Source organism: Homo sapiens, chromosome 6, assembly GCF_000001405.40.
Source record: "Homo sapiens chromosome 6, GRCh38.p14 Primary Assembly".
In the NCBI taxonomy this organism is placed as follows: Eukaryota; Metazoa; Chordata; class Mammalia; order Primates; family Hominidae; genus Homo; species Homo sapiens.
The window spans coordinates 104,716,571-105,004,928 of NC_000006.12; the positions used below are offsets into that span (position 1 = coordinate 104,716,571).

At 38.1% G+C, this 288,358-nt stretch overlaps 2 protein-coding genes, 1 long non-coding RNA gene and 2 pseudogenes across 22 annotated transcripts in view, besides 10 other annotated features; 3 read left to right on the forward strand and 2 right to left on the reverse strand.

Moving 5' to 3' along the window:
- Positions 11,524 to 143,349, reverse strand: HACE1 (HECT domain and ankyrin repeat containing E3 ubiquitin protein ligase 1). 18 transcript variants are annotated; one of them, NR_104424.2, is made up of 26 exons: positions 142,997 to 143,349; positions 135,747 to 135,801; positions 134,337 to 134,426; positions 132,572 to 132,676; positions 126,653 to 126,728; positions 116,472 to 116,603; positions 108,244 to 108,337; positions 94,741 to 94,823; positions 80,359 to 80,455; positions 80,085 to 80,186; positions 79,009 to 79,115; positions 74,934 to 75,084; positions 68,415 to 68,749; positions 67,847 to 67,915; positions 67,516 to 67,603; positions 63,783 to 63,887; positions 60,636 to 60,747; positions 60,443 to 60,540; positions 60,171 to 60,258; positions 55,355 to 55,504; positions 54,623 to 54,819; positions 33,771 to 33,902; positions 27,942 to 28,040; positions 27,590 to 27,660; positions 13,733 to 13,846; positions 11,524 to 13,194 (listed from the first exon to the last, which is right to left on the reverse strand). NR_104424.2 is itself a non-coding variant. In NM_020771.4 (24 exons), the coding sequence occupies exons 1-24, from the start codon at positions 143,070 to 143,072 to the stop codon at positions 13,092 to 13,094; spliced, it is 2,730 nt and encodes a 909-aa protein (NP_065822.2). In that variant the 5' UTR covers positions 143,073 to 143,349; the 3' UTR covers positions 11,524 to 13,091. The 18 variants fall into 18 exon arrangements, 11 of the variants coding, with proteins under 11 accessions (NP_065822.2, NP_001337483.1, NP_001308012.1 ...); NR_146791.2 differs by lacking the exon at positions 108,244 to 108,337; NR_146792.2 differs by lacking the exon at positions 63,783 to 63,887 and having other exon boundaries at positions 60,443 to 60,527.
- RNU6-897P (RNA, U6 small nuclear 897, pseudogene) lies at positions 50,252 to 50,356 on the forward strand (annotated as a pseudogene).
- Positions 142,778 to 143,407: a silencer, noted in NCBI's record as "silent region_17425". NCBI's record gives its function as "represses an Ori minimal core promoter by ATAC-STARR-seq in GM12878 lymphoblastoid cells {active_cell/tissue: GM12878}" and the evidence as "EXISTENCE:reporter gene assay evidence [ECO:0000049][PMID:35858748]".
- Positions 142,778 to 143,529: a biological region, named in NCBI's record as "H3K27ac hESC enhancer GRCh37_chr6:105307475-105307974".
- Positions 143,030 to 143,529: an enhancer, noted in NCBI's record as "H3K27ac hESC enhancer chr6:105307475-105307974 (GRCh37/hg19 assembly coordinates)". NCBI's record gives its function as "activates a minimal SCP1, AML or CMV promoter by ChIP-STARR-seq in primed H9 embryonic stem cells {active_cell/tissue: H9 hESC(primed)}" and the evidence as "EXISTENCE:reporter gene assay evidence [ECO:0000049][PMID:30033119]".
- Positions 143,144 to 143,438: an enhancer, noted in NCBI's record as "tiled region #9880; HepG2 Activating DNase matched - State 1:Tss, and K562 Activating non-DNase unmatched - State 1:Tss". NCBI's record gives its function as "activates a minimal TATA promoter and a strong SV40 promoter by Sharpr-MPRA in HepG2 and K562 cells {active_cell/tissue: HepG2 | K562}" and the evidence as "EXISTENCE:reporter gene assay evidence [ECO:0000049][PMID:27701403]".
- LOC100422315 (poly(A) binding protein cytoplasmic 4 pseudogene) lies at positions 143,885 to 144,774 on the forward strand (annotated as a pseudogene).
- Positions 170,891 to 171,091: a silencer, noted in NCBI's record as "peak5989 fragment used in MPRA reporter construct". NCBI's record gives its function as "represses an SCP1 promoter by STARR-seq MPRAs in K562 erythroleukemia cells {active_cell/tissue: K562}" and the evidence as "EXISTENCE:reporter gene assay evidence [ECO:0000049][PMID:32103011]".
- On the reverse strand, positions 219,724 to 223,957 carry LIN28B-AS1 (LIN28B antisense RNA 1). The gene is made up of 3 exons (NR_046407.1): positions 223,808 to 223,957; positions 223,608 to 223,643; positions 219,724 to 220,112 (listed from the first exon to the last, which is right to left on the reverse strand). It is a non-coding gene; the product is annotated as an LIN28B antisense RNA 1 (long non-coding RNA).
- Positions 220,259 to 220,759: an enhancer, noted in NCBI's record as "H3K27ac hESC enhancer chr6:105384704-105385204 (GRCh37/hg19 assembly coordinates)". NCBI's record gives its function as "activates a minimal SCP1, AML or CMV promoter by ChIP-STARR-seq in naive H9 embryonic stem cells {active_cell/tissue: H9 hESC(naive)}" and the evidence as "EXISTENCE:reporter gene assay evidence [ECO:0000049][PMID:30033119]".
- Positions 220,456 to 288,358, forward strand: part of LIN28B (lin-28 RNA binding posttranscriptional regulator B) — a 146,307-nt gene continuing 78,404 nt past the window's right edge. Inside the window, exons 1-3 of one of the 3 annotated variants that reach the window (XM_006715477.3) lie at positions 220,456 to 220,546; positions 233,891 to 233,939; positions 241,529 to 241,716. In XM_006715477.3, coding sequence (XP_006715540.2) covers positions 220,529 to 220,546; positions 233,891 to 233,939; positions 241,529 to 241,716 — 255 coding nt within the window. In that variant the 5' untranslated portion in view covers positions 220,456 to 220,528. Of the gene's footprint in view, positions 220,547 to 224,394; positions 224,443 to 233,890; positions 233,940 to 240,536; positions 240,691 to 241,528; positions 241,717 to 288,358 lie in introns of those variants that run through there. The other 2 variants (NM_001410939.1, NM_001004317.4) reach the window with 2 other exon arrangements.
- Positions 220,760 to 221,260: an enhancer, noted in NCBI's record as "H3K27ac hESC enhancer chr6:105385205-105385705 (GRCh37/hg19 assembly coordinates)". NCBI's record gives its function as "activates a minimal SCP1, AML or CMV promoter by ChIP-STARR-seq in naive H9 embryonic stem cells {active_cell/tissue: H9 hESC(naive)}" and the evidence as "EXISTENCE:reporter gene assay evidence [ECO:0000049][PMID:30033119]".
- Positions 224,179 to 225,013: an enhancer, noted in NCBI's record as "H3K27ac hESC enhancer chr6:105388624-105389458 (GRCh37/hg19 assembly coordinates)". NCBI's record gives its function as "activates a minimal SCP1, AML or CMV promoter by ChIP-STARR-seq in primed H9 embryonic stem cells {active_cell/tissue: H9 hESC(primed)}" and the evidence as "EXISTENCE:reporter gene assay evidence [ECO:0000049][PMID:30033119]".
- Positions 239,550 to 240,487: an enhancer, noted in NCBI's record as "OCT4-NANOG-H3K27ac hESC enhancer chr6:105403995-105404932 (GRCh37/hg19 assembly coordinates)". NCBI's record gives its function as "activates a minimal SCP1, AML or CMV promoter by ChIP-STARR-seq in primed H9 embryonic stem cells {active_cell/tissue: H9 hESC(primed)}" and the evidence as "EXISTENCE:reporter gene assay evidence [ECO:0000049][PMID:30033119]".
- Positions 240,488 to 241,425: an enhancer, noted in NCBI's record as "OCT4-NANOG-H3K27ac-H3K4me1 hESC enhancer chr6:105404933-105405870 (GRCh37/hg19 assembly coordinates)". NCBI's record gives its function as "activates a minimal SCP1, AML or CMV promoter by ChIP-STARR-seq in primed H9 embryonic stem cells {active_cell/tissue: H9 hESC(primed)}" and the evidence as "EXISTENCE:reporter gene assay evidence [ECO:0000049][PMID:30033119]".

A 288,358-nucleotide genomic window follows, 5' to 3' on the forward strand; every position in this document is an offset into this window, starting at 1 on the left:
TCCCAGCTACTCAGGAAGCTGAGGTAGGAGAAGGAGAATTGCTTGAACCCGGGAGGCGGAGGTTGCAGTGAGCTGAGATCATGCCACTGCACTCCAGCCTGGGCAACAGATCAAGACTCCGTCTCGAGGAAAAAAAAAAAAAATTGAACACATTCTGGGCCGTGAAACGAAATTCAACTAATTTTAAAGGATTGATATCATACAGGTTATATTTTTTGCCACAAAGCACTTCATAGAATGAAGCACAAATGGCCAGTAAATTATAAAAATGCTGCTTAACTTTTTAATAATTGGGAAAATGAAAATTAAAATATACAGCGATACCAGTTGACACCAACTGTATTGGCAAGATTTTGTAAATCTGACAGTCTCAAGTGCTGGCAAGAATCTAGAAAAACCACATCTCTTAGACACTGCTAGAGAGTATCACCCCTTTGGAAAACAATTGTGATCATCTATTAAAGTTGGAGATGTACATTAACTATGACTCAGCAATTCCACCAGAAAAACTCTGGCACGTATATAGATGTAAAAGAATATTCAAAGCAATATTGGGGTTTTTTTGTGGTTTGTTTGTTTGTTTGTTGAGACAGAGTTTCACCCTTGTTGCCCAGGCTGGAGTGCAGTGGTGTGATCTCGGCTCACTGCAACCTCCACCTCCCGGGTTCAAGTGATTCTCCTGCCTCAGCCTCCCGAGTAACTGAGATTACAGGCATGTGCCACTACACCTGGCTAATTTTGTATTTTTAGTAGAGACGGGGTTTCTCCATGTTGGTCAGGCTGGTCTTGAACTCCCAACCTCAGGTGATCCACCTTCTTCGGCCTCCCAAAGTGCTGGGATTACAGGCGTGAGCCACCACGCCCGGCCAGCAATATTGTTTTAATAGTAAAAACTGGAGGCAATCTAAATGTTTACCATAAATAAGGCCACAAATAAACAAATAATAGTGTCCCCCTATGAACATGTGTAAAATTCCTCTGGGAAATATGAAGCATGAGATGTTGGGTCATAGGTACATACATATTGAATTTCACTAAACTTTTTCAGAATTCTTTCCAGAATGGCCCTACCAGTTAACACTCTAGACAGCCTGGTTCAAGAGTTCTCATTGTGCTATATCCTCACTAAAATTTGGTATTTTCTATTTTCTAATACTGTATTTGCTATTCTGATATGGAATCTAATTTTTATTTTAAACTTGCCTTTTTTGATTTGCATCTTTTCATATACTTGTTAGCTAGTCAGACTTACCTTTCTATAAAGTGCATAGCCATATCCTTTGTCCATTTGCCTATCGAGTTTCCTGTCTTTCTTATCACTATGCAAGATTTGTTTATATATTCTGTATGTTAACCCCTCATTGGACTTAGACATTATGGATATCTTTCCCGATCTGCCATCTTCTGTTAACTTTGTGATATCCTTCAAGTGAGAAAAAAAAAAACCCTTAATTTTGTAGTAATCAATTTTCATCCTAAGGTTTGTGCTTTTGGAGTCTTATTTATGTTTTTCCCCACTCTCAGGCCATAATTCCTTTAAGTAGTTTCAAGGTTTTATCTGTAGATTTTTTTGTGTGTGTTCTTTGAAAAGTTATTTCTTAGAAACTTTACAGCTTTAGCCCCTATTATAGGTAGCATCTAATTTCCAATTACATTTTCTGCTTGGTTACTGCTGATAAAGATGAATGCTATCATTCTTATCTCCCAACAGTTCCAACAGTCTGCTCATTCCACATATTTCTTATATATATAAAATCATAACATCTGCAAAGAATTTCAATTTCATCTCTTCATTTCCAATCCTGATAACTCTTAATTCTTTTTCTCACATCATAGCATTGGTCAAACCTTCAGTATCATGTCAATTAGTAACAATCTTAAAGAGATCTTAATGAGAAGGGCAGTTTCCCCATTAACAAGATATTTGCTGAAGAATTTGTGATATATTGTCTTTATAAAATCAAGGAAATGCCTTTATATTTTGAATTTTATTATAGTTTTTATTAACAAGAGGGGCTGAAGTTTTATCAAGTGTTTATTTCTACAGCAATTGATGTAATCATAGGATTTCTCCCTATTCCAAATATGTATCAATAACAGACTACACTGATTCTCCATTGCTGAACCATCACATACTTCTGAACTCAAACCTAATTCATCATTGTTGGATTCAATTAGCCAATATTTCACTAGAATTTTCATAAGCATATCTGTAAGTCTAATAAGCATGTAGTTTTTAAAAATTATCCTATTGGAATTTGAATCAGAATTGCCCTAGCCTCATAAAATGAGTCACCACTTTTCCACATCCCCTCTTTTATGGAATAACTTGAATTGGCTGTTCATTCAATGTTTTGTAAGTCTCACTGTAAAACAGGATCATTTGTGCAATTTTGCAAGCTGACTCTAAAATTTCTATGGAAACGCAAAAAGTCAAGAAGATCCCAAAAAGAAAAAGAAGACAAGAGTATTTGCACTACTAGATATCTAGACTTACTTATGGAGCTATAGTAATTAAGAGACTATACAAGGACAGTAGACCAAGGCAGCACAATAGAAACAGACCCATGCACAGATGGACACTAAATAGATGACAGGTCAATTAATCAATAGACAGGAAACATGCTCCTACCTCACAAAAGATATAAAAATACCTATTCCAGGTGGATTATAGATCTAAATGGGAAAACCAAAAATGTTTGAGAAGATAATATTGGAAAACATTTTCATGACTAAATGTTTTAAAAAAGATTTCTGCCATAGGACAAAAAAAGCACTAACACGGGTGAGGGGTATGTGGAAATCATGGTCAAACGGTATAAAGTTTCAGTTATGCAAGATAAATAAGTTCTGGAGATCTACCAGACAATGTAGTGTCTATAGCTAACAGTATCCTATGTATACTTATATTTAGTAAGAGGGTAGAACTTAGGATAAGTGTTCTTACCACAAAAAATAAAAATAATAATAAAGAGACAGCAGGAAACTTTGGGAGGTAATGAACATGTTTAAAATCAATTGATTATATGTGTGTAGGTCTCATTTCTTAAAGAGATTGCTTTACTTAATAATTTTATTAACAAGGTGTTAATATTTTATGCAGAGAAATCCTGTCAGACAGATGTAACAAACTTCCTTTTCTAGCTTATGGCTCATGTTTTCCCTCTGTATACCTCTGAAACTTCCAGGCCTTTTCTGTGAATTGAGTAGATAGATTTTTCTTTTCTTTTTCTTTTTTTTTTTTTTTTTCTTGAAGTGTAATTTATAGAAATCAACTTTACTTTTTTTTTTTTGACGGAGTCTCACTCTGTTGCCCAGGCTGGAGTGCAGTGGGGCGATCTCGGCTCACTGCAAGCTCTGCTTCCCAGGTTCACACCATTCTCCTGCCTCAGCCTCCCGAGTAGCTGGGACTACAGGTATGCGCCACCACGCCCGGCTAATTTTTTGTATCTTTAGTAGAGACGGGGTTTTACCGTATTAGCCAGGATGGTCTCAATCTCCTGACATCGTGATCCACCTGCCTCAGCCTCCCAAAGTGCTGGGATTACAGGCGTGAAGCCACTGCGCCTGGCCAGAAATAAACTTTACCTTTTTAAAGTTTAGTTTGATGTCTTTTTACAAATGCACACAGCCATGTGACCAGTACTACGATCCAGATACAGAACATTTTAATCATTCTAGAAAGTCCCCTGTGTCCTTTTGTAAAGTACTCCCTTAATCTTGAGCCCCTGATGACAACTGATCTGGTTTTTGTTCCAGTAATTTGGCCTTTTCTAAAATGTCATACAGTATGCTGTCTTTTGTGTCTTGCTTTTGAGGTTCTTTTATGTTGTTGCCTGTATCTTTATATTGCTGAATAGTATTCTATTACACTCGGTATCTGTGGGGGATTGGTTCTAGGACCCCCAAGGACCTCAAAATCTGTGAATACTCGAGTTCTGCCGTGGGCCCTGTGGAACCTGCGGATATGGACTTGGTGCGCAGCAAATGCACTGCAGTCTTTGGAGGGAGCTGCAGTCAAACTCAGAAATTCCCGGGCAGCCACGCTCTTCCCCGCCCCCCTCCCCCCCCCCCCAGACGGAGTTTTGCTTTTGTTGCCCAAACTGGAGTGTAATGGCGAGATCTCAGCTCACTGCAACCTCCGCCTCCCGGGTTCAAATTATTCTCCTGCCTCAGCCTCCCGAGTAGCTGGGATTACAAGCGCGTGCCACCACGCCCAGCTAATTTTTTTTTTTTTTTTTTTTTTTTAGTGGAAACGGGGTTTCACCATGTTAGCCAGGCTCATCTAGAACTTCTGCCCTCAGGTGATCCGCCTGCCTCGGCCTCCCAAAGTGCTGAGATTACAGGCCTGAGCCACCGCGCCCGGCCCAGCGACGCTCTTATACAAACATATTTGCATTACTAGCCCAGGCACCTTCATTCCTAAGTCTCTTTACCTGAGGCCTTGGGCAAAGATCTTCTTGTCAAAGCCTCCCTAAGAAGGGGAAACCTTGGGCCGGGCGCGGTGGTTCACGCCTGTAATCCCAGCACTTTGGGAGGCCAAGGAGGCAGATCACCTGAGGTCAGGAGTTTGAGACCAGCCTGGCCAACATGGTGACACCTGGTCTCTACTAAAAATGAAAAATTAGCCGAGTGTGGTGGCACGCGCCTGTAATCCCAGCTACTCCAGAGGCTGAGGCAGGAGAAACTCTTGAACCCGGAAGGCAGAGGTTGCAGTGAGCCGAGATCACCCCACTGCACTCCAGCCTGGGCAATAGAGCAGGACTCCTTCTCAAACAAAAGGGGAGGAGAGGGGAGTGATGGTGGGGAGGCTTGAAAACACGTTTCCCCACTTTGACTCAGTCCCCAGTAGTTTTCAACTCCCAGCTCTCCCCCTTCACCCTCCTCCCCAACTTCTCATTCACTGTACTCAACCCGAGTCCATAAAACCACAGGGTTCCTTCAGCAATGAGATGACCCCACGTCTGTACTTATCTGCCTAATCCTCAATCAGTGCACAGTTCCTTGGGGGACATCGAACAGGAAGTCGGTGACTTCTCCCCTTTTAGCCTCTTGCTTATCCCATCACAGCGATTTAAGACTTAACTCTTTCATTTTTGGCTTGTTTTAATTGGCTACTCCAACACCTAACAGCTCATCTCTCTCCCAGCTCAGCTGAGCCCTTGACAACAGCTAATAGAGTCAAAGCTGGAGTTCAAATCCAGGTAGTCTAGCCCCTCAGTCTGTGCTCCTAGCCATAGCGCTATATTGCCCTCTTTTGTGTTAGACTATTGCAGTCTGAGAAACTGAAGGTGGGTGGCTTGGACAAGGGTAATAAAAGTTGGCTAATTTAAAATATATACTAGACAGGTAAGTTCAACAAGACTTGGTGATGGGTTGGATACACTAGATGAGAGGAAGAGAAGATGTCATCATCTCAGGTTTTGGCTGGAGCAATTAAGTGGTACCCATTTGCTGAGACAGGAAAGACTGGGATGGGGTGACAGATGGCAGCTGACCACAGGGAAACAAGAGCTCCTCTCTGGACACATTTAAAGTTTGAGATTCCTAAAAAAACATCCAAGTGAAGATGTAAAGTAGGCCACTGTATATAGAATCTTGGAATTTGAATACCAATTTATTTTTTCTCTATTCCTAGATACTAGGAAAACAGAAATATTATATAAAGGAACACTGTACACATACCATTTTAATTAATTCTCCCCACTCCTACAATAAGCTTCTTTCAAGAAGCCAATCTTCTGAGAAAAATGTAGAGCCATCTCCAAATATGATTGCTATATGAACACATAACAGTCTCCAAATCATGAAAACCACCAGGATATCAAATTCTCAAGGAATGCCCAGAAGCTGGAACTGAGCAAGCTAATAATTCACCAATGAAAAATTTGAGAACAATTTAATGAATGACTGCCACGCATTAGCCTTATTTTACGATGGTTAGCATTTTTTATCCTTTTCAGTTATTTGCTCAATCAACAGGTTGGTCAACTTACTTGTCTCTAAATCTAGAGAATAATGTAGCAATTCACTTAAGCCAGATACCTGAAGCTGCACTGGACACAGAGTTTACATCAAGCCGCCGCGCCAATGTTTCTGTAGCTGGTTTTTTACACCTAAACATATGCTATACTGCACAGTTTTTAAAACTGTTTCAAATATACTTTTCACCTACCCAGGTGAATTTTATTTCCTTTAAGGGTAAATACTGGGTCACAGTCCCTAAACCACGGTTAAGTACATGGGAGGCAGTCAATGGAATTTGTTGATTTGAAAAGTTTTCTGCACTAACTATATATCCAGCACCCACTCAGGACCACTTTCCTCCATTTCAGTCAAACAGACTCGATTCACTCACACAAGTACTACATATAGTAATAGTCATTAGATTCTCAGTTTATAGTTCAATGGTTTTGCAACATTAGATGCACAATATATTTTGAAGCACCAAGTATGCTTGAAATTAAACATTTTTATAAAGATAATAAAAGTTAATGACTACCCATGATCTATGATCTGACAATACATCTGTTCTTTCTAATTTTGAGATGATAAAATACCCACACTAGCTTGTTGTGGCACAGTGAGAGAGAAGAAATACAGTCCTATTAATCACTCTTAAGTATCAGCTTATTAAGTTATAGTTTCTCAACAGGCTTGTCATACATGACTATTAATAGGCTGCAGGTGTTTCTCTAAAAGTATTTTTATAATGCAGTTATGTCATAAAAAGACAGCATGGAATAACAGAAACCCTAGTGGACTAAGAATCAGAAAGTCTAAGTTTTAAATTCTCATTTGGTTAACAAGTATCCCAGAAACCTTGCACAAGTCACCACCTCTCTGGGTCTCCAATTTTCTCACCTGTAAAGTGAAGGGACTAATTATAAATTGAAGAAATAAGTATGTGCCAATTTACACCAGACCAGTAGGCAGGTTACAATAACTCAGTACCTAAGACTTTTACCAAGGACATTCTAACAGAAATCTGCTCACATTAAAATAGCTTAAAACAAACAATAACATTGGAATTTCTGTTGCTATTGTTAACCTTAAAAGTGAATTTTGTTGTCTAAGAACTGTGGAAGTGCAGGAGAACAGAGAAACATGTTTCACATGAAAAAATCTTGACTGCTGATACACACTGATGTACCTTAAATTGTGGTAAAAATAACCAAATTTTTATATTTTTTTTATTTTACAGAGACAGGGGTCTCACTATGTTGCCCAGGCTGCTCTTGAACTCCTGGCCTTCAGCAATCCTCCTGCCTTGGTTTCCCAAAATGCCAGGATTACAGGCGTGAGCCACTGTATCTGGCCTCAAAATTTCATTATTAGCTAAGCACCTATTCATAAAGACAACTATTACACACTCTGCAATTGACAAAAGGGTTGCACTCCAAAAGCTTGTAAGTCTAAGTTTTGGAAACGTTATAAATGAAGGCTAAGTTCCTAGTTCAGCTCACAAGAGCATAAATGATCCTTGACATAGCTGAACTATACAATATATTATAATAGCAAGTGCTCAAGTGCTGAGTCCTGTGAATGGGGCTTGTGTCATAAAGATAAGTTTCCTCCCCTGTTCTTGGGTAGGAGACTGGAGGTTGGCAATGATTAAAATAATTTACTTTCATCACACAGCTTTGGCTCCCTTTATAACTTTTTACACTCTGGTAGGGCACTTAGCCCTAACTGTGCTGCTGTCCTACCTACCAAAGGGTTCCTCCTTCCAACACCCCTTTCTTGAGCCTTCAAGTAGTAATTCTATGACCACAGAGCAATTGATGGACATTTCAACAAATAACCCAGACAATATTATCCCTCCTAGACTATAAGCAGTTTTTAAGAGGCTACCTGTTATTTATAAAAGCAACAATATTAGAAATCTAAATGTTAATTTTAGAGACATGGTCAAGTAAATTATGATGAATCCATACAACAAAACATTATGCCACCATTCCACAAAATGTTTACAAACAAGCCAGGCACAATAGCATGCAGCTGCAGTCCCAGCCACTAGGAAGGCTGATGTGGGGGGATCGCTTGAGTCCAGGAGTTCGAGTCCAGCCTGGGCAACATATACAGAGAGACCTCCATCTCTAGATAACGCACTTTTTTTAATTAAAAAAGTTTTAATGACATGAAAAATGTTTAAAACAAAATGCTAAGTAAATAAAGAAGATACTACGTGCTATATTCTTTATGAACTCAACTGTGTAAAAAATGAATTGCTATAGAAGAAAATATAACACAATTGTTGGGTAGTAGAATTATAATTTATTGCTTTTTACCAGTTCGTACACTAATCTATGCTTTGCAGATGTTCCCATATTAAGTACCCCTTTTGTTATTTAAAAAAGTTAAGGGAGAGAAATGTTCATAAATCTCTAATTGGTAGAATTAGAGAGAGCTAAAAACAGTGCTAATTATCAGGCAACGTGGAAACAACTTTGTGGGCAAGAGAGCATTCCTTTTTTTTTTTTTTAACTGTTTACAAAGAGTTCAATTAAACTTGTTTTAAATTAAACACACTAAACAAAATTATAAGTTTTGTGATTATGAAAATACTGTTTATCACTACATAAAATACTGTTTATGGCACTTTATAGATTCAAAAAACCTATTAATGATACTTCTTTTCTGGATTAAAGATAGTGGATGTTTATATATATGTATGTGTATATACATACACACACACATATATATGTAAATGTATCATACAGAAAATAACATAGGCATATGATTTGGAGAAACAGGGAAAAAAAAGTTACAAAGTGGGAGAAGTCCATCCCACTATACAACTCATTCCCAGATATAGCAATAGTCTCTTATTCACCTCCTCAGAAATTTTTGTTGCATGTAATCCCATATATATTCTATTTCACATTAGTCATTCTTCTATACACTTTATTTCACTAACACCTTAGAAACATTTACATATCAGTATGTATTGATACATTTCATTCTTTATACATACCAATTAGTATTCTATTCTAGGGCTGTAACACATTATTAGTCAGCCCCCTACTGATAGACACTGAAGTTATTCTGTTTTCCTCTATCACGAACAAGGCTTCAGTGAATATCATTGGACAAATATCCTTATATACATGAACAAGTGGATGCCTAAGATATAAATTCTTAGAATTTTTGTGTCAAAGACTATGCGTACATTGAAAAAATCTGGTGGTGCTACCAAATTGCCTTCCAAAGAATCTGTACCAATTTACAATCTAAGGGAACATTTCTGATCAACATAGATTCTTTAAAGCAGACTCCAGTGCTTTCAATGGCCAGGAAGATAACATAGAGTAGTGAAGCATGCTGGGCTAAGAAAATGGCGAACTGGTCTGGTGTGGTGACATAATCCCAGCACTTTGGGGAGGCTGAGGCGGGTGGATCACTTGAGGTCCCTAGGGGTTCAAGACCAGCCTGACCAACAAGATGAAACCCCGTCTTTATTAAAAATACAAAAATTGGTCGGGTGTGATGGTGCATGCCTAAAATCCCAGCTACTCGGGAGGCTGAGGAGCAGAATCACTTGAACCCAGGAGGTGGAGGTTGCAGTGAGCCGAGATCATGCCACTGCACTCCAGCCTGGGCAACAGAGTTAAAAAAAAAAAAAAAAAAAAAAAGAGGGTAGAAAAAAGAGGGGGGAGGGAGGGGGGAGAGAGAGAGAGGAGGAAATGGCAAACTGGAGAGGGCATTTAGTTATTCAAAGCAGCAGCATTTACTCAATTCCATAATGCTTTGCAGGAATATGCACCCATGCACCCAATATTGTCAGATTGTCTCACTGCTCAAAAGGACCCAAAACTCCTGACTTCTGCATGAAATCTTCAGGTTTTGTAAAATCTTGGTAACTCATTCAAAATTTTAGAAACAGTATGACAAACAAAACATGTGAGTAGGAATCATCTCCTGGGCCTCCAACTTGTGAGCTATCCTTTAAAGCTTGCGTTTCCCGATACCCAAAAGACTGCCTGAATAGTAGAGGCTGTGTTCAGCAGATTATTTCCAAGCTGGGATTTCCTTCTATTACATTTTGTTTTGGGGTTAACTTGAAAATGGATTTTATTAACTACGTGGTTAATAACTATCTCCTCAAACTATTTGGATAACTTAATCTACTCTGCCCAGATAGTTTCATTAATCAGTTTCCTATAATACATTCCCTTGCTTTATATTCGAGTGTTTTATTTCTGTTTTCTTCCTTATATGAAACTACCATGTTTTAAGAATTGAGTCATTTTCCTATTAATATAATCTTTTTCCCAAAGGAGAAAATCTAACCATTTTTCTATACTACCTTGCATTCAACATATCCATCTACATACAGAAGAAATTGTGGGAATGGAGTAAATTAGAAAGATGCTACCTCTAAATAGTATTTTTAATCTTTGTAAAATCTCTTTATATTAACTACACTCTTATTTTAAAAATGTGAAAAAATAAATCCTAAAATAAGCAGATCTATATTTTAAAATATTCAAATTGATGGTTAAAATACTATTTTATATATATGCATATGGGTGTGTGTATATATATGTATATGGGTATATATATGGGTATATAGATACACATACATGTATACGAATATATATACACATATATATGTATACGAATATATACACATACATGTATACGAATATATATACACATATATGTATACGAATATATATACATGTATGTATACGAATATATATACACATATATGTATACGAATATATATACACATGTATGTATACGAATATATATACACATGTATGTATACGAATATATATACACATGTATATGTATACGAATATATATACACATGTATATGTATACAAATATATATACACACACATGTATATGAATACACACACATGTATATGAATACACACATATATGAATACACACACATATGTATATGAATACACACACACATATGTATATGAATACACACACACGTATGTATATGAATACACACACACGTATGTATATGAATACACACACACGTATGTATATGAATACACACACACGTATGTATATGAATACACACACACGTATGTATATGAATACATACACACGTATGTATATGAATACATACACACGTATGTATATGAATACATACACACATATATATGTATATGAATATATACACACATATATATGTATATGAATATATACACACATATATATGTATATGAATATGTACACACATATATGTATATGAATATGTACACACATATATATGTATATGAATATATACATATATATATTTTTTTTGAGACAAAGTCTCACAGGCTGGAGTGCAGTCACATGATCATGTCTCATTACAGCCTCGATCTCCTGGGCTCAAGCGATCTCGCACCTAGCCTTCCAACCACAGGCACATGCCACCATGCCCAGCTTATTTTTATTTTTTTGTAGAGATGGGGTCTGCCTATGCTGTCTAGGCTGGTCTTGACTTCTGGTCTTAAGCAATTCTCCCACCTCAGCCTCTCGAAATGCTGAGATTACAGACATAAGCCACCACACTCAGTTATTTAATATTTTATTATCTATCTCTTTTACATAACTACTTGCAAAAAAAACTAATATGACAAAGCCAATGTATTATATGGTTATAAACAGAAACATATCTGTAAACATTAGTATTATAAGCAGTGTAATATTAAAGGTGGTTATCTATTTGAAAACTCAGAAGGCAGTGACTTCTACAATTAAATTTCAAAAAATCAAAACATAAAACATTATTAGCTTCAGTTACTATAAATAAAGCATCCGAATCTTAATTTTAGAGCTAATGGTAACTTTTAAATAATTCCTAAATTTCATGTAATCTGTTAAGATATATTTTGTTAACATTTAGAAAAGACAAGAGAATAAGAGAATCAAAACCAACGAATTAAAGGAGCTTTATAATTTAGCAAAACTTTCAACTTACATGTCTCTCAAACATTACTGGCAAACACAATGACTGCTTATGAGAAAATCTGCATATGTCATTCTACAAACAGTAATGTCATTAATATTCTATTTTTAGTTTCCAAGGGAAGATCCTAAACATAACAAATCCTTCCGTTAGCATTTCTTCGTGTATGCATGTTCCTACTTCCTGTTCAAACATATGCTGTAACTATTCAAGTACGTCTTTTCAAAATAAAACTGATTAACCACCCAAAAATTCAAAAACCCACCAACATCCAAGTGATATTAGGCACATATCACTTGAACTTGACATTTTAATGATGAAAAGCAAATTTAAGAAGCAAAAAAATTAACATATTTAAATTATAATTTGCACATCAGATTACTTTTTCAGATGTGTCAGAGCTCACAGATAAAAGTAATGAAAAGAAACGTGGTAAAATACATTTTAATTTTACCTTCATTATAAATTAAAATGAGGCGTAAGAAAAACATTGAGACCATAATATATACATATGGAAAACTGGCCACTGAAAGATGCAAATAATTCATACAATATAGCGTAAGCTTTCATATATAAATTATATGTCATTTCATCAACTGTTAGTATCATCAGTCTAAATTTTACAATATATATTAAAATATTAAAATGCTAAAAAAATCATTGCAATATAGAATACACTGTGGCAAAATACGTATTTGTGGCTTTATAGACAATCTAAATCCATTCTATACAATAGTTTTCTAAAATATAAATGGCAGTTTACATGCAAAAGAACACACCAGCTGGATGACCTCATATAATATATCAGAAATTAGGAGAAAACACCCTTTTAACAAGACAGTTACATAGCAGAGGTGGAATGTAGAATCAGATTTTGCCTTAATACAATCTTGGATAAAATTAATTATGAAAAAGGACAGTCTCTATTACTTTCAGTTAGCATTTTAAAAAATAAAATCTACTGTGATTTTATATTTTCTAATTGTATCACAAACAGAGAAAACATAAAAGGGAAAAGAGAGAAACAGAAAACCTGATGATCCTTTATAAATTGGAAGCATCAGCCCTGCCTATGGGTTGCATTTAGGCTGCTTTTTTGTTGACATTTTCCCAAATTACTTCTGCCATTCTGAATTGTGCATCAGTAGTCAGAGGAGTTTTCCAGACTTCATTATGCCATTGTGTAACCATAGCTGCCACAATGTAGTGCCACAAGAAGTCTGTCCTTGAGTATTTCTTTACTTGGGTATTCAGGTAACTTGAGCATGTTGATGCTTTAAAAGAAAAATATACCACCATTAAACAGGAAATCTATAAAATTTCTGATTGTTTTGCCTAGCAGTGAAAACACTACTCATAATTAACATAAAATCATCCTCCCAAATTTGCATTCAGATTGAAAAACCCTAAAGTGGTATTTAAAAAGAAGAAAAAATCTGCTGCATTGCAGTTTCTTTCAGCATGCAAATGCAGTGGAAGAAAATACGTTCCTTTCAGCTTAAAATAAATAAGCAATAGGGCAATTTAGTTTGAAGTGATGGTGTGTAACTCAGTGCTACTTACGGTAGTGTAACTTTAGTGATACTTGAACTATAGTCAATTAAATTGTAGGGAGTTAGGGCTTCCTCAAACATTTTCCCTACCAAAAACAGGGGCACAAAAAACTACATAATTACTCATCAGTGATTCCAAAATCCTGGAGAGAGATCACAGCTGAGGTTTTCCTCCCAATGCAGCAACAGTTAGATCTCTGATCATTCAAAATTAATCAAAACAATTTGTAAAGCATTTAAATAAACCAAGTCAACATACCATGTGCTTGAAGTTGGTAAAAGATTTGGAGTATATGGCACAGCAGCGATTGTAAAGTTTTGCAATCCACTTCCACCCATGATATTAGCAAACCCACCATGTGGGACCCTGGAACTAAGAGTTTATATCTTAATACATTGTAATCATGAAAGAAAGATATTTGTGACAGATAAATTTCAAGTTCTAAGTTAGGGTAGGAATATATCCAACTCTAGGACAATGACAACACGACACTTTTTAGTCTACAAAACTCCAATTCATTACTGTAAGTTGCTTTGTGATTAGTTAGCAAGCTTCCATGGAGACACCCCTCCACATTTCCATAAGCTATACTATGCTTGCAACTGGCCACAGCACATACCTCAATATTGCATTTAGTATGCTACATTTACAATTATTTGCTTTCATGTGGCTCTCTATTGAAGTGGGGCTGATTTGAGGGCCCAAACAAGTCATATTTACATCTATATCCCTGGGGCTAGCAAAATGCCTGGAGTAGACATTCATTAAATGTTTGTTGAATAGATTAATATTCGATTGACTAATTCAAGCAATAAATGCTCTGACATGTAATCCAAATGATTTCCTTGTTTGTGAAAAATATCTAGGCCCTAAAGATTTGTTTTGTTTTTTATAGTGGAAAAACTGAAAAATTCTTTATGTTCCTCTTTGATTTGATATTCAGAATATCAAATATATTTTTCAAACATCATCTAACATAATGAGGCCACAGGAAGGCTAACATATAATGCATAACACATCAGTAGAAAATTTAATCTTGGGTACATGGCTGTAGAGGATGTAATTACAACTTCTCAAGTTCTATACACATCAAAAAGAAAATTAATATTTCTTCTAAAGTTTGCCCGTGTATCATATCATGATTAAACTGATACAAAAAAAAAATTCTATTGCTTTTAAAATGAGGTGCTGTAGTGCTTTTTGGATAAATTAGAAAAATGACAAAGGAACGTTTAATGTATAGGTTACTAAATACATACTTGCAAACATCTGAATAAAATTTAAAATACTTTCTTAAAAATATGATTTATAACATAAAGCATAGTTTAGGTCACTGAAAAAAAAAGTTGAACCTCAAATAGCCTAAACAGTCTAGAAAAAAAAGAACAAAGGTGGCAGACTCACATATCCTGATTTGAAAACTTATTACAAAGCTGTGGTAATCAAAACAGTGTGATACTGCCAAGAAAAGAGACATATGAACCAGTAGAACAGAATAGAGGCCAGAAATAACCCCTCACATACATAATGAAATGATTTTCAACTAGAGTGCCAACAACATTCAAAGGGGAAAAGACAGTCTTTTCAACGAAGTGTGTTGGGAAAACCGGATATTCACTACAACGAAAATGAAGTTGGACCCTTACTTTACACTAAGTTACTTAAAAACTAACTCAAAATGGATTGAAGACCTAAATCTAAGAGCTAATACTATAAAACTCTTAGAAGAAAATATAAGGGAAAAGTTTCATAATACTGGATTTGGCAACGATTTATTGAATATGACACCAAATTGATATCCAGAACATACAAAGAATTCCCATAGAAAAAAAAAAAAATCCCGATTAAAAATGGGCAAACAATTGAAAAAGACATTTCTCCAAAAAAAAGATAAACAAATGCCCAATAAGCACATGAAAAGATGCTCAACATCACCATTTACTAGGGAAATGCCAATCAAAACCACTTCACACTCATTAAGATGACTATCGGCAAAAAATCAAAAAAACAAAAGACAGAAAATTACAAGTATTGGCAAGGATGTGGAGAAATTGCTGCTGGGAATGTAAAATGATGCAGCCTCTGTGGAAAACAGTATGCAAGTTCCTCAACAAAATTAACAGAATTACAATACAGAATTATCATATGATCAGGCAATTCCACTTCTGGGTATATATCCAAAAGAACTGAAAGCACGGACTCAAAGAAGTATCTGCGCATACAGCAGCATTATTCACAATAGCCAAATGGTAGAAGCAACCCAAGTGTCCATCAACAGATGGCTGGATTATTATTTAGCCAAGGGAGTATTATTTAGCCTTAAAAAGGAAGCAAATTTTGATATGTGCTACAAAATGGATGAATCTAGAAGACCTTATGCTAAGTGAAATAAAGCAATCACAAAAGGACAAATATTGTATGATTCCATGTATACGAAGTTCTTAGAGTAGTCAAATTCGTAGACATAAAATTGGTGGTTGTTAGAGGCGGGTGGGAAAGGAGGAGGGGGAGTTAGTGTTTAAAGTACAGTTTCAGTTGGGAAAGATGAAAAAATTCAGAAGATGGATGGTGGTGATAGTCACACATTAATGTGAATGCACTTAATGCCACAAAAGTGTACACTTAAAAATTGTTTAAATGATACATTTTATGATATGCATTTACACACACACACAAATGGTTGAAAATATGCACCAGGATTGTCTATTTGAAATCACTGATATGTATACATCCACAGGGAAAAAAACATTTAACAATCCAATATGAAAGAATCCCTAAAAACAGCAATTTTCTCTTCTATCTGGGAAGTCGTCTGGTTTGGTTTACTGATGAAATTCTTGAGCTTACTTTAATAAACCAAGGCAACATTAAAAGTATGCCTGAATCTTGCTTATAAGACACTAATGCATAAACAATTCCTATTAACAGCAAGAGAATATATACAGAAGACCTGGCTATATCTCCTTGTAAGTTGAAATAAAATTCAACATTAGTTAATTTATAGATTTAACTTTTGCCTAAAAAATTAATAACGTGACCAAACATAAAAAGGGATAAAAATCAAGTCGTTCTGAATTTCCTATGATGTCGAATTTCAAATTAAATGTAACTATTTTATCAAGGCAAGATGAGAAAATAAATGTTGACATTGATTTTTATACAAATTATAGCACAGTATTTCAATATCAATATGATCAATCTAATGTCCTCCACACAAGTAAATTTTGAACGGTAAGTTAAAAATTCAGAAGATCCTCTAGTTTTAACATCTTAATTAAAATTATTCTATAAGCTGATAAACCATTCCTGAAACCTTATTCTTTTCCTACACTATGAATAAATATGGCTGGCCCCATACTTATATAATCAGATCTGATCATGTTAAGATCATAATTCATCAGGCATAAGTATATATGAGAAAAATAAATAAAACAGTCTTTGGTTGAATATTATGACACTTAGATTATACAGTATAAAATTACAGTAAACAAAAATGGCATATTTCTATTTTATTTAAAAAGTAATTGGCCAGGCGCGGTGGCTCACGCCTGTAATCCCAGCACTTTGGGAGGTCGAGGCTGGTGGATCACTTGAGATCAGTAGGGACCAGACTGGCCAACATGGTGAAACCCCGTCTCTACTAAAAATACAAAAATTAGCCAGGCGAAGTGATGTGTGCACCTGTAATTGGAGGCTAAGGAAGGAGAATCGCTTGAACCCAGAAGGTGGAAGTTGCAGTGAGCTGAGATCAACCACTGCACTCCAGCCTGGGCAATAGAGCAAGACTTCATCTCAAAAAAAAAAGAAAAGAGAAAAAAAAGAAATCAGCCGGACACAGTGATTCGCGCCTGTAATCCCAGCACTTTGGGAAGCCAAGGCAGGTGGATCACTTGAGGTCAGGAGATCGAGACCAGCCTGGCCAACATGGTGAAACTCCATCTTTACTAAAAATACAAAATTAGCTGGGCATGGTGGTAAGCGCCTGTAATCCCAGCGACTCGGGAGGGCTTAGGCAGGAGAATCACTTCAACCTGGGAGGCGGGGGTTGCAGTGAGCCGAGTGAGATCCAGCCTGAGAAACAGAGCAAGACTCTTCCTCAAAAAAAAAAAAAAAAAAAAGAAATCATCAAGTCTGATTCTTAAGGGATAATGAAACAGTAAAACATTTAAGATGGCCTTATAGAGCAACAAAATATTAATGTCAATACTATAAAAATATTTAAAAATCACTTTTTGTATTAATTCTTGGTTCAACAATTGGAACACGTTTGATTTTTCAGTAAGGTTGCGCTAAATTATACTACAGACCTGTAGAAAGATACTTCAGTATCTAAATATAAACTAATACAGAATACAGAATACAGAATCCAAAAATTAAAAAAGAAAAAAAATTTATACTTTTGGTTTTGAATGACAAGTACTATACCTATACTAATGACTGGGAGTTCGAGGTAAAATTTAAGATTTTAAAAAGCTTAAAACTTTCTCAGTTTGAACTCAAAATATAGAGCTCTAATTACACTCAATGTTGAAAGGTGAATTCTTCAATCCAAGGGTGAAGCTAGCTCCGTGTTGTTTCCCCTCAGCTTCCTTGGCTTCTACTCTTCACCCACATCTTTCACCTCCATTCAAGTGTGGATTTGCCACACTTCATAACTAAATAATAAATAGCACACCTCTTTTTCAGCATTGCTAAGAATGACTGTACTATTTAAAGTGGAGAAGGCTTGCATATTACTAATTCTAGTGTTTTACTCTATAGGAGCAGCCACCTAAGAGACAACTTAGTACTAAAAAACTTGAATAACTGATTTCTGCATCTTAAAGACTCATACTGACCAAATCATGGGGAAAATATAGTAATTCACTAGATGGTGTTGAAGTATAAACCATTTAGAAAAATATACTTGACAACATAAATCAAAATAAGGTCCGGATGGTTTAAAAATTGGAATGTAAAAACAGAAATTATAAAAACTTACATTAAAAAATTTATATAAACATATATATAAAATCTTAGGAGTAGGGAAGGATTTACAAAAACCACAAAGGAAAGCAATGATAATCAATTTGGCAATACCGTAATTTAAAACTTTCAAGTTATAAATTTAAATTACATGGAAATCTCTATATTTAACTTTGATACACCAAGAAAACTATTTGCAGAGTTAATACCCCTAATATATAAACAACACTTAAAACTGAATTTTTAAAAATGATTGTGGAATACCAAATAATAAAGATAGGTAATTCATACCACACACAAAAAACTATATAAAATAAATTATATGAAAGTAAAAATGGGCCGGGTGCGGTGGCTCACGCCTACATGTAATCCCAGCATTTTGGGAGGCCGAGGCGGGCAGATCACAAGGTCAGGAGATCGAGACCACCCTGGCTAACAAGGTGAAACCCCGCCTCTACTAAAAATACAAAAATTAGCCATGCATGGTGGCGGGTGCCTATAGTCCCAGCTACTTGGGAGGCTGAGGCAGGAGAATGGCGTGAACCCAGGAGGCGCAGCTTACAGTGAGCCGAGATGGCGCCAGTGCACTCCAGCCTGGACGACAGAGCGAGACTCCGTCTCAAAAAAAAAAAAAGTAAAAATGACTATACCCTGTGCTGATAAAAGGAGTACATTCTCTCATTCTCTACTGACATCAATACCCTTCTAGAAGATAAATGAATATATATCAAGATTATAAAAATTTATATATTCTCATACACAAAAATATCCTAAGAATTTATCCTCTATAATCAGACTGTCCCACAAGGATAGAAGCACAAAATATTCCTTATTCATAAATAGGAAAATTTAGCAATAAAGAATCAATTAAAGGAAGTCCCTAAAAATAAAACTAGATAGCCATTAAAAATTACATAGATCTATAAATTTAGTAACATATTGCTAAATTCAAAAAGTTATAAAATAACAATAGTTTTAAAAGTAAAAATTGTATATGTGTTAAAAATTCTAGAAGAATAACAAAAATGTTATCAGTGATTATTTTTAGGAATACAGATTGGAAGTGGTTTTTTTTCTCCTATCTGAATTGTCAAATTATCAACTTTCTTACATAAAAAATATAATTATTTTTTCATCCTTTTTATTAAGTTATTCAAGCCTCTGAGTATTTCTTGGCATTCAGAGGCAAAAAACAAAAACAAAAAAAAGTTTTTCTTTTATATTTTTAGTCTATAACCTGTTAATAGTTATGTCTTATTTATTTATTATTTTTTATTATTATTATTATTTTTTGAGACAGGGTCTCACACTGTCACCCCAGCTAGAGTGCAGTGGTGCAATCTCGGCTCACTGCAATCTCCACCTCCCAGGCTCAAGTGATCCTCCCACCTCAGAACCCTGAGTAGCTGGGACCACAGGCATGCGCCACCATGCCCAGATAATTTTTGTATTTTTGTAGAGACGGTTTCGCCATGTTGCCCAGGCTGGTCCCAAACTCCTGAGCTCAAGTGATCTGCCCACCTCAGCCTCTCAAAGTGCTAGGATTACAGGCACTACTATAAATGTCTTATCTTTAATACCAAAACAAATCTTTAATACCTAAAACAGTGGGAAGGGTGGTAAGTTATTGACAATTCAGAGTAATAATTCCTCGTTTTAGTTATCTCTAAGCCACAAAAACAATATATTAAATTATTTCCATATTATCATAAAAATACTGCTTACTTGGCAGTAACAAACTGCAAGAGAAGTACCTTGCCCAGCCTATTTATTCTTTAAAATTAGATTTATAGTGTGAGTCCAACTATTTTTCTAACTATACAGTAAAAAGACTAAAAAAAATAAGCAAAATGTTAATTGTATGTATCTCTGAATAGTGGGATCACTTAACATTAAGGATTTTAATTTTCTTCTATTTTCTCCATTTTCCAAATTTTCTACAATGATTAAACACTACTTTTAAAATAAAAAACACAGTTTTTAAAAATTATAGGCCAGGCACGGTGGCTCACACCTGTAATCCTAGCACTTTGGGAGGCCGAGGCGGGTGGATCACCTGAGGTCAGGAGTTCAAGACCAGCTTGGCCACGATGGTGAAACCTCATCTCTACTAAAAAAAAAAAAATACAAAAATTAGCTGGACGTGGTGGCAGGCACCTGTACTCCCAACTACTTGGGAGGCTGAGGCAGGAGAATCACTTGAACCCAGGGGGCGGAGGTTGCAGATCGAGCCACTGCACTCCAGCCTGGGGGACAGAGTGAGACTCTCTCTCAAAAAAAAAAAAAAAAAAAAAAAAAGAAAATTTGGGGGAGGAGCCAAGATGGCCAAATAGGAACAGCTCCGGTCTACAGCTCCCAGCGTGAGCCACGCAAAAGATGGTGATTTCTGCATTTCCATCTGAGGTACCGGGTTCATCTCATTAGGGAGTGGCAGACAGTGGGCGCAGGTCAGTGGGTGTGCGCACCGTGCGCGAGCCGAAGCAGGGCGAGGCATTGCCTCACTTGGGAAGCGCAAGGGGTCAGGGAGTTCCCTTTCTGAGTCAAAGAAAGGGGTGACAGACGGCACCTAGAAAATCGGGTCACTCCCACCCGAATACTGCGCTTTTCCGATGGGCTTAAAAAACGGCGCACCACGAGATTATATCCTGCACCTGGCTCGGAGGGTCCTACCCCACGGAGTCTCGCTGATTGCTAGCACAGCAGTCTGAGACCAAACTGCAAGGCAGCAGCGAGGCTGGGGGAGGGGCGCCCGCCATTTTCCAGGCTTGATTAGGTAAACAAAGCAGCGGGGAAGCCCGAACTGGGTGGAGCCCACCACAGCTCAAGGAGGCCTGCCTGCCTCTGTAGGCTCCACCTCTGGGGGCAGGGCACAGACAAACAAAAAGACAGCAGTAACCTCTGCAGACTTAAATGTCCCTGTCTCACAGCTTTGAGGAGAGCAGTGGTTCTCCCATCACGCAGCTGGAGATCTGAGAACGGGCAGACTGCCTCAAGTGGGTCCCTGACCCCCGAGCAGCCTAACTGGGAGGCACCCCCCAGCAGGGGCACACTGACACCTCACACGGCAGGGTATTCCAACAGACCTGCAGCTGAGGGTCCTGTCTGTTAGAAGGAAAACTAACAAACAGAAAGGACATCCACACCAAAAACCCATCTGTACATCACCATCATCAAAGACCATAAGTAGATAAAACCACAAAGATGGGGAAAAAACAGAACAGAAAAACCGGAAACTCTAAAAAGCAGAGTGCCTCTCCTCCTCCAAAGGAACGCAGTTCCTCACCAGCAACGGAACAAAGCTGGATGGAGAATGACTTTGATGAGCTGAGAGAAGAAGGCTTCAGACGATCAAATTACTCTGAGCTACGGGAGGACATTCAAACCAAAGGCAAAGAAGTTGAAAACTTTGAAAAAAATTTAGAAGAATGTATAACTAGAATAACCAATACAGAGAAGTGCTTAAAGGAGCTGATGGAGCTGAAAACCAAGGCTCGAGAACTACGTGAAGAATGCAGAAGCCTCAGGAGCTGATGTGATCAACAGGAAGAAAGGGTATCAGCGATGGAAGATGAAATGAATGAAATGAAGCGAGAAGGGAAGTTTAGAGAAAAAAGAATAAAAAGAAATGAGCAAAGCCTCCAAGAAATATGGGACTATGTGAAAAGACCAAATCTATGTCTGATTGGTGGACCTGAAAGTGATGGGGAGAATGGAACCAAGTTGGAAAACACTCTGCAGGATATTATCCAGGAGAACTTCCCCAGTCTAGCAAGGCAGGCCAACGTTCAGATTCAGGAAATACAGAGAATGCCACAAAGATACTCCTCGAGAAGAGCAACTCCAAGACACATAACTGTCAGATTCACCAAAGCTGAAATGAAGGAAAAAATGTTAAGGGCAGCCAGAGAGAAAGGTCGGGTTACCCTCAAAGGGAAGCCCATCAGACTAACAGCGGATCTCTCGGCAGAAACCCTACAAGCCAGAAAAGAGTGGGGGCCAATATTCAACATTCTTAAAGAAAAGAATTTTCAACCCAGAATTTCATATCCAGCCAAACTAAGCTTCATAAGCGAAGGAGAAATAAAATACTTTACAGACAAGCAAATGCTGAGAGATTTTGTCACCACCAGGCCTGCCCTAAAAGAGCCTGAAGGAAGCGCTAAACATGGAAAGGAACAACTGGTACCAGCCACTGCAAAATCATGCCAAAATGTAAAGACCATCAAGACTAGGAAGAAACTATATCAACTAACGAACAAAATAACCAGCTAACATCATACTGACAGGATCAAATTCACACATAACAATATTAACCATAAATGTAAATGGACTAAATGCTCCAATTAAAAGACACAGACTGGCAAATTGGATAAAGAGGCAAGACCCATCAGTGTGCTGTATTCAGGAAACCCATCTCACGTGCAGAGACACACATAGGCTCAAAATAAAAGGATGGAGGATGATCTACCAAGCAAATGGAAAACAAAAAAAGGCAGGGGTTGCAATCCTAGTCTCTGATAAAACAGACTTTAAACCAACAAAGATCAAAAGAGACAAAGAAGGCCATTACATAATGATAAAGGGATCAATTCAACAAGAAGAGCTAACTATCCTAAATATATATGCACCCAATACAGGAACACCAAGATTCATAAAGCAAGTCCTGAGTGACCTACAAAGAGACTTAGACTCCCACACATTAATAATGGGAGACTTTAACACCCCACTGTCAACATTAGACAGATCAACGAGACAGAAAGTCAACAAGGATACCCAGGAATTGAACTCAGCTCTGCACCAAGCGGACCTAATAGACATCTACAGAACTCTCCACCCCAAATCAACAGAATATACATTTTTTTCAGCACCACACTACACCTATTCCAAAATTGACCACATACTTGGAAGTAAAGCTCTCCTCAGCAAATGTAAAAGAACAGAAATTATAACAAACTATCTCTCAGACCACAGTGCAATCAAACTAGAACTCAGGATTAAGAAACTCACTCAAAACCACTCAACTACATGGAAACTGAACAAGCTGCTCCTGAATGACTACTGGGTACATAATGAAATGAAGGCAGAAATAAAGATGTTCTTTGAAACCAATGAGAACAACGACACAACATACCAGAATCTCTGGGATGCATTCAAAGCAGTGTGTAGAGGGAAATTTATAGCACTAAATGCCCACAAGAGAAAGCAGGAAAGATCCAAAATTGACACCCTAACATCACAATTAAAAGAACTAGAAAAGCAAGAGCAAACACATTCAAAAGCTAGCAGAAGGCAAGAAATAACTAAAATCAGAGCAGAACTGAAGGAAATAGAGACACAAAAAACCCTTCAAAAAATTAATGAATCCAGGAGGTGGTTTTTTGAAAGGATCAACAAAATTGATAGACCGCTAGCAAGACTAAAAAAGAGAGAAGAATCAAATAGATGCACTAAAAAATGATAAAGGGGATATCACCATTAATGCTACAGAAATACAAACTACCATCAGAGAATACTACAAACACCTCTATGCAAATAAACTAGAAAATCTAGAAGAAATGGATAAATTCCTCGACACATACACTCTCCCAAGACTAAACTAGGAAGAAGTTGAATCTCTGAATAGACCAATAACAGGATCTGAAATTGTGGCAATAATCAATAGCTTACCAACCAAAAAGAGTCCAGGACCAGATGGATTCACAGCCAAATTCTACCAGAGGTACAAGGAGGAACTGGTACCATTCCTTCTGAAACTATTCCAATCAATAGAAAAAGAGGGAATCCTCCCTAACTCATTTTATGAGGCCAGCATCATTCTGATACCAAAGCCAGGCAGAGACACAACAAAAAAAGAGAATTTTAGACCAATATCCTTGATGAACATTGATGCAAAAATCCTCAATAAAATACTGGCAAAACGAATCCAGCAGCACATCAAAAAGCTTATCCACCATGATCAAGTGGGCTTCATCCCTGGGATGCAAGGCTGGTTCAATATACGCAAATCAATAAATGTAATCCAGCACATAAACAGAACCAAAGACAAAAACCACATGATTATCTCAATAGATGCAGAAAAGGCCTTTGACAAAATTCAACAACCTTCATGCTAAAAACTCCCAATAAATTAGGTATTGATGGGATGTATCTCAAAATAATAAGAGTTATCTATGACAAACCCACAGCCAATATCATACTGAATGGGCAAAAACTGGAAGCATTCCCTTTGAAAACTGGCACAAGACAGGGACGCCCTCTCTCACCACTCCTATTCAACATAGTGTTGGAAGTTCTGGCCAGGGCAATTAGGCAGGAGAAGGATATAAAGGGTATTCAATTAGGAAAAGAGGAAGTCAAATTGTCCCTGTTTGCAGATGACATGATTGTATATTTAGAAAACCCCATTGTATCAGCCCCAAATCTCCTTAAGCTGATAAGCAACTTCAGCAAAGTCTCAGGATACAAAATCAATGTGCAAAAATCACAAGCATTCTTATACACCAACAACAGACAAACAGAGAGCCAAATCATGAGTGAACTCCCATTCACAATTGCTTCAAAGAGAATAAAATACCTAGGAATCCAACTTACAAGGGATGTGAAGGACCTCTTCAAGGAGAACTACAAACCACTGCTCAAGGAAATAAAAGAGGATACAAACAAATGGAAGAACATTCCATGCTCATGGGTAGGAAGAATCATTATCGTGAAAATGGCCATACTGCCCAAGGTAATTTACAGATTCAATGCCATCCCCATCAAGCTACCAATGACTTTCTTCACAGAACTGGAAAAAACTACTTTAAAGTTCATATGGAACCAAAAAAGAGCCCACATCACCAAGTCAATCTTAAGCCAAAAGAACAAAGCTGGAGGCATCACACTACCTGACTTCAAACTATACGACAAGGCTACAGTAACCAAAACAGCATGGTACTGGGACCAAAACAGAAATATAGATCAATGGAACAGAACAGAGCCCTCAGAAATAACGCCACGTATCTACAACTATCTGATCTTTGACAAACCTGAGAAAAACAAGCAATGGGGAAAGGATTCCCTATTTAATAAATGGTGCTGGGAAAACTGGCTAGCCATATGTAGAAAGCTGAAACTGGATCTCTTCCTTACACCTTATACAAAAATCAATTCAAGATGGATTAAAGACTTAAACGTTAGACCTAAAACCATAAAAACACTAGAAGAAAACCTAGGCATTACCATTCAGGACATAGGCATGGGCAAGGACTTCATGTCTAAAACACCAAAAGCAATGGCAACAAAAGACAAAATTGACAAATGGGATCTAATTAAACTAAAGAGCTTCTGCACAGCAAAAGAAACTACCATCAGAGTGAACAGGCAACCTACAAAATGGGAGAAAATTTTCACAACCTACTCATCTGACAAAGGGCTAATATCCAGAATCTAGAATGAACTCAAACAAATTTACAAGAAAAAAACAAACAACCCCATCAAAAAGTGGGCAAAGGACAGGAACAGACACTTCTCAAAAGAAGACATTTATGCAGCCAAAAAACACATGAAACAATGCTCATCATCACTGGCCATCAGAGAAATGCAAATCAAAACCACAATGAGATACCGTCTCACACCAGTTAGAATGGCGATCATTAAAAAGTCAGGAAACAACAGGTGCTGGAGAGGATGTGGAGAAACAGGAACACTTTTACACTGTTGGTGGGACTGTAAACTAGTTCAACCATTGTGGAAGTCAGTGTGGCGATTCCTCAGGGATCTAGAACTGGAAATACCATTTGACCCAGCCATCCCATTACTGGGTATATACCCAAAGGACTATAAATTATGCTGCTATAAAGACACATGCACACATATGTTTATTGCGGCATTATTCACAATAGCAAAGACTTGGAACCAACCCAAATGTCCAACAATGATAGACTGGATTAAGAAAATGTGGCACATAAACACCATGGAATACTATGCAGCCATAAAAAATGATGAGTTCATGTTCTTCGTAGGGACATGGATGAAATTGGAAATCATCGTTCTCAGTAAACTATCGCAAGAACAAAAAACCAAACACCGCGTATTCTCATTCATAGGTGGGAATTGAACAATGAGATCACATGGACACAGGAAGGGGAATATCACACTCTGGGGACTGTTGTGGGGTGGGGGGAGGGGGGAGGGATAGCATTGGGAGATATACCTAATGCTAGATGACGAGTTAGTGGGTGCAGCGCACCAGCATGGCACATGTATACATATGTAACTAACCTGCACAATGTGCACATGTACCCTAAAACTTAAAGTATAATAATAAAAAAAAATTATATATATGTATTTTATGTAGATATATATTCACTATTATGCTTTTTAAATATGCAGAAAAAACATAGAAGAAAATATATTAAATTGTTTATAGTGGTTATGGCTGATGGGCTATGGTTTTTCTTATTCTAATTTTCTATTTTCTAACTTTCCTAGGAGAAATATGTACATTTATAATGAAAAAAACCAAACTACATTTTCATAAATAGAAGATAAAATTCTGTTATCCAAAATGAAAATCAGACTTTTTTTACATCTTTCAGAAATACAAGCTAAAAGATGGTTAAATCATCTAGTTTTCTAATATCTATTATATTTAACTGGTTCCAAAAGTGAACTTTTCAGAGAAGTGTAGTACCACAAATTATTTTTTAGGCCATGAATCTTGACACTTTAAAGTTTACTTTGAATTACAGAAAAACTGTTGTGTATGGGTAATACAGAGTTAACCAGGATAAACTGAATTGCCTTACTATTAAACCAAACCAGCAATATACAAATATTAAAATATTAAAATAATATACAAATATTAAAAATTTGGCTACTATCATTGACCTACCTGCAGAGCAAAAAGATTTCCAAATTATAAAGTACAATATACTGATAATCCTAACTGGAGATGCTTTTTAATATATTAAGTAAACATGATTGCTCACTACTATAAATGTCTTATCTTTAATACCAAAATAAATCTTTCTTTAATACCTAAAACAGTGGAAAGGGTGGTAAGTTACTGACAATTCAGAGTAATAATTCCTTATTTTAGTTATCTCTAAGCCATTAAAAGCAGAATACATTAAATTATTTCCATATTATCATAAAAATACTGCTTACCTGCCCGTAACAAACTGTAAGAGAAGAACTCTCTCCTCTTGAGTAATGTCTTCTACAACTTCCCAGAACCACTAACAACAAGAACAAAAAACTTAGCTCATATTTCAGAGCAATTGTAGACTTCTCAATACCAGAGAAATATGCAATATTCATAAAGCACATTTTATTCTACAAAACTCGTTTACCAAAAATGATTTCATGCAAAGCTTTCATATGCACTATTCCCACAAGAATAATTTGGGTAAACACTTTACTTTGTTAATTAATGTAAGTTTTCATCCAATAGTGCTGAAAAGCTTACAAAATTAAACGGCAAAACTTAACTTCATTCTAAGCTCTAGAGAAATTTTACCTGAATAACTGGATCTTCTCTTTCATAGCCACTTGTGTATTCTGTATTTTTTATCCAATCACTCACATCAATTTCTGGCATGCCAGAAAGCAGTAGCTCCTTGGGGGAAGAAGAAAAATATTTCAATAATTTTCTTTAGGGAAAAAAGTTATTATATTTAAGTGGTAAATTTGCCATAATTAGAAACTAATCCCATGTAAAACTGATATATTTTTGTGACAGTTCCTGCATGTCATCAACAACAAGCATTACATGAGAGAGAATCCTTGACGCTGATAATCTCAAATATTATAAGATGTGGAGATGTTTCCACATTGATACAATTTCATTAAAACATAAGAGATTATAGTTTATATGTTTATGTGTGAACATATGCAACAACAGTTTATATGTGCAAAAGTTTTATGAACATTATCTTTGGTTTACTTTATATTTTTACAATTCTTTGCAATTTTGTTAACTTCTGTAAGGAGACAGTATTCTCAACATGAAAGTGACAACAAAGACCCGAATAAATACTTGACTAAACAAGGGGAAAGTCATCAAGAAATCATTATCATGAGGAAAAAGGAGGTAATATAAAAATAGTTACGATTTTTAAAAAAGATTTAGGCCTTTTAGGAATTCAATTCTGGAATAATTTGGATCCTGTAAAGTCAATTTTCTCCAAAGTCAAAAAAAATGCAATTTTCCTAATGACTTGATAGGTTTATTTTATCCAGGAAGATCATCAAAGACACAAAATCTCAATCGTATAAGTAAAAATGAAATTAAGAATGGCAAAGTATTTACCTTTTTGTTTTCCAAGGGAAAAGAGGACATGAAAAGAGCTTGTCCACTTCTCTGAATCAGTCCATATATCACAGTTAGAGATGCTTACATAGTCAGGGGAGGCAATGATTGGCCTACACTTTACACTGATGATTCAGAATATCAGGATTTCCTTTTTTTTTGAGACCGAGTCTGGCTCTGTCACCCAGGCTGGAGTGCAGTGGCGCGGCTCACTGCAAGCTCCACCTCCCGGGTTCACGCCATTCTCCCACCTCAGCCTCCCAAGTAGCTAGGACTACAGGCGCCTGCCACCATGCCCGGCTAATTTTTTTGTAGTTTTAGTAGAGATGAGGTTTCACCGTGTTAGCCAGGATGGTCTCAATCTCCTGACCTTGTGATCCACCCACCTCAGCCTCCAAAAGTGCTGGGATTACAGGCGTGAACCACCGTGCCCGGCCAGGATTTCTTATTACAGGGATGTAGATGCCCTGTGATTCAAAATCATGTCTCCTATAGTAAACTACTCATAACATATACCTGACCTTGTACCTTAAATAAGATTGATATAAGGCAACATCTGAGAACTCTTGAGGGTTTCCGAGATCTACTCAGTGGGTCCATGAGGTTCTCCCTTTTCCAACTTATCTGTATGAGGTTGAGTTTTCTTCATATATTTCAACCAAACAACATACCAAAACAGATTATACACAAAAGCAGTTGTAAGGGCCCATTTGTCTTCTACTAAGCTAGACATTAAAGAAATTTGCAAAACTGTTAAACAGTACCAGTCTTCCCACTGTTTCTGTTTTGTTCTGGAAAATGCAATTTTAGTTTTTCAAATGTTCTCTATGTTAATATAATAATGGATTATTTTATGTGAATAAAATATTTTACATTTCTGTTTTAATTTCAAGTAAATATCCATTGACATAACCCACATAAACAAAAACTCTTTTGTTTTAAGGGGTCCTAAGACCAAAAAGTTTTAGAACTGCTAGTATAGGGTGTGTTTTAGTCCTAGTCACAGTGTTATAGAATCCTTTTCCTAGATGAAGACAGTCTAGTCTACATTGACCACCCCCAAATACATTCTCTAGCTTCCTTTGCACTGCAGACTGGCTGCTTTGCCTGCTGGCTGTCTTGCCAGCTGGCTTTGGTTTGGGTTTGGAGCCTGGGAAACATAGGCAGTTAGTCTGGAGGTGAGGGTACTCTCTGCTCCCCCACTGCTTCAGCATCTCTTTGCAGTAGCTATGGCTCCTCAAGTATGGCTACCATCAGGTGGCCCCTCCTTGGTGGTTCAGGCTCCCACGGGGCTCTTCACAGTAATTCCTCTACCTGTCTCTTCAGTCCTAGGGATGATAAAGGCTTTCCCTGTTGCCAGTCTGTGGATGTCTCACTAGACATTGTTTATTCTTAACACTGCCCATACCTCTGTCATAGTCCCTTTGTTAAAGTTTCGATATTTGAACCATCTGGAGAAATTCTGTTCCCTGACAGGACTCTGATATAGGTTTGCTAAAAGGGAGTGGGACAGGCTTTACGCATGTCTTACAATTCATGAGTTTAATCCTTTTCCCTTCTAGGCTGAAGATAAGCTTTCAATAATATTAAGTATGCTTTCATTATTCATAATTATGAATAAAAATGACTAACATTATATTCTCTCAAGAAATTTGAAGCACTTCATGAATATCACATTAATTGTTACGATTTTTTTTCAAGAAGAAGAAAAAGAAAGGATCTTTATTATCCCATCTGGTTACTAAACTGACCAAAAACAAACAGATGAAATGAGAATTCCAGAATAAAATGTACATATTAAGAAAAATATTTTAAGCCCCAATCAATTTTTTTAATACAACAAAATAATTGAATTCATCTGTTGGAACTATGTGTAAGGTATATAACTCATACTAATAGTTAGAAACTGAATCATGAAAGTATTCATAGGCATCAGCTTACCTAGCATCACACGATTCAGTGTTTTTATATTCTGGTTCTATCATGGATAAATTCACAAGCAGCACAGTATGGAAGAACAGTCCACAGTCATCTCTTGATGCCTTCTGTCTACAATGGATGACTACACCTCCAGTTCAGTACACTGGAGCTACTCGATACCTTCTCCTCACTAAAACTCTAGAATTTAACCTGAATCCTTTAACTCAGATGCACATCTAGTTTAGACGTTTGTACCAAATTTTTTAAAAGTTTCCTTTCTCAGTGCAGCATAGCCCTCCCCTATGAAAGACACAAAGTCACACAAAAAGTTCTAAAGCCAAGTCCCTCTGATTACTCATGCCACCAAGCAGCAGACTGGCAACAGTGATGGTATCTGGGGTCAGGGAACATGAGTTCATAGCCTATCACTAACACATGCTCTATGACCATGAACAAGTTCCATATCTTCTTTGGCCTAGTTTTCTCATCTGTAAAATGGGGACAATAGTACTCACCTCAAGAGATTTTTTGTGAGCGTTTTTAAAGTTAATACATATAAAATACCTGGCAAATACTAAATGCTTAATAATTATTATTATCACTGTATAAATCAAGACCATGCCTACAATGTTGCTCTTCCCAAATGTGAATCAGCTCAACTTAGTAAAGTCAGAGTCCAAGACAAACTAGGAACCTGATCTAAATTTTAATGTAAGAGCCACAATTAAAAACTTACCAGTAACAGACCTAAATGTGAAAGATAAAGGAATAAAGCTTTTAAAAGAAAACACAGAAAAATATCTTCACAGCCTTGGAGTAAGAAACAGTTTCTAAAACAGGACACAAAAAGCTTCTTCCATCAAAAAAAACAAAACAAAACAAAAAAAACTGATAAACTGAACTATGTTAAACCCCAAAATTTTTATTCACTGAAAAGACCTGAGTAGAAAATATTCATAATACATATATCTGATAAAAGACTCTTATAAAAGAATTCATAAAGAGTCCTACAAATCAGTAAAAAGAAAAAAAAACACAATAGAAAAGTGGGCAAATTACTTAAATAGACACTTTGAAAACAGTACACAAATGGCTATAATCATAAAAGGTGTGTAACTTCATTAGCTATCAGGTAAATACAAATTAAAATCTCAAGGAAAGACCACTACTGAATTACCAGAATGGAAATGAAAAAGATGGAAAATTATCAAATGCTAGTGAGAATGCAGAACACCCAGAACTCTCACACCTCCTAATGGGAGTGTAAACTGATGCATCACTTGAGAAACTATCTGCTCCTATCTACTGAAATGGGGTACATGCACAGCCTATGTCCCAGCAATTCCACTCCAAGGCATATAACCTACAGAATGCAAACTTATGTTTTCCTAAAGGCATGTTTATAGCAGCAGTACTTGAAAGAGCCTGAAACTGAAAAGTACCCACTAAATGTTCATCAAGAGTAGAAAAGACTAAAGGAAACTGAAATGCTATACAGCAATTAAAATGAACAAATTACCAACTGCATGCAACAATATGTATGATTCCCACAAACAAAAACTTGAGCTAAGAAAGCCAGATACATTCTATTTACATAATTCTAAAATAGGCGAATCTCGTCTATGATTTTAGAAGTCAGGAGAATGGTTACCCTTAAGGTGGGAGAATGACTGGAGGGAGATGACAGAGTGACATATGGGGTGCTAGAATTTCTGTTTCTTCATCTGGGTGTTAGTTTCATGGGTATGTTCAGTTTGTTAAAACTTATCAAGCTATACATTTATGATGTGTGTCCTTTTCTGCATGTATATCATAACCCAAAGTTTTATAAACTTATTGATATCAGTAAATTACAAGGCAAAGTTTTCATCAATTATTTTTGTTGTTGCTATTTGTTTTTTACATACATATAGGTCCAGCAAATAACTAATGCTCTGTTTTGAATTTCAAAAGGCTAATTTAATCCAAGCACAGTACAGGAAAAGCCATATTGCAGTCAGGTCTAATAATATAATAGCTCAAATAGTCCTCCATTTTTAAATGCTGAAAATCACTTCTATTGTTACATAAAAACTAGACAAATCTATGCTAACTGAAGCCATTAACTGTACAGCTTAAAAACAATCAAAAAAACCTCAAAACTTACATTTAATGAAACTAAATCACAATGGACTTCAAAATTAATTAGCAAATTTTATTCACTATTATACTAAGATATACTATGAATGATAAATTAAAAATACTGATACATATGTAAAATTAAAGGTATATATCCGTATCTGTATCCATATACTAAAATGAAAGGCATGGGGTAAAACTAATTTTCTGAGACAGAATAAAAACTAAATAAAACATTTCCACTGATCTGGAACTTACTATTCCAAATTATATACTTTTAGGTAAGAAAGCAGCTATATGCTATTTAAAATACTGTGCTTTATTAAGATTTAGACAACTCAAAGAGTTTAAAAATAATTCTCCAAATTACCAAAACTAAAGAGAAAAAGAAAATAGAGAAAAATGCAGACATAAATCATATAAAATTAGAAATCCTGTTGGATCACAGTACAATAAAGGCAAATTAAAGTAGCAAAACCAAACATTCATTAGGGACTAGAGGATGGCAAAGACGATGGACTCCATAGGTTTGAAATAAAGAATTATAAAATTATATATATGGCAATATAAGAAACTGGAGAAGACAATACTATACAATAAGAAAAACCTTCTTAATTCTTTTTAGAAGTTTAAGAAGTTAGTATCAGCGCCCTTTACATCATGTGGTCAAATAAAAAATTCAGAAATAATGTAGAATACTGTGTATATAGGAAGACTGGCCTTCAACATCTCCCATATAGAAGAAACAGGAATATATTCCATTTTAGTTTGTCACCACCTCACCTCACTTCACATTAAGGAGCTGCTTATCTGGTTATTAAGCTTAAGAGATGCTCATCCATAAATTTTATATCAAATCTCTAAAAATGGACATTAAACCATTTTGTCTCATTTATACATTATTTCATTCATCATAATACTCCACAATTATTTCTGAATTACATCAACTAGAGTTTTTTGTTGTTGTGTTACAACATAAGAACTGATGTTTTTCCTTACCAATTCATATTCATCAAAAAGCTGTATGAGGGAGGGTGGAATGAACATATGAAAGCCCTGTAAAAAAGCATTGATCTGAGGCTGAATGGCTCTTGTCATTCGAAGTTCAGTAACAAGCTGGACGTACTCCGCCTGTTGAAAAAGAAGTTTTCATGATGACTTTTCAAAAACCTTTTACATACTTAATGTTAATATAATTATTTCTTATTTAAGAGGTAAAGGTTTAAAATAAAATTGACACCAACACTCATACATCTCAGCAAATCAGCAAGCCACTATTCACTAAGCTGTTGAGGAAAAAATTCCAGGGACTCAATCATCCATGACTTCTCTCACACCCTATTTCAGCTGATACTATCAGATCTACCTTTAAAAAAATATTCTCAATCTTACCTTGTCTCACTACCTCCATTTCAGCACCCCAGTCCAAGCTATCATCACTTCTCATCTGGATTACTGCAACATCTGGTGTCCCTGTTTCCATTTTTGCCCCTGTACTGATGCTTCTCCACATCTTAGCCAGAGTGATTTAAAAATATATATATGTGTATATACACATAGATATACATGTGTGTGTATGTACATGTAAATAACTCAGATCCGGCAGCTCTCTTGCTCAAAACCCTATAATGACTTCTCATGACATCTGGAGTAACATCCAAATTCCTTTCCTGGTCTCTAAGGCCCTAAATGATCTGGCCTCTGCCTTGCTCTCTGATCTCACTTCTTTCCATTCTCCCCCTAGTTCATTCATTCACTCAATTCTAGTTTCACTGGCTTTCTGGCTATTCCCAAAACACAAGCTTGTCCGGGCCCCAATGTGTTTATACTTCTAGATCATTCTCACTGAAATGTCTCATTAGAATGTAATCTCTCTGCAGACAGGAACTTTGTTTTACCAGGATATATACCAACTTCTAAAAAGTGGCTGCCACTTTGAAAGTATTCAAAAAATATGTGAAGAATGAATGCATACCATCATCAAATTCACTTAACACATACTTAGAACTTGGTAAAATCATTCTTTGTAGCATAGTCAATTCAATTCTGAGTTAAGGTAATCTACATATTCACCCATTTTATTTTAAAATACGTGATAATCATAGAAAATATTGTTACTTAAAATTTAACTGGTAATAAGCAGAGGGCATGGTGGCACATGCCTGTACTCCTAGTTACTAGGGGAGGCTGAGGTGGAAGCATTGCTTGAGCCCAGGAGTTCGAGTCTGCAGTGAACTATGACCGTGCCACCACACTCCAACCCGGGCAACAGGGCAAGATCCTGTCTCTTAAAGAAAAAAATAATAATAATAACTGGTAATTTAAAAATGTATTTTGGCTTAGAACAAAATGAATTATATACAGAGAGAGAAAGAGTATGTGCCTGTATACACATATAAACTATTAGGTTATCATTTATATATTTTTTAATTAGTTATAAGTGAAACTTTGTGAGTTAAAAACAATATGCTATAGCAGGTATATAGCTCCTACCTACTAGGAATTAATACTCTAACAGGGAAGAAACTCTGTTTTAGCCCTCTTCCTTTATTTTTCTTTTTTTGGCACTAATCTGATGCTCTGTTCAAAAACAAACAAACAAAAAAAACCAAACAAAAAAAAAAAACAGGGGAAAAAAAGACCAAAAAAAGGCACTGAGCCAGCAAGTTCTATATGACTGCTAGCTATGAATTCTTCACAGCTCTCAGAGCTACAGAAGTGTCACAGTAGATTCCATACAGCTCTCCCGAAACCCTGTGTGGCTCCTTTTATAATTTAACACAAGGAAAGCTACCATCTCTGCTATTCAATCTAGTCTCACCCCAAATTCCACTTCCCACCAACCAAAGGTGCAAGTTTTTCTCTACTATATAGGAATTAATCAGCTACAAGTCACATACAGGTACTTATTATAGAGAGGGAGACAGAAATGTGTACCCAACAGTCAAACAGAAACATACACTAAATTTCTGGAGTCCAACCCGGGAAATAACATATATAAAATATTTCATAGTGATTACAGCAGTGATACCTGCATTAGCACATGACTATATTTCAGTTTATGTCTACTCTCACTAAAATTGTTCACTGGATGTACTAAAAGTTTTCTGCCCCATTCATATAATTAATTAATTATATATTATATTTTTTAAGATGCCAGGAAAGACCCTATTCTTCCCTAAAGAGACTTTTTCCCAAGAGGTTTTGGCTTTACCATCTTAAAGTGTGACTCAATAATCTCTGTGGAAGACCTTAACAAGTCATGAAGCATGAAAATAAAAGATTTATGACTTGCTCATGTGAACGTTACCTATTTTAATTGCATTCCATATCTATCAGAATAGTATATACTCTATTTTTTACCAATTAATTCCTATTATTTCCTCCTACATTTTATTTTTTAATTAATTTTTACAAATATAATACTCTTTATCACACTTTTCCTTCCATTTATTTTAATATTTATTATTTTCCACATGTATTTCAGTAACCCAGTTCATAGTTATTGATACCAATTTTTGAAAATCAGCTCCTTCACATCCCAGTCTTCATGCCAATTAAGTAATTCAAATGTGGATGGCAGTTGAACTAAATTATTTTTCAATAAAATAATGAAATCCTAGCTATCATAAACACTTAATTTTTCAGTAATATAAGAGTTTTTCAAATACTTGAAAGAGCTGTGTTTAATGGAAAAATCTAAGTCGAACTGCTTCTAAAATGTTTCCCTGCCTCGCTAAACAGTACACCTTCAAACATAATAAAACAAATTAATATTATCTTGACAATACAAATTTTACTATGAACACCCACTACTGTTGCCCAGTAACATTTCAAGTGTTCATGTTGTGTAGAAATACACTGGCTAAGGGTTCTAAGGACAGCGCTTTGGTATCTCACTGGGACCGAGCTCCGGGGACAAGGGGTGACTGCCATGTCTGGGGTTCAGTCAACTCAGCTGCTCCCACCTGCTGGCTTTGGAGAATACAGGCGGTCCAGAAAAGGTAGGGTCCCCTTCAACACAGCACATGTGCTCTACCAAAAAGCAGCCAGACTGCTTCTTTAGGCAAGTCCCTGATCCCATTCCTTGTGACTTGTTAAGATCTCCCAGCAGGGGTCTCCAGCCACCTCTTATAGGTGCATGCAGGCCAACAACAGGTAAGTACCTACCCCCTGGGACAGAGCTTCCAGAGGAAGGACCTGCCTGCCATCTTTGCTGCTTCATGGCCTTCTCTGCTGATACCTCCAGGTATGGGAGAAACCAAGGCAACTGGGGTCTGGAGAGGACCCCTGGCAAACCACAGCAGCCCTATATACAGTAAAGTGGCCAGATTACTAAAAGAAAAACAAATCAACAGAAAACAACAACAATATCAACAAAAAGACCCCACAAAAACCTCAGTCAAAGGTCAGCAACCTCAAAGAACAAAGGTAGATTAAGGCCAAAAAGATGAGAAAGAATCAACACAAAAATGCTGAAAACTCAAAAAGCCAGAGTGCCTCTTCTCCTCCAAATGACCGCAACACCTCTCCAGCAAAAGCACAGAACTGGTCTGAGGCTGAGATGGCTGAATTGACAGAAATAGTCTTCAGAAGGTGGGTAATAATAAACTTCACTGAGATAAAGGAGCATGTTTTAACCCAATGCAAAGAAGCTAAGAATCACAATAAAACAATACAGGAGCTGACAGCCACAACAGTCAGTTTAGAGAGGAACATAACAGATCTAATGGAGCTGAAAAACACAACATGAGAACTTCACAATGCAATCACAAGTATCAATAGCAGAATAGACCAAGCAGAGGAAAGAACCTCAGAGCTTGAAGACTGTCCAAAATAAGACAGGCAGACAATAATAGAGAAAAAGGAACAAAAAGGAATGAATAAAACCTCCAAGAGATATGGGGTTATGTAAAGAGACCAAACCTATGACTGACTGAGGTACCTGAAAGAGACGAGGAGAATGGAACCAAGTTGGAAAACATACTTCAGGATATCATATAGGAGAACTCCCCCAGATTATCAGGACAGGCCAACATTCAAATTCAGGAAATGCAGAGAACCCCAGTAATACACTCCACAAAAAGATCAACCCCAAGACATATAATCAGATGTGTCTTCACATCAGATTCCCCAAAGCCATCAGATTCCCCAAGGTCCAAATGAAAGAAAAGCTGTTAAGGGCAGCCAGAGATAAAGGCCAGGTCACCTACAAAGGGAAACCCTTCAGACTAATAGCAAACCTCTCAGTAAAAACCCTGCAAGCCAGAAGAGACTGGTGGCCAATATTCAACATTCTTAAAGAAAAGAATTTCCAACTGAGAATTTCATATCTGGACAAACTAAGCTTTATAAGCAAAGGAGAAATAAGATCCTTTTCAGAAAAGCAAATGCTGAGGGAATTTGTTACTACCAGTCCTGCCTTACCAGAGCTCCTGAAGAAAGAACTAAATATGGAAAGAAAAAATTGTTACCAGCCACTACAAAAATACACTGAAGTACACTGACCAGTGACACTATGAAGCAACCACATAAACCAAGCCTGCAAAATAACCAGCTAGCATCGTCATGACAGGATCAAATTCATACATAACAATACTAACATTAAATGTAAATGGGTTAAATGCCCCAATTAAAAGACCAAGAATGGCAAGCTGGATGAAGAGCCAAGACCCATCAGTATGCTGTCCTCAAGAGACCCATCTCACATGCAAAGACACACACAGGCTCTAAATAAAGGGATGGAGGAAATTTTACCAAGCAAATGGAAAACAGAAAAAAGCAGGAGTTGCAACCCTAGATTCTGACAAAAGAGACTTTAAACCAACAAAGATTAAAAAAAGACAAGGGCATTACATAATGGTAAAAGGTTCAATTCAACAAGAAGTGCTATCATAAATATATATACAACCAACATAGGAGCACCAAATTCAAAAAACAAGTGCTTAGAGAACTGCAAAGAGACTGAGACTCCCACACAATAATAGTGAGAGGCTTTAACAGCCCACTAACAATATTAGACAGATCATCAAGACAGAAATTTAACAAAGATATTCTGGACCTGAACTCAGCTCTGTATCAAGTGGACCTGATAGATATCTACAGAACTTCCCACCGAAATTCAACAGAATATACATTCTTCTCATCACCACATGACACTTATTCTGAAATTGATCACATAATCAGAAGTAAAACTTTCCTTGGCAAATGCAAAAGAAATGAAATCATAACAAACAGTCTCTCAGACCACAGCACAATCAAATTAGAACTCAAGATTAAGAAATTCACTCAAAACCACACAACTACATAGAAATTGAACAACCTGCTCCTGAATGACTCTTGGGTAAACAACAAAATTATGGGAGAAATCAAGAATTTATCTGAAACTAATGAGAACAAAGAGACAATGTACCAGAATCTCTGGGATGCAGCTAAAGCAGTGTTAAGAGGGAAATTTATAGCACTAAATGCCCACATCAAAAAGCTAGAAAGATCTCAAGTTAACAATCTGACATCTCAACTAAAATAACTAGAGAGCCAAGAGCGAACAAACTCCAATGCTGGCAGAAGACAAGAAATAACCAAGATCAGAGGTGAATTGAAGAAGACAGAGACACAAAACAACCCTTCAAAAAATTCAATGAATCCAGGAGCTGATTTTTTGAAAATATTAATAAAATAGATAGACCTCTAGCTAGACTAATGAAGAAAAGTGAGAAGAATGAAGTAAACACAATCAGAAATGATAAGGTAGATATCACCACTGACCCCAAAGAAATATAAACAACCTGCCAGGCACGGTGGCTCATGCCTGTAATCCCAGCACTTTGAGAGGCTGAGGTGGGTGGATCACAAGGTCAGGAGTTCTAGACCAGCTGGGCCAGCATGGTGAAACGTCATCTTTACTAAAAACACAAAAAATTAGCCAGGCATGGTGGTGCATGCCTGTAGTCTCAGCTACTCAGGAGGCTGAGGCAGGAGAATTTCTTGAACCCAGTAGGCAGAGGTTGCAGTGAGCTGAGATCACACCACTGCACCCCAGCCTGAGTGACAGAGCCAGATTCCATCTCAAAAAAAAAAAAAAAATATATATATATATATATATACACACACACACACACTTATTATTAAAGTCACAAACTAGTTATAAGAATTGATAGTCTGATAAAAATCCTATTACTTCAGCTTCCTTGAGACAAATTCAGTCATTGAAAATAGTGATCGAAGAGTCGTTTCCAAGATGGCCGAATAGGAACAGCTCTGGTCTACAGCTCCCAGCGAGACTGACACAGAAGATGGGTGATGTCTGCATTTCCAACTGAGGTGACTGGTTCAACTCATTGGGACTGGTTGGACAGTGGGTGCAGCCCACGGAGGGCGAGCCAAAGCAGGGCAGGGTGTCGTTTCACCCGGGAAGCGCAAGGGGTCAGGGGTTTTCCCCTTCCTAGCCAAGGGAAGCCGTGACTGACTGTCCCTGGAGGAATGGTACACTCCTGCCCAAATAATGCACTTTTCCCACAGTCTTCGCAACTGGCAGACCAGGAGATTCCCTTCTGTGCCTGGCTCAGAGGGTCGCATGCCCATGGAGCCTTGCTTGCTGCCAGCACAGGAGTCTGAGATTGACCTGGGTCGCTGGACCTTGGCGGGGAGAGGGGCGTCCACCATTGCTGAGGCTTGAGTAGGAGGTTCTCTGCTCACAGTATAAACAAAGAGGCAGGGAAGCTTGAACTGGGCGGTGGCCACTGGAGCTCAGCAAGGCCTACTGCCTCTCTAGATTCCACCTCTAGGGGCAGGACGTACCTGAACAAAAGGCAGCAGACAGCTTCTCCAGACTTAAACATCCCTGCCTGACAGCTCTGAAGAGAGCAGTGGTTCTCCCAGCACAGTGTTTGAGCTATGAGAACAGACAGACTACCTCCTCAAGTGGGTCCCTGACTCCCGTGTAGCCTGACTGGACACCTCATACAGGCGGGTGCCCCTCTGGGACGAAGCTTCCAGAAGAAGGTACAGGCAGCAATATTTGCTGTTCTGCAGCCTCCGCTGGTGATACCCAGGCAAATGGGGTCTGGAGTGGACCTCCAGCAAACTCCAACAGACCTGCAGCTAAGGGGCCTGTTTGTTAGAAGGAAAACTAACACACAGAAAGGAAGAGCATCAACATCAACAAAAAGGACATCCACACCAAAACCCCATCTATAGGTCACAAACATCAAAGCCAAAGGTAGATAAAACCACAAAGATGGGGAGAAACCAGAGCAGAAAGGCTGAAAATACCAAAAACCAGAACACCTCTTCACCTCCAAAGGAACACAACTCCTGGCCAGCAATGGAACAAAACTGGATGGAGAATGAGTTTGATGAACTGACAGAAGTAGGCTTCAGAAGGTTGGTAATAACAAACTTCTCCAAATTAAAGGAGCATGTTCTAACCCATCACCAGGAAGCTAAAAACCTTGAAAAAAGGTTAAACGAATGGCTAACTAGAATAACCAGTGTAGAGAAGAGCTTAAATGACCTGATGGAGCTGAAAACCACAGTATGAAAACTTCATGAAGCATACATAAGCTCCAATAGCCGATTCGATCAAGTGGAAGAAAGGATGTCAATGACTGAAGATCAAATCAATGAAATAAAGTGAAAAGACAAGATTAGAGAAAAAAAGAATGAAAAGAAACTAACAAAGCCTCCAAGAAATATGGGACTATGTGAAAAGACCAAATATACATTTGATTGGTGTGCCTGAGAGTGACGGGGAGAATGGAACCAAGTTAGAAAACACTCTTCAGGATATTATCCAGGAGAACTTCCCCAACCTAGCAAGGGAGGCCAACATTCAAATTCAGGAAATACAGAGAACACCACAAAGATACTCCTCGAGAAGAGCAACCCCAAGACATATAAAATGTCAGATTCACCAAGGTTGAAATGAAGGAAAAAATGTTAAGGGCAGCCAGAGAGAAAGGTCGGGTTACCCACAAAGGGAAGCCCATCAGACTATCAGCAGATCTCTCTGCAGAAACCCTACAAACCAGAAGAGAATGGGGGCCAATATTCAGTATTCTTAAAGAAAAGAATTTTCAACCCAGAATTTCATATCCAGCCAAACTAAGCTTCATAAGTGAAAGAGAAATAAAATCCTTTCCAGACAAGCAAATGCTGAGAGACTTTGTCACCACCAGGCCTGACTTGCAAGAGCTCCTGAAGGAAGCACTAAACATGGAAAGTAACAACCGGTACCAGCCACTGCAAAAACAAGCCAAACTGTAAAGACCATCGACGCTATGAAGAAACTGCATCAATAAATGGGCAAAATAACCAGCTAGCATCATAATGACAGCATCAAATTCACACATAACAATACAAACCTTAAATGTAAATGGGCTAAATGACCCAATTAAAAGACACAGACTGGCAAATTGGATAGAGTCAAGACCCATCAGTGTGCTGTATTCAGGAGACCCATCTCACGTGCAAAGACACACATAGGCTCAACATAAAGGGATAGAGGAAGATCTACCAAGCAAATGGAAAGCAAAAAAAAAAAAGCAGGGGTTGCAATCCTGGTCTCTGATAAAACAGACGTTAGACCAAAGAAGATCAAAACAGACAAGGAAGGACATTACATAATGGTAAAAGGATCAATGCAACAAGAAGAGCTAAATGACCTAAATATGTATGCACCCAATACAGGAGAACCCAGAATCATAAAGCAAGTCCTTAGAGATCTACAAAGAGACTTAGACTCCCACACAATAATGGGAGACTTTAACACCTAACTGTCAATATTAGACAGATCAGTGAGACAGAAGGTTAACAAGGTTATCCAGGACTTGAACTCAGCTCTGGACAAAGCAGACCTAATAGACATCTACAGAACTCTCCACCCCAAATCAACAGAATATAGATTCTTCTCAGCACCACATCGCACTTATTCTAAAACTGACCATATAATTGGAAGTAAAACACTCCTCAGGAAATGTAAAAGAAAAGAAATCACAACAAACTGTCTCTCAGAGCACAGTGCAATCAAATTAGAACTCAGGATTAAGAAACTCACTCAAAACTGCTCAACTAAATGGAAACTGAACAACGCGCTCCTGAATGACTACAGGGTAAATAACGAAAGTAAGTCAGAAATAAAAATGTTATCTGAAACCAATGAGAACAAAGACACAACGTACCAGAATCTCTGGGACACATTTAAAGCAATGTGTAGAAGGAAATTTTTAGCACTAAACGCCCACAAGAGAAAGCAGGAGAGATCTAAAATCAACACCCTAACATCACAATTGAAAGAACTAGAGAAGCAAGAGCAAACAAATTCAAAAGCTAGCAGAATACAAGAAATAACTAAGATCAGAGCAGAATTGAAGGAGACAGGAACATGAAAAACCCTTCAAACAAATCAATAAATCCAGGAACTAGTTTTTTGAAAAGATCAACAAAATAGATACACAGCTAGCAAGACTAATAAAGATGAAAAGAGAGAAGAATAAAATACATGCAATAAAATTATAAAGGGGATATCACCACTAATCCTACAGAAATACAAACTACCATCAGAGAATACTATAAACATCTCTATGCAAATAAACTAGAAAATCCAGAAGAAATGGATAAATTCCTAGACACATACACCATCCCAAGACTAAACCAGGAAGCAGTTGAATCTCTGAATATATCAATAAGAGGTTCTGAAATTGAGGCAATAATTAATAGCCTACCAACTAAAAAAAGTCCAGGACCAGTGGATTCACAGCCAAATTCTACCAGAGGTACAAAGAGGAGCTGGTACCATTCCTTCTGAAACTATTCCAATCAATAGAAAAAGAGGGAATCCTCTCTAACTTATTTTATGAGGCCAACATCATCCTGATACCAAAGCCTGGCAGAGACACAACAAAAAAAGAGAATTTTAGACCAATATCCCTGATGAAAATCAATGCAAAAATACTCAATAAAATACCGGCAAACCAAATCCAGCAGCACATAAAAAGCTTATCCACCACGATCAAGTCGGCTTCATCCCTGGGATGCAAGGCTGGTTCAACATACACAATCAATAAATGTAATCCATCAAATAAACAGAACCAACAGCAAAAACCACAATTATCTCAATAGATGCAAAAAAGGCCTTTGACAAAATTCAACAGCCTTTCATGCTAAAAACTCTCAGTAAACTAGGAATTGATGGAATGCATCTCAAAGTAATAAGAGCTATTTATGACAAACCCACAGCCAATATCATACTGAATAGGGAAAAAAACGGGAAGCATTCTCTTTGAAAACTGGCACAAGATAAGGATGTCCTCTCTCACCACTCCTATTCAACATAGTATTGGAAATTCTGGCCAGGGCAATCAGGCAAGAGAAAGCAATAAAGTGTATTCAAATAGGAAGAGAGGAAGTCAAATTGTCCCTGTTTGCAGATGGCATGATTGTGTATTTAGAACACCCCATTGTCTCAGCGCAAAATCTCCTTAAGCTGATAAGCAACTTCAGCAAAGTCTCAGGATACAAAATCAATGTGCAAAAATCACAAGCATTCCTATACACCAATAAGAGACAAACAGAGAGACAAATCATGAGTGAACTTAAATTCACAATTACTATTAAGAGAATAAAATACCTAGGAATACAACTTACAAGGGATGTGAAGAACCCCTTCAAGGAGAACTACAAACCGCTGCTTTAAGGAAATAAGACAGGACACGAACAAATGGAAAAACATTCCATGCTTATGGATAGGAAGAAGCAATATCATAAAAATGGCCTTACTGCCCAAAGTCATTTATAGATTCAATGCTATCTCCATCAAGCTACCATTCACTTTTTTCACAGAAATGGAAAAAACTAATTTAATCTTCATATGGAACCAAAAAAGAGCCCGCATAGCCATGACAATCCTGGGCAAGAAGAACAAAGCTGGAGGCATCATGCTACCAGACTTCAAACTATACTACAAGGCTACAGTAACCAAAACAGAATGGTACTGGTACCAAAACGATATATAGAACAATGGAACAGAACAGAGCCCTCAGAAGTAACACCACACATCTACCACCATCTGCTCTTTGACAAATCCGACACACATAAGCAATAGGGAAAAGATTCCTTTTTAAATAAATGGTTTTGGGAAAACTGGCTAGCCATATGCAGAAAACTGAAACTGGACCCCTTCCTTATACTTTATACAAAAATCAACTCAAGACGGATGAAAGACTTAAACGTAAGACCTAGGACCATAAAAATCCTGCAAGAAAACCTGGGCAATACCATTCAGGACATAGGCATGGGCAAAGACTTCATGTCTAAAACACCAAAAGCAATGGCAACAAAAGACAAAATTGACAAATGGGATCTAATTAAACTAAAGAGCTTCTGTACAGCAAAAGAAACTATCATCAGAGTGAACAGGCAGCCTACAGAATGGGAGAAAATTTCTGCAATCTATCCATCTGACAAAGGGTTAATATCCAGAATCTACAAAGAACTTAAACAAATTTACAAGAAAAAAACAAACAACCCCATCAAAAAATGGGCAAAGGATATGAACAGACACTTCTCAAAAGAAGACATTTATGCACCCAACAGACACATGAAAAAATGCTCATCATCACTGGTCATTAGAGAAATGCAAATCAAAACCACAATAAGATACTGTCTCACACCATTTAGAATGGCGATCATTAAAAAGTCAGGAAACAACAGATGCTGGAGAGGTTGTGGAGAAAGAGGAACACTTTTACACTGTTGGTGGGAGTGTAAATTAGTTCAACCATTGTGGAAGACAGTGTGGCGATTCCTCAAGGATCTAGAACTAGAAATACCATTTGACCCAGTGATCCCATTACTGGGTATATACCCAAAGGATTATAAATCACGCTACTATAAAGACACACGCACACGTATGTTTACTGCAGCACTGTTCACAATAGCAAAGACTTGGAACCAACCCAAATGTCCATCAATGATAGACTGGATTAAGGAAATGTGGCACATATACACCATGAAATACTATGCAGCCATAAAAAATGGTGAGTTCATGTCCTTTGCAGGGACATGGATGAAGTGGGAAACCATCATTCTCAGCAAACTATCACAAGGACAGAAAACCAAACACTGCATGTTCTCACTCACAAGTGAGAGTTGAACAATGAGAAACACATGGACACAAGGAGGGGAACATCACGCACCAGGGCCTGCTGAGGGTGGGGGGCTAGAGGAGGGATAACATTAGGAGAAATACCTAATGTAGCTGACGGTTTCATGGGTGCCACAAACCACCATGGCACGTGTATACCTATGTAACAAACCCACACATTCTGCACATGTAACCCAGAACTTAAAGTATAATTTTAAAAAAAGGCCGGGCGCGGTAGCTCACACCTGTAATCCTAGCACTTTGGGAGGCCGAGGCAGGCAGATCACGAGGTCAGGAGATCGAGACCATCCTGGCTAACACAGTGAAACCCCGTCTCTACTAAAAGTACAAAAAATTAGCCTGGCATGATGGTGGACACCTGTAGTCCCAGCTACTCGGGAGGCTGAGGCAGGAAAATGGTGTGAACCTGGGAGGTGGAGCTTGCAGTGAGCTGAGATCGCGCCACTGAACTCGAGCCTGGGCAACAGAGTAAGACTCCATCTCAAAAAAAAAAAAAAAAAAAAAAGAATCAGTCAAATAAGAAATAAACAAATTTCCCAGCAAATAAAAAGAAAATACTGGTCATTCAGGTTACCATTTTATAGGTTTGGTAATTTTTAAAGTTAATTTCTAGAATATACTATCTAAAATGCAAGGAGAAGTGTGTTTTCATGTTTTCATTGTTGACAGGAAGATACCAAAAAGATCATTCAAACCCACCTAATAACACACACGTATACTCAACATGAAAAAACTGTAGACTTACACTACCTGTTTTAAAAGTTTTCAGAGTAGTAAAAAAACAAATCTCATAGTACAGATTGAGTATCCCTTATCCAAAATGCTTGGGACCAGAAGCGTTTCAAATTTCAAAGTGTTTTAGATTTTGGAATATCTGTATATACAAAATGAGTTATCTTGGCAATGACACCCAAGTCTCAACATGAATTTGTTTCATTGAACCATCAGAAAGTAAAGGGATCACTATCTCAGCCACCCGTGTAGACACAATCTGTGGTTGTTTGACATCACCATTATTCCTGACCAAATTTACATGTTACCAATAAGCAACCATTTTCTTACACTTACACCTAACTACTTAATGGTTAAAAAAAAAAAAGGGGCATACCATTAATACAGTGAAAAAAATCACATGTTCAGGGTAGCTACAGCAGCACAGAGGCATCACCAGAATATCTGTGCCAGCTGTTAAACAGAAGCAACAAACAGCAGGCTTTCTGTTTCCATCTGGAATGCTTTGTTTTGATTAAAAGGTACTGTAGGCCAGGCTCAGTGGCTCACGCCTATAATCCCAGCACTTTGGGAGGCCGAGGTGGGCAGATCACTTGGGGTCAGGATATCGAGACCAGCCTGGCCAACATGGTGAAACCTCATTCCTACTAAAAATACAAAAATTAGCCAGGTGTGGTGGTAGGCGCCTGTAATCCTAACTACTTGAGAGGCTAAGGCAGAACTGCTTGAACCTGAGAGGCAAAGGTTGTAGTGGGCCGAGATCCCACCACTGCACTCCAGCCTGGGTGACAGAGCAAGATTTTATCTCAAACAAACAAACAAAAAAAAAGTACTGCACACTTTTTATTTTTTGTGAGACAGAGTCTCACTCTGTTGCTCAGGCTGGAGTGCAGTGGCACTGTGATCTTGGTTCACTGCAACCTCCACTTCCCAGGTTCAAGCAATTCTCCTGCCTCAGCCTCCCAAGTAGCTGGGATTACAGGCACGCACTACCATGCCCAGCTAATTTTTGTATTTTTAGTAGAGACGGGGTTTCACCATATTGGCCAGACTGGTCTGAAACTCCTGACCTCAGGTGATCCACTCACCTCGGCCTCCCAAAGTGCTGGGATTACAGGTGTGAGCCACTATGCCCGGCCTGTACATTATTTTATGTTTTAAGGTGAGAAGAAGCAGTTGAGAGGACAGCAAGTGGGTCTTCTAGGAATGAGGAGTCATTCTGCTGGATGGATTTTTAAATGTTTCCTCCAGGGTTATCTGCCTCATTAACAATGGTGTTTGCCTTAGAAATCTCTCTTTGATTTTATAAACTAACATGATTTCTTGTTCTGTTGTGAATGCCATATTTTCACCATGTCATCTATAGGCACTTCTTCTTCAGTTTTAATGTTATCTTCATCATCACTATTATCACCATCACCTACACTCAGAACCATTTTGGCTACTTCATCATCAATGAATGAGCAATTGGAGCCTTATAACCAGTGTTACAGACCTTTTCAATATCCACTTCTTTCAGTTCACTAACAAACTCTGAAGGTATATTTTTTTGCATATGTAAGGCAGTCAAACATCATTTCTTTCACTTGACATACAGAATCCTTCAAAGTCACACATTTGCTCGTCACCATCACTGAACATAGTTGCAGGCCAGAGGTTGTGCCAGGCATGCACAATTGTGTCTTTACTCACTGTGTTCCAAGCACTGGCAACAGCATACACAACATCCTTCATATTAAACTCCCTTTGAAAACCTTCCACAATTACAATTCTGTTCACTGATGCTAGCAGTCTATGCAACAAAGTGTTATATTTATTCTTCACTGATCTAATGTGACTGATTAATTCAGTCACATGGCTGAATTAATGAAGTCACATTTGAGGGAAAATACATGGCAAACACATTATTTTTGATGAGAATTTCAGCTGGATGATGAGCAGAGCAGTTGTTAGGGAATAACAAAGTCTTGCAGTCACCATGCAGTAAACACAAGCCACTGGTATAAAATATTTTCCCTGGTGATCCATGCCTTTTTGCTAGCATAATAATGGACTGGTAAGAAATTCACTCCTTGAAGAGATTGAGAACACAGGCTTTTGCCTATCATGGCAAATTTACACTTACACTTGCCTGTTGCACTAGGACATCCCTGCACATTTATTCTGTCCTTGGTAGCCTACCACAGGGGCTGTCTCATCAGCTGTAGTCAGTGTCTTTCTGAGGCAACAACAACAAAATAGTGATATTTTAACAGCAATATAGACTTGTTCTAGCATCAGATTTTCATCAGCAATGACCTTGGCAAATTCCTCACTGAATTTCACCACTGTTTTGTGATCAGCAGATGCTCTATTGCCACAAATCTTTAAAAAATGAATATCATGTCTCTTCTTAAATTTCTGCAACCAGCCTGTTGAAAAGTCAGAGTTCCCTTCAATTTTCACTTCATTATGATAGATCTTTGCTTGTTTATGATCGGCATACCATTAAGTGGCAAGTGTTCACTGTTAGGCTGACAAATCCACTCTTTAAATACACAATTGAGATCTTCAGTTTTAGCTTTATGCAGTGTTATTCTATTTTTCATTAACTTCTTTTCATCAGTTTTGGCACAGAACGTCAACAGTTTATTCTTTTGTTTCTTCAAGTTATATAGTGTGGTCATTCCAACACCATACTCTTCTGTAGGACATTTCACATTTATATTGCTGTCCAGTTTCTCCAACAGCTTGACTTTCTGTGCTACGGATAAAGACAAATGCTCCCTCTTTTCCCTGTCACTGTTACCCACAGGGGTATCTGCAGGCCTTTTTGACATTCCCAACAATACCTCTGCACCACAGAGCAGAAAATAAGCAAAAGAAAAGAAAAGACATGAGTAATGCACAAATGCACATCGGCCTTGGCCCCACGTGGGGCACAGTGGGGAACCTGCTCTTGGCATATGCGTCCTGCACATGTCATTTATTACCCTTGTGGGCATGCTTGCATGATGGAATCTTGGTGTGTTGAAGAAAAAATATATATGCAGCAGAAGGGGGCTGGGAGGGTCTTTTTTCCTTTGGGGATGCTGAAACAACTGTATGTTGTATGCTTGTGTTCTGAGTGCCCCCTGGTCATATGAGATCAGGTATGGGATTTACCACTTATGGCTTCATGTCAGTACTCGAAAAGTTTCAGACTCTGGGGTACTCTGAATTATGGATGCTCAACCTGTATACTTTTCTAAAGATGCATATAAAGAATCCACTTTAAGTCAATAATCTATGGATAAAAGTCTGTATTTTGTGCTTGTATGTGCATTAAATGTGTATGTTAAATAAATCATGCAAAGCTAGCACTAAAAATTTAATCATATAAGACTAGCAATAAAACCATATTAAAATGAAATCGTTAAAACATACTAAATTTGTATTTGCTACTTTGTTCACATTCACTGCCTTAGTAAATGAGAAGCCTAGCAGTTACACTGTCTTATAGACATCCATTTAAAATAAGAAAACATCAGTTACAAGTTTTGTGCCCTCGGGCAGTTATTTAACGTCTAAAGAAATGCAGTGTTGTAGTTACAAGCAGGCTCAAGTGCTTGTCTCAGCAGCACGTATACTAATATTGGAACCATACAGAGAAGACTGGATGGCCCCTGCACAAGCAGGCTTGAAATTTACAGACTGCATGGAGAAAGCTACTTAGCTCCTATATGCTTCTGTTTCCTCACCTGTAGAAAGGGGTATCTCCACCTCACAGAGTTAAGTATAATACCCATAAGGCACATCAAACAGTGCCTAGCACATTATAAAAACCTAATAAATGTCAAATGTTTTAATATTAAGGCTGTTTCCACACTAAATAAAGAGAAATAGCTATCTCAAGAGGCTGTTACAGGAAATGAGAAACATAAAGAACATGGTTCAGATACATGAAACACAAAGCACTCAATAAGTAGTAATTATTATCACTAAAAAACAGAATTAATGATAATGAGGTTGATGAAGAGTATGATGGCAACACTATCAGACATTAGGTGGCCCAATCCACAACAGTGGCAGTTATCCTTGAGTCCTTCCTCTTTCTCATCTTCCCAATTACCAAGTTCTATAAATTCTATTATCCTCAAAAGCTTAAAAGCTATTCCATTTTCTCCATCTTCACTGCCACTTGCCTTACATAATTCTTCATGCATGCTTCCCCAAACCAAAATGCCACAGCCTCCTCTCAGTTGTCCTGACTCTAGTACCGCCCCATTTCAACCCATTTTTCACACTCCAAGCTGAGTTTGGTTGTTTCTTTTTGTTTTCTTAACTGAAATTTGATCATGTCATTTCCCTCTTTAACATCTGCAATCATCTCCACAGACTTCAGAATAATTTTCAAAGTACTATTTGTGGATGCAAAGTCTTTCAGAATTTGGCCACTTTCTCCCTTCCCCACATCATCTTTTTCTACTTGCTTACTTTTCCATCTAAGCTAAGCTCCACAACTCTGATCTACTTGTGGTTTCCCAAAGCATGCTCTGTCACCTCTGTGCCTTCCTGTAAGCCCAGAACATTTCCTTCTTCCCATCCTTACTCCTACTCGACCACTTAATGCTTCACCTCTATAATTCAACTTCCATACCACTTCATCCATTCCCTGATACCTGCCCCATCTTACTCTTATCTTCTTTTTTTTCTCCAAGCCTGGATGAACTTTATGACTAATATTATAAAAGTGATGCTAACATTTAAACCCCTACAGCTTCAATTCTAAATGCTAGAACTGAAAATATGAGCAAAAGAGGCCATATCTAACTAATTTAAGAGTATTATATTTCAAATGTGGAACTAATATATATACATCTGCCTATATTGCTTGTATTTATTTAACATATTGCTTTTTAAATTAAAGGTATTTTCATCTATTTGGTTTCACTTTATAATCACCAAAGCCTTTTAATAAAACTTGGGAATAAGGGACTCCCCCATGTGGAGATCAGTTTACAAAGGCCCTCTAACAAGTTTAGCAAGTCATTTAAGTTTCAATAGTTCAAAATTATAAAGTCGAACTCTAAACATGACAAAAAAACTTTCTACCTATAAAGTAAAAAGCTGACTCTAAAGTAACAGAAAAGTTCATAACAGAATGTATAAGCAAAAAAAAAGAACAAACCAAAAATCAATAGTATTTCCAAGAAACAGGGTTTGAAAATTTTAAAGTAACATTTTGTAAACTGAATATCTTAACAATTTTAAGCAAGGTAAAATGTGATGTGTTTCTAAAGATTTTTAAGAGTTTTATATGAATCAGGTTATTTATTAAATAAGCATTATATGTTGAAACCTCAACAATTTGATACACAATTACTATACTGGTAACATTAGAAAAAAAAGGCTCAATTTATTGTGAGAAATGTTTATATAAAAAAAATGAAAGCTGAGAATGTATAACATTAATAATCAAGACCCTGCTATTAACACTCCTAATTACTTAAAAAAGTTAGCCTCTAATCAACCAAGCAATTAAACAAAATGTAAATATATATAGTATTAAACTGAGAAACAAAAGTTTCAAGCTCTTTAATATTAAAATAGTATTCCCACCTCTGGTGAGATGCACAATGAAGGGTATATCCTCAATGTGAGCATATTCTTACTTATTCTTATTTATTCAATATTTTCCATCTTTCTAGATTTCATTAAAATACACAAATACAAAAAAATTAATAATATTTTAAAAATCTAAACAAAAATCATGTCATAGTAAGGGGGGGTGCTGCTAGGAGATGCAAGCATAAATATAGATATACCTCATACACATTTTTTTTTCTTTTTTAAGTGATAGGATCTTGCTCTGTCACTCAGGCTAGAGGGCAGTAATGTCATCTTGGCTCACTGTAGCCTCAACCTCCAGAGCTCAAGTGATCCTCCCACCTCAGCCTCCAGAATAGCTAGGACTGTAGCCACACAAAACTAGGCCTGGCTAATTTTTTTATTTTTTATAGAGATGAGGTCTCACTATGTTGCCCAGGCTTGTCTCGAACTCCTGGCCTCAAGCAATCCCCCTGCCTTAGTCTCCCAAAGCACTGGAATACAATTGTTACTAGATCTTTCCACTTTGTCATATATATCTGAAAGGAGTGACAAACCTCACCAGATATAGTATTCACAGATAAGAATCATGTTTATGGTTCTCTTATCAAAGGCAATCATTGCTTAATAAAGATTCTATGACTTCATTACCCTTAATTGAGGGTAGGCCTCCAGTGTAAAATAAAATAATAAACATGCTACAAGGTGAACAATCTAAAAAAAGATTCTAAAAATATTTTCACTCACTGGCAAATCATATAGGTTTAAAAATTAAGTGTTTAACTATTATAATCTTCTAGAGCTTAACATGACTTACATTAAAAATCAAGTAAGTTCTTCCTCGACACAATTAATTTTGCATATAGTATGAAGAACATTAGACTTGAAATTAGGAGGCTTGGGTTTTGGCCCCAGTTTTGCCATTAACTCTTTAGGATTAGTGTCATTTCATGTAAAATGAGAGGGTAGAATTTAAAATTTCTAAGTATGAATATGTAAGAACTCAACTCCTGACTTTATTTCCAAGAATTCAATCTCTTTTTTTTGTACACTATAGTATCTTAAGTTTCAAAAGGTAAAATTATGTCGCTTGCTAATAAGTTTCCAATTCCCTTTATATATCTGAAACTAAGAACCTATTTTTATAGAAAACTACCCAATACAACTAACTTTTGTGCTGTGCTTTTCATTTTACAAAATGCTAATAACAATTCTGTATGGGAGGTATTATTATTCCAATTCTACAGAAAACTGAGTTCGAAGAATTGTTAAACATAACCCTTTTTAAAATAATCCACATTTTACTAAATCTATAGTTTAAAAAATGGCTCAGTGAACATTGTTTCTTATAGTTAAATTGATTCTGAAGATGTCTTGGAATTATAATTCAGCTAAACAAAAAGGGAGGGGGGCAGTTTAGTATTGTTCAACCAGAAGCTGCTACTTGTAAGCAACAGAACTAGAATTCATATGATATTTTCTAACTCCAAATACCTCATATAACATATTAAAACACCAAGCCATATTAAATCTTAAAGTCATATTATGACTTTGAACAGTGAAATTTAAAACATATGCAAAGATTTTTAAATAATACATATAGAGGAGAGGTAATAATAAATAAAAATAAGGCCGAGAGTGGTGGCTCATACCTGTAATCCCAGCACTTTGGGAGGCCGAGGCAGACAGATCACCTGAGGTCAGGAGTTTGAGACCATCCTGGCCAACATGGTGAAACCCCGTCTCTACTAAAAATACAAAAATTATCTGGGCATGGTGGCGCACCCCTGTAATCCCAGCTACTGAGGAGGCCAAGGCAGGAGAATTGCTCGAACCCAGGAGGCAGAGGTTGCAGTGAGCCGAGATCATACCACTGCGCTCCAGCCTGGGTGACAGAGTGAGACTTCGTCTCAATAAATAAATAAATAAATAATCAAGTTATACAGTCAAAAAAATATCAAAAGGTCGAACAAACTTACTGGATCCCAAAAGTATGTGGAAAGCTTAAACACTGGCATTTCTTTTCTCTATTAGAATTCTTTAATATTACACTTTAAAAACATGAAAGAGCAATTTTTGCAAATATCTTCATTTAAGCTTATATTTCTAATCAAATTTCTCAAAATGCATATGCCCAATTTATACTATCAGCTGAAGTGCTCTCGATTTTTTAGGAACCAACTCAGCACAGCTAGCACAATTATCAAAATAATCCTTTCTAATTCAAAATTTAACATTTGATTGTTTTATTAACTTAAACGTTTTATCTGCTATGATACTGTAATAGTAAAAGTTTTTCTACAAGTGCCAGAAGAATTTAGAGTAACTAGCAAACTATCAGGGCCAAGTTACAAACAATGGTTAAGGTAAAAACTGAAATACTCACTTTATTATTTTGTGTCACAAGAATACTCCCACCCCCAGGTTTCAAAGGCACCTCTTCCATTGCTCCAAACACATCAGTCTCAACAGAAAAAGTTAGTTCTAGACCCAGATCACTTATATCATTATCTAAAATCCATTGCAAATTTTTCGCATATTCTGGATCAATGGATGCCACATCTTGGTAATTTACAGGAATACCTAAAAAATGCAAACATACAGCAGTTATAGTCTGGTTTTGCCTTCCCTTATCTATTTAATGGTAAAATACTGCCCTCTACAGATATTCTGAAAAACTGCAAAATATAATACAATCCTACACACAGCATATTTTAAATGGATTCCTGAATTTGAAAGTCTGTTAAATTAATTCTGTGTTTCTTTCACATTGTTACAATGTAATCTTTCTTTGAAATAACTATTCAGGAAGTTATTATAAACTTCAAAAATGCCAATTATCTTAAGTATACTCACACTGAAATGTATTCTTAGCATAAAAATACACACACAAAAATTGAAAAAAAAAAAAAAAGGCTAACTTAACTAGAGGTGTTTGGAAAAAAAAAAGGTAGGTCATTTTTTTCTCCTTCAAACCCCGAATGGCTTACATATACAGATGGGCTCCAATCAAAATAAAAATTATCTCATCCAAAATACTACTGCTTATCTAGTTTTCCTCAAACTGAAAAAAAAACAATATAAATAAATGTCTGCAGAAATAATAATAGAGCCATACCAAGAATGTGCTTGTAGAAGGATCGTGTGAAGTAAATATTGACCAGCTGCCTGTGGTTCAACGCTAATCCCAAGATCTGCCCAGCAAACCGAAAATAGTTCAAGTGATCAGGATTTACATAAGAGTTGCTATTAGGCTGAAAAGTTGTTCCTATTGAAATAAATACAAAATAATATATTATTAAGAATCTATATGCAGAAGAAAGATTACTTCGATGCAGATAAACTAATTCACATACAACTTCAGCAAAGCTAAGGTTACATTATGTATAAACTTCCAGAGAAATGTTCTTTGTGGAAAATATAACAAGTGGTAAGTAGAATTGGAAGTATAGATGATAATCATTTATTCATACATATTTGTCACAGTAATCTATGGCAGAGAGAAAATTTTAGAGTACTTTTGACTGAAATTAGTTGGAAGATCATCAGAGACACTCTGGAAATAATACAGCAGAGGATCATATACACATACACATACACACACACACACGCACATATACACAGTTTCCTAGGCAGTATGGCAATAGGCTGTTCGCTAGGACAGACATTATCCCATTCATCTGTATGTGCCAGTGCAGTAAGTATTTGCTAGTTTTTGCTGCTTCAGGAGTAGAACACTATGAGAATAACTAAAAACTGTAAATGTACAACTGCTCTTAAGTGACAGGCCTAGTCAATGAACTTGATGCCTGTTAACAATGATTAGAAAATCACCTCAGTCCACAAGGTAACCAAGTCTTTCTAATGGCAAACAATTAAGTTTAAACAATTACCTCTGAGGTGAAAGTAAAAATGGCAAGGGCAATAAGTTACCAATTACTATGAAAATCCAGTGCAATGGAATATGAATCCACTTTTATAAAATATCTAGAATAGGCAAATTTATAGATAGGTAAAGTAGATTAGTAGTTACCTAAGGCTGAGGAAAGGGGATATGGGAGATATTGCTTAACGGGTACAGAATTTCTGCTTGGGGTGATGAAAAAGCTCTGAAAATAGATAGTGGCCGATGGTTGCACAACACTGTGAATGTACTTAAATGCCACTGAATTGTACACTTTCAATAATATAAATGGTAAATTTATATGTGTATTTCACCACCGTAAAAAAAAAGTCTCAAAAAAAAAATACTACTAGTTAAAAGTTAAAACCTAATGCCAAAACCTCAACTTTAAATAACTTTCTTTTCCTATTTTTCCTATTTTTCTGTGATGGTCACTAATTCATATTACAAATTTACTCATCCATTCAACAAACACATAATGAGCTCATGCTATATACTACTATTGTAAATGCCTGGGCTAAAAGAAACAACGGATAAACCTAATGAAATAGCATCAAAGAAAAACAAAAGGTAGAAATGTATTGGAAAGTGAAATCTTTAGTCATTTTGACAATAATTCACTCTGTGTTTCACTGGTCTTTGATTTCTCGGTGCTGACACCAGGTTAACCTGCTGACTAGTTTATTTAGATATAAGGTATAAATTTGCAAGCCTATGGGAATAACCTAAATAAGTCATGTGAGTCTCATCATTCACTGTTAAGGACCTTTGGAGAATAATTCACTGTCATGAAGCAAGACCTGGTATTAAAAGCCAAAGCAAAGCTTTGTGAGATAAAGGCAGACTTCAAAGACAAATATAATCATAATCCCAAAAATATAATATTCTGAGAATAATCACAAATATTTTTTACCTGTTAAAATAATGAATGATTACAGCTATGGACCAACAAAGATTTCTGATGATTCTACTTTCCTCCCCTAGCTCTGTGTTTAATTCCTTCTCTAATTACTTTCTGAGAAATCTAGATGCTTAAAAAGAATAGATAAGGAGACTTTTTTAAAAAAAAAAAAGGAAACATATAGGGAGAAAATCTTCAGAAAAGGAGTAACAGTTTTTAACTTGAAAATTTTAAATAGAATTAAAAGTTTATGATAAATTTTAAGTTCAAAAAATATATATAGCTGTGATTCCCCCAACTATTTTCATGCTCTCAGAAAAATCCTAGTATACAATAATATCATTTTCATGTAATAATAATAGCATATAATATTTATACTTTCTATATGCCAGGCACCAACTAAGCATTTTCACATATCAGCTAACTGAGTTCTTACCACATTACAAAAAATAGGTTATCATCTTTTCTCTTTTTTTTTTTTTTTTTTTTTTTTTTTGAGACGGAGTCTCGCTCTGTCGCCCAGGCTGGAGTGCAGTGGCGGGATCTCGGCTCACTGCAAGCTCCGCCTCCCGGGTTCACGCCATTCTCCTGCCTCAGCCTCCCAAGTAGCTGGGACTACAGGCGCCCGCCACTACGCCCGGCTAATTTTTTTGTATTTTTAGTAGAGACGGGGTTTCACCGTTTTAGCCGGGATGGTCTCGATCTCCTGACCTCGTGATCCGCCCGCCTCGGCCTCCCAAAGTGCTGGGATTACAGGCGTGAGCCACCGCGCCCGGCCTCTCTTTTTTTTTTGAGACGGAGTCTCGCCCTGTCACCAGGCTGGAGTGCAGTGGCACAACCTCAGCTCACTACAACCTCCACCTCCTGGGTTCAAGAGATTCTCCTCCCTCAGCCTACCAAGTAGCTGGGACTACAAGCACATGCCACCATGCCCAGTTAATTTTTGTATTTTCAGTTAGAGATGGGGTTTTACCATGTTGACCAGGATGGTCTTGATCTTTTGACCTCGTGATCTGCCCGCCTCGGCCTCCCAAAGTGCTGGGATTACAGGCATGAGCCACCGCGCCCAAGCAGGTATCATCATTTTTAAATGAGGACACAAAGGCGCAGAATAGTTAAGTTTACTGGCCCCAAGATTGTATCAAAAGAATAGCAGTCAAGATTCTCACCATGTATAAACCCAAAGGACAAATTCATAACAAATATACTATTTCACTACAGTAAGCATCTTAATTTCATTAGAAAACAAGTTCTTTAAAAAATTATTATAGATATCGGGTCTACCCAAACATTCCCCACATTTAGAAATTCTTGATTCCTATATGTAATTCTCTTTGTCAACTAAACCTGAGAACGTGAAAATATTTCAGCTTGATTTTAATTTATTAATACTATGACACCAAAGAGGAGACTGATATGGCTTACAAAAAAGATAAATCAAAATGTTTGGCCAGACGTAGTAGCTTACACCTGTAATCCCAGAACTTTGGGAGGCCGAGGCGGGTAGATAACCTGAGCTCAAGAGTTTGAGGCCAGCCTCGGCAGCATGGCGAAACCTCATCTCCACAAAAAGAATAGAGAAATTACAAAATACAAAAACTAGCCAGGCGCCATGGCTGGTCTCCCAGCTCAAGTGATCCTCCCACCTCAGCCATACCAGCTACTCGGGAGGCTGAGGTGGAGGGTCCCTTGAGCCCGGGAGGTCAAGGCTGCAGTGATCCAAGATTGCGCCACTGCCCTCTAGCCTGGGTGACAGAGCGAGACTCTGTCTCAAAGAAAAAAAAAAACAAAAAACTTTATGGGTCTATGTACTTCAACATTTGCTCTGCTATAAATCTGTAACATTAAGGAAGTACCTCAACTAATGATTCCACACCAAATCTGTTTTTCAGATATTAAGCTAAGTAGACTTAGAATAAAGGATATAAAGAGAAGAAATAAGTCTAAAATATAATGCTAGATCTAGCTTCAAAGATTAGGCCTAAATAATTAAACTCATGACTTCACTGAACTCGTCATTCACAAAGACACCAAATTCACCTCAGAGCAAAGAATTAAAGGTTACAGAGTTAAAGCAGGCAGTTCCATGTTCCTACATAATTTCAAATACTCAAAGTGTATCCACGAAACCCATCACAGGGATGAATGCCTGCAGCTGCCTAGCTCTACTGCAGCCTACTCCCACTTGCCTCCCCTAAAATCATCCTTCTGATCAAATAGGGATTTGCTGCTAGTTTGGTTGGAAGCAATCAGAAGCTACAATTAATGAAGCATTCTCTCCTGATAAAAGAATGTAAACATTTGGGGAGAGAAAAGATTTTTAGGAAAAACAAGCGACTGTGCAAAGCATTTGAAAACTGAAATCCCACCTTCACTTGGAATATGTCTTTATTAAGTTAGAGAGCTCTCAAATATGCCTCACACAAATGAGGTGATAACTAATTCCATTTAGTCTACAACAGCAAATTACGACTCTATAGGGCACAAGCACCATTTCAACAAGGAGAGTTAATTATCTGTTTTATATGGTTCAATAAGAGCTTTATAGTAGCCAGGTCTTGATCTCTCAAAATGACTGAAAATAAAGTTAGTATACATAAATAGATTAAGAGTTGAAATTTTATATCATGATTTCTAGACTTGGGTTTTCCTAACCAATATATTTTAAAACTTGGAAACTCAAATAGAGTTAGCAAATTTTTATTTTTCCAAATAGGGACTTTTATTTGTTTAAGGCCATCTACAAGCACCATTAATTTATGAAATAAAACATTTAATTCAAAAAATGTAGACTCAAGGATAATCCTTAAATTGAACCAATTTAGTTTTATTTTACAAAGGACTGATAAGAAACCTCTTTGGGCCAACACTAGTCCTTGAGACAAGCATTTGGGAACCAACTGTTTAGAGGAACAAATGTTAGACTGAGTCAGGTTCCACTTATGATTCTACTACTTATTAACTGTGTGAATGCAGATAAAAACTCTGAATTTCAGTTTTCTCATCTATAAAATAAGAATATCCCACCTAGCTCACAGGTCTGCTGTGGAAATCAAAAATAAAATGTACTGAAATAGTGTGAAAAATGTGACAAGTTGCAGAAAAAGTCATCTAGACTGTACAACTTACCATCAGCTGACTGGGTAAACAATGCATAATCAGGATTGACTATCTCATTGGACAGAATATCAAACCACTCACGCACAACACCTTGACCCTGAATTCAAGAAATAAAATTAAGCATCAACAGAAATATGTTATATTGGGAAATTTTTTTCTAAATAACAAAATTTAAATATAAAGTTTCTTCCTTTATCAACTAAATATTAAACTTTATTCAAAAGGCATTTCAATCTTTCTTTACATACAGTGATTTCTACATCATCTTCTTTTATACCCACCATGCCTTCTTCTCCATGGAACCGTACAGCAATCCCTTGCTTTAGCTTTGCACAATTTGCTTTTGACACAACTTCACAGCTACTCCTAAAAATAGAATCTAAATATGTAGCATTGGTTAATTTTACATATTAAAATTTATAATAAAAAGCACTTTGTGCTTCACACATATATCAGTTTCTTTGTTAAGCATACCTCTGTGAACCAGCAGGATATCATTTTCATTCACTGGCCTGTGCACCATATCTGAATCTGGCTGTCCTGAATGCAAATGTTCATAGAACCATTCACAGCGATCTTTAAAAGGCTAGCTCAAAAAATAAGAGTAAAATATGTTAGCAGTGTATCAGTCATCTAATTATCAGATTTACTAGCTTGCTAAATGCCTTTTCTACAAATAATCATTCTTAGATCTTTATTTACAATAAGGAGTTACTGGATAATGTTTGAACATTTCAATAACTATTTACAAAAAGACAGAACTTAGCTGAAATAGTTTGACTACCTAGAGAAATGTATTTTTTTAAATTCCTACATTTTCAACACAAAAGACTTGATAAATTTGGTTATGTCTCAGAACTTAATATCAGACATGTAATTGAATATATTTATTCTCAATTCTTTTAAATCCAAGCCTTATTACAATGAATTTTCACACCCAGAAAAATTACGTTGCGTGTTCCATTTAATTTTTCATGAAAATAATCTCTTACACCTAATCTTATTTATTTATTTTGGTTTATTGTTGTAGTTGTTGTTGTCATTTTGAGACAAAGTCTCACTCTGTTGTCCAGGCTGGAGTGCAGTGGCACGATCTCTGCTCACTGCAACCTCTGCCTCCTGAATTCAAGTGATTCTCCTGCCTCAGCCTCTCAAGTAGCTGGGATTGCAGGCACGCACCACCACGCCTGGCTAATTTTTGTATTTTTAGTAGAGAGAGGTTTCACCATGTTAGCCAGGCTGGTTTCGAACTCCTGACCTCAGGTGATCCACCCATCTCAGCCTCCCAAAGTGCTGGGATTACAGGCATGAGCCACTGCGCCCGGCCTCTTACTCCTAACTTTATTCTTACTTCTATCCTTTAGAATACATGCAGAAATTGGAACGTAATTTGTTATCCCTTCCCATTCTCCACCCTAAAAATTGAAGAATAAGATCTCTTGAATAGCAAAGAGAGTCTCTCCCTTTTGTTCATCTGCCAGGTAAGCAAACTGTGAGTTATCTACAATTTTTGATTAATCAGAAAGTACTGAGTACTTACTATGTACCAACACTGCATGTAATGTAAGAGCAGTAAAAACTCCAAGAACTTGCTAAAAACTGTTTAATAGAGTTAAAGAGATGTGACTAACACAGAGTAACACAATATATATATATATAATATCAATTTCTCAACAATGAAGCATGAGCTATAGAAGTCCTGGTCATGGTAGCAAAGAGGAACAATGAAGCCAATCCGAGAGATACTACTTCTTTGAATAAGCATTAAAAGTAAGAGAAGAGGCTGGGTATGGTGGCTCATGCCTGTAATCCCAGCACTTTGGGAGGCCAAGGCAGGAGGATCGCTTGAGCCCAGGAGTTTGAGACCAGCCTGGGCAACAGTGAGACCCTGTCTCTACCAAAAAAAAAAAAATGTTTTAATTAGCCAAGCGTAGTGGTATGCGCCTACAGTCCTGGCTGCTCAGAAGGCTGAGGTGGGAGAAAACTTTAACCCAGGAGTTCAAGGCTGCAATGAGCTATAATTGTAGTGTGCTCACTTTGTCACTCCAGCCTGAGTGACAAACTGAGACCTTATCTCTACAAAAAAAAAAGTAAGGTAAGATCTCTGCAAGATAGAACTTATGAATAGAAATAACTTAAAGTGGAAAAGCCCTTTCCCCATAACCTACCCCCACACTCCTAGAAGGTACTGGTGGAAATATGAGTAAGATTTTATGTATCGTGAGTTTAAAGATATAGTGGGGTGTAACTATTAGGGATTTAGGAGGAGATACTGGACAGTGATGCAGCTGAGACACTGAAAATAAAAACATGAACAAAGGTAAAGTTGGAGACAGGATAAGGTTCAAGAGATGAAAGATACAGAGAATAAATACCAAGAACAAAGAAGTTTATGATCACAAGTCATGACTGAGAATTTGCTTAGCAAATGATACAGACGGCAAGAAAAGTCAAAGGAGAAGCAAGGTGGTGCAATACCATCACAAAAGCTAAGAGTTTCAAGAGATAAATATGATGAATACCATCCAACACCACAAAAAGGTTATCTTCCAGGTGGCTTTTAGGACACCAATAAATTTCTTCATCTGAGCTAAATTAAATAGGTTTGTTTTAAAAGATTCAAATATCACTTGTTATTAATTCTTAATAAAAACAATATGATCGATGAGAGATGAACTTCTGCCTTTTAATATTTGCTTTCAGTAAGAAAAGAATAAATGCTACCTTTTTAAAGTTAAATGTGTAATTTTGTCCATACTTGTAACAGTCTTCCACATTTTTTATAAAGCACTGGTGTTATATGCATTACTGTGCATATAAATTAAATATCTCATTTTCAGTTAACAAGCTGGAATATAAAGTACTTGAAATTCTAATGCTGACTATTTCTAAAACTTTGGTTTAAGAGGAGAGAAAAAACATTACACAGAAGCAATTATTTAAGTATGGGCTTTGAAGTCAGATAAACATGGTTTGAAATCCTCACTCTGTGACTTACTAGACTTATCTTAAGGAAATTATTAATCCTCACAGAACTTTAGTTTTCTCATCTGTAAAACAGAGAAAAGAATATACCTACTTCAAGAGCTGTTAGGATTAAATAATTCAAATAAAGAACATAATTATGATAATTATAATAATCATAATAATAAATTAGCAATCATTTATTAAGCACCTATAAGCCAGGTACTTTTTGAAGCACTTTACAATGCATTACCACATACAATCCTCACAACACTATGAGAAAAAGGAACTTTTGTCCCCATTTTACCAAAGAGAAAAATACATTAAAAGCATTTATACTAATGCTCTAATACTCAATACCTAGAATGCTCAATAAATAGATACTGTTCTTATTATCATTCACAGCAATGTTAAAATTATTGTCAATAACTATTTAAAAGAAAACTTACTGCCCATTATAAGATATTAAACTATATCATTTATCTATGAAATGTGAACCAAGAAATAAAAACAAATGGAACCTTTTCAAGTAATTCAAGTGGAACATTAAAAGGTACAAACTGCTACCTTCAAAAGCTCAGATCAAACACACACACACACATACAAACACCTACACAGCCAAATGGTACATTTTTGTATGTAAACTTTCTAGAGTACCTGCATTTCCATAAATAATTCACAAAACAGGACTGATTATAGAGGCTCCTCTTAATAGCATTTGTACAGCAATACAAAATGTTTCTCCCTTTAACTACTGGCCACCTGAAAACCACCAACAGAAGAAGAAGTCAATCCCTTAGCAGAGGTAGTTGTTCTTTTTAACTTTCTAGAGGAGGACAATCTCCAAGTTACAGAAAACTTCTAAGTACAGTAGAGTACAAAGTATTTTTTTTTCCTCTAATGTGAGAGCAACTTGCCAATATAATGTCCAGTCCCCTATAAACACTTAGGCATTTATTTCCTACAAACAAGGGAATTTTCCTCTATAACTAGATAACAACCATCAAAATCAGAAATTAACTCTGATAACACTACTACATCAGATCCCATTTCAAGTCTTGCCAATTTTCTAATAATGTCCTCTTATTGCAAAATGATTCATGAACTGCCTTTAATTGTCCTGTCCTGTCTCCTTCACTCTGGTACATTTCTTCAATGTTTTCTTAATTTTCATAACCTTGATAGTTTTAAAGACTGCAGGTCTTTAAAACTGACTGCAGGTCAGTTAATTTTGTAGAATGTCCCTCAACTGTATTTAGTCTGATGATTCCTCCTGATTAGATTTAAGGTGTGTATCCTTGGCAAGAATACCACAGAAGTGATGCCATGATGTCCTCAGAGCATCCTATCAGCTGGCACACTGCTATGTCTGCTTTGATCACTGCTAAGCTTCTCTACTGTAAGGCACCCTTTTTCTCTTTGCAATTATTCTGCTGGGAGATAATCTGAGACTGTGTAATCATCCTACCCTTCATCAGACTTTCCATTTATTCATTAACTTTTTTCAGTACAGACTCATAGATTCCTGTTTATGTTGCCATCATTATTTATTTTGATGCTCAAATTCTTCCAAATTTGGTAGTGGGAGTCCATTCAAGCTGTCTTCCGAGTCATGTTAACATAACCCCATCAGTCTTTGAACACTTCCTTACTTTCTTACACAATAAGATGTTGCAGGCTTATTTTATACTTTCCCTGATCTAGCCCTGGAATTAGCCATTTCTCCAAGGAGCCCTGGTTCATTGAGAATGGCACTGAGAGACCAAGAGCTGGGTGCCAGGTTTGCTACATGTATCTATGTAAATTTAAAACTAAATTCAAACTGGTAACTCCAATTCAACACAAGGTTCCTTCTAATTTCCTCCATTTTGTAACTCCTTTCTCCAACAACGAGAAGTTAGACTCTCATACTTGCTTATTTGATCAACCTGCAACCCCACTCCCTTGGTATGTAACCAATCTCCAATCACTGACATGGCCCCTGCATCCCACTGAGGCTCCATCAGACAGCACTGATCAGCTGCAACCACCGCCAACATGGACATCCTCCTTATGCCACTCTAACCCACATGACTCACACTGGGACCCTCTTCTACACAGACACACTTCTTAATCACATCCAAACTCCAAAACCCCACACTAGGCCACCACTACACATGTAGACACCCTCCTCACCCTAGTCAGGCAACAAACACCTCCCTCTCTGGGTCAACAAAGTGGATACCTAATACAGATGTTTTTTGACTAAATTGTCCAGGAAGGGAAAAAGGAATAGAAAGTAAAAAGCAGAGACAGTATTAGGTTGGTGCAAAAGTAATTGCGGTTTTTGCTATTTTAATTTGACAATTTTAATTTGGCAATTAAAAGTAACTGCCAAAAACCGCAATTACTTTTGCACCAACCTATATTAAAAACAGCAGACTATCTCTCAAAAACTAAAATCTTCTTTCACCTATTATCTCATTTGCCCCAGAACAGTATCATACAGTGTAGGTTAAGAAATTGAACTTGTCCGGGTGTGGTGGCTCATGCCCATAATCCCAACACTTTGGGAGGCTAAGGCAGGTGGATCACTTGAGCTCAGGAGTTCAAGGCCAGTCTGCGCAGCATGGCAAAATCCCGTCTCTACAAAAAACACAAAAATTAGCCAGGTGTGGTGGTATGCACCTGTAGTCCCAGCTACTTGAAAGACTGAGCTGGGAGGATCGCTTCAGCCCAGGAGGCAGACGTTGCAGTGAGCTCAGATCAACTATACTCCAGCCTGAGTGACAGGTAAAACCCTGTGTCAAAAAAAATAAATAAATAAAATAAAGAAAGAAATTGAACTTGAGAACCAGACAGACTTTTAAATTCTGGTTCTCCCATTTAGTAGCAGAATGACTTAAACAAGTTACTTAACCACTTCAGCTTACAAAAAAAAGAGTAGCCATCTTATACAATGGTTAAGAAAATAAAATCATTCATGGAAGCAAATACATAGTACCTGACCTAAAATCAGTAAATGTAAGTCATTATTACTGCCTTCTCTTTCACATTATCATTATTAAACAGATGTCAAAAGATCCCTCTATATAGTTATGTATAATTTTATAAAAATTAGTTCATAGCTTAACTTCTGAAAGGACAAGTGTCCCTAAAGACATTAAAAACCACTTATCCTATTTATTATCTTACAACTACTAACCAAACCATTGCCTACAGTCTGTCCTACATATCTGGCAAATTATTTTCTAAAACTTTGCCAGAATTATGCCATTCTCCTAAAGCAAGGGTATCAGTGGCTCCTAACAGCCTAGCAAACAAAGAAAATTCTTCAATCTGGAAATCAAGGCTCATCATTGGATGACCTCAATCTACCTTTCCATAACTCTATCTTGCTCCTATCAACACAAAATTTCTGCTGCAATACTGCAGTTTTACATACTTTTCGGTCTACATGCTCCAGCCCACATGGTGGCTAGAAAGTTCTCCCTCTTTGTTTACTCCCATCAAAATGTTGCATATTTTTTCAAGCTTTCTCAAGGTAACTTAAAATCTGCCTCCTCTGAAATTTCCCCTGACTACAGATGCCAGAGCCAGCTCTTCCTCCCTTAAACTCCTAAAGATCCAGGTTATGTTGTAGTTACTATTTTATACATATGTTTATTATCTCCCCAGCCAGACTGAATTAGAATCCTCTTAGAGAAGGGAAGTAAGTTTTCTATCTCCAAAACAACTACCATTTATTGAGCATATATCACAGTCATTCCTGACAATTTATTCTGGACAATAGTTCTATGAGGCTGCTGTCATTATCTCCATTTTGTAGATGAAGAAACCAAGGGCTCAAGGATATTAGGAAACGTGCCCAAAGTTCACATAGCTGGTAAGGAGCAAAACAAGCTTTCCTCCAGCTAGCTTCATGTAACATGAGATGTATGGAATGAACAGGTACACATCTGGTAGGGGAAAGGTGGTCAGGTCAAATAAGTTAGGAGGATTAACAAAGCTAAATCACTATTTTTACTGAAGGGCTTCTCAAAGCCTTTTAACATGCTGCCAATGTGATTTATAAATTTCCAAAGGGCATATGTTATGTAATTTCCCAAATGTATTTGGGGGCTAAAATCCTTTTCAAAAGGACAATCAGCCTTATAGAACTAAAGAGTTTCATTAAGCTCCTTTCAGGAAATGTGGCAATGTGTTCTGTTGTTTTTGTACAGACCTCTGTACATAGTAGGCACTCAGTACATATTTCTTGAAGAAAACTTACTCCTCATATTAAAGTAACATGCAATCATTCCTCTTACAACAGAATGTCTGAAGTGTAATAATTATTCCACTAAACAGTATTAGAATTTTAGAAATTAATTTCATTAGATAGAATAAAAAGATGAAGAAAAATTTCTACCTGTGCTTTTATGATATGCATGAATCTTGACATCAACTCAGGACATTCAAGGAGAAAGTGAAAGTGGTCAAATATAATTTTGGGATTTCTAAAAGAAAAATATTTTGTTTAAATGGACAGGAAGAATGAGTAGCATTAAGTGAAATGCAAATTCAGATACACTGACACTGAAACAGAAGAAAAACACATAATAATCCATATCTATTAAAGTTTCATTTGTTATTGAGCATATTTTGAATAGTACGAGAAATAGTATTTTTTCTGTTTAGATGAAACTGTAAGTAAAGAGAGGAAAGGCTAGCAGGGTACTCCACAAACCCAGAAAGCTTACCTATTAACAAAGCATTTTAAAACTTCATCATGTTTGCAGACAAATTCAATGAAACGAGGTGAAGTCATTCTGTGGGGGGAAAACATCAATCAGAATACACAGGCAAAAGTTTGTGATATAATATAGCGAACTTGATAAATATATACTGAACTGGACTGGCTTCTAAACCAAAAAAAAAAGAATTTGGTTTTGAATCTTCTTTGTAAGTTTAGGAAACTGAAGTATGCCTAGCCAATTTGTAAAATGATTCTAACTTCTCATCAGCAGACGATATCAACAAGTGACTTTTTAAAAATCTTGAAATTTGGTGCATTTCTGCTCTACACATTTCAAATACATAATTAAGAGATCCTATACAAGGTGACATTCACCATTCTACAAAGTAATAATATATACTGCTTAATATTTAAATATTCCCTACTAGATCTAGATTAGTATGAGTATCTTAAAACAAGGAGAAAACTTTAAATCAACAAATTATTATTTGTTGTTTTTGAAATTACAAAAGTATCACTGCTTTTCATCATCTATCAGAGAAAAAAAAAATAATAAGCCAAAACTTTCTTACCCCGGAGGCATCTGACAAGAACAGCACATGTAAAAAGCTTGAATGACAGCACTTAGCCGGTTAGCTGTCATAGAAATAACATCCTGACAATCTGCACTGGCTTCCTGTCTCCCTGCAAGAGCATCTGGTTTAGATTCCCTTGTGCCAGTGGACAGATTTTCATAGCTCCCAGGTCCTGGAGGTTCAAATGGAGGAATGGAAGCAGCATCTTGATCTTGGCCTTTTTGTTTCAGTAAAATAGAAGTGATCTCTGTTGAGTCTCTTTTGTTTTTCATCAATTCTGTGGCTATTAAAACTAGCCATTCATCTAACGAGTGCCAAAGCAATTCCAGAGGCTGAGAGAAACAAAAGTGTTTTTTAAACATCATTCTTAAACTACAGGATTAAAAAAAAAAAAACAAAACACAACTAGACAAATATTATAGAAGAGAAAATTTACTCTAGTCATTTCTATCTTCCCAAGTTAACGTGATAGTAATGCCTAAAGGTAAGTAATAAAATTATACAAATGCTACATAAATGACAATTTCTTCATTTATGGCAATAATTTAATTTGTATGTATGTATTCCTTGTAATAAAAAGGAAAAACTAAATCTAACAAAAAATTCACAATCTTTCTTCTTTTAATTTTCAAATGTTTAGTTTTAAAAGCACACATTACTACTATATATAATCACCCTTAACATTTACTGTATTAATATGATCAATGTCAACCACTTTCAATTAAACAAATAAGATTTTTTCAGTTAAAAAATGAGAACCCCTAAGTATAATCACTCAACATTTTCTGTATTAATATGATCAATGTCAACAACTTTCAATTAAACAAATGTCTTTTTTCAATTAAAAAATGAGAATCCCTAAAGAACCTAATGAACAGCTTTTTTACTGTGCTCCTTTCATTACATATAATTCCTAGAATTTGGATAATTTTTGACAAGAAATTACAAAATGTGGCATATTTATGTATATACATATACTTACAGACACAATCCATTTCTAATAATTAGTGTTTTTTTAAAACAAGAGATACAATTACCAAACTTCTATTAAAATACTGACTAGCAGGCCGGAGATGGTGGCTCACGCCTGTAATCCCAGCACTTTGGGAGGCCGAGGTGGGTAGATCACTTGAGGTCAGGAATTCGAGATCAGCCTGGCCAACATGGTGAATTGAAATCCCATCTCTACTAAAAATACAAAAAATTAGCCAGACATGGTGGCACACACCTATAATTCCAGCTACTCGGGAGGCTGAGGCAGGACGATCACTTGAACCCAGGAGGCAGAGGTTGCAGTGAGCTAAGATCACACCACTGCACTCCAGCCTGGGTGACAGGGCGAGACTCCATCTCAAAAAAAAAAAAAAAAATACTGAGTAGCAAATTCTTAATTCCAAGTAAAGATTAACACCTTTCTATTAAAAAAAAAAAAGATGAGGAGAGAATAAACTATTTCCTATTATTATTCTAGCTGGGTACACAGGCATGCACTTGTAGTCCCAGTTACTGAGGAGGTTGAAGGGGGAGGATTGCTTGAGTCTCGGAAGTCAAGGCTACAGTGAGCTGTGATCATGTCACTATACTCCAGCCTGGGTGAAAGAGTGAGATACTGTCTCCAAAAAAAAAAAAAAAACAAACAAACAAACAAAAAAAAAAACCTGCTAGGATATTTTTAATCCCAAATAAAGATTAATAGTTTATAAGTGGTACAGTGGTTAAACAATCCCTTCATCCTACACTATTTTAAATATTCTTATTGAGAATGATTAGCTATCCTTCTGCAAATAAATATAAAAGTTTATCTCACTTTTTGAATCTGACATGATTACAGAATGCTACAAACTACACCATGTGCTACAGAAAGACTCACCTTTAAAATATTTCAAGGAAAGAAATAATCTTTCTTTTAAAGACCGCCATGGAAGGAGATTATACAACCATATTTGGAACCTTAGAAAATGTTTGAACTATTCTGCCAGGAAATTCTTCCCAATTATTATCTAACAAATACCTTCACTGCCACTTTCAGCCTTTCTTCAGATTTCTGTAATATTCTCTTTTTGAAAATATTTTACTTACTGAATTTGCAAATAATTAAATCACCTCAGGCCTTCATTTACACGTTCAACCAAAAAGCAGAAAAACACAACAAAACCAACAAAACCACCACTACTACAATCAACAAAAACCTAGTTCACTCACTCAACCAGTACTATGCACTAGGTAGTCGGGTTAAGTACAATGTTTCCTTTTTTAAGAGAAATTATACCCTCCTTCGAAGTTAAAGTAAGCATCCCTCTCACCCGTAATGAGGGCTCTTCCATACTCACAACGGTTGACAGATTTGGAGTCCCTGAACTGCTTAAAGAAGGGCAAGAAGCACCCAGCTGCCATAAATACTGACAGATACCTTCACTGAAAATTCTAATCATGATCCAAGTTGAAACTATAGTTTCTCTTTATGAGCAAAACACTGAACCTGCTGTAGAAGATGAAAAGAACTTATGTCAGCAAAACTATTTAGCTTTATATCAGAAAATGAACTTCTGAAATGGAAAGAACAGGTGGTGATATAAAACTGCTTGAAACAAAAAGAAAAAAGAATAATTGGCCTCTAAATGAGAAAAGATAAAACCTAGAAAATCAACACACTGAAAGGAGGTAAGGCCTAACGCAAGAAATGACACAGGCTGATCATGCAGATGAGCACTGAGTCTAAACCAACAGTGATCCTATTTTCAAATATTGACAATGTGTAAAAAATGAAAGACAAATTTTCAGTGGTGCAGAAATAACACCAAAGAAAAAAATGGATATGTGTAAAAGTGACAACAAAGATGTCGAAAAGCCAGAGTTTTTAATAAAGGAACACAGCAAATAATTAGAAGAATGAGAAAAAAAATAAGATAAGTAATAAACCACATTGGACCTTTCTTTACTTTTCTCTCTTTTCTTACCTTTTATTTCTTCAATCATACATACATTAAAACTAAATCCCAACCTTGAGGTGAGTTTACCTAGGAAGTTTTCTCTTTGAAGATCTATTCAGAAAATTCATTCTTCAATCACAAAAAAGAATACTATGAAAATAACTTTAATTTCTAACTATGGTAGCAGCCACCAACAAAAAGGATTCAAATAAATTTTAAAATTAAAAATAAACCATTGCATACTATATCTGATACTTTCTATATTCATAAATAATAAAATACATTAAATAAGAAACACCATACATACCATTTGTTACCGAACAATGAGTTAATTACTACTGAAAATATTAGCAGGTTTCTTGGTACTGTGAAAATACTGCTTCATTCATTATTATTGAGTGATCCTTACTGAAGAATTATATTCTACATATAGTAACAATGATATGCCAATCATACATGATTTATAAGCATTTTAAGTCATATTTCAAAATATACAATCTCGAGCTTACTGAACGATTTTTTAAAATTTCAAGAAGTGCTGAAATGAGGAATGAATTTGGCAGAAAAGTATTATTAACTTAATGTTCATTCATAGTACATTGATATCCTGTTAGTCTGACTATTCTTAACCTAATGTCAAATGCCACAACCCACAAGATAAGATCTTGAAGTTAAAAGTTTCACAATCTTTCTTGGTTACCAAAATTTCCAAATTGTAAGTCTATGAAACCATTAATAGTCACAGCTTACTATTCACAAAAAAAGAACACAGCAAGACTCAGGAAGCCTAAATTGTCTTCCCCATGTTCACTGTGCTTCAAAAATAAAAATGATCTTCTCCTTCAAATGCTCCAAATTTCCCAAGGCACTAGATAAACATCTCTTAATGCTGAAAGAATGGCTATGTGTTAAGACTAACTTGAAGAACTTCTAAAATAAATCAGAAAACTAATAACAGGATGTTAAACAATTTCACCTACTAAAAACACATGGCCTATAAACCCACTCATTCTTAATGGAAAACCCATTAGTTAATTTGAACAATAAAGTAGCATTAGAGTACCTTGTTAATGAAATGGAAATTAGGGATCAATTGCTACCTCAGACAAAATGTGGTAAGAATTAAAATGGTATTTCCAGTCTAACATCACAGCAACTCAGTAACTAGCAAAGATTTTTACTTGAAATCACCCCCACAATGAACAGGAGATCTGATTCCCATGGATGACAATGTACAGTTTCTATTTTTATCCTTGTAAATGGAAGGGCAGATCATTTTGCCAATCCCCAAAGATTCCATGTTTCATTCATAAAACTGAATGAAAAGAGACTAATAAATTCTTTAACAGTTAATACTTATTAATGTGTTTAAAAACTAGCTGAGTTTTACAATTAGTGTTTTACAAAATGGAAGTTCAAAATTTAAGAGAAAATAAGTGATGAGAAGAAATAGTAGTTGTCAATGCTGTAGAAAGCAGTACCTTAAAAAATGAAACAAAGATACCAACAAAATTCTTGAAATAAGAAAGTATTTATATATTATATATATCATAGACACATGACAAAACATAAAGTCTGGGTTCTATTTTTTAAACATAAGCTAAAAAGGAAAAACAGATATCCTTTTCTACTCTATTATGTCTGTATTGACTGTGTAGGTAGAAAACTAACATTTAAATCAATATTTAAATCATTTAAATCACCTATAGAGAGGCTACTTAACACATATTTTCTGATATTAGCTAACAGGTAGCAGATCGAAATTTTAACCAAAGAAATCAGACAAAATTAAATATAATCTAACCCAATTTGAATAATATTGACCACATCTATACCTGATTTGATTTTATATTCATCATTACTGATGAGTAGAAAGTATGAGTCAAAGTCAAATCATGGGTAGATTCCGTCACTAACAAAGTGAGCCACGCCAGAACACATTAAAAACAACTTTGTGTGATATGAATGTTTGAAGCAGTAAAGCTTGCTTAAAACAGCCCTGACAAAAAGAGTAGGTCAATAATGTAGATCAAAATTTTACAAAGACAGTAAGTCGTCACTCCTAACTAGAGCTCAAGGAAGTGGTACGTGAAAAGCCACATGAATTACAAGAATGCATAACTTCATTCTTCCAGGAGGTGGCACAATAAGAAAAAAAAAAAAGAAAACAAAAATACACACTCAACGTGCACACACACACATACATATATGGCTAAAAACTGTCCTTCCTAGACTGATTTTTTTAAAGAGAGTAAAACAGATGGACAGACATTCATACATAACCTTTCTAAAAGACTACCATATCTATTCTAAGTATTAATCTACTAGTGTCAAAGTTCTTGCAAACTTTATTTTTACCTTTTTGCAAAAATTTTCCATGTAAGGAAAGAATCATTTAGTATAGAACACTAGTTTAGCTTTGAATTTTAGAGACAGCAAAGCTTTCAATCCTAACTAGTTTTCAAGGAAGTGGCACATAAAAACATTTATATCACTTTTTTGATAAATAACCTATATTTTATACTCAAACCATTGTTTAAAGAAATGTAAGTTGGCTGGGTGCAGTGGCTCACGCCTGCAATCCCAGCACTTTGGGAGGCAGAGGCAGACAGACTGCTTGAGCCCAGGAGTTCGAGACTAGCCTGGGCAACATGGCAAAGCCCCATCTCTAACAAAAAATACAAAAATTAGCCAGGTATGGTGGCATGCACCTCTAGTCCCAGCTACTGGGGAGGTTGAGGTGGGAGCATCACCTGAGCCCAGGGAGGTAGAGGCTGCAGTCAACCATGATTGTGCCACTGCATTCCAGCCTAGGCAACAGAGTGAGGCTCCGTTTCAAAAAATAAATACATGAAGAAATAAAAAACACAAAGTTATTAAATTACACATTTTTCTAAAATCTGTTACTTTAAAATGTCACCCAAAAAAACATTAACAAGAGCAATTATAGTCCTATTCATTTTGTTTACTTCATAAAATTATAATTTAACATGAGTAGCAAAACTCCCTTGGTTTTTACATGAATCTTCCAAGGACTTCATCCATATGTGCTTAGAAAGGCAGCTGAAGCAATACAAAATATTTTAAGAAAATATCTCAACAACTCTTCCTTGCAGTTATCTCAGGAATTAACTGTCAGCAAACCCAGTAAATGAAAGTACCTTACTTTGAAAACACATACAGACACACATCTAACACACATATCATATTAAAATCTAAATAAAAACTGTGCATTTTATTTCCTTACTAATAAGAAATACATTTCTTTCAAAAGCATGGTGGCTGCATATTACATTAAAAACCTATAATTTAATAAAATTAATTTTAAACACTAAATATCTCTACCCTTAGAATAAAACACCAATGGAATAAAAAATTTTATTTGTAAGAAAAATACAGAAAGCTCACCAACTTGCTGTTGATTAGACAGAGTTGAGAGGAGAAAGGTGTGCCTAATTTTGAAAGTGATATGGGTATAAACCAAACTTACAACCTGTTCATGAGCTTTCTGATTAATGAATGCATGCTTTGTCAAATTCATCTCTTTTACGTCTATCTTCCTAACAATGCCATATACTTTTCTCACCTTGAACACCTGGCTTCTTGGAGTTTTATTCCCATTGTAGCCCATATCAATTCCATTACTGGGGGAGGATGGACCAATTCGAAAGACGTGACAAAACATTCTCACAATCCTTAAAAGGCTCTTCATTTGAGCATCATAATTGCTAGAGAGGCTGAAAATAAAAATTAAAATATGAGATTAGAGTAAAACAAATTACATATTAAAATACTTATTTTAAAACATTTTCATCCCACTGACCATCTGTTTCATATTATAATGTAACTGGAGTACAATTCCTTTCCTATCATGATAGGAGATAGAACAGTTTAACAGGAAGTTACATTATTTAACTTGCATATAAATAAATTACTATTTCTTAAGCACCCAGAATATAACCAATGATCAAAGCATAAAACATGAAGAAAATCACTCCTTTAGAATAGTTGGTTTCTTGTGGCAACAACTTCAAGGCAACTCCTAAATTTTTACTTTCAGAAGTATATTTGTAAATTAAATTTATACTTTAGAAGTCTGTATTTCACAGAGAAGCAATGGTATAAATCATCATATTCTTAGGCCAACCCACAACTGTTTTAACGAAGAAGCTAAACTAAACTCTGCCACTATATCCATAATCCCATATCCCCTTCCCACCACAGAATAGTAACAAATTATTCACATATAGAACATTCACAAATTGAAAAATTTAAAAGTTGCTATCTGCATTAGGTTTGTTCTCTACGTAACGGGCTGCCTTATGACTATACACAAATATAGGAAATATTTGCCTACCATGAAAAAAGAAAAGACTAAAATTCAATTAACACTAAATCATATTAAATTAACATAAACTCACTTTTACTGATCAGAAAGCCCTTCAGAATCCCACAGTTACCTTGGTATTGGTCAACATCATGAATACCAATAATTACCTTTCCACAGAAAAACTGTACGAGTTAGGCTAAATTTGTATTGAATCTAATAATATATCTTTAAACACAGTATTTTTGTTGGTTGATGGTGGTTTTATTTTGAAATCTCTAACATCAGTTATCTTGTATCACAAATGTCGGAGCAAAGCAAAGAGTTGCATGAACTTCTGCGCAGAACAGCAGGATTAACTTTGTATGTTGGAGGCCAAAAGGGTGAAGGTCATGATCAACTCAGTATACCACTGGAGGCTATATGAGTAAACAGCCAACTGTTCTCATAAATGCAGGATGCTGGCAAACTGAAAAACTGCATCTGCCACCCAGAAGGAATGCTGAGGGCAGTCACGACCCAGGCATAAGTATTTCTTGTGATTAGGTACATCTGAAGCCTGTTAGCAATAATATGAAGCTGTGATCAATCAAGCAGCTGACCAATCATTTGCTCCTCCTCCCTGCTCTTTCTACCCAATAAATACCAAGGGCTGCAGAAGCTCAAGGTTGTTGCTGCCTTTGCTCATTAGAAGCACGGAGCTCTCTTCTTCCCCGGCCCCTTCCTTTAAAATAGTTGCTTTTGCCGGGCGTGGTGGCTCACGCCTGTAATCCCAGCACTTTGGGAGGCCGAGGCAGGCAGATCACGAGGTCAGGAGATCGAGACCATCCTGGCTACACAGTGAAACCCCGTCTCTACTAAAAATACAAAAAATTAGCCGGGCGTGGTGGCAGGCCCATGTAGTCCCAGCTACTTGGGAGGCTGAGGCAGGAGGATGGCATGAACCCGGGAGGTGGAGCTCGCAGTAAGCCGAGATCGCGCCACTGCACTCCAGCCTGGGCGATAGAGCGAGACTACATCTCAAAAAAAAAAAAAAAAAAAATTAATTTCCTAACTCAAACCCCTATCATTGTAAAATCCTCGCCTTTGGTTTATATGGGTATATTCTTATTCAGTGTCTTACTTAGCATATAGCTATGATTTCTCTGTTCATTTCCACATTGTTAACTACCTTTACTTTCAATCATAAATATATAGAAAGGACGATAAAATTTCATTTCAATATAAACATAGCATTATGTGCAAACGCCTCAGTAAATGTTTATTATCTTTAGCAAATATTCCTGAAATCAGTTAGATAATAGGCTACAAATTTTTCCAAAAGTGTGCTGGATAACACCTTAGTTGTCACTAATTAACATATATTTGAATCAGTTATTTTCTTAATGAAAATTTCTATTAAAACAAGGGTCAACATTACTTCACATAATGGGTTAAGAAACATAAAATGATTCACAAATAAACACAAATGAGATACTCTACAAAAATACCATTAAACATAAATCAGCAGGGGGAAACAATTTGTATTTGAAATCATCTTAAGAATTACCTTTTTACAGTACAATAAATTCTAACTAATAACCAATACTCACTACCAACCCCAACAATGAGATATTTACAGGCCAAAAATGGCCATAAAAATAAGATTCTATAAAGCACTTGGAAGGTAGCACCATAAGTGGTGAGAGAGCACAGTTTAGCAGAGTAATTTTTTAAAAACTACTATTGTTTTGGTCATGGGTTCCTTTTTCCTACCCTGTTTCTCCTGTCCCACCAACCACCCCTGTCATTTTTAGAAGCTAGATTAGAACCTAGAATCCGCTATTTACTAATGAGGATATAAATCCAGGTTTATTTATTAGCTTGGCAAATCATTTAACTTCAATTTTTTTACATGTAAAATGGAGATAACATCTAAATTATAAAGTTACTGTAAGGTATAAATGAAATAATATATTCGAATGCTCCTTAGCTTGGTACCTGCTTAATAAGTGATGAAGGTAAACTTAAAAACATAGATACATCAAAACATAAATGCTTTATAATTACTGTGGAAGTATATATAATATGACAAATATTTAAGAAGAAAAAATAAGTTTTCTAATGTAGGAAAACAGGTTAAATGGTATTATAGGGTACTTAAAATTATAACCATCATCACCTCTACTATATACTGGACCCACTGTTTTGCATTTTACAGAATTATCTTATTTCACTCTCACAACTCATAAAGATATTGCCAGTTTCCAACAAAATGGAATAAAATCCAATAAAATCCTGATTAGACTGTAATTTCAACATAGAGATCTTGTCTGTTTTATTCATGATCACCTCACAGATGGCCTAATGGATGGTACGCCCTCAAAAATATGTATTTGGCCAGGCGCATTGGCGCACGCCTGTAATCCCAGCACTTTGGGAGGCCGAGATGAGCGGATTGCCAGAGCTCAGGAGTTCAAGACCAGCCTGGGCAACATGGCAAAACCCCATCTCTACTGAAAATACAAAAAATTAGCCGGGCGTGGTGGTGTGTGCCTGTAATCCCAGCTACTTGGGAGGCTGAGGCAGGAGAATTGCTTGAACCTGGGAGGTGGAGGTTGCAGTGAGCCAAGATTGTGCTGCCTGGGTAACAGAGTGAGAGCGAGACTCTGTCTCAAAAAAAAAAAAATAATTGTATATATGTGTGTGTGTGTGTGTATACATATATACAATTTCTTGCAGGCTAAGAAATAATAAGACAATAATCATTTCTCAGTGGCTGCTTATTCCTAATTGGGGTAGCCAGCCACATAGAAAGAAGTGTAGCTACAGGAAAACACTTCATATATAAATTCAAGTAATATAAGGCATTAACTCCACGAACTTAGTGATGATAAAACCACAGGATCTTTTAGAAATAATAAAGAACTTAACTGAGGGGGACAGGTCAGAGAAAAAAACTTTATAAGGAGTCATGAAAGTACAATGAAAGGTTAAACAGTAGCTTGTACCTAATTTTATTTTATTAATTAGTGGTCAAGATTCCTGAACTTTCTCAATTCTTCTTCATGTACATTTACTTATATGTCTAGGTAAGTAATCATTTCACAAAATTCTAGACACATATGCCCAAATTCACTGAAGTATGCTCTATTTTTAGTCTCTTTAGAGAGACTAAAATCTCTTTAGCAATAGTTGATTACCCTGGTCCTTTCAAACAAAACAAACCAGAAGTCAGCAAATTTTTATAACATCGTTATCACTGACAAAAGGTATCCCACAGAATAAACTACTCAGGAGGTGAAGCCAACAGACACTGCTACCTATTGATTTCCTCTTATTGCGAAACACTTACCTAAGCAGTTTATGACCATTTGTTGTAGCAACTTCAGCAAGGCTTGTTAGAATCTTTAGGTACTGGCTTTCACTTTGCTGAGACAAATGCTCCAGAACTTGCCGTAACTAAATTTTTTACAAATAAAAAAATGTGATTACATAGTAATCCATTAAATCTTATCAAACAATTAAGTACCTATTAAGTATCTTAAAGCCAATTAGTCTAAATCAAGTCCTTTAGTTATTTTGTCTTGCATAAGTTTAAAAGCTAATATAGAGATATGATGATACATAATAAAATCTTTGTTGAAAATCACCCAGTTACAAAACAATAGTAAATATAGATAGAATTTAAAAATCACCAAGTATAGTTTTGGAAATTTAATTCTAAACCTCTAAAACGAAAGAGAAATTTAAATTCCGCAATTTTTCTAAGACTAAAACTATCACAAACACATAGCTGAGTAAACTAGTGATTACCAATCATAATGATATTCCTCCACAGAGTCTTTTCCTCTTGCCATGGGAATATTATTATTTTATTTTTATTTTTATTTTTTTAAAGATAGAGCATCACTGTATCGCCCAGGCTAGAGTGTAGTGGGCAGTGACATGATCTCGGCTCACTGCAGGCTCAACCTCCTGGGCTCAATCCCTCCTCCCAGCTCAGCCTCCCAAGTAGCTCAGACTACAGATGCATGCCACTACACTTAGCTAATTTTTGTAATTTGTTTTTAAGAGACTGGGTCTTTGTTGCCCAAGCTAGTCTCAAACTCCTGGGCTCAAGCAATCCACCCACCTCAGCCTCCCAAAGTGCTGGAATTACAGGCGTGAGATACCACGCCCAGCCTATTCTAGTTATCTTAAGGAGAGACCAAAGACCCAGAGGGCAGAAGATTTATATGGCCAAATATTAGCAAAAACTATATTAATTATTATCTAATTCACACTTATCCTATAATGCAGATAAGCTAATTATTAAGATATTTGTGACAATAAGCAAAATTACTAAGCTAAGCACATTTGTAAAATGTCATATATGCTGAGCAGGAATAAAGCTTCTTCATTTACAAGCTACTATCACAAATACAATACCATGTTTTCTCGGAGGTCTTCATTCTGTGTCATTTGAATAATAGTCTGAAAAAGCCTCGGGTGATATTGAATTAATACTTCACAAGTCTCTCCATATCCACCCTAAAAACAAGATCTAAAATTATCCAGGTTTAAAAACAGTCCCTTTTAAAGTTCATATTCTTCACACAATAAAAATCTTTGCACCTACCCTTTCATTGAAAAAATAATAATTTTTACCATTCCAGTTTCTATTATAAAGATAAGGGGCTCAGAATATAAATGAAAAACACACCTGTACACATAAATCCAGAGGAGTTACTCCATTTTTATCTGGCAGATATTTGGCTCCTCGTAATAGTAGGATCTGTGCTGTATCTCTCTGACCATGACTGTGTGGAAATAGAAACAAGTTAAAAATACAATCTTTTTAAAGTCTTTCTCTATGAATTATGGATAGTTAATATGAGTCAATGGAAGAGTATCACTTTTAAAAATTAAGACAAGAGAATATGAAATACATCTTCATAATCACAAAAACTTTCTCAATGTTAAGCCATGCTTTCACTACGTAGACCAGAATGTGACCTATTAAATTTTAGAACTGAATTTGTGTCACATTTCCTAAAATAAGTCATAATATTTTGGGGATAAGTAACTACTAGTCAGGCTTCTGCTTTTTTTTTTTTTCTTACATTCACTTCCTAATCCCTCTCTCCACCTTAACTTGACCATTTGCAACTTTAGCCTGACCTTCTTCCTACCACACACATCCAAGTCTCTAGGCTTCTTAATCCAAAAGAACCTCAAGAGTCAGAACAAAAGTACATTTTATGGCACACTTGTAATACTTTGTAAAAAAAAAAAAAATTAAAAGGAAGGAAGGAGAAAAGTAAAACCAATGTAAGAGAATCTGGGGAAAAAGGGAACATGAAGTGGGGTTATTAGCCAAAAATACTATCTAGCTTTCGATCTTCATTTTATCAACCCACTCAGTTTGGCTTCTGCAGATAGGTATTCAATCTGCCCTAGAATGAACTCTCCTATCCATATGCCTCATTCCCTGATTGCCCTCCTTCTTGTAGAAGTAGAATTGTGTAACTATCACTCCAGGGAAATTAATGTTAACAGCTGATTCTTAAGAAATGCCCAGGGCCAGGCATGGTGGCTCACACCTGTAATCCCAGCACTTTGAGAGGCCGGGGTAGGTGGATCACCTGAGGTCAGGAGTTCCAGACCAGCCTGGCCAACATGGTGAAACCCTGTCTCTATTAAAAATACAAAATTAGCTGGGCATGGTAGCCGGTGCCTGTAATCCCAGCTACTTGGGAGGCTAAGGCAGGAGAATCACTTGAACCCGGGAGGCAGAAGTTGCAGTGAGCCAAGAATGCCCCACTGCACTCCAGCCTGGGTAACAAGAGCAAAACCCCGTCTCGAAAAAAAAAAAAAAGAAAGAAAGAAAGAAAAGAGAAGAAAAGAAATGCCCAAATAAGTTGTACAGTTTGGAAGAGCATGAATCCAAAAAGAACTCTGTAGATGAGAAAAGCAAGTAATCTAAGCACAGGTGAAACTAGAACTCAGGTACCTGGGCTTCTAGACCTATACTCTTTCCACAATAACATTACCTAAAGAGGCATGTCATTTCACAAAGAAAAACACTACACAGATTTCTCAGAAACTTAAAAAACAAAACACTATTCATTCTCTTTCACAAAACGGCACTGTATGAAGAATAATTTAAAACCAATTGGAATTAAAGTTTTTTTAAAAAAAACTTAATAGTATCCTACTACGAATCTAGTGCCAGAAAACTCTGCAACGTTATTATAGGTCTATCACTCTCTTGATACTTTATTATTATACTGATTATCTTCCTTAATACCAATAAGCCCTAACTTAAGAATAATATCTAATTTATTCTAGAAAAATCAAAAAATAAATTAGCAATCCCTTTGAAAGCAACAATAATCAGCTTTACCGGCATCAAGCAAGAAGTCCTCATCAAGCATCACTTGTCATTAAGCTCAAAGTGTTGGTCAAGATGTTATAAACAATAGCTAACAGTGGTTAATGTTTCATTTACACTGTTCCATTCTTTAACACGCCTAAAAATAGAGGCCAAGTGAAAAGCAACTAACTTGAGCTTAATTTATTTAGGGATATAGTGATACTTTTGCTAGTAGCCAAGGTTCTGAGGAATCCATCTTATAAAACTGCTGAGTTCAATTTTAATGATATCTCTTTTACAGTTCTTTAATATCCATGTGTCCAATTTTTTCCAATTAAATTGTAAACTTCCTGACAGTAGGCTTGTTCCATAGCACCAAGCATGGCAGTTGTCTTATAGCATGTACTCAATACATTCAATGAATTGTATTATAGGCTTTAATTTCAGACACCATTCATTTGACAAATAAGTATTAAAGACAACGCTGCACTCTAGAAAATAACAAGAGACCTGAAACACAATTTATTTAGGATATACTAGGTAACAAGCATTATGCTCAATCCTCTGTGCAAAGTCTGACTTAACGGTGACACTGTTATAAGCATTGTTAAATTAAGCAAACAGGAGGCCATTAGCCTGAGACTGTCACTATACTTTTGAGTTCCTCTGTAACAAACTTCAACCTAACTTGGGAGTATATATTTTGCAACAAAGAGCAGTTTCAATGAATCAGACAGCCAATTCTTCACACCATGACCAAATTAGGCAAACACACACATAAGGGTAGTCAGTTGGGTGATTTCTCTACTTTGCTTCCATATTCAGCCTACAAAAGCTCATTACTTACAAATTGCTGGGAAGAGCTCTCTCACCCGCTTCTGATTCTGAGTGCTGCCTGATTCATGAATTGTTTTTCATTTAAATAAACTTTAAATTTATTTTTTCTAAGATTTTTATTTTAACAGTATTCACCCAATTTTTCAGATGAGAAAACCATGGCTCAAGAGTATAATGGAGTTGCTCGAGATGAACAGTTACATGGCAGACCAGAATTTGAATCTGCATCAGTCTGACTCCAAAATCCTTCAACAATATCATGCTGCTCTAGCAAGATAAACAGAGATTGCCCTTTATGTTTTATAACCTTTAAAAGTAAACAATTTAGTCTCAAGACTCCCATTCCAAGATGGCCGAATATGAACAGCTCCGGTCTGCAGCTCCTAGCATGACTGACACAGAAGACGGGTGATTTCTGCATTTCCAAATGAGGTACCTGGTCGATCTCATTGGGACTGGTTGGACAGTAGGTGCAGCCCACGGAGGGTGAGCACCTCACTTGGGAAGCTCAAGGGGTCAGGGGATTTCCCTTTCCTAGCCAAGGGAAGCCGTGACAGACTACCTGGAAAAACGGGACACTCCTGCCAAAATACGGCGCTTTTCCCAAGGTCTTAGTAAACGACACACCAGGAGATTCCATCCCGTGCCTGGCTCAGCGGGTCCCATGCCCACAGAGCCTTCCTCACTGCTAGCGCAGCAGTCTGAGATAGTCCTGCCAGGCTGCATGCAGCCTGGCGGGGGTAGGGGCATCTGCCATTACTGGGGCTTGAGTAGGTAAACAAAGCGACAGGGAAGCTCAAACTAGGCGGAGCCCACTGCAGCTCAGCAAGGCCTACTGCCTCCATAGACTCCACTTCTGTGGGCAGGGCATAGCTGAAAAAAAGGCAGCAGATAACTTCTGCAGACTGAAATGTCACTGTCTGACAGCTCAGAAGAGAGCAGTGGTTCTCCCACCACAGCCTTTGAGCTCTGAGAACGGACAGACTGCCTCCTCAAGTGGGTCCCTGACCCCTGTGTAGCCTAACTAGGAGACACCTCCTAGTAGGGGCAACAGACACCTCATATAGGCGGGTGCCCCTCTGGGATGAAGCTTCCAGAGGAAGGAACAGGCAGCAATATTTGCTGTTCTGCAGCCTCTGCTGGTGATACCCAGGCAAACAGGGTCTGGAATGGACCTCCAGGAAACTCCAACAGACCTGCAGCTGAGGGACCTGACTGTTAGAAGGAAAACTAAGAAAGGAGTAGCATCAACATCAACAAAAAGGACATCCACAACAAAACTTAATCTGTAGGTAACCAACATCAAAGACCAAAGGTAGACAAAACCACAAAGATGGAGAGAAACCAGAGCAGAAAAGCCGAAAATTCTAAAAACCAGAGCACCTCTTCTCCTCCAACTGCTCACAGCTCCTTGCCAGCAATGGAACAAAGTTGGATGGAGAATGACTTTGACGAGTTCACAGAAGTAGGCTTCAGAAGGCTGGTAATAACAACTTCTCCGAGCTAAAGGAGGATGTTCTAACCCATCACAAGGAAGCTAAAAACCTTGAAAAAAGGTTAGACGAATGGCTAACTGGAATAAATAGTGTAGAGAAGATCTTAAATGACCTGATGGAGCTGAAAACCATGGCTAGAGAACTTCATAATGCATGCACAAGCTTCAATAGCCGATTCGATCAAGTGGAAGAAAGGATATCAGTGATTGAAGATCAAATTAATGACATAAAGTGAAAAGACAAGATTAGAGAAAAAAAGAGCAAAAAGAAATGAACAAAGCCTCCAAGAAATATGGGACTATGTGAAAAGACCAATCTATGTTTGATTGGTGTACCTGAAAGTGTCAGGGAGAATGGAACCAAGTTGGAAAACACTCTTTAGGATATTATCCAGGAGGACTTCCCCAACCTAGCAAGGCAAGCCAACATTCAAATTCAGGAAATACAGAGAACGCCACAAAGATGCTCCTCAAGAAGAGCAACCCCAAGACACATAACTGTCAGATTTATCAAGGTTGAAATGAAGGAAAAAATATTAAGGGCAGTCAGAGAGAAAGGTCAGTTACCCACAAAGGGAAGCCCATCAGACTAACAGCGGATCTCTCGGCAGAAACTCTACAAGCCAGAAGAGAGTGGGGGCTAATATTTGACATTCTTAAAGAAAATAATTTTCAACTCAGAATTTCATATCCAGCCAAACTAAGCTTCACAAGTGAAGGAGAAATAAAATCCTTTACAGACATGCAAATGCCGAGAGATTTTGTCACCACCAGGCCTGCCTTACAAGAGCTCCTCCTGAAGGAAGCACTAAACATGGAAAGGTACCAGCCATGGCAAAAACATGCCAAATTGTGAAGACCATCAATGCTATGAAGAAACTGCATCAATTAACGGGCAAGATAACCAGCTAACATAATGACAGGATCAAATTCACACATAACAATATTAACCTTAAATGTAAATGGGCTAAATGCCCCAATTAAAAGACAGACTGGTAAACTGGATAAAGAGTCAAGACCCATCAGTGTGCTGTATTCAGGAGACCCATCTCACCTGCAGAAACACACATAGGCTCAAAATAAAGGGATAGAGGAAGATCTACCAAGCAAACGAAAAGCCAAAAAAAAAAAAAAAAAAGCAGGGGTTGCAATCCAGGTCTCTGATAAAACAGACGTTAGACGAAGGAAGATCAAAACAGACAAGGAAGGACATTACATAATGGTAAAGGAATCAATGCAACAAGAAGAGCTAACTATCCTAAATATATATGCACTCAACACAGGAGCACGCAGACTCATAAAGCAAGTCCTTAGAGACATACAAAGAGACTTAGACTCCCACACAATAATAATGGGAGACTTAAACACCCCACTGTCAATAATAGACAGATCAACATGACAGAAGGCTAACAAGGATATCCAGGAATTGAACTCAGCTCTGGACCAAGTGGACCTAATAGACATCTACAGAACTCTCCACCCCAAATCAACAGAATATACATTCTTCTCAGCACGACATCACACTTATTCTAAAATTGACCACATAATTCGAAGTAAAGCACTCCTCAGCAAATGTAAAAGAACAGAAATCACAAACTGTCTCTCAGAGCACAGTGCAATCAAACTAGAACTCAGGATTAACAAACTCATTCAAGACTGCACAACTACATGGAAACTGAACAACCTGCTCCTGAATGACTATTGGGTAAATAACGAAATGAAGGCAGAAATAAAGATGTTCTTTGAAACCAATGAGAACAAAGACACAACATACCAGAATCTCTGGGACACATTTAAAGCAGTGTGTAGAGGGAAATTTATAGCACTAAATGCCCACAAGAGAAAGCAGAAAGATCTAAAATCGACACCCTAACAGCACAATTAAAAGAACTAGAGAAGCAAGAGCAAACACATTCAAAAGCTAGCAGAAGGCAAGAAATAACTAAGATCAGAGCAGAACTGAAGGAAATAGAGACACAAAAAACCCTTCAAAAAATCAATGAATCCAGGAGCTGGTTTTTTGAACACAGCAACAAAATGGCTACACTGCTAGCAAGACTAATAAAGAAGAAGAGAGAGAAGAATCAAACAGACACAATAAGAAGTGATAAAGGGGGTATCACCACCAATCCTACAGAAATACAAACTACCATCAGAGAATACTATAAACACCTCTATGCAAATAAACTAGAAAATCCAGAAGAAACGAATAAATTGGACTAAACCAGGAAGAAGTTGAATCTCTGAACACACCAATAATAGGCTCTGAAATTGAGGCAATAATTAATAGCCTACCAACCAAAAAAAGTCCAGGAACAGACGGATTCACAGCCGAATTCTACCAGAGGTACAAAAAGGAGCTGGTACCATTCCTCTGAATGGCTGATACCATTCCTTCTGAAACTATTCCAATCAATAGAAAAAGAGGGAATCCTCCCTAACTCATTTTATGAGGACAGCATCATCCTGATACCAAAGCCTGGCAGAGACACAACAAAAAAAGAGAATTTTAGACCAATATCCTTGATGAACATTGATGCAAAAATCCTCAATAAAATACCAGAAAACCAAATGCAGCAGCATATCAAAAAGCTTATCCACCACGATCAAGTCGGCTTCATCCCTGGGATGCAAGGCTGGCTCAACATATGCAAATCAATAAACGCAATCCATCACATAAAAAGAACCAACGGCAAAAACCACATGATTATCTCAATAGATGCAGAAAAGGCCTTCGACAAAATTCAACAGCCCTTCATGCTAGAAACTCTCAATAAACTAGGTATTGATGGAACGTATCTCAAAATAATAAGAGCTATTTATGACAAACCCACAGCCAATATCATACTGAATGGGCAAAAACTGGAAGCATTCCCTTTGAAAACCGACACAAGAGAAGGATGCCGTCTCTCACCACTCCTATTCAATGTAGTGTTGGAAGTTCTAGCCAGGGCAATCAGGCAAGAGAAAGAAATAACAGTATTCAATTAGGAAAAGAGGAAGTCAAACTGTCCCTGTTTGCAGATGACATGATTGTATATTTAGAAAACCACATCGTCTCAGCCCAAAATCTCCTTAAGCTGATAAGCAACTTCAGCAAAGTCTCAGGATACAAAATCAATGGGCAAAAATCACAAGCATTCTTATACACCAATAACAGACAAACAGAGAGCCAAATCATGAGTGAACTCCCATTCACAATTGCTTCAAAGAGAATAAAATACCTAGGAATCCAACTTACAAGGGATGTGAAGGACCTCTTCAAGGAGAACTACAAACCACTGCTCAACCAAATAAAAGAGGACACAAACAAATGGAAGAACATTCTATGCTCATGGATAGGAAGAATCAATATCGTGAAAATGGCCATACTGCCCAAGGTAATTTACAGATTCAATGCCATCCCCATCAAGCAACCAATGACTTTCTTCACAGAATTGGAAAAAACTACTTTAAAGTTCATATGGAACCAAAAAAGTGCCCTCATTGCCAAGACAATCCTAAGCAAAAAGAACAAAGCTGGCAGCATCATGCTACCTGACTTCAAACTATACTACAAGGCTACAGTAACCAAAACAGCATGGTACTGGTACCAAGAGATATAGACCAATGGAACAGAATAGAGCCCTCAGAAGTAACACCACACATCTATAACCATCTGATCTTTGACAAACCTGACAACAAGAAATAGGGAAAGGATTCCCTATTTGATAAATGGTGCTGGGAAAACTGGCTAGCCATATGTAGAAAGCTGAAACTGGATCCCTTCCTTACACCTTATACAAAAATTAATTCAGGATGGATTAAAAACTTAAATGTAAGACCTAAAGCCATAAAAACCCTAGAAGAAAACCTAGGCAGTACCATTCAAGACATAGGCATGTGTAAAGACTTCATGACTAAAACACCAAATGCAATGGCAACAAAAGCCAAAACAGACAAATGGGATCTAATTAAACTAAAGAGCTTCTGCACAGCAAAAGAAACTACCATCAGAGTGAACAGGCAACCTACAGAATGGGAGAGAATTTTTGCAATCTACTCATCTGACAAAGGGCTAATATCCAGAATCTACAATGAATTCAAACAAATTTACAAGAAAAAACAAACAACCCCATCAAAATTGGGCAAAGGATATGAACAGACACTTCTCAAAAGAAGACAATTATGCAACCAACAGACATGAAAAAATGCTCATCGTCACTGGTCATTAGAGAAATGCAAATCAAAACCACAGTGAGATACCATCTCACGCCAGTTAGAATGGCGATCATTAAGAAGTCAAGAAACAACAAGTGCTGGAGAGGATGTGGAGAAATAGGAATGCTTTTACACTGTTGGTGGGAGTGTAAATTAGTTCAATCATTGTGGAAGACAGTGTGGTGATTCCTCCAGGATCTATAACTAGAAATACATTTGACCCAGCCATCCCATTACTGGGTATATACCCAATGGATTATAAATCATGCTACTATAAAGACACATGGATACATATGTTTATTGCAGTACTATTCACAATAGCAAAGACTTGCAACCAACCCAAATGTCCATCCGTGATAGACTGGATTAAGAAAATGTGGCACAGATACACCATGGAATACTATGCAGCCATAAAAAAGGAGGAGTTCATGTCCTTTGCAGGGACACAAATGAAGCTGGAAACCATCATTCTCAGCAAACCATCCCAAGGACAGAAAACTAAACACCGCATGTTCTCACTCATAGGTGGGAATTGAACAATGAGAACACTTGGACACAGGGCAGCGAACATCACACACCAGGGCTTGTCGGGAAGTCAGGGGGCTGGGGGAGGGATAGCATTAGGAGAAACACCTAATGTAAATGACGAGTTGATGGGTGCAGCAAACCAACATGGCACATGTATACCTATGTAACAAACCCGCACGTTGTGCACATGTACCCTGGAACTTAAAAGTATAATAATAATAAAACAAAAAAAAACAATTTAGTACTCAAAAAAATTATGGTATCATACACAGGAGGATATGTGCTATGAGAACAATGGACTGGGGATCAGACAGGATGAACAGACAAGATCACCATGTATAAGCAGGACAATGTTCAATACACAAGGTAAATAATAAAGCCTCAAAATAACTCTGTACCATATATAACAAAAAAGGATAATCAGCATGAAGAAAAAGAAATACTACTATAACATTTTTAGAAAGCTGGAGTAATTTCTAAAACCACACAGAAATCTCATTTATGTTCAGTTGGCATTTCATTTCAAAAACAGATTAAGGGCCAGGTGTCGTGGCTCACATCTGTAATCTCAGCACTTTGGGAGGCTTAGACTGGAGAATCACTTGAGGCCAGGCGTTGAAGACCCGCTTGGATGACATACCTTGACTTTATTAAAAATAAAAATTGAAAAATTAGTTCAGTATGGTGGTGCACATCTATAGTCCCAGCTACTTGGGAGGCTGAGATGAGAGAATTGCTTGACCCAAGGAGTTGGAGGTTGCAGTGAGTTATGATCACGCCACTGCACTCCAGCCTGGGTGGCAGAACAAGACCCTGTCTCTAAAAACTAATAATTTAAAATAAGAATAATTTTTTAAATAGATTTAAAAACAATAAATAGCTAATAACATACAAAATCTGCACAACGCAGTTAGGGGCTCAAGTGCCTCACCTGTAATTCAATTACAACGATCCTCTTTCAGACTGCTCAGAGTGTTGCATAAAAGATTTTTCAGTTTAAATAACTAAAAAAAATTACTCAACAAATAATCATTCTTTATAAATGAAGTTGTTTTTGAGATAGTCTCAATTTTTTAATATTGATTGAGATAATACTCTCTTCAAGAAATTGCCAATGTATTTTATGAAAACTAAGAAGTCAACAAAAATTTAACTAATAAGAAACTTGTGGTGGCTTCTAAAGCACTTAGACCTGATTTCTCAAACACTTTCGGCCCCCTAACTTTGGACTCTTTCATCCTTATAAATTTGAGAATTTGGCATAAGTATAAATAGTCCAGACAGTTGTAATATTATTGGGAATGGCGTATGAAACAGATCATATTTTCTAAAGGTCCGTTCCTATGCTGAAAGTTTACAATTTTAAGTGTAAGAATTCTTTTTTTTTTTTTTTTTTTCTTGAGATGGAGTCTCACTCTGTTGCCCAGGCTGGAGTGCAGTGGTGCAATCTCGGCTCACTGCAACCTCCGCCTTTCAGATTCAAGTGATTCTCCTGCCTCAGCCTCTGGAGTAGCTGAGACTACAGGCGTGCGCCACAATGCCCAGCTAATTTTTGTATTTTTAGTAGAGACGGGGTTTCACCATGTTGGCCAGGATGGTCTCAATCTCTTGACCTCGTGATCCACCCGCCTCAGCCTCCCAAAGTGCTGGGATTACAGGTGTGAGCCACTGTGCCTGGCCAAGTCTAAGAACTCTTTTATATGGCTACTTTGATTTTGAATACTCTAACTGAAACGAGTTGCTTCGCAGTAGCTACAAATCCATGTTCTAAATCTTAGCCCTTTCTGTCTCTAGTAGAGACCTCTAAAACTCCATTAACATCTTACTAATTTACTGTATCTATACAACTCTAACTAAACCTTGCTTTTCCTAATAGAATAAAAGTTATCTACAAACAGAAAATACCTGAAAACCATTATACATCCCAACCTTTATTTGAAGAACTCAGTTGAAGGAACTGAGAACATAAGGATTGAATATAAAACCAATCTAATAATTTCAGGATTTGAAATATTGGTAGAAGTCATATAAAAGACTTAAAGGTGTGTAAAGATGGCAGGGGGAAAAAAAAATCAATGTGTGCCTATATTTTACATGACAGAAGGAATGAGTTAATTAGTTATATAGTTTACATGAGTTATAATGTCCTGTCCAGAGTATCCAGAGAAGAAAACTGGCTGGAAAACCCTTTCTATCATAATTTTAGGTCAAAATCCATCTGAAAAAGACTCACAGAAACACTACATTATAAAACAGTGCCCAGGGCCAGGCACGGTGGCTCACGTCTGTAATCCCAGCACTTTGGGAGGATGAGACAGCCAGATCACCTGAGGTCGGGAGTTCGAGACCAGCCCAGGCAACATGGCAAAACGCCATCTCTACTAAAATATAAAAATTAGCTGGGTGTGGTGGCGCATGCCTGTAATGCCAGCTACTCGGGAGGCAGAGGCAGGAGAATCGCTTGAAGCCAGGAGGCAGAGATTGCAGTGAGCCAAGATCACGCCACTGCACTCCACCCTGGGCAACAGATTGAGGCTCTGTCTCAAAAATTAAAAAAAAAAAAAGTGCTTAGAATTAGACAAGAAACAAAAGAAAACCCTGTAGAGCAATTAAATTAAATGAGGACAACACGACTTTATGCTCACTGAAGAGTGAAAGAAGTATGTCAGAACTTAGTGAGCACCTATCAACTACTAAGTGTTGAATACTCTGCAGCATGCTTTATAGAAGCCATCACATTTAATCTTCACAATAATCTCACCAGGCAGATATCAGCACTTCCATTTCACAAACAAACAAAGCTTCAGGGATCAAGAATTTTGACTAATGTTGTATAGCTCTGGTGCTGGGATTTGAACCTGCCTACACAAACTAGGTTCTTTCCCCTGTATCTTAATACCATTCTAAATTTAATTGCAAAATTCAAATACAAAGAAAACAGTTTCAGTAGTTGACCCTTGAATATGATATAATATATTATATCTAGTAATACTTATCAACCAATAAAAACTATACATTCCATTTAACCTTTATCTTAGAGCCCTATAATTTGTCCTGGGGTTAACTTGTTCTATTTCCTATATTCCTTTCCCTTTCATTTATCAGAAATAACACATTGGGAATAACTTATATTTTTAATTTATACCTGTATCAAGATATCACAAGTAAAATTAAAAGTGTGCCTGCAGAAGAACCATGTTCCATATCTATTATTCTTCTACAACAATGATTTTTTGGTTTCACATTTCATCACAGACTTGCTTAACCATCTTTGTTCAAAAAGATCTAATATTTGCTAGATTAAAACTAAATGATGGGAATACAGTACTAGGAGAAAGTATTTCTTAAAAATCCTTCTGCCATATCCCTAAGCTCAGACTAACCATAGGGATATCCCAGTTCTGCACAACACTAACATGTCTCTATTTTAACTATTATAAATGGCATTGTTTTTTATAAGATATTTTTCATAGTGATGCATTCATTCAAAAACATCTACTATGCATCTAAGTGCAAAACACTGTACTACACTTTGGACATAAAGTGGTAAAATAAACACTATTCTTGCTTTCACTGAATTTTTAGGCATGTAGGGGAGACAGACTATAAGAAAGTAAATAAACAACTACAGAATAGGAAGTGCTATGAAGGAAATGACTGTGATACTGCGATCAAAAATCTGGGGAACGACCTGCTTAGATTGGTCAGGAACTGCCTTCCTAAAAAGTTACTTAATTAAGCAGTAACATGAATAAGAAATAGCCCTGTAAAAAGCCTAAGGAAGAACATTTCAGGCAAAACAAATACCATGTAGAAAAGCCTGCTGAAAGAGTTGGTTGCATTTAAGGAACGCAAAGAGAATCACTGTGGTTCAAGTACAGTGAGCTAAACAGGAGTGAAATCATGGAGGTCTCACAGGCCAAGGTAGAACTTGAATTATATTTAAAATGTAACAACGAGGCACTGAAAAGTTTTATATACAAGGCTTAAACACAAAGTAACAAGAGCAGATTCTTTTTTTTTTTTTTTTTTAAGATCACTTTGCTGAGGAAAGAAGAGATTGGAGGGAAACAACATAGGAATCAGGGAGACCAGTGAAGAGATTACTGCAGTACTCTAGGCAAAAGGTAACAACATTAAGGTGGTTTTGGTTGAGTTAGAAGTTCAGATTCCGAACATATTCTGAAGGTAGAATTTACAGAACTTACTAATAAATTCCAAGTTCACAAAGAGAGAGAGAGAGAAATAAAAAATAACCTAATTATTTCTAATTTAAACAACTGAGACAATAAGGTTTCTATTGATTAAGATGAGGAAAAACTGGGGGAAAGGTTTGAGGAAGAAAATCTGAAGCTGTATTTTGACATGTTAATATGTGAGATTCTGTGGTACTTCTAAGTGATGATGTTAAACAGGCAGATGGACATTCAAATCTGGAGGTTCAAAAAAGGTCTGATCTAAAGATAACCCTTCAAGATACAACATGATTACAGGGAATCAAATGATGATATTATTCATAAATTCAGGACACTATGGAAAGAACTGGTTTTCTAGCCAAGCAACCAAATCATAAATATAATGCAAGAAAATGGCTGGAATCAGAAAGATCTGGAAGTCTAGAAACCCAGAAGCCCCTGAATTCTAATACAGGGTTGTTAAATAGATGATCTGAATTGGTCTCATCAAAGGCACATCAGAGACCCCAACAAGAAGCTAAACAAGAAAAAAAGCAGGTCTTTCAACCTAAAACCAACTTCCAATAAAATGATATAAAACAGAAAAAAAGAAGAAGAGAGGAGCTTTCTGGAGAGCTCTATATCGGAATATGAAGGCCTAAATAAATATTACAATTCATATAATTTAAATCAAAAAGAAGAATTACTATAGTATTCTATAACTACATTTACATAATACATAATATGTAGGTGTGTATATATTTTTACATATGTGTGTGGGTGTGGGTGTGACGGCATGTGTATAATTATACTGATAGCTCCTTAGGGAATAGAGTTTATTTATTACTGTATTACACACCTACAACAATGCATGACACAGTGAGCGTTAACTAAACATTTGCCGAATACATGAATAAGTGAACAAAATGTACACGTCAAGAAAATGAACCAATAAAGAAATACAAAAATAACTTAATGTATAACAATATCTAACAAGACTGACTCAAGATTTTTTTTTGGTTATAGATACAGAGAAAGAAAAGACATGGCTCTGGATCAAGATATATTCCAACAGCTTATCCCACTGGAAATGACCTGGTTACATAACACAGTAAACGATGGGAATTACCAGATTACTGATTTATCTTTTGTTAATAAGTACTTAGTCTAAAATTGAAGTAATCAAGCAAATCAAAAGCTCCACATGTAACATAAAAGCAATGGCAATTAAATATAACAGAAAATACTTTTCCTCATACAGTTAAGTAATAGAACCATAACACTTCATCTTAAAAAAGAGATTGTACTTCCTCTTAAAAGACAGCATATTTGTGGGAAAACAAGAGAGCTTTAGAAAATACACAGAAACGTGTGTGTCTAGAAATAGAGTATTATATACATCTGGAAATATATATATTTCTTTATTTATACATATATATATATATATATATATATATGAGCATATATAGCATCTGGAAATATAAAATATCATACCTGCAAGCAAAGTACAATGGAGTTGCTCCTGATACATTTGGCCTGTTAATATCAGCACCACTGTCTAGCAAGCACTGCACTGTCTGAGGGGGAAAAAATAATTAAAAGTAAAGCCAGAGGAATCAAACAAAAGATACAATTACCACAATTTTAATCCATATAAGGGAAGTTCTTCCCACAACTTGAAGCTTTACATAGGAACTGAGTGGGCACGTGACAATTACTATGGCTGAGCAAATTCAACTTTTTGTAAGCTCTAAGTGTCTCAGGCACAACACACATATATGTGGAATTATCAGTGTAATAGAAACTGTGTTAATCTGGGAGTCTTTAGAGCAGCACTGTATCAAAAGTAGTCAGTAGTTACATATTGGCTACCAAGTACTTGAAATGTGGCTAGTACAGCTAAGGAACTAAAATTTTAATTGTATTTAATTATAGCTCATTTGAATCTAAATAGCCACATGTGGCTAGTGAATTGGACCCTATTGCTTTAGATACTTGAATTTAAATTGCTTTAAATACCAGAATTTTTCACCTCTAAAAAACTAAGCACCAGAATAATAACTTTCCCAAAGTCAAGAGCATAATTATTAAAATATAAAATTTTAAAAAGCTAAGAAGCCCTTTTGCTATTAACAGTAGCATATACAGGCTCAATTTCACTGATTGCCATTAATATATACTTAGCCCCCTAAGCTCTACTCCTCTAATCATTTGACTCATACTAAGAGAGAGTACGCTACTATAAAATCTTAAAAATACATATCTGTTGATTAAGGACAGGACAGGGCCCAGTTGAAAACCTTTAAAAAAAAAAACTTTCATGGTTTTATTCCTAAAATCCTCATTTGAGTTTTTCCTGCAAAAAGGAAGAAAATGTAAAAACATAAAACATGAGGCAATAGGTGGCTTGAGGCCAGTAGTTTGAGACCAGTTTAGTCTACATAGTGAGACCCCATTTTTACAAAAACATTAAAAAATGAGCTAGTCATGGCAGCACATCATAGTAGTAGGCCTAGCTACTCAGGAGGCTGAGGTGGGAGGATCATTTGAGCCCAGGAGTTCAAGGCTACTATGAATTATATTACACCACTGCACTCCAGCTTGGGCAACAGAGAAAGACCCCATGCCTTAAAAAAAAACAAAATAGTTTGAAATTAGACGCTTATTACTTCTGGATTGAACACATCTGTTCATCTTTTTTGCCGCTTTTAAACAAAGTACAATGTCAGTAAAATAATAAAACTAAACACCCAAAGGAAGAACAAGAAAGAAAACAACAGCATACTGGATAAGTCAGTAAGTTTTGGAAAGATAGCAAGCAAATGGAGAAATAGTAACTGACTTAGCAGATCAAAGAAAGCTGAAGTCTAACTGCCCACAAATGGGGATTCCAACAATAAGCAACTCAATTCTTACTACAGAACACACACATTAAGAAAACAAAAAAGGAATAGAGGAATTGGAAGTACCAGGTACCTTGGAATATAGGAATGGTTATGTAGAGCTAAAAATAGGAGGAATAGTTGAAAGTCAATAGAAGAAACAGACTCTCCCCCTAGGACCTTTCTTCCCATCCTATCCAGTTAGTTACTATCCCTCTTTACACTGTCTCAGAAGATGGGAAGTTTATTCTCTGCACAAAGTGAACAGGGAGGCTCTGGACTGGGAGACAAGACACACAGGTAGAGCAAAGATGAGGAGCCATCGTGAAAACAACAAATTAAGTGAAAACCTCCAGCCTCCATGTTCCAACTAGGCTCCCAGAAATCCAGCAGGCAGGCTTAAAAATCTCAAGTAGAAGGAATTAAAAGCTTCCTCTCAAGACTTGCATCAGAAAAGAATCTTACAGATATTGGCATTAGAAAGTCCCCAGTGAAACAGCTCAGTTCATCCAGACATGGTGGCTCATGCCTGTAATTCTAAGACTTTGGAAAACCAAGGTGGAAAGATCATTTAAGGCCAGGAGTTCAAGACCAGCCTAGGCAATTTAGAGAGATCCCATTTCCACAACAAAATTTTAAAATTAGCCATGCATGGTGCTGCATGCAAGACGCTATCTGTAAAGCAAGACCCTATCTCTAAAAAGAAACAAAAATTAAAAATAAAGAAACAGCCCAATTCGGGACAATGGGTCTATAGCAGTCATCCCCAACCAAGGTTAAATTTTCCCCTGGGAACATGAGGCAACTTTTTTATTTTCATGACCAGGGAAGGGAAAATGCTATTGGCAGCTAGTGGGTAGAGGTCAGGGATGCAGCTAAATATCCTAAAATTCAGATGACAGCCCCCACAACAAAGAATTATCAGATCCAAAATATCAACAGTGTTGAGACCAAGAAACATTGGTGTACAGTCAAACCAAGTAGTCAACAAACTCAACTCATGTACACAACGCTTCCAGCCAACATTTGAGTGCCTCACCATTACACATGAATGAACAGACAATATTAAAAATACAACTGAAGCAGGCCTCTAACCTGAAAAACAAAAATTACAACTGAAAAATGAAACTCAGAATAACAAAGACAGTAAAGGGAACCAAAGAAAACAACAAAAATTAGAAAAGTAACTGATAACCTCGAACAGAAAAGAAATTATACCATGGAATGATAAAAGGATGTTGGGTAGAAAATATTTAGGAAATGAGAAATCAAAAATACAATGCAATAAATAAAAATTCAACAGAAGTTTAAAAAGAAAATGTTCAGGAATTCTACAAAGTAGAATAAAAAGACAAAGTAGAAAATAGGAAAGATGAGAAAATTTGTGAATCAATCAAGGGAGACATACTGCAGAAAATAAGAATAAAGAAAAGAAAGGGGGTGAGGGACCAAAGGGGAATAACCAAGAAATAATACCAAAAAAGTTCCCAGAACTGAAAGACATCAGGTGCCAGGTTTAAAAGGCTCAACACGTGTCTAGTCTATTAAATCAAAAGACCTTCAACGAGGCATGTCAAAGTGAAATTTCATGATAACATCAGGGATAAGAGATTCCAGAGATAAACAGAAATCATGTGGGCATTAAAACTTCTCAACAGCAACACAGAAATCTAAAAGGTAAAAAGCCTTCAAAATTGTAAGATAAATTATATGCAGAATTCTATAGCCAACTACACTATTATTCAAATAGATGGTTATAAATAAAAAACATGTTTAACTATTTTATAAGATTTTTTAAATTATCTTCAATGCACCTTTTCTCAAGAAGCTACTGAAGCATATCCTCCTCCAAAGAAAGAGAATAAACCATAATAGAAGATATGGAATCTAGAATATGGAGATCAAACATGGGAGAGACACTAAGATTATTTCTAGGTTTAGAGGGTGATATGGGTTGGATTTGTGTCCCTGCCAAAATCTCCTGTTGAATTGGAGGAGGGACCTGGTGAGAGGTGACCAGAGCATGGGAGCAGATTTCCCCCTTGCTGCTCTCATGAGAGCTCATGGTTTAAAAGTGTGTGGCACATCCCCCCTCACGCTCTTTCTCCCTCTCTCCTGCCACCATCTGAAGAAGATGCTTGCTTCCCCCTTTGCCTTCCACCATGATTGTAAGTTTCCTGAGGCCTCACAGTCATGCTTCCTGTTAAGCCAGCAGAACTCTGAGTCAATTAAACATCTTTTCTTCACAAATTACTCAGTCTCAAGTAGTTCTTTATATCAGTGTGAAAAATTGACTAATATAGAAAATCAGTACCAGGAGTGGGACACTCCTATAAAGACACTTGAAAATGTGGAAGCGACTTTGGAACTGGGTAAGGGGCAGAGGTTGGAACAGTTTGGAGGGCTCTGAAGAAGACAGTAAGATGTGGGAAAGTTTGGAACTTCCCAGAGACTTGTTGAATGGTTTTGATCAAACTGCTGATAGTGATATGGACAATGACGTCCAGGCTGAGGTGATCTCAGATGGAGATGAGGAACTTATTGGCAACTGGAGTAAAGATCACTCTTGCTATGCTTTAGCAAAAAGAAACTGGAAGCATTTTGCCCCTGCCCTAGAGATCTGTGAAACTTTAAACTTGAAAGAGATGAATTAGGGTATCTGGTGGAAGAAATTTTTTTTTTTTTTTGACACAAAGTCTCACTCTGTCTCCTAGGCTGGAGTGTAATGGCATGATCTCAACTCACTGCAACCTCCACCTCCCAGGTTCCAGTGATTCTCCCGCCTCCCAGGTAGCTGGGATTATAGGCGTGCGCCACCACACCCAGCTAATTTTTTCTGTTTTTAGTAGAGATGGGGTCTCACCCTGTTGGCCAGGCTGGTCCTTAAGTCCTGATCTCAAGTGATCCACCCACCTTGGCCTCCTAAAGTGCTGGGATTACAGGCCTGACCCAGCACACCCAGACTATGGTGGAAGAAATTTCTAACCAGCAAAGCATTCAAGATGTGACCTGGCTTATTCTGAAAGCATTCACTTACATGCATTCACAAAGAGATGGTTTGAAATTGGAATATGTTTAAAAGGGAAACAGAGGGCCAGGCACAGTGGCTCACGCCTGTAATCCCAGCACTTTGGGAGGCTGAGGCGGGCAGATCACCTGAGGTCAGGAGTTTGAGACCAGCTTGGCCAATATGGTGAATCCCCATCTCTACTATAAATATAAAAATTAGCCAGGCGTGGTGGCAGGGACCTGTAATTCCAGCTACTCGGGGGGCTGAGGCAGGAGAATTGCTTGAACCCAGGAGGCGGAGATTGCAGTGAGCCGAGATCACTGCATTGCACTCCAGCCTGGGCGACAAGAGCAAAACTACAACTCAAAAAAAAAAAAAGAGGAAACAGAACACAAAGTTTGGAAAATGTGCAGCCTGACCATGCAGTAGAAAACAAAAACCCATTTTCTGGGGAGAAATTCAAGCCAGCTGCAGAAGTGTACATAAGTAACAAGGAGCTGAATGTTAATAACCAAGACAACAGGAAAAATGTCTCCAGGGCATGTCAGAGACCTTCACTGCAGCCCCACATGTCAGAGGCCTGGAGGCCTAGGAGGGGAAAATGGCTTCACAGGCCGGACCCAGGGCCCCACTGCTCTGTGCAGCTTCGGGACTTAGTGCTCTGTGTCCCAGATGCTCCAGCTCCAGCTCCAGCCATGGCTAAAAGGGGCAAAGGTACAGCTCAGGCCACTGCTTTAGAGGGTGCAAGCCCAAGCCTTGAAGCTTCCACGTGGTGTTGGGCCTGCAGGTGTGCAGAAGGCAAGAGATGAGGTTTTGAAACCTCTGCCTAGATTTCAGAGAATGTATGGAAATGCCTGGCTGTCCAGGAAGAAGTCTGCTGCAGGAGTAGAGCCTTCATGGAGAACCTCTACTAGGGCAGTGCAGACAGGAAATGTGGAGTTAGAACCCCATACAGGGCACTGTCTAGTAGAGCTGTGAGAAGAGGGCCACCACCCCCCAGACCCAACAATAGGAGACCCACTGACAGCTTGCATAGTGCACCTGAAAAAGCCACACGTACTCAATGTCAGCCTGTGGAAGCAGTCTAGGGGGCTGTACCCTGCTGAGCCACAGGGGTGGAGCTACCCAAGGCCTCAGGATCCCAACCCATGCATCAGTGTGCCCTGGATATGAGACACGGAGTCAACGGAAATTATTTTAGAGCTTTAAGATTTAATGACAGCCCTGCTAGGTTTCAGACTTGCATGGGGCCTGTAGCCTTTGTGTTTTGGCCAATTTCTCCCACTTGGAGCATTCACTCAATGCCTGTACCCCCACTGTATCTTGGAAGTAACTAACTTGTTTTTGATTTTACAGGCTCATAGGCAGAAGGGACTTATCTGTCTCAGATGAGACTTTGAACTGTGGACTTCTGAGTTAATGCTGAAATTAGTTAAGACTGGAGGACTGTTGAGAAGGGATAATTGTATTTTCCAATACGAGAAGAACATGAGATTTGGGAGGGGTTAGGGGTGGAATGATATGGTTTGGATTTGTGTCCCCGCCAAATCTCACGTCAAATTGGAAGAGAGGTCTGGGGGGAGGTGACTGGATCATAGGGGCAAATTTCTCCCTTGCTGCTCTTGTGATAGTGAATGAGTTCTCACAAGTCCTGTAGGTTTAAAAGTGTGTGGCACTTCCCCCTTGCACACACTCTCTCTCTCCTGCTGCCATGTGAAGAAGCTGTCTGATTCCCCTTAACCTTCCACCATGATTGTAAGTTTCCTGAGGCCTTCCAGTCATGTTTCCTGTTAAGCCTGCAGAACTGTGAGTCAATTAAAACTCTTTTCTTCATAAATTACCCAGCCTCAGGTAGTTCTTTATATCAGGTAAAATGAATTAATATAGAGGAGAAAGAAAGATGGAACTGATAAACTATCCAATGAATCTGTCTTTGTAGAAGAGAGTAGGAAGAGATATTTTATAGGAGCATATAGATGAAGAAACGCTGATTCATACAAAGAAAACTGAGCAAACCCAATTATTAACTTCAAGAAAAACAGCCATCCTCAAAAAAGAACGTTATTACAGTTCACTACTTGACTGAGCAGTAAACAATACCTTCTTAACTATATATAACCAATACTGTCTAATCAAAACTTATAAATCATCATTTACCATAACAAGAAATGATTAAATAATATCTAAAAGTCATAAACTGAGAAAGAGCCATGGAAGCTTGTTATTTGGAAATACATATTAAAGGAAAAGTTTAGAAAGTTGAAAATTGTTGCCTCTGGTGATCATGACTTAACAAAGAGGAAGGGTGGTTTAAGGGACTAGCATTCTTATCAGAAGATTTTAATACTAATAAAATATTTTTAAGACATAGTATTCACATGTCTATTTAAATTTACTTCTACCCCAACATGAATTCTATAATCTATGTAATAAAAACACTGTTATATAAAACTATATTATAATCTATGTAATTCCTCTAAACTGAAAACAAGTAGTCAACTATAGCTTTCAAATATAAGAAAAACAAGTATTTCAGTCACTATTTTATAAGAGAAGGACTACGTGGGCCTTCTAATCATGGCTTTCCTCTGATCATTGACCTAGAAGTGGTGTCTGTAAGGTCCCAAAATAGGAATGAGATGGAAAGTAGCAACGGTGTTCACTACTGTTATAGAAATTACAGAAAATAAGCCTGCCAACCAAAAAAAGCCCAGGACCAGATGAATTCACAGCTGAATTCCACCAGATATACAAAGAAAAGCTGCTACCATTCCCATTCAAACTATTCCAAAAAATTGAGAAGGGACTATTCCCTAACTCATTCTATAAAGCCAGCATCATCCTGACACCAAAACCTGGCAGAGATACAATAAAAAAAAATGTCAGACCAATATCCTTGATGAAATTGATGCAAAAATCCCTAACAAAAACACTGGCAAGCAGAATCCAGCAGCACATCAAAAAGCTCATACACCATAATCAAGTAGGCTTCAACCTAAGGATGCAAGGTTGGTTCAACATACACAAATCAATAAATGTAATTCAGCACATAAGCAGAACTAAAGACAAAAACCACATGATTATCTCAACAGATGCAGAAAAGGCTTTTGATAAAATTCAACATCGATTTATGTTTAAAAAAAAAAACTCTTAAAAAACTAGGTATTGAAGGAACATACCTCAAAATAATATGAACCATCTATGACAAACTCACAGCCAGTATCATAATGAATGGGCAAAACCTGTAAGCATTACCTTGAAAACCAACATAAGACAAGGATGCCATCTCTCACCACCCCTATTCAACACAGTATTGGAGGTTCTGGCCAGGGCCATCAGGCAAGAGAAAAAAACAAAAGGCCAAACAAATAGCAAGAAAAGAAGTCAAACTATCCCTGTTTGCAGATGACATAACACTATATTTGGAAAATACCACAGTCTCAGCCCAAAAGCTTCTTAAGCCAATTAACAACCTCAACAAAGTCTCAGAATACAAAACCAACGTGGAAAAATCACTAGCATTCCTATACACCAAGAGTCAAGCTGAGAGCCAAGTCAAGAATGAACTCCCATTCACAACTGCCACAAAAAGAATTAAAAACCTAGGAATACAACTAAGTAGGGAGGCGAAAGATCTCTACAAGGAGAACTACAAACCACTGATCAAAGATATCAGAGATGACACAAACAAATGGAAAAACATCCCATTCTCATGGACAGGAAGAATCAGTATCAATAAAACGGCTACACTAACCAAAGCAATTTATATAGATTCAATGCTATTCCTATTAAACTACAATTGATGTTCTTCACAGAACTAGAGAAAACTATTTTAAAATTCATATGGAACCAAAAAAGAGCCCAAACAGACACGGCAATCCTAAGCAGAAAGAAAAGTTGGAGGCATCACGCTACCCAACTTAAAACTATACTACAGGGATATAGTGAGCAAAACAGTATGGTACTGGTACAAAAACAGACACATAGACCAATGAAACAGAATCTAAAACCCACAAATAAGACCGCACTCTGACAACTATCTGATCTTCCACAAACCTGACAAAAACAAGCAATGGGGAAAGGATTCCCTATTCAATAAATGGTGTTGTAATAACTGGTTAGCTATAGGAAAACAACTGAAACCCTTCCTTACACCATATACAAAAATTAACTCAAAATGGATTAAAGACTTAAATGTAAAACCCAGGCCAGGTGCAGCAGCTCACGCCTGTAATCCCAGCACTTTGGGAGGCCAATGCTGGTGGATCACTAGGTCAAGAGTTCGAGACCACCCTGACCAACATGGCAAAACCCCATCTCTACTAAAAATACAAAAATTAGCCGGGAATGGTGGCACATGCCTGTAATCCCAGCTACTCAGGAGGCTGGGGCAGAAAAATCGCTTGAACCCGGGAGGTGGAGTTTGCAGTGAGCCGAGATTGTGCCACTGCACTCCAGCCTGGGCAACAGAGTGAGACTCCGTCTCAAAAAAAAAAAAAAAAAAAAGTAAAACCCAAAACCATAAAACCCTGGAAAACAATGTAGGCAATACCATTCAGGACTTAGGCACAGGCAAAGATTTCCTGACAAAGATGCTAAAAGCAATTGGAACAAGAGTAAAAATTGGAAGTTGGGATCTAATTAAACTAAAGAGTTTCTGCATAGCGAAAAAAACTATCATCAGAATGAACAGAAAACCTACAGAACAAGAGAAAATTTTTGCAAACTATGCATCTGACAAAAGTCTAATATCCAGCATCTATAAGGAACTTAAACAAATTTACAAAAAAACAACAACCCCATTAAAAAGTGGGCAAAGGACATGAACAGACACTTCTCAAAAGAAGACATATAGGTGGCCAACAATCATATGAAAGAAAAGCTCAACATCACTGATCATTAGAGAAATGCAAATCAAAACCACAATGAGATACCATCTCACACCAGTCAGAATGGATATTATTAAAAAGTCAAAAAACAACAGATGCTGGCAAGGTTGCAGAGAAAAAGGAAGGCTTAAACACCGTTGGTGGGAGTAAATTATTTCAGCCATTGTAGAAGACAGTGTGGTGATTCCTCAAAGACCTAAAGACAGAAATACCATTTGACCCAGCAATCCCATTACTGGGTATATACCCAAAAGAAATATAAATCATTCTATTATAAAGATACATGCACACATATGTTCACTGCTGCACTATTCACAATAGCAAAGACATGGAATCAACCTAAATGCCCATCGATGGTAGACTGGATAAAGAAAATGAGGTACATATACACCACGGAATACTATGCAGCCATAAAAAAGAACGTGACAATGTCCTTTTCAGGGACATGAATGGAGCTGCAGGTCATTATCCTTAGCAAACTAACACAGGAACAGAAAACCAAATACCACACGTTCTCTCTAATAAGTGGGAGCTCAGTGATGAGAACACATGGATACAGAGGGGAACAATATACACTGAGGCCTTTCAAAGGGGTGGAGGATGGGAGGAGGGAAAGGATGAGGCAAAATAACTAATGTATACTAGGCTACCTATGTGATGAAATAATCTGTACAACAAAGCCCCGTGACACAAGTTTACCTATGTATCAAACCTGTATTTGTACCCCTGAACTCAAAATAAAAGTTAAAAAAAAAGAAATTATAGAAAATAAGTCTTCAACTCTCAACTGGCTCAGGAGAGATGAAAGCCAATACACTGAAAATATATATTAGCATGCAATTAAAACCTAACAATCCAGAAACTGTAATAAAGAAATTTTAACAAAATATACTATTTATAAAAACTATACTGTTAAAACTATGTAATGATATAACGTAAATAACACTAATATGTACCCAGACAGTGTGCTAATAAGCATTTATCATTTCATTTAATGCATCTTTCGAGGAAGGTGATATTCTCTTCACTTTTATAAGCAGGAAATTGAGTGTCAAAGAGATCATGTAATTTGTACCCCAACACATAAGTAAACATTGAAGCAGGGATTAAAACCCAAGTCCATGTTCATAATCACTATTCTATTTATCAAAAAGTAGGCATTATAATTCTTCTGAATTCAGATTACTAAATAGTATTTATTTAGTACTAACGGCTAATCTGACACATCTTCATAAACTACATTAATCACAGATAATCTAGTAACTCCCTACTAAATAACTATTACAGAGTCAAGCTTAAGTACCTAGACAGCTACTTGTGTATGGTTTTAAAGTAATGCTATTTTCATGCCTGTAACCACAGGGCTTTGGGAGACCAAAGTGGGAGGAGTGCTTGAGGCCAGGAGTTCAAGACCAATCTGGGCAACATAGTGAGACCACCATTTCTACAAAAGAAAGTCATAATTTTTTTTTTAAATTATCCAGGCGTGGGCCGGGCGCGGTGGCTCACACCTGTAATCCCAGCACTTTGGGAGGCTGAGGCAGGTAGATCACAAGGTCAGGAGATCAAGACCAGGAGATCAACACGGTGAAACCCCGTCTCTACTAAAAAAAAAAAAAAAAAAAATACAAAAAAATTATCCAGGCGTGGTGGCAGGAGCCTCTAGTCCCAGCTACTCAGGAGGCTGAGGCAGGAGAATGGCATGAACCCAGGAGGCAGAGCTTGCAGTGAGCCGCGACCACGCCACTGCACCCCAGCCTGGGAGGCAGAGCAGGACTCCATCTCAGAAAAAAAAAAAAAAAAAAATTAGCCAGGTGTGGTGGTGTGTGCCTGTAGCCCTAGCTACTTGGGAGGCTGAGGCAGAAGAATCACTTGAGCCCAGGAGTTCAAGGTTACAGTGAGCTATGATCACACCACTACGCTCCGGCCGGTTCAACAGAGTGAAACCCTGTCTCTAAATAAAAAATAAAAAAAGTAGGCCGAGCGCGGTGGCTCACACCTGTAATCCTAGCACTTTGGGAGGCCGAGGCAGTCGGATCACTAGAGGTCGGGAGTTCAAGACCAGCCTGGCCAACATAATGAAACCCCGTCTCTACTAAAAATACAAAAATTAGCCTGGCGTGGTGGTACATGTCTGTAATCCCAGCTACTCAGGAGGCCGAGGCAGGAGAATTGCTTGGACTCAGGAGGCGGAGGTTGCAGTGAGCGGAGATCGCGCCACTGCACTCCAGCCTGTACCGTGTCTCCAAAAAAAAAAGTAATGGTATTTTAAACCATGTATTTTTTATACTGCTTCGTATTTCTATTTATACTGTAGCGCTTACAATATAAAAACAATTTATTCATTAGACTAACATACTCCTCTACTGTTCTCATCAAACTGGTGAGACAAACTTGAAGCAAATCATAGAAAAAAAACATGATTTACAATATAAACTGTCATAGCCTTGTATTTGGTTGGTGAAAAAGTAATTGTGGTTTTTGCTATCACTTTTAATATATCCTACAAAGACATTAATTTTTTTTTAAGAGAGAAAAACACTTGATTAAAAAATCGGAGGCTGGGCACAATGGTTCACACCTGCAATCCCAGCACTCTGGGAGGCCAGGTGGATCACCTGAGGTCAGGAGTTCAAGATCAGCCTGGCCAACATGGTGAAACACTGTCTCTACTAAAAATACAAAAATTAGTTGGGCATGGCAGTGGGCACCTGTAATCCCAGCTACTTCGGAGGCTGACGCAGGAGAATCGCTTGAACCTGGGAGGCAGAGGTTGCAGTGAGCCAAGATCATGCCACTGCTCCAGACTGGGCAACACAGCGAGACTCTGTCTCAAAAAAAAAAAAAAATTGGAAATTACTTGTTCCAGCATTTTATTTTCCATTCATAAATCTTTCTACTTTTCTATTTTTTTAAAAAAAACAGCCCGATGAAGATCCTCAAAATATGCAACTATTAAAAGAAACATATTTTTAAAGTTTTCAATAGCGCACTTGCAGATAAAATGTTGCTCCAATCCCCCAATAAAAACCAAAAATAAAAAAACAGAGAAAAACCTACTTCCCTTAGAATTAGGATAAAAATGTATAAAGGAATTTTAAAGAATAAAAAATTGCCTTGCAGCACTGAAATGAGTGCAAAGTCATCTATCTTTGTGAATTAAAAAAAAAAAAAGATGTTTGCTGGCGGTTTTCTTTTTGTAAAAGCTCTAAAATAGGAAGGGAAAGGAAAATGCAGAATTCAGTCAATTATTGATTAAATGGCCTAATAAGAAAAGCTGCTAGGAAGTCACAGACAACCTGAATCACAGTTTTAAGAAACTCTCCAGTCATTTCTCTGAGGACAGCAAGTAAAGATAATTCAAGTACAGAAGAAACCTTAAATGTACTCACCTCAACAATTAGCAGACTGCACAGTGATGAGTAGTAAGGATAATAAGGAAGGTCTACTTAGTGTTAGGCGAGGGGACAGAGGCTGTTAACACTTATCCAACCCATCCCATTACTAGTCTGGCTGTTTCTACTGAGCCTTGTTCGGAAGGTGAGCCCTCCCAAGTCTCTTACTACTCCTTAATTGGACATACAGTAGTGTGCAAAATGGAGTCTCATTCTCAAATAATCCAGAGTAACAATATTTCAGTGGTAAAGCAAAAGGTCTAACCACAATAACAAATTATTTTCTTGTTGACAATACACACATACGATATTGAGATATCATGAATGATAAATAGCTATGTAGAACTATAATGATGTATTTATTGCCTGGTCTTAACAACTGGAATTTAACAACGGAGTTTCAAGACTCCACATACATTCTTCCAAAGTGCTACAAGATAATCAATGTTTTCAACTATGTGAAAACTGTTCATGTGTGCCCAAAGGTTAAAACTTAGATAGATGAAAATGTACTCTGAGCATTTATTAAGTTAAAATAAATACATAAAGGCTCTTGAAGAAACAACACTACCTGAGAGTTTTAAATTGTATCAAAGCATCAAAGCATAAGGCACAACATAATTCAAGAGAATAAATTCTGGATTAAACTTTTAAAATCCCTAAGGATTCTCAAAAGGAGAAATTTTCAGCAATAGATACAAACAGATACAACCTTTTGTAAGAATCAGCACTATCAATATACACTCCACTTAAAGATACAAAAGGAAAAAAAGTGACAAACATTTAGAAATGCAAAGAAGGCCGGGCACGGTGGCTCACACCTGTAATCCCAACACTTAGGGAGGCCGAGGCGGGCAGATCACGACGTCAGGAGATTGAGACCATCCTGGCTAACACGGTGAAACCCCGTCTCTACTAAAAAAAAAAAAAAATACAAAAAATTAGCCGGGCGTGGTGGCGGGCGCCTGTAGTCCCAGCTACGCGGGAGGCTGAGGCAGGAGAATGGAGTGAACCCGGGAGGTGGAGCTTGCAGTGAGCTGAGATGCGCCACTGCACTCCAGCCTGGGGGACAGAGCAAGACTCCGTCTCAAAAAAAAAAAAAAAAGAAAGAAAGAAATGCAAAGAAAATGGCAGAATATATGGATCAAAATGATCCTGCATTTGAGTGGTTTTGAGGCAGGAGAATAGGGTCTGCAGTCAGGGAACCTAAGGCCACTTCACCCTGACTTCCTAGAAATAAATTGGAAGGAAAACCCTAACTTTCCACGCCTAAGTAACAAAAGGACCAGCGACCTTTGCAAACCCCCACCTCTTTGCGAGGCAGATGGGAAATTGAAAGTACCACTGATTGGTTGTAAAAAGCAACCAATCAGACGTTTGCATAGGAGTCTAACTCTGTAACTTCACTTCAGCCTCGGATTGGTTGCACACAGCAACCAACCTCTGATTGGCTGCACATAGCAACCAATCAGACTAACTGAAGGTAGTTATGTGCAAGCAATCGGACTGAGGGCCAAGTCTTCAAATGCACAGAAGTGCAACTTTGTAACTTCACTTTAGCCTCTGATTAGTTGCTTCCCACAACCAATCAGATGTTTGCATAGGGGTGTGACCTTTGTAACTTCAGCCTCTGATTGATTGCAGGCCACCACTTCATTTACATGAGGCGAACACCAAGTGGCCAATGGGAAACATATATGGGGTATTTAGACCCCAGAAGATTCTGTATCCAGAACCTTGAGCAGCTGCTGGGGCCAATTCCCACCCTGTGGAGTATACTTTTGTTTTCAATAAATATCTGCTTTTGCTGCTTCATTACTTGTTTGTGTATTTTGTCCAATTCTTTGTTCAAAATGCCAAGAATCTGGACACCCTCCACCAGTTTCTTCCATCTTTCAACAAAAATCTATACCCATTATGTGCTATGCCCTCCTCTAGATAATGTGTTATGCACTACTCTAAATCAGGAACCAGGCCACACAGCAGGAGGTGAGTGGCAGGCAAGTGAACATCACTATCTGAGCTCTGCCTCCTGTCGGATCAGCAGCAACATTTGATTCTCATAGGAGCATGAACTCTGTTGTAAGCTGCCCATGAAAGGGATCTAGGCACAAGTTCCTTGTGAGAATCTAATGCCTGATGATCTGAAGTGGAACAGTTTCATCCCAAAACCATCCCCTCGATTTCTGACTGTGGAAAACTTGTCTTCCATGAAACTGGGCCCTAGTGCCAAAAAGGTTAGAGACCACTGCTCTAAATTATGTGCTATGCACGACTCTAGATACTCGAGTTACAACAATGAACAAAACAGACAAAAAAACCTGCCTTCAAGAAGTTTATAGTAGAAAGGGAAGATAAAGTGACAAGATGTAAATAAACAAAATCTGTAGTGTACTAGATGGTGATCAGTGCTATCCAGAAAAATAAACCAGGATTTTCTATGATTTGGATTCAATTTATTTTAGCAAATTTCTTGCCCCTAAAATCCCACAAATACTTCTGTGAAAAATGCACTGATCTATAAGCCATGAAGTCCAAAAAACCTAACAATTGTGATTTACAATGATGGTCATACCTTCTATTTTTAAAATTATATGGCTTCTCATTTACTTGCTAAAATTAAGCGCAGTGGCTTACAATTTACTAAATGCAAACACGTAAAAGCATGCCAACATAAATAGGTGACTGATAAATGATTACCTATGTATTTTTCAAGTTAATATACATAATTTTAAGAGCTACGCTACATTTATACATAATTTTAAGAGCTATATGCCTAAAACTGGATCGACAAAACAGACTTTTAAAAAAATTTAGAATTGCAAATTCCCTGCCCAATTCCACCCCTTCTCTCCCCACCAAAAAAAACTATCTATTCCCCTAGTCATTGATTATCTAGAATGGGGTTCCCTCCTCCTTACAGAATAAGAAACTATTGCGGAGGAACCGCAAAAGAAAAGCATAGGGGATTTTCATATGGCCTTCAAGAGATCCTTAAGAAGAAATAACATATTTCAACAGACTTCATAACCTTTCAAGTGACAAAACAATATCCTGAGTGGAAAACGAACATACAAACCTAATGTGTAGGTCAATCTCAAGTCATTTAATTGAAGGCGGTGACTAACCAAGACCACCTGTGCCCAATACACTGATAAATTACAAAGCAAGAAATCCAAGGCAGCCCTACTTTATCAATGTCAACTCTCAAAACACTGATCAAAGTAAAAAGGAATAGATATTCAATGATAAAACTCTAAGTAAAAATCAAAGTTGTGGTATTATCACTAGCTAAAAGGAGACCAAACAACAAAAAAAGTGTCCTTACTTTTTTTATTAAAAATAATTCTGATGACATGAGTTATGGCAATGCACAAATAACTTATACACTAAGTAAAACTCCCAACTCACTAATCAGTGACTGGTTTACACATGTCTTCTCTAAAAACCTGTCCACCTTCACCTATTGAGAACTTTGAATTCTTACATAGTATCCGGCAAAAATCATTATCATCTGGTTGTGTTATAAAAGTAACAGTGGTAAGAGAACTTTCTACTATTTGTTTCAACTTCTTAGAAATGATTAAAGGAGAATTCTAGCATTAGAATAAATACAATTACTCTGACCCTAGGAATATACTCTGAAATGTTAGTCTACCTACCTTTGTGCCTCAAGGCTGAATCTAATTAATGTCTGGAAAATGTTTTCAATTAAGTTTACATGGCTGTCCGTAACTGGATGAAAAACTTGGAAGCTGGCTAAAGATACCAAGAGAGCTGACTGAACATAGTTGAGCACTGTTCCTTAACAAGTCTATGATTTTAGTAAAAAAATGCAGTCAGTTCTGTCTAATATAGTCTATTATACTAAGGGTTCAACTATCATTTTATGTTGTTTGTGAAGCTTTGTATTTAGTTACATAAACTTAATAAGGTTTATTCTGATAAAAGTGAAATTTATTTTTAAATAAATTACAAATTAGTCCCTAACTAATCCTGCCATGTAATCTAACTTACAGAAATTTAGACTGAACTATTTGACAGTTCTCTACGGTTTCTAAATCCACGTTATTCTGAGAAGACTGTAATTAACATTTTTGGCAATTCAACACATTTATAAATCTTAAAGAAAAAGTTACCAAAAACTAGGTTTAATTTATGGTCCAAAAAGCGTTAATAAATTATACCTACAGAGAATAGTGTTAGGTTTTACTCAACTTGCTAAAACTGAAATTAAAAAACAACACACTGGGCCCAGCTTCTTGTATAAGCATAAATAAATAAAGGGTCTAGACACTGATCTGTGTACTTTTACAGAATCACATCACACATATTAATAACAATCATAATAGCAGTAGGTATTATTGCTGTTAAATGCCTTCCAAAGTGTTCACATTTTCCTTAATTATATCACCAGTAAAATTATATCTCCAGTTGAATAACCAAACTTTGAAATGATTTTTTGAAATCAGTATCCAAAGACATACCAGAATTCTGGTATGATACAGCTAAGAATGGAGTTTAACAGTTGATCTAAGAAAAGTTATATAAAAATAAAATTATTAAGAAGTTGTTATGATTCCTTTCATCTGATCATTATTAAATACGGATAGAAGTAGTTTAAAATCATGGTGCTATTATGCTACAATGACAAAAAACAGAGTGCACTCTTCAACTGCCCAAACCACTTCCTTCCAAGAGGAAAATGAGACCTTTATCATGTTTACCTCTAATGCAACAGCTGCATCTATATGAAATCATATTTAAGATTACTCAAGTTCTTAGTTATGACAAAAATGAATCTTCTGAATCTTTTATCCTTAAAAAATGTAATATAAATTTGAAAAAGCACTTCTTGTCATTGAAGCAAGAATATAGCATTTAGCTATATATTCTACAAAGTTTTAGGGTGCTTAGCTAGTTGCTCAAAATGTTTTCATGCACTCCTCAGATTTACTCTAAAATGAGATTAGAAGGCGAATTTCAGAGGATTTATCATCCATGCCTCTTTGAAAAGAGCTCATGTGCTTTATTTCTTAATGGAATTTTTTCCCCATTTAAAGTTTTCTATTTTATTCTATAAAATATATATAATCAGAATTATGTAAGCTCCTAAGCTTAAAAATAAAATATTGAAACTTACATGCACTGGTATATGTCTACATGGACACCAGTTCTGAACAACAAAAAGGCCATTCTGACTTGCCACTGAGTCACTAGGATACCTGACAAAGCATTATACACTCAGTGTTCAACTTATGGAAAGATATACAAATGGTTTTTAATAAATCAGTAACCTTTATCCTATAACATCATATTTCATAGCCCAGTAAATCACATGCAACTCAAGATAAAACAATACACTTATACACTGAGATGTGAATGTGTCCCAGAAATACATGAGTAATTCTGAAACAGGCAGTATTAGCACAACTATGAACACAGATTTGTAGAACTATACTTCAGCCAGGAGGAAAAGAAATAGACTAATTTTTCAAGATTCCCTCTTGTCCTAATTGAAAAAGGAATAAAGATACATACAATGATTCAGAAAATAATCAGTGCTAAGCATTCCCTTTATGTTTATATGATCATCATAGGTAACGATCCAGAAAATAATCAGTGCTAAGCATTCCCTTTACCTGTATATGATCATTGCAGGTAACTATAATTGACCAACTATGACAGAATAAATCCTGTTGGCCATTACATAATCAACCACAAGTCAACATGACTTTTTGTACCCCTCCTCCTCTACTCTGTCTGCAAAATCTCATTCTGTGAAACTCATCACCACAATGAAGTCAGACTCCCTATAAATCTTCTGAGAATACAATTGTTCAAAGGCATCTGACTATGAGGAATTCTCCATTATTTTACCACACTTGCTTTAGGTTGTAAACCATATGGAGTATATTATACTTATACCACCTAATTTTCAGTAACTTCAGAAGGCAATTCTAAATTTTTAATGCAGCCTGTAATGCACATGTTTTGAACAAGGTTTTCTTAGTAATTCTTGCTTCTATACTGGTTCAAAGCAGCTAAAATTAGCTTTTATAAATCTTTTTCTAATCTGAATCCCAGTATTTTCCTATCCAAGTTCCTGGGCAACAGGTAGGGTGTGCAAGTCTTAGTAAATGACACTCTGCTCACCTGTTATAGCAAAGGGTGTTTATATTAAAGCAGGTGCTCTTCTGTCCTCTGAGAGCTATCGGCTAGACTCATTCTCTAATATGCAATAGTGCCTTAAAAACCTGGGTCACTCAAGATTAGGACATTTCACATCTTTTTTTCCCACATAGAATACGTTTTAAATTTAATAATATTGACTCTAAGTAAAAACTAATGAGAAGAATATACTTGAAAACACTGCATTGGTTTTCAGATGATAAAAGACAAAAAATGCAAATGAACAATGGTGTCCAGAAAAAATTCCAGGAAACAGAAAAAGGATCCTATAACCCTCCATTTTTCCAACACCATATTAAACATAAGACAATGTCACCTTTGCCTACTATCTTGAAGAAGTCCAATATTCTGTGAATTGTGATCATACATCCTGAAACCAGGTTAAGGAAAAAGTGTTTGAAGAGATAAAAATCCAGATTCCACTAGGAATTCTCCCTTCTCCCAACAAGAGATAAGACTCAGAAAGTTTGTAACCAAAAAAATAAACAAACTTTGTATCCTTGTAGTTAATGGTACTGACTTTGAGTTGGTTTTGTTGTTGTTATTATGGTCAGCAAGAAAATAAATTACATTCTTTTTTTTTTTTTTTTTGAAGAGACGAGGTGCAGTGGTAATTCACTAGCATGATCCCACAAACAGACCAGCATGGGGGTTGTGACTTGCTGTTTCTGACCTGTTCTGGTTCACCTCTCCTTAAGCTATCTGGCATCCTGAGAGGTCACCATATTCATGCCAAACTTAGTGTGGACATCCAAGCAGCATAGTGCACTACAACCCACAACTCCTGGGCAAAGGGATCTCTCCACCTAATCTTGACCTCTCCACCTCAGCCTCCCAAACAGCTGAGACTACTGGCACACACCTGTACATTCTATTACCAATAATGTTAAATGTTAAAAAAAGAAAAAACTTAAAAACATAAACAAGGTAGAAAATTACAGCAAAGCAGAAATTCAATCTAAAATCTTAAGCCCTCCATCTTTATATAAGGCAGTAAAGTCTCTTAATGAGAGAGAAATAGCAATTTCAAAAGCCAAATGTCTGGACACAGGAATAACAGGAAAGCATTGTCATAAAACAAATGCATGATTTTAGAAACCTAGAGTAAGAAAGAAAATAGCCAGGCACGGTGGCTCACACCTGTAATCCCAGCACTTTGGGAGGCTGAGGCAGGCAGATCACTTGAGACCAGGAATTCAAGATCAGCCTGGCCACCATGGCAAAACCCCATCTCTACTAAAAATACAAAAAGTAGCTGGGTGTGGTGGCACACACCTGTAATCCCAGCTACTTAGGAGGCTGAGGCACAAGGATCACTTAAACCTGGGAGGCAGAGGTTGCAGTAAGCTGAGATTATGCCACTGCACTCCAGCCTGGGTGACAGAGCGAGCCTCCGTCTCAAAAAAAAAAAGAAAAGAAAAGAAAGAGGCCGGGCACGGTGGCTCACGCCTGTAATCCCAGCATTTTAGGAGGCCGAGGCAGGCGGATCATGAGGTCGGGAGATTGAGACCATCCTGGCTAACGCAGTGAAACCCCATCTCTACTAAAAATACAAAAAATTAGCCGGGCGTGGTGGCCGGTCCCTGTAGTCCCAGCCACTCGGGAGGCTGAGGCAGGAGAATGGCATGAACCCGGGAGGCGGAGCTTGCAGTGAGCCGAGATGGCGCCACTGCACTCCAGCCTGGGGAACAGAGTGAGACTCCATCAAAAAAAAGAGAGAGAAAGAAAAGAGAAAGAAGAGAAGAGAAGAGAAGAGAAGAGAAGAGAAGAGAAGAGAAGAGAAGAGAAGAGAAGAGAGGAAGGAAGGAAGGAAGGAAGGAAGGAAGGAAGGAAGGAAGGAAGGAAGGAGAAAGAAAAGAAAAAGAAAGAAAAGAAAGAACTGTTACTTGTACCATACACAATGCAAGTAGAAAAATAGGATAACCTGACTCATACTATTAACCAGTGTCATTGCTCACTTTCCTCACTATCTAATCTCCAAAATTGAGGCTTAACAGCAAAAGATAAAATAAAATATGAAGTTTTATTTGCTAAAACTGAGAACAGAATGAACATTATAAATGTTAAAATTAAATGTGAATATACTACATTTAAAAATTTAGTATGTTTGGCTATTAAAACCTATGAATTAGAAATAAAATCAAAATGCAAATTACAAATATTTTGAACAGATATAAAAGCACTATTTTCCTGTTTTTTGTTGTTGTTGTTGTTGTTGTTGTTGTTTGATACAGGCTCTCACTCTGTCACCCAGGCTGGAGTATAGTGGCACAATCTCAGCTCACTGCAACCGCTGACTGCTGAGCTCAAGCAATTCTCCCACTTCAGCCTCCGGAACAGCTGGGACTACGGATGCATGCCACCATACCCAGCTAAATTTTTTTGTATTTTTAGTAGAGATGGGGTTTCGCCATGTTGCCCAGGCTGAACTCCTGAGCTCAAGAGATCCACCCATCTCAGCCTCCCAAAGTGCTGGGATTACAGCTGTGAGCCACGGCTCCCAGCCCAAAAGCACTATTTTCTATTTCTTCTAACCATACAGAATATATTTATCAGAAGTCCATATGGGCCAGGTGCAGTGGTTCACGCATGTAATCCCAGCTACTCGTGAGGCTGAGGTGGAAGGATCATTTGAGCCCAGGAGTGTAAGGCTGCAGTGAGCTAGGATCCCACCACTGCACTCCAGCCTGGGCAACAAAGTGAGGCCCTGTCTCAAAAAAAAAAGTCCATATGATGCAGAAAATAAGATTTTGCTATAATGCTTCATGTTCCCAAATATGCACAATGAAAAACTTTTCATGAAATCAATTTTAAAAAACAAACACATGCAGCTTAAAGTCCTCATGGCTCAACTTACCGTCTTGTGACCGTTCTGGCAGGCAACATGCAGTGCTGTCTGCCCCATGGCATCCTCAACATCAACATCACTGACATGCTGCACAAGGTCATGGAGTAGTTCTGTCCGCCCATTCACAGCCAGCCAATGTATCTGTGAAGCCATTTAGTTACTTAACATTTGTGTAATAGTGTTTTATATAAAAACAGCAGATAAATAATGTTATTTCTCAGCTGGGCGTGATTTGCACATGCAAATCTAAAGGTGTTTTAAGTCCATGTAATGGTTTAAAACTAAAGGTATTTTAAGTCCATGTCATTTTTTTCCTTTTTTAAATTTGTTTAAGTTTTATTTACAGGTTTGGGGGTTTTTTAGAGTTGGGGTCTTGCTATGTTGTTCAGGTTGGACTCAAACTCCTGGGCTCAAGTGATCCTCTTGCCTCAGCCTCCTAAATAGCTGAAATTAGGTTTTATATGAGGAAAACTTCGGTATCAAGATGCAGATTACATTACCACAGATTTCAAAATCAAGAACTCAGTGGGGCTCCAAGTGGTGACTCACGTTTGTAATCCCAGCACTTTGGGAAGTTGAGGCAAGAGGATTGCTTGAAGCAACGAGTTCAAGATCAGCCTGGGCAATGTAGCAAGAACCTGTCTCTACAAAAAATTCAAAAATTAGCTGGGCAGCCGGGCACGGTAGCTCAAGCCTCTAATCCCGGAACTTTGGGAGGCTGAGGCAGGCGGATCACAAGGTCAGGAGATCAAGACCATCTTGGCCGACATGGTGAAACCTTGTCTCTACTAAAATACAAAAAATTAGCTGGACGTGGTGGTGCGTGCCTGTAATCCCAGCTACTTGGGAGGCTGAGGCAGGGGAATCACTTGAACCCAGGAGGCGGCAGTTGCGGTGAGCTGAGATCGTGCCACTGCACTCCAGCCTGTCAACACAGTAAGACTCCGTCTCAAAAAAAAAAATTAGCTGGCCATGGTGGCATACACCTATGGTCCTAGCTTCTCAGGATGCTAAGGTGGGAGGATCCCTTGAGCCCAGGAGTTTGAGGCTATAATGAGCTATGATGGTGACACTGCACTCCTCCTACCTGTGTGACAGAATGACAACCTATTTCCAAAAAAAAAAAAATCGTTTTAAAATAACTCATAATGGTTCAAAACAGTAAGTATACTAAGCTCCCAATCATCAAATACTCTGCTTCTCAGATAATCCTGGACTCTATGCATAGTTTGTCTCTGGAGAAAAGGTGTTAGATATTTTTCTTTTCCCAGAAGCAAACATAAGTTAAAAAGTAATTAACATAGCAATGCTATATTCCTTACTTCCTGTATTTTACAAGTAACACATGTATCTTACATAAATAAAGGAGGGTAAAAAATATATAAAACACCTATAAGTCTACCACTCAAAGATAATCAATGTTAAAACTCTGGACTATGCTATCCATTAATTTTTCACATGATTTTTTTTCATTAAAAAGAAAATCATGAAATCCCTGTTTTAAAATGGCAGGTTTAATCCATGCATCAGTCTCTACTTCTTCCCTAAACCCCACGGAAATGAGAGTAAAGAGTATTTCCTTAAAAGACTAGATCCATAAAGATACAGAGGAGAGAACAGCAAGTTTTGGAAGCAAAGAAAGTAGATGATGCTTTTTATCTTGTCAGATTATACTTGTTGACTTGTCAGAATGCTACACCAGTATTAGAGAAACCCCCCAAAAAATGTGATTCAGATCACAGGACTCCCAAAAGGCTCAAGAATCAATAGTAAGTACCATGCACCTCTTGAAAAGAGGTTGAAAGTTTATTTAATAAGATTTAGAGCCTCATATCTCTACCCCTCCCCAACTGTGCAAGGCCAGTAATGGCCCCCACTCAACCAGATAGAATGCAAGAGGCTTGAAAACAGTCTCTAGATAAGAGACAACAGGCACATTGAACAAAGAATACCACACTAAAAAGGGGAGATTAAGTGCAAGTTTAAATATTGAATATTGATTTTACAAAGCATTCTTCTCTATCCAGCACGCAGACTGTTAACATCTTCCGGGCAGTTGGAAGAGTCTTCTCTGAGGAATATGACCAGTTCAAGAGTAAATGCCTAAAGAAATCGACACTGGAAAGGTCTAAGAGGCAAATGTCCAAGGAGATCATCCTACACTGAAGCCTCTAGTGAACAAAGCCTCACTCATGCTGACAGCCTTCAAATAGCTTTTTCCATTTCCACCAAACATCTGATAAACGCATCTAATTTGAAAGACAAACTACAAATTTTTTTAAAGCAAAAAGTAGGGGGAAAAAGGAACCATGAATATTCAAGAAAAAACTATATTTAATACTGTCAGAGGGAGAACATACTGATTGCATCCCTGAAATGAGAAAAGGATACTATTTTTTGAAAGAGACAAGGAAAAAAAACTCTTGGAAATTAATACTATGATAGAGACGTGCAAACTCAAAACAAGAATTAGGAGATAATATTGAGGAAGTCTCCCTAAAAGTACAAAGAAAAGAAATGAGAAAAAGTAGGAAAATTAAAGGGCTAGTGTGAATAGGTCTAACATTTAAATAATAGGAGTTGGGGAAAAAATAAAACAGAGAAAAGACAGAAAAAGAAATCATGAAAGTAATAATTTATGAATATTTCTCATAAGTTCCTATTACATGAGTTTCCAGGTTGATAGGGTCTCAATATTATCCATCGAAATGGATAAAATAAATCCAAAGCAAGACATAATAATCACAGGATTTTAGAACACTAAGGACAAAGTAGATTCTATAAGTTTCTAGAGAGAAAAATCAAAACAGGTTTCATATAAAGAATCAAGAATCCAAATAGCACTAAACTTCAAAACAAAGCTAGAACACAACAAAGCAATGCTTTCAAAATTCTAAGGAAAAATGATGTCTTGTCTAGATTGTCAGCTAAACTGTCAATTACATAATCAGACTCAAAGACTCAAGTCATATCAAACATGCAAGGTGGCAACACATCTCCCATGCACACTCTCAGGAAACTCTCAGGGTTGTGCTCCATCAGAGTGACAGAATAGTTATCAGAAAAGATGGATATGAGACCCATATAACAAGAGAACCCAAAGCAAGAAAAAAGCAAAAGGAATCCCCAGATGATGAGACATTCCAAACAACTGTGCAGCAGACCTAGGTATCAACCAATCCAGCCAAGAGAGCACAGAAGTCTCCGTAAGAGACTCCTTCAAGACATAATCAAGCACATGAAAGGTACTGAATACATATTAAGAGGATATTTACAAAGCTGAGAGAGACCTTGGAATTGAATTAGTAAAAAGTTATAAGAAAACTTTAAAGTAATAAAGTTGCAGTAGGGCAAGAAACAAATACAAAAGACATACAAACTGCGAAGAAAGAAATAAAGGCCTGGCGCGGTGGCTCACACCTGTAATCCCAGCATTTTGGGAGGCCGAGGCGGGTGAATCACCGGAGGTCAGGAGTTCAAGACCAGCCTGGCCAACAAGGTGTAACCCCGTCTCTATTAAAAATACAAAAATCAGCTGGGCATGGTGGCACACACCTGTAATCCCAGCTACTAGGGTGGCTAAGGCAGGAGAATTGCTTGAATCCAGGAGGCAGAGGTTGCAGTGAGCTGAGATTGCGCCACTGCACTGTAGCCTGGGTGACAGAGTGAGACTCTGTCTAAATAAATAAATAAACAAATTACTGTCTCTACGTGCAGACAACATGACTGTCTATGTAGAAAATCTCAAGCAATTTGCCCAAAGTCCCCCAGAACTAATAAGTGAGTTCAGCAAGATTGCAAAACCAAAAACCAATTGCATTTCCATCTGAACATGCATAAACTCAAATTAAAAACACAAGGCCATTTATAATTATGCCAAAGAAAATGAAACAGTTATATGCTTACCAAAACATGCACAAAATCCCCACTGTGCTGTACAAAATTCTAATGAATAAAATCAAAGACCTAAGTAAGTGTGGAGATATACTGTGTTTATGGATTAAAAGACTCAATCAACACAGTAAAGATAACAATTCTCCCCAAATTGACCTATCAGTTTAAAGCAACTCCAATCAAAATCCCAGCAAGGTTTTTTTGTAGACACAGACAAGTTTATTCTAAAATTTATATGGAAAGGCAAAGGAATCAGAATGGCTAACACAATCTTGACAAAGTGAGAGGAATTATTCTACCTGGTATTAAGACTTACAGCTACAGTAATCGAGACAGTGTGGTATTAGCAGAGAGATTAGCAGAGACACACAGATCAGTGGAATGAATATAAAGTCCACAAGTGGGTCCACACAAATATGCCCAACTGATTTTTGAAACAGATGCAAAAGCAAATTCATGTAGGAAGGACAGCCTTTTCAACAAACAGTGCTAGTACTGGACATTCATAGGCAGAAAAAAAAGAGTAAACCTTGACCTAAGCCTCATAACTTATGCAAACAGTAACTCAAAAGAGATCATAGACTTAAATGTAAAACACAGAAACATAAAACTTGTAGAAAAAAATATATGAGACAATCTTCAGGAGTGAGTGCTAGGCAAAGAGTTCTTGATACCAAAAGCATGATCCATAATGCAAAAAACTGATCAATTTGACTTCAAAGTTAAAAAACTTTTGCTCTTCAAAAGACCCTCTTAACACCACTATTAGAAACAGTACTGGAAGACCTAGCTAGAGCAATCAGGCAAAAGAAAGAAATAACGGACATTCATATTAGAAAGAAAGATGTCAAATTATTCTTGTCTGCAGATGATATGATCTTGTATTTGGAAAAACTTAGACTCCACCAAAAAACTGTTAGAACTGGTAAATAAGTACGTTGCAAAATATGAAATCAACATGCAAAAATCAGTAGCATTCTGATGTCAGCAGCAAACAACCTGAAAAAGAAGTAAAGAAAGTAATCCCATTTATGACAGCTACAAATAAAATAAAATACCTAGGAATCAACTTAACCAAAGAAGTGAAAGATGTCTAAAAGAAAACTATAGAAAAAGATGCAAGAAACTGAAGAAGACACACACACAAAATGGAAAAATATTCCTAAGGGTTGGAAGAATCAATACTGTCAAAATGTCCATACTACTCAAAGCAATCTATAGATTCAATGTAATCTCTATCAAAATACCAATGACATTCTTCACAGAAACAGAAAAGATAATTCTAAAATTTATATGGAATCACAAAAGATCTAGAATAGCAAAAGCCATCCTGAGTAAAAAGATCAAAACTGGAGGAATATCATTACCTGACTTCAAATCATACTACAGAGCTATAGTAACCAAAACAGCATGTTACTGGTATAAAAACAGACACACAGACCAATGGGACAGAACAGAGAACCCAGAAATAAATCCACACATCTACAGTGAACTCATTTTCTACAAAGGTGCCAAGAACACACATTGGAGGTAGGGACCATCTCTTCAATAAATGGTGCGGGAAAACTGGATATCCATACACAAAAAATGAAACTAGGCTCCTATATCTCTTGCCATATACAAAAATCAAACAAAAATTAATTAAAAACTTAAATCTAAGACATGAAACTACTAAAATAAAACACTGGGGAAACTCTCCAGGACATTGGTTTGGGCAAAGCTTTCTTGAGTAATACCCCTTGAGCAAATTTCTTGAGTAAATTTGCTTTTAAGTAAAAGCAAAAGTAACCAAAGCAAAAACGGACAAATAGGATCACTTCAAGTTAAAACACTTTTGCACAGGAAAGGAAAAAATCAACAAAGTAAAGAAACAACCCATAGAATGGGAGAAAATAACTGCAAACTATCCATCTGACAAGGGATTAATAACCAGAATATATAAGGAACTCAAACAACTCCATAGTAAAAAAAAAAAAAAAAAAAAAAAAAATTTTGATTAAAAAAAGAATGAAAGATCTGAGTAGACACTTCTCAAAAGTAGACATACAACTGGAAAACAGGTATATAAAAAGGTGCTCAACATCACTGATCATCAAAGAAATGCAAACCAAAACTACAATGAGGTATCATCTCACCCCTATTAAAATGGCTTATATCCAAAAGACAAGCAATAAGAAATGCTGGCAAGGATGTCAAGAAACAGGAACTATCATATGTTGTTGGTGGGAATGTGAATTAGTATAGCCACTACGGAAAACAACTGCATTCCTGGACATTTATCCCAATGTGTACCCTGCTGTTTTTAACAGCTTTACTCATAATAGCCTCAAACCAGAAGTGAACCAAATGTCTTTTAACAGGTGAACAGTCCAACAAATGGTGGTATATCCACTACTGGATGGAATACTATTCAGCATTATAAAGGAACAAACTATTGATAAGTATAACCTAGATAAGTCTCCAAGGAATGTGACAAACAAAAAAAGCCAATCCCCAAAGGTTCCATACAATATAGTTCTATCTCTGTAACATTCTTGAAATGACTAATGGAGAACAAATTAATGGTTGCTATAGGTTAGCCATGGGATGTGAAGGACAAAGGGAAAGGTATGGTTATAAAAGGGCAACATGACATATCTCTGTGGTGTTAGAAATGTTCAGAATATTGACTATGGTGGTGAAAACCTACCATGTACACAGGTAATAAAACTACACAGGTAACCTACACAAGTAATAAAAATGAATAGAACTTAAAATACATAAACATACACACACACATACAATTAAAACTGAGGAAGGCCAGGCATGGTGGCTCACACCTGTAATCCCAGCATTTTGGAAGGCCAAGGCGGGTAGATCACCTGAGGTCAGGAGCTCAAGACCAGCCTGGCCAACATCGTGAAACCCCATCTCTACTAAAAATGCAAAAATTAGCTGGGCATGGTGACGCACACCTGTGGTCCCAGCTACTCGGGAGACTGAGGCAGGAGAATTGCTTGAACCCAGGAGGCGGAGGTTGCAGTGAGCTGAGATTGCACTACTGCACTCTAGCCTGGGCAACAGAGCGAGACTCTGTCTCAAAAAAATAAAATAAAATAAAACTGAGGAAATCTCAGTAAGACAGATTGTATCAATGTCCATGTCCTTACTGTAATATTATAGTATAGTTTTGCAAAATGTTACCACTGGAGGAAACTCGGCAAAAAGTGCAGGGCAACTCTCTCTCTCTATTATTTCTTAGCACTGCATGTGAATCTACAATTATCTTAATTTCTAAAAAAAGACAATCATTAACTACAGGGAAAATAAAATGTTATGCAAGAAAGGAAAGCAACTATAACCAACTATTTGGCTTAACTATGAATAGTTTTCGTGTACTCAAAAAAATAATAACACACAAAAATGATCTAACTAAAATTACAATAATTGTATTGGAGGGATACAAGGCTAATGTGCTTATACACCACAGGGCGGGAGGAGGGGCTGAAAAAGAGAACAATAGCCTCATCTTCCAGAAAGTCAACAGGTGATACCTAAAACCAAAAAACCAGGAAGTAGCATTTAGCATGCTATTTAGATATAGAGACAACATTTTAAAATCCATTAAAATAGCTGAGAGAGGCCCGTCGCGGTGGCTCACACCTGTAATCCGAGCACTTTGGGTAGCCAAGGCGGGTGGATCACCTGAGGTCAGGAGTTCGAGATCAGCCTAGCTAACCTGGTAAAACCCCGTCTCTATTAAAAATACAAAAAAAGGCTGGGCGCGGTGGCTCACACCTGTAATCCCAGCACTTTGGGAGGCCAAGGCGGGCAGATCACCTGAGGTCAGGAGTTCAAGACCAGCCTGACCAACATGGAGAAACCCCGTCTCTACTAAAAATACAAAATTAGCTGGGCGTGGTGGCACATGCCTGAAATCCCAGCTACTCAGGAGGCTGAAGCAGGAGAATTGCTTGAACCCGGTAAGTGGAGGGTGCAGTGAGCCAAGACAGCACCATTGCACTCCAGCCTGGGCAACAAGAGTGAAACTCTGTCTCAAAAAATATTAGCTGGGCATGGTAGCAGGCGCCTATATTCCCAGCTACTCGGGAGGCTGAGGCAGGAGAATCACTTGAACCCGGGAGGTGGAAGTTGCAGTGAGCTGGGATTGCGCCATTGCACTCCAGCCTGGGCAACAGTGAGACTCTGTCTCAAAAAAAAAAAAAAAAATAGCTGAGAGAAGTTGTTTAGGGAGTGGGAAGTTTGGAGGTTGGGGAGGAAGGCCAAGAGACTGTTTTCTACAAGCCAGGTAGAATATTTGATTCTTTAAATACATACATGAATAATTTTGTTAAATAAAAATTTTATTTTTACAAATTTTCTATTCCACCTCCCTTAAAGTACAGGAAGGAAGGGAAGAAATTAACAGAAAACATCTTATGCAATTAAAACAGATTATATTAACATTCAACCATCATGCCTAAACTGGTTAGTGTCCTAAGGAAAGATCTATGTCATTTCTAGGGTTTCATAACCCTCTGTTGCACGTACCGTGTCACTAAGCATCCTACGGATATTCAGAATACAGTCTTTCCTTACAGAATAGGTGGTATTATATTATTAATACATAACAAAATCTGAATTTTTACAGGAATTGTAGATTCCATATAATAATCATGATTGAGTTTATTCTATAATAAGCCATTCAAAATTTTAGGAAAGTTGTTTTTCTATACCTCATTCCCCAATTTTTAATCATAAAGGCCTTGAAAACCAGCATGGTAAGTAAATATTCAATATTATTCTTTATTCAAAAATTAAAAGATTCAAAATATAAATACTATCAAAGGAATGTATAATTTAATAAATAAAACTTAACATTTTCTGCCATGATTTCAAAACAACTACTCAACAGTAACATAATTCTATGTTATCTCTACTTCTAAAATTAATAATGCTCCATTAAATAATGACAATTTGGTTAAAACTTTGGGATTTCAACAATCTCTTCAGCAATATCCCATACCACCTCCATGTGATTCAAAAATACATAAACTTATTTTTGCAAAGAAAGTGGTATGGCAAAATGGCCAATACTACTTTATATAAAATATAAGTCTAATAACAGGACAAAATGTTAACAGTAATTTTATCTTTGGGATGCAGAAGTGAAAGGATTGCTTGAGGCCAAGAGTTCAAGACTAGCCTGGGCATCAAAGCAGGACCCCACCTCTACAAAAAAATATAAAATATACTAGCCAAGGGTAGTGAGACACACCTATAGTCCCAGCTACTTGGAAGGATGATGCTGGATGATTTCTTGAGCCCAAGAGTTTGAGGTTGCAGTGAGCTATGATCATGCCACTACACTGCAGCCTGGGTGACAGTGAGACCCTGTCTCTAAAAAAAGGTTTTATTGGCCGGGCACAGCAGCTCACACCTGTAATCCTAGCACTTTGGGAGGCCGGCGGGTGGATCACCTGAGGTCAGGAGTTCAAGACCAGCCTGGCCAACGTGGTGAAACCCCGTCTCTACTGAAAATACAAAAGTTTTTTTTTTTTTTAACCGTGATTATCTCAGAGTGCAAGGAATACAGGGAGTGCTCATTCCCTCTGTTACCTTTTTTATTCCTTTCTGACTAGCTATCTAATTCTACAATGAACATATTAAAAGTATTTAAAAGAACATAACGAAAAACAGCTCTCCAAGAATGAACACATAACACACCTCAGCAGAGATGCTCCTAGGAAGTCCCTTAAAAGTCAGTGACAAAGGCTAGGGGAATAAGCTTCAAAATAAACAAAAGTCATAAACTTAAAAAGGAGAAGAGAGAAATATGGTAAGCCATAACTTATCTTAATATAGCTTAAAACTTTATCTCAAATCATTCTACACCTTCTTAATCCCTATAAAGAAGTAACACAGGCCAGGTGCGGTGGCTCACGCCTATAATCCCAGCACTTTGGGAGGCTGAGACAGGTGAATCACTTGAGGCCAGAAGTTAGAAACCAGCCTGGCCAACATGGTGAAACCCCACCTCTACTAAAAACATAAAAATTATCTGGACATGGTGGCGCATACCTGTAATCCCAGATACTTGGGTGGCTGAGGCACAAGAATCGCTTGAACCAGGAGGCAGAGATTGCAGTGAGCACAGATTAGACCACCTCACTCTAGCCTGAGTGACAGAGCGAGACTCTGTCTCAAAAAAAAGTAACTTGCAGAAACACTTGTACTACACTTTGCCTAACTGTCACATTCAATATCATTTTCTAAAACATACTTTTAAAACATCAGATGAAATTGATAGCACTTACTGCTGTAAGGCCTTCATTATTACAAATGTTGACATCAGCGCTATATTCTAATAATTTACTCATACATTTCTTCTGCCTGAAAAGAAAAAAGAGTCATGGATAACTGGTACTTAAAAAATATATGCAAATGACAATTAATTTACTGAAATATTAGCAACAATCAATAACAGCTGATGACATCATAACATCTTTATCTGTAATATCAAGCCATATCTGCAATATTTAAACAAACACTACTTGACGCAAGATACAAAACTGCTTCTATGACTCAAAGATAACAGGATAAAACAATGACACAGTCAGGTTTTCATATCATTGGGACAAATCACATTCAAACTGTAGAGAAGTTTCTAGTATTGACTAAGTTCATGAAATAGTAATATTCATTAGAAATATAACAAAATACAAGTCTAATGGAAGGGGAATGGATAGAGAAAAATGATGTCTCAACATTGTATCCTACATTCTTGACAGCAAAACATTTAAAACATAACACTAAGATGTTACAAAACCATACTCAGAATATCAATAAAATGCATGTCTATGCATCCCTCTACTCACTGGAGGGTGAGGAGGGGGATGTAGAGATTCTTTTTTTTTTAAGTTATTTGTATTGTGGTAAAATACATATAAAATTTGCCATCATAACTTTTTTTTTTTTTTGAGACAGAGTCTTGCCAGGCTGGAATGCAGTGGCACGCTTGGTTCACTACAACATCTGCCTCCCGGGTTCAAGTGATTCTCCTGCCTCAGCCTTCCGAGTAGCTGGGACTACAGGCGTGTGCCACCACGCCAGCTAATTTTTGTATGGGTTTTTTTTTTTTTTTCTGTGATGGAGCTGTGCTCTTGTTGCCCAGGCTGGAGTGCAGTGGCGGATCTTTGCTCACTCACTGCAACCTCCGCCTCCCAGGTTCAAGTGATTCTCTTGCCTCAGCCTCCCAAGCAGCTAGGATTTCAGGCGCATGCCACCATGCCCAGCTAATTTTGTATTTTTAGTAGAAACGGGGTTTCACCATGTTGGCCAGGATGGTCTTGATCTCTTGACCTCGTGATCTGCCCGCCTAGGTCTCCCAAAGTGCAGGGATTACAGGCGTGAGTCACCACGGTGGCCCATCATAAACATTTTTTTTTTTTTTTGAGACGGAGTTTCACTCTTTGTTGCCCAGGCTGGAGTGCAGTGATGCGATCTCGGCTCACTGCAACCTCCGCCTCCCAGGTTCAAGCAATTCTTCTGTCTCAGCCTCTCGAGTAGCTGGGATTACAGACATGCACCACCACGCCAGGCTAATTTTTGTGTATTTTAGTAAAGACACGGTTTCACCATGTTGGACAGGCTGGTCTTGAACTCCTGACATCAGGTGATCCACCCCCACCCCCCCAAGCCTCCCAAAGTGCTGGGATTACAGGCGTGAGCCACTGCACCCAGCCTCCATCACAACCTTTTTTTTTTTTTTTTTGAGACAGAGTTTCACTTTTGTTGCCCAGGCTGGAGTGCAATGGCACAATTTAGGCTCACTGCAACCTCTGCCTCCTGGGTTCAAGCAATTCTCCTGCCTTAGCCTCCCAAGTAGCTGGGATTACAGGCGCCCGCCACCATGCCCAGCTAATTTTTCGTATTTTTAGTAGAGACTGGGTTTCACCACGTTGGCCAGGCTCATCTTGAACTCCTGATCTCAGGCAATCCGCCTGCCTCAGCCTCCCTAAGTGCTGGGATTACAGGCGTGAGCCACCACACCCGGCCCCCATCACAACCATTTTTAAGTGTATAGTTCACTGGTAAATAGTCCAGTGAGTAAACAGTAATACATACAATACAGTGTGTATATGTTAAATACATATGTATTGTATACATATTATATAATAAATATAGTAGTAATGTAATATGAGGTTGGTGCAAAAGTAATGGTGGTTTTTGCCATTACTTTGAATGGCAGAGTATATACTATACATGAATATATTACTATTTATTCAACTAGATCATAAATATCTTCATACCATGGATTATATCATATTTCTTTAATCAACTCAGTAGTAAGCATAGCCAGGCTCATAGTAGCTCTCAATAAAACTTTGATTATTAATATTCAATCTTGTAAGTCAATAGCTAAAATTCTCATTGATTGAATAAAACTTTTTAGAAAAAAACAACTGACAAGTTACTTTTCTTGCTTTTTGTACTTGTAATGAAGTTAAATATCACTTAAAATTAGCATTATAATCAAAGAAACTGAAGAAAATAAAGCTCTGGGTAAACTTTTTTTTTTTTTTTTTTGAGACAAGAGTCTCACTCTGTCGCCCAGGCTGGAGTACAGTGGCACGATCTCGGCTCACTGCAAGCTCCTCCTCCCAGGTTCACGCCATTCTCCTGCCTCAGCCTCCTGAGTAGCTGGGACTACAGGCACCCGCCACCATGCCTGGCTAATTTTCTGTATTTTTAGTAGAGAAGGGGTTTCACCGTGTTAGCCAGGATGGTCTCGATCTCCTAACCTCATAATCTGCCCACCTCGGCCTCCCAAAGTGCTGGGATTACAGGCTTAAGCCACCACACCCAGCCAACTCTGGGTAAACTTTTAAGATAAAACATTTACAAAGTTCCTTTATCTAACACACTGTTAGGAAAACCTTAAGAAATAAATATTCAATAATCATGAGACCACAAACCAGATAGTCCCATTAAAATAAATACATTGTTTAAATGTGTGATCGTGTGTCTATACCTATATGGGTGGATTTCTAAAACCTTTCAGAAGCCTATTATGGACCACTGGCCTAAGCCAATAATGGCAAAATAAATCATTAGGTAGGAATGAGCCAGGGAAATAGGCCCAAAAAAGTGTTTATGGTAGGGGTTGTTGAAGAAAAGCAGTAATCTATAATGCTTCCCCTTCCAAAAATGAATTGCAAAAGGTACAGGGAATGTAGGAGAGAAATATATCCTATCTTTCTATTGAACAACCATTATTACTATTTTCCAGGGTCTGAATAAGTCAAATCAACCCAATAAATAAGTAGCTATTTTGCTAACAGAACTAAAATATTATGTAACACATGGGCCCTACCCTTTATGAGCTCATAATCACCTAAAAAATAAAGAAAAACTCTTCTTTCAAAACTGACCAAAACACAACCTAAGAACACACAATAATTTTAAAGCCTCTCCTTTTAACATTCTCATATAAGCATGAGCAATGCTGAATCCCCCTGTACAAGGAAGCAACTATATTCCTGCTCAGATATTGCACCAATTATAGGGAGCTTATGGCAACCCAAATTACACAGGGACCAGTCACCCAAGTGCTCTGTGGAAGCTTAATGGGGCTTCTTTTGGAAAGGAGGACAATCCAATACAGCACTAATGGCAAAGAGAAAAATGCTAAAGCAAGCCAAGAGAAATATAGCAGCCATCTGATGACAGCTGAGGGAACAAAACAAAAAGCTGGCCCCAAAACGCAGACTGACCAACAAAATGGGAAGAACTCTACTATGACTTCTACTTCAGTGTGGATAAATGTGAACTCATAAAGAAATTACAGTAAAAAGCTATTTCTGAAAACATCAGCCACTACAGGAAGTACTCAAGTCACTTAGCAAACATTGAGCACCTCTAAGTTGTACAAGGCTTCCACTCAATAAATAATAAAAACCAAAATATTTAAGTATTGAATATCAAGAGTAATCTTTATAGAAACAGAAAGGCATCCAAATTAAAGAGAGGGTCATGAATTCTTTTTATTCCTTTTCTTCTTGCTGAATAGCTATGTGAATCATGTAATATCTGCCATATTTCTTCACCTTTAAAATGTAATGGTCTTCAATCACTGTTGACAGAAAGAGTGATCAAAACTATTTCTTTTCTCTGTGCCACTTTATTTGTTTCTAAAAAACGGTACATGAAAATTCTTTTCAGCAGACCAAGAACATCCTGCCTTTCAAGTCTAAGACTTATTTCTTGCTCCTCACACTGAAGTCTTATGACTAAGTCGCCTACTGAAATGACAGCAGAGTGTTTATCCCTGCTCTGCACTAATCTCTCCTTTCATTAACATAGTTGTTGAAACAGAGTACTATGATATTTTTCTACATGTAACCTTTTCAAGACCTTTGTCGATACCCTATCAACACGTGGAATAATGTACCTAGACCTGAGATCAATTCAGCAAGGGAATGAATGATTTACTCTATGACCTTGGGTGTGACACATTACAAGATATCTAACATGGCTAATTATAAAAACAACTGTTTAATCAGCACATTGTTACCTATGAGAACAGTGGACAATTAAACTGGCTCACATGCTAAATCAGGAAATGGAGCAGATCAGCAAGAGTCAAAGGACTATGCCCTTCCCCTGTCCAACCTAGGCAACACTATTGCTGTCTTTTTTGCTCTGTTTTAATCTTTATACGCAAAAATTTGGCCTCGGATTGATGTAATGGACAATTTTTAGCTCCATATCCATCTTATTAGGCAGCCAACTCAAATATCTAGAAGCACAGTTGAGAATAGGAAACAAAAACATCTTCAAGAGTAATTAAAAAAAAAGACACAACGCATTTGTATACCGTGTCCATAGAGAAGTTTTTTGGGGTTTTTTTTGTTGTTTTTGATGTTTTGAGACAGAGTTTCCCTCTGTTGTCCAGGCTGGAATGCAATGGCGCAATCTCCACTCACTGCAACCTAGCTCTCCCGGGCACTCAAGCGACTGTCATGCCTCAGCCTCCCAGGCTCAAGCAATTTTCATGCCTCAGCCTCCTAAGTAGCTAAGATTACAGGCATGTGCCACCATGCCTGGATTATTTTTGTATTTTTAGTAGAGACAGGGTTTCACCACGTTGGTCAGACTGGTCTCAAACTCCTGACCTCAGATGATCCGCCCGCCTTGGCCTCCCAAAAGGCTGGGATTACAGGCCTGGACTCCATAAAGAAGTTTTACAGTGTTTGAAAGTGTTTAGGCCGGGTGCGGTGGCTCACGCCTGTAATCCCAGCACTTTGGGAGGCCGAGGTGGGCGGATCACCTGAGGTCAGGAAATCGAGACCATCCTGGCCAACATGGTGAAACCCCGTCTCTACTAAAAATACAAAAATTAGCTGGACGTGGTGGCACGTGCCTGTAATCCCAGCTACTCAGGAGGCTGAGGCAGGAGAATCACTTGAACTCGGGAGATAGAGGTTGCAGCGAGCCGAGACTGTGCCACTGCACTCCAGCCTGGTGACGGAGTGAGACCCCATCTCAAAAAAAAAAAAAAAGAAAGAGTTTATAAAATATAAGTTCTTCAAGTCCTGAATCAAAAAATACTTATTTTCATTTTAAACATAATTCCAATCATTTTGGTCTGATTTCTCAGACTAAATAAAAACTAATGTTAGCACTAAAAGGAGTAAACTACCCTAGTATCTAAGAAGATTACTCTGGTACAGCTCATTCACAATAATTACAAATAAACTGTGTACAATATATTAAGTCTGTGTATAATTCCATTAATAAAATTAGCTAAACAAGCAATTTGCAAAATGAGCCATGGAGTTAGGAGTGGCAAAAGATTAGCAGAAAAAAAGCACACTAAAATAGAGATGAAAATTATGCTTTTCAGAAAATACAATGTCACTATAATACAAGTAATAATGAACTTCCACATATAATATTTTCAAGAAGAAAATTAGTGAGAATCTAATAAATTAATAAATATGATAGCTATTTTTAAATTGAATATAATGACCCCAGATCCACTATAAAGAAGAACAATATCATCAATAATATCTTTGAGAGACAAAAAAAATATAGAAAATAAAATATGCACCATTATTTTAGTTTTTCCCAAGGTAAATATCAGGGATGCGGGAGGAATCATCAAACGAAGGCAAAGTGCCTTGAATAACTGATAATACAACTTAAGCCACTTAAGAAAACTAAATAGTTACCCATTTCTTGCTGCCAAATGAAGGGGTGTACAGCCTGAAATATCTTGATAGTTAGGATTTGCTCCTTTCTTTAACAGCAAAACCAAGCATTCCACCGATCCACAACTAAAACAATATTAAAAGACAGTTCAGATACATTCAACATACAGCCATACTTGATGTAGTTCAATTAAAAAACAAAATATTCTATTAAACACAATTTTCTTTTTGTTTTTCAGACAGTCTTGCTCTGTCGCCCATGCTGGAGTGCAGTGGCACCATCACAGTTCACTGTAGCCTTGACCTCCTGGGCTCAAGCAATCCTCCCACCTCAGCCTCCCAAGTAGCTGGGACTTACAGGCATGAGCCACCACAATTGGGTAATTTTTTTTTTTTTTTTTCTGTAGAGAAGAGACCTCATTATGTTGCCCAGGCTGATTTCAAACTCCTGAACTCAGGCAATCCTCCTACCTCAGCCTCCCAAAGTGCTGGGATTACAGGTGTGAGCCGCCATGCCTGGCCTTAAACACATTTTTTTTTTTTTCTTGAGACAGAGTCTCGCATGTCACCCAGGCTGGAGTGCAGTGGTGCGATGTCAGCTCACTGCAAGCTCCGCCTCCCGGGTTCACGCCATTCTCCTGCCTCAGCCTCCCGAGTAGCTGGGACTACAGGCACCTGCCACCATGCCAGGCTACTTTTTTTTGTATTTTTAGCAGAGACGGGGTTTCACCATGTTAGCCAGGATGGTCTCAATCTCCTGACCTCAAGATCCGCCCGCCTCGGCCTCCCAAAGTGCTAGGATTACAGGCGTAAGCCACCACGCCCGTCCTTTTTTTTTTTTTTTTTTGAGACAGAGTCTTGCTGTGTCACCCAGGCTGGAAAGCAGTGGCACAATCTTGGCTCACTGCAACCTCAGCCTCCAGGGTTCAAGCAATTCTCCTGCCTCAGCCTCCCAAGTAGCTGGGATTACAGGCGCACGCCATCACGCCGAGCTGATTTTTGTATTTTTAGTAGAGATGGGGTTTCACCATGTTGGCGAGGCTGGTCTCGAACTCCTGACCTCAAGTGATCTACCCACCTCAGCCTCCAAAAGTGCTGGGATTACAGGTGTGAGCCCCTGTGCATGGCCTTTTAAACACATTATTTTTACCTATAATTTGATTTAACTTCTGACACAAATAGTAAACATTCTCTACTTTCAAGATGGTCCATTCTACTATGAAAATTATAAAGTATTTGAGAAATTCAAATACTTCAAAGAAACCATATGATACTTTCAACCTTCTGGCCTTTCGTAAGCCAAATTATTCATGAAAAATTAATTTCAACACATCTACCTAAATCCTGAAAAGAGGATAGGTACCAATTAGTTAACTGATTGATTACATACCAGGAGACTGTAGATAAAAATCATTCTCCACCTATGTAAAAAATATAAAGCCAATGACTTCATCTGCAGACAGCATATAAAATCTCATATTGCTGGGATAAAAAGAAAATTTTGGTGAACTGTACCAGTAAGTACATCCAGGAAAGACAATCTCCATGTCTAACCTACTCTCATCTGATATAAAACAAAGACAAGAGGGACATGAGATTTACATACAATCCCAAAGTTAACAGTTTAGAGACAGAACGGATAGCACACCACGCGCTCAAACAGGATAAAGAACTACTCAGCTGTCTGTTCTCATCTCTCCCCAGAAATATTGTGTGATAATGCTGTTCAAAGCTTACTGATCCTTGCCCTAGATCAGAGTTTAACTCAAAATATCTTTAGTCTTACTTTGCTGCAATGTGAAGCAAGCTTCTTTTCACACGTCCGAATGCATAATTGACATCAAATTTTGAATTTGATAGTAGTTCAGAAACAGACCTATGCCAAAATAAAAATGAGGAATCAAGTGTAAAAAAAGTTTTTAAAAACATAATAAATCAAGTTAACAACTCTTTAGCTGCTCTGTTTGTTTGTTTGTTTGTTGAGACAAGAGTCTTGCTCTGTCACCAGGCTGGAGTACAGTGGCGAGATCTTGGCTCACTGCAACCTCCACCTCCCTGGTTCAAGCAATTCTCCTGCCTCAGCCTCCCGAGTAGCCAGGACTACAGGCGCATGCCACTACACCCGGCTAATTTTTGTATTTTTAGTAGAGAGGGGGTTTCACCAAGTTGGCCAAGATGATCTCAATCTCTTGACCTCGTGATCTGCCTGCCTCGGCCTCCCGAAGTGCTGGGATTACAGGCGTGAGCCACCCCACCCGGCCTAGCTATTCTTCTGATTCTTCAGGTTTTGTCCCACACCCACCACAAAATACTGCACTATTCTCTTAGTATGTTAGCCAGCTCAGTATCATCCAAAAACCAAACGCCTTGACCAATAAGCTGGTGCTGAAGGTTTCCTCATCTGCCACTTGGATAATCCTATGTTACCTGCTCTTAGGACACACAACAGACTAAGCTGGCTTTAGCTTTCCTTAGATTCTTGAGAAACAAAGGGTGTAGGCCTGGCTGCTCCCCTTGCCAAAAGTTGAGCCTAGCTATATTAATTTTGGCCAAATAAAGAAAATCAGACAAAAAACATTTTTTAATTATACCAGGTAGGAAATTTAAAACAAAAAAAAAAATTTTTTTAACTTGTTTCAAAATAGTTTCTCTTTACATTCTTCTTCTTATATCAAAAAATTCAATGGCTAGCCATGGCAGAGCTGACTGGTGTAAGTGTAAAGACCCCCTCACAAAGCCAAATAATTGTATTTCATATATGGCCCTGTAAAAGAATGTCAACACTACATCAATAAAAGGAACACAAAAATAAGTAGCACATAAGGGAAATAAGTTGTCCCTCAGCCATAATCTTTTACTATAAAGATCAGTAGTGACCTCTAAAAGAAATCATGACAATGTATTTTTCTATGTGAGTGACCAACCAAATACTTAGTATTTCAATATTCATTAAGAAAATCTATCATAAAATGTTACAGCTCATATAGATCTTGGAAAATCTTATTCCTTATTTCACACACACAAAATTATAACAGAAAAGTTAAATAACTTGCCCCAGAACATCTATGTCCAAACTGTCTGTGTGTGTGTGTGTGTGTGTGTGTGTGTGCGCGCGTGCGCGTGCACGGGCATGCAGTACACATTTAGAACAATGTATGCTTCTTAAAAAGCAAAAATTTTTGGAACAAGCACTCACCTGTGTTGATCAGCCATAACCATTGGCATTAATGTATAAACAGCAGTTTCATTATCTGAGTAAAAAAAAACAAAGAGTTCATTTATCCCCTACTTTGTGCAAGGGGTGATACTTAAGATTAGTTTAGAATTTTCCTAACTCTATACAAAAAGCGAAAAGGAGAGGAAGAAGGAGGAAAGAATAATGCAGAATACCAGAGGTATTTCAGAATTTACGATAGTGAAGAATCTTTCATCCCCTCCACTGCTTATCCCTTTTACATCATTACAAAAGAGCTTAGCTTCTGGATGTAAAAGGACAATTAAAGACTGATTCTTCAGAAGGTTTTGTCCCATTATCCACCAAAAAACAATTCTCTAAGTGTAGTATGGTAGCCCGCGCATCATCATCCAAAAACCTTTCTGTAGCTTTAACAATTGAAATTTCTTTTACTTCCAAAGAGGTATTTATAGGCATCATGTTTTATCATACTTACATGTAGTTTGGGGGAATTTTAAATATATATGGATATTAAATATATATATGCTAAAATAATTTTAAAACCTTAAATATACACAATACTGGCTTCTTGTCAATATTATTACAAAAGAAATTAGTTTAGAAGCTTTTATGAAAGAGCACTGAAGTCTTCATTGTACTTACCACTTTACTCACAACATTTTTATTCATATGTGCTATGGTTTGAATGCATCTACCAAAAGTTCATGTGTTGGAAATTTGGTTGCTATTATGGCAGTGTGAAGAGGTGAGGCTTTGGGGAGGCAATTGAGCCATGAGGGCTCCTCTTTCATGAATGGATTAATTCTGTTAATCCAGGAGTGGGTTAGTTATAATGAAGTTCAGCACCCTTCCTCTCTCACCGTTCTGCCTTCCACCATGGGATGACTCTTACTCGATGCTGGTGCCACACTGTTGGACTTCCCAGCTTCCAGAACTGTGAGAAATACATTTGTTTTCTTTACAAATTATCCAGTCTGTGGTATTGTTGTATCAGCAGAAAACAGGCTAAGAGAGACCCTTTACACAATAAATTCACAAAAACATGACCCAAAAGGTTAAAAATCAACATCTATGATGCCATATTATACTTATGTACATTTTAGCTAGTGTTTTGAATTGATTTTTATATATTACTAAGGGTCATTTCTCAATTCAATGTATTTTGGAGGTTTATGTTTTTTAATAAATTATTTACAAAGATGAAACCCTGACAACCCCCACTCAGCCCTTTAAAAGTTAATGCTGATGCTCAGTTAATAGGTTAAAGTTTAAGGAGAAACAAGATATTTACACAGTATCAAGTACCTCTCAAAAATACTGACTAATTACAAAGGAAAAAGAAAATTTATAGTGAAGAACCCAGCAGACACTATCTTAATCAACTGACAAAGGGTAACATCACCAAAAATAATATATGCTCAATATCATATAGTTACTGATATGATCCACTGAAAGGGGACACATCACTTTTGCAGTACAGCAGTCCCCACTTATCCGCAGGGGATACATTCCAAGACCCCGAGTCAATGCCTAAAACCATGGATAGTACCAAACCCTATGTATATGATTTTTTTCCCTACATGATAAAGTTTAATTTATAAATTGGGCACAGTAAGAGATTAACAACAATAAATAATAAATTAGGACAATTATAATACTATACTGTAATAAAAGTTATGTGAATGTGGTCTCTCTCCCTCTCTCTCAAAATATTGTGCTGTGCCTCCCGCAACTGAAACCTCGGAAAGCAAAGCTGCAGATGAGGGTGGACTACTGTTCTTGCCAAAAATGCATAACTTCAATCTAATCATGAGAAAATGTCAGAAAAGCCCAAATTAAAGGGAATTCCACAAAACACCTGATCAGTCCTCTTTAAAAGTCTCACGACCGTTAAACACAAAGAAAAACTAAAGAACTATCACAGTTTGGAGGAGACTAAAGAAACATAACTAAAGGCAATGTGGTATCCTGAATTGGATCCGTAAATGACATTAGTGGGAAAGCTGGTGAAATTTTAACAAACTCTGTAGTATAGTTAATAGTATACACAAATGTTAATTTCTTATTTTTGACAACTGTACTGTGGTTGTACAAGATGTTAACCTTAGGGAAAGGTGAGTGGAAGTTACATGGGAGGAACTCTGGGCTATTCATGTAAGTTTTCTGTAAGTTTAAAATTACTTTAAAAAATACTTATTTTAAAAGGAGGAGGAACTGTCATACATTAAGAGTCTTAAGAGACACATCAACCATACGTAATATGTAGTCCTTATCTGGATAGTGATTCAAAAAAAAAAACTGTAAAAGGACATTTTTGAGACAATTTTTGAGATGAGGACAAACTGTATATGGACTTGGTATTTTATTTCAAGATAATACAATATTACTGTTAATTGTATTGGCTCTAGTAATGGTATTATAATTGTGTTTGAAAAACATAATTCATATGTTTAGAAATATAAACTGAGCTATTTATAGGGGAAATGGAAAAAAGTTATCAATATTCCTTCACATATTTGTTCATTATTTTACTGTGAGTGTATACATGAAAAACAATTTAGTCCTTGGCAACATTCACAAGTTCAGTATGCAGATGCAACAACTTTTTCACTATAAAAGTAAAATACTAATAAATCCTATTAATAACATTTAAGAACCATTATCTTAAAGGCACTTTTCTAAACACTTTGCATGTATCATTGCTTTTCTCCTCACAACCACCCTATGAAGTAGGTACTATTATCCTCATTTTACAAATGAGAAAACTGAAGTACTAGTTAAGTAACAAGCTGTGTAACAGTGGCATTATGTGGCTGATTCCAGAGCCTCTACAAATAATATATCCTGGCTGGGTGCAGTGGCTCACGCCTGTAATCCCAGCACTTTGGGAGGCCAAGTCAGGCAGATCACAAGGTCAGGAGATCAAGACCATCCTGGCTAACAAGGTGAAACCCCATCTCTACTAAAAATACAAAAATTAGCCGGGTATGGTGGCAGGCACCTGTAGTTCCAGCTACTCGGGAGGTCGAGGTAGGAGAATGGCGTGAACCCAGGAGGCAGAGCTTGCAATGAGCCGAGATCATGCCACTGCACTCTAGCCTGGGCAACAGAGCGAGACTCCATCTCGGAAAAAAAAATAAAAAATAAAGATAAAAAATAAAAAGATAATATATCCTACAATGCACCCAGTATATACCACATAACCAGAAGGTCTACAATAGAATACTATTCTTAATATGTAAAATAGACTCTGTTTTATCCTCTTATATTTCTTTTTTTAAATGCTGACTGCAACCCACTAATTGCTCTCAGAAACTACCAATGAGTCACCACCAGGAGTTGAAAATACTACACTAAGCCTCCCTTGGCATGACAACATTCTTTATCGTTCATATAATAATACATGTCCCAATAAAAATCTGAACTTCTAAACCATGAGAATTTCCATTAAGTCACCCCATAATAAAGTCATAAAAAACACTGTTATTTGTGGGTTTAAACTTAAATCAAGATAAACTTTAAATCAAGATAGTGCATAATTTTAAGTGAGCGTTAGTGAGCATAATAAGGTTCACAATGGTTGTACTTGTAAGGTTTTTATTTTTTAGATAAAAATTAGATTTACATCTTAAGTCACATCTAACCTAAAGAAAAAAGTAGGTCACATACATTAACAGGTAAGTATGAAGAAATAAATCTAACCACAACTGTGGTGCTAGAAGAAGACTATCCAAGAAATACTATACTAAGAAAGGACAGAATACAATTTGTTGCCAGATACTTCCTTGTCTACTCTTGAAGACACCTTCAGGATTAGGTATATAATTAAAGTCTCCAGGGTGACAAGAAAAGTTTAATCTATCACTTTATTAGACATGTTTGCCATTTTTATCACTACAGTTTCAAAACCCAACTGTTAACAAAAAAAAGGTGCTCAGAGTAATTAATTATATACAATTTCTCTTCAAACCATCACATGGAGTAATTTTTTTAAACACAATTATCCCAATCACATATGCTAAAATGGGCTCAAATTTTATTATTTTATTAAACAAACTGCATTCACTATATAGTAGTTCAAACTTTACATACACTAACAACATACACCTTCCTTTTATTTATGTGTTTTTTTTTTGAGACTGAGTTTCGCTCTTGATGTCCAGGCTGGAATGCAGTGGCGCGATCTTGGCTCACTGCAACCTCCGCCTCCCAGGTTCAAGCAATTCTCCTGCCTCAGCCTCCCAAGTAGCTGGGATTACAGGCACCCGCCACCACATCCAGCTAATTTTTTGTATTTTTAGTAGAGCCGGGGGTTCACCATGTTAGCCAGCTGGTCTCACACTCCTGACCTCAGGTGATCCACCCACGTCGGCCTCCCAAAGTGCTGGGATTACAGGTGTGAGCCACTGCGCCCGGCCTCCAACTTTTAAACACTACTAAGAATCCATATCCCTAAAGTAATTTCTTACTCTTCACCTCTTTTTCTCTCAAGAATATTCCTGTGTTAGGCCTGCCTAGGAGGACTCAACTACCTGCACTCCATTACTTAGGGTAATACTCAGGTTTTCATCATCTCAAGGAAACATAGCATCCAACTCAGTTTATCAAACATCTATAGTTTCAACCTTTGCAACAAAATTAATTTTAGAGTACAAGCTGACTAAAAAGTTTACAAGTTTAATAGTTTGTTGTAATTAGATGCTTATTGATTACTGAATTCTAACAAAGCAAAAAAAATCTGATTATTTTCTAAATTTAGAGAGATCTCAGAGTTTCCATTCAGCTCTTAAAATGTAAGCACAAATGTGGATTTGTATCAGTAGGAATGTTATATATATATTTACATATATATATTTATTTACATATATATTTACATATATATTTACATATATATATATATATTCCTATATGTATGATATACTTTAAAGAGCCAAGCTCAGAGAATTCAAAGACTCATCAGAGCTTAGAGACAAAGATAAATTAAATTCAAGGAACAAAATGAACATTATAATCAAAGAAAAGCAAATGCAAACGATGCCATTTTTGCCTATGTGGAAAAGTTTTACTTTTACTAATAATACTCTAGTTTCTGGGCACTCTCGGACTGCTGGTGGAACTTTCCAAGGAGTAAGTTGAGAAACTGATATGTTGAGCCTTAGAAATGTATTGTAGATATTCTTCTTGTAAGAATTAACCCTAAGGAAGTATTTAGAGGCAGACTATGTCTTAAATACAAAGCTGTTTCTCATAAAATCAGTTTAAAAACAGTATTTAGATTCAACATTTGTTACATGCATCCTATGAAATTCTGAAGTCATTAAGCCTATTGAAGAATACAAAAAAAAAAAAACATTTGGGGCGGGGCACGGTGGCTCACGCCTGTAATCCCCCAGCACTTTGGGAGGCCGAGGCGGGCAGATCACGAGGTCAGGCGATCGAGACCATCCTAGCTAACACGGTGAAACCCCGTCTCTACTAAAAATACAAAAAATTAGCCGGGCCTGGTGGCAGGGGCCTGTAGTCCCAACTACTGGGAAGGCTGAGGCAGGAGAATAGCGTGAACCCCGGAGGCAGAGCTTGCAGTGAGTCGAGATGGCGCCACTGCACTCCAGCCTGGGCGACAGAGTGAGACTCCGTCTCAAAAAAAAAAAAAAAAAAGGATGTTTTCTAAACACAAAATAAAAGACTATATGCAACATGATTTTAACTTGTTAGGGAGGGAAAAAGAAATAACAATGGTAACACTGTTTATAACTGGATGGTGAAATGACATATTTTTTTCTATTTTTCTTTATTTTCCAAATTTTCTACAATGAAACTATATTACTTTTAAAACCAAGTAACATTATCAAAGTCTTCTAAATCACATTTATGTAAAAAATATCGGGATTCAAACTAGACAATATAAATTATACATGTAGTCTTCATAAAGCTATACCAATAATTCGACTACGAAAAATAAGTAAGAGTAGCACTTAAGAAATGGATTCAAAGGTGGAAGTTGGAAAGAAAATATAGAAAAAGTTGAAGCTAGAATCTAGTTACCAAAATCTGAATTCTAAATAGAGACTAGAGACCATTTTTTCAAGAAGATTATCCCCAGGCCAGGCGCGGTGGCTCACATCTGTAATCCCAACACTTTGGGGGGAGCAGGGTGCGGATCACTTGAGCCCAGGAGTTCAAGACCAGCCTGGGGAACATAGTGAGACCTCATCTCTATAAAAGAAAGGAAAGAAAATTATCGCCAAAGTACCCAATCCCACATTTCTTTCATGACCGTCTGCCAAGGTCTCCTTCCCTATCCTACAAACCACCCAGCAGCAATTCAAAGAGAGTTTTGAAAAAGTAAGATAAACTACTACAATTAAGAAAAAAGCTATTCACCAGCTACAACCTCCTCCCAACCCTTCTCTCACTTGGGCATAAAGAGCCAAAAGCTTCTTAGAAGCAGCACTGCTGTCTCCCATCACCACTAAAATGTCTGAATTCCTGACGCTGCAAACAAAACTGCTTATTTTCTCTCCTTGTTATTAGCAGAGTTTTACCTGTCCTGAGGGAACCCTGGCACGCTGAACTAAAAGTCCTGATCCTCAGGGACCATGCCTTATTCCTCTTTGCAGATGCGTCCTAGTTACCAGCTAGCCCACTCAATACTAGTCTGATGAATAAATGAAGAATGAAGGCAGGCATGCATATTAAAGAAAAATATATTGTGTTTACCCATACAGTACTTTAAGAGTACCTGTTTGATGTTTGACAACCCTTTGTTTGCCTGTTATCAAAACAAGGCAGTGCCCCACATTTTAAAAAATAACAAAAATAAAAGCCCGCCTGGCCCCCCGATGCAGCTTAAAGTAAACAGTATCTTTGGATCATCTCTATCCCCAGCTACTGTTAAATGACCCGCAATTATGATGTTTTCTGACTCCGGGTCTCGGGCCTCCGGCTGGTATTCCTGCCCCTTTGCCAAGACCCCTAATCGACAGACGTTGCGAGACCTTTGTCTCGCTCCTCCCAGCAGCGGAACCCCCACCAACCCAGTTTCCTCCCGAAAACTCCCACCTGCCGGGGTGGGAGCGTCGGGCCAGGGGAGTTCGGGGCCCGGGGCCGCCTCTCAGCTCTGGAAAGTAAAAGTGGGCGTTTTCTCAGCTTTCAGTTAGTTTTTCCACCCGACCTTGACGCGGCCGGAGCTCCTGCCCCACTGGCCGCCCCCAGCCCCGCGGCCAGCCTGGCCCCGCGACCCGGCTCACCCTCGGGCAACTCCACGGTGCGCGCGCGGCGCAGCGAGCGCGTCAGGCGGTTGAGTTGCTCCATCGCTCTCTCCATCCTCGGCGCGCCCTCCGCGATCCTCCGCGATCAGCCGCCCCACCGGCGGCCTCCGCGCCCAGAGCCCTACATCTCGCCTGGGCCCGTCCAGCAGGCGGAGACGCGGGCTTGCCCCGGCTAGAGCACTGAGCTGCGAGGGCTGCCTGGGGCCACGTCCTGCGTCCGGGGGCCGGGCTGCTGCCGGACCGACCACCTACAGTACACCCGCCGCCGCCTCTGCTCGCGCCTTTCCTGCAGCCCCCGCCGCCGCGTCCCTCCCGGGCTCGCGTGGCCTTCTGGGAACTGTAGTTTCCAGCTGGCAGAACGGAGCGCCCTGGGCGGAGTCACGTTGGGGGCGCCCAGGCCACGCCAACGCGGGCGCAGGGCTGAGTATGCGGGAAGCCACGCAGCGACTGGGCGTACTCCTAAGCTTCTGGAAAGGCATTCTCACGCCCTGCTCCTCCTACCCTCCTCCAAAGTTGTACAGGAGCAGTTTCCTCCAATTCTATAACTTTACTATAAAACAGATTAGAAATTGGCACAATTGTTCTTAAATCCGTCACCACCTTTCTAGTACTGTATTAGTGCCTTTGTTTCAGGTACCCTACATGAACTGTTTTAAGTATGGTATTTTCATATGTCAAACTTAAAGAGTAATAAAATCAAACAAATCCAAAAGCATATTGTGCTTTTGTCTTCATTGTAAATAACTTGACAATAGCTTAATTAGTTGTTTTTCCTGCCGGGCGGCTTTATGAGGGCAGGGACATTTAATCTTGAACTGTGTTGTATCCCTGTACTTAACAAGGCACCTAGCACAAAGTTAAAGCTCTGGGGAAGATATGAATGATGACAACCTGAAAAAATTTTTTCATTTATTTGGTACAATGCTAAAGTGTCTATGTGATGACACAGCCTAGTGGGAAATCCAAAGGATTTGACTTTGTAAGTTACAAAAAATTTGGATACCTACATTGTGGAAGAAATGAACTCAGTGGCGAAAAATCATATTCATAAGCTCTGCACAGAAGTTGAACACTTGAAACAACAGAAGTTGGAACTTCAAAAAATTAACCCAATCAAAGGGGTAAATGTGAGCCTGGCTAACACCAATATATCTTGGATATATTACCAGTGCCAAGATGATGCTGGAGTGAGGGAGAAACAAAAGGCTTGTCTTTTTCAGCTTCTCTTCCTCAAAGAGACAAAGCTGTTCCTGAAATGAATGGGCACATGTACGTTGATGATGTATGTTGGCTGGCCAAGTGAAAGAGAGTCTCACCTGCCCATTCAGGATATGAAGGGGCAGATGGTGGTTGGCATGTGTTTTCCCTGCCAGTGCCGTCCTAAATCAGTTCCAGCTAGTGACCATTTGTGCCAGTGGTGCCACAGGCACGGGGAAGACCTCTGTAATCTTCACCTAATCAGATGATACCTAAACCAGTCTGGCAACAAGGTGGTAGAGGTCAAAGTTTCAAAAGAATACCAGAGGCTGGGCGCAGTGGCTCATGCCTGTAATCCCAGCACTTTGTGAGGCCAAGGCAGGCGGATCACTTGAGGTCAGGAGTTTGAGACCAGCCTGGCCAACATGGTAAAACCCTGTCTCTACTAAAAATATGTATATACAAAAATTAGCCGGGCGTGGTGGTGTGCCTCTGAAATCCCAGCTACTCGGGAGGCTTAGGCAGGAGAATCGCTTGAACCCGAGAGACAGAGGCTGCAGTGAGCTGAGATCCTGCCATTGCACTCCAGCCTGGGTGACAGAGCGAGACCCTGTCTCAAAAAAAAAGGAAAGGAAGAAAGAAATACCAGACGTTATGGACCAGTCTAGCCCAGGCTCAACCATTTGCAACCTGGCTTCAACTAAAAATGTTCCAGTCTTGCTTGGCCTCTTATGCTATTCAAAAAGTCAGGATTCCCACTGCTGTACAGAAGTTGGCCCCTCAGCTTCTCTCAGCTGCTGTTATCACCATTGCTCTCTAGGCTGTTGCTCCATATAAATTACCTCCAACGTCCTGTGAGGACCAAGCCTGGAGTTTGTGGGCAGGGGTAGGAGCCCCCAGCAGCCTCCATGGTGGGCATTGCATCTCATGCTGGTCACTGTTCACCACAGGAGCAGAAGATAATGGAACAGGTAATGCTGATGTGAATTGTCAGTTCCAAATTCTGCAATATGATGCCGTCTCCCAATAGCTCTGCTTCAAAATGTATAAAGCTGCAGTACTACTATCAGCTTATCACCTCCTGTCCAACAGAACTTTCTGCAATGATAGAAATATTCTATAATCTGCAATGTCCAAAATAGCATCCACTAACCAAATGGGGTTACTGGGTGCTTGAAATGTGGCTGGTGCAACTGAATTTTAAATTTGTATTAAAGTATAAGTAATGAAACTAATTAAGTTAAATAGCTGTATGTGCCTTGTGGTTACCGTATTAGACAGGGCAACTTATCACACCAAGAAGAAAGCTGCCCAGGAGAACACCAAAACAGCTAAACAGCTTCTTATAGATTATTATTAGCTAAAGAGTAGATTTTCTCACCTGTCACCAACACCAAAAACATCAAGTGGAAGTTTCAAAAGGGCACTTTGTATCATAAGTTCCATTAACAAAAGCGTAGAGTTTTTCACTAATGATAACCCAGGTTCTTCTGTGGCCCAGACAGTTTCAACTTTCTTTTTTGTATATCTGGTATTTTTTTCTTCCTGGAAATTGGTTTTATTGAAGATTCCCAAGCATTAAGGGAAAGAGAAGAGAAAAACAATCTGTTCAACAAAAGGCAGGAAATGGGTGGGAAGCAAAGAAAAATGGTCATAAAAACAAAACATAAAGTAGCAGTAGAAATAAATCTAAATATATCCATGGTCACAGAAAATATAAACAGAGTAAACTCAATGTTTACTCTAAAACATAGAGGTCTTAGATAGTGTGTTAAAGAAAAATAAAAATGGAGGCCACAGTTTAGATATACCCAAGTCCAACTGTGTATAACCACAAACCAAAACTCATCATCCTCATTTCCCCAAAACACCATCTGTAATAATAAACACAAAACGCAAGGTTTATATCCTTGTCAGCATGATTCAGTGAAACTAAGCCAATCAGCTATAGACAAATCAGCTTAAATAGTTTCCCTAAAAAAATTAATGTATAACAGACAATCATGAAAAAAGGCCAAAGTACTTCATCTTTACGCTTTATAAACTGTACGGGAAATGCAGTAAGGCAAGCTTCTCAACACTGACTCAAAATATCCTGGATCGCAATTTGTACTTGATCTGATTTATTTCTTACATCTGAAAAGATCAAATAAAACAGCTATTTGCTGTTTCTAAGGGACCACCATTTCCAAAAGGAAATGGAAAAAAGGGATACCATAGAAAATATTAGCCAAATAAATGTGATATAAAAATATATCAGGGTTCTCTAGAGAAACAGAACCAGTAGAATGTGTGTATATATATGGAGAGAGAAAGAGATTTATTATCAGAAATTGACTCACGTGATTATGGAAGCTAGCAAATCCAAAATCTACAGTTTGGACCAGCGGTCTCAATACCCAAGAGACCTGATGATGCCATTCCAGTCAAAGGCCAGGGCAGCTAGTAAGACAGATGAAGTCTGGAGGCAGTCTGCTGAAAAATTCCCTCTTGCTGTTTCTTCTATTCAGGCCTTCAGCTGATTGGATGAAGCCCACCCATATTATGGAGAGCAATCTGCTTTAACCAATTTAAATGTTCATCTCTTCCAAAAACACCCTCCAAGTTGGCACAGAAAATTAACTATCATGAACAATATTAATATCAGCAAAATAAATTTTAAAGGAAAAAACATTATTAGAGTCAAAGAGAGTTACCAGAAAGTTTATACTAGTCCTGAACCTACACCTAAAGACATAGACTAAAAATAAAGCTACACTTGACAGAATTACAAGTATAAGTTCCACACCATGGTGCTAGATTTTTCACACCCTTCGCTCTGAAACGAATAAAGCTAGCAGAAAAAGACAGTTAAAGATACAGAAGATTAAAAAACTTCAACTACAAGTCTCATTAAAGGGCACGTGTGAACATTCACTTCACTACTAATGAAGAGGGAATACACATCCTTTTAAAGCACATATATTACAGTTACAAAAATACAACGCATCCGAGTGCCCTTCTTCAGAGCAGTGTCACTGAGGTGGCAACTAGGAAGACCATGGCCAAAGCCAGGGTAGGGTAGGTTGAAAATCCCAAGAAATGGAGTGGACAGAGGAAGCTATCAAAGGAAAAACAAAGCAGACTGTAGGTCTGGAAGTAGAGGCAGGAAATGCAGGGGACACATAAGCCAGTAGAAGGGACTTTGGAGTTAGCAATGAGAGGCAGCCACGGGTCTCACTAAACTACACTTTCATCCAGTACCCATGCTACAGAATTTCTTAATCAAAGTGAAGGATCCTACATTTGTCCTGCTGGATTTCATCTTGATTAGTTTTTGTTGTTGTTGTTGTTATTGTTGTCGTTTTGAGATAGGGTCTTGCTCTGTTGCCCAGGCTGGAGTGCAGTGGTATGATCTCCACTCACTGCAACCCCTACTGCAACCTCCGCCTCCTGGGTTCAAGCAATTCTTGTGCCTCAGCCTCCGAGTAGCTGGGACTACAGGTTAGCGCCAGCATACCCGGCTATTTTTTGTATTTTTAGTAGAGGCGGGGTTTCACCATGTTGGCCAGGCTGGTCTCAAACTCCTGGCCTCTGGTGATCCACCCACCTCAGCCTCCCAAAGTGCTGGGATTACAGGCATGAGCCACCGCACCCAGCCTGAGGTCATTAGTATAACCTGAAAAGATATTGCTGGGTCCTGCATCTATTAATCAGTTGTCTGGTATCTTCTGTGCTGTGTATCATGTGCAGACTTGACAAGCTCCCTCTCTATATAGGGATTGAAGTCACAGATTAAAATGCTGAAACAAAAGAAAGCAAAAAAAAAAAAAAAAAACCTCATTGAAATTACAACCTAAAACTTTCCCAAATTATCTTTGATTCATTAATGGGTTCTTTAGGGGAGAATATGTCATCGCCTATTAACACATCTAACTGTCTGTGTACTGAAAGCCATTAGAAATGTTGTGTACAGGCTGATTGCGGTGACTCACACCTGTAATCCCAACACTTCGGGAGGCCAAGGCGGGTGGATCGCAAAGTCAGGAGATGGAGACCAGCCTGACCAACATGGTGAAACCCTGTCTCTACCAAAAATTAGCCAGGTGTGGTGGCACGTGCCTGTAAACCCAGCTACTCAGGAGCCTGGGGCAGGAGAATTGCTTGAACCCGGAAGGCAGAGGTTGCAGTGAGCTGAGATCGTGCCCCTGCACTCCAGCCTGGGCAAAGACCCAGACACTCCCTCTCAAAAAAAAAAAAAGAATTGTTGTGTACCTTTTGATTCATTCAATTCACCTCTGGGCATATAGTCCAAAGAAACAACCTGAAATAGAAACAAAGGTGTATAGATAAATATAATATTTATTTATACAGAAGTATTACTAAATTCCTAGTGAACAAAAAAACATACTGCCTGTAGGAGGGGAATAGAGATATTTCTTAAATAATGTTTTTCAAATAATTATGCTCACGGATATGTAATTGTAAGTAGAGATAAGTGTTCTGAAAGGCTGGAAAAAACATTCTGTGAAAGACTAGGAACATCTAGAGAGGATTTCCAAAAAAACAGACACTTAACCTAAGAATCAAAAGATAAATAGAAGGTATCTAGGCAAAGGAGCTAGGGTGATAAAGAATATTCTTGGTGGGGCGCAGTAGCTCACATCTGTAACCCCAGCACTTTGGGAGGCTGAGGCAAGAGGATCGTTTGAGTCCGGGAGTTTAATACCAGCCTGAGCAACATGGCGAGACCTTGTCTTGACAAAAAAATTTAAAAATCAGCCAGACATGATAGCGTGCCTCTGTGGTCCCAGCTACTCCAGAGGCTGAGGCAGGAGGATCACTCAAGCCTAGGAGAATGAGGTTGCAGTGAGCCATGTTTGTGCCACTGCACTCCAGCCTGGGTGACAGAGTGAGACCCTGCTTGAAAAAAAAAAAAAGAGGCCGGGTGTGGTGGCTCACACCTATAATCCCAGCACGTTGGGAGCCTGAGGCAGGTGGATCACTTGAGATCAATAGTTCAAGACCAGCCTAGCTAACACGGTGAAATCCTGTCTCTACTAAAAATACAAAAATTAGCCGGACATGGTTGCATGTGCCTGTAATCCCAGCTACTCAGGAGGCTGGGGCAGGAGAATCGCTTGAACCTGGGAGGCGGAAGTTGGAGTGAGCTAAGATTGTGCCACTGCACTCCAGCCTGGGTGACAAAGCGAGACTCCATCTCAAAAAAAAAAAAAAAGTGCTCAATGGAGAGAATGGAATTTGCAAAGATCCTATGGTGCATGAAATGTTCAAGGAATCTAAAGAAAGTTGTATTTTGGTTATGTCATTGAAAGTCAAGGAGCAAAAGGGAGTACACTACGAAATGGTGAGAGAGGAAGCAGTCCATGTGGGGCTTTGCTAGCCATGATAGGGCCTTTAGCATAAGAGCAGTGGAAAGGCATTAAAGGATCTTAAGCAAGTGGGAATAATATGATCAGATTTGTGTTTGGAAGGAAAACGTTTACTCCACCTGAAGGATGAAGAATGAATTAGATTGACAGTTGGATAGATAAGCAATAAATAGTTTGTGGGCTACTTACTATTTAGTCCAAAAGATGATTGTCTTTTGGACAGCATAGTGGTTATGTCAGTAGAGTAAAATGTTTTCAAAATAACATTGAGAAATATTTTTGTAATAAAATCAATAACACCTAATGATGGACTGCGTATGAGAAATGGGAAACAGAAAATGGATTATGCAATTTTATGTATGATGGCACCATTCCTGGGAAAAGAGAACACTGAATAGAACCAGGTATGGAAAAGGAGATTGTGTCATGGAAAGTTTGAGGTGCCTTTGAGGTACTGAAGTGGAGATATCAAATAGATGACTCGACATACATGGCTATTCTGGGCTTACAATATACATTTGGAGATATAACTCTACAGATAGTGTTTGGAAACTAAGGAGATAATATAAAGTAGAAAAGAAGCATCAACTTGTTCAAGACTAATCCTTGCAGGTTGACCTCCCAAAGGGAGTTCGCTTCCTGAAGGGCTCAATTGTTCAGACAGTCTGTCCTGGTAAAATATTGATAGTTGAACCAGGCTGTGGAATAAAAAGAGCAACAGAAAGGTAGCTGGAGTGGGATTGGGGTTGAGAGAAAGTTTTGGGGTTTTTTTGTTTTGTTTTTTCAAGTTACCAGGTAATTGAGGATTTTTTTTTTTAGATGGAATTTCGCTCTTGTCACCCAGGCTGGAGTGCAATGGTGCAATCTTGGCTCACTGCAATCTCCGCCTCCTGGGTTCAAGTGATTCTCCTGTCACAGCCTCCTGAGCATCTGGGATTACAAGTGTGTGCCACCATGCCCAGCTAATTTTGGTATTTTTAGTAGAGACAAGGTTTCACCATGTTGGCCAGAGTCATCTCCAACTCCTGACCTCAGGTGATCTGCCCGCCTTGGACTCCCAAAGTGCTGGGATTACAGGCGTGAGCCACCTCGCCCAGCCAAGGATATTTTAATTAATTGAATATTTCAGAGAAGGAGAAATTATTGATAGTGTAAGATCTAAAATACAGAAAGCTCTCTAAATAAGTAAGAAAGACATAAAAGTTTAACAATAAGAAAATTGCTCAATAAGTTATGGTATGTTTATATATGCAATATTTTGCAGCCACTAAAAATGGTGTATATGATAAAAGGATAGCACTGATTACAAGAGAAGTGGAGAGGGCAGCTATGGGGACGGAAAACGAAGTAACAAGGCCCCGCATGAGAGGGAGACTTCTTACTGTATATCTTTTTAGATCCTTCTAATTTTTACCTCTGTAAATTCATTGCTTATTCAAATATGTAAAAATAAATAAAATAATTTTAAATAATCAGAAACAGTAATATAAATGAAAAGGATCAATAGAGTGGGAATTGCAGTTGCCTCCAAAACATTGTCTCCCTATTTTTGGTGACAGTCCCTATTTTCATTTTTTTAGGTAGATGGTTTTAAATTTTATTAAGGAATTTTCTACATAAAAGTAAACAAGGCCGGGTGCGGTGGCTCACGCTGTAATCCCAGCACTTTGGGAGGCTGAGGCGGGTGGATCACAAGGTCAGGAGATCGAGACCATCCTGGCTAACACAGTGAAACCCCATCTCTACTAAAAACACAAAAAATTAGCTGGGTGTGGTGGCAGGCGCCTGTAGTCCCAGCTACTCGAGAGGCTCAGGCAGGAGAATGGCGTGAACCTGGGAGGCGGAGCTTGCAGTGAACCAAGATCACGCCATGGCACTCCAGCCTGGGCAACAGAGTGAGACTCTGTCTCAAAAAAAAAAAAAAAGTAAACAAAATAGCAAAAATGAAATCTGATATGCTCATCACCCAACCAATCTTATTTTGCCCATATCCCAATACTCTCACACTGGGTTATTTTAATGTAATTCCCAAACATCATAGCATTTCATTTGTTACCATTTCTTATGTATCTCTGTAAGATGAGTCCAAAAAATAACTACAATACTATTACTACACATAAAATATTTAAAAAGATGTAATGATATTGTCAGATATCCAGAGAATGTTCAAATTTTCCCAATTGTCTTAGACATTTTTAATAACTGGTTTATTTGAATCAGAATCCAAATAACACCCACATATCACATTTTGTTGTTATGATTGCAAAGCCTCAAGCCTCTTTTATTCTATAAAATAGCTCTCCTCTTCCCTAACCCTCTTTACGTATATTTATAAGTCCTAGTTTCATTCAGGTGTCTACACTTCCGCGCTGCCCATATGCTGACTCTAACTCTGACTCTAGGGTCATGTGGCTAAGGTGTAATCTCATCCCAGGCCACTATTGATAGTAGATAGTTCAGAATTCAGATCAATGAGAAATGGAGAGAAGTTGCTGAGAACTTTCTGGAAAAAAAGCTTTCTTACTCTTCTGAGGACAAGAACCTCTCTCTCTCTCTCTCTCTCCATCCCTCTCCTGTCTCTCTCTCTCTGTGCATTATATTTATGGTAAAATATTGATTGCTTTCTTTCTAAAACCAGGAATAAGGCAACAATATCTGTTTTCATTACTTCTATACAACATTGTACTGGAAGTCCTACTGAGTGAAAATGATTCTGGAATAGTTGTATATTCATTTGGGAGAAGAAAACACCTCAATTCCTACATCACATCACACACAAATTAATTCAAAAAGGATCATAAATCTGAACATAAGAGCTAACTATAAAGCTTCTAGAATAAAGCATAGGATACTATTTTCATGACCTGGGAGAAGTCAAAGACTTCTTACAGGACACAGAAAGTAAAAAAGCATAAAAGCAAAAACTTTATATTCGTCTTAAAAGCTTCTTCTCAGCAAAATATACCATTATGAAAATGAATAGGTAAATTCTCTCAAGGAGAAAATATTCAGAAAACACGTATCTCATAAAGAATTTGCGTACAAAGGATTCCTATCACTCAAAAACGACCTAGTAAATTGAAGATGTTCATGCTACTCAGTAAATACAGTCTCTGAACAGAAAGACATCCGAATACCTCTCATGACACGCAAAGTTAATAAGTGCATATTTTATCAATGCAAAAGTTTCTTCTCTGAGACCATGATGAAATAATATACAGGGATAGAATAGAAGATGTTCACCCTTGCAGAATTCACATATTGCTTAATATGTAGGAGAGATTTCATACTGGAGAAATCTCACTGCACTAAAATATTCTTTCGTTTTCTTGAGACCTGAGAAAACACACTACAAATACTGAAGACAAATAAATTAAAAAATCCTTATCTAACTCTATGTATTTAGAGCATGATAGATGTCAATCTTCTTCCCTGTATATCAACAATGGGAAGAAGTACATGCTAACTAACCACAGCTGTTCCTCATGGATATAAATTGCAAGCCACCAGAACTTTCTCAGGAGTAGATTATTGCAACCCTACATGCATCTTAGGTTAGGAGTTAAAGTGTATTAGTTCGCAGGAGAAATGTAAATTTTGGTATTTCCATGAATCAAAATTCATAAATTGTGATTGCCTAAAGTAGAAGCTTTTGGCTATGCCTAAATAAGTTTGATGTTTCAAATTTTCATATATCTATCGCAAGTTTCATGTTTTATGCTAATATTAAAAGCAGTGCTATGTTTTCCAAAGTGAGGCATTAGGATATCAATAGATAGACAACATACAAAATGCAACTCATACTGAGAAATTAAACATTTTAAACCATTAAAACATTTGTAGAAGTCTGTGACTTTCATAATAAATGAGACAAAATCAGTAATTAGTCCTATGAAAGTGTTTTCTGAATTTTGTAGTAAGTTCAATGACCTTAGTAATCACTTCAGGGAGCAGCGTGAAAGATCATGTTTCCTACATAAAAAGTAATAGTGTCAAGAAAAACAGTATGGGCCAGGCAAGGTGGCTCATGCCTGTAATCCCAGCACTTTGGGAGGCCATAGCAGGTGGATCACTTGAGGTCAGGAGTTTGAGACCAGCCTGGCCAACATGGTGAAACCCCGTCTCTGCTAAAAATACAAAAATTAGCCAGGTGTGGTGGCATGCACCTGTGATCCCAGCTCCTCAGGAGGCTGAGGCAGGAGAATCGCTTGAACCCAGGAGGCAGAGATTGCAGTGATCTGAGATTGTGCCATTGCACTCCAGCCTGGGGAACAGAGGGAGACTCAGTCTGAAAAAAAAAAAAAAAGAAAGAAAGAAAGAAAAATAGTATCATTTAGCTTGTGTATTTAAAATTATTTTAATTTGTATTGAGTTTATTTTTCATTTCAGTGAAATGCTGCCTTCTTTAAACATTCCGTTTTAATTAGATAAAGGGTGTCAGTGACTTCATTCCATCATCAGTAACTTAGTTTCAAATTCAATACATACATGTATGTTCAAAATGCAAGGTAGAAGTACACTGAAGAATAAAAACCTGCACATGCACCCCCAGAATAGACATTTTTTTCTTATGCTCAAGAAGTTCAACTTCCAAAAAGAGAGTTAAGACATGTACAAATCTGACAGTAATACACAGCAAACTGTGGAGAGTCCTTCAAGTTGTACCAAAAACCCTGAGGAGGTGAGAAAGAGAATCATCACTTCAGTGTAGTAAGGGAGTAGAATCAGGGAGATTTCATGCCTGAAAGACGTCATATTTACACATGGGGAATAGAAACAAGCAGGACAATCTGATTAACAACAAATAATAACAGCTGATACTTGTTGAGCATTAATAGCTGATTTAGCTGAGGCTCATGGGTAATTGGGGAATTAAGGCTAACATATGAGTCAGATTTCAGTTAGCCTTGAATGACATGCTTAGCAGCTTGAAGCCAGTTCTATAAGCAGTGAGGAGCAACATAATTAGGTGGCAGTGGGAAAGAGTGGCAACAGCTGGATGAGTTAAGAGGCTATTGAAATTATATAAGTGAGTGGATACAAGACACTGTATTAAGGTGAGGGTGAAAAAGAAAGATGTATGTGAGCATACTGTAGATGGGCAGGATGCAGAATCTGGAATCTAGATGACCAATGGGATAAATGGGTTAGAGTGATTTGGGATGACTCCAAAGTCAGTAACAGGAGTAGAGTAGTTCTTTTGAGGGAGAAAGATTAGTTCAAAAGTTGTTAAGGCCCTTTTTAACAGATTTTTATGGAGAAAAACAATTATTTTAACTTGAAGTCATCCATTTCTCATAAAGCTAGGTTATAGGCATTGAAATTAGTATTATGTATGTTTGGTTCTGTCTTTCCTCCACTTTGGTGCAGTAGACTTATTCATGAACACGTGTTACTGTGTATTTCAGTATTTCACTATTTATGTGAACATGTTATGTTTCTTTTTTTTTTTTTTTTTTTTTTTTTTTTTTAAGACAGAGTATTGCTCTGTTGCCCAGGCTGGAGTGCAGTGGCGCGATCTCGGCTCACTGCAAGCTCCGCCTCCCAGGTTCACGCCATTCTCCTGCCTAAGCCTCCCGAGTAGCTGGAACTGCAAGTGCCCACCACCACGCCCTGTCATTTTTTTGTATTTTTAGTAGAGACGTGGTTTCACTGTGTTAGCGAGGATGGTCTCGATCTCCTGACCTCGTGATTCGCCCGCCTCGGCCTCCCAAAGTGCTGGGATTACAGGCATGAGCCACCGCACCCAGCCAACATGCTATGTTTCTAACTCCAAATCATTAGGTAGCAGAATTATGAGGAGCCTTGTCAAGCCTGATCTGAAGCATGGGATGGTTCTATACCAGATTCATTTAACAAATGCACCTGTCATCTGAGTACTGGTTTTCCACATCTATTAGTATGGAATTAATTTACATAAAATCATCACTTTGAATTGCCTATGAAGAATTGATTTGTTCACTTTTTCTTCAAGACAAATAGTGCAGTGAAAAAGTAAAAGGTCTAACTGCCCAGGGTACAGTGGTTTAGGAGAGCGGGGACATGGACAGTCTAGTGCTGACCTTGACACCAAAAAACTGTGTTTCACTTATACTGTCTAGTTTTAAGTTTCCTCCTCTGCAAACTGAGATTTATTAAACAGTATTTCTTCAGCTTTAACTGACAGAAACGCAATTTCAGCTAGCTTATGTTAAATAAGAATTTATTAATACAGTAAGATGGCTCACGAATGCCAAGGGCAGGGGGCACCTTCAGAACTCTCTGGTCTCTGTCAGAGTTATCTTCCTATAGAACCACTTGAAGCATTTCATTTCCCACCTCAGAATCTCTGCAGCTGTCCCTTTTTCTCCAACATTTAAAAATCTAAACTCCTGGCCAGAACTTCCAACACTATGTTGAACAGGAGTGGTGAGAGAGGGCACCCCTGTCTTGTGCCAGTTTTCAAATGGAATGCTTGCAGTTTTTGCCCATTCAGTATGATATTGGCTGTGGGTCTGTCATAAATAGCTATTATTATTTTGAGATACGTCCCATCAATACCTAATTTATTGAGAGTTTTTAGCATGAAGAGCTGTTCAATTTTGTCAAAGGCCTTTTCTGCTTCTATTGAGATAATCATGAGGTTTTTGTCTTTGATTCTGTTTATATGCTGGATTACGTTTATTGATTTGCATATGTTGAACCAGCCTTGCATCCCAGGGATGAAGCCCACTTGATCATGGTGGATAAGCTTTTTGATGTGCTGCTGGATTCGGTTTGCCAGTACTTTATTGAGGATTTTTGCGTCGATGTTCATCAGGGATATTGGTCTAAAATTCTCTTTTTTGTTGTTGTGTCTCTGCCAGGCTTTGGTATCAGGAAGATACTGGCCTCATAAAATGAGTTAGGGAGGATTCTCTCTTTTTCTACTGACTGGAATAGTTTCAGAAGGAATGGTACCAGCTCCTCCTTGTACCTCTGGTAGAATTCGGCTGTGAATCCTTCTGGTCCTGGACTTTTTTTTGGTTGGCAGGCTATTAATTATTGCCTCAATTTCAGAGTCTGTTATTGGTCTATTCAGGGATTCAACTTCTTGCTGGTTTAGTCTTGGGAGGGTGTATGTGTCCAGGAAGTTCTGGCCAGGGCAATCAGGCAGGAGAAAGAAATAAAGGGTATTCAATTAGGAAAAGAGGAAGTCAAATTGTCCCTGTTTGCAGATGACATGATTGTATATTTAGAAAACCCCATCATCTTAGCCCAAAATCTCCTTAAGCTGATAAGCAACTTCAGCAAAGTCTCAGGATGCAAAATCAATGTGCAAAAATCACAAGCATTTTTATACAGCAATAACAGACAAACAGAGAGCCAAATCATGAGTGAACTCCCATTCACAATTGCTTCAAAGAGAATAAAATACCTAGGAATCTCCTTAAAGGACCTCTTCAAGAACTACAAACCACTGCTCAACGAAATAAAAGTGGACACAAACAAATGCAAGAACATTCCATGCTCATGGATAGGAAGAATCAATATTGTGAAAATGGCCATACTGCTCAAGGTAATTTATAGATTCAATGCCATCCCCATCAAGCTACCAATGACTTTCTTCACATAATTGGAAAAAATTACTTTAAAGTTCATATGGAACCAAAAAAGAGCCCACATTGCCAAGACAATCCTAAGCAAAAAGAACAAAGCTGGAGGCATCACGCTACCAGACTTCAAACTATACTACAAGGCTACAGTAACCAAAACAGCATGGTACTGGGACCAAAACAGAGATAGAGACGAATGGAACAGAACAGAGCCCTCAGAAATAATACCACACATCTACAACCCACTGATCTTTGACGAACCTGACAAAAACAAGAAATGGGGAAAGGATTCCCTATTTAATAAATGGTGCTGGGAAAACTGGCTAGCCATATGTAGAAAGCTGAAACTGGATCCCTTCCTTACACCTTATACAAAAATAAATTCAAGGTGGATTAAAGAGTTAAATGTTAGACCTAAAACCATGAAAACCCTAGAAGAAAACCTAGGCAATACCATTCAGGACATAGGCATGGGCAAGGACTTCATGTCTAAAACACCAAAAGCAATGGCAACAAAAGCCAAAATTGACAAATGGGATCTAATTAAACTACAGAGCTTTTGCACAGCAAAAGAAACTACCATCAGAGTGAACAGGCAACCTACAACATGGGAGAAAATTTTTGCAATCTACTCATCTGACAAAGGGCTAATATCCAGAATCTACAATGAACTCAAACAAATTTACAAGAAAAAAACAACCCCATCAAAAAGTGGGCGAAGGATATGAACGGATACTTCTCAAAAGAAGACATTTATGCAACCAACAGACACATGAAAAAATGCTCATCATCACTGGCCATCAGAGAAATGCAAATCAAAACCACAATGAGATACCATCTCACACCAGTTAGAATGGCAATCATTAAAAAGTCAGGAAACAACAGGTGCTGGAGAGGATGTGGAGAAATAGGAACACTTTTACACTGTTGGTGGGACTGTAAACTAGTTCAACCATTGTGGAAGATAGTGTGGTGATTCCTCAAGGATCTAAAACTAGAAATACCATTTGACCCAGCCATCCCATTACTGGGTATATACCCAAAAGATTATAAATCATGCTGCTATAAAGACACATGCACACGTATGTTTATTGCGGCACTATTCACAATAGCAAAGACTTGGAACCAACCCAAATGTCCATCAATGATAGACTGGATTAAGAAAATGTGGCACATATACACCATGGAATACACTATGCAGCCATAAAAAAGGATGAGTTCATGTACTTTGTAGGGACATGGATACAGCTGGAAACCATCATTCTCAGCAAACTATCCCAAGAACAAAAAACCAAGCACCGCATGTTCTCACTCATAGGTGGGAACTGAACAATGAGAACACTTGGACACAGGAAGGGGTACATCACACACCGGGGCCTGTCGTGGGGTGGAGGAAGCGGAGAGGGATAACATTAGGAGATACACCTAATGTAAATGATGAGTTAATGGGTGCAGCACACCAACATGGCACATGTATACATATGTAACAAACCTGCACGTTGTGCACATGTACCCTAGAACTTAAAGTATAATAATAAAAGAAGAAAAATAAATAAATAAATAAGTAAAATAAAAATCTAAACTCCTAAGAATGCTATTCAAAGTCTGGCACTCTCTGTTTTCAATAAACCTTTTCAGTCTTATAATAATTGCCAGTTAATTGAGCCCTTTTGGTTTCAGAGGAAAACAACCTGAGTTAGAATTCCTGGTTCTGCCCCTACTAACCTTGTACTTTGGAAAAACTTCCTTAACCCCGGGAAGCTTCCATTTTTGTCATTTGCAAAATGAGAATAATAACAGTATCTGTCTTATTTCCCTTATTTCATTTTGCATTTCATGGTGACAAAAACAGTCTCGCATTGTAGATCTTTTCTTTTTCTTTTTCTTTCTTTCTTTCTTTTTTTTTTTTTTTTTGAGACGGAGTCTTGCTCTGTTGCCCAGGCTGGAGTGCAGTAGCACGATCTCAGCTCACTGCAACCTCTGCCTCCTGGGTTCAAGTGATTCTTCTGCCTCAGCCTCCCAAGTGGCTGGAATTACAGGCACGCACCACGACGTCCAGCTAATTTTTGTATTTTTAGTAGAGACAGGGTTTCACCATGTTAGCCAGGATGGTCTCCATCTCTTGACCTCATGATCTGCCTGCCTCAGCCTCCCAAAGTGCTGGAATTACCGGCATGTGCAGATCTTTTCTTCATTACCCATTCTTGAACCAGAGTGCAAGATCAAACTATTTAAATAAGCTCCTCTCTTAGGAAACATATGCCTGAGAGATGCAGTTCCTCAAAAGCTGGGAGCCTAGACTTGTAAAATAATTTGGCTAATGCAGAGGATATGCACTTATTTATTCAATTCTAAAAGTCTGTGTCTAGAAAATAACATCCATATTTGGCACATTCTTCTTTTTTTTTTTTTTTTAAGACAGGGTCTCACTCTATCACCCAGGCTGGAGTGCAGTGGCAGTCGTAGCTCACTGTAACCTTGAAGTGCTGGGCTCAAGCGATCCTCCTGCCTCAGTCTCTCAAGCAACTAGGGTTACTGACATGGGCTGTCACACCCAGGTAGTTTTTTGTTGTTGTTGTTGTTGTTGATTTTGTAGAGACAAGGGTCTCAATGTGCTGTGAAGGCTGGTCTCAAAATCCTGGCCTCAAGTGATCCTCCCACCTTGGCCTCCCAAAGTGCTGGGATCACAGGCATAAGCCATTGCACCCAGTCTTGGCATATTTGGCACATCCTTGACACCTATCATGTTGAAATCATCTGCTAATTTTTTTGCTTCTTTTATTTATCCTTCCAGCCTTGCATTTATCCCCTGAATCCTTCATTTTTAGCTCCCAGGAAGTCTCAATTAAATGAATATCTTAGCACTTGTTGCTTTTAGGAAAAAATAAGCTGATGTAACAGAAGTTGCCATCTCCTCTGTCCTCTGCAACAGCCACCATAGAAGGCTGTGCTTCCCCACAACTGTCTTGATCCAAATTGGCCATTTCAGACAAGGTCAAGACTACCTGATCAGCCTCCCCACTCTGAGCCTTGGAGGTGGTAAATTTCAGGTGATCAAAAATGGAGAAATTTCCTTAATAGCTTTGTTTCAGCTAGATATATCTCACTATTCCAAAGTCCTTATTTAATCTCAGCTCTACCATAATTATTGACTTCTGTTCCTTAACCTGCTCCCTGCCTAATCCCACACTTCGAGTTTAACCCCGACATTTCAACATTTAGGGCACTTGTTCTTTAAAATTTCACCTATGACTTAATATGCCTACAGCATTTACAAAGGTGGGGGCTCAACTTCTTATGCAAATCCGTGTAGAAAGACAACAGAGATAGTTGGATCTCTTTTCTCTACAACTACCTGTAACATGTCTACCTGGGAATGCAATTACACAGATTTATAAGTAGAATTTAGCAAAGCTTTGATACTTCATGGCACTTTCCTGGTTGAGCACTAAAGATAAGTGATTTTTCTCTCATCTTCCTAAATAATCTATACAGAATCTTTAGTTTCTCTCTCCCTGAATTTCAACACAATAGATCCACTTATACTTCCTGAGTCATTGTGGGGAGAGTTTAGGTAAGGATGGGGATAGGAGGGCGGATGAATGGAGAAGCGGATGCTCTAGATCAAATGCCTGTGCAACAGCAGGAGTAATAATCAGCTGCACTCCTGTGCTCATATCTAGTGCTGCTTGGAAGAGCTTTCTGTCAGAGGATTCTATGATTCTGACCACCCTGTTTCTGGAAGGAAATGTGCCCAGGAGCATTGAGGGTGGGAAGGGGTCTGATTCACACTCAGGGACCACAAGGCCATGTACTGCATACCCTGATACTCAGAGAAGTGCTACTAGGCTAGCACATGGGCTTAGGGCAACTGCATAGTTATTCTATTCCTGAACAGCTTTTTATAATCATATTGATTTTAACTTTAAATATTTTTGGAAGATATAATCGGACTGCGAGACTAAAAGAAACGGGATTTCATCCTGTTGACGCCTCTTTATTACTCCAAATCTTTATTTCATCATGTAGTCAATGAATGAAACAGGTGCAAAGCCTGTGTTTCAGGCTGAAAGAGATTCTGATACATATAAGGTACTGTCCTTGTCCACAAGAAAATAACAAATCAGAGCTGGTGGTGCAGATGGGAAAGAAGCAAAGATACCACAAAAACAATTAAGACGTGTACATTTTTATTCACTGAACACATATTTATTGTGCATTTCATTCCAGATACTGTTCTAGTTATTGAGAATATAGTATTAAATAAGACAGATGACTGGGCATGGTGGCTTATGCCTATAATCCCAGCACTTTGAGAAGCTGAGGCTTGCAAGTCGCTTGAGCCCAGGAGTTTGAGACCAGCCTGGGCAACATGGCAAAAACCCATCTCTACAAAAAAATAATAAAAAATTAGCCAGGCATTGTGGCACCTTTTGTACCAGCTACTCGGGAGGCTGAGGCAAAAGAGTCACTTGAGCCTAAGAGGTCAAAGCTGCAGTGAGCCATGATAGTGCCACTGCACTCCAGCCTAGGTGACAGGGTGAGACCTTGTTTCCAAAAAAAAAAAAAAAAAAAGACAATATCCCTTTCCTCCTGGGTTTACATTCTAGTATAGAAAACAGAAAAAGAAAAATAAATACTATAATTTTAGCTACTCAAATGTACTGTAACTAGTTAAATAGTGATGTATAATATGCTTCCATGTGTGATAAAAACAATGAGGAATCTATTTCTTTATATGACATGGAAGTCTTCACTGATCCAAAATAATTTCCAAGACAGATTAAGTGAGAAAAAAATCAAGGTGCAGAAGAGAATTTAGAATATGTTAACATTATAAGAAAATAAGGGCCAGGCACAGTGGCTCACACCTGTAATCCTAACACTGGGAGGCTGAGGCAGGTGGATCACGAGGTCAGGAGTTTGAGACCAGCCTAGGCAACACAGTGAAACCCTGTCTCTACTAAAATACAAAAAATTAGCCAGGCATGGTGGCATGCACCTATAATCCCAGGTACTTGGGAGGCTGACGCAGGGGAATCACTTGAACCTGGGAGGTGGAGGCTGCAGTGAGCTGAGATTGCACCACTGCACTCCAGCCTGGGCAACAGAGCAAGACTCTGTCTCCAAAAAAAAAAAGAAAGAAAAAAGAAAATAAGGATAAGACTACATATTTGCTTGTATATGCTATATGCTTGCACAACTGCTGACTGACATTAATTGTCTCTAGGTTGAAAGATGACTTGCTTGAGAGACAGAAACACTGTGTGCACTCTTTTAGCTTCTGAATTGTGAACTTATATAAATTTATTGCCAGGGTTGGGTGCAGTGGCTCACACCTGTAATCCCAGCACTTTGGGAGGCCGAGGCAGGTGGATCACCTGAGGACAGGAGTTCAGGACCAGCCTGGTCAACATGGTGAAACCCCGTCTCTACTAAAAATACAAAAATTAGCCGGGTGTGGTGGCCTATAATTCCAGCTACTTGGGAGGCTGAGGCAAGAGAATTGCTTGAACCCAGGAGGCGGAGGTTGCAGTGAGCTGAGATCACACCATTGCCCTCCAGCCTGGACAACTAGAGCAAAACTTCATCTCAAAAAAAAAATAATTAATTTTTAAAAAGTATTGCCTAATGACTTTTAAAATAAAAAGACAGGGTGAGAGGTGAAGTGGTGGCAGACAGAATAAATAATTCTTTTTGTTGTTGTTGTTTCTGAGATGGAGTCTTGCTCTGTCACCAGGCTGGAATGCAGTGGCGCAGTCTCGGCTTACTGCAACCTCTGCCTCCTGGATTCAAGTGATTCTCCTGCCTCAGCCTCCCAAGTAGCTGGAACTACAGGCATGCACCACCACACTTGGCTAATTTTTTGTATTTTAGTAGAGACAAGGTTTCCCCATGTTGGCCAAGATGGTCTCGATCTCTTGACCTGTGATCTGCCTGCCTTGGCCTCCCGAAGTGCTGGGATTATAGGCGTGAGCCACCGCGCCCGGCCCAGAATAGATACTTCTTTCACAATTTGTTTTATTTTATTTTACTTGAGACAGGGTCTCCTCTGTCGCCCAGACTGGAGTGCAGTGTCACAATCTCGGCTCACAGCAACCTCAACCTCCCCATGTTCAGGTGGTCCTACGTGTGCCTCCCAGGTACCTGAGACTACAGGGAGGCACCACCATGCCTGGGTAATTTTTGTATTTTTTGTAGACACAGGGTTTCACCATGTTGCAGGCTGGTCTCGAACTCCTGGGCCCAAGCCCAAACAATCTGCCCTCTGTGGCCTCCCAAAGTGCTGGATTACAGGCATGAGCAACCATGCCCAACCCAATTCGTTTTATTTTAAAAGGGACTAGAGAAATGGGGATAGCAGTTAGGCTCAATGGCGGGAGGAGGCAGCAGCAGGTAGTTTTTTTTAAGTTGGACAATATTATAACATGTTTGTATACTGATAGAAATAATAAATTTAGAGGGAAAAAATGGATAATACCAGAGAGAGGACAGTTACCCTTTGTGAACAGGGAAGTGAGGATGGAGCCCAGTGCTTAAGAGAGGCCTCAGTGAGGAACATGAACAGATACCATATGTAACAGGAGGGAGGGGGTGCAAGATTGATTCATCAGTATAGGAGCAGACAGTTAGTAGATGTGATGTTGGGAACAGGCAGCCATTTTCTTCTTATTACTTCTATTATGTCATTGAATAAATAGCAAGCTGAAAGTGGAGCACAGTAAACAGCAGTTAGTAGATTTGATAGTGGGAACATGCAGATATTCTCTTATTACTTCTATTATATCATTAAATAAATAGCAAGCTGAAATTGGAGTGTAGTAAACAGATGTTGGGGCTAGTAGAAAGAGAAGACAGTATGGAGATAGTTGCTTAGGAGAATAAGAGCAGGAATCAACTAAGGAAGTGTACTAGTTCTGTTAGGACATACATTTAATGTGAGATCAGTCAGCATAGGGTTGTATTTTTATCAAATTCAGCTGCTTGGGTGTAATTTCAGAGCAGGTGGAAAGTTGTATTTAATCAAGCCTCAGGTATTGCCAGTGAGAATGATGAGGGAGGAGAGGGGCAAAGAAGTTCAAAATAGGTGCAAGGGAGTATCTATAGTGATGAACCAAGGAGTGAAAACCGAGTAAGGAGCTTGGCTGTCTAGCTCCCACCAAACCTACATTCCTACAGGAAATGGTGGAAAATATATATAAAAAGAGCTACCTAAAGGCACTAGAAAGGGAATAAACCAGGCAGAAATGGAAAGAGAGTCAACATTTGGAAGAAGAGATCAAAAAGTGAGTTTCCTGCCCTTGAAGGAACTGAAGCAGATTCCAATTGGCATGAGAGCTAAAACTAAAGGAGAAAATCACTGCCTTACCAGCTTGAAGAACCAGAAAACAGATTACAGGCAAGCTCAGCTGTTAGAAAGTGAGTAGGGATATTCTGGAAAGGATGAGCCAATGCAGGAGAGCCCCAATTTGTATTTAAGTTCTGCTCATATCTCTGGCTGGTCCATGAGCCATATACAAGGGTCAGAAGCCAAGCAAGGCTAAGGTTAAAGGAGCTGAACTGAACTGGTTACTTGTGATGCTCCACAACCTTTGGAAGCATGAGGCTCCTTCTGAAGTTGTTTGGTTGCTGTATGTGTGGACTGTCTTCAGTGAAAAGCATACTCGGTGAGAAACAGGCCTTGGTGCAATTTTTAGTAGTCATATTGACCCAAATGGAATCACAAAATTCACGTGTCAGCCAGGCACAGTGGCTCACATCTGTAATCCCAGCACTTTGGGAGGCCGAGGCAGGCATATCATGAGGTCAGGAGTTCGAAACCAGCTGGCCAACATCATGAAACCCCGTCTCTACTAAAAATACAAAAATTAGCCGGGCATGGTGGCGCACACCTGTAGTCCCAGCTACTCGGAAGGCTGAGGCAGGAGAATCGCTTGAACCCAGGAGGCAGAGGTTGCAGTGAGCCAAGATTGCAGCACTGCACTCCAGCTTGGGTGACAGAGCAAGACTGTGTCTCAAAAAAAACAAAACAACAACAAAAAAATACACGTGTCTGCTGGTTAACTTGGGTATTCCTTTTTGTTAATGGTGTAATCCTCTTCCTCTTTTTCTCCACCATCTCCCCCATATTTATACATACAACATCGAATGTAAGTATTGTGGCTCGTGGACCACAAAAAAGCAGCCAACATATGTTAAATGTGTTCACTGTCCCCAGTACAAAGAGCCCTGAGACTACTGACTAGGAAACAAAATAAGATTAAGGTCAAAGATATTTTAACTTTGCATTCTTCAAGGCATCCTCTCAGTTCTCATATACCTGAGTTTACAGTTTGCCTTACCAGCCCAGGCTATAAGAGCACATATGTGTGCTGAGTAAGAGAGAGAATCCCATCAGCAGCCAGCCTGGGTGATGAGCACAGATCCCAGAAAACAGACTCATTCTCTTCTCTTATCAGACTTTAAATGGCAGATAAATTTCTTTTCTCTCCTGCACGCAGAGAGGATGTCTCCCAGCACAGACAAGAGAATGATGACGTTGGAGGAACTCAAATCACACCCCTGACATTTAATTAGAACAGAGGTATCAAAAAAGTTTGTGAACAAGTGTTTTTTTTTTTTTTCATTTTTCTGAAGCTTTCAGCTGGGGTTCACTCTATGCTCCCAAATGGTGCTGAGAGCTACTATTATCCTGTCAATCTCTTCTTGCTCTGCCCCAGATGTTCACACAGCTTACTTTCTCACTTCCCTCAGGCTTCTGCTCAAATATCTCCTTATCAGAGAGATCTTTCTTTCTCTCTTTTTAAAAATTTGTGGCAAAATTTATATAACATAAAATCGACCACCTTAACCATTTTAAGTGTGCAGACAAGTGGTATTAAGCACATACACATTGTTGTACAACCATCACCACCATTCACCTCCAGAGCTTCTTTCATCCTGCAAAATAGAAATTTACCTATTACATACTAACTCCTTCATTTCCCCCTACCTGTAGCCCCTGGCAACTTCCATTCTACTTTTTTTCTTTTTTTTTAAGACGGAGTCTCGCTCTGTTGCCCAGGCTGGAGTGCAGTGGCGCAATCTCAGCTCACTGCAAGCTCTGTCTCCCAGGTTCATGCCATTCTCCTGCCTCAGCCTCCTGAGTATCTGGGACTACAGGTGCCCGCCACCACACCCAGCTAATTTTCTGTGTTTTTAGTAGAGATGGGGTTTCACCATGTTAGCCAGGATGGTCTCGATCTCCTGACCTCGTGATCCACCCACCTCGGCCTCCCAAAATGCTGGGATTACAGGCGTGAGCCACCGTACCTGGCCTTTTTTTTTTTTTTTTTTTTTTTGAGATGGAGACTCCCTCTGTTGCCCAGGCTGGAGTGCAGTGGCACAATCTCGGTTCACTGCAACCTCCCTCTCCTGGGTTCAAGTGATTCTCCTCCCTCAGCCTCCCGAGCTGGGATTACAGGCGCCCACGACCACGCCTGGCTATGTTTTCTTCATATTTTTAGTAGACAGGGTTTCACCATGTTGGCCAGGCTAACCTTGAACTCCTGACCTCAAGTGATCCTCCTGCCTCAGCCTTCCAAAGTGCTGGGATTACAGGCATGAGCTACCATGCCTGGCCTACTTTCTGTCTCAATGATAGACAGATGTTTCTGGACCACTATCCTATATAAATTAATACTACTCTTTCTTCCATCTGACTACTCCTGTCATTTTCTGGACCTTTCATCCTGTTTTATTTTTTCCAATTATATTTATCTCTACTCGACACGTATAGTTGTATATCTGTCACCTCCCACTGAAATGTATGATCTTTGAGAGCAGGACATTTGTTTATTTTTGTTCACTGCTATGTCTTCAAAATGTAACATAGTACCTGGCAAGTGCAGGAACACAAGTATTTGTTGGTATGAATGAGGTTCAAGAGGAAAAGTCTTCATAGTCTGATTTCCTGGTTATTGGATTAGAACCTATCCTTAAGGATGTGTATTCCCCAGCTGTTGAACTCTCAGTTCTTTGCTCCCATTTCTCCCCAACTATCAGTCCTCAACCAGTACAACTTTTTTCTTAGCACAACTTTGATCCTATTTCTTCTAGTTTATTACCACTCCAAATTCTTACTCAGTTTTAGTCTATTTTGTGTTGCTATAACAGAATATTACAGACTGGGTGATTTACAAAGAAAAGAAATGTATTTCTCACAGTTCTGAAGGCTGGAAAGTCCAACATCAAGATACCAGCTTCTGGTATCATTCTTACTGTGTCATCCCATGGAATTCTCTATTTAATTAGCCATAAATTACTTTTCAAGCTTGTTAGAGCCAAGCTTCAGTGATATTTGCTGTGCCCTCATTATGCAAAAACAAAAATATTTTCTCTGCAGCTCCATATCATTTACTCTCCAAGTTTTCTAGTATCTGTTAAAAACATCATTGCATGCAATGGAAACTTACTCTGACTGACTTAAGCTGAAGAAGAGTTACAAGGAAGCCTAGACAGCCAGGCAGGAGAACCAGGTATGTCCCAGGAAACTTGGACAGCAGCTAGGGTTACAATGAGGATTACTCCACAGCAAGTAGCTGATGGAACTGATGATGAATGCCAGCTACCAGAGCCACAAGGCAGCTATCAACTATTACCTGCTGGCAGCAACCCTGGGTGCTATAGCAGAACTTCTACTACTGCTACTGCCACCACAAGAAGGGATTGGAGAACTCATCCTTTATATCATTGGTTTTCAGTGTAAACTCTGGGACTAGAGCGTCTGATTGGTTGGGCCTAGGACACATGCTTGTGCCCTACCTGCATAGGAGGCCAGGAAAGTGAGACTTTCTTTTTAGTTTCTACAGTGGGAAATGAACTCTGACTATAGCTAAGACTTATATATACTATGGAGAGCAAGCAAAAAAAAAAAAAAAAAAAGGATTTCAGATGCCAGGTAGCCACAAAAATAACAAATGTTCACTTTATTATTTTTGCTACTCTATCTGTATTCCTTACCTCAGTCTTTATCTACATCCATCCAAATGTATAAGCCAGAAATCATGGCATCATCATTGAATTGTTCACCCCTACATACAATAAGTCTCACAGTTCTCTTGCTTCCATTGGCCCCCCTAAGCATTTATTTTATCTATTTTTTTTATCTCTGTCCCCATTACTATGACCACAATTGGGCCTTTATCAATTTCTCCTTGGATAATTGCTATTGTATCCTACTTTGTTCCCCTGAGCCAGGCCTCATGCCCTACAATCATTCTTCCACACTGCTCTCACATAGATGCCTTTCTAATATTTGATCATATTGTTCTCCTACTTTGTGAGTAATGCTCTTCATCACATTAAGAACAGAATTCAGATGACTGGAATGGCACAAAACATGATTTTGATCCACTCTTCTTTCAGCTTCATCTTCTTCCAATATTCTACTATATGAACCCGTCATTCTCATAGTGAAAAAAATACTTGTTCTCTAAATTTATAATCCTCTCTCACACATCATATCTGTGTAAGTGCTGTTATTGCCTCTCCCTGGAATGTCCCTGCACTCTCATATATGTGCACAACTCCTACTCTTTCTTCATGACTCAACTCATGCTACCCCCGGAGGAGTTAGGGGGCGTAGCCTCTTCTGATGGCAGCAGCGGCCCATTTGGAGTGGCTGCTGCAAAGACGCCGGCTACAGCGGGGAAGGCGTGCCCGGGGCTGCACACTTTATGGAGCTGCACGCTTTATGGAGCTGCATGCTTTATGGAGCCGGCAGGAGCCCGGAACAGATGGGAGACCCTACCCCTTCCGAGTTGGTGGGGCAGGAGCCCCATGCTCCTGGGCACTGCTGCAACCAGCCAGCTGCAGCTGCGGACCCAAGTATCCCTGCTGCCCCCGCAGGTTCCGCAGTGCCTGCTTCCGGCTGCCTGGCCTCTCCCCACTCCCGGTGCCTGCTCCGATTTTGGAGCAAGGTTATGGCTGAGCCCGGGTGCTGTCACGACCCGGCTGGGTGAGCTGCACTCCGAGTGGCACTGACACACCAGCCCCCTGCTGCCTCGGAGCCCTTCAAACTTTGGGCACCGACAAGCACAAGAGGGAGGCCAAGGTGGGGCTGAGGGCAGCTCAGCACAGGCCTGCAGGTGCCCGTCAGCACAAGCAGCCTGGGCACCATGAACGGCAGCAGGAGGCAGGTGCGAGTCCCGGTGAAACCCCACCTTCAAGCCAGGGATGGCCTGAGGCCTGGGGGCCAGGCTGTTAGTTCTGCAGACCAGAGTGGGAACTTACGATGCTTTTACCAGGCCTGCCCATGGACGCCCAAGGACCAATCAGCAAGCACTTCCTCCCGTCTGAAGACCATAAAAACCCCCGGACTCAGCCAGACTCAGGCAGACGATGTCTTTTTAGTTTCTACAGTGGGAAATGAACTCTGACTATAGCTAAGACTTATATATACTATGGAGAGCAAGCAAAAAAAAAAGAAAAAAGAAAAGGGATTTCAGATGCCGGGTAGCCACAAAAATAACAAATGTTCACTTTGTTATTTTTGCTACTCTAACTGTATTCCTTATCTCAGTCTTTATCTACATCCATCCAAATGTATAAGCCAGAAATCATGGCATCATCATTGAATTGTTCACCCCTACATACAATAAGTCTCACAGTTCTCTTGCTTCCATTGGCCCCCCTAAGCATTTATTTTATCTATAAAATAAATAGGCAGCCTCTCCTATATATTTTTATCTATAAAATATCTAGGCAGCCTCTCCTCAGGCTCCTCTCCTGCCTGAGGAGAGGAGCTACCCACTCTAGGTCTCCTCTCCTCTGAGAGCTGTGCACTCGTTGGGACAACCTGCCAGCAGGTAGGAGCTACTCACCTCAGGTCTCCTCTCCACTGAGGCTCTTATTGGTGGAAGCCAACTCAGCTCCACAGGAAAAATTGTCCAGGTTTTATAAAATTGATACACACAGGCTGGGCGCAGTGGCTCATGCCTGTAATCCCAGCACTTTGGGAGGCCGAGGCGGGTGGATCACCTGAGGTCAGGAGTTTGAGACCACCCTGGCCAACATGATGAAACCCTGTCTCTACTTAAAATGCAAAAAAATTAGCTGGATGTGGTGGCGGCTGCCTGTAATCCCAGCTACTCGGGAGGCCGAGGCAGGAGAATCGCTTAACCTGGGAGGTGGAGGTTGCAGTAAGCTGAGACCATGCCATTGCATTCCAGCCTGGGCCACAAGAGTGAAACTCTGTCTCAAAAAAAAGAAAAAAAGAAAGAAAGAAAGAAAAGAGAGAGAAAAGAAGAAAATTCCCCTTCCATTAATGACATGGTTATTTATCAGGGTTTTTCAATCATCTGTGGCAAACTTATTTAAAATCAAAGTCTCCTAAGATTTTCTCTGTCTCTGTAACAACTCAAAAATATAAAATTCCTAGGCAAATAATTACAATGATAATCATATATATAAAGCTGTCAGGGTGCATTGACAGATAGTTAAATAGTTGGATAAAATAGATAGGATCAGAAAATAAAACTTGGAAAAAAGACTTAAAAGTTGTGTCCACACTTAAAATTCTTCTTTGCATTCTAAGCATCTTTTGGCCAAATGAAAATAACTCAAGTGGCAGATGCAGGCCCAGTTCACTATTTCAATGTCTTCACATAGGATCTTCCTGAAGTGCTTTACAACTTAAAATAGTGCTCTTGTTCAATGTGTGGCACAGCAGAACTCAGAGGCCAGGAACATGAACCAGCCTGGAAAACAAGATGATTGGAGTGTAGGCAGATCAGAAAAGCCAACACCACTGCAGTGTTTCAGCAAATTCAGGACCATGGACAGTAATGCACGTGCCCTCACCTCTCTTATCACTCCACTGTGCATAATTTGCTCATACAGTCCGTTACGGTGTATCAGGAGTGTCTGTGAAACCCATCCAATAGACCCATTAAAATTTTTTTCTTTTGTTTTTCTTTTTTTTTTTTCTGAGACGGCGTCTCGCTCTGTTGCCAAGCCAGAGTGCAGTGGCGCAATCTCAGCTCACTGCAACCTGTCTCTCCCGGGTTCAAGTGATTCTCCTGCCTCAGCCTCCCGAGTAGCTGGGGCTACAGGCACATGTCACCACACCCAGCTAATTTTTGTATTTTTAGTAGAGACGGGGTTTCACCATGTTGGCAAGGATGATCTCGATCTCTGGACCTGGTGATCCGCCGGCCTTGGCCTCCCAAAGTGCTAGAATTACAGGCATGCACCACCATGCCAGCCTGAAAATTGTTTTAAAGAAACATAGAAATCGACCTTTACATTTGTTTATCTGAGTTGCTTCCTCAGAAAGGACCCCCAGACCTCTCAGAAAGTACTGGAGAACTGAAACCAACCAGATCACAGCAACTAAACAATGAGATGCCAGACTGCTCATTTTGTTTCCTTACCCGTCCCTAGTTCCTGTTTTCTAACACATTATTACATTTCTTCCCTGCTACATAAACCCCTAATTTTAGTTGGTCAGGGAGATGGATTTGAGACTGATCTCCCATATCCCTGGCTGCAGCACCCGATTAAAGCCTTCTTCCCTGGCAATACTTATTGTCTCAGTCATTGGTTCTCTGTGTGATGAGCAGCAGGACCCAGACAGAACCCCTAGAGTTTTGGTAACAGCTTGAGCAAGACGCAGGCAAGGTTCAGAGGCCAACTGTAGAGGCCAATGTTGCAACCACAAAACTCAGGCAGAGGCATGATAAAGCTCATAAAATCCAAAAATTGGTATCCAGGGTCACACTCAAGGAAAAGAAAAATCAAATCTGAGAACAAAAGGAAGGACTGGGGTAGAAGCTAATGCTGAATAAAACAGAAAAAGGAATGCATTCAGACTTAAGGACTAGAAACAGCACTTTCACGTGCAGAAACAGGCAAGCAGGTCCACACAACAGTGCAACCAGAGTAAGGTCTTCCTGCCCTTTGATCTGAATTTAATTCCATTTAAATTGATTGAAATCCACAAGCACTCAATGCATGTCAATAATAGAGAGATCATGATGTTAAGCAGTAAGCTCAGTGTGGACAGATAAGAGCTAACAGATTTGCAGTGCTCACAGGCATAGCAGGATTGAATAGATGCTATTGATTATACCTGTGGCCTATGTCCTCTGGAGCCCTCACGATACTGACATTTGGAAGCAGATATCTTAATTCACTACCAATTCTTCTGCACTAACCCAGAGATGATAAAGAAAACTGAATGAGAATAGGAGTGAGGTGGTTTGGAAAGGGAAAATTGATGAGTACTGACATGATTATTCTCACCCTCATCTTAGTTCTTTCCCTTTAACATTTTAAAAAATCTCTCAAGACCAAAAAATGGCTTTATATGAACCTGGTTTAGGGAGAAAACTACAAATATGTTTGTGTGTATGTATATGTGCATATATGTTGAGAGAAACCTTTGTCTTGATTTTATCCAAAATGGATAAAGGGGTGCCAACACAGTTGGGAGAAAGAACAAGTAAGCATGGTGTATACAGAAAAGTTTTTTCTATTCAAGAATAAAATTACTTAGGACAAGAAGAGAATCTTTGCACCTTCCTTCTAAATATTTCACATAAAGGACAGTCTCCTTAGTAGAAACAAACCAAGAGTACTGTAGATAAGATTCTTAACATCAGAGAATCCTTTCTCAGAGATTAACAATGCTGCCAATCTAGTGGGAAGAAATGGTAAACAGAAGTACAAGAGTCTGGCAAATAAGCAAGAAGAAGTAGCCGAGGACCATATACCCACTTCATTTTGCTGCATAACTGGCACAATTATCATGGATGCAAATAACTTCTGGCACTAGCATATGTCTCTCCATCTACCTCTATGGATGGAATTGGTATGACATAACTATGTGGATGTCCTCAAACTTCTTTGATGCTCCATGTGTTCCTCAAATTTGTGTTTTGTTGGTTATAGAATATCTTCTTAGATAAGAGTATCATTTGCTGGTTAGTGATATACAGAAATATACTTCTTCTAAAATCATATTCAGGTCTTGCCTAAAATCTAGGGTTAATAAGAGCCAAGCCTAGACCATTTTTCTTCTGCGGATGCTCTGATTAGGGGCTTTGAGTCAACTCCTAGAATAGGGATCAGCAAACTTTTCCTGTAAAGGGCCAGATACTAAATAGGCTTTGTGAGCTACATATTCTTCTCTGTCACATGTTTTCCTTTTAAAAATTCTTTTAAACAACTATTTTAAAATGTAAAAAAGTATTCTCAGTTTATGGTCTGTCTAAAAACAGACCACAAACCCGATTTGGTACACAGGGCATAGTTTGCCAACCCTTGCAAGGAAAAAGAGTAGGGGAAGATTAAAGTAGCTTGGCTCAAAGGAAGTATTGGGGTGAGGATACATCACTGAATTCAGGGAAATAGAAATAACCTTCTAAATAAGATATGATACTCCTTTTCTCGAAGGAATGGTATGGCCACACCATCTATATGTTGTTTCTTTGACAACTAAAATTATTTTGTTCCTTAGAAAAGTAAATGATTTGTCCTTTCCATAAGGGCAATGACGTTTGTAGGAGTAAACTAATAGACTGCTGACAAAGTCAAGTGGAGTATTCACCATCCTTCTTGATGTTATTCCCTGACATCAGAGCTATGTAAGCAACAATCCAAGAGAAGAAAACTTTCCTTCTATATTATGCTGTAAAATACACATGTATGTGTTTTTATATATGTGAAATATGTAAAATATATGTTTATGTATGTTAATGATATATAAAATATGTATAAATAATCAATATATAAACACATATATTTCCTCTAGATTATAGTTCCTACAACTGCAAGCCTGTGTCACTGTGCCTGGCTTTTTTTTTTTTTTTTTTTTTTTTGTAGAGACAGGGTTTCACCATGTTGCCCAAGCTGGTCTCAAACTCCTGAGCTCAAGTTATCCACACACCTCGGCCCCTCAAAGTGCTGGGATTACAGGCGCCTGAGCCACCATGCCTGGCCTCATATATAATTTCAAAAGATATATAAGGGTGCTAATATAGTATAATGGATAAGTGGGAACAGCCATCTGGGTACAACCCCATAAGGTACTGGACATACCCGGTGATGTAGCCAAAAGGTCACTTATAGAGCAGTACTCATGTCTGGAGTGAAAGGGGCTCGCATTTGTGTGATCACCATCACCAAGGTATTCCTTACCCGTTGCCATGTAATCAATCAGCTACTCCTTTTGGGGAAGGAAGTTTTTTTTATGAATGTATATATTTGGATTAATTAAACTTATTGTCAAGGAAGTAACACTGCCTGCTATGAATGGATCCCATATGTGCTAATTACCTTACAGAACACAGAAGCTATAGAGAGATTAGGGTAATGACTTGGATGGATGAACAAATAGGTCAGCTAGAGATGAGTGAGCTGATTTGTCTAATATTAGAAGTGAGCCCTATAAAACCCCTGACTGGACTAAATTATTCAGTTGCTTCTGCAGCTTTAGAAATTCAAGTATGTTTTAAATCTTCAGCATTTAAAATTTTCATCTCTTTGCCAGTCTTCTGTCTCTAGAGAACTACAAGAGATGCAAAAACATACTCTTTCACAAAACTACATTTCTAGAGGTTTATGATTTGTCAAAAGATTCTCTATCACCCTGTAAGGCTTTCATAATTTCCCTAATAATATCTGTTGTAAAAAGGCTCCAAAAATGAAAATCTCCATCAACTGCATGGACTGCAGTCATGAATAAATGCCAAAAGTAACATAAATATGTTCTTCCAGCTGGGCTCAGTGCTCTCTCGCCTGTAAACCCAGCACTTTGGGAGGCTAAGGTAGGAGGATCGCTTGAGCCGTGGAGGTCTAGACTGCAGTGAGCTGATATTGTGTCACTGCACTCCAGCCTAGGCAACAGAATGAGACCCTGTCTTGAAAAAAAAAAAAAGATGTTCTTCCATAACATTTATCAAGAGATTGGATTTTGTGATTTGAATGGATAATACAAGATCATAAGTTAAGCAGTCAAGATAGAGGGTTTGTTGATCTAGGAATCAAAGGACACAGACTCAGTTCATTTTTGCCCTAAGGGGCTGTGTGAAGACATTTAACCCCTCAGCACCTCATTTTTCTCCTTTTATAAAATTGATTTCAGATGCTAGTATCTGTATCTTAGTTAACACTAAAGTTATCTAAAACAAGGAAGAGGGTTCTTTATGTTGCATTCTCTCTCTCTCTCTCTTTCTGTCTCTCTTTCTCTCTTTCTCCCTCTCTCTCTTTCTTTCTTTCTTTCTTCTCTTGTTCCCCAGGCTGGAATGCAATGGCACCATCTCAGCTCACTGCAACCTCCACCTCCCAGGTTCAAGCAATTCTCCTGTCTCAGCCTCTGGAGTAGAGGGATTACAGGCATGCACCACCACGCCCAGCTAATTTTTTGTCTTTTTAGTAGAGATGGGGTTTCACCATGTTGGTCAGGCTGGTCTTGAACTCCTGACCCCATATGCTCTGCCCACCTCTGCCTCCCAAAGTGCTGGGATTACAGGCTTGAGCCACCACAACTGGTCTTCTCCCTGCCTTTCAAATGTACCCATCTCAATATTTATCTGAGACCCACAAAAATAAAAATACTAGATTCAGTTCCATTATCAGAAAGAACATGAACTAAACACATTGGTATACTATTTAACTTAATAGTTTCATGGAATTTAAAATTTACATATAATTAATTATATATTTTATCATTGGTCAAGCAAATAAGATATACACCCATCTACATCCATGGATATAATTTGATAATTTGTTTACCTAGCCAACTATTGATATTTGGGCTGTTTCAATCCCAAAATTCAATGATGTTCTTTCCATTAAAAAAAAAAAATCCACGCTGGGTGCAGTGGCTCACACCCTATAATCTCAGCACTTTGGGAGGCTGAGCTGGGAGGATCACTTAAGGCCAGGAGTTTGAAAGTAGCCTGGGCAACATAGCCAGACCCCCGTCTCTACAAAAATTTTAAAAATTATCCTGATGTGGTGGTGTGCACCTGCAATCCCAGCTATCTGGGAGGCTGAGGCAGGAGGATCACTTGAGTCCAGGAGTTCGAAGCTGTAATGAGCTGTGCTCACACTGCTGTGCTCCAACCTGTGTGACAGAGTGAGAACCTGTCTCAAAAAAAAAAAAAAAATTCTTTTACTCTTTGGGTTTCATTGTGGATAGTTTCTATTGCTACGTTGTCAAGTTCATCAGTCTTTTCTTCTTCAGTGTCTAATCAATTATTAATCCAATCTAGTGTATTTTTTCACCTCAGACACTATAGTTCTCATCTCTAGAAATTCTATTTGGGTGTTTTTATACCTTCTATGTTGGTGCTTAAAATGGGATATAGTTAAAATAACTGTTTTTTGTTTGTTGGCTTGTTTGTTTGTTTTTGAGACAGAGATTTGTTCTTGTTGCCCAGGCTGGAGTACAATGGCACAATCTCGGCTCACCGCAACCTCTGCCTTATGGGTTCAAGCACTTCTCCTGCCTCGAGCTCCTGAGTAGCTGGGATTACAGGCATGCGCCACCGTACCTGGCTAAGTTTGTATTTTTAGTAGATACTGGGTTTCTCCATGTTGGTCAGGCTGGTCTCTAACTCCCAACCTCAGGTGATCTGCCTGCCTCGGCCTCCCAAACTGCTAGGATTACAGGCGTGAGCCACCACGCCCAGCCTAAAATAACTGTTTTACTATCTTTTTCTGCTAGTTGTAACCTCTATATGTGTTTTGAGTTAGTTTTAATTGATTGATTTTTCTTATCTTATCTGTCTGCTTTATATTCCTCATAGTCTTAGCCTGAATACTATATATTTTACCTTGTTGAGTGTTGCATTTTTTTTTCATTCCTATAAACTTTCTTGAGCTTTTTCTGAGATGTAGTTTACTTGAAAACAGTTTGTTCTTTTTGGGTCTCCATTTTAAGTTTTTTTTTAAGATGGGGCCAAAGCAGCATTTAGTTTAGGGTTAATTATTCTCCACTACTGAGGCAAGACCCTTCTGAATATTCTACCCGAATTATGAATTTTTCCTGTCTGGCTGGTGATAACTGGCACTATTTCAGTCCCTGTGTGAGTATAGAATACTATTCCCTCTAATCCTTTCAGATAGTTATTTCGCCAGCCTCAGGTAATTTCTTTATATGCATGTGCTGATCAGTGTCCTGCTAATTACTCCAGAGAAGCTTTTTGCAGAACTCTGAGGTTCTCTCTCAGCGCAAATCTTTCCTCTGTGCTGCTTTGTCCTGAGAACTCTGTGTTGGTCTTCGTGGGCTCTCAGCTCTATCTCCTCAATTCTCAGAGTTCTGGACTCTGCCTGGGTTCTCCCTCTTTGCTCCATGGCCTGAAACCTTTCTCAAGGCATTAAGCTTGGGCAGTTACAGGGCTTGCCTCATTTATTTCTCTTTTTTAGGGATCACTGTCTTTTGTTATCAGATATCCAGGGTCTAGAAAACTGTTCTTTCTTATGTTTTATCTGAGTTTCTGATTTCTTTCAGGTGGGCAAGTAAATCCAGTTACTTGGAAGCAGAAGCAATTACTTTTAGTTTTAGTAGAACTTATTTCATCATAAATTTACATAACAATTTTTAATGATGGCTGTGCAAATCAGCTCCCTCATAAGACTCCTGAAAATTTAACAATTGACACTCACAAGCCAGTATGAGCCACCTCCAGCAGACCTCTGCTAGAGCTTCACTTTTTACATTTGTAAGACAAAGAAATTGGTTTATGTGATTTAGGTGTATGTTTAGTTTATCAAGTCTAAATTCTGTGGCCTTAGGAAGAACTGCTCTGATCAGATACATTCAATAATTTTAAAACACAAAGCAAATAAAATAAAACTAAAAAATCCTTAAGGATTCAGACCCAAAACTTTATTGTATTGCTATCTCTTCTTTTTTATTTTCATTTATTTTTATTTTTTATTTTTTGAGATGGAGTTTCGCTCTTTCATCCAGGCTGGAGTGAAGTGGCATGATCTTGGCTCACTGCAACCTCCACCTCGTGGGTTCAAGCAATTCTGCTGCCTCAGCCTCCTGAGTAGCTGGGATTATGGACACCTGCCACCATGCCCAGCTAATTTTTGTATTTTTAGTAGAGATGGGATTTCACTATGTTGGCCAGGCTGGTCTCGAATTCCTGACCTCAGGTGATCCACCCATCTGAGCCTCCCAAAATGCTAGGATTACAGGCATGAGCCATCACGTCCAGGCTATCTCCTCTTTTTTTAATAGAGTCTCCTGCATCTATGCATATATGGTGGGCAGGGGACGTTTCCAGTTCAGACCTTTGTCATCTATAGACTAAGAAATCACTGCAACTGATATTTTTGCTTCTAGTCTCTTTCCCTTTCAATTCTACCTTTCATGGTATCAGGAGAACCAGCTTTCTAAAATCACAGATTTGGTCAGGTCTTTCCCCATTGCCTGTGGAATGAAGTCCAAGCTCCTTAGGATGATACATAAAGCTATTGTGATAAAAGACATATTACAAAATAAATCATCCCAAAATCTTATTCCCCTTGGTAGCATTGTCTAAGTATACACCATGTGATGGCTCTAGGGAGGTAGAGAGCACTTCCTGGCCCTTTGACTTTGAACTCGATCGATCATGTGGTTGCTTTGACCAATGGGATGTTAGCGATGTGACATGAGCAAAGACTTGAAAGGGACTTGCATGGTTAGACCTTTTGCTTCTGCCATTACCATGAGAAAAACATACCCTGGTAGTCTCTGTCCCTACAGTCTGAGCCCAGAATGAGATAAGTGGGCTAGACCCACAACCTAAAGCAGAATCCTGTAGCCTAGCCAACCCTAGCCTAGATCTGCAGTTGGCCTGCAAATCAATGAGCAAGAAAATCATACGACAAATATTTTTCTGGTTGTTTATCAAGTAGCAAAAGCTGATGGATACAATGACTAACATTTTAGTCTTTAATCCACACAAGGAACTTTAACATTTATTAGCTCATTTAACTTTCACAATAACTTGTAAAACAGTCTTGCATTGTACAGATGGGGTAAATAATATTTTGTAAGCCTATGTTACTTTCTTAGGTTATATAGCAAGTAAGTGTGGTAGATATTAGGTTTGATATCAGATTTGCCTTTCTCCACTGCATACCTTCATCTCCTACTGCTCCCCCAATTTCTTCTATTTGCTGCTTTAGCGATAATATGCTCTAAAATATCATTTATATCTCTAGCCTTGGCACATTCTGTACCCCATGAGGCATATGGTAGGTGCTCAATAAATATTTATTGAGTGGCTAATGAATAAGTGACTGTCTAGAATGCCTATCTTTTGTCACCTTGGTAATTCATGATCTTCAAGACCTGGTTTAGAGATCGCTCCTATGTGAAGTTTTTCTTCTTCCCTCCAATTTCTTCCCATATGTTTTACATTTCCTTACCATAGTTCACCTATTCTACCTGTCATAATAAATTGCAATTATTTAATGACATTCGTTTTTCTTACGTTAAAATTGGTCAACAGTAAGATTCACACGAATTCATCTTGTGTCCCTAGGGCAAGGCTAGGAATGGCACATGCCTAATAAGTATGTTTTCATTCTTTTTTGGGTTCTTGCTCTGTCACCCACGCTGGAATACAGTGGCACAACCTTGGCTCATGATTCACTGCAGCCTCAACCTCCTCAGGTCAAGTGATCCTCCTGACAGCCTCCCATGTAGCTGGGATCACAGGCACACACACCACCATACCTGGATAATTCTTTCTCTTTTCTTTTCTTTCTTTTTTTTTTTTTTTTTTTTTTTTTTTTCAGAGACAGGGTCTCACTTCACTTTGTTGCCCAGGCTGGTCTCAAACTCCGGGGCTCAAGCAATCCTCCCTCGGCCTCCCAAGGTGTTGGGTTTACAGGTGTGAGCCACTATGCCTGGCCTATATCTTTTCATTCTAAATGCTCTTTGTGATTATCAAATGATACCAAAGCTAAGCTTCCAGGAAATCCCAATGAATTTAAGCATCATGACTAGCCAGTGATTCTCTCTGCCTTCCTAAGCAGACACAAAAGAAAAACTTAAAAATAGTAAGTTTCAAGGGGTTTGGACAACTTCTTACCCATCTCTTAGGACTTCTCATCTGTCTTCCAGGCCCTTGTTGAAAACCACTGCATGCAGCAGGACGTTATCATGGAAGAGTACTGTACTTGTGAATCGCATACTTGCAGGGGAAAAAAGTTTGAAAACTCTGTGTTTAATTCCAAATTTTCAGAATGATTTTTCTTAACCAAAGTATTTCAAATGCATCAGTTTTACAAAGAGAAATAGTATGACCTAAATTTTGAAGTAAATACTTTTAAATCAAGTATCACGATGTAGCCAGCATCATAATACTGTACTACCTGGATAGTACTTTATTAAAGAATAGTAACAACCACTAGATGTCAGCACTTATGAATTGTAATCCAGCCAAATGCTCCGATGGTTTAATTTTTTCTTTATTTTTAAGATTATGATTTATAATAAAAGATCATTAGAAAATAAATACAAGGCCAGGCACAGTGGCTCATGTCTGTAATCCCAGCACTTTGGGAGGCCGAGGCGGGTAGATCACGAGGTCAAGAGATCGAGACCATCCTGACCAACATGGTGAAACCACGTCTCTATTAAAAATACAAAAATTAGCGGGGCTTGGTGGCGCGTGCCTGTAATCCCAGCTACTCGGGAGGCTGAGGCAGGAGAATCGCTTGAACCCAGGAAGCGGAGGTTGCAGTGAGCCAAGATCGTGCCACTGCACTCCAGCCTGGTGACAGAGCGAGATTCCGTCTCAAAATAATAATAATAATAATAATAGTAATAATAATAATAATAAATACAAAATGTTTGCTTGAAATATATATTTAGAAAATAATAAACTCCGTTAAAATCTCATTTAAAATGACCATTTTGCAAGCCCTGGAGGTCCACAAACTGGTACTTTGACAACACAGGACCAAAGTAAAATTCTACGTAGAAGGATTTTCCATAGGTAACACCCTATCATCTCAAGAGCTGAATAAGTGGACTTGAATCTATGTATTCGGGATTTTCTTCAGGTCATGAGAGCAAGATACTCCTCTTCACAAAAGAGCCACATGTTATAGTCCTGAAGTATACTCTCTATATAACTCCTTGCCACCTACCCAACAATTGACTTGAGGTTCTCCTTTTAAGTTTAAGCTGTGGAATCACTAAATTTCCTAGCACTCCTCTTTTGAACATATTCAACAAAACAAATCAAAATCAGTGCATGGACAAGGCTGCTTAAAATACTTTTTTTTTTTTCTAGGACACAAAAATCTCTCTTGAGCTGCCTCTGAATAGCAAAATGAAGTGAGATGCACCAAGAGCAAGGATCATGCCAAAGGTTTGTCCATTGGGTGGGATCTGTGAGCCTGTGGCTGAGAGTAATACAAGCCTAATTAGCTGCTTAATGAATCATTATGAAGCTGTCTGGGGTTGAGTGAGGAATGTATACACTTGGCTCAGCTGACTGGCATTATTTTGATCAGAGTTTGAAATGAAACAATAGAATGCGTTAAGCTATTAAATATTTTCATAGATAGCCTCAGATATTTCTTCCATAGCTGGGGTTCCATAACACCTTGAAGCTAAGAAGCCCCACTTTCTTGTACCACCTGAACTTAGTTTTAGAAAATGAAAGTGGTTTTGTTCATATTTTACTCATATTTAAAAATAAAATTATAGTAAAATCATATCACTGAATTAGTATTTCTATTCTATTCTATCCTGTGTTTTCTGACAGGGAATACGGCTCCTAGCTTTCCAACTTGCAATTTTTGTTTGCATGCTCTGAGAATTTTGTCCTAGACTATTACAATCAAATGATTATCATTATACACTAAGATTCTTCTCTAAGAGTTACAAGATTTACATTCTTCTCTCTCACCATTTACCAGAGTTATATAAGTTTAATTCTGTGTTTAAAAAGATTCAATATATATCACTAGTCCTTTCCTACATAGCATGAACATTCATTTTCGTTTATCCCTTAAAGATGATGAAAAAAATTATTAAAGTGCTTTTTTTGTTTTTTTGTAGAAGTCCTATGTAGGTGTTTCTTGGTATTTGTCAAAAAATATCAAGATATAATTATCTTGCTATTTTTCTTTTCTTTTTTTTTGAGATGGAGTCTCACTCTGTCACCCAGGCTGGAGTGCAGTGGTGTGATCTCGGCTCACTGCAACCCCTGCCTCCCGGGTTCAAGCAATTCTCCTGCCTCAGCCTCCTAAGTAGCTGGGATTACAGGGGCCCGCCACCATGCTTGGCTAATTTTTGTATTTTTAGTAGAGATGAGGTTTCACTATCCTGGCCAGGCCGGTCTTGAATTCCTGACTTCGTGATTCACCCGCCTTGGCCTCCCAAAGTGCTGGTATTACAGGCATGAGCCACCACGCCCAGCCATATCTTGCAATTTTTCCATAGAATCATCTTGATGGGTGTTTTTTATTTATTTGGGGGCCATTTGAATTCTTACCTTATAATATGAGCTAGAGGTTTCATTTTAATGCTTTTTATTCTTTAGCCCCTTCATTGCCTAAGAGGATTAGGTAAAATGTCTGGGGTTATAAGTAATCACAGTATTATGACTTTATGTTAAAAAACATCTACCACTTTCCAGTTATGCCAAATTATGAAAAGTATCATTCGTATCTTTCCTATTCAGCGGGATGTCCTTAGGTGTTGGTTTATTCTTTAGCTTCAGAATGAGTTATATACAGTTTTGTGAAAAATCAGGTTAGTGTGACATCCCATGATTTATTAGTTGTGTTCTTTTTCTTTTTTTTCCCCCCCTTTAGCTTTCCCTTTCTTTTTTATTGAGTGGGCCAACTTATCTTTTCTCCATCTAATCATTTTTGTTCCTTTGCAGCAAATGTGGATCCTAATATAGAATCCCTTGTCTTTTCCCCTCTAGAGCTCTCACTGTGATTAAGGAGTCAGATTAGAGAATGTTTAATATGGCAGCTAGTCATCACAAAGTCTATTACAACTGACCAGCTGCACTGGGGGAATGGCCTCCAAGTGGCTTGTCTTTGCCTTTCTTGTTGCCTCTCCAGGCTTTCAGCCTTTCATCTTCAAAATAGGGGATCACAGTGGGTGCCTTATTACCTTGTAGTCCTACAACACTACAAAATGACTTCAGGTAGGGTAATGCTTTGTTGATGCTTTGGAAAAGCCCATACCAAAACAAACCCTTAACCCTGTGAATTCTATTTATTACTTTCTATACTCCATCATGTTCTAATTTTTTTCAATAAACTTATTTCATTTCAATAGTTTTAAGATCAAAGGTTAAAAAAATTTTTTTTAAGAAATTATCTCTTGCTATATTGCCCAGGCTGGCTTTGAAATCCTGGACTCAAGGGATCCACCCACCTCAGCCTCTTGAGTAGCTGGGCCTACATGCACACATCACTGCACCTGGCTTAAGATTCAAGTTTTTAAAAAATCAACTTTAATATTGCTGCAAATAAAAATTCAGTACACTGGAAATTTAAATGTAGAATAGCTATGCACAATACTTTGCAAAAAAAATTGGATAGAATTATGACTGAAGAAGTATCAGTAATGGACATTATCCCAAATGAAGATAAATATACTAGAGCAAGTACATAGACAGAGGACAGGCACTAATTGTATTGTACTGCAAATTGTATTCAATATCAATATAAAATTGAAAAATACTGAAAGAAAGGGAGGCTAGAGGTTATTATTGAGTTAATTGATTTACTTTAGAAATTTTCAAACTTTTGAGGATGCTGGAGGTATTTTTGCTTTATGGACATGCTCTGATTTCCCCAATTATCAATGAAAACTATTTCAGCTCAGTAGATCACAGGCATCCATCATAAGCACTTGAAACAACCTGACAGGTGTTTCAATGAAATGATGGTTACATTGTTGATGCTCTCTTGCACACAAGGATACTGTAATATGAACCAGTCAATTTCCTCATAATGTACTAATTATTATCTAAACCCCTTGCATGTCACCAATTCAACTACGTGTGGCTGTGTTTCAAGCCCTTATGGAAACCTGCAGAAATCTGAGAGTAGGAAACTTGAGTATCTCCACACCACTCTGAATCAACTATTTATTGTATGGCTAACTGCCCCACAGGTTTGCTTTGAAGACAGACTATCACTATAGTAGAGTGAGTTGTTAAAAAAAATACTGTTCTGCTAGGCGCAGTGGCTCATGCCTGTGGTCCCAGCTAGTTGGGAGGCTGAGGCAGGCAGATCACTTGAGCTTAGGAGGTAGAAGCTTCACTGAGTCATGACTGCATCACTGCACTCCAGCCTGGGCAACAGAGACCTTGTCTCTAAAAAAAAAAAGAAAAAAGAAAAAAAAAAACCCACTGTTCTATGAAGCAATATCATAGATAATATATTTTTAAATTTCTTGCCATCTTTTTAAAAAAGACTATTTTTACAGCACTTTTGGTTTCACAAAAAAATTAAGATGAAGGTATAGGCTGGGCACGGTGGCTCATGCCTATAATCACAGCACTTTGGGAGGCCGAGGTGGGTAGATCACCTGAGGTCAGGAGTTCAAGACCAGCCTGACCAATATGGTGAAACCTTGTCTCTATCAAAAATACAAAAATTAGCCGGGCATGATGTCGGGCGCCTGTAATCCCAGCTACTCGGGAGTCTGAGGCAGGAGAATCGCTTGAATCCAAGAGGCAGAGGTTGCAGTGAGCCGAGATCCCGCCATTGCACTCCAGCCTGGGCGACTGAGCAAAACTCCATCTCAAAAAAAAAAAAAAAAAAAAGATGAAGGTATAGAGATTTCCCATATATCCCCATCACCCTACAAATGCATAGATTCCTCCATTATCAATATCCACCACCAGAGTGACATATTTGTCACAACTGATGAAACTGTGTTGACACATGATAATCACCCAAAGTGCATAGTTTATATCAGGGTTAGCTCTTCGTATTTTACATTGTATGCCTTGGAAAAACGTTTAATGTCATGTATCCAACATTTGTATCAGAGTATTTTCACGGTCCTAAAATTTTCTGTTCTCCACCTATTCAACCTTTCCTCCCTCACTAACCCCTGCCAACCACTGATCTTTTTAGTGTCTCCAGAGTTTTGCCTTTTCCAGAATGCCCTATAGTTGGAATCATCCATCCATCCATCCATCCATCCATCCATCCATCCATCCATCACACATTCTATGATGTGTAGTTGGAATTATACATCAACATTTTCAGATTGGCTTCTTTCACTTAATAATACGCATTTAAAGACCCTTCATGTCTTTTCATGGCTTGATAACTCGTTTAATTTTAGTGGTGAGTAATATTCCATTGTCTAAAAAACTACAGTTTATTTATCCATTCACCTACTAAAGAATATGTTGGTTGCTTCCAAGTTTTGGCAATTATGAATAAAAAATGCAGTAAACGTGTGTGCATATAAGTTTTCAACTCCTTTAGGTAAATGACTTTAGGTAAATGCCAAGGAGCATGATTTGTGGACAATATGGTAAGAATATGTTTAGTTTTGTAAGAAACAGCCAAAATTGTCTTCTAAAGTGGCTGTACCATTTTGCATTCCCACCAGCAATGAATGAGAGTTCCTGTTGCTCCACATCCTCACTAGCATTTGGTGTTGTCAGTGTTCCAGATTTTGGTCATTATAATAGGAGTATGGTAGTATCTTGTTGTTGTTTTAATTTTCATTTCTCTGATAACATGTGATGTGGAGCATCTTTTCAATCTTTTCAATATGCTTATTTGCCACCTACACGTATTTTTTGATGAAGTCTCTGTTCAGGTCTTTGGCTTTTTTTTTTTTTTGAGACGGAGTCTCGCTTTGTCGCCCAGGCTGGAGTGCAGTGGAGCGATCTCGGCTCACTGGAAGCTCCACCTCCCGGGTTCACGCCATTCTCCTGCCGCAGGTGGCTACAGAAATGCTGAAACAAAACCAGACTGGAATAAAGGATACAATTTGCAGGTGAAGGGCACACTTGGGAAGAAGAAAATTTTACATAATTGCTTTGATTCTCAAGGAGATTAAAGAAAACATGGGCTCTACAAAAACAAGAAAAAATGTCCAATAACCCTAACTCTATCTCTAATTATCCATGTAATCTTTACTAAAACAAATGAACAAAAGACGCACTTTAATAATTCTCCTGCCCGGCTAATTTTTTTGTATTTTTAGTAGGACAGGGTTTCACCGTGTTAGCCAGGATGATCTCGAGCTCCTGACCTCGTCATCCGCCTGCCTCGGCCTCCCAAAGTGCTGGGATTACAGGCGTGAGCCACTGCGCCCGGCCCATTTTTTCTTTTTTAAAGGCAGAGTCTTGCTCTGTTACCCAGGCTAGAGTGCAGTGGCTATAGTAGAGTGCACTGCAACCTCTGCCTCTTGGGTTCAAGTGATTCTCCTGCCTCAGCCTCCCAAGTAGCTGGGATTACAGGCATGTGGCCACCATGCCCGGCTAATTTTTCTATTTTTAGTAGAGGCAGGGTTTCACCATGTTGGCCAAGCTGGCCTTGAACTCCTGACCTCAAGTGATCCACCCACCTCCCAACGTGTTGGGATTACAGGCATAAGCCACCACCCCTGGCCACCCAATTTTTTAAATTGGGTTTTTTTTCTCTTATTGTTGAGTTTTAAGAAGTATTTGTATATTTTGGATAGCAGTCGTTTATCAGATGTGTCTATACAAATATTTTCTCCCCTATCTATGGCTTATCTTCTCATTCTCTTGACATTGTATTTTGGGGGCAGAAGTTTCGATTTTTAACTAAGTCCAGCTAATCAATTAGTTCTTTCATGGATCATGTCTTCAGTGTTGTCCCTAAAAAGTCATTGTCATATCCAAGTTCATCTAGATTTTCTCCTATGTTATCTTCTAGGAGTTTAAAAATTTTGCCTCTTATATTTAGGGCTATGATCCATTATGATCCCCCTTTTTTTTTTCTTTTTTTGAGAGGAAGTTTCTCTCTTGTCACCCAGGCTGGAGTGCAATGGCGTGATCACAGCTCACTGCAACCTCCACCTCCCAGGTTCAAGTAATTCTCCTGCCTCAGCCCCCCAAGTAGCTGGGATTACAGGTACCCACCACCACGCCTGGCTAGTTTTTATATTTTTAGTAGAGACAAGATTTCACCATGTTGGCCAGGCTTGTCTCAAACTCCTGACCTCAGGTGATCCACCCACCTCAGCCTTCCAAAGTGCTGGGAATACAGGGCGAGCCACTGTGCCTGGCCTCTATAATCCATTTTTGTTAAATTTTGTAAAGGGTGGAAGATCTGTGTCTGGATTCATGTTTTTGCTCATGGATCATCTATTTCTCTATTTTTTCACCAATACCACACTGTCTTGATAACGGTAGCTTTATGGAAAGTCTTAAAGTCAGGTAGTTTCAATCCTCCAACTTTGTTCTTCTTCAATATTGTATTGGTTATTCTGGGTCTTTTGCCTTTCTGTATAAAATTTAAAATCATCTGGGTGCGGTGGCTCATGCCTGTAATCCCAGCACTTTGAGAGGCAAAGGTAGGCAGATTGCTGAGTCCAGAAGTTCGAACCCAGTCTGGGCAATGTGGCAAAACCCTATCTCTACAAAAAATAAACAACTTAGCCAGGCATGGTTGCATGTGCCTGTAGATCCAGCTATGTGGGAGGGTGAGGTGGGAGGATCGCTTGAACCTGGGAGGACAAGGCTGCAGTGAGCCATGATTGTACCACTTCACTCCAGCCTAGTGAGACCCTGTCTCAAATAAGCAAACAAACAAATAAATAAATAAAATTTAAAATCACTTTGTCAATATACACAAAATAACTTGCTACAATTTTGATTGGGATTGACTCTATAAATTTAGTTGGGGAAAACTGGGATATTGAAAATATTGAGTCTTCCTAACCATGGACATAGGATATTTCTCCATTTATTTAGTTCTTTGATTTCATTCTTCGGAGTTTTGTAGTTTTCCTCATAAAGATCTTTTACATATTTTGTTAGATTTATACCTAAGTATTTCATTTGTGGGTGCTAATGTAAAGGGTATTTGTATTTAATTTTGAATTCCACTTGTTCATTGCTGGCATACAGAAACGTGGTTGACTTTTGATATTAACTTTGAATCCTGCAACCTTGCTATAATTGCTTATTAGTTCAAGGAGGTTTTTTGTCTATTCTTTTGAATTTTCTACATAGATGATCATATAATCTGCAAACAAAGACAGTTTTACTTATTTCTTCCCAATCTGTATATCTTTTATTTAATTTTCTTGTTGTATTGCATTAACTAGTACTTCCAGTAAAATATTGCAAAATATTGAAAAGGAGTGGTGAGAGGGGATGTCCTTGTCTTGTTTATGATCTTAATGGGAAAGCTTTGAGTTTCTCACTATTAGGTATGATGTTAGCTGTAGATTTTTATAGATATTCTTTATCAAGTCAAGGACACTCCCTTGTATTCCTATTTACTGAGAGTTTTTATTATCAGTGGTTGTTGAATTTGTCAAATGCTTTCCACATCTATTTATATAATCATATAATGTTTCTCTTTTTTTTTTTTTTTGAGATGGAGACTCACTCTGTCACCCAGGCTGGAGTGCAATGGTGCAATCTAGGCTCACTGCAACTTCCGCCTCCCAGGTTCAAGTGATTCTCCTGCCTCAGCCTCCCGAGTAGCTGGGATTACAGGCACCTGCCACCACGCCCAGCTGACTTTTGTTTTTTTTTTTTTTTGAGACGGACTCTCGCTCTGTTGCCCAGGCTGGAGTGCAGTGGTGCGATCTCAGCTCACTGCAAGCTCCGCCTCCCAGGTTCACGCCATTCTCCTGCCTCAGCCTCCTGAGCGGCTGGGACTACAGGCGCCAGCCACCACGCCTGGCTAATTTTTTTTTTTAGTTTTTATTTTTAGTAGAGATGGGGTTTCACCATGTCAGCCAGGATGGTCTCGATCACCTGACCTTGTGATCTGCCAGCCTTGGCCTCCCAAAGTGCTGGGATTACAGGCATGAGTCACCACACCTGACATAATTTTTCTTTTTAGTCTTTTGATGTGATGGATTACATTAATGCATTTTGAAATATCAAATCAGCCTTAACACCTGGAATACATCACAGTTGGTCATGTGTATAACTCTTATACATTGTTGGATTCCATTTGCTAATATTTTGTTGAGGGTTTTTGCATTTATGCTCATGAGAGTATATTGGTCTGCAGTTTTCTTGTAATACCTTTGTCTGGTATTACAAGAAAATCCTAGTGTAATCCTGGATTCACAGAATGAGTCAGACAGTATTCCCTCTGTTTCTATCCTCTGAAAGAGATTGTAGATAACTGGCATAATTTTTTCCTTAAATGTTTGGTAAAATTCATAGGTGAACCCATCTGGGCCTAGTGCTTTCTGTTTTGAAAGGCTATTATTGATTCAATTTCTTTAACAGATATAGACCTATTCAAATTGTCCATTTTTCTCTTGTGTGAGTTTTGGCAGATTGTATCGTTCAAGGAATTGGTCTGTTTCATCTAAATTTGTGGGCATAGAGTTGTTTATAATAATCCTTTATTATCCTTTAATGTCCATGGGATCTGTGGTGATGCCCTTTTTTCATTTCTGATATTAGTAATTTGTGTCCTCTTTCTTCTTTCTTGTTTTCTTTTTTTTTTTTTTTTTTTTTTTGAGACAGAGTCTCGCTTTGTTGCCCAGGCTGGAGTGCAGTGGCGCAGTCTCGGCTCACTGCAAGCTCTGCCTCCCGGGGTCATGCCATTCTCCTGCCTCAGCCTCCCGAGTAGCTGGGACTACAGGCGCCTGCCACCACGCCTGGCTAAGTTTTTGTATTTTTAGTAGAGATGGGGTTTCACCGTGTTAGCGAGGATGGTCTCGACTTCCTGACCTCGTGATCTGCCCAGCTCGGCCTCCCAAAGTGCTGGGATTACAGGTGTGAGCCACCGCACCCAGCTTTTCTTGTTTTCTTTCTCACTTTTTTTTTTTAAAGATTTATTGACTTTATTGATCTTTTACAAGAAACATCTTGGCCAGGCATGGTGGCTCACACCTGTAATCCCAGCACTTTGGGAGACTGAGGCAGGTGGATCGCTTGAACCAGGGAGTCAGGTTGCAGTGAGCCGAGATCGTGGCACTGCACTCCAGCCTGGTGACATAGTGAGACTCCATCTCAAAAATAAAATAAAATAAAATAAAATAAAATAAAATAAAATAAAATAAAATAAAAATAAAACATAAACATATTTTGGTTTTGTTGATTTTCTCTATTTCCTATTTTCAATTTCTTTGATTTCTGCTCTAATTTTTTTTTCCCTGCTTACTTTGGATATCATTTGCTCTTATTTTTCTAGTGTCCTAAGACAGAAAGTTTGATGGTTAATTTTAATCTTCTTTTTAATATATATGCTATAAATGTTTCTGTAAGCACTGCTTTCACTGCATATCACCATAGATACTTTAGTATCAACCTTATTTTTAAATTATTATTATTTTTAACAGGCAGACAATATATTTATAACTGAGCCGGGGGGAAAAAAAAGAACATGAAGTTTTTAATAATAGAAACATGGAGAGGCAGAGCAAGATGGCTGAATAGAAGCCTCCACTGATCATCCTCCTTGCAGGAACACCAAATTAAACAACTGTCCACACACAAAAAAGCACCTTCAAAAGAACAAAAAATTAGATGAGCATTCACAGTACCTGGTTTAACTTTCTATCACTGAAGCAGGCATTGAAGAGGGTAGGAAAGACAGTCTTAAATTGCTGACGCCACCCCTCCCCCATTCCCCAGTGGCAGTTGCATGGCATGAAGAGAGAATCCGTGCGTTTGGGAGAAGGAAAGCACAGTGATTGTGGGATTTTGTATTGGAACTTAGAGCTGCCCTGTCACAGCAGAAAGCAACACTGGGCAGAACTCAAGCAGTGCCCATGGAGGAGCATTTAGACCAATTTTAACTAGAGGGGAATTGCCCATCCCAGCAGTCAGAACCTGAGTTCTGACAAGCCTCACCAATGTGGGCTAAAGTGCTCTAGGATCCTAAATAAACTTGAAAGGCAGTCTAGGCTACAAGGCCTGCAATTCCTAAGCAAGTCCTGGTGCTGTTGTGGGCTGGGAACCATTGGACTTATGGGGTACATGGCTTAGTGAGATACTAGCCAGGGCAGCCACGCAAGTGCTTGAGCCATGCCTCCCCAAACCTCAGGCAGCACAGCTCACAGCACTGGGAGAGACTCCTTCTTTCTGCTTGAGGAAAAAAGAGGGAAGAGTAAAGAGGACTTTGTCTTGCAACTTGAATACCAGCTCAGCCACAGTAGGATAGGGCACTGGGTAGAATCCCGAGGCCCCCATTCCAGGCCTTAGCGCTCAGATGACATTTCTAAACATACCCTGGGGCAGAAGGGAATCTGCTGGCTTTAACTTAGTACTGGCAGGATTCATCACTTGCTGACTACAGAGCCCTTAGGCCCTCAATAATATAGCCAGGCAGTACTTGCCATGGGCATTGGGTGTGACTCAGAGACATGCTAGCTTCAAGTGTGACCCAGCAAATTCCTAGCTGGGGTGCTTAAGGGAAGAGGCTCTGTCTGCTTAAGAAAAGAAGAGGGAAGAGTAAAGGAGACCTTGTCTTGCAACCTAGGTACCAGCTCAGCCACAGTGGGGTAGACCACCAAGTAGGCTCTTGGGCTCCCTGCTTCCAGGCCTTAGTTCTTGAACAGCATTTCTGGACCTGTCTTGGGCCAGAGGGGAGCCCACTTTCCTGAAGGGATAGTCCCTGGCCTGACAGCATTCACCATAAGCTGACTGAAGAGCATTTGTGTGAACATTGACAGTAGTCAGGCAAATAACGGCCCTTGGGCAGTGGTGGTCATAGGGAGGGACTTCTCTGCTTGTGGAAAGGGGAGGGAAGAGTGGCAAGGACTTTGTATTGTGGGTTAGGTGCCAGCTAAGCCAGAGTAGTGGAGGATATGGTAGATTCCTAAAGTTTCTAACTCCAGGCCGTGGCTCCTCAATGGCATCTCTAGATCCTCCCAGCGCAGAGGGATCTCACTACCCTGAAGGGAAGGAAACAAGCCTAGCTGGTTTTGCCACCCACTAATTGTATAGCTTTAGGGTCTTGAGTGAACACCGGTGGCAGATGAGAGTGGTTACTGTGGGCCTTGGGCAAGACTCAGTGCTGTGCTGGCTTCAGGTCTGACCCAGCACAGTCCCAGTGGTGGCAGCCACAGGGGTGCTTTACACCTCTGCCTGAGCTCTGGGCAGCTCAGGACAAAGAAAGAGACTCTGGGAGAAAGGAAGGGAAGAGCACAAAAGTCTATACCTGGTAATCCAGGGAATTCTTCTGGATCGTATCAAAGAACAGCAAGGCAGTACCTCTACAAGTGTGCAAGAGCCATAGCTTTACTGAGATTGGGGTGCCCTATAATGCAGATATGACTGCAGTGACCAAAAACTTAGATCACAACACCCAAGTAACTTCAAATACCTGGAAAGCCTTCCCAAGAAGGACAGGTACAAACAAGCCCAGACTGTGAAGACTAAAATAACTACCTAACTCTTCAATGTCAGACACTGACAAAATCCACAAGCATCAGAAGCATCCAGGAAAACATGATCTCACCAAATTAAGTAAAGCAACAGTGACCAATCACAGAGTGACAGAAATATGTGACCTTTGAGACAGGTAATGCAAAATAGCTGTTTTGAGGAAACTCAGTGTAATGCCAACAGAAATTCCGAAGATAACACAGAGAAGCAACTCAGAATTCTATCAGATAAATTTAACAAATAAACTGAAATAACTAAAAAGAAGCTGAATATCTGGAGTTGAAAATGTAATTGACATACTGAAGAATGCAACAGAGTCTCCTAACAACAGAAGTGATCAAGCAGAAGAATTAGTGAGGTTGAAGACAGAATATTTGAAAACACACAGTCAGAGGAGACAAAATAAAAAAGAATAAAAAAGAATGAAGCACACCTACAAGACCTAGAAAATAGCCTCAAAAGGGCAAATCTAAGAGTTATTGGCCTTAAAGAGGAGGTGGAGAGATAGGGGTAGAAAGTTTACTCAAAGAAATAACAGGGAACTTCCCAAACCTAGAGAAAGAGATCAGTATCCAAACACTAGAAGATTACAGAACATCAAGCAGATTTAACCCAAAGAAGACTACCTCAAGGCATTTAATCAACAAATTCCCCAAGGTCAAGGATAAAGAAAGGATCTTAAAAGCAGCAAGAAAAAAGAAATGAAGAACATACAATGGAGCTCCAATACATCTGGCAGCAAACTTTTCAATAGAAACCTTATAGGCCAGGAGACAGTGTCATGCCGTATTTAAAGTGCTGAAGGAAAGACTTTTATCCTAGAATAGCATATCTGGTGAAAACATCCTTCAAACATGAAGGAGAAATAAAGACTTTCCCAGACAAACAAAAGCGGAGGGGTTTCAACACCAGACCTGTTCTTCTACAGACCTCTACAAGAAATGCTAAAGGGAGTTCTTCAATCTGAAAGGAAAGGATATTTAATGAGTAATAAGAAATCGTCTGAAGATACAGAATATTATAACACTGTAATTGTCATGTGTAAATAACTCATATCTTAAATAGAAAAGATTAAAAGAATTAAATAGAAAAGATTAAAAGATTACTGACCAAAAATGATAAATATGACAACTTTTCAAGACATAGTACAATAAGATATAAATAGAAACAACCAAAAATTTAAAAGTGGGGAGACAAAGTTAAAGTGCAGTCTTTATTAGTTTTCTTTTTGCTTATTAGTTTATGCAATTAGAATTAAGTTATCATCAGTTTAAAATAATGGTTTATATTACTTGCAAGTCTCATGGTAACCTCGAATCTAAAATCATACAATGAATGCATAAAAAATATAAAGCAAGAAATTAGTGTATATACATATATACACTATATACACACACATATATGTACACACAATGGAATATTATTCAGCCATAAAAAAGAAGAAAATCCTGCCTTTTGCAACAACATGAATAAAACTGGAGGACATCATGCTAAGTGAAATAAACTAGACACAGAAAGACATATACTGTATGATCTCACTTACATGTGGAATCTTAAAAAAATGAATTCATAGAAGCACAGAGCAGAATAGTAATTGCCATGGGCTGGGGGCAGGGAAATGAAGTGATATTGGTCAAAGGGTATAAACTTTCAGTTATAAAATGAATAAGTTCTGGTGGTCTAACATATGGCATGGTGACTATAGTTACTAATAATGTATTGTATACTTTAATTTGCTAAGAGAGCAGATCTTCAGGGACCTCATTGCTGTCTCCCTGCCCCGAAAACATGGTCAGCAAGTGTGATGATAGATGTGTTCACTTGATTGTGGCAATCATTTCACAATGTATATGTATATCAAATAATCATGTTGTACACCTTGAATATATACAATTTTTTTTTGAGATGAAGTTTCGCTCTTGTCGCCCAGGCTGGAGTGCAATGGCGTGATCTCAGCTCACTGCAACCTCCCCCTCCCAGGTTCAAGTAATTCTCCTACATCAGCCTCCTGAGTAGCTGGGATTAGAGGCATGCGCCACCACACCCAGCTAATTTTTCTATTTTTAGTAGAGACGGGGTTTCACCAAGTTGGCCAGGATGGTCTCAATCTCTTGACCTCATGATACGCCTGCCTCAGCCTCCCAAAGTGCTGGGATTACAGGTGTGAGCCACCATGCCTGGCCAAATATATACAATTTTTATTTGTCGAATATACCTCAATAAAACTGGAAGAAAACATAATCAAGACATTGAAACATACAACCAGGCCGGGCACAGTGGCTCACGCCTGTAATCCCAGCACTTTGGGAGGCCAAGGCAGGTGGATCACTTGAGGTCAGGGGTTGGAGACCAGCCTGGCCAACACGGTGAAACTCCATCTCTACTAAAAATGCACAAAAAAATTAGCCAGGCAATGTGGCGCATGCCTGTAATCCCAGATACATGGGAGACTGAGGCAAGAAAATTGCTTGAACTCAGGAGGCAGAGGTTGCAGTGAGCTGAGATTGTACCACTGCACTCCAGCTTGGGTGACAGAGAGAGAGACTCTGTCTCAACAACAACAAAAACAAACAAACAAAACAACAAGAAAAAAACATATAACCGGAGAAAATCACCTTCACTCAAAGGAAGACAGGAGGGAAGGAAAGAAGGAAGAGAAGACCACAAAACAGCCAGAAAACAAATCACAAAATGGCAGGAGTAAGTCCTTACTTATCAATAATAACACTGAATGTAAATGAGCTAAACTCTCCAATCAAAAGACACAGAGTGGCCAAATGGATGAAAAAACAAGACTCAATATCTACTGCCTACAAGAAACACACTTCCACCTACAAAGACACATGCAGACTAGAAATTAAGGGATAGAAAAAGATATTCCATGCAAATGGAAACCTAAAAAGAGCAGGAGCAGCTACTCTTATATCAGACAATATAGATTTCAAGACAAAAACTATAAAAAGAGACAAAGAGGGTCATTACATGATGATAAAGGGGTCAATTAAGCAATAATTTTAAATATATATGCACCAAAAACTGGCGCACTCAAATATTTAAAGTAAATATTAGAGAGAAAGAGAGAGATAGACCCCAATACAATAATAGCTGGAGATTTCGACACCCCACTTTCAGCATTGGACAGATCATCCAGACAGAAAATCAACACAGAATCATTGGATTTAATCTTCACTATAGACCAAATGGACCTAGTAGATATTTACAGGACATCTCATCCAATGGCTGTAGAATGTACATTCTTCTCCTGAACACACAGATCATTCTCAAGCTTAGATCATGTTAGATCCAAAAACAGGTCTTAAAACATTGAGAAAAAATTGAAATAATATCAAGCGTCTTCTCTGACCATAATGGAATAAAACTAGAAACTAAAAACAAGAGGAATCTTGGAAACGATACAAACACATGGAATTTAAATAATACACTCCTGAATGAGCAGTAGGCCAAAGAAGAGATTAAAAAGAAAATTGAAAACTTTCTAGAAACAAATGATAATTGAAATGTAACATACAAAAACCTGTGGGATACGGCGAAAGCAGTATTAAGAGAGAAGTTTATGGCTGTAAGTGCCTACATTTAAAAAGAAGAGGCCAGGTGTGGTGGCTCACACCTGCAGTCCCAGCATTTTGGGAGGCCGAGGTGGGTGGATCACTTGAGGTCAGAAGTTTGAGACCAGCCTGGCCTACATGGTGAAACCCTGTCTCAATTAAAAATACAAAAAATAGCTGGGCATGGTGGCAGGCGCCTGTAAACCCAGCTACTCAGGAGGCTGAGGCAGGAGAATTGCTTGAACTCAGGAGGCGGAGGTTGCAGTGAGCCAATATCACACAATTGCCCTCCAGCCTGGGTGATAAGAGTGAAACTCTGTCTCAAAAAAAAAAAAAGAAGAAGAAGAAGAAAAAAAAATTTCAAATAACCTAATGATGTGTGTTAAAGGCCTAGAAAAGCAAGAGCAGGGCAAACCCAAAGTTAGTAGAAGGAAACAAATAATAACGATCAGAGCAGAAATAAATAAAATCAAAAAGAACAGAAAAGAGCAATGAAATAAAGAGTTCATTTTTTGAAAACATAAACAAAATTGATAAACATTTAGCGAGATTATGTAAGGAAAAAAAGAGTAAAAATCCAAATAAATAAAATCAGAGATGAAAAAGGAGACATTACAACCAATACTGCAGAAATTCAAATGATCATTAGAGGCTACTATGAGCAACTATATGCCAATAAATTGGAAAACCTAGAGGAAATGGATAAATTCCTAGACACATACAACCTACCAAGATTGAACTATGAAGAAATCCTAAACCTGAACAAACCAATAACAAATAATGAGATCAAAGCTGTAATAAAAGTCTCCCAGCAAAGAAAAGCCTGGGACCTGATGGCTTCACTGCTGAATTTTACCAAACATTTAAAGAAGAACGAAGACCAATCCTACTCAAACTATTCTGAAAAAATAGAGAAGGAGAGAATACTTCAAACTCATTCTATGAGACCAATATTACCCTGATAGCAAAACCAGACAAAGATGCATCAATAAAAGAAAACTACAGGTCAATATCCCTGATGAACATTGATTCAAAAATCCTAAACAAAATACTAGCAAATGAAATTCAATAACATATTAAAAAGATCTTTCATCATAACGAAGTAGGATTTATTCCAGGGATGATAGGATGGTTTGACATATGCAAATCAATCAGTGTGATACATTATATCAACAGACTGAAGGACAAAAACCATATGACCATTTCAACTGATGCTGAAAAATCATTTGATAAAATTAAACACCCTTAATATAAAAACCCTCAAAAAACTGGGGCTAGAAGGAGCATACCTCAACATAATAAAAGCCATATATGACAGGCCTGCAGATAATATCATACTGAATGCGGAAGAACTGAGAGACTTTCCTCTAAGATCTGGAGCATGACAAGGATGCCCACTTTCACCACTGTTATTTAACATACTACTGGAAGTCCTAGCTAGAGAAATCAGACAAGAGACAGAAATAAAGGGCATCAAAACTGGAAAGGAAGAAGTCAACTTATCCTTGATTGCAAATGATATAATCTTACATTTGGAAAAACCTGAAGACTCCACCAAAAAAAAAAAATTAGAACCAATATACAAATTTAGTAAAGTTGCAGGACACAAAAATCAACATACAAAAATCAGTAGCATATCTATGTGCCAACAGTAAACAAATGGTAAAAAAAAAAAAATTAAGAAAGTAATCCCATTTACAGTAGCTACAAATGAAATTAAATATCTACAAATTAACCAAAGATGTGAAAGATCTCTACAATGATAACTATAAAACAATGATTAAAAAAATTGCAGAGGACACAAAAAAATGGAAAAAATATTCCATGTTCATGGATTGGAAGAATCAATATTGTTAAAGTGTCCATACTACCCAAAGCAATTTACAGATTCAATGTAATCCCTATCAAAATACCAATGACATTCTACACACACACACACACACACACACACGCTAAAATTTATATAGAACCACAAAAGACCCAGAATAGCCAAAGCTAATCTTAAGGAAAAAGAACAAAACTGGAGGAATCACATTAGCTAATTTTTTTTTCTTTTTTCTTTTTTTATTTTCTTATTTTTTGAGACAGAGTCTTGCTCTGTTGCCAGGCTGGAGTGCAGTGGCATGATCTCGGCTCACTGCAACCTCTGCCTCCCGGGTTCAAGCGATTTTCCTGTCTCAGCCTCCCAAGTAGCTGGGACTACAGGTGTGTGCTACCACAGCCAGCTAATTTTTGTATTTTTAGTAGAGATGAAGTTTCTCCATGTGGGCCGGGATGGTCTCTATCTCCTGACCTTGTGATCCGCCCGCCTAGGCCTCCCAAAGTGCTGGGATTACAGGTGTGAGCCACCGCGCCTGGCCCCTAATTTCAAATTATACTACAGAGCCATAGTAACCAAAACAGCCTGATACTGGCATTAAAGCAGACACATAGACCCATGGAACAGCAGAGATAACCCAGAAATAAATCCATACATCTACAGTGAACTCACTTTCTACAAAAGTGCCAAAAACATACATTTGGGTAAGGATGGTCTCTTCAATAAATGGTGCTGATAAAACTGGATATCCGTATGCAAAAGAATGAAGTTAGACCCCTATCTCTTGCCACATACAAAATCAAACAAAATTGATTAAATATTTAATTACAAGACCTCAAACTATGAAACTATTAAAATAAAACATGGGGGAAACTCTCCAGGACACTAGATGGGGAACGTTTCTTGAGTAATATCCCACAAGCACAAACTATCCAAGCAAAAAATGACAGATGGGATCACATCAAGTTAAAAGCTTCTGCACAGCAAAGAAAACAATCAACAAAGTGAAGAGACAACCCACAGAATGGGAGAAAATATTTGCACACTATCTATCTGACAAGGGATTTATAACCAGAATGCATAAGGAGCTCCAACAACTCTACAGGAAAAAATCTAATAATCTGATTTTAAAATGGGCAAAAGATATGAGTAGACACTTATCAAAAACAAGACATACAAATGGAAAACAGGTATATGAAAGGTGCTCAATATCATTGATCATCAGAGAAATGCAAATCAAAACTACAATGAGATATCATCTCACCCCTGTTAAAACCACTTATATCCAAAAAACAGGCAGTAACAAATGCTGCTGAGGATGAGGAGAAAAGGAAACCCTTGCACACTGTTGGTGGGAATGTAAATTAGTATAGCCACCATGGACAACAGTTTGGAGGTTCCTCAAAAAACTGAAAACAGAACTACCACATCATCCAGCAATTCCACTGCTAGGTATATATTCAAAAGAAAATAAATCAGTATGTAGAAGAGACATCTGAACTCCCATGTTTATTGCAGCACTATTCACAATAAAGATTTGGAAGCAATCCAAGTATCCATCAGCAGATGAATGGATAAAGAATATGTGGTACATGTACACAATGGAGTACTATTCAGTCATAAAAAAGAATGAGATCTTGTCATTTGCAACAATATGAAAAGAACTGGAGGTCATTATGCAACATGAAATAAGCCAGGCAAAGAAAGACAAGTATCATATACTCTTACTCATTTGTGGGAGCTAAAAATTAAAAAACCTGAACTCATGGAAAGAGAGAGCAGAATGATAGTTACCAGAGGCTGGGAAGGGTAGTGGGGTGGGAGAAGTGGGAACAGTTAATGGGTACAAAAACATACATAGAATGAATAAGATCTAGTATTTGAAAACACAATGGGGTGACTGCAGTCAACAGCAATTTATTGTACATTTGAAAATAACTAAGAGTATAATTGGATTGTCTCTAACACAAAGAAAGGATGTGATTGAGGTTATGAAGACATCATTTACCCTGATGTGATTACTATGCATTGTGTTTATATCAAACTGTTTCCTGTACGCAATAAATACATATATATACTATGTACCCCCAAAAATTAAAAATTAAAAAAAAATAGAAATGACCTTGCATGCTTGTTCATTTATAAATAGATGAATGAGTTATCAGTGAAAATACATCATCAGGTCTTTTGCACACTGATTATCATAAAACCATAAATATGAAACAATCCAGCATTGAATTTCGTGCTAAGAGAACATCTACCCTCTCACCTCTCATTGTCTGTTGAATGTCTGTTTCTTTTTTTTTTTTAATTTTAACTTTTATTTTTTATTCAGGGGGTACATGTGCAGGTTTGTTACATGGGTATACTGCATGATTCTGAGGTTTGGGGTATGAATGATCCCATCACCCAGGTAGTGGGCAAAGTATCCAATAGGGAGCTTTTCAACCCTTGCATCCCTCCCTCTTTCCCTGCTTTAGTAGTCCCCGGTGTCTACCGTTCCAATCTTTATGTCCATGAGTACTCAATGTTTAGCTCCCACTTATAAGTGAGAACATGTGGTATTTGGTTTTCTGTTCCTGCTAATTCACTTAAGATAACAGCCTCTAGCTGCATCCATGCTGTTGCAATGGACATGATTTTGTTGCTTTTACGGCTGCACAGTATTCCATGGTTTATATGTACCACATTTTCTGTATGAGCACCTAGGTTGAGACCACGTCTTTCCTATTGTGAATAGCACTGCAATTAACCTATGCGTGCATGTGTCTTTTTGGTAGAATGGCTTATTTTCCTTTGTTATATAACCAGTAATGGGATTACTGGGGTGAATGGTCATTGTTTTAAGTTCTTTGAGAAATCTCCAAACTGCTTTCCACAATGGCTGAACTAATTTACATTCCCACCAACAGTATATAAGCATTACCTTCTCTTGACAGCCTCGCCACATCTGTTAGTTAAAAAAATTTATAATAATAGCTATTCTGAGTGGTGTGATATGGTATCTCATTGTGGTTTTGATTTGTATTTTTCTGATGACTTAGTGATGTTGAGCATTTTTTCCTATGCTTGTTGGCAGCTTCTATGTGTCTGTTCATATCTTTTGTTTTTTAATGGGGTTATTTATTTTTTGCTTGTTGAATTGTTTTAGTTCCTTATAGATTCTGGATATTGGACCTTTGTTGGATGCATAGCTTGGGGAATATTTTCTTCCATTCTATAAGTTGTTTGTTTACTATGTTGACAGCAGGTTGGTTTTTCTTTTTCTTTTTTTCTGTGCAAAAGCTCTTTAGTTTAATTAGGTCCCACTTGTCATTTTTTTAAAGATTGTTGTTGCTATTGCTTTTGAGGACTTAGTCATAAATTCTTTCCCAAAGCTGATGTCCAGAATCCAGAATGTTATTTCCTAGGTTTTCTTAGAGGACTTTTATAGTTTTAGGTCTTACATTTAAATCTTTAATCCGTGCAGTGGCTCATGCCTGTAATCTCAGGGCTTTGGGAGGCCAAAATGGGAGGATCACTTGAACTCCAAGTTCAAGACCAGCCTGGGCAACAAAGGAAAACCCCATCTCTACAAAAAAGTACAAAAATTCGCCAGGTGTGGTGGCATGCACCTGTAGTCCCAGCTTCTCAAAAGGCTAAGGTGGGGGGTTGGCTTGAACCTGGGAGACAGAGGTTGCAGTGAGCTGAGATTGTGCCACTGCACTCCAGCATGGATGAAAGAGCAAGACCTGTCTCAAAAAGAGAGTGAAATCTTTAATCCATCTTGAGTTAATTTTTGCAGATGGCGAAAGTTAGGGGTCCAATTTCATTCTTTCTCATCTGGCTAACCAGCTATTCCAGCACCATTTATTGAACAGGGAGTCCTTTCCCTGTTGTTTATTTTTGTCGACTACATCAAAGTTTTGTAGTGATGGCTGTAGGTGTGCAGCTTTACTTCTGGGTTCTCCATTCTGTTTCATTGGTCTATGTGTCTGTTTTTTGTACTTGTACCATGCTGTTTTGGTTACTTTAGCCTTATAGTATAGTTTGAAGTTGGGTAATGTGATGCCACCAGCTTTGTTCTTTTTAACCTTGTTTTTCATTAGTTGTGTGAAATGCAGCCCTAGTTATCTTGTGTTCATGTTTCCTATTATTGTCCAAAGAATCCTTGTGATAGTCATACCATTTCCTACATCTCTGTTCAATATGGTTCTGGGAGGCAATGAGAATTGGCCTGAGCCTCTACCCACTATCAATTCCCTTGACTGGTCAATGTCGCTCATGTTCTTCATTGGAAAACATCACAGCATTCTATTTCTAATACTGCTTTCTGGGCTACTGCTTTCACTATCATCATGGTGTTGGCATATTTCTTTATATTTCCAGTCATAGTGTGCTTCTGCTCTCTGTCATATTGCCACCACAGTGGAAGACTGAAAAATGATAAGGTGCTCTTTTCTGTGATACCCTTTTGGCCTCCAAATAGAATTCTTCCCACTAATAATAATTCCACACTCTACTGATTTCTCCCCCTGCCCCCCTCAAAATGAGGGCAGAAACCATATCCATCTTGTTTATTTCCATATCTCTGGCACACTATCTGCCATCTAGTAAGTGTTCAATAATATTTGTTCAATCATTTCAAGTCCCTCAAAGATTGGTTAGAGTGTATTTAAATGACAACACTGTATTACCTTTAAAAATATTCTTTCTGAGCTGTGCCAGTGGCTTGCGTCTATAACCCCATCTACTCAGGAGACTGAGGCAGGTGGAATTGCTTAAGCCCAGGAGTTCAAGGTTGCAGTGAGCTATTATTATGCCAATGCACTCCAGCCTGGACAACAGAGAGAAACCCCTTATGTGGCAAAAATAAATAAATAAAATAAAATAAAAATCCTTCTAGTAGGCTTCCTTTCCAGATAAGATGGCATAGACTTGTACTTCTTTGTTCCTGCCAAGAACAACTATAAACCCTGGAAATAATGCATGATGCAACCACAGGAGCACTCTGAAGTTAAAAAGTGGAAGGCAGGCTGGCTAAGAATATGAGAGGTGAGGAGCAGCACAGTGGCCAGGTATCTTATGATCCTCTCCACTCAGCAGCAGAAGACAGCCCAGTCCCTGTTTTTCATGAATTCTAATCTAGTAGCAGAAGATGGCCCAAGTAGGGTTATTCCTCCCCTGGATTTAATAGGACTTCCATTGACAAGAGGGATAGAGTAGAAGCTCTTTTGACAAGTCACCCTGGGAAACTACTTTTTCTTCCAGGGGGCTGGACACTTCCTTCTCCCATGTACAGGCACAGGTGGCCTGGACTGGGGAAGTGCCTTTTGTCCCCACATGAGGTAACTGCAGGGATCAGTGGGAACCCTGGTGTCATCAGAGGAACTAAGCAGATCAAAATAGCACAGCAAAGGCCCTGAAAACAAAATTAAATTGTCATTGGAACCGCAGTCTACAATTAGACCAGGACCTGCAAGCTAAACATATGCAGAGTGACTGCTTGCTAAAATAGAAGATTTAAATAGGACCCAAAATTTCCTAACACAATAGCCCAAATGTCCAGGATACAATAGAAAGTCGCCTATCATACTAGCAGCCAGGACAGTCATAACTTAGATGAGACAAGACAATTACATTACACCAACACTGAAACGTATCAGATGTTTGAATTATCTGACGTGGATTTTAGAGCAGCCATTATAAAAATGCATCAACAAGCAATTATGATTTCACTTGAAATGAGTAAAAGTATAGAAAATCTCAGCAAAGAATAGAAGTTAAAAAATCAAATGGAAAATAGAAAACTGAAAAATACAATAACCAAAATTAAAAACCCACTGGAGGTGGGGTGCAGTGGGTCTTTGGGAGGCTGAGGTGGTTTGATCGCTTGAGCTCAGGTGCTCGAGACCAGTCTGGGAAACATAGTGAAACCCTGTTTCTACGAAAATTAGCTGGGTGTGGTGGCACATGCCACCAACTACTGGGGGCCAGTGGCAGCGGGTTGAGGGGGGTGGTGGTTAAGGCAGGAGAATTGGTTGAGCCCAGCAGGTCGAGCCTGCAGTGAGATGTGACTGTACTGTGTCACTGCACTCCAGCCTAGGTGACAGAGCAAGACCTTGTCTCAAACAACACAACACAACACAACACAACACAACACAACACAACACAACACAACAGTAGATCAGCTCATAGAATCTCCAGTCAAGAATGGAGATGACAAGATAAAAGCAGTGAACTCGAGGACAGATAAGTATTATTTACCCCATCTGAACAACTGAAAAAAATCTTTTCTCTGTTGACCAGTAAGAATCTTTTATTATATGGTAAATTGTTTCCTTTCCTGATATATTAACCCCCAGCCCCATCCTGCATAGAAGCTGGGTGGATTTTGTCTCCCCTCTTTGTCCCAGTTTCAACATCACAGGGACCTAACTGTCAGTCCCAAAGCTTTCTCCAAGGGATCCTGGGACTCTAAGCAAAAAGGAAGTTTTGTAACCTGCTTTTGAGCTTTGAATTGGGTATATTAATAACCAATGCCACGCTCTCCATCCTTCCATCTCCCATCCATCAGATATTTCTTTTTTTTTTTTTTGAGATGGAGTCTCACTCTGTCACCCAGGTTGGAGTGCAGTGGCACCATCTTCGGCTCAGTGCAACCTCTGCCTCCCGGGTTCAAGTGATTCTCCTGACTCAGCCTCCTGAATAGCTGGGACTACAGGCATGTGCCACCACACCTGGCTAATTTTTGTATTTTTAGTAGAGACCATGTTGGCCAGGATGGTCTCGATCTCCTGACCTCGTGATCTGCCTGCCTTGGCCTCCCAAAGTGCTGGGATTACAGGCGTGAGCCATTGCACCCGGCCCCCATCAGGTATTTCTTATGGTTTCTCATATAAGACAACGTTGAGCTGTCCTGTCAGGACTCAGAAGCATAGCTTCCTAGCTAGAATCTGTTTATGACAATCCTTTGAGCTCTATAAGTTAGCTCTGTTGAGAAGTAAATGTTTAAATCTAAATATGTAACCCTTTATTAAAATAATGCTATAAATTAGTTATTCATTATACAAAAAGTGTTATAAAAGAAACATATCTTTTAGGTACAAATCACATTCCTGTCAGAATAAATCTTAACATTTATTAACAACTCTTTCATCTTTGGTTTTCTTTGCTACCTTTAAGAAAACTAGAAATCTTCCACTTTTGATATTTTAGACCTATTCATAATTATGTTTGCTGCCTCAATTTGTACATTCTACTCTGGGAATAGTTTTGACACCTAAAACCTTACTTTAGCTGTTTCAGCTGCTTTGCAACTTTAGGTTTTCAGAACTTAAACCAGAAGTCTGTTGTTAACTAATTAGCTCTGGCTGATTACTTGCATATTCTAATTGCCCTAGCTATCTATGCCCGAATCCACCATAATCTCTAGGACCTGAATTCTTGGCATGCCCCTCACTTGGCAGATTTGATTTCCCTCTGTTCTTAAGCCTGGCTGCTAAAGCCTCTCCCTCCTGTCTCTCTCTTCAAACCAAGAGAAAAATAGAGGAAAACATGGATTCCAACATAAAGTATGATTCTTGCCACTTCCTTCCCCTAAACACATAAGTTCATTATGAGTATTCACACCCAAAAAATTCAAAAACTAGTTAACACTATTCTAGGCAAGGTGCTAGTCTATTGAGAAAATGGCCTTAACAGCAACTTCACTTAGGCATTTCCCCAAGTCTTTCTTCCTGCCTGACCTATGGGTTTTGTGTTCACAATGTTTTATATGTTTTCCCCTGAGTTTACATTCTAACTTAAGGATCTGCTTCCTGCACATTCATGAGCAAACTGCTTAATACCCACACTCTACCCAAGTCTCAGTTTCTCCATCTATAAAATAAGATATTTTTTTTAGCAAGACAGGGTCCTGCGCTGTCGCCCAGGCTGGAGTGCAGGGGTGTGATAATGGCTCACTGCTGCCTTGACCTCCTGGGCTCAAGCAATCCTCCCACCTCAGCCTCCTGAGTAGCTGGCACTACAGGGGAGTGCCACCACGCCTGTTAATCTTTAAATTTTTTGTAGAGATGGTGTCTCATCATGTTATCCAGGCTTAAAATAATAATTATATTAATACCTACATCATGATTCTATAGCAAGGATCAACTGTATAACACAGTGTCTGGAATATAATAGGGACTCAATAAATGTTAGCTGTTGTCACTCTTATTTATATTACTGAAATAAATTTGTTTCTATCTTCTCTAGCTGTCAAAGTATAAATTCTGTGAGGACAGGGCATTCTTATTCATCTGTGTATATCATTTTAGAAGGCTTTACCTGAAGCTAATTGACTCTGGGTCATAGCTGCTATTGCCACCACTGTCATCCCCATTGCTGTACACTCTGTTATACTCCTCCAATTAGGTCTCCTTGCTACATGGTGTATTAAAAAAAAATCAGTAATGATAGCCTTCTAACTTTGCGAAAACCCCATACTTGTCACAGAGAATTGACATTGGGGTCCGGTAATCTTCATTTCTACAGCCAACATGTAACTTCTTGAACCATATCTTAATTCCCACTGGATGATTTCACATAATTAATTCATATAATTATACATGATCCTACAATTCTACATGATTTGCTGAATCCCTTCAAGCAACATGAACTTGTAAGCAAGGTGGACATGATAGGGAACCTGCTATGGCATCATTTTATCTCTGTTCCTGTATATTATTATTGGGAGGGAGGACATGGTCTTAAGGCAGTCGTCAGAGGCACATGCTTCTTCCACATTTACATATTCTGCCAAGCTTAGCACTCTGCCTCTGCAACTGAGATTGACTGATTTTAATTTAGGTTTAAATTTTGTAGAAATATTTACCTTTTCATATAATATATATGAATATATGTATTAATTATAAACATATACAAATACATATGCATTAATACTAATACCCAATTTAAAACTGTCTTCTAGAAACATGGCTGGAGGCTGCTTGTCCCTGTTACTACTCTCTAGGCTTGACAGGTTTGAAGCAGTGATTTCAGGTAAGTGGGTCATCCCAAGGTCTACACTTAGTGAGAAGTATTAGGAAGCTTGATTAGTTGTTGATCTAAGCCCTAGTTTTCAATCTAGCTTTTTGGTTTTAATCTCCATCTGTCTGGATTCTCTGTATATAGGATATTAATTTGTTCAGAACTGGGAAAGGGGAGAATTATTTAACACCTCACCAAATATCACGAGAAGCTAGTGACAAACCCAAGGCTAGCTAGTAAGGGAAGAAGAAAAATTGGTGTAGAATAAGAAAGTAGTAAAAAGAGAGACTGAAATAAGGACAAAAAAAATAGAAAAGAAAGATATAAATATTTTTTAATAATTACAAGTGATAAAAATAGCAATACATTGAGGAAGAGACTGGATAGACACTAATGTCTAGAATGTTAATCTTTCTTCCTTATGCTGCTTTTATTTGCAGATAAAAATAATTGACCTTTTATAACATAGAAATGTAATTATAGATATAGATCATTAAGAAACTGTCATGAACAGAGGTGGATTAACTAATGACTTTAACATCCACCCACCAAAAGTGAAAACTTTCATGGATTTTATAACTTTCTTTTTTTTTTTTCGTTTTGAGACAGAGTCTCGATCTGTCACCCAGGCTGGGATGCAGTGGTGCAATCTTGGTTCACTGCAACCTCCACCTCTAGGTTCAAATGATTCTCGTGCCTCAGCCTCCCGAGTAGTTGCGGCACCACACCTGGCTAATTTTTTGTATTTTTAGTAGAGACAGGTTTCACCATGTTGGCCAGGCTTGTCTGGAACTCCTGGCCTCAACCGATCTGCCTGCCTCGGCCTTCCAATGTGCTGAGATTACAGGCGTGAGCTACTGTGCCGGCTGTATTTTGTAAATTTTGTATAATTTTTTTTTTTTTTTTTAGACGGAGTCTCGCTCTGTCGCCAGGCTGGAGTGCAGTGGCCTGTGGCCTGATCTCAGCTCACTCAACCTCCGTCTCCTGGGTTCAAGCGATTCTCCTGCCTCAGCCTCCTGCGTAGCTGTGGCTACAGGCATGCGCCACAATGCCTGGCTAATTTTTGTATTTTTAGTAGAGACGGAGTTTTACCATGTTGGCCAGGATGGTCTCAATCTCTTGACCTTGTGATCTGCCCACCTTGGCCTCCCAAAGTGCTGGGATTACAGGCATGAGCCACTGTGCCCGGCCGCTTTTGTATAATTTATTGGTTTTCTTAAAAGTGCCCCAGAAATTATGAGTCAGGGAAATCTGATTTGAGGACAAGAAATGTAAACTTCTGTTAAGTTCCCTAGGTTATCTGGTGTGAGTGATCTGTGGAATACACTTTGAGAAACATACAGTGAGTAGTCTTAGGCTCCTCCTTTGTAAATGGAAATGACTATGCTCAATTTATAGGTTTATTATGAGATATAAATGAGATCATGTACATAGATGCTAAGAATAGAATCTGCCACCTGGTAAGGATTCAGCATATGTTAATTCTTCACCCTACACCTCTTCCTATTTTAGGAGATATTTTTTACTATCCAAGAAAGAAAACTGCTGAATTACTTTTTATTTATTAATTTATTTTTAGAGCGAAAGTCTGGTTCTGTTGCCCAGGCTGGAGTGCAGTGGTGGGATCATGGCTCACTGCAGCCTTGAACTCCTGGGCTCAAGCTATCTATCCTCTGCTTCAGTTACCCTACCCCCCAAGCAGCTGGGACTACAATACAGTCTGATATGCAGCTAGATTTACTTATGAAAAGCTTTGCCAACTGCTTAAAATTCATTTGCCACTTGCCCCAGGTCCAGGATACTGTGTCCTAATAAATGGAAATCACGATTATTATCATATTTTAATTCTGTCCCATAATTTGAGCTAACGTATTCATGCCTTATTTATCATGTATCTAAAATACCAAATACCTTTTGTACTTCAATACCAACCTCCCATGACTTAATCTTTAGGTCTGAAAACACAGCAATTTCAGTTAAGTACTAAGGGGGAACTAATGGAAGAAATGACCCTGGGCAGATAAACACTTAGGAATTCTTCACTAATTAACTGTATAACGATTTTTAAAAATCAAGAGTTTAATGTAATTTATGTTAATGCTAAAAATAAAGAAAAGCTGTGTGTGAATCTGCAATGTTTTGAGGCATCTTCCTTTTTCCTTGACATTTCAAAATATGGTACAATGAAATAAATTCAATGCTTTTCTTGAGAGATATATTCTTATGGGCAATCCTTGAAACTTCCATGAATTTTTGTTGGGGGAAAATCTGTATCTAAAACTTGAAAATGGGCTCTAAAAGCACAGACATCTTCATGCCCAACATCAGCTACAAACCTGAGGGGGGTTTCTATAGTTTAAAAAATTTTTTTTCGTTGGGCGCAGTGGCTCACGCCTGTAATCCCAACACTTTGGGAGGCCGAGGCAGGAGGATCACCTGAGGTCAGGAGTTCAAAACCAGCCTGGCCAACATGGTGAAACCCCGGCTCTACAAAAAATACAAAAATTAGCCAGGCATGGTGGTGGACACCTATAATCCCAGCTACTCAGAAGGCTGAGGAAGGAGAATCGCTTGAACCTGGCAGGTGGAGGTTGCAGTGAGCTGAGATCCCGCCATTGCACTCCAGCCTGGGTGACAGAGCGAGACTCCATTTCAAAACCCAAACAAAACAAAACAAAAATTTTTTAATGTTTTGAAATATGTTATCTCATATGTTGTGTTTATGACAAAAGTTAAAAGCAGACGACTCCAAGTGATTCTTTCCAGACTAAATAATGATTATACAACAGAACCATCAACCATATGCCTCTGTACCTCTTAAAATTTAAAACCTCTAACATTTATTATTTCACATATATCTTTCAGTTGATCAGGTGATTCTTCCGGTCTGGACTGGCTCACCTTATAGCTGGATGCTCTTGGAAGGCTTTATTCGCTTTTGCGGCAGTTGGCAAGCTGATTGATCTAGGGGAATCTCAGCTGGGATGCTTCATCTTTGCTGCACATGTTCTCTCAACCTCTAGCACTTCGAACTTCTTCTTCACGTGGTAGTCTCAGGTTCCACAGAGCAGCCAGCAAGCAAGCCCCAGTGCCCATGTACTTCTCAAGCCTGTACTTATATCTCATTTGCTAATGTCTTATTGTCCAAAACAAGCCATAAACAAACTCAGAGTTGGTGTGGGAGGGGGTTACCCAAGAGCCTGGAAACAAGCAGAGGAATTATTGCAACCAATTTTGCATAGAATCTACCCTAGACTTGGGAGATAAATTTACCTTCATTATACTTGTATCTAGGATTGGCTCTAGTTATCAGGTTTGTCATTTTCTTGTACACTATTTCTTCAACTTTCAACTTGTATTAAAGTTGTAAGAATACTGAAGCTAGTCTTCTCTTAGAGGTAAATATTTTAATTTTTTTATATTCCTGTTAATTTCAGGAACAGAGCACCTTACTTGAATCTAAGAGCTATTAAGATACACTGCACATATTTCAGGTAGAAATCATTAATGAACACATTGGCATTATCAATTACCATATTCAACACTGTAGCAGTCACCAATAAATGAGGTTGTGCTGCAGTAATAATATATAATAATAAATATATCAGTAGCATGAACAACAAATTTTAAATCTCATTCTTTTTTTTTTTGAGATGGAGTCTCGCTCTATCACCCAGACTGGAGTGCAGTGGCGTGACCTCGGCTCACTGCAACCTCTGCCTCCCAGGTTCAAGCAATTCTCCTGCCTGAGCCTCCTGAGTAGCTGGGACTACAGGTGCATACCACCACACCTGGCTAATTTTTGAATTTTTTTAGTAGAGCCAGGGTTTCACCATGTTGACCAGGGTGGTCTTGAACTCCTGACCTCAGGTGATCTGCCTGCCTTGGCCTCCCAAAGTGCTGGGATTACAGGAGTGAGCCACTGCACCTGGCCAAATCTTGTTATTACATGTCAATGTTATGTTGACCGGGGACTCTAACTGTGTAGTCTTCCAGACTCAGGCTGATGGAGGCCACCATCTGGAAAGTTGCTGGTCACCGCATCAGGGAAGATGCTTTGGGTTCTTACACTGGCAATGATATGTTCTGGCCCACAAGAAGCATGTGCCACTTTCATCTATAACCTATTGGGTAGAACTGCTACATGGCCCTGTCCAACTGCATGTGAGATTTCTGTTTATCAGGAGAGATGTGGATGTGAGTGAGCATCAGAAGTATCTTCTATAGTCCACCATTCTTGTCACCACAAGGCCATGTCTCTTCTTCTCAGATGTAGATTCAATAACCACCTCCCCAAAAAAGATAATCTAAAAATCTCAACTAGCTATGTCATGGAGCTCAAAATTCTGGATTTCTCAGTGATTCACAGTGATCCTCTCATCAGGCCCAAATGTGAATCCCCTTGATTCCACTACATATGGCCCAAAGGGATGAAATATCTGCTTCCCACTTCCTGAACCACATGCAATATATAATTGCAGAACTGGGACTGTAATTAACTCTCCCATTCTGAAAGGGAGAAAAATGGGAGACACACAGTAGTCAATGGTCTAAAGCAATTCTGGAATCCTGCTAGATAGATGCTGTGAGGCCCTCCTGACCAAAGTGTGGGAAATCTTCCTTGATTAGGTCATGACTTTGCTCTCTAAGAGGAGCTCCTTTGTTTGTTGTTCTCCACAGCCTTTGCTCCCCCGCATTCCCAACTCAACCTCCCCAGAAGATTCTTCCTTTTCTATTACCTCTTTAGTGACGCCTGAAGTGGTTGTTGGAAAATATGCCTTCCTTGGAAGCTGCACATGTTTCTCAACCCTTTTCCTGCCCAAAGACTCTTACGAGCCTAAGAGTAGTTCTAAATCTAGAGCAGATTCATACAATTTTAGATCAACTTAGTAATTTCTCTGGCAGTATTAACTCTCCCAAAATATAGGGTTTTTTTTTTCTATATGATAAACTAGTTACTGGCTCCATGTGCCATTAATAACATCCATAGTTTATTTTGGTTTTGATTAGTTCCCCTCCCCATAAATCTCCCCTGGCTCCTAGCTCTGTCTTAGCTCTGCTTGGCCACCTCTCCAAATCCCTTAGTCTCCCCCTACTCCTAAAACAGACAGGTGCTGACATACATATAGACTCCTAACCAATCAGTTATCACAGCCCTACACGGAGAATTCTTAGACATTGACTACAGAGTACTGATAGAAGTAGATGAGGAAAAGCATGGACATAAGAGAAAGAAATTGAGCCTAGGAGAGACAGATAAATGAAATGTCAGATAAGAGGGAATATCCTGTAACTGCAAAGCAGCATGACAGGTTTCTTAGGATGGAAAGGCAGCTCTGAAAGCTAGTCCAAAAAAGGAGTGTCAGAGATGTTCAAAGCACATAGTGCTGGAATAAATGTATTAAGAAGTAGACCACATTCATTCTGATGAACAAATTCAAGTATATTTGTGAAAAAGCCATCTGATTATCAGTGGCACTTTATATTAAAATGCTAAAATCTTAAGATGACTGGCCAGGTGTGGTGGCTCACGCCTATAATCCCAGCACTTTGGGAGGCCAAGGTGGGTGGATCACCTGAGGTCGGGTGTTCGAGACCAGCCTGACAAACATAGAGAAACTCCGTCTCTACTAAAAATACAAAAATTAGCCGGGCGTGGTGGCGCATGCCTGTAATCCCAGCTACTCAGGAGGCTGAGGCAGGAGAATCCCTTGAACCCAGGAGGTGGAGGTTGCAGTGAGCTGAGATGGCACCATTGTACTTCAGCCTGGGCCACAAGAGCGAAACTCCGCCTCCAAAAACAAAAGAAAAAAAAAAAGATGACTGGTAAAGGGAACACAGGAACACTAGCACAGTGCTGACTGCAAGCCACAATGATGATGCAGAACTTAAGGTTGACTCTTGGATTTCGAATCTGTCTGAGCACTATGTGCATTGCGTGTCTTCACCCTGAAGTAAAAACAGCAACCAATGTGTATTGAGAGCTTACTATTAATATATGCCAAGCATCTGCCCATTTTATACATGTGAACGTTGAGATTTGAAGAGGTAAAATGATTTGCTAAAGGTCACTGGACATATTAAATAACCAAGCCAAGACTCAAATCTAAGTCTGTCTGTGAAACCAGGGATCTTTATTCTATATTCTGCAGCATTTCAAAGTCTCTAAGGCTTTTTGACATAACCAGGCAATAATGTGGTGAAGAGCCAACATATCCAATTCAGTGCAAGTAACAACTGGTTAACGCACTGTTATGACCAGTCCAAGTCAGATTAAAAAAAAAAATCTATTATGTTATTGCGATGAGATGACAACTTGAGAAAGTGAAGAAACTTGGTAGCTTTTAAATACAGATACCAGCCACCTGATTTCTAAATTTTAGGTTTAGCATAGGAACATTTATATTAAAATGTAGAGTAGCCAAATAGAGCCCTTGGGTCAGTTTCCAGAATAAACATTAGAATAGTGTGAAGGGCTGCTACAAAGTGTCTTTAAAGAGACCTACTGGTAGTAGGTGTGGTGGCTCAGGCCTGTAGACCCTGCTACTTGGGAGATGAAGGCAGGAGGATTGCTTGAGGCCAGGAGTTCCATATCAGCCCACCTCTAGAATAACTTTCATTGATTGTTGTGTTGCTGCTTTAAAGAAAGTTCTGAATATTTTTTCATTGCCATTGTCCTTTCCAGATTGCTCTACCCCTGATTTCTACAGCAATCAGTCAATCTCAAGTAGGAAGGCCAGGAAGGCCAAGCCATTCATAATCACACTCACAATTATCTCTGCCTCTTTTTTTAGAAGTGCAGTTTACCATTGATGTGAGCACTGGTACTCCTAGAGGAGAGTTGTTACCTGATCCTCACACATCCTGTAAGTCAGTGGTTCTTAACCTCCTGTGGGTTATGGATCTCTTTGAGAGTGTGATGAAGGTTGTGAGCTCTCATCCCACTAAAAGCATATACTCAAACACACATACAACATTTGGAATAAGGAGCCCCTTGAAGACCATTTCTAAGCTTGGTATCTTTGGATTGAGTTAAAAACTTTTGTGCATGTCATCTTCCCTTCATGGAATCTTAAAAGAGGAAGATTAGACAGAAGATATATTCAGAGACAGAAGGAAACCAAAATATGCTACCCCAAAATATACTTCCATGGCATATTTTAAGATGGCTATTCAGAGGGGCTACAGACCACAGAAATAGCTCCCTAAAAGCTGTCATTCTGTGGGGAAATCTACATTAGTGAAATAAACAGCAGCTACAGAGTCTTTCTCAGGGGTCCCCCTATCCAGACCCAGGAAAGATTGATTCCAGGAAAAGGGACCAAATGTCCTAACACTTTTAAATGCCTAACAGAAAAGTTTTTACCACAGACTACCATTTTTTTCTTTCTAAAGGCTGCTACCTTTGAGGCTTCATCTGCATAACAAGACAGCTTTTGCTCACCATGCCTTTCCTCCCCTCTCCCTCCCATAAAGCTGTTGCCACACTCCAAGCCTCTATTCCTTTCTGTATGCTATAGAGACTTTAATCATCTGGCTCTTCTGTGAGTCTCATATTTCGTGTGGTTCCTGTGCCTATGCACGTAATAAATTTTGATTGGTTTTTCTCCTATTAATCTGTCTTTTGTCAATTCATTTCAGCAAACTTAGACCTGAATCTTCAGAGGGAAAGTCTCAACTTCCCTACCAGACCAAAAGCCAGCATTTGGTGCACTCTTAAATTTGTAATTCCTGTTTGGGAATCAAGCCTCAAGAATTTCAGCATTGAGTAGAAGCAATAAATCAAGAAGTACAACCTGAGATCATGGTCATCCTTTGCTTCTCTTCTGCCTCTTACCAGCTGCATAATTTGGAAAAGCCTCCCCTGTAGAAAAGTTTAGCAATTGTACTAAGATGTTTGTTGTGATCATTAAATAAAAGAACACACGTGAAGCACTTGTATCAGACTTCAGATAGGAATTATATAACTGTTAGATATTATTAGTGACATTATTTAATTATTTTTGAGAAGGAGTCTTGCTCTTTTGCCAGGCTGGAGTGCCGTGGCATGATCTCGGCTCACTGCAACCTCCGCCTCCCAGGTTCAAGCGATTCTCCTGCCTCAGCTTCCTGAGTAGATAGGACTACAGGCATGTGCCACCACACCCAGCTAATTTTTGTATTTTTAGTAGAGACAGGGTTTCACTATGTTGGCCAGGATGGTCTCGCTCTCTTGACCTCGTGATCCGCCTACCTCGGCCTCCCAAAGTGCTGGGATTACAGGCGTGAGCTACCATGCCTGGCCCAACATTATTATTTTAATTCTATTTCTATTGAATTATTCTTTATGGCAGCAGAATGTTTGTATCAATATACCATAATTTTACCCTGTACTCTTTCTGTTCTCATTATGCTCATAAGCAATAGCAAAGGAGGATTAGGGCTGCTCACTGTCCCTGGCATCCAGCCTGTGTCTGTGGCCATACTGATAGGATGCTCAAAGCCAGAAGCCTCCAAGAAGTAGGATGAGTGCAGAAGACAATCCAATGAGGAAAGGGAAACATATAATTATAATTTTATTTTTAAAATCTCATTCTATTAATTGCATGTCAATGACTGATGATGGAATAAATTTTTTTTTTTTTTTTTAGAGAAAGGGTTTTGCTCTGTTGCTGAGGCTGGAGGGCAGTGGCACATGCCTAGCTCACTGCAGCCTTAAACTCCTGGGCTCAAGCAATCCTCCTGCCTCAGCCTCCCAAGTAGCTAGGGATGTATGTGCACACCACCTCACCCAGCTAATTAAAATTTTTTTTTGTAAACATGGGGTCTCACTATGTTGCCCAGGCTGATCTTAAACTCCTCCTGGCCTCAATTGATCTTCCTGCCTTGGCCTCCTGGAGTGCTGAGATTACATGTGTGAGCAACTGCACCTGGGCAGGATGAAATGTTTTTAAAATAGAAAAAGGCCATGAGAGCACTAATTTAAATAAATCATTTAATAAGTGTTAGAATTATTTAATTATGAAATTAATGAAAAGTTTGAATAACAGTATACTTTTTTAAACTTCAAAATTCTAGCCAAATATAGGAATAAAGGAAAAGATATTATAAGCAAAGTTAAGATTAAAACCTGAGGATTTAAGAGATCTGTGGAATGGAGGAAGAATATGTAAATATATACATATTTTTTTTAGACGGAGTTACCCCCTGGTTGCCCAGGCTGGAGTGCAATGGCGTGATCTCGGCTCACTGCAAACTCTGCCTCCTGGGTTCAAGCAATTCTCCTGCCTCAGCCTCCCGAGTAGCTGGGACTACAGGCACCAGCCACCACGTTTGGCTAATTTTATTTGTATTTATTTATTTATTTTTAGTAGAGACAGGGTTTCACCATGTTGGCCAGGCTGGTCTTGAACCCCTGACCCCAGGTGATCCACCCGCCTCGGCCTCCCAAAGTGTTGGGATTACAGGCGTGAGCCACTGCACCCGGCTGTAAGAATATGTAAATTTTTTATAGGTATAAATGAAAAAATGGTTGTTGAGGTGTTCCCCTACTTGTGAATTGAAAATCTGAAAGAAAAATATGTCAGACTGAAGAAGCCCCTAGAGCACAGAGAATACTGCATATGAGCATCAGGTGATCTGAATTTGACCACTAGTTCTTTTGCTTAAAAGCCCATGTATCTCACTTAAGATACCAGTTTTCACATCTATAAAATGGGGCTAATAAATCATTTTATGCCTTGAAGGCTTGAGATAATTTGATGAAAGCAGTGCAAATATTTAATCTATTCTACAACTATTTATTGTTGCCAGAGAAAATAAGGAAAACACCTGCCCTCATGGGGCAAATTATTATTATATTGTAATATACAAAAATGATACTAATGTACCTACATTAAGTCTTGGATCTTAATTTTCCAGAGGTGGGGATAAACATCCTATTAATTTGCACTTTTTCTGTTCTGATTACGCCTTAAGCAATAGCAGAGCAGGATTAGGGCTGCTCACTGTCCCTGACCTCCAGCCTATGTTTGTGGCCGCAGTGATAGGATGCCCAAAGCCTCCAAATGGGATAAGCATAGAAGATAATCCAATGAAGAATGGGAAACACATAATTACAATTTTAAAAATCTCATTCTTTTAAATTTCTACTTGTACATGTTTTACATTACATAATGTACTATAGTACAGAAGTATACGATCTATAAATAAATATACATAATTGAAGGTGATGGGGTTCACAGCATTCTACCCTAAAGTATGGTGCATTGGTGCAACTGAATATTTTAAGCTGAAGGAATCTGAGAAATGCAGATGTTAGAACTCTCTGACCTTGCCCTGCTTCCCTGAGGCAGGTCATAAGACCCTCATATGAGACGTGCCCTTCCTATACACGGAGGAAGGGGGCATCTTTATCTCTGAAGATGGAGGGACCCTGAGGGGAATCCAAACAAACAGAACACACTAAATTTCTCCCGGTTTACCACTGTTAGCTCAGATCTTTTTGTCCTATCACATTTTTCCAAGACTCTCCACTCTTCAACAAACCTACTATAAAAATGCTTAGGTGGAATTATTTCTCCAGTTCTTCGTTATCTTTTAAAGGCTCCTGCATCATTTGTTAGTCTAATTTACAGGGCCCTGGCTAATGAACCTAAGAATGATAGAAGGATAAGATATTTTATCTACTCTACAGAGGTGTGTGCATAACACTTTTTTTAAAAAAAACTGATAGTGGTGTAAGATAAAAACCTTTACACCATGGCTCTAATAATTTAAAATACAGCTTTAAAACTTTTAAATAAAAATTAAAAAATGAACAACAATGATTCTTTCAGAAGTTGGAGGTGGATAAAGAAGTTTGATTTTAAAAAGCTCGGGTCTGTAGATTCATGTATGACTGAACTGTAATAATAAATAGTCTTTCTGCCAAGCATTCTTTTTTTCCTGGTCCACATACTTGGCAAGACCATCTATTCAAAGGAGGCTTTACTGGCTATTTCTAGCACCTACCTTAAAGCTCTGAATTACACAGATTCTCCCCAGAGCCTAGAATATTTAGTCATTAACAATTTTAAAATAACACTTTAAGGATGCCTCTTATGAAATTTCATAAATGTTGATGACTGAGAACATTTAAAATGTGAAAATGTGCAAACATAGATAAAACTAGAGAGACTAGTACAATGCCACATATCCATTACCCAGATAACAGTTATCAAGATTTTGCCACATTTGCTTCATCTATTTCTTTTGAGGATATCTTTTTTAGCATTTGAGTTTTCAAAATATAGGTTTCTAAAGGCATTTTTCATAGAAGTAGCATCAATAGTGTTTTATAACCTTTTTTCTGACTAAATTTTTAAAAGTAAGTTGTACATTCACATGGCTGAAAAATCAAAACTATATAACAAATATACATTAAATCCTGCTCCCACACCTATTTCCATCCATTCTGATCTCCCTATCTGCCCGCAATCGTTTAGTTTCTTATATATCCTTCTGAGTGTTTCCGTATATAAATATATTATATAATTATAAGTATATAAATAAGTATAACATATATTCTCATTATCCCCTTCCTTTCTCACACAAAAGGCAGCATATGTGATGTTTGGTATGCAGCTTCCTGTACTTAACAATGTATTGTGGAGCTCTTCCCATATAAATACACAGAAGGATTTTACATCTCAGTGTACTATTGTTTATTTATTCAGTCCTTGTAGGTGGACACGTAGGCTATTTCCATTCTTTTGCTATTATAAAAATCAATCCAGGTATACACATCATTTGCTGTATAAGATGCACTTATATCTCTGGGATAATTTCCCAGGAAAGGGATTGCTAAGTCATAGAGTATATTTTAAATTTTGAGAGATTTCACCAAATTTCCCTCTCTAAATGTTGTGCCCCCTTGGTACCCCCACCAGGAATGTATCAAAGTATGGGTTTATCTATAGCCTCACCAAAAAATTATTTTAAAACTTTAAAGCTGTATTTTAACAGTGTGTTGTCAAACGTTAGGATTTTTGCCAGTTTAATAGACAAACACAAGTTTGTCACAATTTTTATGAATTATTATTATTTTTTTGAGATGGAGTCTTGCTCTGTCGCCCAGGCTGGAATGCAGTGGCGCAATCTCGGCTCATTGCAATCTCCCCCTCCCGGGTTCAAGCGATTTTCCCGCCTCAGCCCCCGGAGTAGCTGGGACTACAGGCGCCCGCCACCACGCCCGGCTAATTTTTGTATTTTCAGTAGAGACGCGGTGTCACCATGTTGGCCAGCTGGTATTGAACTCCTGATATCAGGTGATCCACCCACCTCGGTCTCCCAAAGTGCTGGGATTACAGGAGTGACCCACCGCGCCCAGCCAACAGTTTTTATGAATGTTAAACTTCCTGTTCATTTCTCATTTTCCTCTTCTGTACATAAGGGAGTGCTCAATAGATACAATATAATTTGGGTGACAGTGCTTGCTTTATTAACTTTTGATGTTGGAAATAATTTGTATTTGTGATAGGTATGTAGCAGTCTAAAACAAACTTTTGTGACTGATTTCTTTTACTATGATAAATGCAAAAAATCTGTGCCATGTGCAGCAAGTCAGTTCTCTGCAGAATGATATTAATTTTTCAGTGAAGAAGCAAAATCATTTCTAACAATGATTCTTGTTATGGGTTGAACTGCATCCCTCCAAAAAGATGTTGAAGTCCTACCCCCCAGTCTCTGTAAATGTGTACTTAAAAATAGGGTCCTTGTAGTTAATCAAGTTAAGATGAGATCATTAGGGTGGGTCCTAATCTGACTGGTGTCCTGAAAAGGAAAAATTGGGGCATGGGGACAGATAAGTAGAAAGGGAAGACAATGTGATGACACAAGCAGCAGCCATTTACAAGCTAAGGAATGCCCGAGTCTACCAGAAGCCAGGAGAGAGGCTTGGCACAGATTCTCATCACAGTCCAGAATCGACCCGGAAGCCTTCAGATCTGTAAGACGTTACATTTTTGTTGTTTCAGCCACCCTAGAAAGCAAATACAATGCTATTCACCCTGTTGCCCACGCTGGCCTGGAACTTCTGTACTCAAGCGATCGGCCCATCTCGGTCTCCTAATGTGCCGGGATTACAGGCATGAGCCACTGCACCCGGCCAGCTAGTTTTAATCTTTTTCTTTCTTTCTTCCATTTTAGGACAGGATCGCACTGTTGCCCAGGGTGGAGTGCAGTGGCGCAATCTTGGCTCACTGCAACCTCCGCCCCCCTGCTGGAGAGATCCTCCCACCTCAGCCTCCCCAATAGCTGGGACCACTGGCGCGCAGACCACGCCCAGCGAATTTTTTGTAGAGAGCCAGGTCGCCATTTTCCACAGGCTGGTGTTGAACTCCTGGGCTCAAGCGATTCGCCACGTCAACCTCTGAAGAAGGTGCTGGGATTACAAGCATGAGCCACCGCCGCCAGGTCAGTTTATTTCTAAACTCTATTTTTCTTTCTTTCTTTCTGAGATAGGATCTCACTCAGTCGCCCAGGCTGGAGTTCAGTGGTGCGATCTTAGCTTACTGGAACCTCTGGGTACTGGTCGGGCGGGCAACCTCAGCCTCCCCAAAAGCCGCAACCGCGGGCGCGCGCCACCACGCCCAGCTAGTATTTTGTAGAGACGCGGTGACCATTTTGCCCAGGCTGGGGTGCAGGGCCGCAGTCTCGGCTCGCTGCAACCTCCGCCTCCCGGCTGTCTGCTGAGTACCAGCAGCTGGGACTACAGGCGCCCGCCACCAAGCCTGCCTGATTTTTTGTAGAGACGGTTTCACCATGCTGGTCAGTCTGGTCTCCAACTCCTGGGCTCAAGTGATCTGCCCGCCTCGGCCTCCCAAAGTGCTGGGATTACAGGCGTGAACCACCGCGCCTGGCCAACTCTATTTTTCAAATTGTTTTAATGTAGTATAATAAATATAAAAGCCTAGTTTTTCAACATTGTAACACTCAATACTTGTAATTCGTAAGTAAAATGACGTGATGCCTGGGGTTTGCTTTCATACACTCCACTCATAAAAAAATAGAGGGCAAGAGAAATATGAAACACTGTATTTTATGTTTTCTAAAGGTCTTGGTAAGTATTTCCTTGAAAATATAATCAGGGTGCATTCAGATGCATTCATTAAAAAGCATTTCTTACACACTACCATATTCTAGGAACCGTTGTAGGCATTGGAGATATTAAGAGTAAGAGCCTGTTCTCTTTGGGAATAATTATTAGATATATTCTAAAAGTAAAGCAGGCCAAGCATGGTGGTTCATGCCTGTAATCCCAGTGCTTTGGGAGGCCAAGACTGCAAGGATATCTTGCCACCAGAAGTCTGAGAATAGCCTGGGCAACAGAGCAAGAACCTGTCTCTACAAAAAAAAAAAAAAAAAAAAAAAAAAAATTAGGCAGAAAAAAACCAAAAAAAACAAAAAAATTAGGCGCTTGTAGTCCCAGCCACTCAGGAGGTTGAAGATGGATTCTCACTTGTGCCCAGGAGGTCGAAGCTGCAGTAGCTAGGAAGGTACTATTGTACACCAGCCTTGGCAACAGAGTGAGACCGAGTCTCTAAAAAAGGGGAGGTTGGAAATAAGGTAAAATAAATTATGACCATGGTCCCAGGTAGAGGGATTCACTTTTATAAAGAAATTGCCAAGGTTCACTTTTAGAAGGAAATTGCCAAGGTCAGGCATGGTGGATCACGCCTGTAATCCCAGCACTTTGAAGGGCCAGGTGGGCAGACTGCTTGAGGCCAGGAGTTTGAGACCAGCGTGGGCAACATGGTGAAACCCCATCTTTACTAAAAATACAAAAATTAGCTGCGTGTGGTAGAGCAGGCCTGTAATCCCAGCTACTTAGGAGACTGAGGCACGAGAATCCCGTGAACCCAGAAGGTGGAGGCTGCAGTGAGCCAAGATTGCACTACTGCACTCAAGCCTGGGGGACATAGTGAGACCCTGTCTCAAGAAAAAAAAAAAAACCTGAAAAGAAAAAGAAATTGCCAAGAGCCATACGTAAATGATAAATTCCTTTGTTCTTATGGCTTTTCATTCATTTCTAATCATGCTAACATACTCCTTAATGCTTAGCCTATCAATGTTCATCATCGCCCCTTTCGGGTACCTTATATGAAATAATACATTAAATATTATAATGTCCCATTTTTTATTTGTGTCACAGGAGCATGATGGCATGATGATAACTAGTTTGAAATCAAAAAAAAGGATGAACTCTTGAGTGCTGGGATACTAACCCTGGGTTGTGTTTTAATTTTTTATTTTCTGTTTACAATTCTTCTCAGGACTTTAAATAGGTATTGCATAAATATACATCACACTTAAATGCTGAAAGGCTTACAAAATACCTAGAAACATAGCTATTAAAAAAAACAGTTCATTCTGTAAGTGCATTTGTAAGCTCTACTCATAAATAAAAAATTACTATAATGCTTTAAAGTCAAAGCATATCACATTTCAGATGGTGATATAATTAATTGCTGTTTTTCATTTCTAGTAATCAATGTCCACATCTTTTTCCTCTAAATTATATTTGAAATCATAGTGTAAATTGATACAATGATTATAACTAAGAATTGTATCTGAAAGAATCCTCTGTACTACTTCGCAAAGTAATGTAAGAAATACTTTACATACTTGCCAGTGAAAAGGCATCTTTAAAGTAAGTGGTATTCACTCCACTAGCTCAATGGAAAGTTGAGCAGCCATCCAGGGAATTTGCTGAAGGTGGTAGCCAATGTGGAAAATTCTTAGGAGGGGTCACAACAGGATTTTGCTTCTGATCAGTTTGTCTGCATTGATCTCACTCCCAGGCCAGAGATGCTTTTTTCTAGACTGTGGTTACCCTTGATAGATACATTGGTTTCTTAATCCCAATCCAGAAATTGGAAGGGAGAAATGTATCATCACACAGCAACGGTTTGGAGATTTGCCTTTTAGTCATACAATAGTAGCCAGTGAACTGGCCTTTATTAGTTACTTTCAAATGAAAGTGTTTTCATTTGAAAAGTTTTCCACTTTTAATTTGATTTCCTATATTTTAAATTTTTGAACAAATTTTTAGTTTGCTGAAATATTTAATCCCTTTAGTCAGTTCCACAGAACAGTCCAGATTACAAGGCGATATTCGATTTTTTAGCTGGTCAGATAATGATTGACTAGTACTGTTTAGTTCTGAAAGTCTGATGAGAAACTACCCAAAGTATAAGAAAGAACTATAAAATTATCAGGTAGAAAATTATAGGAGAGAAAGCAGTGATATTTTGGGAACATATACCAAAATACCAAGCTAAATATGTGTATATATCACAGTATTTTTGGCCCCAGATCTTGTGGCTCTTTGAGTGATGATGATTAAGTTTGTATCATCCAATTTGACGTTGAGTATCTTATTGTTTAGGAAAAGAAACAGCTGACAGTAGGTTCCCCAAACTTCTGGCATTGTCTACCATGCTCACTGGATTCTGAAATACATGACTATTATTACCTTGAATTGTGCTGTTCGGAATGATGTCCAGGGCATCTGTAGTAAAAGAAAAGAAGACCTGGGCTTCAGATATGATTTTGTTACCTTCTTACAGTTTTACCGCACCAAGGTGTCAGGTTGGGGAGCAAGGAGTAGCATCGTCCCGCCTCCCTCCAGTCGCACCCTAGGGACCGCCATGTGAGCTTCCCTCCCAGACTGACGCTGCGCGCGGAGAGCCGGGAGTCACAGGCCCAGGCACTCGCAGCCTCCACCAGAACAAACGGCGGCAGCGGCCGTGCGCGCCCACGGCCTGCGCGGGGACGCGCTTCGGGGGTTCGGGGGCGCCCGCGGTAAAGCTCCACCGCGGCCGCGCTCGCCCGCCCGGCCCTGGAATGAATGGAAGGTTCAATCTCGCGCGCTCGGCGCCGGCAGCCAATGACGCGGCCGGTAGCGGCGGCGGGCAGGTGTGCGCGTGCCGCCGGCTGACGCAGGGCTCCAGTCGAACCGCCTGGTGCCGCCGCCGCGCCCCGCGCTCCCCCACCCGGCTCAGCCCCCTCCTCCCCGCGCCCCGCCACTCGCCGGGCTGCGGCGGCGGAGTGGTGGCGACAGCGGATTCCGTGCCCGGTGGCCGCGCGCCGCCCGGCTGTTCCGCGTCCCCTTGCCGGCTCACAATGTGCTGACCCTCCCGGCCCCGCCGCGCGCCTCACAGGTCTCTCGACCTCCGCGCTCCCTCAGGAAGTGACAGACTCCAGGCCCCTTCCTCCGCCCCGTCCTTCGGGACTGAACGCCACACACGTCCTCACACCCTCTCCCCCTCTCACACCCAGGCTAGCGACGCGACCATGAGGCCCCGGAGGTAAGCAGCCGGCCCCGCGGCCGCGCGAGTGCGAGCGTGGCCGGGTGTGCGTGCGGGTGCGGACGCCGCTCGCGGTCCCGAGTCTGGCACGTGAGCAACGTCGAGGGGAGCTCCGTGCTGAGGAGCAGGAAGAAAAGAGGAGGCGCGAGCGCCAGGGAGGGGCGAGGACTGGGCACCGCGGGGAAGTGACAGGTCTCGCAGCAAGTTGCGGTTCGGAAGCCGGCGCGCCGCGTCTTTCCTTCGCCGGCCCTGATTTATTGCCCCGGTGCTGCCGCTAAGACGCGGGCAGTCGATGTACTTCCGGGTTCACACCTTTCTCTCCCCGCTCGGTGCTGCTGGGTCGGCGCCCGGTGTGGGCACTGCGTTGCCACAGCGGCCGCCCAGGCTCGCCGCTGCGGTTGCTGCCGGGCGGCCAAAGCCGGCTTGGAGCGGGAGGGCGGGGCGGGGCAGGGCGGGGGCGCAGGCCACGCGGGGGCGCAGGGCGCGAGGGTGCGGCGCAGGCTGGGGTCCCGGCGGCGGGTCCTCGCGGCCGGTGCCGGCTCGTCTGGGACGCACGGGGCCGCGCCGCCAGAGGGCGTGCGCACCTCCCTTTCGCGCTCCGCAAGCCGAACTGCTTTGTACCGGGCAGGCGTCGGGGATCGTTTTTGCTTTGGTATCGGTGATGTAAATTCATGAATTAAAATTAAGGATTTTGAAAAGAACGGGGAAGAACGCACTTGGATTTAGGTTGTTTTTGAAAAGGAAAAACCAAAGAGGAAATGATACGTTTGCAGGAGCATTAACTGACTACTGACTGGAACATTGGATGCGGGTGCTTTGTGAAGATTTGTACTCCAAAAACTTTTTTTAAAAATTGCACGTTGGTAAATATTGAGTGTTTTCGAGTAAAATCTAACAGTATGTATTTAGTGCCCTTATTGCGGAAATTTCTTAAATGTAAGTAATAGTAAGTCCGCCATTTTGAATTGTTTCATGTAACACAGAATGAAATCTTAGGTGCCTGTGTTTCCTTGAGTTCCCTTCAGTTCTTTGTGGGTTTGTTTTCATCCGTAGGTTTTTAAGGTTGCCAAGTGTCACTGTTCATGGAACTAAATTCTCCACTGTAGATTTTTATACCTATTATTGTTAATGCAAGGGGAAAATAAATTATACTCCTATTCTATTGTAGTTTTTTATTTATCGATCACAAATACTGTGGAAGTGAAAATTACACCTGACAACTAGTATTAGAATGAATTTAAAACGTTTTACAACATTGCTGGGAAAATATGACTTAAAGTGATTTTTAATCAAGAAAATATTAATGTTTCTTTTTTTGGTGCTGGTTATTACCATATTTACTTAGATAATGCAAAAGTGCTTTTTTAAAAAGCACATTTTTACGTCCAACAATAAGTATAAAACATCACAGTTTTATGAAAGCTTTCAGGGAAGATTTGAAAGTTAAGGGTGAATTCTTGGAAATATATGCCAATTTGTATGAAAAAATAAATTTGCTATGAAATTTATGCCTTTTTTTCTTCTGCTGTGAATTTGCATAGATTTTATAGAGGAGTCATATGATAAATTAACAGAAGAGAATGTAATAATCAGTATTCCATTTTCAATAATAATTACACCCTTGTCCATCTTAGGGAAGGTTCTTGCCTGCCAAATTATTTATCTTTGCATGTATGAAACACAGCAATCCAGTGTGCTTAATTTCCTACAGAGCTTTAGAAATGAAACTGACACAAGGCCTCTTCTACCAATGAATAAAAAAGTTTTATTTGACTTTTCCATTTTACAAGTAGGATCAGCTAATCTTTGCTTTACAATATAAGGTCATAAAAATTTAAGGAATTGGATCGGGTTGTAATGCATATTGGTTTTTGGTAACTTTATAGGTGCTTCTCAATAGATCTGGAACTAAATGATTCAATAATTATATTCTCATTAATCCTTGTCAGACTGTATGGTGTCTTACTATGTATGTTCTCTGCTAGACTTCAGAAACAATAAAAAGTTTGTTGTGAAATTAGTCAAGATTTAAATTTAAAAATCGCTAGGTTGTGAGGCGAGGTATGTCAATCTTATACTTTGTAAGGGAAGCAAATCGAGATTTAAAATAGTAGTGCTCAAAGTTAGTCTTCAGAATAACTTGTTTTTAAGTTTATTGCACATATAAATCCCAAAATACGGTGAATTTAAGTTTGGCTTTTTTTTTCCGGTTTACTCTGAAGAAAGAGAAGATTAAATAGATCTTACCTGCCTAAAAGTTTGATAATGCTTGGTATCTGATCTGGTAACATGATTAGGGTTTTGTGACACACTGCTGTCATAATTTACAAATCATGATTAAAGGAAGAAAATAAGTTATTAAATAAAACATGTATGAATAACAGTCTTCAGGTGTGAGTGATGTCTCTTTAAAAATAATTGAAGCGCTAGGCACAGCTACCAAATTTGGGGACTGTATTAGCAAGTTCAGGTCAGGAAATGATCTATAAACATTTATCTTAATCCAAAGTTGCATTGATTTAAAAAATGAAACATGGGCATACAGGGATGAATCAATTTAGAAGTAATTAAATTATTGATTATGAAAGTGGCGTTACAAATTTTTGGACAACTAAAGCGTTTTCTTATTAGGTATTTTTTAATAGAATTTAATTTTCTTTTAAAATTCTCAGATACTCAGTTTTTTTTGTTTAAATACTTTTGAACCTGTACCTTATTTCCTTGACTTTTAAAGGGACTGTATTTTCTTTACAAATAACTACTGTTTTTGATGAACCACAAAGTAAAGTATTTCTAGCTTGCCAAGAAGAACAATGGAAATTCTTTACATTCAAATACTTCAGGTTGATTTATATGAATAAGTCTTCGAATATATGAAATACAGAATCTCATTGTTTTGAGAAACTTGCCCACCATGTACTTGTATACATGTACATTATTGTGTTGGATTTCTCTGACACAATGATGCTCGACAAAGTCGCTGGCCACAGTGCTGAATCAAGACAGCCATATTGGTCCCTGCTAAATCTGACTGAAAACTGTACAGTACACAGAAATTGTGTAGGGATTCAAGTAGCATCATGACTATAGGAAATATATGCATATATATTTCATAAATTTTTTTTTTGCTTTTCACCTAGTTGAATTGGAATCATCAGAAATTGTGATAGAGAAATGTTATCCCTGAAGTATATTAATTTACTGTGTAACATTGATTTTGAATAATGTCAGTAAAATCAATAGGATCAATGCTAGAGGTTTTCTCTTTCTTTGAAAGCTGCCACTTGCAGATGATGACAAGATTTTAAAAACCCGTTTAAGCAACTAGTTATTTAACTCAAAAACTGTACAGTTTTAGTTGACACTACTGGTAAGATAGAGTATGAACTTGATATTTGCAATTTTTGATTTAGGTTCATATTCTGGCACTATCAAAACCAACATCAAAATATGTGATATCAAGCTTAAATTAGAAATCATTCATGAAATAAATTACACTTAAAAACATTAAATAATTTAAAAAATAAGAATATAAATTTTGAAATTATAATGATATTGACCTGTCATTTGGGGGAAATTTTCTATTGTTTGAAACAGGACAAACAGCAGGCTTTTACTGCTTACAATATTACTGTGCTCTACATTATATGAAATGAGTACTAGTATGAAACCATTGTAGAAATTACCTGAAAAGTAATGTTGTAATACATTTAATATATCAGTAAAAAGTACTATTTTAAGCATAGAACTTTGACATGATTCTTCTAAAAATAGAATGGGTTGATATGCAGGATCATCAAATTAAGGGTCAAAGGTGACAAATCAGGACAAAGGGCATGCAGCTCATTTTCAAGCAACCAGTTTCTAGTTTTTTCTTAGCGGAACAAAAGCTTAATTATATGGAAAAAAAGACTTGATGTTGAATGGCCAGTTCTAATGGTGGAAAAACATGTTTACAATTTTCTAGATATTTTGAAATCAGTATTTATTTTACAGACTTACTTGGAAAGGCAAGAGCCGAAATGCTACTTTTATGTTTTTCAAACATTTTTCTGTGCATCATTTGTTCAGACTTTACAAAAACATTTTAACTAAAATATTCTAGACTGTATAGGTTAAAAAATAGACATTTTGTGGATTTAACATTTTAGAAAAAATCTGTAAATTATGTGTTATCTTTTGTATTAGTCTGTTATAATCTCCTCTGTTAGTTAAAATCCTATTATTTTTATTTGCTATTACATTTATTACATCAGTAAGTCACCCAGTGTTGTAAGGATGAGTAACTTGTAAAGTGTCTCTTTATCTTTATTAAAATGTTAATTGAAAATATTTAGAATACACAAAGTTCTCATTTACTTGTTAATCTCTGGTGATGATATAAATTTTGAACCATTAATAATGTTGTATATTAAAACTTAAAATGTATGTCAATAAAATTTCCTTGTTATTATTGTAATTAAAAGAAGTGTTCAGTTTTACCTAGAATCATTTTTGTTTACTGTATCAAAAAGCCACTTTAAAGTTTTGTCTTAAAGTTATGGTGGGCCTTCAAAGTATATGTGATTACCTTTTTTAAGGCAGGAATTTTGCCATTATTTTGATCTTTTTGATTTGAAACCACTATCGCTTTCTTTTACTTTTCTTCAACGTGATCTAACAGTGACTGGGCTGTGAGCTCGATTACATAAAGTTATTATTTCATATGTTGGAAAATACAAACACATTAGCAAAACTAACTGTGCTGTGGCTCAACTGTGTTATAGCTTACATTTAAGCTAAAGAATTGTGTTTGCCAGCTGCTATCTGTGCCATAATATTGCCTTTAAACAATTTTGAAAATATGCCAGTCATCTTAAATTATTACTCATTTGTTTTTATTTTCCAAAATAAATTCTTCTTATTACAGTATTTGAAGAGAATGATAGAGGTGTCCATATCTTATATGAAACAAATAAAATTTCTATTTGTAATATGGTTGAGAAAATTAAATTTATCTCTGTGATTCAGCAGTGCCAAAAATACTACCCTCTGATTTAAGGTTGAGTGTTTCATATGATATATTCTAAATTAAATTATATACTTTATAAATATAAGAAATAATGCAACTTTGAGATTTTTTCCTAATATAAAATTTTCTGTTCTCTTGATAATTGTAAAAATATTTCACCGAATGTGAAGCTTGTTTTCAAACTCCAATAGCCTAATATTTTTAAACTGTAGAAAGTCATGTGTAACTATTTCTCTTACTTTTAAGTAAATTATTTTGTTTAGATTTTCTGTTCCTGTGTATGATTGAGGGTACATCAGCAACATTTCCAGCTACATCTATGATTAAAGTAGGATGTTCAGTTAAATTGCAAAATAATTTATCCTGATTTTACTGAGGCAGCATTTGAATTTAGTCTGTTGACTAATTGCAAAAAATAATTACAGTAAGGTTTGTAATAGATATTAAATGTTCGTTTAAAGGACAATGTAAGGAAACACTTTCATAAAGCACCTGCATTCACTTCAGTGTTGAACTTCCATGTTTAATATTTTATTTGATGTGTGTGTGTGTTATATTTTAAGTTATAGTCAATTTAAATCAGTATTGTGCTTTGGGTTTTACTCTGGTGTTAGTGTAATATTAATATGTTTGCTATATGATTTTAAGTAATGTTATTTTAAAACGTTTTCTCTTGCTAGGAAAGAAAAATGTGTGTTGCTTTCCAAAGAATGTAGTTCAGTGATAGTTGACACATACTATAGATTAATTTTTCTTTAAACCATAAAGTGAATATTTATTATAGTAAGTTGTAATGTACTTTACACTTATGTTATTTTAGAAAATACTATAACAGAAACAAAAAATTATCTGAAGTATTTTTTAAAATGTTGAAAAATTCTGGAGATGAGAATAAGTAATGAAATAATTTTTCTTATTATGGTGAATACTATTCCTGATTGTTAAATCATTTTTGCAACTTAAAGTAAATTTTGCATTTGTTAGTATTAGAAGTAAAAGTTAGCATGATGTGAATTGAAATAAAATTCTGAGTAATATGTAATGTAGTAGTAATTTATTTTTATTTATCACTTCATTTATCTGAGCTTAACAGCTTGGCAATTTTTATTTTTATTTTTTGAGACAGAGTCTCACTGTGTCACCCAGGCTGGAGTGGAGTGGCGGGATCTTGGCTCACTGCAACCCTTGTCTCCCGGGTTCAGGCAGTTCTCCTGCTTCAGCCTCCTCAGTAGCTAGGATTACAGGCATGCACGACCACGCCTGGCTAATTCATGTATTTTTAGTAGAGATGGGCTTCACCATGTTGGCCAGGCTGGTCTCGAACTCTGGACCTCAAGTGATCCACCTGCCTTGGCCTCCCAAAGTGCTGGGATTACAGGCATGAGCCACCACACCAGCTGGCAATTTTTGAGTGAATTACAATATATAATTCATAATAGCAGTCATTTTCCTTTACATTTAGTTACAACAGTGGATTTTAACAATGAACAATATATAATGTATTTGTGAAGAATATTGTTATATATTTTAGTAGAAAGTGTGAAATCTAAGAATGTTTGTGATGGATACTCTTTATAAGTTAGGCACTCCTATAGCAGTAAATCATATATTTAAATTAAAATAATTGGAATTATTTTGTATATATGTATTTTATATTTGTAATATATGTATTTTATATTTATAAGAGATTAATTGCCTATCCAATTATTTTTTATGAAAAGATGGTTTAACAAAACATTTTGCGTACTTTTTTTTTTTTTTTTTATAAAAGCCAACCTAGGAATAATCAACCTCGGTACAGGAATTCGTTGTCATTGGTTCAAAAAATATAATGAATACAAAATAATGCCAGAATTATAATAATGAGCTAAATATACACAGTCTCTCTAATCACAGAGCATAGAGTTCAGTTGGGAGAGAGAACATTTTCATGGACTGTTATAATAAACCACAGTACACTATTACATGGTAGAGACATTGTATTCAGTATGGAACAGTATGAAAAAGAGCTCTAAGTAGAGATCTAAATGATGAATGGAGATTATTCTCGTGTAGGGGCAAAGAAGTGTATTTTGGGATTTCATAGGTTTAGGTTTTTGTTTTCTAAGAAAACGTAATGAACTCTGTTAAATAAAATATTTTAACAAAATGTATTAAATACAAGGCCTGGCACGGTGGCTCATGCCTGTAATCCCAGCACTTTGGGAGGCCGAGGCGGGTGGATCACAAGGTCAGGAGTTCGAGGCCAGCCTGGCCAACATAGTGAAACCCCATCTCTACTAAAAATAGAAAAATTAGCCAGGCATGGTCGCACATGCCTGTAATCCCAGCTACTCGGGAGGCCGAGGCAGGAGAATCGCTTAAACCCAGGAGGCAGAGGTTGCAGTGAGCCTAGATTGCACCATTGCACTCCGGCCTGGGCAACAAGAGCAAAACTCCGTCTAAAAAAAGAAAAAAAATTATTACATATAAATACTCATGTATAAAATGTCAGTGGCTGTTTTTGGAGTATTCATGCATTTGAAGAATTATTTTAACTCCTGATATTTCATTTCAAAAAACAGTCACCTAGAATAAGAATATGAACATTTAAAATTATAAATATTTTACAGCTTATACCTGTCTCATTCCTATTATAGTTGTTCAGTCAATATTGGATGGATACATGATAATATCTACATTTAAACAATGCTATTTTTTCTACTCTTGTTTTTGAACAATTTTAAACCATTAATATTAGTGAAAAACATTAATTGTGAAATAATTTCATGTTACTTTTCCTTTGAAGCGGACATTACTGTTAAAACTAGTATAACCAAGGACATCATATGTAAGTTTGAATAGTGAAAAATCTGAATGTTATTGTCAGTCAAATTGGCTTTTTAAAAAAAACTCCAAAAGCTAATAGTTAGAGCTCTTGAATTAAATAGCATTATTTAGCTAACTTTCTTACATTATTTGATTTTGGCTTTATTAAACCTATTTGTGATAGTTTGTCCAAATTATTTGCAAAGTTTTTTTTTTTTTAACAAACCCTATCTATTGTATTTACACATCTTTAAAATATGTTGGCTTGAATTCTTCTCTAAATATAAGCAGATAGGATTAAGAATAGGCTGTGGACTATTAGAATAGAAAGGCAGAAGCTACAGTTGTGCTGAAATATTTATGTACAATAATTAAATATACTCACACATAAGCCAGATGTGCAAAATAAAACTTGATACAGGATCAATGTAAAGGAAAGCTCTGTTTCATTAAGTGTCTGTAATGAATTTTGTTAAAGTTAGGATCTGTCATTATCTTGTGTCTTTTGGTTGTAAACACAGGCTAAGTGAAGGATTTAATGTACAGAGGTTCACGTGCCTTTTGTTCACATTCTTCCTCTATTCTTTTCAAATCTAACTCGGTGGGATTGTCATCCTTTGTAAAAAGAACCTTGGGTCAACATTCAGTAGAACCCTGCACTTGGAAAAGTCTCCATTTCCTTTTGAGAAGAAAATTAGATTGCAACTTAAATAATTTGCACAGAATGGTTTTACTTATTTTTTGTGAGTTGATATAGTAGGTCTAGTGTGTAAAACTTAGTTAAGGAAAGACAACTCTGGGTGTAGCAGGTGAGTGCATGCATGTTCACACCAATCTGTTTTGCAAACCTTAATAACTGACCCAAGGATAAAAACAATAATTTAGTAGTCACCAGGAGTTCCTCTTCCAATCACTATACTTGATTACTGTGTGGCCTCTTTATTGCAAGTTTTATTGTGTTGTGGCATCTGCCAATGGATGTATTAGAAACATCAATATTTACTCATATTTAAAAAATGAGAACTGTTTGCTTTTTAAAAAACATTAACCCATTTAAAAATATAAGTTAAAATGCATATTAGATATTTAAAAATATACTTAATGATTAAATGTATTACCATTAATGTAATTTTTCATTCACTTGACTGCAACAGCCCCAATATCTATTTTATAGTACCATCGTTAGATTCTCATGATTTATCTTCTGAAATATATCTGAAGAGAATAGTCAAAGAAGTTAGTTCTTCAAGAAACATGATATTCTAGGTTAAGTAGATTTTAACTGTGCTTGGAAAAAATACTAGTATTTTAAAATTACAGTGTAAAATTAAATATTAAAATTTAAACTGCATTGTTCGTGATATTGGGATCTTTTGACTGCATCTTAATGGTCTTAAATGTTGTAAATGTTCTTTAAACTAGTGTCCTCTACTAGATATAAAAGGCAAGTATATGCCAATTGGTTATCTAATTTTGCTAGGTGAGTCTTAAACTGTAAAAAAAAGTTTACAGGTCTCTTCACAGAGTCAAAACCTGGGCATTTTATTGCTTTCTAATGGCCATTAGGATGAAGAAGAGGCAATTAAATAGGCAATTAATGTAGTACTGACTTGAGCTCTCTGATTTTAGGTTCTTCAGAAGAGGATGAGGTCATTCAACCAGGTTTCATCAGCCCCAGGTTAGTCTTTTTTTTTTTTTTTAAATATTTTGTTTAATTAATGTTTTAAAAGATCAAGATCGCTAGAGGCATATGAGAACCTGACAGCCCTCAGGAATTCTCCATCCTTTCTACTTTGGCAAGACAGGTACCAAGTCCTCCTATACTTCGTCCTGATCACTCCATCTAAAAAACTGGTGTTCCCATAAGAATTACGTGGACAACCTCTTCTAATTAACCCCTTTCCCCCCACCCCCACTTTTAGCAGTATTGTATTTTGTGATTCCTTTTTCTGTAACTCAAGCAGCATAGATAACAGATATTTAAATGCTTATGGAGATGAATGAAAAGTATTCATGGTTTGTTCATTTTTGTAACTCCCAAAGTAAAATATGCACTAACGAATATCTGCTGAACTAAATTAAAAATGGAGACATGGTGCTGTTTTAAAATAATTTATCATAACAGAAATAGCACAATATATTAGACATTTTGAGGAAATTTTTCTTATCTAGGAAGCTCTGTGTTGCTTTTCATAAACATATATCAGAATTTGCTCCTCGTTTTCATATGACAAAGCTGAGTCATTTGAACTTTAATATTTTAAACCCAGACTTTTGACATGCTTTCTTATATTATTAAAATTAACTTAAAAGTTATAGCACCATTTTTTAGTAACAATCTTATTTGATGATAATTTATTACTCTGGCTTGACCATACCACTTTGAAGGCACACATAGGAGCTGTGATATTGCAAAGTATATGAATATTAATAATAACTACAAGTAAAATGATGTTATTCTGTTATTAAACTTTTCAAATATAGGATTGTGAGTAGCAAGAGGAAAGCAGTAAGGATCAAAAAGTTGGATGAGGAAACCATGATAGGATTTCCATTTGAGAAACTGCTTTTTTTTTGGAGTGAATCTTGACATAGGGGTGATACTCTAATATCATGAAAAAGAAGATTCTCAAAAGTTGGTACAAATGTTTTAGTATACCACCTAGTTTCCTCTTATTATTGTTTTCATTTATTAATTTTTTATTTTTTTCCCCTTATTATCGACTGTGGTTTTCTGTTGGGGCCAGTTCAGAGACCTTTTTCTTTTCTGTTGGGAAATAATGTTAACACCAATGTGTTAAGTGACTGCAATAAAGTTTCATGTCTGTATTTCCTTGTGATTAAAAAGGATCGGAGGGGAAAGGTACAACTTTCACCAGAAGAATGGTTATTTCTAGAGATTACATTTCAAGTTAAAAGACTTTGAATATTTGCTGGTCCAGTTTCCTCACTTTACAGATGAAGAAACTGAGTTCCAGAGAAGTTTAGTGATTAGCCCAAGGCCACAGATTGGTAAATAGGACCAGAATTGGTAAATAGGACCAGAATTCTGGCCTCCATTTTCTAGCTGGGCTTTTTCTCCACAGATTTGCTTCTCACACATGCTGATTTGCTTCAGGCATCTTTAAAGCCTGAAGATTTCTTTTAACTTGTCTCATCTTTTACCCTGCCACTCTTCTTTCCTTTTTCATTTCTGATATACTTGCCCTCTCCCCTCAAATAAACCCAAAGGGTAAATATTGAAATAAATACCTGGGAGACAGTCCACATTCTTATTTCAGTTGATTATTTCTTTTGATGAAATAGAGCTTTAAAGAATACTTTTATTCATTGCTTGAGGGAGGAAGAAAGAATAGTATATTAACATTATTTAGTGTTTGCTCCACAGACTCATGGTATTTATTGCAAAAAGACCTTTAAATTAGGAAACATACATGTTCAAGTAGTACAGTTGAAAAATACTTTCATTTTGCAGCTAAAACATGAAGCTTCCTTTTGTGCCATTCTGGGCAAAGTAATGTAAAACTTAGTACTAAATGATTTTTCTAGCCTGTTACTATTCTAATTAAAGTAATTTAAGAAAGTATTTGTTGAGCACAGTTTGGAAAATATTTTTCCTGCTTATTGGGAGAGAAGTATGTTAATGTAATAGGATTTTTGCTATTCCAGGTTTTTAAAAAGATACTTTCTACAGCTATTATGTATAATTTTTAAAAAAAGTTAAAAAATTCTTTCTTCAGAATGTTAGTCTTAAAATAATGCTCCTTTTCTGAATTTTGTTGTAAATATTTTGCTGAAACATAACTGACCAAAAAGAAGGAAGCATTTGCAAATTTTGAAATGTAAAGGGAAATTTTGAAATATAAAGGCAAATTTTGAAATATAAAGGCAATTTGTGTGGAAAACTTAAAATTTATGCTAATCCGTTTCTGTATTTCCATAATTTTACTTTATTATTCTGGGGAAAGTGTGTTAAGGTATTTAATGAAAGTCTCGAGAGATTTTTACCTCTGTATAAAAATTCTAACGTTGGACCAATTGTGTGAAGCCAGAGCATTTTGCCTCCAGACAAGGAAATTAAATGAGAATAGAATTTTGCTTTTTGGAAACAAAAGCAAAGCGACCCAACTATATTCTGAAGTGCCTCTGCTGCAAGACCCAAGCACCCAGTCGGGCGCGCCTTGCATTTGTCTCCATGTCGTAGGAATGTCAAGAAAGTTACCGCCAAGTGGTTTACCAAAACGCGGCGGAAGGAATCAGGACAGTTTGCCCGACGGGCGGGTCGGCGGCTTTCAGGCGGGAGAGATCTTGCCAGGGGCAGAGAGAGATCCCGAAAATCGCCCCCAGCCTTGCGTCCAGCCCTTTCTCGCCGACGTTTTTTCTTGATCCTCCGAAGGCCCAGGGCGACGTTTGCCATCGCGGCTTCCCGAAAGGACGGCGCCGGGTTTGCTGGAAGACAGCTCAGTTTTAGGCATGGCCCGGTGGGGGTGGGGGTGCTCATTTTCTTGGGTTCGGATTCCCTCTCTTTGACCGCACTTATCTTAGCTTTAGGAGATTCTGGCATCTCATAGGAAAAGGGATCAAATTATAAGTGATATACGTCTGGAAATTCAGTAAAAATAGTAGGTTGTGCGTAGTGTTTTTGCCATAGTAGTGAAGGCAGGGATTTCTTTTGTTTGGTGTTCTTGGGGACAAGATGACAAATGTAAAAGTCCCTAAATTAGTGAGAAATCACCAGCCTTTGGATCTACCCCACTTAGGGAGAGGAGATGGTAAAGTGACGAATAAAGGGAAAAGTGACTGAGGAAAGAAAGGTGAGAGGAAGCTGCAGAGGCAGGAGGTGGAGGGAAAGCGCAGATCTGCTGGCGCGGGGTCTGGGGTCTCAGGTCTCGGCCGCCTGGGGAGCGACCTGCCTGGAGAGGCGGGTTGCGATGGCAGCGCTGGGCTACAGACCCCGCCTTATTTGCGGGGAGGAGAGGACGGGTGGAGTCACTTGCCGCATTGCCACAGCCCCTCCTCCTAGTTTTAAGAAGAACCGAAGCATTGTTTCTGCTTTAACAGAAGTCACTCATTCCTTATAATTGAAAACAACGACGGTGGGCTCTGGCACCTCTTTCGGCTCCTTGTACTGTTGGAAAAAAAGTCTGGGAAAACGTGTACCTTGTTTTTTAAATGGGGATGATTGTGATAGCCAACAGGCATATGGTAGGTTATTTCCTTGCTTTTTCCCCCCAGTACATTGACGATTCTTTGTAGCTACTTGAACTCATTTTAAAGACATTTTGAAAGAACTATAAGTCAAGCTATAAAGTATTTGGCTTTTGCAGGAATAAAACACCCCTTTTGAGTCAAACACAGGTCTTTCAGGCACTAAAACCAAGTAGGAAATGAGAAAAAAATTAAAACCAGAAGACTTCAGGAAAGTGACAAATTGGAAAGCATTCTAGAAGACTCATAGGACGACTTTCTGTGAAAGAAGCACTCTAGGAGCTTTAAAAGCTTATGGGCAATTTATATTATAAAAGGATTTTAGGCTCAAAAGTTTTGGGGGAAGGCACAGAAAAAACAGTGCCATATTCTTAAATTGGTGAGTGATTATTTTGTGTTTCTCAATGTGTCTCCTTCCTTTACTTCTCTCCCTTTCCAACTTCCTTGCTTTCTTCTTCCTTTTCCCTCTACCCTTCCCTCGCCTCTTCTCTTCCCCTTTCTTTTACCCTCCCCCAAGGTATGTAAATGCATTTGTCTTAAATTCTTCATGAACGAATTTTAGAGGATTTTTCAGGGTTACCAGTTGGAAAAAGCCTTCTACACAACTTGAAAGGCTGATGTCCCTCTCAGGAAATGAATGAGTCGATAACCTCTGACACCAGTGACCACTCCAGTGAACCTTACCTTAATTCCACTAATACTGGAGGCCCCCAATCAGGCAAGACTGTGAATCTCATAACTATACTGTACAGTGTAGTTCAGTTATGGTATTCCACTTTTCACCCACATGTTCATAAATTTGAATTTCATCAAATTTAACAATAAACAGATTCTGAATCTACCTACATTATTATGCTTCTGGTTTTATAATGATTAAACTGTTTTCTAATTAAAAGCAAACTTAAATGAATATTTTACAAAGCTAAACTATACTGGCCTGTGAATTTTGTGATCATTACTTTTATGTAAGTAATAGCATTTCACCTCAATTTACATGAATACTTTCTGAGATTTTTTTCCTCTTATACCAGATGTTGATTTTTTAAAGTGATTATTAAAATATGAAAAAATATAAATTACTTTCTCGATTTCATATTATGTCACAAGCTTAGCCTGTAATGCCATCATTGAGATTACTTTCTTGTCAGTGTAATCAGTATAATAGAAGTAATTTCTACCATCAAAATAATGCCTAGTAAATGTTTTGTTAGTAAATAATTTTTTCAGAGCTTTGAGCTTTTGTTAAACTTTCAAAGTCATTGGATTTTTGCACCTTTTCTTTTCTCCCTAACAGCTGGCACAGGATTATTCCTCCCAAAATAAATAAAATGAGAAAGTAGCCCTTTTTCCTGAGAAATAACAAAAGGAATAACAGACAAAAAAAAAAATCTTTCCAAATTGATTAGTTTTCATTAAACCTTTTATCAAAAACAGCTGAAAATAACTTCTATTTTTTATACATCCATTTTCCAATCTGAGCCAATTAAATTTATATTTAGTTGTTTAATATGGGGAGGGAGTATAAATAGGTGTATACAGCTTTTTCCATAGCTCTTCGATTCATAATCCCTACATTTTAGCTTGTGTGAAACAGTGCTGGAGTGTGGATGTGTTTGAAGAGACTGGGAGGGGGATTGCTGGCATGGTGGGGGAGGGTCAACTCGGTAGCTTTGTCGAAGGAAGTGGTATCTGAACAGTTAGTTTCTTGGTAAACTGCTTGTTTAAGAAAATGGGGGGTGGGGTAGGCAAGTCTGGTGGTGCATTTTAAGGTTTTAAAATAGCGATATTTTATATTTTAAAGGAAATAAAGTCTTTTTAGTTAATCTATAATATTTATTATAGTATTCGATAAGGGCAGAAATACTGTTGCCAGCATCTTGTAATCAATCGTTTGAACCAGTTTGAAAGGTAAAGGGGGTAGGCATTTTGAAACTGGGGGTCAGTTGAGGAAGGACAGTAGGAGCTTCATCCGTTGTTACATTTTCGTTTATTCAACTCTTCTAGCCATTGGTAGTGGACTTTTAAAATGTCAGGGTACAAGTCAATATGATATGAATTTACCTTTTTTCTCCCACTTGTCCTTCTTTCTCCACCCCACCCCCTGCCCGCGCCGGCTTTTTTTCTCTCCCACCTCTTTCTTTGACTCTGCTGCCGCCTATCCTGGCGGCTCCTCTTCACCTCCCCTGCCTGGCGATCCCCTCCCCCTCCTGCCCTATGTCCTCCAGCTCTTGGGGAACAATCGCCACTGATTGAGGTTCACTCTATGTTAGGCTGGAAAACTGGGCTGTTATTTAGGAAGTCATTAATCACATCTCCTCCCCCGGAAAGAGATGGCAGAGAAACCTGTGAAGTACAATTCCTTACCAACCCCCTCTAAAATTTTCCAAAATGGTTTACCTAAACACAATTTGACTATATGAAGGTGAAAACGATTTTTCTAGTAGGATTTTATTTTAAATTTGAAAAAATTTCGGGCATAATCAGGTAATTTATGTGCCTCTGCCTTTTCCTAGGTGTATGTTTTCATTATCTAAAGTTTCATGGGGATGTAATTAGGTTTAATTAGATCTTTTATAAATTATATATTTTCCTCTAAGAATTGAATTAAATATGAAATTAGCGTTCCAAGCAGGTTTACTGCCATGGAATAGCTGAATTCTTAAGGGGAAAAAAAGCGTTAACATCGGTTGTTTTATTTAAACGACCCCCTCCCATGATTTTAGTCAGGCTTGTGTGTAAGGCACGCGTGTGCACATATATGACTGCCTTTTTTTCTAAATCTATGATTCACAAGGTCCCTCCATTGTGTTTAAGTAGAAGCACGAAATCAGCATTCTGATTTATCCTAAAGAAGCGTTCCAAATTGTCTTTAAGATAACATGTTTGAGTTTTTCGTGTTCATTCATAAATTATTTTGATGTCAGCATAGATGAAATGGCGATTGGTTATCTCTTCCTCTTGCCAGCCCCTTAAGGATACGAGGTGAAATTAGTAGCAAGAAAGCATGTAATTGACAAAGTCACGTGTGCTCAGGGGGCCAGAAACTGGAGAGAGGAGAGAAAAAAATCAAAAGAAGGAAAGCACATTAGACCATGCGAGCTAAATTTGTGATCGCACAAAATCAAGATGTTAGATTGATGCAGAAGATCACTCCGTTCCAAAGGGAAAGTTTTCATCTCACGAGTTTGGAGCTGAGGGCCCGTGGGGCAACATGGCCGAAGGTTAATTTTCTTTTCTATTGTTTTACTGTGAATTTCTTTCTTCTTTTCTCCTCCCCCTCCCCCTCTCCCACCCTTCTTAGACCGTCCCCCCCTTCCCCTTTTACCCCAATACTGGGCATTACCTCCCAACCCCCCATCACGCAGTGGGGCTTTCTGCAAACCTATTGTTATAGATCTCCAAAAATGTTTTGTACCGCCCACACTGATTCACAACTTGAAAAGCTTTCAGGGGGCTATTGTTTGAATTGTGTGAGTGTGATTAAGCGCAGTTTCAGTTAGTGATTCCAAGAAAACTTTTATACACCTGCCCCCTCCCCCATTCCACCCCAACTTTAATTGAAAGTTATGGGGGGGAGGGGAATGCACATTGCAAATAACGCTGGATTCAGTGCTGCCCCATGTGCCTTAACTAGTAGCTCTAAACCATCTTCACGATTTCTCTTTCCTCCTCGTGCCCGCCGGAGAGAATAGTTTCGCTGAAAATTTCTCTTTGTCAATGGGATCAGTATTAAATCAGCAATATACAAGTAAAGTATCGCATGCTGTAATGTAAAATGTGGCTGAAAAATGGAGTTAAATGAATAAGTACACGTATGTATAGAAACGTGGAAGTTGGTGTGATCGATAGAACAGTGTGGCTTCCCCCTCCCCCGCTTTCCTTTTAACCCTTTTCATTTTAAGTATTTTCTGTGGAGAAAAGAAATCAAACCATTAAAAAAAATTTTTTTTTTCTGTTACCCTTCCCCCCCAACCCCAGGCAGGCAATTTTTTTTTTTTAATCTTTGAATGCACATTGAATGGGAATACAGACTGACTTTTTTGTCCTGTTCCTTCTCAGGCGGGGCTAGCAAAGGTGGTGGAGAAGAGCCCGGGAAGCTGCCGGAGCCGGCAGAGGAGGAATCCCAGGTTTTGCGCGGAACTGGCCACTGTAAGTGGTTCAATGTGCGCATGGGATTTGGATTCATCTCCATGATAAACCGAGAGGGAAGCCCCTTGGATATTCCAGTCGATGTATTTGTACACCAAGTAAGCCAAACTTTTTTGTCCCCCTCTTCATCTTTTTCCATGTGGAGGAGCTGATCGGTAGTTATGCCAATAGACGTACGATAAGATGTCCTTCGGTATATTGAAAGACAAAATCTTCCCTGAAATCACTAGGTAGTCCAACGTTTAGGGTACGTGTATGGGCCTTTTCCTGGGTTTTCTGTCTAAAGAGAAAAGAAAATATTTGAAATTTCACTATATATATTAAGGTTGACGTTATTAGCATTTCCCCCTGCTTCATTCTACAGCGAAATAGTGTTCTTGTTGTTTCCGGTATTACCTATACAATATACTTTGTCGCCTGTATCTGGTGAATGGGTAGAAAAATGAAGAAACATGATCATTTTAAGGTTGAAAAAACAAAGCGAAACAGTTTGCTGTGGAAAGAAATGTATAGATTGCCTTATTTTAGACACCTCTAGTCACAGTAGCTCCCTTTATTATTTCATCGCTGCCTGTCCTGTAATCATTTTGTAGATTCAGATCAAAATAATTTGACTTCATAGTAAAATAAAATAGAACACTGTTGGCCTAATGTGGTTGTAAAGAAATGCGTGCAATAGAGGGATGCTTGATAAACATTTTAGAAATGTGCTCCGTGTAGTCATTGGTCTACGTATACTGTCTCTTTAAGAGACTGAACTCAAAAAAACATGTGGCCAGAGGCGGCTCTTGCTTGTGTGTTTAAAATGTGCTGGTCTGCTACTTGGGGTAAATTTCCACCTTTGCTCGTATTGTGTTGTAATTTTTAAAGATGTTTTAATACCAAACAGAATTTCATTGCTTCCCATTTTCAAAATTTTACCCAGGAAATAATGAATTAATACTTCTGCCTTTACTCCTCTCTACTGCTTAATCCCTTTATAGTAAAAAAGATACTTTTATGGAAGCCGGTTGTTTCCTCAAAAAAAGGTAAATATAAATTTTCTGTAGTTAGAAATAAAGAGGTTTACGACTAAAGAGGTTTATTTTGGCATGATAATCTAAGTTAAAAAGAATTGAATGAAAGGCTGTTAATACTACAGATTGACTGACAGATACATGGGTGAAATATTTGGTATATTTGCTTGAAAAGTATATATTTGATACTGTGTTGCATGTTCCTAGTAATATTTATACCCCCTTCCCTAAGGAATATCATCTTCAAATTAAATATATAAACAATAGAAACATATGAAACCATTCTGTTTTGATCTGTTGTCCTGTGGTGCTTGGTAGCTTCCTGACCTTGCTGTGTGGTGTGTGTTTTCCTTTCCTGAAGGCCTGGCCATCATTATTGGCTGTTTATATGTGGAAGGATCAGCATAATCTGTGAATTGAAACAGGGTTTAAGTACACAAATACAAGTCCACATACAGACTACTGGATTTTATGCTTCCTATTTTATAGTGCAAAATGAAGCTACATTTTCTGTTTTTTCCCCTCTAAGACTGGATGACAAAAATCATAGACAAATCCATTTTCTCTCAGGCTCTTTCTTCCACCTTTGAACCTTCTTTAGGTTGTTAAATTGTTTTTTATGATCTCATAAATTTGTTTTATAGATGAATGAAAAAAATAACCCTTCTTTGTCTGGTCACGCCTTTTTATAATTTGATTTTCTATGTTTACCTTCTAAAATATTCATCAAATGTTAAGATATTTTATTAACCAATGTTAATGTTTAGAACAACAAGACATTTGTGTTTATACTATTTAATGATTATATATTGATAAACATTCCTCTATTCACTGAATTAAAACATGTAGCTGCTGAAGTTTTTTAAATATATAGCTGTTTCTATACTATAAACATTGATTTTTAAATAGTTGACTTAATATTCAGTTACATACAGTAGTATATACATACAGTTCATGTATATATTAAAAGGACAGTATTAAATGATGCCTAGTTAAAGAGGTTTCTTATATTGTAATATACATAAATTGTATATAAATTGTATGAATAATTGTTTTGAAGAAGGCAGGAATCCTACTGATGTTAGCTAAGCAACTACAAGTAACAGATGGTTGTAAATGATACAGGTATTATGTGTGCATCACTTATGGAATAAGGTTGCAATTCAAGACGATTTCATAGAATTTTAAAAAACATTTTTATTATTATTTTAGAGGCCTTTTTAGTTTTATAAGCATTTTTGAAAACATACCAGGTTTTATGTCTATGTACTATTTTGTTGTGAAAGGATATGTATCATAGGTGATTAGGAATTTTAAATGTTCAACTGGACCTATGTCTACTCAAAATTTTTAAAATATATGACATAGTTTTTTTTGAAGTGTTTGGAAGTACATGTGTCACTGGATTTTTTTTTTGAAGTATTCTGAAACATTTTTAATAATGTATATTTGGAGAAATAAAAAACAAATTATTTGTGTCCTTAATAAATACATAAAAATTTATGCTGAGGAACCTAGGATACTTTTTCTCTTAAAAATATTGATTGCATGTAACAGCATATCAAAACATATTCAGTTGCTTCAAAATAAAGAGAATATATATATGTGTGTGTTTTAAAATTGAGCTGTGTATTTGTAGTTATGTATATTTATAGTTACATAACTCTACTTAAAATTTATTGGCAGTAATACCATCAAACTTTCTTGTAGTTCCTGTGATGTCACCAAATCCTCAAAAAGAAACACATGCCTAGGTGCTGTACTTTGTCTCTCTTTAGTCTCTCTTTAGACATGTTGATAAATGCTGTGAGATTCTGCTATTTGAGGATGGTATGTAACCATTGATGGTTTAAAATGACAGTCTTCATTTGATTTTCTAATGTTAATTTGTAATTTAAATAATCATATTTTTATGATGTGAAAATATATATTCTGACCCATGTTAATTGTGAAACATTGATATAGTTCAATAATGAATATTTTATTTTTAAAAAATTAACAAAATATGTAAGTATTATATTTGTGAATTTTGTCATATCTCACTGTTGAAGTTTTTAAAAAATGTTTAATAAAATAGGACAATTTTGATGATTTTATTTTTAAATATATTTAAGAATTTCTCGAGTAATACAAACACAGATTTGTTTCAAATGAAGTAAGGATATACGTGGTTAATACAAATTTGTTACGTCTAAATTCTTTTATTTTTTTTTTGAGGTGGAGTCTCACACTGTCACCCGGGCTGGAGTGCAGTGGTGAGATCTCGGCTCACTGCAACCTCCACCTCACGAGTTCAAGCGATTCTTCTGCCTCAGCCTCCTGAGTAGCTGGGATTACAGGTGCCCGCCACCACGCCTAGCTAATTTTTTGTATTTTTAGTAGAGATGGGGTTTCACTATGTTGGCCAGGCTAGTCACGAGCTCCTGACCTTGTGATCTGCCTGCCTCCCCCTCCCAAAGTGCTGGGATTACAGGCGTGAGCCACCGCGCCCGGCTTTAAGTCTAAATTTTTACTAAGGTGATTTCATAAATCAGAATATGATTATTTTGTAAGTGCAAGTAATTAATACTCTTACCAGTTTCTTATGTTTTTTAAAATCACAGTTAGATTGTAGGATAACATTTACATTACCTGGAAAATGTTACTGGCAGTTTTTTGAAATGTTAAAAGTTTTTAATAAGACTTAAATATTTGATGGTACTTTAGAGGAATAGAATGGTAATTAAATATTAGATCTCTTTTGGAGAAGGGCAACGTTAACCTAATAACTACCTGTTGATGTTTGTTATATAGGTTTTTCTATAGATTTTGATATTTATTTCCAAAGTCATTATCTTACCTAATAAGATGAAATGATCATTTGAATTTGATTTTGTTCTGGGAAGGTGTAGAATACATTCTCCTTATTACTCTCTCCTCAGCTTATGTGCTTAATAATACTTCACATATTGGGTGTATATATACTTGGCATTCCTTGCCATCAAATATGATACAATTGTTTACATAAATGTATTTCATTTATTTCATAATGTATGCATAATGTATGTATCTCTTTTTTTCTCAAAGAGAAAGAGTAATTTCAAAATGACTGCAATTTAGCTACCATTACTCAGTAGGCCTAAATATTTATTAATAATTTACCTTTATTCATCTTCATTTACCTTACAAGTATTGGTGTTTTCTTCTTATGGTCTTTATTTTTGAATTAGATTTTGATCTTTATGGATAATTCAAATGCCCACATTAGAAAGGCTTTATATATTTTATGTTCCTTTGCTTCAAAAATATCTCAAGGAGTAATGGAAATAGAAAAAATAAAATCATTATTGTTACTGAGTTAAAGCATTAACAGTATGAGATATGAAAACATTTAGAGATGACTAGTGCTTAAATATATGAAAAATTTCTTACACATAGTTCAATCAATTGATCTAATATAGAGTTCTTATGTATTTAATTAATTATACAATGTAGGAAAACAAATTTATTTCAGTATATTCATTTTTAAGGGCTTTTCGTAATATTTCATTGCTAATTAATTAACCATGTTTAGTTTTGTTATAGTTAAGCATAAAATCATTTTTCACATGAAGAATATGTGTGATTATTGTTATTCTCTGGGCTGCTTAAAATGCCAATTAAAAAAAATTAGACATCTTGGAAACTTGAAAATGTGAACATAAGCAGCTCATTTGTATAGTGAGTTACGTATTTTAATATTTTTAAAATGGTTTATAACCTACCAGATTTTTAAGATGAATTGCCCAGTTGACCATTTTCAGAGAATCTCAAGCTGAGTGCTTTAAGGCCGTTTAATCATAACATCACATTTAAAGGCATTTTATTTTTAATTTTTTTCTTGAGACAGTATCTGGCTCTGTCGCCCAGGTTGGAGTGCAGTGGCGCGATCTCTGCTCACTGCAACTCCGCCTTCCGGGTTCACGCCATTCTCCTGCTTCAGCCTCCTGAGTAGCTGGGACTACAGGCGCCCGCCACCACGCCCGGCTAATTTTTTGTATTTTTAGTAGAGACGGGGTTTCACTGTGTTAGCCAGGATGCTCTCGATCTCCTGACCTCATGATCCACCCACCTCGGCCTCCCAAAGTGCTGGGATTACAGGCGTGAGCCACCGCTCCTGGCCAGGCATTTATTATAAAACAAAATTTTATAAGATTTCTTAATGTAGCCCTAAAGATACTTTTGATTTTCAAGTGGTGGTGCATTTCTCAGACTCTTTTTCATGTATTTAAGTCCTACAAAGACATTCTGATTCAATTTAAATGTGAAATGTGAATTGGGTACATATTGAAGATGTAGGCCTTTCTCCTGTTTTAAAGATTATTGGTGTACTTCTTAAATATTTTTCTCCTGCCTTTTTAAAGAGCAGTTTTAGGTTCACAGCAAAATTAAGAGGAAAATACATAGATTTTTCCATGTACCCTTGCCCCTTCAAATGCATAGCATCCTCCATTATCAACATCCCCTACCAAGAGTGGCACATTTGTTTCAATTAATGAATGTACATTGACACATCATAATCACACAGAGTCCATAGTTTATATTAGTGTTAGCCTTTGGTGTTGCATGTTCTCGCTAATTTTCAATTCCTCTTTTATTTTAAAAGACTATTCACAACAAATGAATGCAGTAAATCAAAGAATAATTTTTTAAATAAAAATATGAGTGTCAAACCACTTACAAGTATTCAGTGTAACCTTTTAAAGCATGTCTTTAACTTATCTTAGAGTTCTTAGGTTTCATGAGAAATTAAAAGCTTATTTGTTATCTGCGTTCACCTTGGTAGATTAAAAATTGAGTCCTTCACTGTAATTTTTGTCGCTTTCAGGCAGCAACAAAACATTATTTGGATTTGGTTTAATTCTTCCTATTCAGAGATAGTTAGAAATATTACAGATAGTTATGTCTATTTTAACCGAGCAGCTCTTTTGGTTTGTGATTAACTTAAAAGTTGCTACTTAAAAATAAGATGCACTGTGTTGTTTTTGTTTTTTTGAGACTAAGTTACCCAGGCTGACCTGGAACTCCTAGCTAGTCTCAAGAGATACTCCCTCCTCAGCCTCCCTAATAGCTGTGACTACAGGCATGCACCACTGTGTCCAGCTTGATGTACTATATTCTTACTTCTAAACTGAGAATAACCTAAACAAAGTGAAGATACTTCTGATCAATTAAACTGGAAAGTTATCTTAAATGTTATATTCTATAGACTTGATTTGGAATGAAATATGGGATATTTTATCATTATCAAAGACTATCAGTTCTTTATACTTTGAGCTATTTCCCCTGAGTTTTGAGTAACAGGAAGTTCAGCTTATTTAATACATAGTTACAATAGATGGCATTGTACCATATACAATGCATAAGAAATTCAACTGATTTATATTCCTCCCTAAAATAATTGATTATAGCATCTTCTAATATCATAAAAGTTGATAACAGTAATGTGTTTAAGAAAGTACATTGCAGGTCAGTGGGGTACATTTAAAAATGATCTTTTAATGAGTAGTTTATCAAACAAGTAATGAAAGTACCATGTTGCATTTTGATACATCAGGATACATCTAATCATTTATCTCAAATTGGAGGACAGTCTGATTATTGCTTCTTCTTTTCCAATATCTAAATATTTGACAATTTGGAAATATTTTCTAAATAAGATTTACAAATAATTGATAGATTTAGTGTTATAATTTTTTCTATAATTTTCTGTTACCTGGAGTAATACCTAACTTTTAAAGTTGTTTTGAAGAGTAGAGGTAATGTTATATAACTGCCTAGTAAGTGTCTGTTGAGAAAATAAACTAATGTAAACTGGTCTTTGCCAAAAGAATAATGGATAAGTTATTTTCAGTGGTGTATACTCATGGTGGATAATTAAGCTGGTCTTTTATGTGCTTTCTTTAAAATTGGCCAAAATGTGTTGTATATTAATAGTTTAATTTCCATTACAGTTGATGTTAAGGCTTTTCATTATAGTTTTGTGGCATTGAATATTGTTTTTGTTATTTAAAATAATTCTTTTGGCTGAGCATGGTGGCTCATGCCTGTAATCCCAGCACTTTGGGAGGCTGAGGCTGGCAGATTGAGCCCAGGAGTTTTAGACCAGCCTGGGTAACATGGCAAAACTCCGTCCCTACCAAAAAAATTAGCTAGGCCTGATGGCATGCACCTGTGGTCCCAAATATCAGGGAGCCTGAGGTAAAAGGATCACTTCTTGAGCCCAGGAGACAGAGGCCACAATGAGCTGAGATCACTCCATTGCACTCCAGTCTGGACGACAGAGCAAGATGGTCTCTAAAATTATTATTTTTTTTGAGATCTGGTCTCACTCTGTTGCCTAGGCTAGAGTGCAGTGGCAGGATCATAGCTTACTGAAGCCTTGACTTCCTGGGCTCAAGTGATCCTCCTGCCTTGGCCTCCCAAAGTCCTGGGATTACAGGCATGAGCAACAGTGCCAGGCCTAGAATATTGTTTAAAGTATCAGGGTGTAAACTGCAGCTTGGAAATATTTTTGTTATGCAGATATTTTGGTTTTAATAATTGTTGTAACATAAGATTTTACCTGTGTAAGATTTTACCTGTGTACATATGCATGTGTATTCATTATAAGCTAAAGAAAAAATACTGTTTTAAATAGGCCTGTTGTGATAATTTAATACCATTTTTTGGTTAATAATTATTTAATCTTTGTAAGATAGTATAGAATGATAAAGATTCTGGTCAAATCAGTATTCAAATCCCAGTTTATTAGATACCTGTAAGGGAAGTAAGTTACCTTGTCAGTGTCTCAATGGCCTATAAATCGGAGGACAAAAATAGTACCCACTTTGTATAGGGCTGTTAGGAGGATTACATGTTATTACATATGTAAAGCACCTAACACAAACTTGGCAGATAGTAGGGACTCAATGTGTGTTGTACATAATTAGTATTATAAAGGAGAAGTAGTGTGGTATTGTGAGAAAAAAAACCATGGGAATGAGTGTTTGGCTTCGGCTCTGCCAGTTGGTTGGTTTATAACTTTTGGCTGGTCACTTCCAGGGAGCTTCAGTGTTCTTATGGGTAAAATGTGATAAATAATATTTTTCATCTTTATTTTAGAGGGTTATGGTAAGGGTCAATTGAAATAATACACATGAAAATAATTTAAAAACTGTAACAATCTCAGGTTTTAGTTTTTATCTTTTTTTCAAGAGCTATGTTTTTATTAATCATTTTAATTATAAGAGTTTTTCTGGTTTTTGTTTTGAGACAGAGTATTGCTCTTGCTCAGGCTGGAGTGCAGTGGTGGGATCATGGCTCACTGCAACCTCAAACTCCTGACTCAAGCAATTATCCCACCTGAGCCTTCTGAGATGCTGGGATTCTAGGTGTGCATCACCATGCCCGGCTGATTTTTTTTTTTTTTTTTTTTGAGACAGAGTCTCGCTACATTGCCCAGGCTGGAGTGCAGTGGTGCTGTATCGGCTCACTGCAAGCTCCGCCTCCCAGGTTCACGCCATTCTCCTGCCTCAGCCTCCAGAGTAGCTGTGACTACAGGCACTCGCCACCACGCCCGGCTAATTTTTTGTATTTTTAGTAGAGATGGGGTTTCACCGAGTTAGCCAGGATGGTCTCAATCTCCTGACGTTGTGATCCGCCCACTTCGGCCTCCCAAAGTGCTGGGATTACAGGCGTGAGCCACCGCGCCCAACCTCTGGCTGATATTTTTTATTATATTTGTAGAGACGGGGTCTCCCCATGTTGCCCAGGCTGGTCTTGAACTCCTGGGCTCAAGGGATCCTCCCACCTCAGCCTGCCAAAGTTACAGAGATTTACAGGCGTGAATCACCATGCCTGGCCTCACTCTGGTTTTCTTTAGTTTTTTTTTCTACCTGGAAATTAACCTTTATCCTAGTAGTGTCTGTGCTTGTTAATGAGATTAATTCATATGCATTTTACTAATCTTCAATATAATATTAATTTCATTTATCATTATGGTATTTTCTCATGTGCTGTAAACTCACCACTTACTTAAAGGGCATAATTAGGCTTATTGATGTTCATATGTCTTGTCAGAAATTTATTGAATTGGCTGGGCATGGTGGCTCATGCCTGTAATCCCAGCACTTTGGGAGGCTGAGGGGGGTGGATCACTTGAGGTCAGGAATTTGAGACCAGCCTGGCCAACATGGTAAAACCCTGTCTCTCCTAAAAATACAAAAAATTAGACAGGCCTGGTGGCACATGCTTGTAATCCCACCTATTTGGAAGGCTGAGGCAGGAGAATCACTTGAACCCGGGAGGTGGAGGTTGCAGAGAACCGAGATCATGCCATTGCACTCCAGGCGACAAGAGTGAAACTCCCTCTCAAAAAAAAAAAAAAAAAAAAAAAGAAAGAAAGAAATTTATTGAATTTCTGTCCCAACTCAGTTTTTGTATAAACATTTTTAAAATTTTTATTTAATTAATTATTATTATTATTATTATTTAGAAACAGGGTCTTCCTCAGTCACCCAGGCTGGCGTGCAGTGGTGGGATTATAGCTCACTGCAACTTCGAACTCCTGGCTCAAGCAATTATCCAACCTGAGCCTTCTGAGTAGCTGGGACTACAGGCGTGCACCACCATGCCTGGCACATGCCACTGCGCCTGGCTAATTTTTAAAATTTTTTGTAGAGACAGAATCTTGCCTTGTTGACCAGGCTGGTTTAGAACTCCTGGCTTCAGGTAATCCTCCTGCCTCTGCCTCCTTAAGTGCTGGGATTACAGATGTGAGCCACTTTGCTCAGCTTGTATAAACATTTTTGGAAATGTAAATCAACAAGATGGCTTAATGTCATAGAAAAGTATTAACTTTTAAAAAATGATTATAAAAATCGTGGTTCAGTAAAGCCAACTAATTTTTATTGATCATGTACTCAGTGAAACACTGTTGGTTTGGTATTTTCATTTTAGCAAAATTTAAAATAAGTTTTTTCCAGTTAATTCTCATTGTTTGCATATAAGGCATAAAAGCAAAGGATCATTTTTCCTGTGTTGTATTCACTTCCTTTTACGAAGTCTAATTATACAGTCTCTACCAATTTAATTTTGGGATAGCTAAGATAAAAAGCAAATATTAGTTTTAAAATTTTGAGCTAAATGCAATGATTTCTCAGTAGTATTAAAATATGTTTTTCACATTTCATGTGGAGAAACTGTTTTTGCCAGTGCTTAGAATCATTAATTTATTGTGCTATTAGTAATATACTTAATTTCTACCAGCTGCTTTAAATCTTTGTCATAACAGCCCACTTTAAAAAATCAAAACCCACTTAAATTTATTACTTTTGTTAATCTTAAAATTAGACTTTTTAAATCTTGTAAGTTTAATTTGGTAATAACTCTTAAGATTGCTATTTCGTTTTATGGTGTTATAGGATATAAAGACTCCATATAAATTTCAAATTACTTTTACTTTGGCCAAGATTTGTTGGTGATCATTTTCTTCCTTAAGCTTTTGTAAGCAATTTCCTAGGCCATTAGAGATAGTGAATAGAATGTTCCCAGATCCTATAATGCTTAAATTATTTTAACTTAGCTTATTTTTTTTTCTTCCATTCAAATGAATTGTCTTTATCCTTAGTTCAGTCTGTAACAAAAGTCTGGCAACATAGGTTATAGCTATTGCTTTAAATATTTAATAGATCATTAACATATTGTAAAGCTTGGAATGAATTATATCAACTTTTCTTCCTGTGTGATTTAAATAATACATGATTTTGCTTATGATATATAAGCACTGATCCTTCCAAGTTAGTAACACTTTTCAGCAGCTCCTTTAAATAGATTAAATGATATTAGAGACATATACGTAACACAGCTCAGTGTAAGCCATACATTTTTTTTTAAGTGCATCTTTTTCAATTTTCACAAGAAAAAAAGCTCCTTTCAGGGGTTGATTAAACTGTGCGTTAGAAATTTAGTCACATTATTGGCCTCATTTTTTAGCTCTCTAATTAAAAATTTTCGTTGAATACTCAGTCTAAGGACACTTGGATTTGCATGTTTGCCCCTTTCACTGTTTCCTCCCCCATGCCATTGAAGAATTTTGAATGGTGAGGAATTTGTGCCCTTTGGCTCAGGTTGCAGGCCCACTTGATCAAGCCACAGAAGCCAGGGTCAGAACTATTCATTGCTTATCTTTTCCTTGGGCCACTTGTAAAGCCTGCTTTCTGCTCTGGGAAACAAAACAAAACAACAACAACAACAAAAAAAAGCCCCACAAACAACTCTTTATATTGGACATGTATAAAGCCTGCAGTATAAAAATGGGCACAATAGTTGATTCTTTATTGGGACTCTCCATGGGTTAATTTTGTTATCTTTAGAAGTTTTTCATTGCATTGCAGCTTATTTGATGTATATACTTTAAATACATGTTATTTTATATGGTATGGTATCCTGTTGGTAGTGAAAGTGTGGTCATATGATGTTTTTCTCTTAGGTTGAGATTTACCACTTTTGAAATGTAATGATTACTTTTAAGTAAATTGAATTAATTTGAATGAGAGCTATAAAAAGCCCTAAAGTATTTTATTTTGATGTGCTTAATTTCTAGCATTTATGCAGACATTTAAAGCTTCCCTGAATTAATAACAGCACAAGTTTATGAGCTGTTCCAATAATGGTGCAAAGACTACATCTAGACCCAGGTTTAAACAAACACAAAACACTTTGTTCTTATCTTAGCATCCTTTAAAAGTATACAGCTCTGGTTCAGGACCTCAGGACCACCCATCACACTGGACATTGGATACTCCTATTTATTCAAGAGGCTTGTGAAGTATCTGTGTGCCAGTGGGGGATGGTGTGTGTATCTGTATAAGGAATCACAGTTAGGTGATTTTACCTCAGTAAAAGCTTCAATATTGTTTATATACTGAATTTTGTCCCTGAAGAATTTTCTAGTTGTAAAACCTAATTTACACTAAATGCTTGTTAATTTATTTAAGTTCTGGCTGCAGTCTTCGCATTTTTGATGTTTTCAGAAGGCTAAAATGGGCCCCTATTAAGATTAATCTTAATTCAGTATAGTTTTTTGGCTTTCAGGCCCCACCCATTAGCTTTGGATAGCTAATACCAAGCTTTTGTTTCTTCCTGTAGAAAGGAAAGGAAAGAAAACTTTCTCTTTTATTGCTTAAGTCATGTGACTTCCCTTTTAGTTAGTCACAGATGGGATTGCAGTGAATCTCAGAATGAAGCATAAAACTTTGAGAAAATATTTATCGATATGTGTCTTGTTTAATTTCATATGCTTTACCTTACATTACATCCATGCTGTTGTTTTTTAGGAAGCTGAAAAAAATTACTACTAAATAGATTTTTAAAATAATACGGACCTTTTAATCTACCGTGGTAGTTTCTTAGTTACTTATTTTTCTATCAGTTATCTTTTAGCATCATTTGAGGTTTCTAAACTGTAACTTGTTTCTCAGAACTCATAGTGTAGAGAAAGTAGGGGTGGTGGTTGGGAGACATTAGCAAGAAATAATTGCTGGCAGAATAAAAGAAAGAAATACGTTATAGGACTACATGTAAAATACAAGAGGGAATTAATTAGATGTATTTCTTCTTGCTCTTCTGACCCACCTCTTAACAGTTAGCATAGGGTAGCTAGCTGTTTGGAAGAAAATCCTATCCACCTCCTGTGATATTTATATACTTTTTTTAATAAAGTTAAATGAGGATAAGTGTTTGATGCTTATTCCTAATTTGGTGACTTAGTCATGATGCTCTAGTTTATTGTGAACCATTAAATATTTGATCTTTAAAGTTATTTTAATTTGTTCTTAAGCTACTTGTATTCAAATGTTTAAATTCTATTTTAGTGAACAGTATAACTGTGTCCAAATAATAACTAAAATATTTGAAACAATAGTTTCAAAAATAGTACCTTCTCTGCCATTGATTTTTAAAATATGTCATTTATTGGCACATATTTTCGTGCAAATAAGTACTTTTAAAAGACTTTTAAGAATACTGTATAGACCACCCTTGACATAAGTAATTACATTTTAAAATCTAATAGGCATTTTTGTTTAAAATATTTTATTTCAATGAGTATTTATTGTTTACATAAAAAATTCTTCCTTAAATTTTCAGTCTTATAGATCTTAAAAGACAATGATATTTGGTCATATGATCTTCCTATCAGTCCAAGATAACTTTTAAGTTAACTAGATTTATAAATACAATCTTTTGGTCTGCTTTTAGGATGAATAATGAGAGAAACAAAGTCATCTTTTCATTTTTAGTAGTGTTTTGTGGTAAGTTTATTTTACCTTTAAAAGTTAAATACAAGATTTGTTGAGCTACATAGAAAGGCTACTTAAGTTTCTGTTGATAACAGTGGGTTATCAACCTTTCAAGAACTAGGATCAGGTATGAAGTCTAATTAATGTATTGGCCCATGCTTTCATTGACATTAAAATTTACAGCAATTGATTTATTTTTTTATGTCCTCTACAATTGAATGTTTCAACTTCTGTTTACTTAGTTAAATTTAAATTTTTATTGATATTTTAATTAATGCTTAAGTTGTCACTTAAATTTTGCTTTTTGGAAAGGTTTAGGATAGTAAATCTTTCAAATCCATGATCCTCCCTCATTTGTCATTTTGATTAGCAAGGGATATAGAAAACACTAACAACTATTATTAAGCATTTAAATCTAGTACTAACATTTATTGTTGAAATTATTTGTATCCTAGTATTACTGTTATTTATTTATTTATTTATTTGAGATAGGGTCTTGCTCTGTCTCCCAGGCTGTAGTGCAGTGGCGCAGTCTCGGCTCACTGCAGCCTCCACCTCCTGGGTTCAAGTGATTCTCATGCCTCAGCCTCCTGAGTATCTGGGACTACAGGTGCACGCCACCACACCTGGCTGATTTTTGTATTTTTTAGTAGAGACGGGATTTCACCATGTTGGCCAGGCTGGCCTTGAATGCCTGACCTCAGGTAATCCACCCACCTTGGCCTCCCAAAGTGCTGGGATTACAGGTGTGAGCCACCTTGCCTGGCCTACTGTGAGTTTTAAAATAAAAAGATAAACAAAAGCCTGTTTTTAAGGAAGTGCTACCTTGGTTTTTTTGTGTGACCCAGGCTTTAAAAAAAAATACATAACAAAATTTGGTATTAATTAATAACAACATTTGGAAGTGAAAGGGGAAAAGTTGAGGGTTTTCCCCTTTATACCTGTTTTCTTCCTTCAGAATTTTTCTTTAACTTCTGTGGAGAAAAGTAGTTTTTAAAATGAATGTATTCAGGTTTTAAGCATCTTCATGTTTTGTCAAAAATACAAGGTTAGTTTGCTGGGGTGGGTAACACCATTAGATGTGTTGCTACTTGTTTTTGTGTGGGTTATTGTAAGTATAAGTTTAATGAATTATTTGATTTCTAGATTTTCTTTCTCCTAAAATAAAATTAATACTAAATAAATAAATTTTCAAATAGTTGAAATATGTGAACAGCCAGATAGATGCAGATATCTGTTTCAGTACATATTTTTTAGAGTTCAGTATTTATTTTTTTGGATATTATATTTAAAAGGATATGATATTTAAAAATCTTAACAAATGAGGCCGGGTATGGTGGCTCATGCCTGTAATCCCAGCACTTTAGGAGGCTGAGGTGGGCGGATCACCTGAGGTCAGGAGTTCGAGACCTGCCTGGCCAACATGGCAAAACGCTGTCTCTACTAAAAATATAAAAATTAGCCAGGTGTGGTGGCAGGCGCCTGTAATCCCAGCTGTTCGTGAGGCTGAGGTGTGAGAATCGCTTGAACCTGGGAGTCAGAGGTTGCAGCGAGCCGAGATTGTGCCACTGCACTCCAGCCTGGGGGATAGAGTGACACTCTGTCTCAAAAAAAAAAAAAAAGTCTTAACAAATGATGTTTGGGAAATTGTCTTGTTAGATGGTGACCACTTTTCCATCCTCTCTGTCTTTAGTTTTAAAAATGTCTGGTCACTGTTAAGCCATTAATATTCCTAATAGTAATTCAGAATTTCCTTTGATATTTAATGTTGAATATATATTCCAAAATCTCTTAAAACATGGGATAATGTTTTCAGAGTGAGAATTTAATAGAATAGAATTCATTATTTTGATTTATATTGTTCAATTTTCAGTGTAAATTGAATAATGAAATTACCCAAATTATTGGTGCTTTATGCTGTCCCCAAATTATTCCCTGCCCTATCATTATAATTTGATCTGCCACCAGGAATTATTACAGCCTTAAGTCGTCTCTTTCTTTAGTCTCCTTCTCCTCTCTTTTTTCCTCCTCCCCCCACTCCCCTTTGGGAAGGAAGCCTGAGGCCCTGGCTTTAGAGATACCAGGAAAAAGCAATCACTCAGCAGAAAGTGTCTGTCTTTAGCAGAAGTGTCGTTCCTTGACGAAGAGTGTAGTTGAGAAGAAGTTAATAACAGATAATAGAGTTTTAGAATTTATTCTAATTACTTTAGAATTTATTTTTGATACAGCTGGCTATTGCTGTCATGAAAAAATGTCTGTTCTGTCTCTTTAGGTATTAGCAAAGTCAAATCCAGTTCTTTACCACATTTCTGTCTTTACTTAGGTTTGGTTAATTCTTTTATACCTTTTCTAAAGGCTAATGATTTTTCCAACATTGAAGAAGAAAGAGTTCTTAACAAGAGCATTGGATGGTTAAGTAGTTTTAACATTTTTACACACTTATTGATATTACCTGAATTTCCAAAGAAAGTATATATGAAATGTTTTACTGTACATCATTTGTCATCTGAAGATAGTGTTTGTGTTTCTAGCATATTTTTACCTAGAAGAAGGCTTTTAAAACCACAGACTGACTCATAAAATAGGCTAATAATGAAAATAAATTGATATCAATAGATGTAGAAATGTTTTAATTGTTTACTTCCTTAGAAAGACTGTTTGTGAAGTTGGTTGTTTTCCAAGATGAGTAAAAAAATGCAGATTCAGGTTGGGTACAGTGGCTCACACCCGTAATCCTAGCACTTTGGGAGGTCGAGGTGGGCAGATCACCATGTCAGGAGTTCAAGACAAGCCTGGCCAATATGGTGAAACCCCGTCTCTGCTAAAAATACAAAAATTAGCTGGGTGTGGTGGCATGTGCCTGTAGTCCCTGCTACTTGGGAGGCTGAGGCAGAAGAATCGCTTGAACCTGGGAGGCGGAGGTTGCAGTGAGCCAATATCATGCCACTGCACTCCAGCTTGGGCGACACAGCAAGACTCCATCTCAAAAAAAAAAAAAAAAGAAAAAGAAAAAAAGAAAATTCAGATTCAGTGGAATAAACTCTATAAACCGTAGTGTAAACTCCCTGAAGGGCCCAAGTTTCTTCCATTGCGGTATAGGTATTTCTTTTGGCTTTTCTTCATCTTAAAGAGTAATCTCTTTACTTAGCTCCACATGAATTTAAGTCTCTTATACTTGTTGACTAGTTTGAAAAACTTACACAGTATGGTTATGAATCTCACAGCTCACAATCTATATATGAAAGATAAAAAAAATAAATATTGCATAAAACTTACGTTTTATGGAAAGAATCAAGGATATTTTGAATTATTATTATTATTATTATTATTTTTTGAGATGGAGTCTCACTCTGTTGCCCAGGCTGGAGTGCAGTGGCACGATCTCTGTTCATTGCAACCTCTGCCTCCCAGGTTCAAGTTGTTCTCCTGCCTCAGCCTCCCAAGTAGCTGGGATTACAGGCACCTGCCACCACACCTGGATAATTTTTGTATTTTTAGTAGACATGGGGTTTCACCATGTTGGCCAGGCTGGTCTTGAACTCCTGACGTCAGGTGATCCGCCCACTTCGGCCTCCCAAAGTGCTGAGATTACAGGCGTGAGCCACCGCGCCCAGCCCTGGATATTTTGAAATTTTTGAATATTATTTGTTTAAAGGATAAATACAAACATAATAGCTAAGTAGATTTAAGGTAATATAAAAATTGATCATTCTGTCGAAAGATAGAGTAATATCTTATCTTTGATTATTCTATAATAGAATATCTAATATTTAATAATATCTAAAAATACAGTTAGATTATAATCATTTGTTCCTCTCTGTTAATTCCTCTGCAGATTAACATTTGTAGTTATTTTATAGTTTTATACATTAACATTTATATTTTGTTTTAAATGCTTGCTAACACTAAATCCCCACTACTACCAATCCCTAGGCATAGACCCCAGTTTGCCACCATTTTTTCTTAACTGATTATCCAAAGCCACTGGTTTAACTTCTCTCTACCAAGCCTTCTGTTCTGCCACCTGAGAGAACTGTTCAACTATAGACAGTATTGTAGTAATTATGAAAATTTTGATATAGTGACAACACAGTGATGATAGTGTAACTTTTACAGAGTGCTTGCATGTGCCAAGTACTGTGCTTTTTTTTTCTTTTTTTTTGGACGCAAGACCTTGTTCTGTCTCCCAGGCTGGAGTGCAGTGGTGTGGTGTGATCATGGCTCACTGCAGCCTCATCCTCCCCAGGCTCAGGTGAACCTCCCACCTCAGCCTCTTGCATAGCTGGGACTACAGGTGCGTGCCACCATGCTCAGCTAATTCTTTTCTTCTTCTTCTTCTTTTTTTTTTTTTTTTGTAGAGTTGGGGTTTCACCACGTCGTCCAGGCTGGTCTCAAACTCCTAAGCTCAAGCAATCCGATTACCCCACCTTGGCCTCCCAAAGTGCTGAGATTACAGGCATGAGCCACTGTGCCTAGCCTAGTGTGCTATGTCCTGATGAAGAAAATGATCATAGAATGGCTGATTGCCTAATTTCACACAGTTGAGCCAGCAGTGTCACCCCAGGGTAGTGCTCTTAAATCTCTGGGTTCTAGCCACATGTAGCTGTTTTAATTTTATATTAATTACTTACTTTGTGCTAGGTGCTAAAGATTCAGGTATGAGCAAAAAGCAGAGAGGGTTTCTGACCTCGTGGAGCTTAAAGACTAGTTAAGGGATCAGACAATTTCATCACACAAATGAAAGTAAAATTAGTATGATAAAGACAAGGTACATGGTGCTTTGCATGTATAATGGTGAGGGGCCTGACCTAGTCTCAGGGTGAGAAAGGCTTCTTTGGGGCAGTAGATTTGTGATGAAGAATGAAGAACGAGTAGGCAAATAAACAAGGAAAAGAGCATTCTAACAGAAGAAGGAGTTGTGGGCAGAGGCTTTGTGGCAGGAAGGACAATGGAACTTTATTGAACATTAGCTTTACAAAGTGTTAAGATGACAAAGATCAGTAATATCCAGTCTCTGTCTTTAAGAGCTTATAGTCATGTGTATGCATGTGACCAACAGTTCCCACAGAGTGTAAAGTGCCAAGATAACAGCATTGTGGTAGCAATTGCCAATGCTTTTAGTTGCAGGGAAGGCTTTTACAAAGGAAGAGTCCATTTGAGATGGGCCTTGGAAATACCTAGGAAATTGTCAGCCTGAGAAGGCATTTCATATTGTAAATGAGCAAAGATGTGGAGAGGTTAAAGAGCCTCTTGGAAAGGCCAATGTCTGGTTAGAGCATGGGGACTTGATGGGTGAAGGGCAAAAGGGAAGGAGGTGGAAGATGAAGCTCAAGCCAAGGTTGGGACCAGCTTGTAGCAGGCAGGCTTATACTTTTTGTTAGCCCTTACCCTGAACATTGCTATTGGTGAATTTATTTAAAGTATTCACTCTCTCAGAAGTTGCATTGCCTATTTGTTTTCTGAATAAAATTTAGACATCATAGCCAGATATTTAAGCTCTTCATGATCTGATTGAATCTACTCCTTATTTTTATTTTTTTTTTGAGGCAGGGTCTTGCTCTTTCAGGTTGAAGTACAGTGACATGATCATAGCTCACTATGTATAATCTTGTACTCCGAGACTCAAGTGATGCTCTCACCTCAGCCTCCTGAGTGAATCCACTTTTAAAATCTTTCTTCTCATATTTCCTATTTAAATTGTTTGCTTTGTCAAATAGGACCTGCCATTTTGTAAACACACCCTTCACTTCTTTGCCACTTTTCCTTTGCACAAACAGTATTTTCTCCCAAATTCCTTCCTACATTCACTTTTGGAAATCATTGTCATCCTTCAGAACCTCGCCCCAAAGTCAGAACCTTCTTTCTCCAAGGGCTTTCTAGCCAGAATTGCTTACTTCCTTCTTATAAACTTCAAAACCCTTTATAAATAATGGGTCATTTATCATAGACCGTCTTCTATTATTATTTTGTTTCCTTTTTTCTCCTACTGAATTGTAAACTCTATGTGGAAATTGTTTTATTAAGTTTGGTATTCTGACAGTACTTAGGTGTATGCCTTTCTCTTTTTGTTGTTGTTGTTGTTGAGACAGACGATCACTCTGGCAGCCAGGCTGGAGTGCAATAGTGTGATCTTGGATCACTGCAACCTCCACCTCCCAGGTTCAAGTGATTCTCCTGCCTCAGCCTCCCAAGTGGCTGGGAGTACAGGCGTGCGCCACCATGCCTGGCTAATTTTTGTATTTTTAGTAGAGATGGAGTTTCACTATATTAGCCAGGCTGGTCTTGAACTCCTGACCTCATGATACCCCCGCCTTGGCCTCCCAAAATGCTAGGATTACAGGCGTGAGCCACCGCACCCGACCAGGTGTATGCCTTTCTTATAATTCCTACTGCAGAACATTTCTTGAACAATGAAAAAAAGCATAATACATTAGGAATTTTTTTCCTGTCTTCCATTGGGTAAAAACATAGGGCTTCTAGAACATAAACTGTATTCAGTGTCCAAGAGAATATGTATTAACTCTTCTTGTTTAAGAAAACCAAGTGTTTAACCTATATTCCATCCCCTTCTAATACCACTCTTACATATTCATTATGCATTGAGTTATATACGGTAAACTGTAGAAATCCAAGATAGTTTTGGGCTACTGCCCCCCACCTTCTTTTTTTCAGTGGAAAAGATGGTGGCTTCCGTATTCTATTTGTTACTATAGTTTATCGCTAAGTCTAAAGTATCTTCAGTTCATTGGAGGGGAAGGATCTATCTGTCTAATTCTCTTTTTAAGTCCAAAAAACATTGAACTGGATGTTTAATAAATATTTTGAAGTGGCAGTCTCATTGGGAAGATGAGATGGTATTAAATGTAACTAGTAGAGGCCTTGAAATGGGAGAGACCTGTGTTTGAATCCCAACTCTAATGCTTATCAGCTGCTTGAATACCTTAACTCAGATTTCTTATTTATAGAAATCAGTAACACTAATTTTATAGGATTGTGAGGATTAGTGTTCATGTATTTTAAGTGTCTGGTCCAGTGTCTGAAAGGAGTATAAAGGTATCCTGTCTTTTTTTTTTTTAATTAAAAAAATGTAGATATGCTACAATTGCTATAATGCAGAGTGAGTCCGATAAAAGGGGTGATGGAGCCAAATCTTAATCCCTGTAGCAGGTAAGTGGGACTAACCACACAAGGTGAAATTTAATGGAATAAAAGACAGAAATTGGCACCAAAGATTTTTGTAGTGAACACTGTTGGTTGTATATCCAACATCCATTTCTTCCCTTCCTCCTTCTGATCAAAACCCTGGGTTATTTTATTCATGTATTTACCTCCATCCCCATATGCCACTGGGAAAAGTGGCTCCACCCCCAATATAAGGGGCTTAGACTTTTTAGTCTAAGCATGGCATTCTTCTGGCAACTATTGTAAGTCTAGGAGAGTGAGACATAAGTTGTCCGATTCAGTCTGAAGGGAGCAGTTATTAGTTTTTAGTTACTAGTTTTTAGAGGGCCTAAACATTAGACATAAGAAACTACCAGTAAGTCATTTAAGATTTAAGTAACAATATGGACTAAATATGAAACATTTTAGCATTTTTGTTTTTAGGGTGTTATATATTGTATTGTTCTGATTATAAATGTAGTACATGTGATTATAGGATATTTGGAGAAAAAGAATATAAAGATGATTTTTATTTTTATTTTTTAATTTAATTTTTTTTTTTTTATACAGAATCTCACTCTGTCGCCCAGGCTGGAATGCAGTGGTTCAGTCTTGGCTCACTGCAACCTCCGCCTCCCAGGCTCAAGTGGTTCTCCTGCCTCAGCCTCCCGAGTAGCTGATTACAGGTGTGCGCCACCACGCCCGGCTAATTTTTGTATTTTTAGTAGAGACGGGGTTTCACCATGTTGGCCAGGCTGGTCTCGAACTTCCTGACCTCAAGTCATCCACCCGCCTTGGCCTCCCAAAGTGCTGGATTACACGTGTGAGACACCGTGCCCAGCCAAAGATGATTTTTAAAATCACCCATTATTCTATCACTCAGAGATAACCACTGCTTACCCTTTGGTATATTTTCTTTTTCTTGTTAAAAAAAAAAAAGCTGTTTCTGAATCAGGTATTTATGCTATTAGCTTAAGACTTTTTATACAAATAGGGAAATTAACTTTCAATTTTCTTTGTCAAATTATGAGTTTAAAATTAATCAAATTATACAGAAAACCAGATATATAAATTTGGAAATTGAAAAAAAGAAAATGTAGAGAAACACTATGCATTTGAGTGACAGATTCTGAATTATATTTGTAGATGAAGTATACATCTTTAAAAATGAGTAAACCTGATATTCTGTATTATTTCTTACTTTGGTCCACTCATAATTTCATTAGTCTGAACATGTAAGCCATTTATTATTTTTAAAAATTTAAGTGCTTTGGGAAATTTTGTCACCTGGTTTGAGAAGAAAAACAACAGAATTATAGCAATATGTCTTTATCTTAACATGAGAAACATAGAAAGGATTGATGTGCTTTTGCATACAAATTTATTAATAGGTCCTCTTTAATAGGCAAGTTAATATTTTTTCTCCTAGCTAATATGGAATTCAATTCTGTTAACTATACTTAGAGATCAGTTTCACTCCTAAAATGTATTTAAAATTCCGTAATGTAGTTTTCCTAAATTTAATAAAATGCATAAAGTAATTATGTTATTAAAATTTATAGGTTTATACAAGTTTTGATGAATCTATATGTGTAACCATGGTATATTAAGTACCTTTTAGTGTCATTTGCAGTTGAGAGAGATGAGTTTTTATCTCTTTGAGAAAGGAAGATGTTTTGTCTGACCACAGAGTAATGAGGAAAAGCATTTTGGTAGCAAAAATGATGCAGGTGTTAAAACGTAGGTGTTAACAGTCTTTTGATCTTGAAATTTTGTGTGACATGGAGTTCCCAGGAGGCCCTCTCAACTTTATCATCCCAGATTGGTTTCAGAGGTGCACAAATGTATATATTCCTTTTATGATTAGAAGGTCATATGCTGACCTGAATTTAAATGGCAAATGTACTTCAGGGTCTGTCGTGTGTTACAGATATTTAAAACTGATGTTAAAGGAAGAAGTTTCATTCAATATGAAAGGAAACAGCCTTTATGCCTTTTGTAAATGTTCCTTTTTCTACAGTGATGGATTCATTATCTGCTTATCCACATATTTATTGGTGGTCACTCATGTATCTTCTCTATACTCTAGGATACTTCCTCTGCACACAGACTGAATTAACCTTTTCATATCATGTCCATATAAATTGTTGGCTGTTCTACTCATTTTATCAGCAGAGCCACTAGAAACAGCCCATTTCTAATCTGTTAGTAATTTTATTGCTACTATATATTAAAATATATGCCAAATGCTGTCATATTCTGCCATATATTTTCATGCTATATATTTTCTCTCTTGTCTTCTGGGTGTTTAGCCCATTCTTAAGATAATGCCAAGCAGAACTAAGGTTGGACACCACAACAGGTTCTGGAACATTTTATTTTAGCTAGTAAAAATACAGTGTAATAAAGGATGCAGGACATAGCTTTTCACATTATAATTCACCTTAGCCTTTGTTTTTTTGTGTGTGCTATCATTTCCCATCCTTCTGAAAACACTGCTATTTTAAAATCATTCTACTCATATTTGCTTCTCTCACCACTTGGGTTTTTTTTCCTCCCCTTTTTCTCAACTTCTACCCCCACTCACTCTTTCTGGTGTTAAAAGCTTCTGTAGGGAATTGATAATCCATGTCTTTCTGCTTTAAAGTCTTTAACACATGGAGCTGGCTGCTAACAGAAATTGACCAGGTTCCTGTGATCCTTGTCAGTTCTCTGATTAATCAGTTTTTCTTTACAGGAGAAACTGCTCTTAACAAAAGAAAACTAACCGGAAATTTCACTCATTTACCCATGGCTGCTTACATCTGCTCTTCTTCTGTTCCTATCACTTTGCCCTTTTATTATAAACTTTTAATTCTTGGCTTTCAGTTATCTCATTTGTACTGGAGAGTAAAGAGCTAATTTCTTGTAATTCATATATCCTCAGCAATTCCAGCTAATGTGTATACTTGTACAGTGCGATTTGTAAAGCCGCTTCCTATTCAAAAGACAGTGACTGCAAATCAAAAATGAGTGTATCTATTTCCTAGCTCTTGCTGACTTCCCAGCAAAAAGGAAGAGAAAGCAATTTTAATGTCAATCCCAAGATACCCAGAAAAACAAGGGAAAGTTACTTGTTGCTCTTTTTATAGGTACATTTCTTTAAATATGGCAAGCATCTTAGAATTAAATAGAGTTAAAAGAACTAGTCATTAGGTCATGAACAAGTTTGAGCAGCCAAGTTAGCCTACAAATAAGGTTATGTGATAAGACTATTTACAAACTGGTCAGACGGATTATATTTAGAATATCCTTTAGGCATTACATAAAGGTGTTTGTGCATAGTGATGATAGATACAGCAGGATTATCATAAGAAGAAGGAATTAGGGCTTGGGCGCAGTGGCTCACACCTGTAATCCCAACACTTTGGGAGGCTGAGGTGGGCGGATCATCAGGTCAGGAGATTGAGACCATCCTGGCTAACACGGTGAAACCCTGTCTCTACTAAAAGTATAAAAAACTTGCTGGGCGTGATGGCATACACCTGTAGTCCCAGCTACTCGGGAAGCTAAGGCAGGAGAATCGCTTGAACCAGGGAGGCAGAGGTTGCGGTGATCTGAGATTGCGCCATTGCACTCCAGCTTGGGCGATACAGCAAGACTTCATCTCAAAAAAAAAAAAAAGAGGAATTAATTATTAATTTGAATGGCCTCCAATTCAGTGATGAGATTGAATGACAGTTAATGCCCCAAAAGCATGTTTTACAAATAAATAGTTGTGTGGTACATTAGTTATTGTAAATTCCTGAAAGAAAAGCAAAAGTTGTTAAATAAGTTTGGGAAATTCTTGGCTATACAAAATTCAATCCTTTTATTTAATATATGACACACCAGTGCTTTATCATACTATAGTATGCTGTCAATCTCCATGATAGGAGGATAAGATGTATTTTCCATACTTGGTGAACATTGACCACCCCTCCCATTTTGAGAAATCATCTCATGGGCCATATGTGGTTGCATGGAGACAAGTACTGGGAAATTATTGGCTGACGGTAATCTGTATATTAATCAATATTAACACCTTTACTGTTTATCTCATAATTATTAAGTTAAAAAATTTAAAGATCTTTTAAACATCTTCTAAACATTTTTATTTATTTATTTATTTTAGAGACAGGATCTTGCTCTGCTGTCCAGGCCAAAGTACAGTGTTGTGATCATAGCTTGCTGTAACCTCAAGCTCATGAGCTCAAGTGATCTTCCCACCTCAGCCTCTCATGTAGCTAGGACTACAGGTGTACACTACCATGCCTGGCTAATTTTTTTCTTTTATTTTTTTTTGGTAGAGACAGGGTCTTATTCTGTTTCCCAGGCTGGTTTTGAACTGCTGGCCTCAAGTGATCTTCCTTCTTCGACCTTCCAAAGTGCTGGCCATAACACCTGGTCTTTCTAAACATTTTCAATTGTATATTTTTATTTTACAAAGCCAGAGACATAAATAATATTCAAGGCATCCAGAAAAGCTGGCAAGGGGATGGCTTATATAAAAATGGCATAACAGATGAGCTAACAGCAGGTGAATATTTAGAAAGCATCAACCATGCATCTGGGTATCTTAAAAGGAGAGTGAAGATAGCTCAAAATTGGTAGATGGTGGTAGTGGTGATGGTGTAGGGAAGCTGAAATTTGGTTGGGGTAGGTTCTGTGAGGAAAAAAAGAAAGTAAAACAATGATAAATGATAGACATTCCTCTTCTACTAGTAGCGTCTGGGAATGGCCTTTGGCCAGTAGCACCTGGCTGCCTTTCCTTGAGTAGCAGCAAAATTTGCTTGAAGGCAGCTACCTTGGTTACTTAACAGATTATTATCAGTTTTACTGTCAAATCTTGGACAAATCTTGGTGTGCTAGCCCAGTGATTCTCCAGGTTTTGTTTTTGTTTTTGTTTTGGAGACGGAGTTTCGCTCTTATTGCCTAGGCTGGAGTGCAATGGTGCTATCTCGGCTCGCTGCAACCTCCACCTCCCAGTTTCAAGTGATTCTCCTGCCTCAGCCTCCCAAGTTGCTGGGATTACAGGCATGTACTACCATTCCTGGCTAATTTTGTATTTTTAATAGAGATGGGGTTTCACCATGTTGGCCAGGCTGGTCTCAAACTCCTGACCTCAAGTGATCCACTCACCTCAGCCTCCCAAAGTGCTGGAATTACAGGTGTGAGCCACCATGCCTGGTCGATTCTCCAGGTGTTTTAAATTTTTTTCTGATCGGCTACAGACCAAATCCTTGTGTACAAATACTTATTTTCAATTTATGTACTTATGGACTATGACAAGTAAGTCACGAACAATTTACTTGCCGGCACCAATCCTCATACCACACTACCATTGTACTAGAGTATCCAGCTGCCAAATTGAAAATGTGGCTATAGTAACAGCTGCCTAAAATTCTTCCTACTGAAGACCACACCTTTTATTCTACAAGTAGAAAGAAAAGTGAGTTAGATATATAAGAGCTTTCTCTGAATAAGTGATTTTAATTTTTATTTGTAGCCCAGTATGCGTTTAAAAAAATAGGTGATTTGGTAAATGTTTAATAATTAGCTTTTTCTCCAGAGGAATAATTGTGTGTATGTGTTACACATTTTACTGATTAAAAAACAGCACACAATGTATAAATAATAAACATACAGTAGTCATTATAAATTCTGTGTAGCCAATTGATTCTCTTGGAATGCTTTTGTTGGCTTTACCTCAACTCTTGTATCTCTAGCCAAACTATGCTTGCAGTTGATGAATGAGTATATTTCTTTCTTTTTTCTTTTTTTTTTTGTTGAGACAGGGTCTCACTGTGTCACCCAGCCTGAGGTGCAGTGGCTCACTGCGGTCTCCAACTCCTGGGCCCAAGCGATCCTCCCACCTGAGTCTCCCAAGTAGTTTGTGCACCACCATGCCCAGCTAATTATTTTTTAGTTTTTGTAGAGTCAGGGTCTCATTATGTTGACCAGGCTGGTCTTGAACACCTGGCCTCAAACAGTCCTCTCACCTTGGCCTCCCAAAGTAGTATAATTTTTAAATGTATGTTAAGTAATATTTTTTGATACTAGTTAGTAACACAAAAGTAAAACAACAAAGACAAAGATATAGGTCAGAACTTTATTCATTGAGAATGTTATGAGTGACTTCTTTGCCGAATTAGATAACAGTTTTTGAATACTGTAGGAATATTTCCTAAATTTTTGTGCTATTTACAACATAAGTGCTATAGATATGACACACTGTTAAATTTTATCTGCATTATTAACATTTTCTCCATTACTTTCCTAGGTGTCTAGACAATTAAGAAAACAAATAAAGCCCTGATTTGTAGCATTTCCGAATTTCCATGGTAATAAATACTTCCACCATGGCCAATTTTAAGCTACCAGTGTGAAATCACTGAATGTGGATTTGAGAAAAAATGCACAGTGACAAACTGTAGGGGAGGGAACAAAAATATTTTTGTCTTACTCTTCCAGGTTCTCAGGCTGGAGCTTGTAAGTTGGACTAACAAATGAGAGATTAACAAAAGAAAAGCATACACATTTATTTAATATGAGCTTTATGTGACACAGAAGCATTCATAGGAAAATTAAGACCTGAAGCAACTGTTAAGCCTGAGTGTTTTTAATACTAGGTTTGATGAGGAGTGGAAAGTCAATGAAAAACATGACAGTACAAAGGGATATGACCTAAATATAGTAAACTGGGGGAACTTAACAAGGTGTGTTTGTTCGAATTCCTGTTTAAGTGTGTTTTGCCTATACTTCAATTGATTGTTCTTTTTTATTGATTTGTATGAGTTCTTTATATATTCTTGATAGTACATATCTTGATATGATACAGTTTTTATATATTTGTTCAGCAAATATCTTCTCAATATGTGACTTGCCTTTTTTACCTTCTTCATAGTTTCTTTGGATGAACAGAATAGTTTTAAATTTTGAGTAAGTCCAATTTATATTTTATATTATATGTCATATTATATATTTTCTTTTACAGGTAGTGTTCTTATGTCGTGTTTAAGACATCTTTGTCTACCTCATGGTCATGAAGACATTTTGCTGTGTTTTCTTCCACACATTTTACAGGTTTAGCTTTACATTTACATCTATGGTCCATATACAGTTAATTTTTGAGCAGCTAGTCAAGTAGATGTCAAGGTTTATTTGTTTTGTCTTATGAGTATTCAGTTGACCCAATACCCTAGATTTAAAATATGATCGTCTTTCCAGTGAATTACACTGGAACCTTTGTCATAAATCAGGTGATTGCATATGTGTGGGTGATATGGTTTGGATTTGTGTCCCTGCCCAAATCTCATGTTTGAATTGTAATCTGCAGTGTTGGGGGAGGGGCCTAGTGGATTGGATATGGGGGCCGATTTTCTACTTGCTGTTCTTGTGATAGTGGGTGAGTTCTCATGAGACCTGGTTGTTTAAAAGTGTGTAGCACTTCCCCCTTTGCTCTCTTCCTCGTGCTCTAGCCATGTAAGATGTGCCTGCTTCTCCTTCACCTTCTGCCATGATTGTAAGTTTCCTGAGGCCTCCCCAGCTATGCTTCCTGTACAGCCCGAGGAACCATGAGCCAATTAAACATCTTTTCTGTATAAATTACCTAGTTTCAGGTTATTTGTTTATAGCAGTGCAAGAACAGACTAATACAGTGGGTCTGCTAATTCATTGGCCTTTTTATCTATCCTTGCTCTGGCATTAGATTCCCAATTATTGTTACTTTATAGTAAGACAGCATCTGGTAGTTTTAAGTTCTCCAATCTCATTTTTTTCCCATATTGTCTCTTTATTTTAGGTCCTTTTCTTCTCCTTACAAATTAGTCAGCTTGTTCATTTCTACCAAAAAAAAAAAAAAAAAGTCTCTGTGGGGGTTTTGATTGTGAATGCTTTACATTTGTGGTTCATTTTAGGGGAGAAATGACATCTTCATATTGAGGTGCTCAATTTGTGACAGCTAGTCGTAAGAATTGGTCATTCTTGTCATACCCAACTAAAATAGAGTTGAGAAACCAGGGGAAAAAGCACTCAGAATACAAAACATTGCTCCAAGAATGTAATTCTCTGCAAGCCTGACAGTTGAAACTGCTTGTTGCAATCCAAAACCAGTTTTACCTTTAGGTTCTGAAATAATTTGCTGCAACTCTAGGACTAATTTTGCCTACTACCCTCATTTACAACTCACCAATCCGAGCTTGCCAGCTCCCCACACACTTACTAGGGTCAACGAACTTTCTCAAAGAGCAATACCTAACATTTCTTTTTTTAAAAATCATCTCATCTTCTCTTTGTTTTTCAGACATACCAAAGCATGTATACCCTGAACTGCAATTCTTTCTTCCCAAGTAAAACATTAAGTTTAGAGACTCATCTCTACATTTTTATTTTGACTTTGACAAATCCATGAACATGTTTGTCCTTTTATTTATTTAAAGCTTCATTAATTTCTCTGAGAGATGTTTTTGGTTTTTAGTACAGAGGTCTTGTAAATCTTTAATTAGATTATTCCTATATATTTGATTTTTTTGATGCTCTTGTTAAATAGTATTTTTTTACATTTTATTTTCCACTTGTTTTTTACTCTACATAAGAATAATTGATTTTTTAATATCGCCCTTGCATCTTGCAACCTTGCTAAATTTTCTTATTGATTCACATGGTTTTTGCACTTATTTCTGGTGGGGATGGGGAGACAGAGTCTTGCTCAATCACTCAGGCTGGAATGCAGTGGTGCAACCTCAAACTCTTGGGCTCAGTGGGTCCTGCCGCCTCAGCCTCCTTAGTAGCTGGGACTACAGGCTCACACCGCTATGCCCAGCCAAATTTTTTTATTTCTCTTTGTTCCCAGGCTGGCATTGAACTCCTGGGCTCAAGCAGTTCTCCTGCCTTGGCCTCTCAAAGTACTGGGATTACAGGTGTGAGCCACTGCACCCAATCATTTTATAAATTATTATAAATACTTTACCTCTTTTTCCTGTAGATTTAAAATTGATCTGTGTATACAGTCATGTCATTTTCAAATAATAATAATTTTATTTCTTGTTTTCCCATCTCAATACTCGTCTTTTTTCTTTTAGATGGACTCTTGCTCTGTCCCCCAGGGTGGAGTGCAATGGTGCGATCTTGGCTCACTGCCACCTCCACCTCCTGGGTTCAAGTGATCTCCTGCCCCAGCCTTCCGAGTAGCTGGGATTACAGGTGCCCACCACCACGCTTGGCTAATTTTTGTATTTTTAGTAGAGATGGGGTTTCACCATGTTGGCCAGGCTGATCTTGAACTCCTGACCTCAAGTGATCTGCCTACCTCGGCTTCCCAAAGTGCTGGGATTACAGGCATGAGCCACTGTTCCCGGCCATCAATATTCTTCTATTTTTTTAAATTTTCTTTTTTGATTCACTAGCTTGTTGACTAGAAGTGATGATAGTGGGCATCTTTCTCTTGCTCGCAACTCGGGGAAAATGTTTAATAACTCATCATTAAGCATGATACTAGCTACAGAGTTTTTATAAATATGTCAAATTATGGCAATTCTCTTTCATTCCTAGTTTGCTGATAGTTTTTATTATGAACAAATGTTTTATCAAATGCCTTTTCTGCATGGATGGAGATGACCTTACGGTACTTGGCTTTATTCTGTTAATGTGGTAAATTGTGTTTTTATCCAGATATAAAGCCTGATTTATAAGATTTGTTGAGAAGCCTTTCATCTTTTTTCTATTCCTTGGAAGAGTTTTTGAAAGATTTGTATTTTTTTTTTTTTTTTACCTTAAACGTTTGGAAGAGTCTACCAGTGCAGCCACTTGGCCTGTAGTTTTTCTTTGTAGAAAGGTTTTAAACTATTGATTTGATTTTTAAACTACATATAGGAAGACTACCTAGATTTTTTTTTTTTTTTTTTTCTGAGACAGAGTCTACTCTGTCACCCAGGCTGGAGTGCAATGGCACCATCTCAACTCACTGCAACCTCCGCCTCCCAGGTTCAAGTGATTCTCCTGCCTCCGCCTCCGCTTTGCGAGTAGTTGAGCTTACAGGTGCTGCCACCATGTCCGGCTAATTTTTTTGTATTTTTAGTAGAGATGGAGTTTCCCCATGTTGGCCAGGCTGTTCTCAAACTCCTGACCTCAGGTGATCCACCTGCCTTGGCCTCCCAAAGTGCTGGGATTACAGGCGTGATCCACTGTGCCCAGCCACTACCTAGATTTTCTTTTCTTCCCATGTCAACCTTTGCAAGTTGTGTTTTTCAGGGAATTTGTGTATTTCATATAAATTTTCAAGGCTGTCACCATTAAAGAGTCCATAATAGCCTCACATTTTCTTCATACTTTCTATATGATCTGCAGTCGTGTTCCTGCCTTCTGTCCTTATATTGGAAATTTGTGTTTTCTCTGTCTTGATTAATCTTGCTAGGGATATATTTATTTTATCTTCGATTTTGTTGATTCTTTTTTTCTGTATTTTATTTCTGCTTTCTATTTCTTGATTTCTGCTCTTGAGTATTTCCTTCCACCCAATTTCCTGGTGATTAATTTGTTCTTTTTTTATTTTTGCTTTTTTGAGACAGAGTATCTCTCTGTCAGAGTAGGGCAGTGATGCAATCTCGGCTTACTGCAACCTCCACCTCTTGGTTGAAGTGATTCTCCTGCTTCAGCTTCCCAAGAAGCTGGGATTGATTATAGGTGTGCACCACCATGGCTGACTAATTTTTGTAATTTTAGTAGAGCCAGGGTTGTGCCATGTTGACCAGGCTAGTCTCAATCTCTTGGCCTCAAGCAGTCCGCCCACCTTGGCCTCCCAAAGTGCTGGGATTACAGGCGTGAGCCACCATGCCTGGTCCCACTAATTTGTGCTTTCTTAGCTGTCTGAAACTTTATTTTTATTTTACTTGGGTTTTTTTTTTTTTTTTTTTTTTTTTGCATTTTTTTGAGACAGAGTCTCACTGTGTCGCCCAGGCTAGAGTGCAGTGGCATGATCTAGGCTCGCTGCAGCCTCTGCCTCGCAGTCTCAAGCAATTCTCATGCCTCAGCCTGAGTAGCTGGGATTACAGGCCCTGCGCCACCATGTCTGGCTAATTTTTGTATTTTTAGTAGAGATGGAATTTCACCATGTTGGCCTGGCTGGTTACGAACTCCTGGCCTCAAGTGATCCACCTGCCTCAGCTTCCCAAAGTGCTAGGATTACTACAAGCATGAGCCACCATGCCCAGCCAGTGAAATGAAATTTTAGGTTATTGATTTTAAACGCTTCTTTTCTGTAAATGCATTTAAAGCTATTCATTTCCATCGGAGACTACTTTAACCACATTTCTCATAGATTGATATGTTGTGTTTTCATTACCATTCAGTGAAAAATACATTTTAATTTTCATTGTGATTTCTTCTTTGGCTCATGGGCTATTTTGAAAGTATGTTGCTGAATTTCTAAATATTTGGAATTTTCCTAGTTACTTTTCTGTAATTGAGCCACATTTAATTCCATAATGATTAGATAATATATTCTGTATTATTTTAATCCTTTCAGGATTTGTTAAGATCTAGTATGTGGCTCAGAATGTGGTCATAGTATGTGCATTTGAAAAGAATGTATATTCTGCAGTTCTGCAGGCATAGCGTTTTACATATATTTATTAGGTTAAGCTAGTTAGTCATATTCAAATCTATATCCTTACTGATTTTTTTGTTTGCTTTTTCTGTCTAAGAGAATCTGATAATAATATGGTTTATACTGGCTGTCTTTGGATGAGTGTTTCACCTGGTATAATTTTATTATCCTTTTGAATTTAACTTTTCTGTTACCTTATGTTTAGTGTGCCTCTTGTAAATGTCGTATATATTAGTCTTCATTATTTATTTTGAAAATTTTAGTCTTGTTTTTTATTTTTTATTTTTTTTTTTTTATTGATCATTCTTGGGTGTTTCTCGCAGAGGGGGATTTGGCAGGGTCATAGGACAATAGTGGAGGGAAGGTCAGCAGATAAACAAGTGAACAAAGGTCTCTGGTTTTCCTAGGCAGAGGACCCTGCGCCTTCTGCAGTGTTTGTGTCCCTGGGTACTTGAGATTAGGGAGTGGTGATGACTCTTAACGAGCATGCTGCCTTCAAGCATCTGTTTAACAAAGCGCATCTTGCACCGCCCTTAATCCATTTAACCCTGAGTGGACACAGCACATGTTTCAGAGAGCACCGGGTTGGGGGTAAGGTCATAGATTAACAGCATCCCAAGGCAGAATAATTTTTCTTAGTACAGAACAAAATGGAGTCTCCTATGTCTCCTTCTTTCTACACAGACACAGCAACAATCTGATTTCTCTATCTTTTCCCCACATTTCCCCGTTTTCTATTCGACAAAACTGCCATCGTCATCATGGCCCGTTCTCAATGAGCTGTTGGGTACACCTCCCAGACGGGGTGGCGGCGGGCAGAGGGGCTCCTCACTTCCCAGAAGGGGCGGCCGGGCAGAGGCGCCCCCCCACCTCCCGGACAGGGCGGCGGCCAGGCGGAGACGCCCCCCACCTCCCTCCCAGACGGGGTGGCTGGCCGGGCGGGGGCTGCCCCCTGCCTCCCTCCCGGACGGGGTGGCTGCCGGGTGGAGGGGCGCCTCACTTCTCGGACGGGGCGGCTGCCGCGCGGAGGGGCTCCTCACCTCTCAGAGTGGGCGGCCGGGCAGAGACGCTCCTCACCTCCCAGACGGGGTCGCGGCCGGGCAGAGGCGCTCCTCACATCCCAGACGGGGCGGCGGGGCAGAGGTGATCCCCACATCTCAGACGATGGGCGGCTGGGCAGAGACGCTCCTCACTTCCTAGACGGGATGGCGGCCGGGAAGAGGCGCTCCTCACTTCCCAGACTGGGCAGCCGGGCAGAGGGCCTCCTCACATCCCAGAAGATGGGCGGCCGGGCAGAGACGCTCCTCACTTCCCAGATGGGGTGGTGGCCGGGCAGAGGCTGCAATCTCGGCACTTTGGGAGGCCAAGGCAGGCGGCTGGGAGGTGGAGGTTGTAGCGAGCCGAGATCACGCCACTGCACTCCAGCCTGGGCAACATTGAGCACTGAGTGAACGAGACTCCGTCTGCAATCCCGGCACCCCAGGAGGCCGAGGCTGGCAGATCACTCGCGGTTAGGAGCTGGAGACCAGCCCGGCCAACACAGCGAAACCCCGTCTCCACCAAAAAAATACGAAAACAGTCGGGGTGGCGGCGTGCGCCTGCAATCGCAGGCACTCGCAGGCTGAGGCAGGAGAATCAGGCAGGGAGGTTGCAGTGAGCGGAGATGGCAGCAGTACAGTCCAGCTTTGGCTCGGCATCAGAGGGAGACCGTGGAAAGAGGGAGGGGGAGGGGGAGGGAGAATTTTAGTCTTTTAATTGGAGTCTTTAATCTGTTCACATCTTGTTTTTTTTTTTTGAGATGGAGTTTTGCTCTTGTTGCCCAGGTTGGAGTTCATGCGATCTCGGCTCACCGTAACCTCCGCCTTTGGGTTCAAGTGATTCTCCTGCCTCAGCCTCCCAAGTAGCTGGGATTACAGGCATGCATCACCACACCTGGCTAATTTTGTATTTTTAGTAGAGACAGGGTTTTTCCATGTTGGTCAGGCTGGAAGTGCAGTGACCTCAGGTGATCCGCCCACCTTGGCCTCCCAAAGTGCTGGGATTACAGGCATGAGCCACTGCGCCTGGCCTCATTTACATCTTATGTAACAATTAATATTACTTGGTTTAGGTCTGCAACCTTGCTATTTGTTTTCAAGTTGTTTTTTCTGTTATTTGTCATTATTCCTTCTTGCTTGCTTTTGGATTAAGTTTCTGTTGTGTGTGTGTGTGTGTGTGTGTGTGTGTGTTTTTTTTTTAAACAGGGTCTCACTCTGTCACCCAGGCTGGAATGCAGTGGCATAATCATGGCTCACTTCAGCCTTAACTTCCCAGGCTCAAGCGATCCTTCCACCTCAGCCTGCTGAGTAGCTGGGATCACGGTCATGTGCCACCACATCTGGATAATTAAAAAAATTTTTTTTTGTAGAGATGGGATCTCTCTATGGTGCCCAGGCTGGTTTTGAACTCCTGTGCTCAAGTGGTCCTCCTACCTTGGCCTCCCAAAGTTCTGAGATTATAGGCATGAGCCATTGTGTCTGGCCTGATCAAGTATTTTTTACTACTCTTTCTTCTCTATTAGCTTTATACTTTTACTTTTCTCAAAATTTTTTTTAGTGGTGACACTGGAGGTTACAGTGTGCGTCCTCAATTTATTTCAGACAACTTTGAATTATTACTTTTTTACTCTCCCAAGAATCTCATGGTGTCTCTTGAGTTGTTTCTTTTAATATAGTTGAATTTATCAACCTTCATACATGATTTTTGCCTTTTGTATTTTGTTTCAGAATTATTTTCTTACTCTGAGATTATTAAACTGTTTTTTTATCTTATTTTTAAAGCTTTAAAATATTTTCTTTAACATTTAAAAGTCCCTGAAGTTATGTGTTTATATTAATATTATTAAGACTAGTTTTGCTGTTGGGGCCCAGCATGGTGACTCATGTAATCCCAGCACTTAGGAAGACTGAGGTGGGAGGATCACATGAGGCGAGTTCAGGACCAGCCTGTGCAACATAGCAAGACCCTGTTTCTACCAAAATAAAAAATAAAAATTAGCTGGGCATGGTGGAGAGGACCTGTAGTCTGAGCTACTTGGGAGGCTGAGGCAGGAGATCACTTGAGCTCAGGATTTCGACTGTAGTGAGCTGTGATCACACCACTGCATTCCAGCCTTGGTGGCAGAACAAGACCCTTTCTCAAAAAAACAAAACAAAACAAGATTTTATTGTTGAATAAATGGCCATTGTTTAATTTGTTTGTTTCAGGCTTTTAAAGTTAAGAGCTTTGGCTGGGGGCGGTGGCTTAGGCCTGTAATCCCAGCACTTTGGGAGGCCGAGGTGGGTGGATTGCTCGAGGCCAGGAGTTCAAGACCAGCCTGGCCAAGATGGTGAAACCCTATCTCTACAAAAATACAAAAACTAGCCAGGTGTGGTGGCATGCATCTGTAGTCCCAGCTACTTGGGAGGCTGAGGCACAAGAATCCCTTTAACCTGGGAGACGGAGGTTGCGGTGAGCCGAGATTGAGTCACTGCACTTCCAGCCTGGATGACAGAGCGAGATTGTCTCAAAAAAAAAAAAAAAAAAGTTAAGACCCTTAATTTTGTGAGCGTCAGTACAAATAATAATTCCAAAAGCAATAAACCAATCATCTTAGAAAGTTACTTTTTCTTAAATAGTATTGAGCAGAAAATATTTATCTCTAAAGGTATCATTAAACTATACCAGTTCTTGATAAAAATATATATATATATTTTTGAGACGGAGTCTCCTTCTGTCGCCCAGGCTGGAGGGCAGTGGCGCAATCTCGGCTCACTGCAAGCTCCGCCTTCCAGGTTCATGCCATTCTCCTGCCTCAGCCTTCCAAGTAGCTGGGATTACAGGCGTGTGCCACCACACCCGGCTAATTTTTTGTATTTTTAGTAGAGACGGCATTTCACTGTGTTAGCCAGGTTGGTCTCGATCTCCTGACCTCGTGATCCGCCCGCCTCGGCCTCCCAAATTGCTGGGATTACAGGCGTGAGCCACCGCGCCTGACCGATAAAAACATTTTTTAACTTTTAACGATACTTTTAAGTGAAGATCTGTGGCAAAATAAAATTGTTTTACTAAGAATTAGCAAATCAGTTATTTAACTTATCCATTCAATTTTGTTTTCTGCCAGGCATTGTGTTAGCTATTTAGGATTTAAAAATGGATTCAGTCATGGGCTCTGTCTTCAAGGACCTTGTGGTTTGGAATAGGAGAGAAAGCTATAAATCGTTCATAAAAGTGACATAGATCCTGTTGGGAAAATTTGTATATTGGAATCCCAAAAGGGGAGGTTTTTCATTTGTCAGGGTGTTAAAAATATTATGTAAGAGTCGATTATTAATTTGAGCCTTGTAAGAGAAGGGTCTTTGTCAGGCAGTAATTCTCAACAGAGAAGGCATTACATTCAGAGCCAGGCATTTTTAGAACATTTTAAATAGTTAAGTGTGGGCAAAGGATGAGAGGACGGTGTGAGACAGTTGGTTGAAGAGGTAAGAGGGATGGAAAGGTTGGCCTTAAACTTATTGAAAGGTCGGCTTTAAACTGATTCACACGGGGAGCCTTTGAAGGATTTTAAGCAGACAAGTAATTTGAACAGATTTTCACTATAAGTGGTTCTTGCTGTATTGCAGACTGAGTTATCCCTAACTGGAAAATCTCAAATCCAAAATCTTCCAAGATCCAAAAATTTTTGAGCACCAACTTACTGTCCAAAGGAAATACTCACTGGAGCATTTTGGATTTTGGGGATTAGGGATGCTCAGCTGGTAAGTATAATGCATATATTTCAAAATCCCAGAAATGTCCAAAATCTCAAACACTTCTGGTTCCAAGCATTTTGGATAAGGGATACTCAGCCTGTGTATTGAGGATGCATTTAAGGAAGGTAAGAGAACTGCATTTCTAGGAAAAGGGTAAAGGAGGCCTTAACCAAAGCAGTAACACTGGAGACAAACAGGAACATTAGAGATTTAAGGAGAGTATACTTAGGATTTGGTAGACTATTGGTTGTAGAGGGTGAGAGAGGAGGCAAGCATACGAGTGACTTATTACATTTCTAGCTTGAGTTGATTGAGTGGATCGGAGAGACAGAAGCATGAGAATTATAGTGAAGGAGAGGGATCCTCAGATTTGGGGGGGCCAGATATAAAATCTGTTTTAGAAATGTAAGTATGCAGGCCCTGTGACCATCCAGTTGGATATATTCATGTGGGTCTGAGAACTCAAGTCTAGGTTCTAGTTATAGATATGGGAATCATCAGATTTAAGTGGTAGTGAAATAGAAAATGTAGAGTGGGAAGAAAAGAATCCAGGAATAGAACTTAGCAAAGTACCAGTAAATAAGAGGGATTAGTGACATACTTTCTTCATAGTGATAGAAAGATATAAATGTTTAGATCCACAAGAAGCATATCTTCTGTTTCGGAAGTAGAAGGCAAATATATATGTGCGTTTAATGGAAACATTTTTACTCAACAGCATGTAAATAAATACATGTAATAAGAACTGTAAAAACATGATGAACTAAATATAAACTAAACTAAAAAAAATAGCTAAAGCCAAACTAAAAGTAGCTTGGGCTTATATAATGAAGGGAAACTTCTTAGATAACTATGTCTTCTGAGTAAGGTTTAAAAAATATTTAAAAATTATTTTAAAATTATATACTTTATATATATATATATAAAATACACATATATACATACCCCACTAGAAACACATGTGAATCAAACAAAATCAGGTTTATAATTTGCAGCAGTGTGAGACACGGCACATCATGTGGAATCTTGTAGCATCTCAATAAGAGGGCGTTAAAAAGGACTTATGGGACTTGAGTTTATGTTAGGGGATTTGCAGAGGGTTAAGGAAGCAGGGATTTGCTCTGGACTGGATGCCATCAGAAAGCAGGAGTCATTCTGTGGTTGGGTATCTTAACAATTCTTATCTAGAAAGAGGAATATAGCAGGGCTAAAACTAGAAATTGTTAAACAACTTTATTAGCCAGAAGAGGGGAGTGTTTGATCATTTCTGGTTTGGACAGTGTTCTTGTTTTTGTCTCTGTTCAGATAAGGTCACAGAATGTTCTTGTCTGATGTTAGTGTTCTCTGAAATTGTTTATGTTCAACAGAACACTCTTGGCCTAACAGATAGTGCCAAGACAGCTCCTGACTGTGAAGGGCTGCTTCTGTCTTTCTCAGTATATAACAGTGATAAGTGAAGAGAAGAATTTAGCAAAGGCTTAGAGGCAGAGACAAATGTTGGGTGTTGTTAGGAAGTGCTCTAGTAAGTCTGTATTGGGAATACACTAAGGACAGTAATTAAGGAGGTGTAGAGGGGTAGTAAAGTAAGGAAAAACCAGGTCGTATATGGTTTTAATTGATAAACTTTGGAATATCCTTCATGTAGATTCCTTAACCAGGTTGTGGTATGATGAAAATAGTGTTTGTGGACAAAACTCCCCCTTAATTGTTTAATGAACATTTTACCTTGCCTATAAGTCTATTTCAAATAACTTTATTTTTCTTAAAAATGTTTGTCCAAGCCAGGTAAGGGGGCATGCACCCGTGGTCCCAGCTACTTGGGGGAAGCTAAGGTAGGAAGATCACTTCACCCCAGGAGTTTGAGGCTGCGTGAGCTAGGAATGAGCTATTGCACTCCAGCCTGGGTGACAGAGTGAAACCTTGGTTTTTAAAAGGAAAAGAAAGGCCGGGCACAGTGGTTCATGCCTGTAATCCCAGCACTTTGGGAGGCCAAGGCGGGTGGATCATGAGGTCAGGAGATCGAGACCATCCTGGCTAACACGGTGAAGCCCCATCTCTACTAAGAATACAAAAAATTAGCTGGGCATGGTGGCACACACCTGTAGTCCCAGCTACTCGGGAGGCTGAGGCAGGAGAATGGCGTGGACCCGGGAGGCAGAGGTTGCAGTGAGCCAAGATCGCGCCACTGCACTCCAGCCTGCGCGACAGAACGAGACTCCGTCTCAAAAAAAAAAAAAAAGAAAAGAAAAAGAAAAGAAAAAGTTTGTCCATAAAATATTTTTACATGGTTATAATTTTAATTTTATTGTTATGATATATAAATATTGTGATTTATATAGTATTTCGTATATATAGATAAGATGGAGTGAAAGGAAGAAAAGAATAAAAAATTTGAACCTTGATGATGACGAAATTGAACTGTATCTATATGTATAGTTTCTCAGTTGCCCAATATAATATAGTACCAACAAAAATATGTAACACCCGCCCCCCCCCGCCACACACACACGTTATTTCTATGAGATAGCCTGAAAGTTGCAATATAGACCTGACTGCTAAAATGATAAAATGTTTTCAGGTTGAGAGGTTTGACATTTGGTGATGATGATAGAGAATAATGATGGTAGAATTTCTAATGGTAAGAAGCTCATACTTGTACTGAAATCAGAATTTATAATCTGCACATGGCCGGGTTCATATCCCATAAAAATTAGTCTTAGCACATTAGCTAAGGCTGACACTTCCGGGTTTATATGCCTAGCATCCCCATTAGTGTTGGTGTCACTCATGGGAAGCAGCAGTAGCCTTTTTTCCTTAATTTATTCCCTTGTGCCTTTTTGATGAGCTTGTCTTCTTCTACATGCTTTTGAAAAGACTGTCTTATTTATATACAATAATAAACTGAGGAAAAAAAGGTTTCATTATTGGAAAAGCCTTATTGTTGAAAGATTGTTTTAAACCCTTTTATGCTGTAAAATTAAGTCCTTTTGTTATCCATTTAACTTGTTTTAGTCATAATTAGAATAGTTTTAGCTAAAATGTGTAATACTGATCAAACCATACAATAACAGAATATTAAAATAAACATACCTAATTCAAGACCCATGTTTTTAAGAAGTGTTTCATGTTATAAGACCCCACAAGGTTAAAACCAAGAAATAATTGAAGTTCATTGCAGTAAAATTTAACCTATTATGTAATTGAAGTCCTGTGACTATATTTTATTCATAAAGCATAAAGTTCAACTAAAAGAGGGATGTAAATCTGTTAACATTTTATTATCATTTTGTTTAGATTTTTCAGTGTTAAACAGAACATACTTAACAATGAGCTTATTCCAAAATAATTTAGGATTAGCTGGTTTAATTTTATTCTTTGTATAATAGTTTATTGTTAAAATATAGACAATAATAATTTGTGATTTTAAAATTTGTTTACCTTCACCATTTATATTTAACTACTTTTTTCTCTCCGTACTTGCCAGCTGTGTCATGTTACAACTGCCTATATAAAAAATTAATTTCTTCTTGTCCATTCATTTCCTCTTAGAATCCAGTATCATTTATCATTCACTGATGTTGACATTTAAAGTCATTTTTATATTTAGATAACCTATTATTTATAAAAGTAATGATGGCCATTTAATGAGTGAAATATTTTATTCCAAATATATTTTAATGTCATCAAGACAGTTTACTTACACATTGGGGTCTAAAATATTTAACTAAAGTGAGTAAATTATGTATAAATTAAGTATGTATGTACGGTAAACCAGGTAATTTTTTGGGTATTGTGCATGACTAAGGATCTTTGTCATTTTAACTATATTTTTATTACTAGACTTAAATAGCTTGTAGAAACTTCTTAAGTAATTGAAAGGCCAATTGCAAAGTAAGAAAATGATTTATAATGTACAGACAAAAGATTTAAAATCCTTGCAGTATATAGAACTTTTGAGAATTAGAAAAAACAAGCATCGTTATCGAAAATGGGCAAAGGACAGGAATATGGAAATTCATGAAGATATAAATATAGAAATTAAAGAACTGAAATTTGAAAGCAACATTTAGTAGATGAAAGTTTGGCAATGTTATTATTTTATTTATTTATTTATTTTTTGAGGTGGGGGCTAGAGTTCAGTGGCATGCTCATAGCTCATTGCAACCTTGAACTCTAAGGCTCAAGAGATCCTCCTACCTCACCCTCCAGAGCAGCTGGGACTATAGGCCTTTGACACCACTTCCAACTGATTTTGTGTTTTTTGTAGAGATGGGATCTTGCTATGATTCCCAGGCTGGTCTTGAACTCCTGGCCTCAAGCAGTCATCCCACCTCAGTCTCCTAAAATGTTGGGATTCCAGGCATAACCCACCTAACCCAGCCTGTTTTAATGATAATACCTAATACTAGCAAGGTTGCAGAGAAATAATTTGTAATGTATATCAAAAGCATGTAAATTAGAATGGATATGCACAAAGATATTTATTATAGCACTTACAACAAAGAATTAGAAACATGTTCATCATTAGGTGATTAAATCATGAACATCAATGTAATGGCATGTATATTGTGTAGCCAATTTAAGTTATTTGTTTGTTTTACCCTGTCTTATGGTGCTGAACAAAGGAAGTTCTTTTTTTTTGGAGACGGAGTTCGTTCTTGTCGCCCAGGCTGGAGTGCATTGGCATGATCTCGGCTCACTACAACTTCTGCCTCCCGGGTTCAAGTGATTCTCCTGCCTCAGCCCCCGGAGTAGCTGGGACTACAGGCATGTGCCACCATGCCTGGCAAATTTTGTGTTTTTATTAGAGACGGGGTTTCTCCATGTTGGTCAAGCAGGTCTTGAACTCCCAACCTTAGGTGTGATCCGCCTGCCTCGGCCTCCCAAAGTGCTGGGATTACATTGTTAACTGTATTCAGAAGTTCTTTGATTTCCTTGGCACTCCTTTTGAGGACCACCAGGGAAGGGGAAAGCTGAGCACATTTCCATTCTGCTTCAACCAGAATGTTTTGTCTCTATTTTTTTAATACAGAAGTTTCAAATAAGAGTTTACCTGCAAAAATGGTGGGGGAGGGGGCACATTTGGCTGCTAAAACCATGGTCTTAAAATGTTCAATTCTATGCATGTTATCTTCCTAAATGAAAAAAGTATAGTATGAAACATTGGGTATAGAAGGAGCCATGTTTAAAAAAACAGTTATATCTCCATCTCTCTGTGTGTATGAAAAAATGCAAGTTTTCTATACACACAGTTTTTTATAGTGGTAACAGAGTGGTAAAAAAATAAAATGGTCACAGTAGTGTGGTGGGATTTCAAGTTGTTTTTTACTTTCTGTTTTTCTTGTCTATATTTTCTAAAATGAATGGGTAGTATTTGTGACGATTAGAAAACAAAGCAATAGCAGTCACTTATAAATACCTTTAAAATGTTGGCACATTTCCATGCAAAATTCTATTTTAATGCTGGTCTGGTCAGAACTAGTTTTGCCTGTCAAGACTAATTGTTCAAGAGACCTTTTTATATAAAAGAGCTATGTTGTAACTGGATTTCTGTTGCACTAGTGTTTTAATTTAATAGGTAAAATAATTTAAATAATAAAGAATAAAAATTTAAAATATTTATTAAATTAAAAAAATAGAAAATCCTTCCTTAACCTAGAATAATAATCACTAAATATAAGATTTACTATATGCCAGTTGTTCTAAGCAGTTGACATATATTCACTCATCTAATTCTTACAACAACCCTAATTCAGAATTACTGTTATGTACAGAAAGCTGAATTAATATGACCAAGGTCACACTACTGATTCAAACTACCTTAGATGTTACTTTTGTATTCCGAGTTTCACCTCGTTGAACTCCAATTCAGACAACTAATTCTTTTAAATTTTAAAAATAGTTTATAGATGGCAGATGTGAAAACATATATATATTGACATTTATGTGTATATTTTATGTTATTTGTATTTTCAGTTTTTTAAAATCATCTTGTTAGAAGCCTTTGACCAACAGCTGTTGTTACTTCACTCATTGCTACCATCATATGCAGATAGTAAACAAGAAGATCTTCTAGGTTGATCAGATGCCCTTTCTTATTAAAATATTTTTGAAGTTTTGTCTGTGGTAGCTTTGACCCTGAGTTACTATGTATATTTTTAAGCAAGCTGACTACCACAATTATGTGGGGTATGAACAGTGTCTACATGCTCTGCCTGTGGAACACATATAAATCATTTGGCCTTGGGATATACATAAATCACACTTTTTTATACTGAAGATGACTGTCAGTGATGTTTATGCCTGACTTATTTATGATGGTAACTAACTTCATTGGACCATCTATCTACATATTTTCTTATCTACGACCTTGTGGGTCTTCTCAGAGCTAGGTGAGAAAGCTGGGAGAAATCAAGAGTGCATTTGGAGACTAATAATCGCTATTTATATGCTTTTTTCCTACAGCAGATAGTCAGTGCATTTCCAAAATACTGTTTAGGTTTGATAAGTATCAGGAATAAAAATATTACCAGGATTCTAAGGGAAAAGGGACATGTGTAAGAGAACGGAAGAATTATTAACAAGGTCAGTGAACTGCGATGAACAAATGAGTAGGGAAGACAAGGAGAAAGAAGTTATGGGGAAATGTGCTAATGAAAATATCATAGAAATGAAATCAGTATTACTGAAAGATGAGCTAATTAAGAAGATGTTATGATATCCCTAAGAATAAAATGAGCTCTTCTTCAAGTTTTTCTTGATATTACAAAAAAACTCGATCTCTAGCTGGAAGAGAATTTATTTTTAGACAAGTATTCAAATATTAGAAAGTGGGGAGGGGAGAAAAAGTATGTAGCACAATTAATGCAGCCCTTGTCTAAAATTGCATATTTTTCTATTGCATCTGGTTGTTTGGAACAATTTGCAGTAATGTAAAAACTGCATTATGGTGAAGCTGGGCCATTGACTTACATGTATCCAGCAACTTTAGTGAAAGAATTAGAGCAGAGTTGTGGAACTTGTTTTTTATGCCTGGAAAGATCCCCCGGGGCTTCCTGACCCTTCTGTGATCATTGGAGCAGGCTGAGCACTTGAAGAGATTCTCTGGTATTTTTTTTTTTTTTTTTTTTTTTACAGGAGAAGGGTTGGTTCATTTTTACCCAACTTTGCATTAGCCATAAAGGTTTTCTCCTGTGGCATATAAGATCCTGCTCTCTGATACATAGATTGGAAGATGAAGGTGTTCAGGATGAAGAAAATACATTTTAAAATAATATGATATCTCATAATCACTATCTATGATAATTCTTTGACATTAATAGGGTTGAATAGGGTAGAGATGGAATCTATTTTCAGTCCTCCTTTGCAGACTACCTCAGATTGTGATATAACTCTAGGACTGCATTATCCGAAATGGTAATTCATGCCCATCTACGGCTGTTTAAACTGAAATTAATAAAAATTAAATAAAATATTTGACTCCACAGTTGCAAGAACAGTATTTTAAGCGTGCAGTAGTCACATGACTAGTTAGTAGCTACCGTCTTGGACAGAGCAAATATAGAACATATCCATGATTGTGTAAAGTTTGTTGGTCAGGACTCCTTTAGAGCATATATCTTTTGAAGAGGTCGTCAATATTGCTTCATCTGTGGCTTTCAAAGTGTAAGTATATTGAAGAGAAGCTATTTGTTTTTTCAAGTTGGACAGATGTTCTTGTAACTTTGACAGTATATTACAGTGAGAATAGATTTGCAAGTTAGCTGACTTTAGTAGAGGACAACTTTGTTCAAATTAATCAGTAATATTTACTGTGTTATGCTGTAAAATACTACAAAGTTGGGCTTCTGGGCAACAGCATTGTATAGATAGTGAAAAAGAACACAGACCTTAAAGACAGGAAACATGGAACCTTGTCCCAGCTTTGGCACTAACTTGTTGTAAGACTTCGGGCAGGTTAATTTGGGATTTAATTTCTTCATCTCTAAATTGTAGGTTTAAATGAAATAATTTTTAAAGTCCCTTTTGTTAAAATAGTTAATTCTAAGCATTTTCTTCCCATAGGTACGACTTTTATAAAAGACCTATGGTTTTGAATGGAAAAGGTAATAGAAAGAGAAAGATACTGATAAAGGTGCTAAAACGATCCTGCCCTTATTCAAAATCATTTTACGATAGAGAAAAGTAGGCCTTAGAGGCCCAGATACCAACGGCAAGTGAGGGAGTGATTCATAATGTTCAGTGCTGTAAAGCTGATAAGTGTAATAAAGAATGAAAGTCTGCTGAATTTGTATTCAAGGAGTCATAAGATGACCTTAGAACATTTTGGCTAGGTAGAAAGTTTGGGGCAGAGGTCACTTTACGAAGAACTGAAGAATAAATGGATGAAGTGGCAAAGGAAACAGTGAGGTGAGATTAGATCTCTCTCTCTTTCTCTCCCTGTGCCTTACTGATTTTTTTTTCTTTTTTTTTGAGAGACGGATTCTTGCTCTATCAACCAGGCTGGAGTGCAGTGGTGCAATCTTGGCTCACTGCAACCTCCGCCTCCCTGGTTTGAGTGATTCTCCTGCCTCAGCTTCCCAAGTAGCTGGGACTACAGGGGTGCGCCACCATGCCCAGCTAAGTTTTGTATTTTTAGTAGGGACAGGATTTCACTATATGTTAGCCAGGCTGGTCTCAAACTCCTGACCTCAAGTGATCCACTTTGGCCTCCCAAAGTGCTGGGATTACAGGCGTGAGCCACTGCACCCAGCCTGACTTTGTTTTTTCAATTTAATTTTACAAAGCAATAATTTTAAAAAATCAATTGTTCTACAAGGCTGATATATTTGTCAGGGTTCTCTAGAGGGACAACACTAATAGGATAGATATAAATATATAGATATATAAAGGGGAGTTTATTAAGTATTAAATCACACAATCACAAGGTCCCACAATAGGCTGTCTGCATGCTGAGGAGCAAGGAAAGCCAGTCTGAGTCCCAAAACTGAAGAACATGGAGTCTGATGTTCGAAGGCAGGAAGCATCCAGCACAGGAGAAAGATGAAGGCTGGGAGGCTAGGCCAGTCTAGTCTTTTCACATTTTTCTGCCTGTATTATATACTAGCCTCACTGGCAGCTGATGAGATGGTGACCACCCAGATTAAGGGTGGGTCTGCCTTTCCCAGCCCACTGACTCAAATGTTAATCTCCTTTGGCAACACCCTCACAGACACACCCAGGATCAATACTTTGCATCCTTGAATCCAATCAAGTTGACACTCAGTATTAACTATCACAGCTAAGAAGGAAAAAGGAAAAGCAATTTTATGCGCCTTTCCTCTCCACTCCCTCTTTCTTTTTTGTACAGACAACCACATTTAAATTGGGTAGTGGTCTCTTTTGGTATTTGGTATTCATACTTCTGTATCTTTTTTTTTTCCCCTCAGATATTATCCATGAACTTCTTACTGCAGAAAATGAGAATTTAGCTGTTTTAAACCACTTCTTTCACCATTCTTCCAAAAATGAAAGTTTAGCCCATTGTCTGGTTAGATAAATATTGAATGTTTATTTTGTTGTAGCTACATAAATATTGTTTGTGGCAGAATCACAGTATATAGTGATTTTTTTTGTAAAAAACAACTTTTAGGGTTATAATTGCTTTTTGCTTTTGCTTAATTTCCCATGTAAGTATCATTAATATGTCTCTAAAATCTTAACAGAACTAGAAATCTACTCAGTAGCTTCAAACATATCAGGTCATCTGCCAATTTTTGTTGTTGTTGTTCCTTGGAGAATCATTCCTATAGCTTACCATACTCCTGCTCCAGTCCAGACTCTGTTGTTCTATATAGGCCTGCTTGATAGCTATTGTCTCATGCTTTCCTTTA

Excerpts from the sequence above, each read along its gene's own strand:
- HACE1 (NM_020771.4), bottom strand. The coding sequence starts at position 143,072 with ATGGAGAGAGCGATGGAGCAACTCAACCGCCTGACGCGCTCGCTGCGC. Across the intron at positions 67,916-68,414 it reads TCTTGTCAGATGCCTCCGGG|AATGACTTCACCTCGTTTCA; the intron begins GTAAGAAAGTTT and ends TTCCCCCCACAG. Across the intron at positions 28,041-33,770 it reads TTTTTGATGAATATGAATTG|GAGCTACTGCTTTCTGGCAT; the intron begins GTAAGGAAAAAC and ends TCTTCCCCCAAG.